The sequence below is a fragment of the Lissotriton vulgaris genome, chromosome 1_1 (genome assembly GCF_964263255.1).
Source record: "Lissotriton vulgaris chromosome 1_1, aLisVul1.2, whole genome shotgun sequence".
Lineage (NCBI taxonomy): Eukaryota > Metazoa > Chordata > Amphibia > Caudata > Salamandridae > Lissotriton > Lissotriton vulgaris.
Window position 1 is genome coordinate 1,623,232,154 of NC_141685.1, and position 288,358 is coordinate 1,623,520,511.

The 288,358-nt window shown below is 45.6% G+C and overlaps 1 protein-coding gene across 1 annotated transcript; it reads right to left on the reverse strand.

Annotated features, from left to right (window-relative positions):
- Positions 1-110,217: 110,217 nt before the first annotated feature.
- LOC147750920 (acrosin-like) lies at positions 110,218-221,166 on the reverse strand. Its single transcript, XM_086937324.1, has 5 exons — positions 221,094-221,166; positions 219,878-220,073; positions 135,195-135,460; positions 122,039-122,184; positions 110,218-110,776 (listed from the first exon to the last, which is right to left on the reverse strand). The coding sequence occupies exons 1-5, from the start codon at positions 221,164-221,166 to the stop codon at positions 110,345-110,347; spliced, it is 1,113 nt and encodes a 370-aa protein (XP_086793450.1). The 3' UTR covers positions 110,218-110,344.
- Positions 221,167-288,358: the final 67,192 nt, after the last annotated feature.

The window sequence follows — 288,358 nt, forward strand, 5'->3', positions numbered from 1 at the left end:
TTTATATATCTATGGGCGCGGTGGATCCGCAGAGTTTGCGCACATTGTCATCATACCATAAGCGCACCCTTCCGATCACGCGCTGAATGCTAATTGGCTGTCAAGTCGTTGTCAACATTCATAACCAGGAACTGTTGGAAGCCATTTTGTGCCTCGGTAGAAGCGAGGCTGAGGAAGTCAGTGGAATATGTGTGCAAAACGTAGAAAGGGGGTAGGGTAGAAATAATTGTACTCTCTAGACCTGCTTAAGGGGTCCCAGAAGGACCCCCAGGGCCCACAAATTAAATTTTTGTTTAAACCCGGCAGGTGCGTGTAGGGTGCGCGGACTCGGGATTGTCACCCCTGGGGCTAAAAAAAATTGGTGGGGGGAGGGGTACAAGGACCCCAAAGGCACGGGGACAACCACCCCCGGGGCTTTATGTATTGTGGGAGGGGGACTGCGTGGCCTACCTCCTGGAGCACTCGAGGGCCCCATTACCACCCGGGGCTACAAAAAAAATGGTTGGGGGGGCTGCAAGGTCTCCAAAGCCCCAGGGACCACCACTCCCCAGGGCTTTATGTATTGTGGGAGGGCCGGCTCCTGCAGTGTCCAGGGGTGTCCATCCCACCCTCTCATAGCAAGGAAATCCGTTATCTCTTTCAAAATCTGAATCGGATTGCTTTTCCACATGAGGAGCTGCATGTTAGTAGTTCTCCATGTGGAAAAGCAATGTCGGCTCCCAGCGCAGGCACACCTGGGGGCCACACCTGGGGGCCGCACTGAGCGCTGCGCTGGGTGCGCAACTTTTAATTTTCTAAGACCCCCGGGTCTTATAAAAAAATGTTGGGGACAGTGGAGGAGCCACAATGCCCCCACGGTCCCGTTGGCTCTCTGCCTCCTTTGGGAGACGGCATTGCTTTTCCTCATGGGGAGATGCTAACTTGCATGTGGAAAAGCAATCTGGTTTGGATTTTGAAAGTGATTTCACTGCGGTGTCTTTCAAAATGCAAACAAAGATTGCTATGGGAGGGCGGGAGCCGCGAGACTCCCGCCTTCTCGTAGCAAACAGCAGTGTCCTCGGAGGTGGTGGTTGCCGGGGCTTGACGGGGGTTGTTGAGGTCCCCACACTTCAAAGTTTGCAGGTGAGGCCTTGGAGCCCCCCACAACCATTCATTTTATAGCCCGGGGGGGGGGGGGGGGGGGGGTCTCTCAGTCTTGTATAGGAAACAGCAATGTTGAGAATATCTTCCGGTAAGATAACAAAGGATTTTGAAGTCTATTATCGGCATTTTTGTTGTACTTTGCAGACGTTAAAGTGACAACAATTTTAACTCCGTCTTTGTAAATATGCCACTAAGTTTTGTAATGTCGACAATCTCGTCTTCCATTTAAATAGGCACGAAGTATTTATTGAAGTTCATTGTCAATCGTGAAGCAACACTGACTAATTGTGATCGATAAAGAATTGAATGAGTTGTGTACTTGTTTTGCTCGTAATGTGCATAGGGGCAGACTTACAAGTTCATTGCGTTACTATTGCATCACTTTTAAGATGGGAAAAGTGACGCGAAAGTGGCGCAAGGGGGTTGTAAATCTGGTACACAGTGTTCTGTTTTACTTTGCTTTCCTTTCTGTAATGTAGAGGATCCTGGGTAAATATAACGGTTTCTGTACAGCCAGTACCTTTCAACGCTACCCCCAAACGTTTTTCTGCCTGTTACCATAGTAACAGTTCATGGAACATTTGAATGAGCACAGAGGTTAGAAGTTCACCACACTATGTTGCTAATCGAAACAGTTACTGTGCTGGAGTTTTAAAACTTTTCAATAGGAACTGTTAGTCGTAGCTATAGACTCTCGTAAAGATCTGGTAAAGATTTAGCCTCAGTATTATACTTCAAGTTATAAATATCATTTCTATTTTTAAATGTTTTCTAACTATATCATTATCACACTAAATAATAGTGAAATGTTGTCAAAAAAAGAAGACGTATATACTTTTTTATTCAAATCTGTTTTTATTGTGAACACAGCGTTAAGCCTACAACCTCATGCCGAGGCCAGCCGCGTATATGGCACCTCTTGTGTTTCTGCGCCAGCTTGGACGGGGAAGGAGCTTTAACACAGCGCCTTGCCTACAACCCTCTAGGGAGGGCCAGCCGCATGGCTTAGGAGTGAGGTTCGCAAGGGCTTGTTGCATGCAAGGGTATTTCCGCTTTGTAAGGGAGGTATATGGCGGGTAACTGGCTCAATTGTCACACAAAAAAAAGCCCAACAGGGCTTAACTGTCTCATAGAGAGACGAAGGCCAGAGTGGCAAGTAGGAAGGAAGGAAGTAAGTGAGGCCAGAAAGCCTGAGTGTAGGCAGAGAAAAGGAGAGAGGGCGGTGGTTACGTGCAGCGTGTCAGAGAGTAGGGTATGGGGGGACATGTGTAGCGGCAGCAGCGTCTGTAATGTGGATGGTAGTCAAGGGCATAGCCTGGCAGGGTCCGCAGGGGCGATTGCGTCTTTAAAGAGGTGTAGAGCGCGGAGTCTAGGTATATACTTTTTTAAATTAACTTTTATTAAAACAATATTAAATAACTGGAAACTTAACTTAAAGATAACAATGTAATAAATAACTAGAAACATAACTTTAAAAAAACAATTCAACACAATGTGATATGGACTCCAATAGAAGTAGGGTAGGTAATCTGCAACACAAAAGTGAAAAAAAGTGTTTAAAATTAGATTGATGTGACTGAGGTAAAACATTAGAAGTTGAGGTAACACTTGGCGATATTTAGTTATTTGCACGTCTGCAGTGTGCCTGATACATTTTACCTGTCTTATAGGCCCACGTTCAAGAGGTGTCTGTATGGAAGTGCCTACTGCGTCAGATTTACACTGTGGACCAACAAGTCTTTAAAATGATTCAGATATGAGACAGAATTAGGTGAGAGATCAAGTCATTATGCAGGACAATATTCTTTAGGGCTTATTTACAAGACTCTTGAGCCACTTTTATGTTACTTTTACCATGTTGAAAGTGACGCAAAAATGGCGCAAGGGGCTTGTAAATAAGCTCTTTTATTTATAATGCATTTAATCGAAGGCATTGTATATCTAAGCCGCTCTGCTTACCTTCTGTAAAAACTGTGGCCAACAGAGTTCACAACTTGAACTCAGCTTTGGTTGTATACTGCAGACTGTCTTACATTCAGCCTCAGCAGAGTGGACAGCAGCATCCATAAATTTAAAAGGGAAGAGAAACGATGTGAGAGAGAGTGAGAGAGAGAAAGAGAGAAAAAAACACATTAAAACTGTGAGAGAGAGAAAGTTATAGATGGAGCAGTTAATAACGGAAAAAATCTTTGTAGCTCACCTTTTTGCCTCCTTTGTGTGTCCAAGCACGTGCCGGTTCATAGAGCACCCTCTAGTTTAGTGATCTGAAAGATAGTATATAAAGTTAGTAATAGCATAGTACATACAACTGCACATGTATATCTTTGTTTTATTTATTTATACACTCAGGATTATGTATTTCATCCAGTTCCACTGTAGGGAGGTGTCTGTGCGCCATTTTTCTTCCAAAGTAGTATATCCCATGCACTCCCTTTGCAAGGAGCTGAGTTCTCAATATTGCGTACCTAGAGTGTTGCACCCCATTCACGCGCAGAGTCCGGAGGTGAGTGTTTTTCTTGGGAAGTGAGAGGCAGATTTAGAATCTCCTTGCGCCTCTTTTCTCATGTCATGTTAAAAGTGATAGAAAAGTGGGCAAGAGGCTTGTAGATTTGCCCCTCAGACTGTTGTAACCTATCCTCACTGCTTGGAGGTAATTGTACATTCCTACGCAGTGAAGCTGCTGCCGACTACCCACTTTCTCTTTTCACAAATAAGTTGTCATTGTTTCAGAAACAAGTTTCTTTGTTCACCTTGTGCCATTAGCATGATTCAAAGAGGGTGCACCACATGTCAAAGCAGGCTTCTCAGACGTTGTTACGATGGCCACGCATCATCACAGAATACACAAACGTAGAGCTTTTTAGGTTTTGGGGGGGGGGCTCACGCCAATTTGTGAAACACAACCTTTAAAATAAAAACAAAGTTAAGATTGTGTGTCATTTCTTTATGAAAGGAGAGACGAAGTGAGAGAGTGACTGAAAAGAATATTCGCAGCTCACCTTTCTGTCACCGGTGTGTTTTTCACCTCATGCCGGGACATAATGCACCCTGAAGCTCTACATCTAAAAGATAGTAAAAGAAAGATGTTATGATTGATATTTACTACTATCTTAACGTGGAGTACAATAACATCGCCCTTTCACACACCTTCTCTCCCGCATTTAAAAACAACTATTTGTACAGTTTATATTCCGGATGTTTGACCGATTTTAAAAACGTTCCTGCTATTGGAAAAAAAATATATTAATGGAATAAGATTCGGTATATAGGACTGTGTTCGTCTAAATCGATGTGTCGGTTTTTTGTATCCAGTCTGCGGCAGCCCTTCGACTCCCTCCGATGCGCACCCAGGCCTCACTGCTCACCTTTTCGTGGACGGGACACCTTCTACATCATGCAGTCCCACTCTGCCACCAAGAAGTCTCACAAATGGTGCTAAGTCTTGATATCGCTATGGCTAACGACATACTCGTGCTCCCATCATCATCGCAGGTTCTTCACCCGCTCAGTCCTTGCGGTACTACTAACTCAGTGACCAAAGAGGCCACACACTTAGTGGTGGGCCCTTGTACTCGGTGGTTCGGGCCTACATGAGGCAACAGAACCACTAGGACGGGACATCACAGCGCTTGCGATGGGAGCAACCCTAAAATGACATACAGCACGTGCGCCCCATCTTTTTTATTGGTAGGGTCACTTGTGTAGTGAGGCATGCGCTGGATGGGTGTGGTGTGGGTGTATACCAGCCATGAGGGAGTGTGTGTGTGCTGTTCTGACAACTAGACCTGGAACTAAGAAATCAGTACAATGAAAATCTGGGCAAGGTTTCGTTTGAGTTTTTTCCTGGTAGCGTAAGCGGAGTGGGATGGCCTGACGTATGCCAGTTCTGCGCGAGGCTCTAAACCATTATTCCGGAGCTATGGGAGTGGTCCTGTCATGAGCTATATGAGAAATCAAGTGCTTCGGGTGTCCGTTCTGTAGTGTTGACGTCACCCGGGTCTTAAACGCAAATGTGTCATTATGTCTGCAAAGTTCCACAACTTGGCCGACATGGAAGGTACGGGGTATTACTGACTCTATATTTGTTCATAGTTGCACACATAAAAGATGGTGGACATGACGCATTTCTGAGATTGTGAATGTTTGTTGTACATTCAGTGGAGTATTATAGCTTTAGTAATACAGGGCTGTGAAAGGTTTAAGTTGCAGTTTTTGGCACATGAAGGGCAGCTAATATATATACGTATGTGGTTATTCAGGTACACTGTAGAACTTGGTGCTGGAAATCAGTGTTCGAGGCTCGGAGTTGCATCCACATCCTGTTATTGTAGAGTAATGATGTAATGTATGCATGCCTGAAAATGTACTAGTTTTGGATTGATTTTGCGCTGTAGAAATATGCAAAAAAAAAAAAAAGGAGGAATAGCCCACACTTACTGTCACAGGTAAGATGGTTGCATACGCTATTTATAGCACAATATAATGTGGTAGGGCGGAGGAGCAGCATTTTACAAACACAATAAATACACAGACACAGATAGATAGTTGAAGCGTGTACGGGCACGTGTGCTCAACTCCATTTTATTACATTGTTGTTGGTAACAAGTAGAATAGTAATCATGATATCATATACAGATATTTAATCATAAATGGTTCTTGACTTCTGCTGTACAAAGGTAGCAGCATTGTATGTGAAATAATACACAGAAGATTCTATCGTAAAGGGTTCATGAGTTGTGGTGCACTGAGGTAGGGGCGGTTTGTGTGGAGCCTGCGATTATGCGTGGTCCAGGCAGACGGCACTGGTAAAAATGTATTTTGACTATTGAATTTTGCCTTAACAAGGGCACCTGGTGATTATTTATGGTGTACTGAGTTAGTGGTACGTCTGGTGTTTATCGTGTGCTCACCCTGTGATAATGCGTAGTCTGAGCAGGCTGCACTGAAATCATTCACTGTTGCATACTGGACTACATGAACTTTGAGGGGGGAAAAAAAACTAGCATCGATGGTTATCAATTGCTGTGCAAAATAGGTGTACTGAATGCTCCCCATAACAAATTAAATGATTCCTCTTCACGCAGTGCATTGTAACTTTCACAAATTGGGGACGTATGTCTGGTGGCGATGTTGGAGGTGATACCCCAGGGGCACTTGGTATTGCTGGTGGTGGAAGTACATATTGGCGCAATCTTCTACATTCTTTTTTATCATAGTTCACACGATGCAGCTATTGAAGGTGCTTGCACATACTAGCAGTGCAACAGCACTATTTATTTCTCTCCTTTAAATAAATCGAGACTGAATTTAATACTGTCTGTAGTGTAGATGAAAAGGTAAATTCAAGTTGTGAACCCTACTGTGCACAGTGTACATAGAAGCTAGTAGTCAGTACAGTTATAAAACAATGTTTTTTTCACTTATTTTAACAAAATCTGAATACATACAGTATCATTGTCTCTGCATTAAATAAATCAAGGTTGAATTTCTTACTGTCTACAGTGTAGATGCAAAGGTGAAATCAAGTTGCAAACCCTGCTGTCCGCAGTGTAGATCTTAGGGTGGAGTGCATCATCTGCAATTATGATTGACGTGGAAGATAGAACATGTATGCAGTGTGCATTTTATTATTCAACTAAATCTATAAGTGATATAAAATAAGTTTTTCAAGGAAGCATAATAAATGGATATTGTGTAGGGTTTGATAGGTGTTATACTTAGTTTGGTTTACACTGAGTTAGTGGTATCTAAAACAAGAAGGTTCTGTGGAGCCTGCAATGATGCGTGGTCCGGGCAGGCCGTACTGATAGTAATGTTTTTGTGTTGTGAATGGTGCCTTAGTAAGGCCACGTGATCATAATTTTTGGTGCACTGAGTTACTAGTACCTTTGGTGCTTAGCGTGTACATATTCTGCGATGATGCGTGGTCTGGAGGGGGGCACAGTAATTGGAGTAATGTCTTTTGTCGGTTGGATTCTGCATGAATTCCACTTAAAAATGATAGTATGCCTCATTGCTGACATAAAACTGTTCACTCTTCTTTCAGATGATTTATGGTGCACTGAGCTAGTAGTATCTTTGGCACTGAGCTTGAATGTACCCTGCGATAATGCATAATGCAAGGGGGCTGTACTGGGAGCAATGTTTTTTGCCTTGTGAATTCTGCTTTAATAAGGCTACGGGGAAATGACTTGTGGTGCAGTGGGTTAGTGGTAACCCTGGGCGAAGAACTACGCTCCGTTTGCGGAGTTTGCGGAGTTTTGGCAACTCCGCGTTCCGCGGAGTTCGCGTAGCTGCCGATAACTCCGCTATCTGGTGCGGAGCGTAGTTGTCGCGCGCTAAATAACATTGTCGCGCGCTAAATAACATTATCGCGTGCGCGGCAATGGCTTACCTTGGTTCTGCGTTCGCTTTTTCCCGGTCGCGTCGGCCACCATGTTTGTAAACCCTTCCGTGCAGCTGTGCGAACGCGATAACGTCATTGGAAGCGCGATAAAGCCATAAGGACGCGCGAGTATGTTTGTTGGTAAGATCGAGTTGCCGAACATGCAGAACCTGCAATCTTGCACAGAATAACTCGCGAGCATGTTAAAAGTTAAACCATAATAATAAATTACCATTTTGGTTAGCAAACAAGTGAAAAACCCCACAAAGTTGTACCTTTGGATGTATTTTTTGGGGGGAAGGAGTCCTCTTTCTGTTTCTACTCTATTTTTGAATATTAAGGAGGAAGGGCTCTGGAGTTTACAACTTCCTGTTCCTGTCCACCAGGCTCCTCCCAGTGCTTTGTCCATGAGGTGGTCACTTTCATTTGGATTTTGAGCTGGCAGGATCACTTTCTGTGTGTGTGTTGGCTGCATTACTGCTTTTTTTGAATCTTACTGAGGACTTTTGGATTTTGAATTCTCTTTTTCAAGTAAGTTCAGTAATGTATGAGTGAGTATGATGTTGTAGACTTGTGTTTGTTTGATTTAAAAAATTTTAACTACAGTATTCATTCAGCGGGAGCATAATTTGCCAGTCAAAGCACTGATCCAGGAGGTCCCAACACGTTGGAACTCGACTTATTTCATGCTTGAGCGTCTCTTTGAGCAGTACATACCACTGAATGCTTATGTAATGTCAAGAAGATTAGTGGATCCTACTGTTAATCTTAAAAGCCTGACCGTTGAGATGTGGCAGTGGGACATCATTAAATGCTTGACAGAGATGCTACAACCTTTTGAGGTGTTCACACGTGCAGTTAGCAGGGAGGACTGTACTATGGGCCAAGCCATCCCATTGTTGTACATGCTCGAGCAACAGCTGAAGGAGGTCTGTGAAACATACGAAGGTGACGAAGAAAAAGTTGATGCATGTACCTTGGCCAAGGCCTTACGCAACCGCTTATCTGTAAATGCAAGGCTTAAAATGATTGTGTCAGATCCAAATTACATAACTGCAACAATCTTGGATCCACGGTACAAATTGTTTGTCAGCAGTAGCGCAGTCATTCCTTTTTCAGATGGGGATGTTGCCAATTACAAAAGTTCCATAGCTGTGGAAGCTAATGATTTCGAAACTGAACGGCTGTTACTTAAAGGCCTGACAGTGCCAGCCCAGGACAGTCAAAGTACTCCAGGCCATCCTCCTGAGGCAACTCAGGCAAGTTCATCACAGCATGAGAGCGGTGCGTCCGCTTCCCAGCAGGCACCAACAGTACCAAAAGCAGCACCTACACGATCTGATTCAGCAGACACAACCAAAAGCATAACTGCTTTTTTTCTACAGAAGGGGATGGGTAAGTCCGTTGCTGTTGCAAAGGGGAAAGAGGAGCAGCAAAGCCGAGCACCAATGAACACTGAGCGGATGGTTTAGGCCTATCTGGATGACACAACAGAGGTGTTCATGGAGCAAAGCCCATTGGTCTATTGGTATGAAAGAAGGAGACAGTGGCCAGTGCTGAGCAGGCTGGCGATAAAGTATTTGGCTTGTCCTGTAGCCAGTGTCGCCTCTGAGCGGGTTTTCAGTGCTGCTGGTGCCATTGTGACATCGAAAAGGACCAGTCTCTCCCCCAAAAGCGTCGAGAGGCTGACAATGATAAAAATGAATCAACACTTCATACCACCAGACTATACTGTACGTGAATCAGAGCAGGATGAAGAAAGCGAGCCCGAAGAATTCATCACTGCTGGGTTACATGACCTACTGCTGTCCGGACCCGCAGAGTTTGAGGACGAGCACCTCTTCCCTGACCAATAGGCTGTTAAATTGTGACTTTTTCCCTTCTTTTATTTGTGTTATTTATTTTCTTATTAAAAATGACTTTCTGGTGCAAAACTGCTAATCTTAAAATAAAAAGCTCAACCAAATCCATCCCCACCACTCATTCTTTTAATGTACCTACTGGAGTTGCACACCTGTGCATTTATTTTCGCTGTATCTTTTTTAGTTACCTCCTGGAGTTGCACGCCTGTGCATTTATGTTCCATGTTGACTGCACTCCTCAGAGTCTTGCTGCATCTTCTTGACTCCCACTCAAGTCAATAGAATTCCATCTTGGCAGCCATACATTTGATGTTGTAGATGGAGTATAGTACAATAACAATAATGTAGCCTCTAACAGTCCCTCCATAATAAGTGAACCGTACATGACTACAGCCATCCTCTATTTCATTTGAAATCTGCAACTCATAATAACTGCCTTGCTGAGTCTTACTGTTAAGGCTACCACCTCTGTCTGCAGGCATTCAGAGACGACTCTTCTGTGTCAAAAGAAACTTGAGCAGGCATCCACAACTGAAGTCAACTTGTTGTGATGACTCGCATTACAAAGGCTCGGCAGCATCTGTGATCAATCTTCTGACAGTGAAAGAGAAGAAGAGCAAAACAGGTATAAAAATGAATGATGCCATGCATTGCATTGGATGTATTTTTTGGCTGACTCTGAGCTAATGTGCATGGAGTTGAAGTATACTAGTAACTTCAGTTCAGACTCACGTGATAGCCAATTCTTCCATGTTATTTACTAATAATAGAAATTATTTACGCACTTGTGTTCCTACTACTACAGATGCAGTCAGGACTTAATTTATCTTTGCTGTCAGGCGGTTGGATCTGAGCTGATTGATGCACGATGTTTCTTGGAGTGGAATACAAGGTAATAAATAAATACAAATAAGAGTCACAGCACAGTAGACCCAGGCTACTACATGTTTGTGCACAGTGCTGTGGTAGAGTACAATAGTGGTATGATTGATGACTGAGAATGACGCATTGATTTTGTTGATTAATTTTGTAAATGCTAGGTTGCTTTTTCAATTTCATTCACCTTTCTGTGGCTCTGAAATTTTTAGGGAAATGCAGTTTGTATAACGGCCAAACCTGTGTCGTCGTGGGCCTGTTGTTGTGTGCTGGCTCCTGTCTTTTTTTGTACTTCTACATTAAAAATGATATGCAACTAGTAGACTTATACAAATTGTATCCAAGCCGCCTCAGTCTGAAAGTCCTCTCATACGACTACTCCTCTTGTATTGTTTTTTTTTATCTTCACTGTATTACAATTTGTTTAGGTCATTCACATTCTTTTGTATTTGCCTTTTCTTTTTCAGGCTGGACATCTTTCACGGTTCACCCACTGCTTTATAGTATGAGCATCAACTCTCATCCTTACCACAGATCCTCATCATCAAGCAATTGGATTGCGGGAAACCAAGAATCATATTCAGCGTGTCCTTTTCTTACGTCCATTGCTTACAATCATTAGCTAGCTGATCAACATCATAAATCATCGTCTTCATTGTTTTGCTTTTGTTGTCTCCAATCTCCATGCGTACTGTTTTTCTTTCTCAAACCTTTCCCAAAACCCCCGTACCCATCCATTAAACAATCCCTAACCCTCTTCCCCCGGGCTGCGTGGTTACATTGAGGTGTGATGTTTCTTACATTAAATATACACCAACAATTTGATCACGCGCTTGCTGGGGCAGATGTGGTCAAAGCAACAATAGTGAAATGTCAACAAGGCATGGCCAGGATCTTCTGCGGCTTCCCAACTCAAGCTCTGTGTATAACGCCAAATAATTTACCATTAACATCAAACAACGAATGCATCTAATGAATTGGCGTAATTATTTGGGTTTAAAGTGTAAAGCATTATGATTTAGAAAAGTTTGACGTTGCCGTGAGTACTACAAGTAAAGTTGAACTTCTTATCTTCTCTTGCACTTTGTTTCCAGTCCCCAAAACCATTGTTTTGTTTCAGTTTAGCAGTTGCAATATTGGGTCACCCATGCAATGTACTGTACTTACTTATACTACCCCCACATTGTCTGTCATGCAAATGACTGTCTCTTTCTTTTTGTCGCTACTGGCAGGGTCTGTCTACTACTATCACAGAAGTTCTGATTCTGAACCACAGATTCTTCGCCATTGTCTTGGAAATCAAATGCAGCCCTTGCAGTGCCACACTTCATGATAAATCATCATCATCTCATCAGCAATCACAGGTAAGATAAGTTTGCAGTGAGGTATAACGCAAGACAGACTGGTCGTTCTTCTAATACTACAAATATAACTCGGTGAGGGTTTACTGCATCTATCTGTTTGCATGTTAAAGATGTGGGCAATATATTTAATTATTAAAAAGCACTGTCCGCCGACCTGCATGGCCAAATTAAACCTTGCGAGGTTGCACAACGTACATTATTTGGTGAAACACTCCCCCCTCCAACCCCACAAGAAACGCAAATGAACTTCAAATGTTTTCTTTTTAACATAACTTTGTGTCTCGTTTATTTTAACATAATGTAATATATAACTAAAGATGATACAAAAATAAAATATATATAAATCCTACACCAAGCTGTCCCCCTACCCGCCTCCCCTAACCCCAACCAAATTCCCACGCTCAATGTCATGTAAAAAAAAAGTAAAAACCCAACACCCAATTCCCACCCACCAACAAAAGGATTGAAAAAGGGGCAAACAGGGTCCATCTCATAGCCGGCGGGCTTTTAAGTGTTGATCCACCAGGATCTTTACACGCTCCTCTATCTGTTTTTTAGTCTGACTGCTTTGAGCCTCCAGCCTGGCTACCCGGAGGAGAATTTTTCGCTGGAACTGGCGGCACCTACATTGGCAGCCATGTTGTTGTGGGGGGGTGGACGATGCGGGGAAAATCTGGCGGCGGGCGGCTGCCTGAGCACGCCGACGTACTGCTGCAGGCTTGGGGGCCGGGGCATTGGAAGAGGCAGCAGCTGCTGCCGCCGCCTCCTCCTCCTCCTCCTCGGCCTGAGCCACCAGCCGGCGGTAGGCCTCAACGATGGCCTGCAGTTTCCGCTGACGGGCCCGGACTGCCAGCTCCTTCCTCGTTGGTTTAGAAGGAGTAACTATAAAGAAAGAGACAGAATTGTTGTAATCAAAAATCCCAGCAAATAAAGAACGCAAAATGGATCCAACACATAGTGGGCGGCACAGTACAGTAGCAATAGCAAGCAAGTTGAGTACCTAAAATGTTGTTTTATCTATCTTGAACATTCTACGCCTTATATACTTCATTTGTCTGCCTTTTTGGCACGGCATTATGCCTGCCCTAGTAACATAGCATGGGTGTACTTCAACGGTCACATACGAACACCTGTCTTTTTCATATCTCGTTTTTTTATATCATATACTCTGTGCTTCCGGGAAAAGTGACAGTCTCAAACTAACATTAAATTAACAGTGGCCAGCTAGTACTAGTAAATGTCTACTCTAGAGACTATCATTCTTTATATCGCCAACAAACGTTAGGTGGTTTATGTTTCGCCAGCAACGACCCGGAATGCATCCAGTCGTCCCCTCCTTCCCTTGCCTTTGTGTTTAACCAAAACACCGCTGCCAACACTAGTATCCACTATCCACTAACCACCAATATTGGATGTGTCTCCCACCCACGCAGGCAGCTGTGTTTTCCACTTTCTATGCTTCCACAACAACCCACGCATCCAACTGCTCTCAAACACCTGCATTGCTGATTCCAAAGTATCCTTCTATATTATATGATTAGAGCTTTTTCCTTGCACCTTTCATCATACTTAAAATCAATCTCATGTTAATCCATCGCGGTCATGTAATGTTGTGGATAAGACTTTTTTAGTCTGCCACCAACCTTTCACAGCTGAGTTGTAGTCACATAGAAGAGGCATGTATAACTAATTTTATCAATTCTGGCCGGTGGTAATGCTTTTGCTAAGCTTGGTAATGAGAACAGTGGCGTCATATATTGTCCAGTAGAACTTCAAGTTCACTATAAATATCAGAGTACAGTGAGGAAGTTTTCCCCACCCACCAAGTAATGCGGATCACTATTGAATGTAACTTACCATCGCCCACCGTTGTTGTCTCCTCCCCCGCTGCTGCCGGTGCTGCTGTAGGTGCCTCTGGTGGTCCTCCATTCCCCTCCGGGATCGCCTCTGCTGACGGCGTTGCAGCGCCGCTGCCCCCGTCGGCACTGGTGGATGGTACCGGTTCTGCAAAAATAAAAATAAGTAATTAAGTACACCTTTTTAGATGGATGCACAGCCCCCATTGTACTTGTTCACCAAGAACGGAGTTCTGCAAAACAGTTAAGTACAACGTAATCACTAGTAGTCCACATTGCCTAGTACAGCAGAGTAAGTAACACACTACACATATCAGCATTTATTTGGTATGGTATGGTACCCAAGCTCATCTCATCTATACTGGTACTCTAGTCCTTGGAAAGTTAGACTGAACCATGTAACCTAACCAGTTTACTTTGTACATCAATGACATGTCTACAGTTTTGCGCATGCTACCTCACAGCTTGTTGCGCAGTACGAGGAGACGCCTTTGAGGCCACATGATAGTTCAAAGCATACACCTGAAGAGTTTGGAAAATAGAGGCCCGTATTTACTTTTTGAATGTGGATTGTGGAATCCAGTTTCCTTACAGCCTCAGGTTACACCTTTTTTTTAGCATGACAGCTAAAAAGTTGAATAAATGTATGTAATGTTTTCATACTGTCTAACGTGCACCACTTTTGTCATTATCTTTCGGCAGATGAGAAGATTTACTTCTACGAAGCAAAGATTTGCAGAGCTTACCAACAAGAGGCATATGCAACCAGTATACGTTCAATGGTGAGGGGTCTCGGACATTTCCCACATTTCCCTATCGTGCACTGGTAGCTGTACAAATGTAGAATACTTTTTATTGAGCCTTTTTTAACTCTGGATTTCTTCTGGTGGCCCTGCCCTTGACGTATTTGACAGAACAACTTAAAAACATTGATGTTACTTACTTAGTTACTTCTAACAAAATAAAGGTTTTGAAGTACCACATTGACTCGGAAGTATATTTTCAGTGTCTGTTGTCTTGTAGACTTACACGAGAGAGTGAGAAAAAGGGGGTTACTTAGGTTATGGATTGTGTAATAAAAGCATTTGGCATCTTCATATTGGGGTTCAGGAAAGGGGTAATTGAATAATTGACCAATGACTGAGCCCATATAGGTTGTCGTTCATTGAATTGTGGGTTCCTCTGAGTTCTGTGACTGAGGTGTAAGACTCTAAGTAAGTAAGGTCCAACCTGCCTATCAACAACAACATCCAATTTTGGGGTGCATACATAGTTATGTATGTCACTGCATAGAAGAATACCCGCAAGAGTAGTAGTGGTATTCATTACTAACGCTTACAAAATAGTAGACCAACATCTGCATGCATACTTGGTTGGTGTCAATTGCCAAAGAAGAGACATTACAGAGGAAAAAGCATAAGACAGGAGTGGACCCTGTGCCTTCCGCTATTCGATCACAGATTTTTTGAAAAGATTGATACCTTAACTAAACAGTTAGGTGAAATGTCATTAATCGGTTGGAAAAAAAGCTCCGTTAGAAAGTTAGGGAAATATCATTGTTCCAAAAGAAAACACTGTTGGACTTACTAGGGACAGCAGCAGGATCCTCAGTAGAGGAGCTCTGTGCCTGTGGTTCACAATCACGTTCACCCGCCGACTCGGTCCCAGCCTTCTGCTTGCCCCTGGGTTCTGTGGTTCATGTAAGAAATAATAAAGAAAGAGAAAACATTGAGTGCTGTGAAACATAGACAGCAAGCATTTCAAAAACCACTGCTACAACATTAAAAGAAACAAACATTGGTCTACCAAATGACTACTGCCTTGCATGATTCACTGACTAGTGTACTTGGTGAAAACAAATCAAATGTTCCATAAACATTCTGATTGCAGATTACTAAGTAACACAGAGGCAGTAAGACCTGAACAACACCACAGATTCAAGAATGGGGTAATCAATCAATTATCTGTAAGTAGCCATTTCTTTTTCATTTTTTGCCAGCAAAATGCATAGATCGCAAGGAGGAGACATGCTTAACTTTGTGCATACTAACTAACACGAAATTGTACGTTCATGGCATCATATTTTGTTTTGCTACTGACTGAATGCTACTGCTGCCCTACCCACTCAATAAACAAACTACATCAGTTCTATGGAGGGCTGAGGCAGGGGCGGCTATAGGCTCATGGTGGTCCTGGACTCCTGGCCAGGGAGCGTAGGTGGGGGGCCCGGAAGAGGAGGTCGGGGCGGAGCACGGAGGCCAGTGAAGAGGGGGGAGTCAGGGTGTTTGGAAGTGGAACAGAGCCGGAGGCACCAAATCCCTGCCAGGGGCCGCCACGCAAATATGTATCCATCCTCTGAGGATTATTAAATTAAGTATATATATTGGTGGGGTGGCCCCTGGCGTTTGGTGGCCCTGTGCAGTTGCACAGCTTGAACATGCCTAAATCCGGCCCTGGCTGAGGTAAGAAGAACAAAGTAACTTTTGCATTCATTGCCAGAGGAGTATTATTCATGCAGAAGAGAAGGCCGTGAAAAAAAGATACAATATGCATTGCAAACACGTACAATTATCCATCAACGGCTATTTCACTGACGGACAAAGGAAGGACAAGACTCTATTAATAGCATTAACTAACTTCAGTTCTCTACAATAAAGAAAATCTCACACCAATAAACAGCAAAAGCTAGCGCCAAATTGAACACGCAAGAGTCAGTGAAGATGAAGAAGCGCAGCATAGACCAGTGTCATACAATTACAGTAGATATAATAACGGAATACATCGGAAATGTAACTAGGAGCACCAGTCATCGCGTTACTTATTCAGCCAAGATTTACAAAGATACAACAACAATACTTATACTACTATAGAGATATATTATACACACACTTTTTTTTTTGGGTAGCCACTCACCAAGACCCACGACCTCGACGCCAAGCAGGTCCAACAGGTCCTGCTCCCGGTCCAAAATGTCTGCCCAACGGTGGGTCAGCTGGTGGTGGGTACGCCGGATACCGGAGCAGCGGAAGACTGCCCGGCGCACCTTCACCCACCGCCGGAGACGCTCCTCAATATGCTGGTAGCCGGAGCCGGGCCTGCCACCTGCTGCCAACATCAAGGGGAGGTAGCGCTGGATAAAAAAAACCAGGGCAGCCACCTCCTCCTCCCCAAAAAGTTGGCGGGCCTCACCCCTTGGGGGCGCATTCTGCCGCAAGGCAGCCTAGTTTTTTGGGGCACTGGCGCCTTGCCCTTTGAGCCGCCGCTGCTGCTGGCGCCCTTGACCATGGTTCTGGGTGGAGGGTAGAAGAAAACTAAAAGTTCAAGACAAAAAGGTAGGGGAAAGAAGAAGCAAGGTAAAAGAACAAGAAGGAAGTAAAAAGCAATAGAAAAGTTGTAAAAGTAGAAATAAAATGAAAAATATAAACCTAGGCACAGAGAGAAATAGGTAATAACTAAAGAAAGTTAGAAAAAGTGGGTAAAAAGACAAGGATTAAAGAGATTTTAACAGGATGCAAAAGTAGGCCCAAAACCATAGCCAGAGTGTGTGATCCAAGATGGCTGCGCCCATCGCGACCGCATGGGTAGGTTCGCGCGATATTTAGCGCGATCACGCACTTTTGTAGTGCGAACGAGAAGATGAGTTCCCGAACATGTCTTGCACAACGCGACCACGTTAATTGTGACCCGGAACAGGAAATAAGGGAACGCAAGCAGGCGGGACAAACCTCTGGGGTAATTTAGCGCGCTAGCCATCCCGAGCATGCAGGCAACGCCCCGAACACGCGCACCGCGCTCCCGAAGACGAAAAACGGCGCGCGAACGGGCCCAGCAAGCAACTCCGCATGCTTGTGGAGCTACGCGTAGTTCGCGGAGTGCAACTACGTCTTCGCGTAGCTCCGCGGAGTCCGACTCCGCGAACTACGCCCAGAGTTAGTTAGTGGTACCGAAAGAACTCAGCGTGTGCGTACCCTGTGATAATTCGTGGTTTGGGAGGGTCGCAGTGGTATAATGTCTCTTGTCTACTGAAATGCGTCATGTACAATCATCATTCCATCTGAAAAAATCTGAAGACATACAGTACAATTGTCTCTGCATTAAATTATCCAAGGTTGAATTCCTTACTGTCCGTAGTATACATGCAAAGGTGACTTCAAGTTGTAAACCCTGCTGTCTGCAGAGTACATCGAAGGCTATAGTTGACACAGACATCGAGGAATGTTTTTTTTGTCACATACTTTAACAAAATCTGATGACACAGTACTATTTTTCTGCCTTAAATAAATCAAGACTGAGTTTTATGTTGTCTGTAGTGCTTATGCGCCACTGGTATCAAGTGGTAAACTCTTTCAATCGCAGTGTACATTTCAAAACAGAACTCACTAAAGTCATTGAGGAATTTTTTTTGTGGCATCCTTTAACAAAATAGTCTTTGCCGCACATAAATCAAGGATACCATGAATACTGTCCGTAGTGTAGATGGAAAGATTAATTCAAGTTGTGAACCCTGCTGTATGCAGTGTAGATTGAAGGCAATAGTCGACACAAACATCGATGAATGCTATTTTGTCACAGTTAACAGAATCTGAGGACACAGTACAATTGTCTCTGCCTTAAATAAATCGAGACTGAATTAAATGTTGTTTGTTGTGCTTCTCCGCTTCTGGTATCAAGTAGTAAACTCTGTTGATCGCAGTGTACATTTGAAGGCAGTACTTTTTACAGGCATTGAGGAATGTTTTTTGTGGAATCCATTACCAAAATTGTCTCTGCCTTACATAAATCAAGGCTAACTTTAATGCTGTCCGTAGTGTAGATGGAAAGCTGAATTCAAGTTGTGAACCCTGTGGTACGCAGTGTAGATTGAAGCCAGTTATTGAGACAGACATGGACGAATGCTTTTTGTCACTTATGTAAACAAAATCTGAAGACATATAGTAGAATTGTCTCTGCATTAAATAAATGAAGGCTGAATTTCCTACTGTTCAAACTTTAAGAAAATTGTCTCTGCCTTACATAAATGAAGGATAACTTCAATGCTGGGAGTAGTGTAGATCCAAAGCTGAATTCAAGTTGTGAACCCTGCTGTCCGCAGTGTCGATGGAAGACAGTAGTTGATATAGACATAAGTCTGCGGTGCTGTGGCGCTGAGTTCGCAATCGGCCTGTATCGAGGAGGCACGGGGTCATGGCGGAAGCCACGTGGCAGGGTGAGGACCTTCGCTGTGGCAGTCTTTTCTCTTTGCAGAAGTGAACGACGCCCAAGGCGTGGGCTAATTATTTATACTCTTACGCTGACGTTGCGTACATTGGATCAGCCCACTTCAGTTCTGCTTGAACGGGGGGGGAACAACACAGCAACATGACCGAGATATTACCCAGAGTCTGAGATAATATGGTTGCGTCCACTGTGCAGTACACTACACCTATCAATGGTATATCTATACACAGAAAAGTTTTTGGTTTGTATAGTGAGTTGTGTATAGAATATCACCGGTAGTGTTAGCATTGTGTACATTATTGTTGATGTGCAAATTCCTCCCCTTATACATAGTTGGTTGCCACATCTCTGAACATTGAGCTAGTGTGCCGTTGAGGGGATATATTATTTTGGGAAGGTCCGATGTCCTGTTTTGCGGTGCCTCTGAGGTAGTAGAGGGGGAGGGGTCAGGAGGGGTGATTGTAGTGTTAGTGGCGCTGGGTATTGTGATTTTGTTGGGTGTCGGAAGTGTAAAATTAGTACCTCTATCACATATTGCTCTTTAAATATGGGTGTGAGTAATTAGATGTAATTCATGCAGTACAAAGTCAACGTCCTTACACTAGATAAATGTTGATGTTAATTTGTTAGTGGTAAGTAGAACTATTGCCTGTTTCGCTGGGGGCTCTTCTTAAAATCAACTTAGGTTAGTACCCATTGATACGAACACCTAGTTGTACCACAGAGGTGTGGACTTGGTTTTTAATTGTATGGTTACTCTTTAGGTCCCCCCGCCCCTGTCCTGAGGAAGACCCATAGCTGAGGAATACAAGCAACCCCGCCGCGCCAGGGTCGAAACATCGACGGAAACCCCATTACTCTGGGGCCTGCACCCTCTTGTGTTCTCTGCCCCGCCCCCTGATTTTTGAAAAAAGCCTACCATTTGATGATATCACTGTGTTTGTGATGAAGTAATGACTATGTTTCAAATGATGTCAGGGGCAGGCTCCTTCCATGGCCAGGGATTACTTGCTTTGGCACTTCAAATAAGTTGGAATTATCTATCTTAATTCATTCTCTCTACCTTTTGTCTCTTACGTCACTGCACGAGCACCGCCCTTTTTCACCTCTTTCCAAACACCACTTGCCAGTAACGAATGACACATTGCTTGTAATTATAAGTAAACAATGGAATAACTAAAAATAAAACTACCATTTAATATTGGCTTGAAATTCATTTATGGGTATTACTTTATGTTTGTGTATACATTAGGCCTATTTCTCTTTTCTTTCTGTTGCAGGTCATAACCGTATATGATCATTTATTGATGATTGTGAATAATTGTCTAGGACCATTTGTTTCCTAGACCAATCGCTACCCAGGTCCTATTGACTATTTGGGTTACCCCATTCGTATTAATGTTTTTTTAAGTAGCATTGCAAATTTGGTTGCTTGTTGAAGAGATATGGGGAAGTGTTCAACATTATAATTAGGAATTGTCATTTAAAAAACCTTTGAAATTCACTAAAAAAAAAAAGGTTTCAAGCAGGTTATAGTTTGGAATTATCATTTAAAAAACCTTAGAAATTCTTTAAAAAAAACAATAGGTTTCAGGGGTATTATAGTTAGCTGGACATTTCACTCCTACAAAACCATTGAAATTCCTCCGTTATTGTCAGTTGTACTAACTTTAACTCTCGTGCCCGCAATCCACTGGTGATGATGTCACATATTACATCATTGATGACATGGTCAGTGACATCACTGATTACATCATTGATGACACCTCAAATGACATCACTGATGACATCTCTGTTGACATCATCCATGTGACAATCAGATACACCGCATCATACACTACTATAACCTTTCATCACTCACTGAAAAATACAGAGTAGCATATTTAAATCCATTGACACAGCAATACAAGTACCTAAAAATGCACTCAGTAATTCCTAGATCTACACACACATTTTTTATTTTTTTAAGTTTTATAGAGCGCGAACCAGACCCAAACTAGGGTATCAGAGCGCTTTACATAAGGTGTAAGGTAAAACATTCAAAGCGGAACAATGCATACAAAGAAACATAGTCTGCAAGTAACAGGGAGTAACAACATTGAGAAAACTTGATCTGAAAAAACATTAGAAAGACCATTCATGTTCGTGTGGGCCACTCACATCTAATCACTTACCTATAGATTCACTCATACATGTTGTTAATGATCAATAGAACACTATCAAATATACTTATACACTTATATTAACATTACACACAATCACACATCCTATTCAGTTATGCAGTCATCCCACTCACTTTTGCAAACAATGTACCTTATTTACATTTACTCAGCTACACACTTATACAAATATCACTTCATTTATTCATATAAATAGTAACTCATACTTAGTGAGTTATGAAAACACTATTACAAGTATACAATTATCTATACAGTCATTCATGCAATCAATGAGTTTTATGTACACTTATTTATATACAAGAACTGTCACATACACTGTCTTTTATTTTTTCTACTTTGTCAGTGTCAGTTACGGTCGCTCCCTCCTGCCCCTGCTCTCTCCTGCCTCAAGCTGGGTATCGTTTGCGCAGATCCGCTGCTAACCACAGAAATTGTCATTCGCTGCATTATTTGTGTATTTTTCACCTGTATTGTCCTGCCTTGAGATCGTGTGCCCGTGTTTGTTGTTAATTGCTGCATTATTTATCTGTTTGTTTATTCCCCTGCATTAGCTGCCTTGAGATCGTGTGCCCGTGTTTGTTGTTAATTGCTGCATTATTTATCTGTTTGTTTATACCCCTGCATTAGCTGCCTTGAGATCGTGTGCCCGTGTTTGTTGTTAATTGCTTCATTGTCTGTTTATTTTTGCTCCCTGCATTGGCATTTGTGCGGCTGCCCCGCGTAGTTATTTGGTCGGTTTCACCCGACCCGGTCGGCGCTTCCGCCCCAGCCGCCATTGCTGTTGTTGTTGTTGTTGCCCAGAGCCCGCCCCCTCCACCACGCACCCGCCTCCCAGCTGCTCCTCCCTCGCCCCTCCCCCTCCCACTTATGACAGATGCTCTTGCGCGCAGCGTTCACGCGCAGCGGTCGCGCCCCATGCGCGCCGAAGGTGCGCCAAAGGTAAGCCCGTCTACGCCCGTCCGCGCCTGGACCGTGCCCAGCGCCAGACCCCCTGGCCCTTGTACAACCTACCCCACCCGGATTACATACGACGCCACCACCCTCTTAGCCCTAAACCCCGGCCGTCTCCCCAACTGCGTCCAAGCCGCTCCTAGACACACCCATGGACCCTTCTCCTGCAACTCCTACAAGTATGACGGCATCAAGACCAACTCCTCACCCACTAACACTAAACAGAGATCTGACACCAACCACCTAAAATGCATCCTGCTCAACACCCGCTCGGTCCACAGACACGCCATCGACCTTTGGAATCTACTAGACACCATCTCTCCGGACGTCGCCTTCCTAACAGAAACATGGATGAACGCCTCTTCTGCCCCAGACATCACCATTGCCATCCCGGAAGGCTACAAGATCATCCGTAAGGCCCGCACCGACCAAACAGGAGGAGGCATCGCTATCGTCCATAAGAACTCCATCCGCATCTCAACCAGCTCAGACGTCAACCTTACCAGCGCCGAACACCTTCACTTCCAGATCCACACCGATCCCAAGACCACACTCAGAGGCACCCTCCTCTACCGACCACCAGGATCCCGTGCACAATTCACTGAAGACATCACTGATTTTATCACCCCACACGCCCTCCCCTCCGAGGAATACATTCTACTGGGAGACCTCAACTTTCACCTGGAAAAGAGCAATGACAGCAACGCCACCACCGTTCTGGATAATCTCGCCAACCTCGGACTCAAACAACTTGTCACTACCCCCACCCACATCGCAGGTCACATACTCGACCCTATCTTCACCTCCAGCAAACATGTCTCCTTCAGTCACACCACAACTCTACATTGGACGGACCACAGCTGCGTTCACTTTAGCTACAATAAGACCACAACTCACAACCATCCTCAACCTACTCTGCGAAGAAACTGGAACAAAATCACCATCGACCAGATCTCCTCATCGCTTCTTCAAAACCCCCCTGTCCACTCCTCAAACCCCGACCAAGCAGCCATTAACCTCACCCAATGGCTATCCAACAGCGCCGACATCCTAGCACAGTTGAAAAAACGCCAAATCAAGCTAGGCAGCAATGAACACCTCCTGGTTCAACGACGATCTTAAGAAATCTAAGAAACTCTGTCGCTCCCTCGAAAAGGCCTGGAAAAAAGACCCAAACACCAGCACCAGGGACGCCTTCAAAAACGCCACCCGCACACACCACCAACTAATCCGGTCTGCCAAGAAAGCCGCACTCAAAGACCGACTAGATAACAACGCCCACAACAGCAAGGAATTATTCAACATCGTCAAAGAGTTTACCAACCCCTCAGCCAACTCCAACGACATCACCCCCTCTCAAGCCCTCTGCAACTCCCTAGCTTCATTTTTCCACAACAAAATCGCAGACATCCACAACAGCTTCGACAACCAACCCGGAGACCAACCCACCCATCCCTCTGCAGGACCTTCACCCCCCTTGAACATCCTTAATGACTGGAACCCAATCTCCACTGAGGACACCATCCGCCTGATGAACTCCATCCACTCAGGATCCCCCACAGACCCATGCCCTCACCACATCTTCAACAAAGCAGACTCCATCATAGCACCACACCTCCGAGACGTCATCAACTGCTCCTTCAACTCCGCCACCTTCCCGGAAAGCTGGAAACATGCCGAACTCAGCGCCCTTCTGAAAAAACCCACATCTGACCCCACCGAACTCAAAAACTACCGCCCCATCTCGCTCCTTCCATTCCCGGCCAAAGTCATCGAGAAAGCTATCAACAATCAGCTCGCCGCATTCCTCGAAACCAACAAATCCCTTGACTCCTCACAGTCCGGCTTCCGAGCCAAACACAGCACTGAGACCGCCCTCATCGCAGCCACAGACGACATTCGAACTCTACTGGACAATGAAGACACAGTCGCCCTCATCCTCCTCGACCTCTCCGCAGCCTTCGACACAGTCTGTCATAGTACCCTATTACAGCGCCTCAGAAACATCGGAATCCAAGGAAAAGCACTGGATTGGATCACCTCGTTCCTCACCGGAAGAACCCAAAGAGTCCGCCTCCCACCATTCAAGTCTGAAGCCACTGAAGTCATCTACGGCGTGCCACAAGGATCTTCACTCAGCCCCACCCTCTTCAACGTATACATGAGCCCCCTCGCGGTCATCGCACGCCAACACAACCTCAACATCATCTCATACGCTGATGACACTCAACTGATCCTATCACTCACCAAAGACCCGAACACGGCCAAAACCAACCTACATGAAGGAATGAAAGAAGTAGCCGAGTGGATGAAGCACAGCCGACTAAAACTGAACTCAGACAAAACAGAAGTCCTTATCCTAGGTACCTCCCCCTTCGCCTGGGATGACTCTTGGTGGCCAGAGGCCCTTGTAAAAGCACCCATCCCGACGGACCACGCACGGAACCTGGGCGTCATCCTGGATTCTTCACTCTCCATGTACAGACAAGTCAACGCCGTTTCATCATCCTGCTTCAAAATTCTTCGCATGCTCAAAAAAACATTTCGCTGGATCCCCACCGAAACTAGAAAAACTGTCACCCACGCTCTGGTCACGAGCCGCCTGGACTACGGAAACACCCTATATGCCGGTACCACCGCAAAACTCCAGAAAAAACTCCAACGCATTCAGAACGCTTCAGCCAGACTCATACTAGACATCCCGCGTAAAGACCACATCTCTGGTCACCTGAAAAACCTCCACTGGCTCCCCGTCAATAAAAGGATTACTTTCCGCTTCCTAACCCACGCTCACAAAGCACTCTACGAACTTGGACCCGATTGCCTTAACACACAACTCTCCTTCTACACCCCCTCCCGCCAGCTACGATCCTCCAACCAAGCCCTTGCTACTGTACCTCGCATCAACAAAACCACCATGGGAGGTAGATCCTTCTCCTACCTGGCAGCTAAAACCTGGAACTCACTTCCCACTCACATTCGCCTCACTCAGAACCACCTAGCATTCAGAAAACAACTTAAAACTTGGATATTCGACAAGTAATTCCCCCACCCTTCTTCAAGCGCCTTGAGACCCTCTGGGTATGTAGTGCGCTATATAAATCATTTGACTTGACTTGACATGTACCATTGAGAAATGTTTTTGCTCATTACCACACCGATAAAGATATTTACTCACCCAAACAAGTATTATAATATGTAGTCTTAACCTCATATACGTACTGAATTAACTATTCAAATATCTTTGGGCAGTCACAGACCCCCCCACCGAAGCACATATACATTCATTCTCCATTGCAAATAATCAGGTAACTAATCAATAACTAATATAGAGTTTCACGTAGCTAGTAACCAACTGGTGCAGCAGTTTACACAACAATTGACCAAGTAATACAGATATTCACATAGTTTAGTCACTATCCAATATATTTAGTGAGACACTATAAATTACTCAAGTAAACAATCATCAATCACACTGCTACTAAATCCACCATCCAGATTTTTTATATATCCACTCATTCTTCAATGCAGATTGCTATATATATAATACATATTTAAATATGGAATTAAACCACACTCACTGGATGATGTCATCAGTGATGTCATCAGTGATGTCACTGACCATATCATGAATGATGTAATATGTGACATCATCACCAGTGGATTGCGGGCGCGAGAGTTACAATTAGTACAACTAATTATAACAGAGGAATTTCAATGGTTTTGTATGAGTGAAATGTCTAGCTAACTATAACACCCCTGAAACCTATGGTTTTTTCAATGAATATATATATATATATATATATATATATATATATATATACACACAGTAGAGTATCACTCTGGATGTGCACCTCCACACCACAAAGAAAACACCTAAAACGATCATAGCCACTGGCTCACATCATAATGGCAATAACCAGAAAACTCAATTCATCACCTGATGCATACACTGCCCACTTCTGGCCGGGGAAGTCTTCACACGGCCCAGGATCAGAGCTCAGCAATCAGAGTTCAATCAGAGATGGACACGTCTGCCCTCACTCAAAATACAAACTCCCAAACTTCCACCAGACCAGTGGAGGATCCCCTTTTTAATACAAATCCAAACATAATGAAGATTCTAGCAAGCCTCGCCCCCTTGTTCTCATGAGAGCCTGTACCAGTCTGCTCCAAGGCCACTGCATCGGTTGATCAGGCCTTTGCTATGGCTTCGAGACGAACCATGTACATTCCTCTGATAAGAACTGGTTTTCTCAAGTCAGGAAAGTGTGAAAAATAGGAGGGAGAGCAAAACATGCCCTCCTCACTTTTCAGCTACGTGCAAGCACAGGAAATAGCTTCAGTTATGTAAATAGGCCATGCACACAGAAAGGCCCAAAGCAAGATACAATTGGAAAGCAAGATGACATGAAAGCATGTCAATGCTAAGCACTGCCATTAAGCAAGGTAACATCAGAAAACAGAATTACATTAAACTATGTCAAAGCCAATAGTAATGCACAATGCAATACACATTCCTGCACAACTGCATGCCTTCAAATGCACATACCATGCCCTCTGCTCTTGGCAAGACTGTTCCACTCCGTAACAGCTCCCACTGAAAGACAGCAAGATTATAGAACAGAAGAGAATCAGGCATATGCAGGACCATCCTACATTAAGGCTAGGTTAAAATTATACACTAAAGTCAGTTAAAATGGTGGTGGTCAAGGGTCATCATAGGGTGCCAAAATCACAAGAGTGGCTCTTTTATTACAGTGGAGGACACCTTTAGGTAGAGTTTAGTATCATCAGCATAGAGGTGATAATGGATTCGGGACTTTTTTGGAAGGGTACCCAGTGGTTCCATGTAAATATTGATGAGGGTGGGCATGACGATCAATTCTTGAGGGACGCCTTGAACTACAGCCTTTGATGTAGAGAGATAGTTTGCTATTTGAATCATCTGCGACGTGCCCAAGGGGTATGATTCAAACCAGTTCAGCACTGTGCCTTCAAGGCCCATTCTTTGTTTTAACGTGTTCAGAGGAAGTTTATGGTTAAAAATGTCAAGAGCTGAAGAGAGGTTGAGAAAGATCAGGAGACAGGAATTGACAGGAGTCGTGTAACCGCAGGGCATCGTTGATAAATTGTAGCAGGGCTTTTTCAGGGCTGCAGCCTTGATTGAAGTCAGATTGAAATTTATCCAGAAGGTTGTTGTCCTTGATATATTGGGAGAGTTGCTCCACTACACAGCTTTCAGGTATTTTGGCAAGAAAAGGAAAGTTGGTAATAGGGCGGAAGTTGTTAAGGTCTTTCAGTTCAGTAGAGGGTTTCTTTAGAAGTGGGGTAACCTGACCTGTTTTGAGTGCAGCAGAAAGGGATCGTTGGGTGAGGAAGAGGTTAACCGGACTAGTCCTGGAGGAGACCATGTAGGCATAGAAGTTGATGGCAATGTCATTGGGGATGGGGTCAATAGAATGTTTAGAAGGTTTTTTCAGTATGCTCTTGAGGAGGGCATTTTCGGTGGTGATGTCAAAGCTGTGCCACAAGACTTTGGATTTGCAGTCCTAAAATGGGGTGCCATGCGTAGCATTGTCAAAGAATTTGCAAATTCTGCTGCTTCTTGGGAGGCAAAAACCAACAACAATGTATCAACTGGTATTATTGAGGAGAGCAATTATAAATGTATGTGCAAGACATTACAAGGAAAGGAAGGAGGGAGACTCTTGCTTTGTTGTAGAATGTGCCATGGCATCATATAATTAAATTAAGGAGAAATAATATATAACAGTTGTATCAGTACTGTGGGCAAAGAATGCAAAGGCATCCTAAAAAAACTTTGTGCACTAATGTGCTCGTGACGGGAAACATCACTTACAACGCATTTATTACAACGCACTACCATTAGAACGCAAACCATTACAACGCATTGCGCTGGGGGGCGCTCTAGGATAGGGAATATATTTAATTTACTATCCAACACCTTCCCTGCTATCCACGGGGACTGGAGTTGGAATAGTAAATTAAATAAATCACTATCCAGCGCTTAAAAGCACTATGCGTTGTAGTGGTATGCGATGTAAAAACTGCGTTGTAACAGCAGGCGTTGTAATAGCCTGCGTTGTAACGACACCAATCCGCTCGTGACACAAGAAGGTGACGCCGCAAGTGACAAGTGTGAGAGAACAGCGGAAGGTGAAATGCGAGAAAGTGACTGAAAAAATATGGTTCACAATGGATTATTTACAGTAGTTTTTCATAGTTTCATAGACATTTTGTGTGAACCATAATTGAATTTGTGCCACAAATTTGCGCTGGAATGTGGATGACATTTCGATCATAGTTATTCAGGATCATCTTCAGGACCGGATTGCCAAGTAAGGGTTGCTAGAGGAAGCAAGAGGGGAGCGTCAAGGGGCAGCGTAGCTATGCCGGGTGTGGAGGCAATGGATACCTCAGGGCGGGTCTGAGCTGGGTATGGGCTAGGGAGGAGCTTCACCATGATATTAGGGGACCAGTCAGCATGTCAGGTGGTAGAGGTTGCTCGTAGGGACCAGAGCCGGTTGGGGCGATCCGGACTGGGGCGAGTCCCAGCTGTGTAGACAACTCTGCTGCAGGGAAACTCAGAGACAGGGCAGGTCCTCGATCCACTGTCAAGTTTACAGCAGGAAGAAGGAAAGGTTCTGTGGAGTACGTCAGTGGTTAAGTTGCAATTCCAGGGAGGAATTAATCCAATCGGGGGGAGTGCTCAGATCAGCACGGAGCCGCCACAGTTGTGTGCAGTTTGCCGGTGTCTCCTTCCCGGGAGGGTCATCAAATTTGATGGTTGAGGAACGCCTATTAGTTGCTTTAGGTCAAATAGTTTTTTGTCTGTTTTTGGCAGAGCTGAGGAGGGTTCTGAAGTGATTTGCGTTCTTATTAAAGATGTGCTTGTGATAGCGCAATCTTGGGTAACAGAGATTAGAGAAATTAATGGTGGAAGGGGATTCTCTCCATTGCTTCTCCAGGTACCTCAGGTTCTTTCTTTTTTCATAGAGGGACTTATTAAACCATGGGGCGGAAGGTTTGGGTCTTTTGTTTTTGCTTTGTAGCAGAGCAAAATTATCTATCATGATGGCAAGCCTGGTGAAACACTGGGTGGTCAAGTCATTGATGTCAGATTTGGGACAGAAGACTGGAAGTGCCTTTGTGGATGTGTTGTAGAAAGTGTCAAGGTTGATGTTTTGGTATTGCGGAACGAGGTAATAGCCCTTTCAGGGTGGCCGATGGTTACAGAATGAGAAAGGTGCATTGAGAAGGGGATGAGGAAATTGTCAGACCAGTCTACTGGTATGGGATCAACGGCTGTTAGCATATCTTCTTTGGAAATGATATGGTTGAGTGTAAAGCCCTTGGAATCAGTTGGTTTGCTCTCTGTAGTATGAGATCATTACCTTAGAGAAATGTGGCAAGCGGGGTGACAGCTGAATCTTCCAAAGTGCCCAAGTGAAGATTAAAGTCACCTAGAAAGATCAATTCATTACTTAGTGAGAGTTGGTCACTAGCAAAGTCAGTGAATTCCTCTGTGAAGGCAGAGAGGTTACCTGTGATAAATGGCATGAAGCCTGAAAGGGGAGCAGTGCTGTACAAGAAGTTCCAAAGAAAGGCATTCGAAGGTGCAGAAGGAGCTTCTGGTGAATTCCTTGAATTAAAGGGAGTTTCTGAAGATATCTGTGACACCTCCCCTGACTATACCCTTCCTATCGTTTCTGATAATGGAATAGTCTGGGAGGATCAAAAGATCAAAGGTAGTGTGAGTTGTGTCATTGATAGCGATGAGGTTCCTGCAGGTTGGTGTCTGGGTTGTTGATGGCTGGCTTTTGGTTCGGACCACAGAGATGGTCGCTATAGTACAATGATTTGTGTTGTCTGGAGAAGAGAAGGTCGGAGACTTAGAGGTATTGTAGATAGCTAGTAAATCGTAAATTTATGTAGGGGATATTATGTGGGCACCTCTTTTGGGGTGCATTTAACATTACAATTGGGGTGGAGTCGCACACTGCTCACACTCCAGCGGGATCGCCCCTAAGGACTGTGGTAAGTGTAGTTCGTGTTCTGCGATGCATCTTCTTTCGATTCTCTGCTATCTTCGCTCTCTTCGCCATCCCTTCACAGGTGTTTCGGGGTATTTACCCCTCATCAGCAGGGATTAGGCCATCTTCTGGGGTTGCCGGTGGCTGCCAATATTACCAGGTTTAGTACCACTTCAGGCGTGAAGGTGCGGGATCCCAGGCTCGTCAGCCAGCTGCTCGAGGGAGCATTTAACATTACAATTGGGGTGGGGTCGCACACTGCTCACACACCAGCGGGATCATCCCTAAGGACTGTGGTAAGTGTAGTTTGTGTTCTGCGATGCATCTTCGTTCGATTCTCTGCTATCTTCGCTCTCTGCGCCATCCCTGTACACGTGTTTCGGGATGTTTACCCCTCATCAGCAGGGATTAGGCCATCTTCTGGGGTTGCCGGTGGCTGCCAATATTACCAGGTTTAGTACCACTCCAGGCGCGCAGGTGCGGGGTCCCAGGCTCGTCAGCCAGCTGCTCGAGGGAGCATTTAACATTACAATTGGGGTGGGGTCGCACACTGCTCACACACCTGCGGGATCGCCCCTATGGACTGTGGTAAGTGTAGTTTGTGTTCTGCGATGCATCTTCTTTCGATTCTCTGCTATCTTCGCTCTCTTCGCCATCCCTGTACACGTGTTTCGGGCTATTTACCCCTCAACAGCAGGGATTAGGCCATCTTATGGGGTTGCCAGTGGCTGCCAATATTACCAGGTTTAGTACCACTCCAGGCGCGCAGGTGCAGGGTCCCAGGCTCGTCAGCCAGCTGCTCAAGGAGCATTTAACATTACAATTGGGGTGAAGTCGCCCACTGCTCACACACCAGCGGGATCGCCCCTAAGGACTGTGGTAAGTGTAGTTTGTGTTCTGCGATGCATCTTCTTTCGATTCTCTGCTATCTTCACTCTCTTCGCCATCCCTGTACACGTGTTTCGGGGTATTTACCCCTCATCAGCAGGGATTAGGCCATCTTCTGGGGTTGCCGGTGGCTGCCAATATTACCAGGTTTAGTACCACTCCAGGCGCGCAGGTGCGGGGTCCCAGGCTCGTTAGCCAGCTGCTCGAGGGAGCAGGCCACCTGGAGCTCGAACCAAATTTCTAGCTGCACTCATTGAAATTATGGAATCAGCAATAGAATCCCCGACTTATACAATTCTTGGGGACTTTAATTTTCCATTGGAAAACTTGGAAAACAAAGATACACTCCAACTTATTACTGATATGCAGGCAATAGGACTGCAGCAGCTGGTGAAGGGCCCCACGCATGAAGCCGGACACACGCTGGATAGCCTGTTTACGAATGACCATGGCATTGAGTTGGTAGCAACACTACCTTTGATCTGGTCTGACCACAAAGCCATTATTTTTAGGATCCGGATGCTACCACTCAAACCCCCTCAGACGAAAGATAGGGCACCAGTGGGGGCGCGGATGTGGAAAAGCGCAGACATACCACATCTCTCAAATCTCTTGCTGTCATCTGCTCCAGAAAGCGGAGACGATACTGAAACTATGTCCATTAAATTTCAGGAATGGATCTTAAAAGCAGCGAACGAAGTTGCTCCTGAAAAAACGTATCGCCCCAATAGAACCACTCCATCTGCCCAGTGGTATACAGAAGAGCTGCGACTCCAGCGTCAGTTCTGTAGAAATTTAGAAAGGCGCTGGAGAAAGCACTATAGTCCATTGGCTAAGCAAGAATACAAAAGTGCTCTGGGTATATATAAGAAAGCTATCACCACACAAAAGAATCTTTTCTTCACTGGTCGTATTGAGCACGCCCAGAACTCAGCTAGGATGTTATTTCAGGTGGTGAACTCTCTGTCCAGTCCTCCAGCTGGCTCCACAATAGAGAACTCGCAGGAATTCTGAACCGCCCTAGCCACATTTTTTACTACTAAAGTAATGGATATTTACTCCAATTTTTCTAAAGAGCCGGTAGGAAGAATCGCTGATTTAACTATTCAACCAGCACTGAAGCACCCTTCCTTTACTCAGTTTCAGTCAGCTACCGAAGAACAGGTCAACGCACTTGTTGACAAAATTAAATCAGGCTCTCCGTTGGACCCATGTCCTCCGACCATAATGAACCAACTACACAATGTGGTTACCCAGCCGCTGACCAACATATGCAACTCCATCTTTAGGACAGGTGTCTATCCACAGACCTGGAAGAAGGCTATTGTTAAACCTTTGATTAAGAAGCCATCTTTAGACCCTACCATCACTTCCAACTACAGGCCAATTGCCTGCCTTCCATTTCCTGCCAAAATAGTGGAGGCAATAATGAATAAACAGCTCTCTGAGTTTATTGAACAACATAAGCTCCTAGATGACACTCAGTTCGGGTTCCGGAAGGGACACGGAACTGAGACAGCATTGATAAAGGCCTCGGATGAAATTCGAGAGATCATGGATTCGGGAGGTGCTGCAGTGCTCATCTTATTGGACCTGTCAGCTGCATTTGACACGGTCGACCACGTCATCTTGGTCGACCGTGTCGCAGCCCTTGGAATTAGTCATCTGGCTAAAGACCTTATAGCCTCCTTCCTTGTTAATCGCAAACAGGCAGTCAAACTGGGCAACTACTACTCGCCCACTTCTGAACTGCCTGTGGAGTCCCTCAAGGATACTCGCTAAGTCCCACGCTTTTTAATATCTATGTTGCGGACTTGGCGAGGGTTATTAAATCACATGGGATGCGATTAACTACCTACGCGGATGACACCCAGCTTGTGTTGGCGGTGCATAAGAACGGTCCAGTGGTAGCAGCTAAGTTTCAGGAGGGGTTACTGGATGTACAATCATGGATGCACAGTAACTGCCTGAAACTTAATGCAAAGAAAACCGAAGTTATGACTTTCGGTAAGATCTCCCCCGAATGGTCCCCAACTTGGTGGCCCAGTCAGATGGGCTCCCCCCCGATTCCAGCTGTCAAGGTTAGGAATTTGGGAGTGATCTTTGATAACAGGCTATCTTTTGGTTATCATGTCAACAAGGTGGTCTCTGCTGCATTCTTCGTGCTGAAGAAAATAAAAAAACTCATGCCATACCTACCCGCTTCGGCAGGGAAAACACTGATCACCACCTTAGTGTTTTCGAAGCTGGACTATGGAAACGCCCTCTTCCTTGGCACTCACAAATACATCCTGAACAAACTACAGTCCATGCAAAATATGGCAGCACGGATTCTGCTTACTATTCCTTGGCGACACTCTACTTCAGCAGCCATACACCATCTACATTGGCTAAGAGTGGAGAGCAGAATCAAATTCAAGGCTCTCTGCATCGCCTATAAGGCCATTCATCAGACTGGACCAAAGTTCCTAAAGGAAGCTTTTCAGGTGTACATACCTGGAAAGAATCTAAGATCAGCAGCAAGCCACCTATTGCATGTTCCCCGAACAAGAACGGCCACATGGGGAAATAGACGCTTCCTGGTAGCGACCCCCATACTGTGGAACACACTCCCTTTGTATATTAAAACAGCACCAACACTCATTGCCTTCCGTAAGGCCCTGAAAACTTGTCTATTTAATCAATAAGTTCCTGTCCTGAATTTTGTGTATACTAGAGCATCTCATTGCGCCTAGACACCCTAGGGTATTAGTTGCGCATTAAAAATCCCATAAATAAATAAATAAAATAAATTTAACATTACAATTGGGGTGGGGTCGCACACTGCTCACACACCAGCAGGATCACCCCTTAGGACTGTGGTAAGTGTAGTTCGTCTTCTGCGATGCATCTTCTTTCGATTCTCTGCTATCTTCGCTCTCTTCGCCATCCCTGTACACGTGTTTCGGGGTATTTACCCCTCATCAGCAGGGATTAGGCCATCTTCTGGGGTTGCCGGTGGCTGCCAATATTACCAGGTTTAGTACCACTCCAGGCCCGCAGGTGCGGGATCCCAGGCTCGTCAGCCAGCTGCTCGAGGGAGCATTTAACATTACAATTGGGGTGGGGTCGCACACTGCTCACACACCAGCAGGATCACCCCTAAGGACTGTGGTAAGTGTAGTTCGTGTTCTGCGATGCATCTTCTTTCGATTCTCTGCTATCTTCGCTCTCTGCGCCATCCCTGTACACGTGTTTCGGGGTGTTTACCCCTCATCAGCAGGGATTAGGCCATCTTCTGGGGTTGCCGGTGGCTGGCAATATTACCAGGTTTAGTACCACTCCAGGCGCGCAGGTGCGGGGTCCCAGGCTCGTCAGCCAGCTGCTCGAGGGAGCAAGTTTGTGTTCTGCGATGCATCTTCTTTCGATTCTCTGCTATCTTCGCTCTCTTCACTCTCTTTGCCATCCCTGTACACGTGTTTCGGGGTATTTACCCCTCATCAGCAGGGATTAGGCCATCTTCTGGGGTTGCCGGTGGCTGGCAATATTACCAGGTTTAGTACCACTCCAGGCGCGCAGGTGCGGGGTCCCAGGCTCGTCAGCCAGCTGCTCGAGGGAGCAAGTTTGTGTTCTGCGATGCATCTTCTTTCGATTCTCTGCTATCTTCGCTCTCTTCACTCTCTTTGCCATCCCTGTACACGTGTTTCGGGGTATTTACCCCTCAACAGCAGGGATTAGGACATCTTATGGGGTTGCCGGTGGCTGCCGATATTACCAGGTTTAGTACCACTCCAGGCGCGCAGGTGCAGGGTCCCAGGCTCGTCAGCCAGCTGCTCAAGGAGCATTTAACATTACAATTGGGGTGGGGTCGCACACTGCTCACACACCAGCGGGATCGCCCCTAAGGACTGTGGTAAGTGTAGTTCGTGTTCTGTGATGCATCTTCTTTCGATTCTCTGCTATCTTCGCCATCTTCGCCATCCCTGTACACGTGTTTCGGGGTATTTAACCCTCATCAGCAGGGATTAGGCCATCTTCTGGGGTTGCCGGTGGCTGCCAATATTACCAGGTTTAGTACCACTCCAGGCCCGCAGGTGCGGGATCCCAGGCTCGTCAGCCAGCTGCTCGAGGGAGCATTTAACATTACAATTGGGTGGGGTCGCACACTGCTCACACACCAGCGGGATCGCCCCTAAGGACTGTGGTAAGTGTAGTTCGTGTTCTGCAATGCATCTTCTTTCGATTCTCTGCTATCTTCGCTCTCTTCGCCATCCCTGTACACTTGTTTCGGGGTATTTACCCCTCATCAGCAGGGATTAGGCCATCTTCTGGGGTTGCCGGTGGCTGCCAATATTACCAGGTTTAGTACCACTCCAGGCGCGCAGGTGCGGGATCCCAGGCTCGTCAGCCAGCTGCTCGAGGGAGCATTTAACATTACAATTGGGGTGGGGTCGCACACTGCTGACGAGGGGTGATACCCCGAAACACGTGTCCAGGGATGGCGAAGATAGCAGAAGATCGAAAGATGATGCATAGCGAACACGTTACTACATTAACCAGAGTCCTTAGGGGCGACACCGCCGGTGTGTGAGTAGTGTGTGACCCCACCCCATTTGTAACTTTAAAGCTCCCTTGAGCAGTTGGCTGACGAGCCTGGGATCCCGCTCCTACGCGCCTGAGTGGTACTAAACCTGGCAGATATTTGGCAGCCATCGGCAACCCCAGAGTACGGCCTATCCCTGCTGACGAGGGGTGATACCCCGAAACACGTGTCCAGGGATGGGGAAGACATCGAAGATAGCAGAAGATCGAAAGATGATGCATCGCAAACACGTTACTACATTAACCAGAGTCCTTAAGGGCGACACCGCCGATGTGTAAGTAGTGTGCGACCCCACCCCCATTTGTAACTTTAAAGCTCCCTTGAGCAGTTGGCTGATGATCCTGGGATCCAGCACCTACGCGCCTGAGTGGTACTAAACCTGGCAGATATTAGTGTGCGACCCTACCCCCATTTGTATCTCTTTTGGGGTGTGGGAGGAGAGTACTCCTTGGGATAGGGAATTTGGGATATTGTGTACTTGCCAGTGGGAGTAGGGAGTCAGGTAAAGTAGACATTTTAGAACTAAGGTGGGAGATGGTAGCTTCAAGCTGGGATATAGAGGAGATGAGAAAACCTAGTTTATTTTCTAAAGAGAGCAGAGCCGAACATGGGATGTTAAATTGCTCCATAGGGGTGACAGGTGCAGGGGGTAGAGAAACTTAAGGAGGGGGAGAAAGAAGCTGCAATGGGGGATGGAAGCATGAAGTGAAGGGTGAAAATACAAGTGGTGTTTGTTGTAGATATGTGTGGGTACTGCTGTGTTGAGGAAAATATTGTCCAGGCATTCATTGGAAGTGATAGATGTATTGTGTATTAAATGAGGTGGATAAGGGAGAAGGCTGTAGTCGGATGACGGTATGTGGGGAGGGGAGAGATGTGAGTCAAAGAAAGGGATGGTGTCAGGGAAGGTAAATAAAGGAGGGAGGGGTGATGGCGCGAGGGAAGGGTAGTGTGCTTTTCTGGGGGCCAGAGACATGCAGTATGGGAAGATTTGCTCAGGAAGGTAGAGGTAGATGTGGATGGTTCTTCTCAGTTAGAGAAAAGGGGAGAAGGTATGGGTTGCCATAGGTGAGTAAAGGGGTCGAGTGGCAGTACAGGAAATGAGGTTAGGTGTGGAGCTATGAAGCGGGGTGGGAAGGATTTAGGTTAGTGGGAGAGGAAGCGGGGGGAGAAGGGTGAAGTGGATAAGAAGGGGGAATGTATGGTGGAGAGGGTGTTATGTGAGCTGGGTAGATTTGCTGTTGGGAAGATGGACTTGAAAAGGGGCTGAATAGCCTAATTGGGGGGACAGTTTCTTCGAAGTCCCAGGATGGACCACGTGGGTCACAGAGGGAACTGTTCATTAGTTGGGATAGGGTGTTGAAAGCGTTCCGGCTGGAGAGATTGGGAATCCTGCTCTTCTTGAGTGAAGCTGCCTTCTGGTGTCCAGATGGATAGGGAAAGGTGAGTGTTAGGTGAGGGAGGAGTCCGTTGGGGAGACAGGAGGGATCGCAGTGCTAGGGATTGAGAGCTGGGATGGAAATAGGTGGTCAAATAGAGAGAGACAAGTATCTTTAGCTTAAATCATGACCTTGCTCTTGTTGTAAATGGAGATAGTGAGCAATTTATTGAAGAGAGTTGAAGGGGACATTTTTAATCAGTATCCATGTGGGATTAAGGAGGAGGAAGTAACGGTAAATGAGTTGTTGAAGACATTGGTCCAAGATGATATGTTGTTAGTGAAGAAAATTAGGTTCATTTTGACCCTCCCATATTAGCCGCTGTGATATAGATGAATAGGGAATCAGAAAATTCTTCAAAGGTGTTATGTTTTAACCTTTTTTCCGAAGCTTTAGACAGATTGGGAGGGTAAATGATCTAAAAGCAATTGGCTCCAAATTGTATTCGTTTGGTAGACATTGTAGTGGAGTAGATAGGGTGAGGTGTGGATGGTGGTGGGGAGGGTGAGAGTGCCACCAGTATAGTGGCAGCAAGGAGAAGTAAAAGGCCCATAACTCAGGGGAGCCAAGGTAACAAAGGTACATGGAGAGGATAGAACAAAGGTCTGTATAACACTTGGAGCTTGTGGCACGTTGACGCCGCTGACCTACGGCAAAGTGTTCCAGGATCGAAGCTGAACCAGAAGGACAATTGGCAGGAGAGAGACTGATGGTGAGAAGGTGAGTGAACCTTCCACAGTTTCAATTACCTAAAGCCATGGGGAGAAGAGCCCTTCCACAATTTCAGTAACCTGCCTCTAGGGAAGGAAGAGTAGTTCTTCTAGAGTTTAAATTATGGCATCTTGAGGTATTCTTCCTCAATGGGAGGGAAAGAGGACATTCTACGGTTTCAAATCTGGTAACGCGAGGGTAGGGTGGTGGTCCCACTCAAAAGGCCAGATTTGGGGGGCTGAAAAATAAGTGTGTTGCTCAAACTCATCACGGGGGAAAATGTAGTAAGGTTGCAAGGGGGAAACCCAGGAACACCACTCAAAGATGGCTGCCCCCTGGGTGTGTATTTGTGCTGTCGGGAGTCCCCTTTCTGTTCCAATTCATTTAGGAGTCAACCATTTTGTTAGCCAGGGTGTACTGCTTAGGGTCCCAAAAACAAAAATGGCTCCGTAATCTCTGCCCCTCTATAACCATTGTGGGAGTGGGACATTCCGCCATTATCCTCTCAACTGCAGCAAATGGAGTCCAGCAGGGTGGGAGTTGGCTCTCCTTCGCTAATGTGCTATGGGAGAGTCGCCTCCGATGCATCTTGTCTCCTTTCTCCTCTGGCCCTACCTTTCTCCATTCTATAACAATCGTATGCCATGAAACACAGGTAGACATTGGGTGCCTCAGTTCTCACGGCAGCTAATAATTTAACATATGGTTCGCAGCTCTAGGACGCAGCACTGCCAACGTGTACAGGTCCCGATACACAAGGCGGCCTCTGGTGCTCAGATGGGAATATATGATGTAACTCCGAATACAAACATCCCGCATACCATTACCACACATTTTTCTCAACGCAAATGCAATGACCCAGCATGTTTTTATAACAAATCAAATATCACAAATTTCTTATTAAACTATTAATTTACAGCACATTTTTAAACAATGCATGCCAGTACAACAACAAAAAAATGTGTCAATATGTTTAATTTTATAAATTAGTCTCTTACCTACTGGCACAGGATGGCAGTGAAACAGTAGTTTTGGGCGGGTAAGTAATTAAAAAATGACGGTATTCAAATTAATCTTTTTTTTTTACATGTATACTTGATTAATAATTTAAAAGTGTGCATCTCTTAATTTTTTTCAAATGTTACTTATCCATTGGGACAAGATAGCATGAAAACAGAGGTTTTGGGTGGGTAAGTAATTTGAAAATTATGTCATTTTACCTAATTCTCGAGTATTACTTGAAAACTGTACATTTCTTAATACACTAACCTACACTACACAAACCACACAACACTACCATAAACCCTAAAACACTACCCCCTGCACGACCCTGCCCCTACCACCAGTCTCGTCCCTACACTGAAATACTACCCTGCTCGACCCCCTGACACTACCTTATACCCTAAAACACTACCCTACAATACACCAACACTACAACACTACCCTAAACCCTAATACACTAACCCCTGCACGACCCTGTCCATACCCCCAGTACCGTCCCTACACTAAAACACTACCCTGCACAACCCTCAGACACTACCCTTAACCCTAAAACAATACCCTACACTACACCAACACCACAACATTACCCTAAACCCTCAAGATTACCTCCAGCCCGACCCTCCCCCGACCCCCACTCTGCGCCTTACACTGAAACACTACTCTGCACGACCCCACGACACTACCATAAACCCTAAAACACTACCTTACACTACACCAACATCACAACACTACCCTAAACCCTACCCTCAACACGACCCCCATGGCCCCCACTCTGCTCCCTACACTGACACACTACCCTGCACCCTCCCCCATAAACCCTTAAAAAGTAACCTCCACATTTGGGCCAATCCCCCTTACCTCTCTCTCCTCGTGGTTCCTCTCTCCTTGTTCCTGCTTCATCTGAGGGGCGGTGCACGGTTCACGTCGTTGTGAGGAAACAGAAGAGTCTCAGTTTCCTCACAACAAGGTGGATCATCATTACATTGCATGCATTGTATATGCGCATGCAATGTTATGACATGTGGAGTGATGGTATGTGGGGTAGGTGCATCATGCGGAGTGGTGGTATGCAGGGTGAAAGTATTCGGTGGGAAGGATTCATTTTTAAGGAAAATTACCCTCAGACGGTATCGAGTGACTCAGTTCTCATGGCTGGAAAAGAGCTGGTCCGACCCTCCAGAGGTTAGCACTGCCAATGCATCCAGGTCTAGGTGCACAGGCAGCAACAGGGACCTCAGTTCTCACAAGGGCAGCAATTATCAGCCGGTCCTATGTTCTGGTAGCTGACTCTGCCAACGTGTGCAGATTACGAGCAGAGAGGGTCGCTTACCTGACTTAATGGTCATCCTCACACCAGCCCTCTTGATGGGAGGGTCTCAGCAAAAGAGCTGCGTCCTTGTTAAATCCTAGCATTAGAGTCGATACTTCGCGCCTGCGCCACCTCCTTTGTTGCTAAGATAAAGCAGCAAGCAGAGAGCCGTGCTAAAGGGGGGTTGGTGTAGAAATTCACTCACTCACTGGCTGATGCATTCTCGAGTCAACTCTCCTCTCCAAACCATGATCACGGAGCCTGGCTCACAAGAGAGCTACCCCGTAGCATCTTCATGCCATTTTTAGCAGTTCTCTCCCAGCCGGAATTGTTTACGTCATCACATGGCACAAGTAGGTCTGCGCTGATATTCTCACCTTCCTAACCATTGAGTACAGCTGAGTACAATTAGAATTTGGTATATCCAGCAGGTAATGGATAGTGGGGCTATACTAGGGATTTACGACAGATATTGATCCCAAGCTCGGAGCCTCTCAGGGGAGCTCCTCTCTGCCAGCCATCTTGTGAGGTGTGCTCTGCAGGACTGTCCTAAACTGAGAGCTCTAGTCTTTACTGCTGTGGACTGCAGGGACACCAAGGTGTGATTATCAGACCTTGGTTTCATCATCAACTAGCAGAAATCTCGGTTCACTCCCTCACAATCAATATGCTTTCTAGGGTTTCTTATCGTTTTGGTACATCAGACGCTCAAACTGCCTCACAAAAATGTAACTTTAATTAGGAAGGAACTGCACTGCACTCTGAGAAAAGAGTATGTGTCACTCCAATATCTGGTCAGGATAGTAGAGCTTTGAGCATCTTCCATTAGAGCAATATTTCATGGTACCTTACATTATAGAGCTCTGCAACATTTGAAAGCAGCTCATTTGTGCAAGGGTCTCTTTAACCCCTTCGCTGCGGCGGCTATTCCGCCGCAGCGCTAAAGGGGCGGGGCGGCCGCGCGGTGGCCGCATGCTGGTGACGGAGCCGCTCCGTCACCAGCCGCGGTTGAGCTATGCTGGTGACGGAGCGGTTCCGTCATGACCCGCCCCGCTCATTAGAACGCAGGCGCGAAATCAGCGCCGCGCAGGCGCGGCGGCTGGGCCATGACGGAACCGCTCCGTCATCAGCACAGCGCACCCACAGCTGATGACGGAGCGGTTCCGTCATCAGCATGCAAAGGGTTAACACAACAAGGATCTGCTTATCAGAAGTCAGATCAGAGTTCCAGTGGTGGATGGACCAAAGGGTGGCATGGAATGCCAGTATGTTTTTCGGCTCCTCCACGGATGTGTTGATTAAATCAGATTCCAGCCTGTCAGGCTGGGGGCATGTTGTGGAGACATCACCACCGAAGGCCCTTGGTCCTAGCAGGAAAGCAAGTTGCATATTAACTGCTTAGAACTGCTTGCAGAATCCTCTGCAGTGTGGTCTCTCACAAGAGACAGAGTGTCCTGCCCATCCCTCTGAAGAGGGACAATATATGTGCTGTACATAATATCAATCATCTCAGAAGGATGAGATCGAAGGTTCAGGATAGACTTCGCCAATGACTTTTGGCAATTCTGCCTGGACCACAAGATTTTGGTCAGAATGGGATATTTACCAGGGAAACTGAACCCCATATGGGAATGGAATGCAAGACACTTGAAGGATTACAGTGCCTGGAAACTGGATTCAACCATATTCCAGATGATCATGACAAGGCAATGCCACTGTCACGTGGACCTCTTTGCGTCACGTGTCAATCATCAACTGCCCCTGTTCTTCAGTTGGAAGTTGGACCCTTTGATGTTGGTGATGGATGATTTCATACAGAATTGAAATCAGTTCAGGGGCTATGCTATTCTCTCTTTTCCGATGATAGCTAGACTGACTGCACAGGGCAAAAGACAGACAGTATCTCTGGTTCTGATAACTCCGGGTTTGAGATCTCAGGTGTGGTTTCCAGTTCTCCTGGAACTTTCTATGGATTCTCCAATCCTACTTCCCTAGAATCAGAACATTCAGATGGAAAGTACAACTTGCACCCATAGGTGATGGGCAAGATGCTCAAACTGATGGCGTGGTTCATTACAGGAGATGCTGGGTCATCTCAAACCTATTGGAGCAGGCTTCAAACCTCATTAGTAGGGCATGGGCAGATTCGACCAATAAACAGTGTGCCTCAGTTTGGCGCAGATGGTCCATTGGTGTTTGGGAAGATATTTGGGTCCCATTGTAGCAGGTATAGTACATATATTGAACTTCCTGTCAGAGTTGTTACAGAATGGGTTAGCTAACTGTATAATCATCCCAATCTGGTCAGCATTCTTTTCAGGTCATGATCTACTCAATGGGGTTCCTGTAGGGGAACATTCCCTAGATTGATGTCTCCTCAGAGGGGTTAGATTGTCCAGACACCCCAAGTGTAGGTATGCACAACTCTTACATGTGAATGTAAGACCGAGATTATGACCTTCGGCAGGCTCTCTCCTGAGTGGTCTTCTATTTGGTGGCCTGAAAAGCTGGGCCCTCCACCTGTCCCAGTAGAAAAGGCCAGAAATCTGGGAGTGATTTTTGACAGTAAACTGTCCTTCGACCTTCACACAAACAAGGTTGTTTCTTCAGCATTCTTTATTCTGAAAAAAATTAAGAAACTTTTACCTTATCTCCCTACCTCAGCAGGGAAGACCCTGGTCTCTACCTTGGTTTTCTCCAAAATAGACTATGGGAACGCTCTCTTTTTAAACGCACAGAAGCGTGTCCTAATGAAGTTGCAGTCTATTCAGAATGCGGCTGCAAGGATTCTTCTCAACATCCCTCGTCGCAAGCCCACCACCCCTGCCATTCGCCATCTCCATTGGCTGAGAGTCGAGAGCCGTATCAAATTTAAGGCCCTCTGCATTGCCTATAAGGCAGTACATGGCGTTGGACCCAGGTTCCTCACAGAAGCCTTTCAGATGTACATCCCCAAGAGGCAACTAAGATCGGCCAACACCTGTCTCCTCCCTGTACCGCGTACAAGAACTGCCACCTGGGGAGACAGACGTTTTCTGGTGGCCACTCCAAAACTTTGGAATCGCCTGCCACTGGTTATTAAAACTGCCCCGAACCTGATGAGCTTTCGCAGGCTCTTAAAAACATGGTTGTTCAACCAGTAAGTTAATGGCTGATCTCTAGTAGCTCACAAGCGCCGAGACACCCTAGGGTGTTTGTTGCGCTATAAAATTTCGAAAATAAATAAATGACGTCTCTTCGAGTCCTGGCAGGACAGTAGCTTTTTGTTGAGGATAGAGCTAGAGCTTACTTTCATTTAAGTATGAATCAGATATGAGAGATTTGAATATTTGTGCCAGAATTTTCAGTCCAGAAGACAACTTGGCAATAATCTGAAACTTGGCCAAACAGATCCAATGTCAATTGTTTCAGTAGTTTGGAATAGCTATGTATGTAAGAAGTAAGTGGGAGCTGAACATGCTACTGCTTCTAGATTCTTCTATCAAATCAGAAAGGGCCAACATCTGTTCTCTGCGAAGCTAAGCTACTTTGACTAGATTGAGTTGCAAATAATACTTAATGATTAACAATTGAACAACTCTGTCACATGAAGACCTTGCCCCACAAACTAATGTTTTGTAGCTTTAATGAACCAGGAAAAATGTGGAAAATAACATTGGAGTTGATCTCCTATTTAGTCTTCAATTTATTCATTGCAGACAACGTCATGGCTCCGAGGATATTCACACACCTATGCATATACCAACAGCGCATCATTAAATCTCAAAGCAGCCATGAAAGAAAGGATAAATCTGGAGATTAAATGAAAGGAAATTTGCACTAAGCGCTTATTGCCAATAATTCTCATATTTGATTGCGTATCGGCGTTAAAGGTGTAAAGAAAGCTAAGAACTAGACAGCCCCTTAGATCTCATTATTCAGATAGTATCATGCACATACTCATTATTTTTTAATACAATATGTGTTGCCACCATTTATCTACTCATTTGCTAGTCAGATCATCTCCTGCTTCACAACCGTCCCAACTTCTTTCAACAGTTCCCCTTTTCTCTTACTTACTTCCTGCTTACAGCCTCCTTCCATACCCAGATCTCTGGCCACACATATGACACCTAACCTAGAGATACTACAGTCATTAGGCATTACTAGTGCAGAACGACACATTTTTGTTGCTGTAATAGGTTTCTTAATCAATAGTTTTCTTATTGGAGACAATTAATTGTAGGTGGGAGCAGAGTTGGAGACAGACAATCATCCATTGTATTACAGAATAATGAGTATGTGAATGATATCATCAGAATAATGAGATCTAAAGGACTGTCTAGTTCTTAGCTTTCAGAACCTGACTCTGTTAATTTACCCTCCAATGGGAAGGCAAGGGTTAAGTGCCTTTTCATAGGAGATTCTACAACTGTGCAGTCAGACTGTGATGTTCTTTAAAGCAGGGATGGGCGCGGAAGTTGCTGTAGCTGGAGCTGGAGCTCTTGTCTCAGTTTGAGACTTTGTAGTGACTGTCTGGTTAAGCTCTTGCTTACAGCAAATGCTCTGCCATTCTGTAGAGCATGAACAATATAAATGAGAAAATTATAAGCCGGGTATTACAAGAACTTCTAATTTCATAAGGTAGAGGAGATAGAGGATATCAATCTTCTGTAGTGGCTGAAGCGGGGTTCTACTGACCCTGAAGTTGTGCCGGGGGCAAAAGTGGGAAAACAGCCTCAGTTTGGGGATGTGGTGGTGCTGGTGTGTATACAATATAGTCATTAAGAACATAGGGAGTGGCCACCTGGTTTACTGGAGGGGGACCCCTTCCTCTGTGTACTGGAGCAGGACACCCTTTCTATGTGTACTGGAGGGGGACCCCTTCCTCTGTGTACCCGAGGGGAACCACTTCCTCTGTGTACTGGAGCGGGACCCCTGCCTCTGTGTACTGGAGGGGGACCCCTTCCTCTGTGTACTGGAGGGGGACCCCATACTCTGTGTACTGGAGCAGGACATCTTCCTCTGTGTACTGGAGGGGGATCCCTTCCTCTGTGTACTGGAGCAGGACTCCTGCCTCTGTGTACTGGAGCGGGACCCCTTCCTCTGCGTACTGGAGGGGGACCCCTTCCTCTGTGTAGTGGAAGAGAACTACTTCCTCTGTGTACTAGAGGGGTACACCTTCCTCTGTGTACTGGAGGGGGACTCCTTTCTCTGTGTACTGGAGCAGGACCTCTTCCTCTGTGTAGTGGAGCTGAACACTTTCCTCTGTGTACTGGAGCCGGACACCCTCCTCTGTGTACTGTAGGGGGACTCCTTCCTCTGTGTACTGAAGGGGTGCCCATTCTTCTGTGTACTGGAGGGGGCCCCGTTCCTCTGTGTAATGGAGCAGGACCGTTCCTCTGTCTGCTGTCTGTAGCATGGAGCACACTCCAAGCCAGAGTCCTGACTTGTTACGGGGAAACCAGTAATTACCTTGTCCACTCTACGGGTGCCATGGCCCCTTCTCCCTCTAAGATTACAGTGCTGGTGTTCTCTACGGGGTTCACCTCAGCCTGCAGTGTGTGCTCCTTGTCTGAAGGCATATTATGTGTATGTTACTGGTACCCTCCCTTTCCCAACACTTTTCCAACTTCTCTCTCTTGGCATTGTGCTCAACTTTGCTGTGATAAAGCGGTGTCAATGGAGGCGGTGTGGGACCTCATGATGTCACTGCTATTTTAATACTGTTGTAGCAGCATTGTCAAATCAAAACAGACATTTCTAATATTAGCTATTTGAGGGCAAAAACAGACACACCAGTAGCTGGCCATTGACAAAGTTAGATGTGAGTGTGACACCTCTCTAAGGACAATGCTCAACTAAGCATTGGAGGTCATCATAGGTAGTGTTAGATGTTTCTGAGAGATGTTATGAACTGTGGCATTGGGCTTATCTCTAATATTCAGTTTGTTTCTATACTCCTGCCAGCGCAATTCTTTGTCTGTCTGCCTGCATCACAGTCACAACTCTCGTCTTTTGCCACATGGGGGCAGTGAGTTGTTTAGACATCCGAGGAGAGCATCCTCCATCAATAGGGCAGTTTCTTAAAAAAAAAAAGGTTTTCAATAATAACATTGCATGGATGGATTCCATAAGGGTACATACATTCTCTTAAGCAGCTTGTACAGAACAACTCCATTGTATACACCCTAACCCGTCCCCCCCCCCTCCCTCCTCAAACTCAAACAAGGCCTCGCAGTAGCACAATAGTGAAAGATCACATCGAATCACTGACAAATAAAGTCCAAACTTGTTGGCAGTCACTTCACCCCTCACACAGTCCCCTTTCAGTACCTCTGTGAGGGAGTAGTAGGAAATCTATTTGCCCCACACTTTCCAGAACTTTTGTGGGCAACCCCTGTTGGCGTATGTGACTTTCTCAGCCATCATATACATTTCTATTCCTCTTTTCTAATCCTGCAGTGTTGGGGCAGTCCTTCGATCTCCCAATGGCAAGCCATGCCTTGATTTGCAAACAGTAAGCTAAAGCTACAGAACAATAACTGGGCCTGGGGCAAGTCAACATCTTTGGGAATCCCCCAAAATAAGGAATTTAGGGCCATCTTTTCAAGAACGGTGCAAACATTATCGCCTCGATAAAGGACTTGATAATATGCCCTGGAGAATTCCAATAGAAGCACAGGTTTGATGTCCTTGACACCATGCAGTAAGAGGTAACCAGAAGAGATCTCTGTTATGAGCTGGATTGCAGGAGGAGGCAAAGGCAACATCGAGTCTATGAAAATGACAGAGTGTTCCACCAACATTGTATGGAGATATTTGTAAGAGATTTCCAGTTAGAAGAAATCTTGTTGAAATGCAAGAGAGAGCTTGAGGTCAAATAGGCCATGGGAATGTGGAGGAAGGTCCATAGAATCAGAAAGGCTACTCAAAAAGAGAAGAGCTATAGAGTAAGGAACGGAAATTATAAATAGACGACAGATATATAGCCAAATCATTTCCCAGAATTTAGAAACTGTAGTACAGAGAAAGAAGAAAAGAAGAACATCAGCATTGGTAGAGCCGCATGTCCACCATTTAGACTCAGGAGAAGCAGAGAAATGTGACAAAGAAGTTGCAGAAAGATAAAGTTTGTGATATAGGAAGAATAAAGATTGAGCAAGAGAAGCAGAACGTGACATTTTTAAGGATCTGGACCAACATTTATCCCAAAGAGCAACAGATCAATCACATCCCAAATCCGCTTCCCAAGAGAGTTTCAGTTTGGACTTAACACAATCTGGATTAGGAGATAAAAAGAATTTATCAATGAGAGAGGCTTTAGGAAGGGTAAGAAGTATTTTGAGAAGAGGATTTTGGGTAACATTTGAAGATGAGGAAGGGAGGGAATAATAAGTGTCAAGTACAATTGCCATAAGAGCGGTGAATTTATGCAAAAAGGATCAAGGACAATGAAATAAGAGTTGAAATTGGGGAAAGGAGCACTGTGACATTCCATCAAAGAGCTGATAAACCCACATGATACCCTTTAACATCCAAGAATTCCAAAAGATGGGTCTATTGTTTAGGAGAATAAGCAAGTTATGCCAGATAAGGGCATCTAAGAAAGATGCACTGGTAACAGTAGTAGGGTGGACCAAGGATTTTAATAGGGAAGAAGTACATCTGAATAAGGGAAGTGAAGTATAGGGAGCTTTGGAGGAGACGCATATAACTTCATTGAAGGAGAAGGGTAACAATAATGTTTGTTCAATGAAGAGCCAAAGGGGAGTGAAGGGAGAAGGTTCTGATGTGAGCCATCTTGAAGCCTGAGGTAATGAGAAGGATTTATGGTAGAGACGAAAATCTGGGAAGGTAACTCCACCATTAGATTTGGGTTTTTGAAGAGGTGCTACAGCTATTCTGGATTTTTTATTTTTCCAAAGAAATTTTGAAAGACACAAATCAATATGTGTGAAGTGAAACGGGGGATGTAAACGATAACGATGGAGAAGATATATATTAGGATAGGGGCTATCATCATCTTGATTGAGTCCAACCGCCCCCACCTAGAAGGAAAAAGAGGTTTCCAAGTAGAGAATGAATTTTCAATTCGAGATAGGACTGCAGACATATTTAATTTGATTGAGGAGGCAATGGAATTAGAGAACCATGTACCTAGGTATTTAATTTTAGAACTATTCCAAGCAAACCCAGTCAAGGAGAAGAGATGAGGGAGACAGAATTTTGTTAGAGGAAGCATTTCCGTCTTATCTGAATTCATTTTGCACCCAGAAACCTGTGAAAAAGAGTTAAATTCCGATAAAAAAGGGGGAATAGATATGTCTGGAGCAGAGATGAATAGAAGAATATCATCTGCATACGCAGAGAGTTTCAGCTGGTTGTCACCATAAGGAAAACCGGAAATGGGGTCATTGTTACGAATAGAGGACAAAAAGGGTTCAAGGGCTAGAACAAAAAGAAGTGGGGATAAGTGGACATCCTTGAAGAACGCCTCATTGAAGAGGAAAGTAAGAGGAAACCTGGCCATTAACTAGGACCGAAGCTTTAGGAGCAGAATACAGCAGGGAGATAAGGGATATGAAATTAGGACCAAAACCATGCCAACATAGCGAAGGAAACAAAAAGGACCAGTTCACTCTGTCAAAAGCGTTCTCTGCATCAACAGAGATAGCAGCAAGAGGGATAGAAAGGGAAGAAACTTTATTTAAAACATTTAGGAAAAGACAAGAGTTATCTATGTGGATCTAGGGGATCTATCTTGAAAACGAATTGCTGCAGGAAAACCCTGTTGTTGCCCAGAGTAGATAAAATACCTCAGGAAGCTGCTCCCTCACCCATCCGCCTCCCGCCGCCCGACCCCTGCTCAATCTTTGGGTCTGGCCGCCGAGCGGAACGCGGCGTTGGGGCAAGGAAAAAACTACACTCCCCAGCATTCCCGGCGACGCATTCCGCGTCAATCGAGCGCCAGGAGGCGCATAAATTTGCTGTCACCCCGGTCGAGGGGGGGGATCTATCTTGAAAACGAATTGCTGCAGGAAAACCCTGTTGTTGCCCAGAGGAGATAAAATACCTCAGGAAGCTGCTCCCTCGCCCACCCGCCTCCCGCCGCCCGACCCCTGCTCCATCTTTGGGTCTGGCCGCCGAGCGGCGCGCGGTGTTGGGGCAAGGAAAAAACTACACTACCCAGCATTCCCGGCGACGCATTCCGCGTCAATCGAGCGCCAGGAGGCGCATAAATTTGCTGTCACCCCGGTCGAGGGGGGGATCTATCTTGAAAACGAATTGCTGCAGGAAAACCCTGTTGTTGCCCAGAGGAGATAAAATACCTCAGGAAGCTGCTCCCTCGCCCACCCGCCTCCCGCCGCCCGACCCCTGCTCCATCTTTGGGTCTAGCCGCCGAGCGGAGCGCGGTGTTGGGGCAAGGAAAAAACTACACTACCCAGCATTCCCGGCGACGCATTCCGCGCCAATCGAGCGCCAGGAGGCGCATAAATTTGCTGTCACCCCGGTCGAGGGGGGGATCTATCTTGAAAACGAATTGCTGCAGGAAAACCCTGTTGTTGCCCAGAGGAGATAAAATACCTCAGGAAGCTGCTCCCTCGCCCACCCGCCTCCCGCCGCCCGACCCCTGCTCCATCTTTGGGTCTGGCCGCCGAGCGGAGCGCGGTGTTGGGGCAAGGAAAAAACTACACTACCCAGCATTCCCGGCGACGCATTCCGCGTCAATCGAGCGCCAGGAGGCGCATAAATTTGCTGTCACCCCGGTCGAGGGGGGGATCTATCTTGAAAACGAATTGCTGCAGGAAAACCCTGTTGTTGCCCAGAGGAGATAAAATACCTCAGGAAGGTGCTCCCTCGCCCACCCGCCTCCCGCCGCCCGACCCCTGCTCCATCTTTGGGTCTGGCCGCCGAGCGGAGCGGGGTGTTGGGGCAAGGAAAAAACTACACTACCCAGCATTCCCGGCGACGCATTCCGCGTCAATCGAGCGCCAGGAGGCGCATAAATTTGCTGTCACCCCCGTCTCGCGGGACGCCGGGCGAAGCCCGGGCCAAGGGCGGGCCCGTTAAGCCCGTTCAAGACCGGGTAAGACTCGACTGGGCCACCCCATTGACACTTCATTTTCTACTTATCCTCACAATTTACTAAGCAATATAAACTGCCTAATCTGGACCTTCTGTATTTCATTTTGAAACTGTGTTCTTTGAACTTGCCAACATGTCACCTAGAATCACTAGAAATAGCAAACTTTCACATGCCGCCCAGGTCATAGGCCCAATAGATCAATTCATTGCCAAAGCAAATGATGCCATAAATCAAGGTGTTCTGCTACTAGAAAGGAGGGTCTCTCAGGACCTAGCTGTAGCCAAGCGCTCCTCTCTGGGTCTATTGGCAACAGCTAAAACTCCACAACGTAATTTAGACCCTGATTTACAACAAGAGATGCTAACGGTTCCAGGCACCGTGGACTTATCAGTGTTGATTGACCTTTCAGCAACACAAATATCACACTCTCCCACTTCCCATCTCTCCCCATCAATTGAGAGAACTCCGACTCTCTTCATAAATCCCCCAGAGGAGGATCTATCTTCTTCCAACACGAGGGGTCAGAGGGAAGGTGCTATCCCGAAAAAGAGGAAGGGGAAAAAAGGAAACAAGAAATCTCCCCAAAATAATTCTGACACCTGTCAGGACTTCCTGACACAACTTACTGTCCAATTTCCCACAACAGCCCAACACACATCCCAACCACTGATGCCTCAACAGCAGACTACCATTACAACGTCAGATATAATAAATCTTTCATCTGACATATTTAATCCTATTTCAAGTGGTAACATATGCAGTGGGCGGGATCCTACTATCCATGATTCACATGTCTCCCTTACACTGGCCTCCATAGAGGCATTAATTAAAATACATCTGAAACCAATCGAATTATCACTGTCCAAAATTGAAAAATCACTAGCATCATTAGCAACCGTTCTAAAAGTTAAGAAAAGCTTAATCCCTGCACCCTCACCCTCCGTGATACAGTCACATAATCCAAAACCAAAAAATGTGGGTGGAACAATTCCCCATCTAACACCCCAAGCCCACAAAACGGTGACGACTGCAGCGGTAGTCCACCAAAAACCAACTAGCAAATCTGTGCAGCAAACAGTAACTAACACCGCTGCGAAAAAGCCTGCCACTTCCTCCTTTTCTGTCCCTCCCGCAACAACGGGCCAACCCACTATTCCACCTACTGTATCAACCGCAGCAAAAACACCTGCACCAAAAAATGCAGCCTACAACACAAGACAAAATGCAGGTTACAACACGAGACGTAATGAGCTCGCCCTGCTCATCTCCCCCCAGAAGCATCCCCATTTGTCATTATCATGACTGGGGTTCCAGCGCTGCATTTTAATTCTGAAGAACCCGGATGGTCCCTAAAAAACAAGGTACTCCACTGGTTGTCAACGAATCGGCCACTTCCTCCCTACGCTAATAACAGAGTTGTCTCAGTCCGCAGAGTCCCCTGGGTAGGGAGGGAGCCAGAAACGATCCCAGGAGATTGCATAATAATAAACTTTGAAGATCCTCAAACAGTTGAATACATCTCCTCATGGGGTTCCCAAACATCTCCAGAAGGAATTGGTACGAAAAGATTAGCCTTTTTCTATCCTCCAGCTAAATCCCTGCCACCAGGTCCTGAGTGGAACTGGACCCAGGTAGGAAGCTGGAATAGAAACCCAGACTGGTCAAATTGGACAGGTCAAGGAGGTAGAGACATCACGCCATTTCCTGAATGGAGGGGTGTTTCCACGTATAACAGGTTTGACTGCTTGGAGATGGTGGATTGACCATCATCGGCCACCGCCCAGGTCGACAGGACTTCACCTGTATTTGGTCAACCATCTTCATCGCCATCAAGCTCCCCCCAATGTCCTATTCTATTAACCAAAATGGCGCCACTACCAACTTTAGTAGTTTCAACTGAGCCAGTGGATGTTCGTTCTCAACAACGTGCTGATAATCAGCTCTGTCTTCACACTACATGTGACAGTCGAGGTGATATTTTGCTCAACTTACCGCTACCTTTGTGCGCCAGGAGGCGCATAAAATCAGCGTCATCCCGACCGAGGGGGTGTAACTCAACTTAGGAAAATCATTGCGAGCCTTACCGCAGCATAGGCGCTGCCATCCCTCTGACCTGGGACACCGTATCTGGATTCTTTGCAGCCCGCCCGCCCCCAGCCGCCCGACCCCTTCAGCCACCTTGGAGGTCCGGCCGCTGTGTGGAGTGTGGGCGTGGCACAAGGACTACAAATCCCAGCAGCGCTAGCGGCGCATACCGCTACCTTTGCGCGCCAGGAGGCGCATAAAATCAGCGTCATCCCGACCGAGGGGGTGTAACTCAACTTAGGAAAATCATTGCGAGCCTTACCGCAGCATAGGCGCTGCCATCCCTCTGACCTGGGACACCGTATCTGGATTCTTTGCAGCCCGCCCGCCCCCAGCCGCCCGACCCCTTCAGCCACCTTGGAGGTCCGGCCGCTGTGTGGAGTGTGGGCGTGGCACAAGGACTACAAATCCCAGCAGCGCTAGCGGCGCATACCGCTACCTTTGCGCGCCAGGAGGCGCATAAAATCAGCGTCATCCCGACCGAGGGGGTGTAACTCAACTTAGGAAAATCATTGCGAGCCTTACCGCAGCATAGGCGCTGCCATCCCTCTGACCTGGGACACCGTATCTGGATTCTTTGCAGCCCGCCCGCCCCCAGCCGCCCGACCCCTTCAGCCACCTTGGAGGTCCGGCCGCTGTGTGGAGTGTGGGCGTGGCACAAGGACTACAAATCCCAGCAGCGCTAGCGGCGCATACCGCTACCTTTGCGCGCCAGGAGGCGCATAAAATCAGCGTCATCCCGACCGAGGGGGTGTAACTCAACTTAGGAAAATCATTGCGAGCCTTACCGCAGCATAGGCGCTGCCATCCCTCTGACCTGGGACACCGAATCTGGATTCTTTGCAGCCCGCCCGCCCCCAGCCGCCCGACCCCTTCAGCCACCTTGGAGGTCCGGCCGCTGTGTGGAGTGTGGGCGTGGCACAAGGACTACAAATCCCAGCAGCGCTAGCGGCGCATACCGCTACCTTTGCGCGCCAGGAGGCGCATAAAATCAGCGTCATCCCGACCGAGGGGGTGTAACTCAACTTAGGAAAATCATTGCGAGCCTTACTGCAGCATAGGCGCTGCCATCCCTCTGACCTGGGACACCGTATCTGGATTCTTTGCAGCCCGCCCGCCCCCAGCCGCCCGACCCCTTCAGCCACCTTGGAGGTCCGGCCGCTGTGTGGAGTGTGGGCGTGGCACAAGGACTACAAATCCCAGCAGCGCTAGCGGCGCATACTGCTACCTTTGCGCGCCAGGAGGCGCATAAAATCAGCGTCATCCCGACCGAGGGGGTGTAACTCAACTTAGGAAAATCATTGCGAGCCTTACCGCAGCATAGGCGCTGCCATCCCTCTGACCTGGGACACCGTATCTGGATTCTTTGCAGCCCGCCCGCCCCCAGCCGCCCGACCCCTTCAGCCACCTTGGAGGTCCGGCCGCTGTGTGGAGTGTGGGCGTGGCACAAGGACTACAAATCCCAGCAGCGCTAGCGGCGCATACCGCTACCTTTGCGCGCCAGGAGGCGCATAAAATCAGCGTCATCCCGACCGAGGGGGTGTAACTCAACTTAGGAAAATCATTGCGAGCCTTACCGCAGCATAGGCGGTGCCATCCCTCTGACCTGGGACACCGTATCTGGATTCTTTGCAGCCCGCCCGCCCCAGCCGCCCGACCCCTTCAGCCACCTTGGAGGTCCGGCCGCTGTGTGGAGTGTGGGCGTGGCACAAGGACTACAAATCCCAGCAGCGCTAGCGGCACATACCGCTACCTTTGCGCGCCAGGAGGCGCATAAAATCAGCGTCATCCCGACCGAGGGGGTGTAACTCAACTTAGGAAAATCATTGCGAGCCTTACCGCAGCATAGGCGTTGCCATCCCTCTGACCTGGGACACTGTATCTGGATTCTTTGCAGCCCGCCCGCCCCCAGCCGCCCGACCCCTTCAGCCACCTTGGAGGTCCGGCCGCTGTGTGGAGTGTGGGCGTGGCACAAGGACTACAAATCCCAGCAGCGCTAGCGGCGCATACCGCTACCTTTGCGCGCCAGGAGGCGCATAAAATCAGCGTCATCCCGACCGAGGGGGTGTAACTCAACTTAGGAAAATCATTGCGAGCCTTACCGCAGCATAGGCGCTGCCATCCCTCTGACCTGGGACACCGTATCTGGATTCTTTGCAGCCCGCCCGCCCCCAGCCGCCCGACCCCTTCAGCCACCTTGGAGGTCCGGCCGCTGTGTGGAGTGTGGGCGTGGCACAAGGACTACAAATCCCAGCAGCGCTAGCGGCGCATACCGCTACCTTTGCGCGCCAAGAGGCGCATAAAATCAGCGTCATCCCGACCGAGGGGGTGTAACTCAACTTAGGAAAATCATTGCGAGCCTTACCGCAGCATAGGCGCTGCCATCCCTCTGACCTGGGACACCGTATCTGGATTCTTTGCAGCCCGCCCGCCCCCAGCCGCCCGACCCCTTCAGCCACCTTGGAGGTCCGGCCGCTGTGTGGAGTGTGGGCGTGGCACAAGGACTACAAATCCCAGCAGCGCTAGCGGCGCATACCGCTACCTTTGCGTGCCAGGAGGCGCATAAAATCAGCGTCATCCCCGCCTCGCGGGACGCCGGGCGAAGCCCGGGCCAAGGGCGGGCCCGTTTAATCCCGTTCAAGCCCGGGTAAGACTGGACTGGGCCACCCCTCTGACATTTTGTTTATTTTGTGTTCCTATCATAATTAATATCCGGGTTCTGCTGTTTTCTACCCTGGTACTGAGTCTCCTGATACTGTTACTATGTCGCCCAGAATTACCAGAAACAGCAAACTTACTCACACAGCCCAGGTCATAGGACCAATAGATCATTTTATCGCCAAGGCGAATGATGCTTTTAACCAAGGAGTCCTCTTATTAGAAAGGAGGGTCTCGCAGGACCTAGCTGTAGCCAGACGTTCCTCTTTGGGACTATTGGCCTCCGCTGTAACACCGCAACGCATCTCAGTCCCTGACACACAACAAGAGACCCCAATGGTTCCGGGGACTGTAGATCTGTCGGTGTCTATCGATCTCTCGACAACTCAAATATCCCAATCATCTGTATCTCACCTCCCCCCCTCAATTGAGAGAACCCCGACTCTCTTTACAAACCCCCTAGATAAGGATCTTTCCTCTCCCACCGCGAGGGGCCAGAGAGAAGGTGCAATCCCGAAAAAGAGGAAGGGCAAAAAAGGAAACAACAAATTTTTACAAGATAATACTAATACTCGACAGGACTACCCGTCACAACTTGATGAAAATTCTCCTTCTTTAGCCCAACCTTCAGCTCAATCGGCTAAGTCCCAACAGCTGACCACTACCACAACGTCAGAAATAATAAACCTTTCATCTGACACGCATAATCTTATTTTGAGTGGCAACACACGCAATAGGCGGGACCCAAATATACATGATACTCATATACTGGCCTCCATAGAGGCTTTAATAAAACAACATCTTCAACCTTTAGAGGTATCATTATTAAAAATCGAAAAATCCTTAGCTATACTAACATCTGACTCAAAAGCTAAGAAAAGTTCGACCCCTATGCCCTCACTTTCCGTTGCCCAAATACATAACCCAAAACATAAAAACCCAGGGGGAACTAATCCTCCACAAACACTTGAAGCCCCCAGAGTGGTGACTACCACAGTGGCGGTCCAACAAAAACCAGTTAATACAAATTCCACAACTGTGCAGCATACAGCAGCTAATACTGCTCCAAAAAAGTCTGCTGCTCCTTCCCTTCCTGTTCCATCTGTATCAGCGGGCCATTCTACCAATCTATCAGCTACTCCTACTACAGCAAAGACACCAGCTCCAAAAAAGACTCCAGCTCCTAAAAAGACACCAGCCCCAAAAAACGCAGCCTATAACACGAGACGCAATGGAGCGCGCCCTGCTTACCTCCCGCCAGAAGCTACACCATACGTTATTATTATGACCGGGGTCCCAGAGCTGCACATTAACTCTGATGAGCCTGGATGGTCTCTAAAAAACAAGGTACTCCACTGGCTGTCAATGAACCGGCCACTCCCGCCCTACGCTAATAACAGAGTTGTTTCAGTTCGCAGAGTTCCCTGGGTAGGGAAGGAGCCAAAACTGATCCCAGGGGATTGTATAATAATACATTTTGAAGATCCCCAAACTGTGGAACTTATTTCCTCTTGGGGACCTCAAACTTCTCCTGAAGGAATCTCCACAAAAAGATTAGCCTTTTTCTACCCCCCAGCTAAATCCCTTCCACCAGGCCCTGACTGGAACTGGACCCAGGTAGGCAATTGGAACAGTAAAACGAATTGGTCAACTTGGTCAGGACAAGGAGGCAGAGAAACCATGCTATTCCCAGATTGGAGGGGTGTCTCCACCTACAACAGGTTTGACTGCCTGGAGATGGTGGATTGACCATCATCAGTCCTGGGATTGGATAATGAGATCTCACCCCTACCTGGCTTATCATTCTCAATACCACCAAACCTCTCCCAACCCTCAAGTCCACTGGCCAAAGTGACATCTCCAACAACTACAGTAGTTACAATTGACACAGAGGTTGAAGATTCCTTTCAACGTGATCCCTCCCTGTCTTGCCCTATTGCTACTAATTCCCATCAAGATGTAGCTCTGCCTTTCCCCCTTAATACTGATCCCTGCGCATCCACAAAAACTCCAGCACAAAAAGGAAAATCTGTACCTACTAATGAAACTTCTTTGTTCCATTTAGTATCAATACTGTTTTGGAATGTGGCAGGTCTTCGTACCAAGATTCTATTGACATCCTGGCTGGACTTCGTTACCACACATCAGATAATCTGTTTGCAAGAGACCTGGACAAATGACCCATTGCACATACAAGGCTATTTAACTTTTCATTCACCGGCCTGTCCATCAATACATGGCAGATCAATGGGGGGTCTTGTCATATACATCTCAAACAATCTCGCAATAAGAAACATTTTCATATTATGTACTACTCCGAATTACCAAATTCTTTTGGTTACTTTTAAAAATGGTACGTCATATAGTATTATTAATTTTTATAACAATTTATCCCAGGTTGAATGCATGAAAACCGTGTCAGCAATTACCATGTCTATAAGCGAACAACGTGCCAAACATTCTTCTACACTGTGTAATGTAATATGGGGAGGTGATTTCAATGTACAAGTGTGTCCTAACTATAAGAAAACTGATTGTGGTCTTAGAGATGAAAATGATTGCCCGTTGACACACTTTACCCACTCCCCGGTAGGAGACTCTCTTAATGATAGTCTAATGTCTCTAGAAATGTTGTACGCCAATGAACTTGTAGACCCTCCCGTGGACTTTAAACCTACTTTTCACGGTAGGGGATGTTTTAGCACCATAGATTTTATTTTGTGTTCTTATTCTTTAAAGGGTTCACTTTGTCAGTTTATCACAGGATTAGAAGTATCAGGAGATCACTTCCCTAATAGCATTGTACTAAAGCTATCCATGAATGTTCCTCATTTTTCAAGGAAGAGCTTACTGACCCAAAAAGCACTAACTATGGACAGAACCAACGGTTATTCCGTGAAATGGTCACGGGTAGATCCACTAGTAACATCAACTAAGATCATAACTAAGGCACTCCCTTGGATAAACACCTGCCTTAAAGAGGATTCTACCCCCGAGCAAATTATTTCTAGTTTTGGGGAAATCCTTAAAACCATTAAGAATGAGTTAGTTCGTACTCATAAATCAGGGACTCACCAAGACCCAAGATGGTTCGACACGGCATGTCGGAAAGCACTAACTGCCCTAAAGAAAGAACTCTGGCAGGTACTTAAATCCCCATTTTTGCTTGAGGCCAACACGCACCAACACCTAGATGTAGCAGTGACCGCGGACGAGTGGGTGAGTCACTTTTCCAAGATCTTTAGTGATCTCCCCCTGGTTAGCGCGGCGCAACACAACCATGCTACTGTGTGCCCAAGAAAAGGGGTGTATCCAATTGATTTATTTTTCACCTTGGGGGAGGTTATAAGCGCATTATCCTCCTCAAAAACTGGAAAGCCTCCCGGCCCGGATGGTGTCCCGCTCGACATATTTGTTGCTAACATCGATTTATGGTCCCCTATCATTACCCAGCTAATGGGGGCAGTGTTAAGCACAGGCCTTTTGGACTCTTGGTCCTCCTCCATACTTCTCCCAATTTTTAAAAAAGGGGATAGAAATAACCCTGCCTGCTACAGGCCCATTTCCCTCCTGGATTCACTGGGTAAAGTCGCGGGTCGCCTAATTCTTGATAGTTTACAGGATTGGGCGGCAGAAAAGAACATCCTCACCGACCTCCAGTATGGATTCCGGGAGGGACTGGGTACTGTTGAACAGGCCCTAAACCTGACACTTTTAGTAGGGAAGTATGTGGGAGCCAAACGGGGCAACTTATTTATGGTCTACGTCGACCTCAGCGCGGCGTTTGACTGTGTAATCCACGCCAAGCTTTGGTCCATTTTGGAGGAGTTGGGTATTGATCCTCCCCTCATCAAATTTCTACGCGAGCTTTACACCGACGCCTCGGCGTGCGTTAGATACGGTGTGGGTGGAGAATTAACATCCTCCTTTCCAATAACTCGTGGAGTTAGACAGGGCTGTGTCCTGGCTCCCTTCTTGTTTAACCTTTATACTAACGGTCTGGAACCAGCCATGTTAGAAGGGAGCCAGGATTTACCTACCATCAAACATCGCCCTATTCCAGCATTACTCTACGCTGACGATTCCGTAATTTTTGCAAGGACCTTAGTACAGCTACAAAAACAGTTGGATAAATACTGTAACTTCATGCTCTCACTTGGGTTAAAAGTGAACAAGACTAAGACCTTTGTCATGCAAACAGGGCCCAGGGTAAAAAATTCTAAACACCTTCACATTGAGCAATCCAAACTGGAACGCGTCAGGGAATACCCTTACCTGGGTATTCTAATAGATGACCAGTTAACTTGGAAAAGGGCACTGGTAACCAGAAAACTGCTTTACCAACGAGCAACCTCTGCCCTTGTCTCATTTTCTAGAAAAATGGGTAAACCTTCCCCACCTGTACTGCTTAAAATCCATCAAGCCAAATGCCAGAGCATCGCCACATATGGAGCCGGTGTATGGGGCTATGTAAACACGGCGGATCTGCAAAAAATTCAAAATGGCTTTGTTAAATACTTGCTGGCACTCCCACAGAGTGCCCCCACCTACGGTAGCCATATCGAACTTGGGATTGACTATCTGGCAGATTACATCAAATGTCAACCAATACTGCTATGGCACCGTATTTGGACTAAGCCACAATGCCATCTTACACGTGCCCTGATTTTAGAATGTCTAGAGCTGACATCCTGGACAAACATCCCATGGTTGGTGTATGTGACCAACTTTCTGAAAGACCTGGACCTCATTCAGTATGTTATCGAGCCATCATCCATCACCGAGATAAGTAGAAAAGCCTTGAAATATCAATGTCTCAACCATCTAAGGGAATTGCGTCTGTCTAGTGAAATATCCAAGCAATCAAACGCTCATATTTTGATGGCCCAAGTATCTCCGGGTATACAGCCTTATCTTACATTCCATATATCTAATCATGAAAAATACCTACTAACCAGGTTCCGTTTTAACTTATTTTTTCGATTGGTCACCTTCCCAACAACGTTAAATTGGTCACATGAATTAGTCAAGTGTCCATGCGATAAGGTATCCCCCCAAACGACTATGCATGTGGTGTTCTTTTGTCATTATTATGTCGAATCGCGTAAACGCTGGGTTATACCAGTGTTGCGCCAGATGGGGTTGAGGACCTGTTGCCCGGCTTTTCTAGCACTACAACAGCTAGAAACACAATACGTGGCAAAGAATGTAGCTATGTTCCTGAAATCATGTTTAGCAACTCGTAAAGCCATAGAAACGATGCCTAGTTGAACTTTTGATCATCTGTATTAAGTTTACTAATGAACCAAAGAGTATTCTTTTTTTATACCTTTTTTAACTTGTAATGTATAATGTAATAACAATATTGTGTTTTTATGATAATGTATTTAAATATATGATGTACTTTTTATGATTATCAATACGATTAATCGAATAAAAGATTTTTGACTTGACAAGAGTTATCAGAGGTAAGTCTACCTTTAACAAACCCACATTGCTCTTTACGAATAAGATGGGGCATAAGAGGATCTAAGCGCAGAGCAAGCAATTCAGCAAATAATTTACAGTCCACATTGACTAAAGAAATCAGACGATAATTTTTACAAAATTGGGGATCACTGCCTTCTTTAGGATTGAGGCAAATGGTAGCCTCTTGGAAAGTACCTTCTGCCTTGCCAGATAAATAGAATGATTGGAAAAGTGTTAAGAGTTTGGGAATTAAGAGATCAGAAAAGTAAGTAAAACTCAACTGGAAAACCATCTGGTCCAGGTGATTTTCCTTTAGTGAGGGTAGTCATAGCTTTGGAGAGTCCGTCAAGTGAAAGGTCATTTTCAAGATCAGGGAAATTAAGATGAGAGGTAGACGGATTAGGAAGTTTGTCAAGATAGGCCTGAATGAGAGAAGAAGTGGAAGGAGATTCTGGCGTATAAAGATTTTGATAAAACAGCTGAAATTGATCAAGTATATCCTGATCTTTGTTTAGAAGAGTGTTATCAGACGAATAGATAGAGTTTACAAAAATACGTTCTTTATGCGATTTGAGGTAATTAGCGAAAAGCTTCCCTGTTTTATTGCCACCACCGTAATAACGAGCGCTACTACGATTGACGATGCTTTATCAGTAGTATTTATTGAATTCAAGCTTATGAGTTCCGGTGAAATGGAATTAGTTGAGGAAGTATAAAATTGTTGCTCCAAAAATTTAATGTGAGCCAGTATAGATTTCTGTTTCTGAAGAAAATATTTCTTTTTCTTAGAAACAAAATCAATAATGAATCCCATTGCAGTTGCTTTAAAGGAGTCCCAAAGAAGATGGGGGGAATACTGGGATCAGAATTGAGCAAAAAGAATTTGTTAGCGAAGGAGCGAAAAGAAGTGAAAAGAGGATCAGTAATGAGAGAGGTATTAAAACGCCAACGGGAAGACTTGGGTTGCGGGGGGAGTAAATCAAAGTCTGGTACAATAGGAGCATGGTCCGCGATGACTATGGGCTCAACAGAAGAAGATAGTAAGTTTTAAAATAAAGATTGAGAGAAAAAGATGTAGTCAAGACGAGAAAAAGATGCATGAGGAGGAGAGAAAAAGGAATAATCCGGAGTATCAGGATGAGAGTGTCTCCAAGAATCAATAAGATGTGATTGAGAAATAGTGTCAAGGAATTGTTTGTGAGTCTTATGAGGTATGAAATGAACAGTTGACTTGTGATCAAGAAATGTATCTACAATCTGGTTATAATCACCACCTAGAATATCATCTTGATATTGAATACATTGTTTTGTAATTGAGGCCAAAAAGTACATTAAAGACAGTTAAAGGTACAGAATTAATCAATAACTTAGTTAATATCCATCTACCTTCAGTATAATTTTCTTGTGACATAACTTTACATTTTAATTTCTTGTGACATAAGATGGCAACACCATTTTTTTTATTGGTAGAAGGTACCGTACCCACCCAGCTTCTTTTTAACTTAAGTGATTCGGCCTCTGTGAGATGGGTTTCTTGTAAAAGAATTATGTCAGGGTTATATGAAGCTAGGTGGGAAAGGACTCTCTGTCGTTTAATAGGGTTAATAAAACCTTTTACATTCCAGGAAATAACTTTGAAATTAACGACAGCAGAAATTTAATAGAAACAAAAGTTGCAGTGATAAAAAGGGAAAAAAAGTTGCCAATAAGTAAAAGAAAGAAAGAGTGGAAAAAAGTGGAATCTTAGAGAAGGGGTTGAAGGAGCACGAAGAAGAAAGAGTTAAGACTGCATATATAGAAGAGGAGGGAATAGACATAAACAGAGGAAAAAGGAGTATGACCAGTAGGTAAGAGGGAAAGAAAAGTAAGAGAGGGGAAGGAGAAGAAAAAAGAGGTACAAGAAGAGACAGTATATATCCAAAAAGGATGACTCACAATAACATACCTGAGGGGGAGATAAAAAGGACAATGTGACAATGGCAACACTCAACAAGACGGGCCTCCCGAAATTGGGAGTCCGGGCCGCACCAGGACAAAGGAATGTAGAAGAGAAGTGTGGCTCAATAGTTAGAGCGGCAGACCCTGATGCAGAGGTCTGGCCCGGGACCAGGGTTCAATTCCCGCCTCGGCGGGTCTTGGGCACAATTTCCTCGGACCTGATAATTCTCGCCTCGGTGCCTATTCTAATCATGGGTCCCACTCTGCAACTCTGGGCAATAGCTTGCTTAATCTCCACAACGGCCCCAACAGCGTGTAGTGTAGTTCCTATTTTCCCTATAGGCCCTGCGCATTGCAATAACAATATAACAACAGTGTAGACGTAGGACTGTGGTCTTCTAGGTCTCTACTGACTATGTTAGACTTAATTTAGGTTTGCGCCAGCTAGCTCAGAGGTCACTGGAAACGTTCTTGACTGAATAGGAAGTGAACAGCTTCCCTGGGTCAGACAAGAAGGGATTCAGCTTCCGACAACCGCATAAACATGACAACTTTGCTCCGCAGAATAAGAGTCAATCTCTAGAGTTGTGTGAAACAATAGACAGCTATTTCACTCAGTCAGTTGTGCAGATTTAATTTCACCAGGGTGCAGAGAATAGAGAGACGGGCGTTTTCAATAAAAGATATTATTTATTGAGCAGTCTTCCTTCTCATGCAAGAGAAATGAATTGCCACAATTGCAAGACTTGTTATAATGAAAAGTGCGTACAGTAAAAGGAGTATTACGAAATAATACTGTAAAAGCATTGATATGGTTTCTTAGCCATAAGATAGTTAAAATGAATAAAATATATACAATATATATACATTCATATATACATTGGCTAACGACCTCAACTGGTGCTTCTAACTACGCCTACCCCGGTGTACCTGACCTAAGCCTAATACATGGGAGGGAGTAAGTAAAGTAGCAGTTTAAGTTAAGTTGGTTTTGCCAAGAGAATGTGTGGTCGTGGGGGTGTAGCGGGCCGTAAAATCAGGCAAGGAGGCCGGATGTAGTGGGCTATAGATGGGTCGGGTAGTTCTTCCTGGTCGGCTAGACTCCACTCGGGTTGGTCCACGGCTGGGCTCTGTCTCCGTTGCTGGGGAGGTACCTCGGAGGGCAACAAGAAAAACAAGGGACCGTTAGTCCGAACCGGAACTCAGTATGTATGCTTCCACCGACACTGGGGAGTGAGGGGAGCAGAGAGGAACGAGTCGTGAGGGAGGGAGGTACGGGGAAGAGGGACAAAAGGAAGGGTAAAGAACTAGAATATAGCAAGGGTGTCAGGGTGAGCGTGACGGGAAGAAGGGCTTCTTACGGTGAGAGTGCTTTACGATATTCACAGTGCTTCTACTACGTGATAAGTGCCTAAGAGGGAGAGATCTATACAGAATATGTACACTGAGCACCTAGCGTGCTCACGGGGTGGTTTATGCTACTCACGCGGTCCGCCGTAGCTCTCCAGTGAGCCACGGCCGCTCTTCAGCCACCTCCTTAGGGACTCCACCAGTCCTTCGACCACTCGTCTTCTTCGGGTTGTTCCTCTTCTCTGTCTCCTACGCCAGTCTGAGTATCCTGCCACAATGCTCTGACGACGTCTTCGATGTGGCTTCCGCTTTTCACTTGTTCTGTCGCTACATGAGGGGTGGGACTTCCGGGGTCGAGGCGAAGTGCTTCCGGTTGTTGCTGGTCGCTGATTGGCTCCTGGAATAGAGAGAGGGGCGGGGAACTTCGGGTCATGGTTACTGCTCCGGCAATGTTACGGACCCGAGGAGTTTGGATGAAAGTGCTTGTGTGTGACACCCCTGATAGCGGTAAGGGTTCAGGGGGGTACAATCCTGGCGGGGTGACAACGGGACCTGATCACATCCCCTTCCCCTAGCTGTCCTTCTTGTACGAGTTGGGGAGGTGGGGTAACGGGATAAGAAGTCTGCATTGCCTTGTTCGGATCCTTTCCGGCGACGAGTATGGAAATGAAAGGGTTGGAGAGACAGGAACCAGCGGAGGACCCGGTCATTATGTCCTTTGTTCCGGGCCATCCACTCCAAGGGGGCATGGTCGGTATAAATGGTAACGTCTCGACCCTCCAGATAGTACCTAAGGCTTTCGATGGCCCACTTGATTGCGAGGGCTTCTTTCTCGACTACAGCATAGTTTAGTTCTCTGGGGAACAGTTTCCGGCTGAGATATAGAATAGGTTTCTCATTTCCTTGTTCGTCCAATTTTGACAGGACTGCCCCTAAACCCTGATCAGAGGCATCCGTTTGGAGTATGAAAGGCCGGGAATAATCGGGGCTTACTAGGACAGGGCTGGAGGTCAGGGCTCCCTTCAGGTCGGTGAATGCCTGCCATAAAAGGGGAGTGGGGTGCTTCAGGGCGAGCTCGGTGTGTGTAGCTTTCTTTAGAAGATCCATAAGAGGGGCAGCTCTCTGAGAAAAGTTGGGAACAAATCTCCTGTAATACCCCAGGAGTCCGAGAAAAGCTCAGAGATCTTTTTTCGTCCGGGGGAAGGGAAGGGTCTCAATAGCATTGGTTTTGGATTTCTGGGGTCTGATCAGACCTTCGCCCAAAAGGAAACCGAGGTGCTGGACGGTTTGTGCAGCCAGGGTGGTTTTGGCGGGGTTTATGGAAAAACCAAATGAGCCTAGGGAAGAGACAACATCATGCAAATGTACCAGGTGTTGCTCCCAGCTGTCGCTGTAGATGACTATGTCGTCCAGATAGGCGCCTGCATATCGCGCGTGTGGACGTAGTACTTGATTCATGGCATGCTGGAAGGTAGCGGGGGCACCGTGTAGCCCAAAGGGCATGACGATGAACTGAAACAACCCCTCAGGGGTAGAAAAGGCGGTCTTCTTCTTGTCTTGGTCCCGGAGGGGGATCTGCCAGTATCCCTTGCAGAGGTCAAGGGTGGAAATATATTTGGCCTTCCCTATTCTTTCGACCATTTCGTCAACCCTTGGTAAGGGATATGTGTCGAATCTAGATACCTTGTTTACCTCTCGGAAGTCTATACAAAACCTGACAGACCCGTCAGGTTTTGGCACCAGGACTATAGGGGAGTTCCAATCACTGACCGAAGGCTCTATGATCCCCATTTTTAACATGTCCTCGGTCTCCCTTTTTATGACTGCTCTTCGAGCCTCAGGGACTCGATAGGGTCGCAAACGAACCACTTTCCCTAGTTCTGTTTCGATTGCGTGCTCGGTGACGGTGGTTCGTCCCGGATAGGACGAGAAGACCTTCATCACGGGTGACAGGGCTACTTGGAGTGCCCAAATTTGTACCGGGGTCAAAGCAGGATCTAGGCAGGGATCAAAGGGGAAGGAAGACGGGGGCCTGATCCCAGTCAGGACAGGGCGGGGTCCTTCCCATTTTTTCAAGAGGTTTATGTGATATATCTGGGACGTGCCTCTTGCGGGGTCGAGTTCAATCTCATAAGTAACTGAGGTCACCTGTCGCCGGATGGCATAGGGCCCTTGCCACTGGCCCAAGAGTTTTTGGTCGGACGAGGGCATCATCAGGAGAACTAGGTCCCCGACGGCGAAAACCCTGGCTTTGGTGCCCTTATCATATTGTCGTTTCTGTGTGTCTTGTGCCCTCTCCATGTTTTGTTTGACTATTTCCCGTATCTCTGCTAGATGGGTCTTTAGGTTGTTTACGTACTCGGGTAAAGGGCGGGTGCGGTCAGGTTCAGCTTCCCAGGCTTCCTGAGCCATATCCAGCAGGGTACGTGGGGGTCTCCCATACAATAACTCATAGGGGGAGTAGCCTGTACTGCTCTGTGGTTTACACCGTATGGCAAAAAGGGCCAGCGGTAGGATTTCCTCTCATCGTTTGGCCTCCAGCCCCAATAGCTTTTTCAGGGTCTGTTTTAAGGTGGCGTTGTAGCGCTCGACCAGTCCGTCTGTTTGCGGATGGTACGCCGACGTCCTAATTTGTTTTATCCCTAGCCTAGAGCAGACCTGTTTCAGCAGTGAAGAGATGAATGGGGTGCCCTGGTCAGTGAGGATCTCACGGGGAAACCCTACTCGGGAAAATAGGGTGATGAGAGCTTTGGCTATGTTCTGAGCTGTGGGCTGGCGTAACGGAATGGCTTCAGGGAAGTGCGTGGCATAGTCCACAATGACAAGTGCGTATCGACATCCGCTTCGGGAGGGTAATAGGGGCCTTATTATGTCCATCCCTACCTTACTGAATTGGATGTCGATGAGGGGAAGAGGTTGTAGCGGCACTCTAGGGGGTCAGTTTCGGCGATGTTTTTGGCAAACAGCACATTCACGGCAGTAGGTTTTAATGCGCTGATAGACTCCGGGCCAATAGAATTTTTCAAGGACCATCTGGCTGGTCTTTTCATCCCCAAAATGACCCCCTAACAGGTGACTGTGGGCTAAAAAGAGGACCTTGTCCTGGAAGGGACCGGGAATCAGTAATTGTGGGTTTTGTAGCGGGCCTCCCTTTCTGTATAATAACCCCCTTTTCTTAAAGAAATATGGACCTACTTGTGTGGGGTCCTCGTTGTCTAGGGCCCTTCCCCATGCTTCTTGCAGGAGCGGGTCCTCCTGTTGAGCTGCTCGGAACTCTTGGCCGGTTTGCCAGGGATGTTCATCCACATTCAGGGGATAGGCAAAGGTGTGTATATTCTTCTCCTGTCTTTTCTGGCTCTTGGTTTTGTGGGGTTTAGGTTCTTTAGGGGTTGAGGACAGACCCTGAGGGTAGGGGGCCTCTTTCCACCACTGGGCCAGGGAGTCCGTAGTGTCCTGGAGAAGAGTAGGGAGTCCGGGATAATCACTTCCAAGGATAGCTTGTTAAGGCAATGCCGGTACAAGACCGACCGTGAGGTTGGTTCCTGGATCGCCGGGGTGTTGCACCCAAACCTGAGTGGTGGGGTAGCGTTTAGTGTCCCCATGGACGCACTGGATGGCCACCATTCCTGTTGGAGGACTCTGGGGGAGAGCCAAGTCTTGAGGACGGAGGACGCTTTGCCGACACCCAGTATCAGCGAGGGCCAGGACTTCCTGTCCGTCAATGGACACGTGACAATGAAACGGAGGGGGAGTAGCCCCGGGCGTGTGGCAGACGTAGTTTCTAACCAGTCCGATTTCCATCGGCACCTCCTTCTGGGGGCACATGCGGGCTATGTGTCCAAAGTTCCCACAATTGTAGCACTGGGGTCCGGGATTGGGGGGACGGTACAGGATTGGAGAGGGCAAGAGAGGAGCGGGTTCGGGTCTCCGGGAGAGCAAAGGCCGGGGATGACGGTTGGCGGTGGTGTTATGAGGTCTGTGGGCGGCTTCCTCCTTACCGCGTTGCAGGTCCTGAGCACGGCCATAAGCGCAGGCTATTTCCACGGCCGTCTCCAGGTTGAGTCTGGTATGTTGACGTACCCACCTCTGGGTGGCGGGATGTAGGGAGTTCAGGAATTGTTCGAGATAGATTTTCTCTAAGATGTCCTCTTTCGTGGAGGTCTCCGGTCTAAGCCACCGGTTGGCGAGATCTTTGATTCGAAAGGATAGGGCCCAAGGGTTTTCTTGGGGCCCTTCCTTGGCCTGTCTTAGTTTCATCCTGTATGTGTCGTCGTCCACCCCCAGACGCTTTAGGATACATTTTTTTTATGTCAGCATAAGGGTTGTTGCCTTGGATGTTGGCCTGTTGGTAGGCGGCCTGTAAGTCCCCAGTAAGAAGGGGACCCAGGTATTGCCCCCATCGCTCTACAGGCCAGTTCGCGGCTTGAGCCAACCTTTCAAAATTAGTAAAGAAGTAGTCAGGGTCTTCCCCCGGGACGTACTTCTGCAAAACAACGGATGGGAGAGAGGCCATGGGTCGAGTTTGTTCTAGGACGTCGGTCAGTTTGCCCATTGCTTGTTCATGCACGGTTCCCTGGCCCTTCAAAACATCATGCAGTTGGCCTCTGTCATCCTTTGCTGTTTTCAGGAATTGTTCCATTAGCTTCCCCAGTTGCTCCTGGGAGTCGGCCATTCTCTTCATGACGGCCTCCATGCTTCCAGCAGATCCCACTTCTGACACCAGATGTGGTCGTGGGGGTGTAGCGGGCCGGAAAATCAGGCAAGGAGGCCAGATGTAGTGGGCTATAGTGGGGTTTTATTGAGTTATAAGAGTCAAATGAAGAGCCAATACAGATTATTCCAGATGGGTCGGGTAGTTCTTCCTGGTCGGCTAGACTCCACTCGGCTTGGTCCACGGCTGGGCTCTGTCTCCGTTGCTGGGGAGGTACCTCGGAGGGCAAAAAGAGAAACAGGGACCGTTAGTCCGAACCGGAACTCAGTATGTATGCTTCCACCGACACTGGGGAGTGAGGGGAGCAGAGAGGAACGAGTCGTGAGAGAGGGAGGTACGGGGAAGAGGGACAAAAGGAAGGGTAAAGAACTAGATTATAGCAAGGGTGTCAGGGTGAGCGTGACGGGAAGAAGGGCTTCTTACGGTGAGAGTGCTTTACGATATTCACAGTGCTTCTACTACGTGATAAGTGCCTAAGAGGGAGAGATCTATACAGAATATGTACACTGAGTACCTAGCGTGCTCACGGGGTGGTTTATGCTACTCACGCGGTCTGCCGTAGCTCTCCAGTGAGCCACGGCCGCTCTTCAGCCACCTCCTTAGGGACTCCACCAGTCCTCCGACCACTCGTCTTCTTCGGGTTGTTCCTCTTCTCTATCTCCTACGCCAGTCTGAGTATCCTGCCACAATGCTCCGACGACGTCTTCGATGTGGCTTCCGCTTTTCACTTGTTCTGTCGCTACCTCAAGGGTGGGACTTCCGGGGTCGAGGCGGAGTGTTTCCGGTTGTTGCTGGTCGCTGATTGGCTCCTGGAATAGAGAGAGGGGCGGGGAACTTCGGGTCATGGTTACCGCTCCGGCAATGTTACGGACCCGAGGAGTTTGGATGAAAGTGCTTGTGTGTGACACTCCTGATAGCGGTAAGGGTTCAGGGGGGTACAATCCTGGCGGGGGTGACAACGGGACCTAATCACAGTATGATTCAAGAATTCTCTCTAAGGGTTTAGTCAGCACCGTACCTCTGGAATAGAATGTAGGAGGTCTGGTATCTACCTCTCAGGACCCGATATCCCAGTCACCCGCAAGGGTAGGCTGGAAACGCCGGAGCTGGATTTTCTTGGCAGGAGAAAAGACAGCGCCTTTCTCAGCGCGTCAAAGGGGAGGGGCAGCGTCCGTGGGCTTCTCGCATCTGCTGGGCTCTCTGCAAGGGGACAGCTGTTCTGCTCCAGTATTCACCACCGTGTGTTTGCTTACGGTAACGTTGGTATATTTATACCTGAAAGGTGCCAAGTTTGACGTTTGTTTTGGACATAAGACGTCAATAAAGATGTCACTAAGAACTGGTCGTTCTTACAGTGCTCGCAGGAGTTCTATTACAAATCAAAACAAAGCAAGCGGGGCTTTCCCAGGATGCTGGGGGTTTGGTGTGTCGAAAGAACTCGGTGTGCTCTCTAGGAATCTAAGGAAGTAGCTTCTGCTGTGTCATGGACTGCAGAGGCGATTTACTGAAAATATAGCTCTGATTATTATGCCATTATAGGGATATGTATTGATTATAACCGTATAGGGGCATAAGGTCACAATATTGATCGGGTTCCTAGATACAACACATAAAGCACTGGGATGCCTGGCTTCACCTTGGGGGTGCCCAGGAGTGGACATTTCACAGGGAAAAGCCAGGAAGGGTTCCACAGCGGTATGAGTACAGCGCCAGGATGCCCCGGAATAGGGCTGCAGTGCGCTTTACAAGTACAAATACATTTACATTTACATACATTTACAGAAGACAAGCCATATGGGTTGAAGGGAAATACACCAACCAATCTATATGAGCAAGCAAGTGAGACGGGTAACATCAGGAAAGTACATAGGAGTATATATAACAAGCCAACAAATAAGCATGGGCGAATTTTGCGAATCTCGCGTTCGCGAATTTTGCAGATTTGCGAACTCGCAATCCGCAAAATCTGCGAATTCTCGCGAATTTGCGGATTTTTTTTTGTGTTGGCGCGGGTTTCTGCCAGTTCGCAAGGGTTTTGTACAATTTCGCAAACGCGAACTTACCTGTCGGGTCGCAAGTTTTGCGAACTTGTTGTTTCTACGTGTCCAGCCTGTTTGGGACACTCTTCTTCATCACTGCCACTCTCTGTCACCACTGCCACTCTCTGACTACTCATGCCACCCTCTGGCCCACCCATGCCACCCTCTGTTTCATCACAGCACCCTCTGGTTGTCCAGTGTACATTATTGTGGCAAAGCAAAGCACACCTTCCCTGCCTCAAGTGACCTGAATTAATTTGGGGCTGATTAATGTGTCACAGAATATTTTTTTAGCTGGCACCTGCTTCCTTAGTGCTTCCTGATTAGTGATCTTTTGCACTTGCTAAGTGCTTTCATTGTTGCAAAATTAGTTACAACACCTGCCCTGCCCCAACTGACAATAATGAATTAGGGGCTGATTAATGTGTCACTGGATTTGAACTTCCAGCCTGGCTCCTGCTTGTCTGCCTTAGCTGTAATTCAGGACCTTTGTGTAACTATTCTGAGGGTCAGAGCAGGGTCACATAATAGTTGCAAGTAGGCAACTGAACTCTGGAGGGGCCCCTCAGGAAGCACTACAGGAAATGGCTACTAATGATGAGCTTGAACTTTTGAACCTGGTAAGTAGTTTCAGTTTTGCTAAGATCGTATTTCTGCAATTTAGCGCTTATTCGCTGGGCGCGAAGTTGAACTGGGAAGCCGCGAACTCACGCGAACAGTGCGAGCAAGCCATAAAATCGGCTGCTCGCGGATTTGCGGATTTTGCGGGAAATTCGCGAATCTCGCGGATTGCGAATTTACCGAAAATCCGCAAAATCCGCGAGCGTAACGGATTTTCCGCCCGGGCTTACCAACAAACAACTTGGAGAAATTAAGAATAATAAAAAGTCTGATAAGTCTGTGATATCTAAGAAAAGCAGACATAAAGGGAAGAAGTGAACATTAGAAATAACTATATTAAAACTGTTTAAGGGTCATCAAAAGACAAAACTGAAATATAACAGATAGAAATAAGTACGGAACAATAACAGAAATTCCGTAAGGAACAGGAAAATTAAACAATCAACCACTAAGAGAAGAGAAAAAACAACAGAAGGTAAAAAACTACCTTATAACAAATAAAGAGAGAAAATATGGAAACATCAACAGGAACCCTGCAGAGAAAAAAGAAAGATTAAATGTCAACCATTAGGAGAATTAGAAGTGTCCATGCTGTTGGTAGTATGGATGTAGATGACATTTTTAAGCTCCGCAGGATCTTGAAAAGACCATGTTTGGTTTTGGAATGGCACTTTGAAGATACATGGGTGGAATAAACCATATCTAGCACCAAGAGTTCGAAGAGGAGCACGAAGATTCAGGAATTCTTTTCTTCTAGATGCTGTAGCATTTGAGACATCTTGAGACAAAAAAACACCTTCTGTCCCAACCAGGAAAATTGACGCATGGATCTGGCTGCAAAGAGGACTGAGAGAAGATCCGTAAATTTTAAAAAAAGAATGATGACGCCACATGGTTTAGTTGGAGCTGTTGACTGAAATAAACGAGGACCGAGTCTATGAGCTCTTTGGATGCTGAGAGATGTGGTAGGTGGCATATCCAGAAGTTTCAGTAGAAAGGAGGAGAAGAACGCTACAGGATTGTCCGCCTCCAAAGACTCCGGTAGACCATATATGCGTAGATTATTCCTCCTTTTTCTATTTTCTAAGCCCTCAGTGTGTTGTTGAAGACTAAGAACCGTTTTTTCCAAATAAGGGATTTGTTGAGAATTAACCTTTATCTCTGAAACTTGTTGCTCCATCAAAGCTACTCTTTTATCCATTGCAGATCATTTATCCTCAAGAAATTGCATTTTATTGTTAGGACCCTCTACAAACGGGTGCAAAGCGCGTATTTCCTCTAAAAGCAACTCCATAGAAATGGGTGATGGTGTTTTATCAGGAGATGGAGGATCTTGTTTCAAACGTTTAGATGAGGAGTTAGGTGGCAAAGACTTATCTGAAGTAGATTGCATCGAAGAAGTGCGGTTAGAAGCTACTCCAGCCATTGGACCTGTATTAGAGGAGGAGACTGATGATTAGAAAGGTGGAGGTAATACCAAACAAGTTTGTTTCGATGGTACGAAAACGAATTGCGGTTTGCGGAATCTCCCCATAAATATCTGTCAGTCAGCGTGTAAAGGCAAAAAAATCAGCAAGAAAACTGCCTATTAGTTTGATTAACAAAGTCCTGAGAGGAAAAGAGTCACAAAAATGTATGAGACACCATCAGATAGTGAGAAAACAGACGTTAAATGAATAATTAACCTGTTGACCTCATGAGAATCAGGCAAAAAATGTATTATCCTGTTGAATAAAAGGTGCCAAGTGGTTCAAGAAAACCAGGTGTTTCATTGAAAAGGCAACAGTTCCAACAAGTCAGAAAAAGCATGGTCACAGGCTAAGAGTCAATGAGAAGAAATGTGGTTGTTCTGAATAAATAGGAGGAAAAAGAAGAGACAGGTGTTCTTTTTGAAATGTCAAATATCAGGCGAGAAAGGAGGTGCGCTGACCATGAACAATGGTAAACATCTAATCTCTTATGCAGCGTGTTGAAAGAGGGAATTATAGCTTATGCAGCATGTTAAAATAGAAATTCCCAGCTTAGCATTGCGCTAAAAATATTGAGCAGTATCCTGAAGAGGGCGTATTACAGAGCGCACATGCAATTAGTCACATGAGGCTATTGGTGTGGCCGGTGCGTTGGCAGAATACTTTGCCGTGTACGGAGGTTATTTACCGAGGCGCACAACTAAAATGGCAGGCCCCCTGGGGTAACAACATCGGCAGTGAACCAGGATGAAGCGCGATGCGCTTAAAGTCAGAAATAGCTCACCGGAGTCCCCAAGCACTCCGGTGCATGACGCTGTCAAATTCGGTGAGGAAACTGGACGGGAAACGCATGGGCGAGATGAAAGTGCATCCCGAAACGGTGGAGCGGATCTCTTAGGTGGCCATCTTGTTTGGCGCCTTAGCCACACAGCCCCAAAATAAACACATTTGAATACTCTGCTTCCAGATGTTTTAGCAGCAATATATGCTTCAGCAACAATAACTATATGACATGCTTTAAGGTGTTTAATTATCTCTCCAATGAAAATAGTGCTCTTTTCATCAAGAACTCATTCAAGAAAACACCTGGTACATGCTTGTAATATTAATTTAGATAATTGTGATGACTTTTCTTAGAAAAAACTTTGATCCACTTTGGATTCATTTGCTGGATTGTCTCTCCTTTCTTTTTACTAGAGGTGCAGTTGGAGATGAAAAGAGGAAATACTGCACAAAACTCTACATTGTATTTTGCTAATGTTGAAATTAATATTAGCTCTGAAATTTCGGAAAGTGGAGCAGAAGTGTTGACATATTTTCTTCCCTTTTTAATAAAAGCTTGTGCCATAAATACTTTATCTCCAATAACTCTTAGGACCTCTAAGGGAAACTGCAGTGTTTCATTCTCTTGTGACATGCCAACCTTTTAATTATAAGTAAGTGCTCAACCCTTTGAAGGCACAGGTCTTCTCTCTTTCTTGCGTTTACTGTTCATCCTATTTACCGTATTTAAATAAAAGTCAAATTTACTTGACCTGCTCAGACTGACCAAATGTCTTTTTTTTCTTTTTTTAAGGTCCACCCTGCATTATACCACTTGTTTATTCCACACTCTCGCAGAATCACCATATTTATCCCAAACTTTGAGTGGACCCCTGATCGACGTAGCACATAGCGCACAGAAGCCCCAAATTCCTGCACTCTAGCGATCAAACATCCACCACTTTGACCCAGGGAAGGCTCTTCACAGCTGCAGGGTTGAGATTGGGCCTGAAGAAAATCCAGGAAGGTAGACCTCTCATCCCCTCGCAGTCATGAGCAAGTGTGCCCACTCAATTCCCTCCTCTCATCACCTGTGGGTAAGTCCCTGCGTGCAACAGCTAGGACCAAGTCATTGATAGAGTCTGCCCGGCAGAGTCATCATGGCTCATCTCCATGACCCATGGGCAGATGCACACCAGCGAGAGCTGTGCACCCCCACTCTCTTATCGGCGGACACAGGAAATTGACTTGCGCGCGCCTTCTTAAAGGTGCAGTGTGGGACTGAACATCCCATGTTGGACACCGGGCAGCTATGTTACAACCATTTTCTTGTTAGCAAAAGGTCTAGAGATGATACATGAGTGTGTGCATAATGGGATTCCTGGAATGACAAATTATTGTAACCTGCTCAGTTTAGCTGATCAAAATTTACTTGACTGTTGCAAAAAGACAGTGTGGGCTGCCTCTCCCCACATTGAGATTCTGTGCTGCATCATTTCAGCCTCTGTATTTCTTTATGCAGTATTTAAGTGTGAAATCACTGGCAGGACAATTGCTGTGTTAAGCTTAGCTGATTTATAAGTCACATCACCTCCCAGAGTAAGTCTTGGACTGCTGCTTAGCTACCCTGAATGTCAAATAGAGGAATTGTTCTCAAAACAATCTGTTCCTACTGTAAGCTGTTAGGTACGGGGCCCCCCAGAAGTCAGCCTTTCATAGGTGGAAGTCTCCTTTGCAATAAGGCATGTGGATGAGGGAAAGGCACTTGCCCTAATCTATCCCAATCTACCTGTCAAATTCTTCAATTGACTCGCAGGACACATTGGAAAAAACAAATCAGGAATATTTATTGGTGTTAAGGATAATTCAGATCTTTCAGTCAGGGGCCTAGCTTAGTCAGTGAGATGTGGAGGATAGGTGAATTACAATTTTCCAAACTAAACAACAGTATGTTGAAGGGAGGAGGGATGAACATATTTTGGGATACACTGGTCCGTTGAAGAACAGGTTCAATACTTATTTGCATTAGGTGGGTGAGTGTAAAAGAACAAATGACAAGTTAAAAGCTTTTAGTCAACGAGGGTGATGAGAAAAGCCAACATAGGCATAGAAGACCCGCCTTTGGGCCCTCTGACCCAACTCTCAAATGAGGAGTGCATTTATTTGGGGGGTCACACTCCAAACACACCCCGGCACCCCAAAGCCACAACCCTGCTTTCAGTGCATTTGAGACACACTGCAATGGCACTTATTCATAAGGATGTGAAGTTGTGAGATGCATGCATATCATACCTCTCTATTTTCTAACCAGGGCCGGACTGGGAACTGAAAGCAGCCCTGGCAAATTTTGCCAGACCAGCCCCCGTCTGGCGCGTAGCGAGCCAGCCCCCGTCCGGCGCGTAGCGAGCGCAGCGAGAGAGAGAGGGCAAGAGAAAGAAAGAGTGGGAGGGAGGGAGAAGGAGGGCAAAAGAGGAGGTGCGAGAAAGAAAGAGCAATGGAGAGAGAGAAGTAGAGGGAGAAACAGAGGAAGAGAATGAGAGAGAGGAAGGAGTGGAATGAGAGAAAGATGGGGAGAGGGATGGAAAGAGATAGACGGATGGAAAGAGATAGAGAGAGGGAGGGGGCTCTGTGTGTGTGTGTGGCTCTGGCTCTGTCTCTGTGTGTGTGGGTGCGTGTGGCTCTGTGTGTGGGTGTGTGTGTGGGTGTGTGTGGCTCTGTGTGTGAGTGCATGTGGCTCTGTGTGTGTGTGTGAGTGCAAATGCAATAGGTCTCGCATTTGCGAGAGATTAAGCTATTGGCATTGGAAATGACAATGCCATTTATTTCTATGTTTTAAAAACAAAAATAATGTCATGAGCAATGCCAATAGCTCTAACTTTAACAAGGACGAGACGATTGCATTGTAAATGCTTGTTTAGGTCTTGCCGGCGTGAACATGTGATAGCATGTGTCAGTAAATGCCCTCTCCCTTGTTAGGCTCTTGTGTTCAATAATGGGCTTGGAACCATTGGTTGGTATCATTGTCCTTCTTTGCTAACTCGTCCCTTCCTCTTCTTTCTGTGGCACACGGACCAAGTAGAGATTATTTAGGTTTGATTAGTGTCCCTACGGTGGCCATCCCTTGCTCATACCGTGATTGAGGTACTATTTCTGTCATATGATGTAGTCAACACTGGTCGCATCAAAGCTTTTTTAAACATATCCCCACTCTTCCTTGTTTCTTCTACCCTCTCAATTGAATAAGTGCCCTCTAACGGACCTGAAACAAAGGTGTGTTTTTCGTTGAACTATAAGTGGGCCTTGTTCAGTCAGGACACCTTCCTGGCCTGGGCTTTATTTATTAACTAGTACAAAATAGTTCCCGGAGTTCCATTAAGGGGAAGCTACTGTGGTTCTAGGTTCCAGTAATGATGACGACCTCTCTAGATAAAGTATGTACCAACGCTTCAGTCAAATAGTTTGCTTTACTGGATTACTTTCAGTTGACATTTTCCATTCTTTTTGTTACAACTTTTATATTTAAATGAACACTTTCATTATTTGCCATATGAATCCGTTCCCCTCCCTTATTTTCGACTGAAAAAGCAGTTTTACTCTTAACTCTGGAATTTGTAAAAGTAAATCAACTGAGGGGTCATCCACAGCAGAAGCCATTAAAGTAGCACGAGGAAAGGGACAGCACCTGTCAGCATTAGAAGAGGGGAAACAATACCACCCTCAGAGGGCATGACCTGTTTGGTTTCATAGCAACATGACATTTCGCTGCTGATGTACCCAGTGAGCTGCAGGTCACGAGCTCGAATTCCATCGAGGCCGACTGGGTAACAATAACACAGGTAATTTACAGTGTTTAGAATCGGTATTAAAGGATTTGTGTAAAAAGTTATGATTGGTCAAAATAAGATAATGCACCGAGGCAAATTAATTTTCTGACAGCCAAGTCAAATAACAAATCAAAAGGTACTGCGAGTCTGCGGTCGCTTGAAGAGTAATCCTGTCTGTGCTCACGGGAAACTTTAGGTACAGTTGTACTGTTTCTGCAGTTGTATCTGGCACCAACTCGACCCGAAGGTGTGGGAGCGCTTTACATGCGCACTTGTTACATTACACCAAGACACGTTCATTTTTGGTAGGCCGGGTTAAATGATTTGCCTAGAATGTCCAGCCGACACTGAGACTCGAACCTGGTTCCCCAACTCAAATGTCGGCGTCTCTAGCCATTACGCCACATCCTGACATATGGACGACCACCATTATTCCACAGAAAGGGAACCGTGTAGACTCCGACTAGGGCTTTCGCTACAAACAAGCATTTAAAGCTGGACTCGCCTCGCCCCCGATCTCCGCACCCCCTCCCACCACCCACCGTCTCCGCCTCTCCCCCTGGGTGCACTGTCGGAAGAGACGACCCGACCCCGGACGACTAGTTGTTGGCGTCACACGCACCATCCTGGAGAGATGGCCAGTGTTTATCTACTGGCATCATAAAATCGTCAGCATCTGTGCATTTAATTGTCTTATTTAGAACTGAATCAATGCTTTTTTCGGGTTGACAAAATTTGTTTGGACCACAACTCTCATTTACTCCAAACTAATTGTCATGTTTTTTCTCTTTCAGATTCGGTGTTCTTAAGTGGTCTCCTTAGGTGATGTTTAGTGTATAGGTAAATAAATATTTTTGGGCCCTTATGGTACGTTGGCTTGATTGAAAGAGCCAATTTGGCCATGCGACACCTCAAGGGAGCAAACTGATAAGAAGTCCTGAAAACTTAAGACTACAAATCAATATATTCAGAGCCCAATAGGGTGACTCAGTCATTTTCTAAAGCAACCACTGTCCCCTCTGGAACTCGCTCCCAACAGACCTGAAATGGTAAGTGCATAATTGAGGGGGCCGACATACCATGCAACCAGGCCTGCCTGCATGCAACAAACAAGTCCTGTGACTCTGTCCTGTCCACCTCGGTCGTCCACTGACACCAGGGCCTGCGCCTGGTCAAGTTAGCGCTGGAGAAGCAAGCTGCTTGCTTCTTTACTTTCTCGGGGGGCTGCGCTGGGCGGGCAGAAAATAAATTAAAACTGCGTCAAAGGCTCACAGCGTCATGATCATCGTCGTCACTCACCTCACTCAGGCGGCGCCGGCGGCCCTGCTGTCCAGTGTCTGCTGTGCCACTGCTGCTGGGGTCGGAGTGGACGGTCAGTGAGGTCACAGTCGGACGGTGGGCGACACAGGGGGGTCGGGCTAGGCCTAGGCGGCGCCGGGCTAGTAGCCAGGCAGTCCACTAGAATAAAATTAATTTATGAGCTGCCCTGGCGGGACGTGTGCGCACCGACTGGCTGCAGGCTGCTCGCTCCTCTCGTCAGTCACGCGCACTAAATTGCCAATGCGCATGCGGGAGGAGGAGAAATTACACCAGCCGCACCCTAGTGAGGCGCGCCGCGCGCAGACGCGGCAGAGGAGGGAGGGGGCAGGCATAATTCTGCGCACAGGCACCTCCCCCCTCCTCCTCTATTCTGTATTTGTTTTGTTTATGTTACTAGGCGGCTAACGGACCCGGTCTTAGTTAGTGAGTGCAGGGGGGTGGGGTGGGGGGGGGTGTTGGGGCCGTTCGTGCAGGCCTGCTGCCTGCAATGCAAATTATACGCGTGTGCGTGCCGGGCTGCCGGCCGGCCCTGCCGATTTCAACAAAGCCTGTTTGAGACTGAGTGACCACACGCTGTGCCGCCGCGGGGGCAAAACCGGCCCCCAGACACAAAACCGGCCCCCTTTTCGGAAAAACCGGCCCCAAAAACCCTCCAGCCGACCGGGGGATTGCCCGGTGCCCGGAAGCGCCAGTCCGGGCCTGTTTCTAACTGACTGTTGAAGCCAATGTCAAGACCAATCAACCCTCCAGAAGCTGATTTGCCATATCCAGATCAAAGTAGTTTTTTGCCCCATTGGCCCATAAAACTCAACCTCTGACACTTTCATTAGTTTTAAATGGTCCTCCACGTTGCTAGAGTTCTTGGCTATTCTAGCCTTGGATGCACAGAAGTCTTGCAATTCTGTCACCCTGTGACCTCCACTGACTGCTGCCGCTGTATTGGTCACCACATAGTTTCCATCTGTGCCCCTTCAGGAGCTTGAAAATCTATTAACGAGAACTATGTTAAAAACTAAATCAATACAAGAGTACTGAAACACGGAACTAGCATAGCCACAGTGCAGCTCCAAGAAATAGCTTTGAAAGGCATGTGTTCTGTCGAAGTAACGATCAAGTGAATGAACAAATGGAGTCTCCTCAGGGTGTCAAAGCCTCAAGAGCGTCACTCCAAAGTATGCCTTCTAAACCCCTAAGGGGAGTAAAGAACACTAAAGCAGCAATTTCTATCAAAGACACTCTGTAGTGCCACTACAGGCAGGAGATGGCCCTAGGTGGGGTGTATACTTTGTAGAAGGGAACATGGAAAGTTTGAAAGAAGGTCCCCCATTTTTGTTAGGTGAGGTAGTACTAATTATCCATTGTCATGCCTGCACAAGGTTCATACCTGGAGGCTCTGGATAACCATAATAAGTTTGCTGTGTCTCCTCCTCAAACATAGAGTTGTCGAAAAAGTCATTGGCATCAGCCAAGGAGATAGAAGATTCAAATTTCTAGCTTTCACATTTAAATCTGCAGAACATTAGCTCACCTGAAAGCTCTAATGATATATTAGCATTACAGCCTCTTAAAGAAACGACTTGTACTCTAGAAATTATTTCACAACCCTGCCAAAATAAGAAGACAGCTGAGCTATTCAAACACAAGGAGATGATGGACAGAGTGCTGAACATTGCAAACACTCACCCCCAGTCACAGATCTGGGTTTAATCCTTCATCATTCTTTAGCTCACTCCGCCGCCTCAGTTCCGACATGGCCATATGCAAATCAGTTTTACACTGTGCCTCATGGGAACAGTCCAGCCCGAACTGCCAAGCCATGTCTTCCCTGGACCGGAAACAAGCATCCTGGGACCGGTTTCTAGCTAATCAGCCGTCATCAGCCAGGCTACCTTGAATCCAGTGGCAAAGTGGGCATACCCTGTGTTAGATCTGGGGGTCTCTAGTTGGCAATGGTATTCACCTTTGTCCAAATAGGGACCCTTACTTCTAAGTAAGGATAAGGGGATTACACTCGTAAATAACCCCTGCTCACCCTCTTGGTAGCTTGGCACGAGCAGACAGGCTTATCTCAGAGGCAGTGTGTTAAGCATTTGTGAATATACACAGTAATACAGTGAAAACACTACAGATGGACACAACACAGGTTTTATAAAAAATAAGTATTCTTTATATAGACTTGACACAAGACCACAAATGACAAAAATCCACAATACTATACTTAAAGTTGACTTAAAGAGGATTAATGTTGCTTAGTTCAATTTGATTATAAATGCGACAAAGTTCTCAACAAAGTACCTGGATGCCTAACGCAAAGTGAACAAAAGGCTTGCAAAAGGGGAGATGCGTCGGTTCCGTGATCCAGGGGAAATTATGTGTCGTGCCTCAATGCTTGCGCAGAGTAGGGGATGGTTCGTGATCCTTACCGGTGCGGGGATGATGCGTAGGTTTTTGGTTTGCGGTCCGGTTGCGATGCTCAAAATGGCGCCTCAATGCAATGCGATGATCCTGGTGCGGTGCGAGAAGATGGATTCCATGATGCAACAACAATGCGTAGACGCCCTGGCAGCCTTGCAACGACTCTGTACTTTGGAGCCGCGACAGGCCCTGCAACACACTCCTCCGGTGATGTGATGGTGACTCTCTCGATGGCGTCACGCTTCTCCGGTGATGCGACAGCAGGCAGCTTTCACAAAGACACGTTACCTGGGAGATGCGGCGAAGGTCCGCTTCTCCGGCGATGCAACAATCTCAGCTGCGGGGGCATCATGCTTCTTCTCAATGCATCGCGCTTCCAGCTCCCAGCGACACGCAGGCTTTGGCAAACAGAATTCCCAGCAAGGAAGCTCTGAGGGGAGCTGGATGTGAAGTCTTTTGTCCCTGAGACTTAAGCAGGAGGCAAGCACAAGTTCAACCCCTTGGAGAATATTCTGTAGATGATGAAAGTCCTTAAAAAGTTCCTTCTCCTTTCCCTTGGCAATAAAGAAACCACTGCAGGCCAACCCAGCAAATAGCACACTGGCAAAGGGGCAATCCAACTCCTGCAGTTTCCTTGATTCTTCTCCTTGGTAAAAGGTTCCTTGTTTCCAGAACTGATCTAAAGTTCTTGGGACTGGGTCCCAATATTTATACCCCAAATCCTTTGTTCTCTGAGATAGGCCCCTGCCGAGTCCAAACCAGTTCCTGAACACTTTGATAACATGACTCCTTCCTTCCTTTCACAGTGCAGGTCAGAGACATCAACCGCCCCACAGGAGGTGGAGCCAGCATTGTAGAGGGAAGCCCAAGCCCTATTCAGGTCTCAGGTGCAACTCCTCTCTCCCATCTAGATGCAGATCTCTCTATTCACCACTGGGCTGCCCCAGCCTGTCTGCTTGAATCCCCCAGCCGTGTCACTCAAAATTCCAGAAAAGGAATACACAACCTAGCAGAGGCATACCTGGACAGTTAGGCAAGAAAATACCTACTTTGCTAAAGTGATATTTTCAAACACAGAATGTTAAAACCAACTTTACTAAAATATGTATTTCATCATTCTGAGTTCAGGAATATTAAATTTGAATTACTACTATGTTCCCTGTGTCAGGATTATAAGAATGTAATAATCTTACTGTCCATTCTGGCCTATGGAGGACAGGTAGCCTTGCAATAGTAAAAACAAAAATGGGAGTAATTTACTATTAGGCCATGCTACACACACCAGGGCATGCCTTACCTTATACTTACAATGTACCCTGCCCTTGGCCTACCATAGGGGTGTCTGATATGAAGCAAAGGGAAGGTTTAGGGACTGGCAAGTGGGTGCACTTGCCAACTCGACATGCCAGTCACAGACTGCAGACAGGCCTGGCAATGGCAGGCCTGAGACACACTTTAGAAGCTGCTTCTGTGGGTGGCACAACCAGTGCTGCAAGCCCACCAGCAGCATTTGATTTACAAGCCCTGGGCACACATGGTGCACTGTACTAGGGTATGACAAGTAAATCAAATAACCCAATCATAGAGTCACTAATCAATACATCAATTTAACATAGGGAGCACTTGTACTGTGGCACTGAATAGCAGTGGCACAGTGCCAAAAGCATATAACTAGCAGAACATATAAAAATGGAGGAGGCAATCAGTAAAAAATGGAAGGGAGACTCACACCAAAGATGCCAGGTCTAACACGTGTCCCCTTCAGCTGAAATATGGGCAGAACTACCCTTCCCCTTGGGCGTTTTCTTCACTAAGGTGGAAAAATCCAGACAGACCATCACCGTAAAGTCCATACCCTGTAGGGAATGGGCCACCTCAACAACTTTGGGTTCTCACCTCTCATCTGCATCAGCCATCTGAGGGGCCTGTGGTCGGTCTAAGCCAGAAGGTGTGTCCCAAAGAAGTATGGTCTCAACTTCTTCAGTGCCCAGACCACAGCAAATGCCTCACACTCATTTGCACTCTACCTCTGTTCCCGTGGAAGTAACCTCCTACTGATGAAGGCTACAGGTTGGTCTAGACCCTCTTCCTTAATCTGCGATAGAACAGCCCCCACACCATGCTCTGAAGCGTCTGTCTGAACAATGAATTCTTTTGTGAAGTTGGGCGCCTGAAGCACGGGTGCTGTGCACATGGCAGTCTTCAGGGCTTCTAAAGCCTTCTGACAGGTGTCAGTCCAGCTCACTTTCTTGGACTACTTCCTGGAAGTTAGCTCAGTCAAGGGTGCAACAATGTTGCCATACCCCTTGTCAAACCTCCTGTAGTACCCTGTGAGTCCTAAAAAGGCTCTCACCAGTGTCTGAGTCTTTGGGGGGTCCCATGCCAGGATGGTATCAATCTTGGGTTACAGGGGTACCACCTGGCCGCATACTACCTGGTGCCCCAAGTACACCACGGAACCCTGCCCGATCTGGCACTTACTCACCTTGATGGTGAGGCCTGCCTTGTGCAGTGCCATCAACACTTCCCAGAGGTGGTGCAGATGTTCTTCCCCACTGGCGCTGAACACTACAACGTCATCCAGGTAGGCGGCACTGAAATCCCCCAGTCCCGCCAACACCTGGTTATCCAACCTCTGAAAGGTGGCAGGGGGATTCTTCATTCCAAAGGGCATAACACGAAATTGGTAGTGCCCATCGGGTGTGGAGAATGCTGATCTCTGCTTAGCCCCATCAGTCAAGGCAATCTGCCAGTACCCAGACTTCAAATCAAACGTGCTGAGGTACCGTGTAGCCCCTTACCGATCAATGAGCTCATCAGCTCTGGGGACGGGTGCGCGTCAGTCCTGGTGACTGAATTGAGCTCTCGGTAGTCCACACAGAACCGAAGTTCAGGGGTGGCACCAGGCGCGGCAGCCTTTGGGACCAAAACCACTGGGCTGGCCCAAGGACTGCTAGAGTACTCAATCACCCCTAAAGCAAACATCTTGGAGACTTCCTCCTTGATGTCAGCCCTGTCCTTGTCAGTCACTCTGTAAGCCTTGTGCTTCAAAGGAGGACTGTCTCCGGTGTCCATCTCATGGACGCACCACTCTGTGACACCAGGAACCAAGGAAAATAGATCTGAGAATTGCCCCAACAGTTGGCGACAATCTTGCTGCTGATCAGGGGTCAGTTTGGCAGAGAGGCTGACACCATTCACTGACCGATCTTGCTCTGTTGTAGACAGGAGGTAGGAAGAGGCTCTGTCTCCTCCTCCATTCCATCATCTGTCGCTAGGAGCATGCCCACTTCGGAACTTTATAAGTGGGGCTTCGAGCGGTGAACATGCAGGACCCTCAAAGGGTTCCTGGGAGACTGCAAGTTCACCAAATAGGTGACATCACTCTTGCGCTCCACCACCTCAAATGGACCAGTCCACCTGTCCTGGAGCGCACAAGGCTCTACAGGGGCCATGACCCAAGCTTTCTGTCCAGGTTGAAGCTCAATCAGATTGGCATTCTGATTGTACTACCGCTTCATCTCTTCCTGGCTGGCTTCCAGATTCACCTGAGCGAGATCTCTGAATCGCCGAGTCTGGTTCCTGAAGGCCATCATGTAACTGTATACAGCCTGGGGAGGTTTCCTGGGAGATTGCTCCCAGCCTTCCTTGCCCATACTCAAAGGTCCTCTTACCGGGTGGCAATACAACAGTTCAAAGGGACTGAACCCTAGCGACTTTTGTGGCACCTCACGGTAAGCAAACAGAAGGCATGGCAAGAGGACATCCCACTTACGCCTCTTTGGTTCCTCAAGACCCATGATTATGCCTTTAAGGGTCCGGTTGAATCTCTCAACCAGCCCATTTCTTAGTGGGTGGTAAGGAGTGGTGAACTTGTAGGTAACACCACACTCCTTCCACAGAGACTTCATATAATTGGAAATGAAGTTTGTACCTCGATCAGACACCACCTCTCTGGGGAACCCCACACGGGAGAAAATCCCCATCAGTGCACGTCCCACCACGGGGGCCATCACTGTCCTGACCGGAATGGCTTCCGGGTACCGGGTTGCATGGTCCACCAAGACCAGGATAAACCTGTTGCACAAGGCTGACTTGGGATCTAGTGGCCCCACAATGTCAATGCCCACCCTTTCTAAGGGGGTACTGACAACAGGGAAAGGTTGGAGAGGAGCCTTGTGCTTCCTTGCACTTTTCCCACTTGCCTGGCAAGTTTGACAGGTCCTACAATGAGTATCTGAACTCTTCCACATCTGGGGCCAATTAAAGTGGGAGACAAGCCTTTCAAAGGTCTTGTTCTGCCCCAGATGTCAATCTAAAGGAACGTCATGAGCCAACCCCAATAGGAAGGCTCTGAAGCCCTGGGGGACCCAGGCTCAGCAACCTTAGGCTCACTATACAGGAGACCGTTCTCCCAGTAGATCCAATGTGATCCAGACTGATCACGTGCAGCATAATGTGTGGCCTGCTGCCTCAAACCCACAAGAGAAGGGCACTTCTGCTGCTTTTCAAAAAATTCATCCCTGGAGGGCCCCCTTCTTGCTGCCAATGGGTCAGCTCAGGTAGGTTCCCCAGTTCAGTAACAAGCTCCCCTGTAGGTTCCAGGGCATCTCCCTCAAGGTCTGCCTCCTCCTGGACCATGGGAACAATGGGGGCTGGTTTCCCGTGCCCCCTACCTCTTCTCTTTAAGACAGGTTCCTGGGCCATACTTTCAGGCTCCGGGATCTCTTGAACACCGTTGGCTGCCATAGACTGAGTGGTCACACACGCCCACTCAGGCAGACCCAACATCTCTAAATAAACCTTCTTCTCCACCGTAGCCCAATGGGAGCTTTCTAAATCATTGCCTAACAGAAAATCAATAGGCATGGCTGGCCTCACAGCTACTTGAAGAGTACCAGAGACCCCCCACTCAAAGGGAACTTGGGCCACTTTTCAATGGCTCTCTGTGTTGTCAGCGGCAACAACTGGGAAGAATGCATTGGAGACCACCTGCTCTTCAGACACCAAGTGACACTTGACAGCTGTCACACTGGCTCCGGTGTCTCTCAGAGCCTCCACTCTATGGCCATTGATGGCCACCCACTGCCTGCATTTCTTAGTGTTATCAGGCAGCTTAGTTTTTGGGACCATCCCAAAGTCTCCTAATGAGACAAGGGACATTTCTGCGGGGCCTTGGGCATCCATCTCCTCCCCACCCAGGGCTACACTGGCCTTCTGACGGGGTGGTACATGGGGTGGCACATACTGAACCTTTTGGGGACACTGGGGATCATACCAACGGTGTCCCACCTGCTTACACTTAAAAGCAGGTAACATGCCCCCTATGAACAGGTTTACCTATCGGGGATCCTGACTTCTTCTCAGGGGCTTCTTCTCAGGTTGGGAACCCTTTTCTTGGTTCCCTTGGGAATTACTTAGGGACCCTTTCTGGAACTCCCTCTGTTTATCCTTATCCCCCCATTTTTCTGCAAGGGACCCTGCCCACCTTTAGCAGAGTCTCCCACAAGACCCTTGCGGACCATGGTACTGACCCAGCAGTCCGCCTCCTCAGCAAGCTTCCAAGGGTTGGTCAACTTGCTATCAATAAGGTGCTGGCTTAGCTCTGGAAAACAATTAGCAGACAAGTGCTCCCTGGCAACTAAATCATAGAGCGCTTGAAAATTATCCACTTTGCTACCCCTCACCCAACCATCCACAGCTCTGCAAAAGTAAGATACATATTCTACCCAAGTGGTTCCCTTCAGCTTCTTACAATTCCTGAACCTCTGTCTATAGAGTTCTAGAGTCAAACCATATCTTGTCATCAGTGCTTCCTTCATGTTGGCATAAGACATCCTATTTTCGCTGGGCAGGTCTAACAAAGTGTCCCTCCCCTCAGTCACAAAGCGGCCCCACAACCCAGCTCCCAATCCTTCTCAGGGATCCAGTGGGCCAACATTGCTTTCTCATAGGCTGCAAACCACTGCCCAATATCTTCACTTTTATGGAAATCCTTGATGACTTCCTTGGGAATATATACCCTGCCTTCTGAAAGCACAGATGGTGCGCTGCAACCAGAGGGATTGATTTCTAAGCCCTTGGCCTTTATCTCTAACTCCCTCAACATCCTCTCATGTTCCATTCTCATTCTCTCTCTCTCCAAAGATAATCTGTTATTCTCTGCTTCTCTCTGACTCTCCATCTTAAGCTTAGCCATCTCCAGCTTGTGTGCCCTATTTCTCTCCCTGTTTTCCAACTCTCTGGACAGGTCTTTGGAAGAGATACTGCTGCCAGGTGAGGACGGTACCCCTCCCCTGGCTGGTAACACTGGGCTATCCAGTTGCCCATCTGCATCCCCAACTGGCCTCACCACAAGATCAGGGACACTTCTTGCTTCTACCCAGATCCTCAGTGCCTTTTGGTATTTTGGTATTTTGGTTTGACGGCTGATTAGCCACAAACCAGTCCCAGGATGCTTGTTTCTGGTCCAGGGAAGACATGGCTTAGCGGTTCGGGCTGGACTGTTCCCATGAGGCTCAGGGTCAGACTGATTTGCATATGGCCATGTCTGAACTGGGGGGGCGGAGTGAGCTAAAGAATGATGATGGATTAAACCCAGATTAGTTGACTGAGGGTGAGGGCTTGCAATGTTCAGCACTCCGTCCATCATCCCCTTTGGTTTTGCTTTGTTCACCCTAAGTTGGCAGTGCATATGCACAGACGTAGGTCCCTTGCTCACTTTGCCACTGGATTCAAGCTAGCCTGGCTGATGATGGCTGATTAGCCAGAATCCGTTCCCAGGATGCTTGTTTCGGGTCCAGGAAAGACATGGCTTAGGGGTTTGGGCTGGACTGTTCCCAGGAGGCACATGGTCAGACTTATTTGCATATATCCATGTCTGAACTAGGGTGGCGGAGTGAGCTAAAGAATGATGATGGATTAAACCCAGATCAGTTGACTGGGGGTGAGTGCTTGCAATGTTCAACACCCCGTCCATCATCCCCTTTGGTTTTGCTTTGGGCAGCTGAACTATTTCCAAAGTTTCTAAATATTTGAACCAATAGTAACCCTGCAGGAACTGCGGAAAGTGTTAGATTTCATGAATAGGATAGTCCAGAATAAGCCGTTGTAAGTTCAGAGAGGGTGTCCCAGAATGCTGCATTAACTTTACACTATGCAGTCTATGATGCAGTGTCTACAGCAGAGCTTTCCAAACTCTGTGTCGCGACACAGTACTGTGTGGCCTGCAAATGGAGGGTGTGTCACGGGATGACGCCGGTACTATGCCAGACGTACGTGGAGAAAGGAGGGGGCCGTTAGACGAGCATGTGAGCGGCGCGTGAGGCACATATGCAGTTCAGTCCACAGAGCCCTGGGATGAGGAGAAAACGGCGGGCCCGGAGAACAATCCAGTGCCCGCAACGTAAGCCAAGTACAGGTGTTCAAGTTCTGAGGTAGGTAGGGCATTGTGCGCGCCTTTCTGCCTGATGTGTTGTTTTAAGCCAGAATGTGTTATAAGCAATCCTGTCCTCTGACCGGGGGGACAAGATCATGTGCCCTTTCTGCAGGACCCCTTCAGCAAGCAGGGGGACAGTGAATACCCGGATCTTGGGACACCTGCAGGACGGTTCTCAGGAGGCGGGAGGGATGATCAAGGGATGCCAACGTCAGAATGGGCCCAACCTTCCGCCAGAAAAATGCCCACTGTGTGAGGTTTACTTTGAGGGGAGCGATCCGGAGCCAAGGATGTTGGAATGCACGCATGGCTTCTGCGGTGTCTGTATCCTGGACATGGTGGCCACGCCCCCCGGGCATGTTGGGAAGTTTCTGTACTGCCCGCTCAGTGGCAGCCAAATCACAGGGTTGCATGCCATTCACTTACAGTGGGCTATCTCCAGTCCCCTACTGCTATGGAGGACAGACTCTACCCAAGCGGACAGTAAGCAGTGAGAAGGACAGAAGACAGTTGCAGTCCGTTATCTCAGGTGAGGCGATGGCTGTGTGTCCAGACGGAGATGAAGAGCAACACGAAGATGAAGAGGGGAGGGAGCTAATGGGAGGCTGCTGGGATGTTCGTGCTCTTTGCCTTACTTCTTTTTCACACCATTACAAATTTTGTGCAGTGTGTCTCTTAGAGTTACTGCTAGCGTAATCTGGAGAGGGCATTTTCAGGGATACGATATTCATGTAGGGGACAGTATGAGATGCTTCGTGCAATATCACATGATATTTTCAAGGTGGGAGTTTCAACAGCCCTGTATATTGAGTCAGGACAGGGGATGTTGTTACGATGATGGAGAAACCGCAATGAAAAATATCAAGTGATGCATTTTAAACCAAACACTGTGCTCAAATCTTTATTACACCGTTATGGTCGCCATGTCGAGTTCGGGACAAATCAATGCCAGATGCACGGAAACAAAGAGATTGGCTAATGACGCGATAATCCATGTGGTATCAAGTTAAGCATATCTCTGTTTCAAGAGCGACAGAAGTAATTGGAGATATCGGGTAGCCACAAGTTGAGAATGTGAACGAGGTGCTATGTAAGAGTATTAAAAATTGTACTGAAGCTCTGGGCCCTTTAATAGAAGACCATGTCAAAAGTTATGTCACTGCAGAACTGACTCAGTTCAATTACCAATTATAATTAGCACCCACGCAATGTAGACCTAAGTCTTCTGTGGCTTTGAACTGCGGATCAATCAATGTAGTGCTCTTTAGATCATTTCAGTGTGCGTTAATGCCTGCTGCACGTAACAAAAGTCATAGCAAACAAGCAGAAGATTCAAAGTTAGTTTTTTTGTTGTGAACTCCCCGCACAAACTTCCTGCACAGTTCCTTCAAAGCATCTTACATGAGCTTGGTGTTGTGGAGCAGGTGGAATAGGTGAGCTTGAGTGGATTGGCTTATATACAAGCGGAGGGGGAAACATGTTAGACCCGGCTTATATAGTGGCAGAGGGGGAAGAGCGGGTGGCCCTGATTATATGGGGAAGAGGGGTAAGTTTGCACAGCCCAACTTGTATAGGGGCGGAGGGAGACGCTGGTGCGGCCCGGTTTATACAGGGACAGAGGGGAAAGCTTATACAGGGGCAAAAGGGGAAGTGCACATGGCCCAGCTTATATAGTGGGGGGATGTTGCGCAGTCGATCATGTGTGGATCTGCTGATGGGAGGTGAGCACTTGTGACCCGGCTGATGGGAGCACTGTGTGGGGTAGAGTGCAGACAGCATGACTGAGGATGTGTACTAAGGTTGCCATTACTCTATCCCATTGAGCACACAGTAAATAGCCATGGGTATGCTAAGAGAAACTGAAAGGGTGCAGCAATTAGTGATGGGAGAAAATGTGTAAGGTAAGGTTGTGCACAGCACTGCTGAGGGAGTGTTTGGCATGGATAATCATGAAGAGAGTGTAGACCAGTGTCTGCAGACTAGCTGATACTGAGCAGATGAATGTGGTGAAGCACATAAATAAACGCACACAGAAATAAGAAACATGGAAAAACATCAGAGAAAGATAGCACATTTAAATAAAATGACACAAGCTTCAATATGTTTAGCTTCCAAAAGCAGTGGAGCAGCACTACGAGGTATCAAAAGGGCATGAATGAAGAGGCCTAAAGCAGGGCTCCCCATGCCCCCTGGGTGGGATTGCTTCCATAGTATATTAAGTAGATCCGTTTTAATTTCTTGTACGGTACGTATATCACTCCGGTTCTGCCTCACAGATTGACGCCAGTAGGCCTAAAAGTTGCTACCGGTGTCAGGAACAGGTGAAGTCATTCCTGCACCTTGCCTGGGAATCTGCAGTGAGGCAGGTGGCCACGGTCATTGGCGCAGGGATGGAGCTGGACCCGGTTGTTTGCCTGTTGGGCGCTATTAAAAAGCATAAAGGCAGAAAGATGGAATTAAAATGTTTGCATTGCTATTGTTGTTGGCAAAGAGGAAAGTCGCGTTTACCTGGATGGGGCAGGGTGGGCCTGGTCTCGAAGTTTGGGAGAGGGATGTGTGTGAGTAGGTAGTGGCGGAGGAAGTACGCCTCCGTACAATGTAGACATGATGATAAAGTGGAAGATGATCTGCAGGTTTGGGGGATGCTATTGACTAAACTTGTTGGACGGGTGGGAAACAAGACTTTTCTTCTGAGGACAAGGTGAGGTTACTCCTGTTACGGGTGCTGTGGTGTATGGAGACATGATGTACATGATTTCTTTCTATGAGTTTGATCTACAATAACTTATTACTGCATGTCAAATGTTGGGGGATGGCTGTGAGTCTTGTATCATTTTCACTTGTGTTGCTGTTTTGCTCAGCAGTAAACAATACTAGATGTCTTTAAATAAAAAAACTCAGATCTGTGACTGGTGATGAATGTTTGACAATGTTCAGACTTCCGGCCATCATCTTTTTGTGTTGCAATATCCATGTGCAGCCAGTATGGATGAGTCTGCAGCTGCACTCATGACTTGAATACCATTGTTCTCTAATTTAGAACTTCTATAAAAATCCTCCCTGTGAACTGTTGATAAGTCATCAGCAAATTTCTGCACAGAGTTCCTCAACGATATTGAGAGCTGAACACACACTCTAAATACTTGAGTCTCACTCTTAATATCTGAGACTTGAGGTCTGCTTTTCTCTTTAGTACCTAGGGTTGGATCGGGATTAGAAATCGGCCCAGGCAAGCCAAAAAAGTGGCCCTCATTTGCATATTGCCTTTCCACAAAACACTACTTTGGCGACGTTTTATAAAACAGAGTCATGTTTTCTCAACAAAAGAAATTTCCTAGCTCAAATAGATAAAAAGTTACGGAAAATCTCATTATTCATGTTACCGCACACTGGAAAACCTCTCGCAAAGATGGACTGGTCATCTTTCAGTTGCTTATCGCTGTATTAGGGTGTTAAACTTGCGCACCCATGTGTATCTACAGTAGAATGGAGTCTTAACATGGATGAAAATGAAAAAATATTAAAGTAATACTGTCGTAATTTGACAATGGCCGGGTTAGCGCTTAGCTTTGCTACACGTTATTTCCCTTAACTTGGCCTTACTCGAAAACGCCATTTTGTATGCTACGGCGGCCATTTTAGGGAATGAGCGGCCTCGTGGTCAGCATGCCCTTTAGTCCTTTGTCTGTGCCGCTGACCACTCGAGTTTGCCCAGCAACAGGCTATTTTTAGTAACGGTCAAGCCTGTACATGCGCAGTTCCAACTGACCAGTCACCCCTCAGGAATGTTCCGCCTAACTGACCAGTGGAGTTGTAACCCCTCCCATGAGTTGGCTGTGCTCCAAAAATGACCATATATGTACATAAACTCTGTAACCTTGTACCGCCTATCTTTTTATTGCCTGTAAAGTGTATAAAAGAAGGACTCACACCAACGTTCGGTGTGATACTTCTTGCATTGCCGAAGGGTGCTGTAGGAATGTACCACCACCCCATGGGGTCTTAATAAACTTGTCTTTTGTACTTTTCAGTTTCCGTGCCAACAGTTCTTTCGGTGTAAGTGGGTATTTCTGCGGAGCATGTAGGCCTTGGGAACCCAATACCACAAATTGGCGACCACGAAGTGACTCATCGGCGACTCGGATGCCCGAAGGAGAGGTCGTGACGAAGGATTGGAAACTCGCCATGGACGCGTACGCTGCCACTGAGTGACCCGAGTCTTGGCACCCACGGTGTTTTCTTCCCTTCCTTCTGATCTGACCTTCCAGGTGGCGCCGGTCTCCGACTGAGATCCTGATCGTCTGCGTTGCTGTACAGTGCCCGTTTGGCTGATTCGATTAAAGACCTTGGCAGTTGGAATCTGGATATTTGAGATTGGGTAAGATTTGTGATCGGTAAGGTAGTCTACGGACGCTTACTGAAGTTCTATGATTGTGACTACGATTTGAGTTAGCTAACATTTTGACTTTGTGAACTTTGAATATATATGTGTAGTGCACTCCACATAGGCAGGCATGTAGAGATGTTTCTCTAATTTTGTTTGTACTCTGAGCGGCACATTTGTGTGAAGTACTGTAAGTGCCATTTTTTACGGTATCACGCTTTCGTGGTACTTTTTGAACATGCCTGTTTTAAGCACACTCCGAGGGATGTGCTGTTTTGGAAATGGTACCACAATTAGGTTAGCGGAATCTCAGCCGGCTCCCCCAGAGGGAACTCCAAACCGTGAGATGTATGTCAAATTCGGCCTTCCCCCTATACTGTACAGTAAATTATGGCATAAATACACTAGAACTGATCCCGAGTTGCAATGGCCACTACATGGGTCGTTTGATTTGCGAAAGGTTCAGTTTGTGGAGCAATGTTTGTTTCAGCGCAGGTCTAGTCAGGATATGTTTGATTGTGTGCGAATGTGGGAGAAAGCAGTGCGTGAACGTATGAAGCGTGAAGTTGCCTTGGCGGACAAAGAGCAGCGCAAGGCTGCTCGATATAAAGCTTTACAGCTTGAGGAAAAGGAGGCGCAGGAAAAGAAAGAGAGGGAGGCACGGGAACGTAATTTGCAAACGACCGGTCAATTTCCTATTCCACGACCGCTTTATCCTGTCCTTAATAATGAAATTGATGATTTTTCATTATTAGATCGATCTCCGCCTCCGTACGTTCCTCCTACGGCTCCGACTGAAGATTCTGGTGATGAAGAACAGGATAAGTCGGATAAGGCGGATAAGTCAAGTGTCAGGTTATCTGCGGAGAGATCCGCGGAACTGCGTAGTTGTGCTAGAAAATTTAATTTAAATCATATACCTGTGTCAGACGTAGTTGCCGAAAGGAGTAAATGGACAGAACGAGAATTGATGTGTTTTTTTAATACTTTTGCAGATGAAGTTGTCACTCGATTTCGTAAATATTCAGAGACTTTAGAACCTAAGGCTGTGTCGGTTCATCGTGAGAATTTGGATAAAGGTTTATTTGTGCTTGCAGATGTCGATGCTCTTTTTAAACAACTGATCCAGCTACGGGATGAGGCGTCCAGGTTGCGGGAAGAAAGGAAAAGAGATAAGGAGTCCGTGCCGGGGTCGACGGAGCAGTCCAAGGAGTGTTCTCTCCGGGGTTCAGATAAGAATTCTAAAGTGCATGTTATGCCTATGCGTGAAGCTGCACCTTTGTATGTTCCCCCAAAAGAGGCCGGTACGGATGAGGATAAAACATCGGCAAACGCAAAGGGGTATTTTATATATAATTGGGTGTATACGCCTTGGAATAGAGCAGATGTTATGGCACTAAAACACGCTTTACCCGATCTTCGTAAAAATCCAGCCGCATTCTATGAAGGGGTGGAAGGGGCCATTTCCTCTTGTGTCATGACTCTTGTTGATATAGATCTCTTTTTTGGGTTAATTCTTCCGCCTGATATGTGGAGGTCGATTCGTAAATCTGATGATCAAGCGATGTTTGGGGCAACTTGGAAATAAATAAATCAGGCTGACTTGGACAGGGAACCTGCATGTAAACCATGTGATTTGATTTTAGATCTCCCAACGGCTATTTTGACCAAATTAAAAACGCTTGTTCCCTCTAAAAAGATCGATTGGACTATGTTAGCTTCGTGCAAACAAAAGCTAGATGAATCGGTGTCAGATTTCTTTACACGTTTCGAAGAAGCGTTTCATGATTATAGTGGTCAATCGTTAACAGATGATACGGGTAGGCATCTGTTTGTTGATAAGTACGTGGCTAATCTCCTACCGGAGATTGCAAAGCGGTTAAAAACTAGTGAAAGTTCCTGGACCACGGCGACCCCTGCGTCTTTGTTAACCATGGCTCAGTATTATGAACGGCAGGAATTAGAGGCTAAGGAAAGTGCAGATAAGAAAACGAAGGAATTGAAAATGAAGGTGATGTTGGCGCAGGTTCGCGGGGCGCAATCTAGAGGGAATGATAGAGGTAGGCGAGGAGGGAGTAATGCGTTGTACGGTCGTACTGACATTGCGGAGGACCAATGTGCATATTGTAAAGAGTTTGGGCATTGGGCTGAAGATTGTCCGGTACTTCGGGAGCAACGTAGTCAGCGTGGTCGAGGAGGTGGAAGGTCGAGAAATAATTATTCAGGAGCGAGAGGTGGCGGAAGTGATCGTGGTAGGTTTGAAACGAGGGGTCGTGGTCAGGATGAACGAAATACTTTTGATAGACGAAATCAATATCAGATCTCGGAGGGTGAGAATGTGGAGCATCAGGATTATGTGCATGCAGAGGATTGCGTAGGATGGGGTACGGAATCAGTTGAAGTGCCAGTAGATCAAAGAGGTCCATATGTATCAGCGGGCATTTTGGGTTCTACTGATCAGTTTTTAGATGACACAGGAGCTACTCGTAGTGCTTTGTCCAAAAACTTGGTTCCAAGGGCTCCCCTGTCTGGCGAAACGATAACATGTACAGGGTTTGATGGCACACCCTCTCCTAGCCCATTATCACAACCTCTTGCACTTTGCATTGACAAATTTTTCAGCTTTTGTCCATTTTTGTTGTCACCTCATACTCCAGATAACATTATGGGCATTGATTTGCTCAAATATTTTCGAGCAACGATACGCTGCGCTCCCGAAGGAGTGTGGGTTATTTTGAATGACAATTACCCAGATTCAGACAGATTTTGTACAATACAGGAAATTGAAGCATTAGCCTCTCTCCCTCATACGTTGTGGGCGACCTCAGATACGGATGTGGGACAGATGCTTATTCCACCTATTCGAATTACTGTCAAAGAGGGAGTACTTTTGCCACGTGTACCACAGTATAAGATTTCTAGGGAAGGTGAAATTGCCCTGACGCACATCGTTCAGGATTTGATCGTTGCAGGAGTAGTGGAGGAAGTTCCTTACAATGTCTGTAATAGTCCTATTCTCCCGATTCTTAAGAAAGACACTGACGACAAAGTCTATCGATTTATTATTGATTTGAGAGAAATTAACAAAATTGTCATCCCTCAATACCCAGTGGTGTCTGATATCACGACATTGCTTACATTGGTCCCTCCAACAGCGACGACCTTTTCTGTCATTGATCTTAAAAATGCATTCTTTTCCATTCCCATCCATCCCGACAGCAGATACTTATTTGGCTTTACGTTAAATAATAAATCGTATAGATTTTGTTGTGTTCCTCAAGGTTACACAGAGAGTCCTAGCATCTACAGCCAGGCTTTAAAAAGACAGCTTGATTCTTTTGAACTGCAGTCCGGAGTAGCCCTTATACAGTATGTTGACGACCTCCTGTTGGCTGCAGACACTTACGCACAATGTGAGGAGAGTACACTTGCTTTGCTTTCCTTCTTGGCTCAGAACAACCATAAAGTCTCTAAGAAAAAGCTTCAATACTGTAGACCCAAGGTGACCTACCTCGGTCATCTTTTGTCTAAGGAGGGGCGTGCATTAACATCCGATCGAATTCAGGCGATTTTAGACACACCAGTCCTCCGCACTCAGAGAGATGTACGCGCCTTCATAGGATTAACGTCCTTTTGTAGACAATGGATCATGGGGTTTTCACACATTATAAAACCTTTGTTAGCGTTACTGTCCAAAACTACACCAATGCCCCTTGAATGGACAGATGAATGTCAAAATGCTTTTGAACAGTTGAGACAGGCCCTTTGCTCTGCACCTGTGCTAGGTACACCAGATTACTCAAAGATTTTCACATTGTACGTGCACGAGAAAGATGGGTGCGCGTTATCAGTGTTAGTGCAAGCACAAGGGGACAAGCAGAGGCCATGCGCGTACTTCTCAGCCATTCTTGATCCTGTAGCACAAGGGTTACCTGGGTGTTTTCGAGCAGTTGCAGCAACAGCAGTAGCTATACGGCAGAGTGAGGGAATAGTTTTATCGCACAAACTGTTGGTGCTAGTTCCCCATGCAGTAGATGCCCTGTTAAATCAAACAAAGACTCAATATCCTACGAGCGCACGTTTAACAGGATATGAGCTCACACTTTTGGCGCCACATATCACACTGAAAAGATGTGCTACCCTGAACCCTGCCACTTTATTGCCTTATCCGGTCGAAGAGGGTCAGGAGGAAAAACATCACAATTGTGTTTTCCTGACTGAGGAACAAACAAAGGGGCGTGTCGACTTACAGGATATGCCACTTCCAGATGTGGATGGGGAACTGTGGGTTGATGGATCGTGTTTGAGGCTGCCAGATGGCACGACTTCCGCAGCATATGCGATCACGACACTTAAGACAGTGGTAGAAACAGCACGAATACCACAGAAATCGGCTCAAGCAGCAGAGCTGATATCCTTGACAAGAGCCTGCGAACTGAGTGCTGGCCTATGTGTGAACATCTACACAGACAGCCGGTACGCCTTCGGAGTAGCGCATGACTTCGGCTTACTCTGGAGAGAGCGTGGGTTTTTGACCTCTCATGGAGTACACATTATGCACGGAGAACTAGTGCGTGATCTCCTAAACGCGTTGCTTTGCCCAAAGAAAGTAGCGATAATTAAATGCAGTGCACATAAAAAGGTCACTGACAAAGTGGGACAAGACAATGCTTTTGCAGACAGTATAGCAAGACAAACAGCTATGTCTCGAAATGACTCCCCCATGTATGTAGCGAAGTCGCAGGCCGAGCGATGGCATGATGCTAGAGCAGAGATACTAGACATCCAAAAATCAGCGACTGAAGCAGAACTTGTAACATGGGCAGCAGAAGGGGTACTGGATGACGAGGGTTGTTGGAGGAGTAAGGACATGGAGAGATGGAAATTGCCTGCAGCTTACTTGCAGGCGATGGTCCAGATGACACACAGGTTAGCACATGTGGGAGCTCTTGCAATTACTCGATTGTTAACACGAGTTTGGGAGCATCCTGAGATTGCCAATACTGCTAAGAGAGTAGTGCAGACCTATTTGATATGTTTACAGCACAATCCTGCAAAAGGGACGCATACTCCGAAAGGAGGGTTCGTTCCACCTTCTGCACCATTCGAGGTACTTCAAATGGATTACATCCAGCTTGAGCGTTGCAATAACCTTAAGTATGTCTTAGTGGTGGTGTGTGCTTTTAGCAAATGGGTCGAGGCCTTCCCCAAGAAAGATAATACAGCTTTGACAACAGCTAAGGTTTTGCTCAAAGAGTACTTCCCTCGATTCGGAGTTTGCAAATTTTTGTGGAGCGATAATGGTCCTCATTTTGTTGGGAAAATTGTGGAGTATGTGCTAAAGGGACTGGGGATCCAGCAGAAGTTTCATGCTGTGTTCCACCCTCAGTCAGCAGGTCTTGTCGAGCGGTACAATGCCACGTTGAAATTGAAACTGGCTAAGATTGTGGCGTCCACGTCATTGAAGTGGCCGGATGCCTTGCCGCTAGCATTACTCTCTCTTAGATCAGTGCCCCACTCTCAAACTGGCCTCACACCGTATGAAGTGGTGTTTGGAAGGCCTATGAACATATGGGGAGTTCCTAAGCCGCGATTGTTACATGATGTGCCTTGTATAATGATGAACGATTATTTGGCACGATTAAAAAATGATTTGGTTTCTATTCATCAACAGGTTCGAGAAGCGCTCCCTGACAATTCCATTGGAGAGGCCCATAGTCTCCGTCCTGGAGACTATGTTATGGTGAAGTCGTTTGAGAGGGCGAACAGCTTGGAACCGAGGTGGCGTGGCCCCGAGCAGGTCCTCTTGGCGACTCGAACGGCTGTGCGAGTGACCAACAGAAAGCGGTGGGTGCATTCAACTCACTGCCGTCGCGTCTCTCCGGACCTGGTGAATCCTACTGTGTTGTCCGACTACAAAGAGATCTTGGATAAAGAAAAGAGCCCAGTTGTGACGTCGGCCGAACCCGAGGGAGCCTTCCCGGACCACACTGTTTCTGGACGACAGCGCTACGATCTGCGGCCAAGATAGGAAGAAGATTTTGTTTTGTGCGAGACTGGTTGGTTACCGCTCTGGGGTTTGTGAAACGGAAGCCGGGAATCTCAAGGGGGGGGGGATCAGTTCTGCCAAGAGTAGCGACACCCGTCTTGACCCCGGAGAAGAAAACAACGGCTACCTCGGAGCTCAGCACCAACGTTTTTATTTTTTGTAGTTGTGTATTTGAGACATTGTGAACTCTTGAACTATGGCGTCTTCTGCATCACGAGACAAGAGAATTCTTGGTGCCATCTTGTTCGTACTGACAATTGTGGTGATCGCAGTGATAGCCTGGGTAGTAGAACTTGTGGTGCCTGTACGAGAACATTTGCTGCCGACTACCCCGGCTCCATCTGAACATTTTCACTTCACCTTACCCTATCATGAAGAACGGCACCGACAGACTTACTTGAACAATAGCTTCATTCAAATTTTGCATCATACTCATAATATGACAAACACTTCTAACTGTTGGGTGTGTGGGATGTTGCCTGGTCATCAGAAGAAAGGGGGCACCCCGCTCATCCCACTCCCGTTTTCCCACAATGGTTCCTGTAATGCCTGGTACACTCTTTTATTCACTCTACGATGGCCAACAAAAGGGGGGGGTGCTTTTCCGTTTAAACAAGATATGTTATCATGACCGGGATGGCTATCCACGAGCTGAGGGTACTCGATTCGAATGGGAAGAGTACCGCCCGACAATGTATCTGCACCCCGAATTTACAGCAATCAAAGGAACATTAACATGTCCAGTTCGCATGTCATTAATGTTATAGATACTAAGGCTGATCTCTGTATACGTAATAAAGGTACAATCCCGGTTGGAAAAAGTGAATGTAACACCACACTTACATTTGACAGTCCGAATGGCATATCATTTGTGGCATCCCGAAATACATACTTCATTTGTGGCAAAAATGACCATATATGTACATAAACTCTGTAACCTTGTACCGCCTATCTTTTTATTGCCTGTAAAGTGTATAAAAGAAGGACTCACACCAACGTTCGGTGTGATACTTCTTGCATTGCCGAAGGGTGCTGTAGGAATGTACCACCACCCCATGGGGTCTTAATAAACTTGTCTTTTGTACTTTTCAGTTTCCGTGCCAACAGTTCTTTCGGTGTAAGTGGGTATTTCTGCAGAGCATGTAGGCCTTGGGAACCCAATACCACAAATTGGCGACCACGAAGGGACTCATCGGCGACTCGGATGCCCGAAGGAGAGGTCGTGACGAAGGATTGGAAACTCGCCATGGACGCGTACGCTGCCACTGAGTGACCCGAGTCTTGGCACCCACGGTGTTTTCTTCCCTTCCTTCTGATCTGACCTTCCAGGTGGCGCCGGTCTCCGACTGAGATCCTGATCGTCTGCGTTGCTGTACAGTGCCCGTTTGGCTGATTCGATTAAAGACCTTGGCAGTTGGAATCTGGATATTTGAGATTGGGTAAGATTTGTGATCGGTAAGGTAGTCTACGGACGCTTACTGAAGAACCTTGTACCGCCTATCTTTTTATTGCCTGTAAAGTGTATAAAAGAAGGACTCACACCAACGTTCGGTGTGATACTTCTTGCATTGCCGAAGGGTGTTGTAGGAATGTACCACCACCCCATGGGGTCTTAATAAACTTGTCTTTTGTACTTTTCAGTTTCCGTGCCAACAGTTCTTTCGGTGTAAGTGGGTATTTCTACGGAGCATGTAGGCCTTGGGAACCCAATACCGCCATACTGCCAAAAAAAATTGCCTTTTCTTGCTGCATAATTCCAGTGCCACATTATTTGGTCCTTCCCAAATGTTGAAATCCGAGACTAAGATTCCATCAGAAATCCAAATATATATATATATATATATATATATATATATATATATATATATATATATATATATATATATTCCAACAAAGTTTGCCCAAAGCAATGAGAGCGCACACGATTTCAGAAGAAACCATCCGGTTTATTTCAGTGAAAAAACGAGCAGCAGCATTCATCTTTTAATTCATTTCCGTCCGACGCGTTTCAAGGCTCCTGCCTCTTAATCATGGACCTTTTCATAGACTCAGCAGCTGACTCTGATTGCTTGGTTTTAAACATGCCTTCTTTACATACCCCCAGTGAGCCTCGCTGTTTACGTCACTTTCTCCATGCATGCTAGGATTTGTAGTTCCAATCAGAGTGATTCATTACCTTCCAGTAGGTTCTGCTTCGTGTATGACTTTTAAAAGTTAATTTTGGAAAGTTTCTATTCCCCTCCAGTGGGTCATGTTGCTGAGCCCGTTTATATTTTCTGCCTCTGAAATGGTGTAAATCAAGTCTGGCACAGTTCCAACTTGCAGCCTCTCACTCGTGAGTTTGGAGATGGCGCAGCTCTCCACGGCAGGGCTGCCGTGTATTCCAACAAAGTTTGCCCAAAGCAATGAGAGCGCACACGATTTCAGAAGAAACCATCCGGTTTATTTCAGTGAAAAAACGAGCAGCAGCATTCATCTTTTAATTCATTTCCGTCCGACGCGTTTCAAGGCTCCTGCCTCTTAATCATGGACCTTTTCATAGACTCAGCAGCTGACTCTGATTGCTTGGTTTTAAACATGCCTTCTTTACATACCCCCAGTGAGCCTCGCTGTTTACGTCACTTTCTCCATGCATGCTAGGATGCTTTGGGCAAACTTTGTTGGAATATATATATATATATATATATATATATATATATATATATATATATATATATATATATATATACACATATATATATATATATATATATAGAGAGAGAGAGAAAGAGAGATTTTTAATTAATGAAAGGTTTTCGTGAGATATGTTGTGTCCCCATACATTTTGATATTTACAATTTCTATGACATATATGTATTCATCCTTATCTCTTATATGCAGTTAACTTTACCTCAGTATGCTGAATGGAAAAACATATGACTCGTCTTATTTTCTGTTGGCTTTTGGTGCGCTGCGCTGATAAGTTGCATGATTGTTTTACCACTCTCAATTCCCCCTTCCTGAAAGGATTTTTGTAGAACTCATATTCAGCAAGGCAGCAGGCGGACTTCGTGCATGGTTGAAAGGGTTGGCAGTGTGTGCACCCGGCCATTTTGTACCCTAAATCACTGGGGCATGCGTCAATGTATGCATGATTATATTCTTGTTCAGTCACAAACCTAACCTTACACCCAGTCTTACCATTCACGGTCTTTGTTAGAACAGATTCACAATTGCCTTATTAACCTTCCTGCTTTCTCAAATGTGCTTGAAAATGAACCATTTGCTCACTATTTTTTCAAAATTTTGGCGGGGGAGAACCCCCCAAACTCCTTTAGGTTGTCCGGGCTCGCTTGCACGCATTACCGTGTGGCAAAATGAGGATTGTCGAAAAAGTGTCACCAATATGAAAAGTTTGGAAAGCTATGGTCTACAGAGTCAATCTCAGCAACAGAACATTCAGCTGAGGTAGGCAGAATGGGAGGTGCAATGGATATTGCAATACATCAATACAAGGATAAGGACAGAAAAGTGCCCACTATGCTGAGAGGAATATTGATAGAGATCAAGTCGCTCAAGCAATGCCAGACAGACACCAGGAAGCAGCTCTCTGAATATCTGGTGAGGATAGACAAAAAGATCTGATTGATCTTGAAGAGAGTAGAGGAATTGGCGTAACAAATTTCTTATTGTGAAGATTTCCTGTCCAAGATTTCTGGGTTGGTGGATCTCTATGCGTGAGAAATTATGTCACTACAGAATAAACAGAAGGAGCTTGAAAAACATTCAAGGTGATCAAACCTGAGATAAACAGGGATCCCTGAACACATGGACGATGCATTGGGGCCTATATCTTATGTGGAGGTGCTGATTTGAAGCCATATCCTCCCAGATCTTTGACAAGATTGAACAAATATGTAGATGCAAGGTGCCTTCCAGCATTCAGCATAATGTCAAATATTCCAAAACAATGCTAATCAATTTCACTGACTGCAAGGTTAAGGAAATAATACTGAGTGAAGCGGTATGTGAGACGGCCTTTGACATTAATAACAACCATTCTTTCAGGATCTACTCTGCCATGACTATTGACTCAGCTCGTTGACGAAGGGACTTTAAACTCTGCTAACCCCTCTTCTCTCAGTATGAGCAAAGGCTACATAGGTCTGCCTGCAAAGCTGAAATGCTATACAAAGGCCGATTTCATATATTCAGCTCATGGAAGAATGGAAGAAGCACAATAATTTTTAAAAACATTACAGAAGGATTCAAGTCATGTTAAGAATATGTTTGCCAGGCTGTGGGAGGTTTGCATTTGAGGAGTAGGAGAACAGGGAATTATCGGCACAACAATATGATGCCAATATGAAAGCTCAGGGGGACTGTTCAGGGGTTAGAGCGGACGAGACCCGGTATAGCAGGCATTAGGGGTGGGTGATTGGAACAGGTAGGTGCCAATTAAAATAAGGGAGAATACACAGGCTCAGTAGCAGGCAACCAAATTATCAATTTGGCAGAGCACTATTCCCTCAATTTCCAAATGGTTTTTGCATTGTATGCACTTTACACACTTTAGGTATAACATTTACATATACTTAGTTTGGGTAGGTTGAGACCAAAAGTAGAGTAGTCATTAGTGATAACGTTTGAATATAAAGTGGGCCAGTATTGGTATATTTCTATGCGTTTTAAGCATTTTTTGAACTAGGTTTGATGTGTCTCTCCTGGTTAGTGTAGAATTGCACATATTTGCAAATACTTTCAGTTTCCACATTGTTAAGGAACACATTACACTTTCGCACATTGGCACTTTATATCTCTTTCTTTTATTTTTTAAATTGCAGCTCTAGATTAGTTTTACTTTTGTTATATACATGGTGGGGCCTCCTGGACACAAAGTATGACAGGGATGCTCTTTAAATGTATGTGGTTGTAATGTATATGAAGTATAATAAACTATATATGATTGTTTGAAGATTTGAGAAGATAAGCTGCTAGAAGATGAAGATGGAAACCAACAATTTGAAGTTTGTACAGTTTAATGTAAAAGGTTTGAAAAATAAGCATATAACGAAAGCTATCAAACAATGGATTGTAGCCCACTATCCAGAAATAATTTTCATTAATATAATAATACATAAGAATATATAAATATCTAGCTTTATGTATATAAAATACACTAAGGGGCCGATTAGGAGTGCGGTGAATCCGCATCCTCCAGGCCGACGGAAGCTACCGCCAGCCCGGAGGATGCGGATTCACCGCTGCGGTGTCCGAAAATACCCCCCGCCAGATTAGGATGGCAGGGGGGTCGGGAAGACCGTCCGCAGATTTTTCGCCGTGTTCCTGTTGTGGAAAAGCTCTAATATGGTGGCGGTGTCTGTCAGACACCGCCAGCCATATTAGGATTAGCCTTGGGACATGCCTTTCCGCGGCGGCAATGCCGCCACGAAAAGAAATACGGTCTTTTCTTTGGGGGCCCGTTGCGGGCCCCCAGGGTGAAGGGGGTGCACATGGGGGGTACCCCCCTGCATTTGCTTGCATATAGCGGCAGGCACCGCACGGTGCCTGCCGCTTTCTGCGTGCAAATGCACTGCATGCCGTTTTAACATTGCCGCGGGTACTTCTTTAAGCAGCACCTGCCGCAATGTTAAAAATACAGGATGTGACTGCCAGGGTGGCGGTCACATCCTAATTTGCACGGAAGGACCGCCGCTGCCCCTGCGGACGGTCCCTCCACCTCTGGGGTGGCGGACGGCGCAGGTCCGTCTGCCATTATAATGACCCCCTAAATTTGGAGATTTTTCAATGTTTAACTAATGGGCAGGTTTTGAATGTGTCTCTTTATCAGGAGGAGCTCATGGAGAGGTAGCTCTATATATTAATTAGGAAATGCAGATGAATATCGTTGCTTCCCAGACAGTTAAAGAGGGTAGATGGGCCTGGATTAAAGGCTTACAATTCACTGTGGCTATGATATATGACCCCATCGAGGATCACTCACTACTACCTATTAATCTATTCTAGTCAATTAAGGTTATGCCAGGTAAGGTGACTTTTATCTCATTCAGTGTCTGATCCTAGATTCGTCAGCGATTATTTGCAGACAGAACAAAAGTAGAATGGCTAAGGCGCTATTCAACTACCAGAAGAACTTAAACCTGGCTTAAATTTAGTGGATCCTTGAAGAAATAAATTTCCCAATTTTTCAAGCGTATACTTGTGTGTCCGCAAGATATAAGTCAGCAGTGAGGCTGGATTTCTTTCATATATCCCTTGACTAATCACCATTCCAATGGTTTCTCAGACCACTAAATGGTAGAAATGCAAATTACGGGACACCTGAAGCATCAGTCTGTCTATGGATGGCTCTTTAAAAAAAGTTGAATCTGGAAGAAAAACATTAGGTTTCAGAAATTGAAACAGAAATTCCTCAATTTTTCCTGCCCAACGAGCATTCAGCAAGTATTGAGAGGGTAAGATGGTGTGGAGTGCATTTATAGCCATTATTAGAGCCTTTATAATGATTAAAGATATGGTAGAAAGAAGTAACATCTGAAGAGATAAAAACAATTTGGAATAGATCAGTTGAAACAACCCTACAATAGTTATCTGTGGCATGAGTGTAGTACAAATCATAAAGGCCTCGAGCGAGCAAAGTAAAAGATGTCGGATTGCTATCACAAGTAGTTCTATCTGACCAGGAAGGCCTATATGCAAAAGATATATCAGGAGACTGAATGCCTGGGTTACTTTTTAGCCTGGCAGACACTGGAACGATCACCTAAAAATTTGATTAGGTCACTTTTCAATGCTGAAACAAATATCCAAATAACAGCTTGTAAAATCATTCAGGATTGGGTTCCGACAAGAATTGGACTCCATTACATTGCAGTCCTTTCTAGAAAGCCTTTCAATCCCAACACTCATTCTGAGCTCCTGGCAAGCTTTGGTAAAATCATGCACACTGGAAGAAGTTGATGCATTGTTTACATTTATTGCGAACAAGGAATCGAGTAGAGAAGATGGGTTTCCCGCTGAGTTTTGAAAAATAAATCAAAAATGTTGAGTCAACCTATTTTGAAAATGGCAAACCACATGATGCTGTGAGGGAAATGTCAATCATCTTTTAACATCCCCTTGGTGGTAAGCTTTCTTACAAAAGATAAAAATCCTGGAAATATAAATTCTAATAGGCCAATCATTCTCTTGAATACAGATTACAAAATAATAACCACACTGTTTGGCGATAGAATAAATCAGGTTGTGGGACAGTTAATCAATAGACATCAAAATTGCTTTATGGCTAGCAGACACATTTCCAGTAACACAAACTATTTAAATGAAGGGTTGAATTTTTTTTTAAAAGCAAATAGATCCCAGCTCAAATCATTTTATTGGATGCCAAATAATCTTGTAAATTGGGACAGCCTTTTTTTTATTCTAAAAGTATTTAGGTTACCCCTCAGCTCATTAAGGTACTATCCAACCTCTATGAAAGTACAGGAGCTCGACTGATTGTGGACCTTATAGGCATCGGTACCTGTGAAGTAAAGTGGTGGACTAGAGAGGGATTCCAATTATCCCCTATTATATTTGCTTTATTTTATTGGGCTCCTTGCTAATGCTATAAGAAACTACAGTAACAATGTCTCAACAGGTAATATTAGGAAGACCGTTAATAAAACATGCACATATGTTGCAAAAAAGGAGCGACAGGGAGACTGAAGGGGTTGTATGAATAATGCAACAAGTGGTCTAAATAGGAATGTAACCCAAAAACACTAGTGCACATATGTGCTCATTGAAAAGGTGAGCAGCGCAAGTGAAGAGTGACACAGCGGAAAGGGGCGCAGAACAAACAGTAGTGACAATATTTACAAGACATTTTGAGCTTCACAAATGTTATATTACAAATATTGAAGAAAGTTTGACAATTTAGGTGAACCATGGAGTTGCGCCAAAAGTTGCCCTGGGCAGTCGATGATGCTTCAACCTGTTATTAGTTCAGGTCATCTGAAGGACCAGGTTACAGTTTTATCCTTGCTGTACATGAGGGAGTAAGAGAGGAAATGGTAAGGAAAGGATGGACCGATAACGAGGTCAATTGGAGGAAGAAGGAGAGGATAAGTACCAACCCGGAATGGGGCTCTGGGGTAGGAGGCAATTACCTGTCCCAGAAAAGGAGGGGCAATGTCAAGGGTGAGGCGGACGAGGGGGCGCCATCAAAGGCGGTGCACTTGTACCATGCTGTGGGGAAAGGAAAGGGTATCAGGGAACATGTCAACAAAGATTGGGAGAAGGAGGTCGCAAGGGTTGAGCCGGCATGGTTGTACGAAAAAAGATGGACAGATTATGTCCCAATAAAGGCGAGTGAAATGACATTTATGCAGCTTACTATAACACATTGTAGAGATTTATTTTGCAGGGAGGAGGGGGCGAGGGTGGGCAAGAGAAGGAGAGGGTAAAAAAAATCGAAAAAGTAGTATATCATAATACATGGAAAACCATGTTTGTATGAGTCAAGAAACATCTAGCAAAGGTATTGAAGTGGAGAGTGTAAGAAAACAGGCATAACTTAGTTGTGTAGTTAGGCAGGGTTTGAATACCTCAAAGGATAGAGTGGAAGATGATACGGATTAAGATTAAAAAAACAGAATATGCCAGTGTAAGGGAAAACAAATTGAGAAAGCAAATAGGCAGTTCGAAGGAATTCAAAATGACTGCATAACGCATATGGTTGTAGGATCTTTCTATGTATTGTAAGTTTTTCCTCCTCTCCTCCCCATTCTCTAAAATGTATAAATATTAACGTGCCAAAATGTTCTTTCACTCTTCTTCACTTGGTTGTTTACTGTCCGACCTCTTTTCTTCAACCATGTTGTCTCAACCAACTTCATTTCAAACCTTGCTCTCCATTGTTCGTCACTGTTTCCTTTCTGCTTGGACTGGCCCCTTCACCCGTATGTCCTGATCCCTGCCCTTCCTCCACGCACCGGTGCACCGACATTTTGCAATACCAGCCGATGGCCCACTATTTCCTGGTTACCCCTGAGAACTCCCTCACCTCCTCGGACTCACACCGATTAGGTATGCCCTCCTACCAAGGATCCCTCTGGACTAATATCGCTGTCACTGACATATTCATTATCTAGGTGAGTGCCTGATCCCTGTTTTTTTCTCCCCAACCATTCGGATTCCTCTCACTTCCTGAATACGAGTTTTCTCATTGTCATTTTCACTGCTCCTGGATGTTCTTCACAACACGCTGGACCTCCACCTTACAGGTAAACCAATACCGGACGTCCTCATTTAGATGCCGGGTGTTTCCACTGGAGGCCTTCCATTCTCTCCGGACATCATACTCCTCTGATCTCTTAGCGAGTTCCTCTCCTAATGTCTGACTAGTCACGGACCATGCAAGGCTCTGCCTTTGCGACCTCCTTCTCCCAATTGCTCTCCTTAATGTCTGACTAGTCACGGACCTCTGCCTTTGCGACCTCCTTCTCCTAATCATTGTTGGCCTGTTCCCTAATACCCTTTCCTTTTCCCACAGCATTGTTCCACTGCACTGCAGTTCATTGTGCCTCCTAGTCCTCCTCTCCTTTGGCGTTGCCCCTCCTTTCCTGGGACACGTGATTTCGTCCGACCCTGGACCCCCATTCCGGTCAGGTACATATATTCTCCTTCATCCTCCATATGACCTTGTCGCTGGTCAAAAACTTTCCTTACCATTTCCTCTCTTACTCCCAATTGTTCAGAAGGGATAAAACTGTACCCTGGTCCTGAAGATGACCTGAACTAATAACAGGTTGAAACGTCGTTGACTGCCCAGCGCAATTTTTGGCGGAACTCCATGGTTCACCTAAATTGTGAAACTTTCTTCAATTTTTATAACATAACATTTGTGACCACAAAATCTTTTGTAAATATTGTCACTACTGTTTGTTCTGCACCGCTTTCCGCTGCGTCAGTTGTCACTTGCGCTGTTGACCTTTTCCACGAGGACAAATGTGCACAAGTGTTTTCATGTTATGCTCATACTTAATGTAAATAGTATTGATACTGTTCTTTTGTCCTAAATTGGCTCTAATTATAGACCACTTGTTTTCATGATTTGCTTGGGGGAACTAGGGTTGTTATGTTCTGAGGTTGCAGATGGTGCCCAGTCCGTATTGGACCCCAGATGGCACACTATGAGCAAGCCAGGAATTAAGGCCTAGATGTATCAAGCCTTTTGCGATTCGTTAAGGCTGAAATCGGCCTTAACGAATCGCAAACGGACATTTTGCATCTTTTGGGATGTATGAGAAATTAGCAAAATAAGGAATCGCCAAAAATTGCGATTCCTTATTTTGCTTAAGCATTTAAGGAATCGCAATTTTGTGATTCCTTAAATGCCATGTATGAAGAAATTTCAATTTGCGAATTCAGGTTAAGAAATCGCAAATTAACACCAATTTGAGGTTGGTGTTAATTTGAGAAATTCCATTCAAAATTGACAATTAAGCAATTTTGAAGGTGGCATGTGGCACACATACATGCCCATAGGGCATGTATGTGCGCCATATGCACACACATGTAAGTTTCAGGGGTGCAGCAGGGTGTCCATGAGACACCCCTGCACCCTTGCAATAATTCTCAAATTGCGATTAGCAAATTGCGAATTCGCAATTTGAGAATTATTTCACAATCATTCCTATGGGCCTCCTGGCCCATAGGAATGAATGGGAAATTATTCCTTATTTGCGAATTCGCAACTTGCGAATTCACAAATTAGGAATAATAAGGAATCGCAAAAAAAAGCGATTTTAAACATACATCCCATTTTGCGATTTCTTAATAGCGATTCGGTAAAAATCGCTATTAAGAAATCGCAAATGGGAACGATGATACATCTAGGCCTAAGTCACTGTATTCGGATGGTATGAGTGGACTCTGTCCCACATAGTTTTGAAGCTTCTCTTGCCGAAATGCACAGTCTTACTGAGAAAGTAAGAACCGTACGACAATAATAAACCCGAACAATTCTTAATTTCTTCAAGGAGCGAATTGTTGTAGGATGCAATTCTATTCTAAGTGGTTATTGTAGAGAATACCAGTGTTTTAAATAAAATAAAGCTACATATTTCATCAAATTCTTTTAGTTGTGCACTGCAGATCGAGGACAATTTGACACTTATTATATGACTCTGCCATAAATTGGAGAACCACTGGACAAAATATTACAATATTGTCAGACTATAAACCTGTCAGATAATCCCAAATTAATTGTATTAGGTTACCCCTCATGTACAGGCCTAAGTTCAATTCATTGCAAAAAGTGCAACAAGGTATTCAATATTGCAAAATTGGAAAACAATTTCAGTACCCTCGTTTGAACAGTGGAAATCTAAATTGATTTAAAAAAAAAAAGAATATGAAAAGCATTATGCATTAAGAACTGGATCATTAATGACGTTTGTGGCTCTTTGGGAGCTTTTTGTGTAAGAATGTAGAAGTTATTGTATTGTAGGAGGGAGTTTTTGGTAGCTTCTTGGGCTCCTGCACTCCCCACCCATCCCACCCCCTCAGTTTTATGATATGATAATATTATCGGTTTGTGCAATTGTGGTAAACCTGAAGATGCTCGGAGAGAAATCTTTATAAATTTGTAGTATCTGATCGATGGTATATGAAACGAGGATATCAGATTATTTTAGCTGATGTGTATAATTGATGTAATACTGTAATTAATGTATTGTCTGTGATTTCTCCAGATAAAAAATAAAAATGTAAACAACATATAAAATAAACACCCGGTAAACACAAAACTGAACAAATAAAACACATTTAATTGGAAATTACCTAATTGGCAATAGGTGGCAGTACGTTATGTCCCTGTTTCATCATCTCAGCAAGATGACAAGCAGATTTTCTCATAGGAATTCAAGCAGGCTAAATCAGCCTCTCTGAGGTCTTTCCAAACGAGGTAGAGTCTTCTGGATTCTGGGAAGGACATGTTTTTTTGCCTTGTCATAATCATAATACATATCATAATATTCATCAACTAAGGCTACATTCTCTGTGGTGGGTGTGAAGTCATCGGTTGTCTCTTCCTTGTTCCAGTTCTCATCAGATAAATCATGTATGTTGTTTTCGTAGGATTCTGAAGATTCTATGTCATTTCCCACTGGAGCGGCTGGAACGGATGGTGGGAAGTAGAGCGTAGATCCTTGAGCAGTGTTTATGATCCAATTCCGGAAAAACTGTGTGGAGCTGTAGACCCCAGGGCTCTGGGCCTGGGCACATCCCCTCCCCCAGCTTGTGACACCCACCACATAGTAAATTGAAGAGTCTGTGTCTTTACACATGAGAGGGCCTCCACTGTCTCCCTACAAAAGTAAAAGAAACAGTTGCTAGAAAAATCCATGTAAGTCAGCAAATGTGCCTAAAGCATACCGGGTTGTGTGTTTTCTTATTCCTGCATTGCAACTCACATATTGTTCTGCCACTACACCTCAACCTTACCTGCTACAGGGACCTTGACATGCACTTTTATCTTTGCATCTCCAGCCTAACCCTCCTGACCTTCAGTAATTTCTGTCATACCACTGCACCGACTTACCACACAGATCTGCTAAGGCACTCCAACCCTTTAGCAGGGGACATCTGCTACCTCAGAATTGGGGTGAGCAATGCAGCTGATTTATGGCCTACAATACCCTCTCCTGTTGCCTAATTGATACTTGTGCACAATTTTCACATTGTATCTCAACCCGGACCTGAAATACATCCAACAAGGGGGATATCCAGCAACCTACTGGATCCCCCAGTTAAGCACCTGTAGCCTAGAACTTTCACTCTGGAGGCTAGGATGATGTGAGACACCCTATCAATTTCCAGAAAGGCCTCTCTTTCTAAGCGCATCGGTCTTCATTCTAATGAAACTGTCTTTTAAGGAGTCTTTGTAATAATTTTTTACACTGCGCTGTTCTATGTTCAAATACTGAGCCTTAGATCTCTTTCATACGTCCCTCAAAAAGATGACAATGCATCATATTACATATATACTTCATATACATAAAACTAAGACATCTTTATAATGGAAGGCCTATCTCCAAACCATACAGGCTTCTAATTGGGTCACCCTTCTCTTGCTCCTAGGTGGACTCCCCAGAATCGCATTGGGACCCACCCCTCTCACTTCTAAGTGAACCCTCTTTCTTTCGCTCCTGGGTGGACTTCATTGAGTCCTCAGTGGGAAGTCCACTCCTTACAACAGAGAGTATTCTAGAGATTTATGAATGGGTTTCTGACCTTAGGATTCTATGCAAACTGTATAGAGCCCTCAATGGATTGTGGCCTCTGTGGATTCTCGCCTTTCTCATAGGTGAACTATTCACTTCTTGGTGGACCCCATAGAGTTCTCAGTAAATTTCCTCCATTTGCTCAGTAGAGATTATCACTGAGTTTCTCTACCTCTTAGTTTCTCTTTCAACAGCATAGTCACCACATCTCAAGATTGCACCCATATACCTTGCCAAAATGTCATAATCCAAAAAACCACCAGCTAAATTCATATCAACATTCTTGCATCGGCCAAATCCTTTCTGACAGAAGTCTCACTCTACTCAATATCTTCCCTACCCTTCTTTTTCCCACCATACCTATCTCTACCCACCTTCCCCATTAACAAGTTCCTTCTACTTACCTTATATCTGATAGAGACTTTTAGCCGCAGATTCCTTACCTTAGAATTATCCCCAGATAACAGACTGGATCTGGAACTTTTTCCTGAGCAGTACCCTTGTGCACCAGTAAGTGGCGTCATTCGGCTCCATGTGACATCGGTGGCGGTGCCTTGGGCGTGGCTTGGATGCCGAGCGGACTGGCGGCGTGAGCCCGGAGCTCCGCTCCCGACCCCCGCTTTTATCCTGAAAAACTGCACGAAATCCACCCTAAAGTGCATCATTCGACCACTTAAGGGCACCTGAACAGCAAAGGACCCTCAGGCGACGTAATCGGGGTGCCCACGGCGCTCATCGGCTCGTGAGAAGCGCGAAGAAGCGCCGAAGGGACGATGGAACAAGATGGCGTCCGGAGCTGGCTTTCGAGCCCTTGATGGCGGGGTCCCCTTAGCGACCCTTTGGGGGGACGGCCTTAGACGAAGGGGTTGTCACCTGAGCCCGCTTGATTATTCCACCGTGCTGTGAGCAGGGGAGTTTGCCGAACCTACAGCCTGGGTAGGTTGGACCTCCTACGGACAAAAGTTGAGGAGTGTAAGATGGCGGCCGCCCTGGCACCGAGGGGCCGCGGAGGGCTCAGCGCCTAACAGGGGTGCGGGAGACGTGAACAGGCTGGCTCAGAGGCGTACTGGGCACGCCTCCGGACGCATCCTGAGAGAGGCCCTGGACTACACGACGACGAGGCGAGAAGCGACTCCCGCGAGTTGTCGCCCCCCCACGGAGGGGTCGAGGTGCGGGCCTAGTTGCCGGTGCGACACCAGCGAGAGGGAACCGGGTTCGGAAGACCAGAGGACTCCGGGATGACATCGACTGGAGCCAACGGAGGCTGCACTGGCGGATTGACTCCCACTATCCCTGAGGGGTCTGGTGGCCTGGGGTCAGATTTGACTGGAGCCTGCTGGTGACGGAGCGGGGGCTTGAACTGCCACGCTGATCGGGCTGCGGCGCTCCCTGCCGATTTCAGACATTGAATGTTGAAGGCGCCCTCCATCGAGTGGCTGAAGAGAGTTCCGAAGTTTCTTCCCCCCCCCTCCTTTTCTCCAGCGAACGGAATGGGGAAACCTAGGGGAAAAGGGAAGGAGGCTGCGAGCTCGGGAGCGGCGGAAAGCCCACCACAATCCCAGACGGACCTGCAGCAGCTGCAAAATTGCATCCTGGAAGCCATCAAGCCACCAAGGAGGCACTACAGCAAGATATTGCCCAAGTGGCGACGGGCCTGGGACTATTGCGAGCCGACCACAACAAACTGAAGGATAGGGTCAAAGCTGCGGAAAACACCCTCAAGGAGATACTGCCCGAGCACAAGACTATGGAGGAGAGACTAGGAGACGCACTGGACCGCATCCAGGCCTTGGAGAGGAGGGCGGAGGATGCCGAAAACCGTAACAGGCGCAACAATGTGCGCTTAGTGGGCCTTCCGGAACAGAAAGAATGGGACGATATGGTGGGATACCTCGAACAATGGCTGAGGACGGAGGCGGCACCAGAGGGCCTCTCTCCCTTCTTCACGTTGGAACAGGCGCACAGGGTCCCGGCTCATCCTCCTAAACCGGGCCAATTGCCCCGCCCGGTAGTGATAAAATTGTTGCATTACAAGGACTGGGACTGGTTGTTGCAACGGGCAAGGGATGTGGGTCCCTTCCAGGTGGACAATAGCAGAGTGACGCTTTTCCCTGATTACACGTACGAGATGCAGAAGCTACGAGCCTCGTTCTTGTCGCTCAAAAAAGAACTTCGAGCTGAGGGTCTGGCGTATTCACTTCTGTTTCCGGCCAAACTCAGGGTGGTGGTGGACGATAAGGCGCTATTCTTCCACAACTCGGCGGACGCCTGGGCGTGGTGGGACACGTACAAAGCCGGCACCGATGGGGCGAAGCACAGGGCTGAGGACGAACGAACTCAGCAGCCGACGAGAAGATCACAGAGGATCCGGAAGCGCCGACATAGAGCCAAGAAACCGACGGATTCACAGACTGAAGGCGAGAGAAAGGCCGCGCTGCAAGTGGTAATGGAACTGTCGGGGACTACGAGGTCTAGATCATGCGACAGCTCGGAGGCGGAGGGCCTAGCTACTGGCTCAGAAGCAGAACAATCGGACTTGAACAGTGGTAAGGGCTCGGATGTCACGCCACAGACGTCGGGATGCCTTATGGACGAATGAGACTGGAGACGCCCTATGTCGGGATAGTAAGGTGCCTGGGGGATGCCTTTGCTGGCGAATGGCGACAAACACTGGTAAAGGGATGGAACGCTGGACTTGCATGGGGGGATCATGGGCTGGAAGTACTGGGACTAGATTGACCACCTTCGGGGTCGAGCAACGCCTTTCGGACCCATAAGGCCACCATAGTGTCGACTGCGGGGTAGTCGAGTTGTGTGGGGGGTAGGAAGCTAGGTCTTCAACACGTTTGGATGGGAGCTGCGCTTGCTAGGCTGGGTCCTGTTCTGGGGGTGAGGGCGCTTAGAGTAGTTGGGGGTGCTTGGGGTGGATAGGGGGGGTTCTGTTGAGTTGGGACGGGGGGGGGGGAGTGTGACCCTGTGTGCCAGGCTGAACGCCGCTACTGGACTTTGCAGTGTAACGTGTGATTATGGCTAACAATGGACAAGTGAAGTGTTTAACCTGGAATGTGAGGGGTCTGCACACGATGGCACGGAGGCATAAAATACATGCATACTTGGTTCGGAGAGGGGTGCAGATAGCGCTGCTGCAGGAAACGCATCGAACGAAACAAGAGGGTACAGCGCTACAGAGAAGGTGGAGGGGACAACTATTTCACACCACATATTCCGCATTCGACAGAGGGGTTCTGATTTGGGTGCGGGCGGGGACTCCTTTCCAAGCCAATAAGCATATGGTAGACCCGGAGGGTAGGTTTGTAGCAGTGGAGGGGAAACTGAAAGGCAAGGACATAGCGCTCTGCAGTGTGTATGCGCCTAACATAGACCAGGCGTCCTTTTTCACCAAACTGTCTGGGGCTCTGGCGGGGTTTTTAGCTGGCCCCATCATAATAGGAGGGGACTTCAACTCGGTGATCGATGTCGAACTGGATAGATCTCATCCTCCGCTAGGGACGTCTCCTATGCACCGGTTGGCGAAGCGCAGGGTGCATTGGCAGGAGAGTTGGGAACTCCAGGACGCCTGGCGGGTGCACCACCCAATGGTGAGGGACTATTCCTTCTACTCTGGATTGCACGACCTCCATGTACGCCTGGACACTTTTTTGTGCTCCTCTCAGGTGCTACCGGCGGTATCCAACTCGGAATACCTTGCACGCACGATCTCTGACCATAATCCCCTACTGCTGACCCTCAATTGGATGACTGAGGCTTCGCAGGTCTCGACGTGGCAACTGAGGCTGGACACGCTGGGGGGTGCTGGGGGACCGGGTCACGTGCTACTTCGAGGAGAATGAGGGCACGGCATTGACTAGAGCATATGAGTGGAATGCCTTTAAGACAGTTATCAGGGGCAATTGTATAGGAAAGTACTTGGGGGCTCGTAAATCTTTGCTAGACGATCTGGACAGAGCAGAAACAACATTGCGTGCTGCCGAGAAGGAGCGCCCCAACCGCCCGGAGTTACTAGAGACGGTGAGTGCTGCCAAGGAAATGGTGGCTGTGGAGATGGAACGGCTTCGCTGTTTCGACTATAAATCCTACTCAGTAAGGGCGCACGCGGAGGGGGATAAAGCGGGGATGCTGCTGGCCTGGTTGGCCAACCCCACAAGATGAAGCCACCCTATTTTAGCCATTGAAGGGGAGGACGGCCTAGTCCGCCACACCCAGGCGGAGATTTTGGAGTGCTTCCGCTTGTACTACGAGACGCTCTACGAGAGCGCACTCGAGGGGTGGGAGGCGGAGATGACCGCTTTCTTGGAGGGCCTGCAGCTGCCGTGCTTGGAACCAGAACAGGCGGATGCTCTGGGCAGGGGTATAGAACTGGGCGAGATAAGGAGTGCAGTGAAGAAAATGACCAGAAACAAAACCCCGGGCCTGGATGGGCTTCCGGTCGAATTTTATAGCAAGTATATTGATCTACTTGCCCCGAGGCTTCAGGCGGTGTATAGCGAGGCTAAGGCTCGGGAGGGGCTGCCTGCTTCCATGTGCGAGGCGCTCATGATTCCGCTCCTGAAGCTGGGTAGGGAGAGCAAACATCCAGCATCCTACAGGCCACTGTCCATGTTGACAGTGGACTACAAAATCCTGAGTACCATCTTGGCGACCAGGTTGCTGCAGCACATGACGATGCTGGTCCACAATGACCAGTCTGGCTTCATTCCAGCGCGCAATACGACTGCTAATATACGTCGATTGATTCGCCTGCTGGGGGAACAGTGGCCTGCCATGCACACGCCAGTGATCTTGAAGATCGACATAGAAAAAGCATTCGACAGCCTGGAGTGAGAGTACCTATAGAAGGTTATGCAACACTTTGGCCTTGGGGACGAGTACATAGGTTGGACGAAAGTCCTTTACGGCTCGGCGGTTGCACGGGTGCGGGTGGGTCCCTTTGTGTCGGACCCATACCCAGTCAGCCGAGGCACCCGGCAGGGATGTTCCCTATCTCCCCTGCTGTTCGCTTTAGCGATCGAGCCCTTCACGGCGGAAGTCAGGAAGGGGCTCTCCTTCGCCGGCTTGACTTATCGGGGACAACCACACCTTGTCTCGCTGTATGCAGACGATCTCCTGCTATATCTAGAGAACCCGAGGGAGGCACTGGAGGGGGCGGAAAGACTGCTGGTGGCCTTTGGCAGATTATCTGGGCTGCGGGTGAATTGACCCAAGTCGTGCCTATTCCCGTTACGTCACGGTGAACAGGAACCTACCATCCGCACACAGTTGGCCTGGGCGCCGGATTGCCTGAAATACCTGGGGGTGTATATATACCACAAGGCTGCGGACCTGCTAGAGGGCAACGTGGGTCGCTGTATTTGGGCGCTACGTGGTAATATGACCTTCTGGTCTACTCTCCCGCTATCGGTCACGGGACGTATATCCCTGGTAAAAATTATAGCCCTGCCGCGCCTTCTATATTACTTTCGCGTGCTGCCTGTATGGATACCTAGGTCGGTCTTCCGACAGCTGAGATCTTTATTGATCTCCTTCCTTTGGAGTGCGGGCAGGCGCAGAATTGCTCTGACAACACTGCTCCGGCCAAAAGATGAGGGAGGCATGGCGGTCCCCGACTTTGAGCTATACTACCTGGCTGCGCAGCTGCAGACCTTCACGCAGGAGGTGGGGAAGGCGTACCGTTGACCGGAGGAGGACAGAGAGGCGGGCACCCCCCGCCATGTACTAGCCTTCATCACCTTACAGCAAAAACTGTTTCTTAGGGACCTGTCGCTGGAAGAGCAGACGTACAGACTCTGCTGGAATCGAGCGCAGAAACAGGTCGGGGTGCGACGCATGTATGCGCCTGGGATACCCCTCGGTAAGGTAACGGCGCTCCCGAATGGGGGCGATTGGTCGAGGCTACAGAGATGGGAGGAGGCTGGACTGCAGGTACTGGGAGACCTATATGAGGATGGGGAACTGATCCCCTATCAGACGCTGCAAGACGCTTCGACCTTCCGAAGGGGGACTTTTTAATGCACGCAGCTATAACACTCGCAATGCAGGCACACTGGGAGGAGGGAACTCAAGAGCCCCCGACGTCCATGACTTGTCAATACACCATGATGGCGGCGGGTACGTACAAGGCGGTAACGTGCCTCTATTCGCGAATGTCACGTGAAACGCTGCAACCCCTAACCACGCTGAAAGAGGCTTGGGAGCTGGAACTGGGAACTGAGATCCCCGATACCACATGGGCACAGATAGTGCGGCGGGCGAGAAAGAGTACAAGGAACGCCCGTTTTCAGCTAATCCACTTCTATGTACTGCATAGGGCCTATCTCACACCCAGGAGGGTTGAAAAGTACTTCGGAGTGGCGGATGCGGCGTGCCCCAGGTGCAATACAGTGGGGGCGGACCTGGGCCATATGCTCTGGGACTGCGCACACTTGCGGGATTACTGGAGGGAGGTTATTTATTGAGACCTTGAATACGGTGGTTACTGACCGGGAATTACAAATCTCCAAGGCTGCGGGCTTATTACACTGGTTCCCGCATACACCCAAGAACAGAATTTCTAGCAAGTTTGTGGACATGGGTCTGATCTTAGCTAAAAGGGAACTAACGAGGAATTGGAAGTCGAAACGATGCCCTACGCTGCGAAGGTGGACTAACGAAATGCTTAAATGGGCCGCGAGCGAGAGCACGCTTAGGTATCAATTAGCCCGCCGCAGATCAGACGATAAAGCACTGGAAGAGGCCATGGAATGGGAGATGCTAGTGAAGGCACTCAGGGACAGCGCGTTAGAAGATGAGGACAGCGAGTCGAGTGTAGTAGTACCCAATCGCTAACCAGTTGCACATTCCCAACACAACACTATCACTCCTGATTGCACACACACAGGAACTTTGAGGCAGAGCGTAGGCGCAGGGTCGAGCACTCGGGGGGGAGGGTTAAGGTTAAGTTGGGGTTGGTGGGTAGTTGGGAAGAAGGGGAGGGATTGAGGGAGGGAGGGAGGGATGATTAGAGGGGCGTGGGGCGAAAATGTTAAAAGCAGGTTCGAATACTCCGAATGAAACTGCAATCAGATGCGCACGATGGCAAGCAGGTTGACCCGTTGACTGACGCCGCATGACCCCCGGGTTGTGGGCTAAATGGCTGTGTATATCTTCCCATTGAAGAAAGTCAGGCAAGGCGACGCCCGCGGGGTTGTAATATTGTACGTATGTGACTTGCATCTTTTCCTGCAATAAAAACGGTTTAAAAAAAAAAACATCGGTGGCGGTGCCTTGCCAGAAGTTACATGCACAGTGCCTATATAGGTGCCACCTCAGCACTCTGACTTCAATTCTTTTCTTTCTGCGCCATGTCAGCGCAGATCCAGAGAGGGCTTTCCCCCAGTTACTTTTTGACTGACTGTTTCAGCATTTTGTTGGAGACATTATTAGACTTCATTGCCTGGTGTGGCAGGGATGTCCACCAGTCACAGGTAGATGTCAGTGACGGACCCAAACCTCATCTGCCTCTGGTGTCTCGAGCATGACCACAATGCCAAGACTTGTTCTGATTGTCGTGTCATGCACCCCAAGCCATTGAGGGAGCTTTCCCTCAAGTTTCTTGCCCCTCAAGATGGAACACCACAACGGTCTTGATCCCTGTTAAGAGGAAGGTCCTGGGATCGGTTGTGGAGCCCCTCCAGGTCATAGCACTCGAAGTCATCTGGATGTTTGAGTGAGTCCCACAAGTATCAGAAGACTAAGAAGTTAAAGAGGTCTTTGACTTCGTCCCGTCTGTTGAATTCATTTGATGATATGAGGGAGCATTGACATTCAAGGCCTGGCTCTGCAGTTGAGCCTTCTCTACTCCTCCCCAAGTTTCCCAGGGCCGGAGCGGCCCCCTCCCAACTCTGTGAGTTTTATGAGGCCATGCACCTCTTATTTGGACAGCCCATCATCGCTGGAGTGCCATCATGGCCCGTGGGTTCGGAGTGGCCCCTACTGGTCCTCTGCAGGTGGGTTTTCCCTCGGAACCAGTTGGGCCCCTGGATTCAAGGTGGGCACCTTGGATATTCGGACAGATCTGGATCTGCCCGGTCGAGCCACCTTGATCTTCCCTAGGGCCAACCCCACTGCTGATACCTTTCAGCACCACTGATGCCCACCGGCCTCTAAATTCTGTAATCTGGATTGCACCTTAACCTGCACCAACTCCTCTCTGGATCAAATTTGAAACACTTAGAGGCCCATTATGATGGTGGGCGGATTGCCCCCTCCAGGCTGGCGGTTGCCACTGCCAGCCTGGTGGGGGCAATCCGCCCTCCATCATCTCTCGTTTTCCGCCTGCCATATTAGGATGGCGGGGGGGACCTCGGCGGACGGAAAGACCGTCCGCCGCTTTTCCGCCCCGGTCGCCTTGCGGCCGGGGTGGAAAAGGGATAATATGGTGGCGGTGTCTATCAGACACCGCCAGTCATATTATCATGGGCATTTTTCAATGCTTTACGTGGCGGCATTGGGCAGGCGGACTTCACTCTGGGGGCCCCGTGCGGGCCCTCGGAGTAAAGGTGAGTAGAGGGGTGAGCAGGGGGGGTACCTGTGGTACCCCCCTTCATTTGCATTCACAAAGCGGCAGGCACCGCGCAGTGTCTGCTGCTTTGTAAATGCAAATGATGTAAAGCATTTTTAGCATTGTGGCGGGCGGTGCCGAGAGCACCGCCCGTCACAATGCTACTAATACAGGATGTGCCCGCCACTGTGGCGGGCACATCCTAATACCACCTACGGGACCCCCGCCCTTATGGCGGGCGGTCCCAATCCCGATCAGGATGGCGGGCGGGCAAAGTCCGCCCACCATCTTAATGACCCCCTTTATCTTGCCCACCTTCCTTTGCCAGCCACACTAAATCTGCTTCCTTTTATCAGGCAACCAAACTTTGTTTATGAGTTGGCTTCCATAAAGTAAACTATAGACCTAACCAAAACTTTCAGGGTCACCAGCTCCTCAGCTGACCTGTGCCCCTTAAAATGGAGAGTTTCTCAATGACCTTAAACGTCCCTCATTATCAAAAAGTGAGGTCCGGTTGGTCAGACTTAGTATGCTGCAGATCTATACTTAATTGGCTGTTTCTGGGTAACCTCTTTGGGAAATCAATTTGTCTGCACATCACTGACTTTCTTGAATAAACAAACCTCCAGGCAGACTGGATTTCAAACTGTGCTCAATCTATTTTAGTTGCAATCTAGTATGACATCTAAAACACTGTTCACTGTAACATAGTGAACACCCTCCTCCCTATTGACCTCTTATCAGCCTTCAACTCTGTTGACTACCAATTTGCCCACTGACTAAGCTTCACAAGAATCTAGTATTCAGCCCTACATTGGACTAATTACCAGAGACCATGAGCCGTGTAACATATATTAGACCATTGGAATGTGGAGCACTCCATTCAATACAATGGAGTGCTCCGTGCTTCTATGGGCCTGTAAAGGCCCGGAGAGCAACATTCCAATGTTCTTTGCACAAAGGCCTCTTGAGCCTGAGGGAATTTCAATCCCCTCGGATCCTGAAGCCTTTGTTTAATTTGTTAGAACATTCTGCCCTCTAGTGGCAGAATGTTCTAATAGCCTTACAGCCCTTCGTAGCTGACCAGCAATTAAAGTCCTGCTCCCTGTAACGCTGGAGCAGGCCTTTAATGGCCTGTATAGCCCGCTACGGTGGGCTATAAGGATATAGTAAGCACTGGGTGAGCTATGTAAAGAGTCTCTGCAACAGTTTTTGTCTGACTCTGTTAAGATGTTGAAGAGCAGGATCAGCACTATTTTATCTCCTGAGAAGTAGTAAGTGGTTCTTTAAAGTAATGTGCTGCTTTTGGCAGGAAATGTAGCAGCATTTTTTGACCTATATAAAGTAAACAACAGAACAGAGTACAATAACATAAATAAAGCAACATAACTACACATTTAAAACATAACAAAGCACATCACAACAAAATAATCAAAACAGAAAGCCACCAAATAACAGCAGTGCAAGATAACATCACATCGCAATACAGCACAAAAACACAAGAAAAATCCAACAGAAAATATCAATGCCGCAACAAAACAACACACAACAAATATGCACAACTGTTCTTGTCACATGTTGCCACCTCCAGAATTCTGTTTTCATAAGATGGTGGAAACGATGTTTAACAAAGCAATCCCTGACTTACCACTAAGAAGGTGAAATAGCACCAGTGAAAAGAATGCTTTGTGATGCGCCTCTTAAATTAGTGCTTGCAGGCATCATCTGTGATATGGCCCTCAGGCATGGCGGCCTGACTTCCACTAATCTTGTCTGTGAGAAACACATACCTGGCAACTGTCCACTCCGCCCTTCTCATAGCCAGCACACAGGTTGTATTTGCCAACGGCTCCACTGTACCACTGAGAGCTGTTGCAGCGGCTTACTGGGATCATCTCCACCTTTGCCTCCTGCAGGATGTCAGCTGGCTCATTTGCTGCAGAGAAAAATGAAGTAAACACAGCTTTTAACAAATACCACTTTAATTTGGCTCTAATTTGTCTGGGCTTGATTTAGATTCTGTGGACAGGTACTCTGTCACAAAAGTGATCATTGTCATGTCCGCTGTATTAGAAGGCCTTTGGATATAATGCACTTGTAGGACGCTGGACAGCATATCCCCCATGTTTGCAAAGGAGTACTCATCTGCCAAACTCTAAACAGGCCCACTGTGTTGTAGCTGTAGTTGTAGCCTGGAGATTAACTTTTCTGCTGGAGCAGAGAAAGAATGAAGATGAAAAAGGCTGTGCCTTTTGCTCTCTAGTGAATAATGCAGCTATGTTTATGAGTGAACTAGCAAATGAAAACAATTGCACTGTGCACGCCACAGAGTAAATCATCTTTTAGTCACCTCCATATGTACAAAACCAATGTCCGGAGATCTTAGGCAAGGACTGAGGAAGACTTAAAACTATTTATTAACTGCAGATGATTATTCCTGCTTCCTAATTGCCCAGGGGTGTAGTTCTAGATGACAAAAACGGGGTTCCTCCCATTGTTGTTCTGTGTTTAGGGAACAGGGAGAAGATGGCATGGTGTGGAGAAGAAGTTTAAAGCTAGTGGGGGATTTCCAATGCCTATTGGAGTCTGCTGCAATAAACATTGATTGCATCTCATACCACCCACAGCCACTCTGTGACCAAAAGCTTCTGCATACCCTGTAACATTGCTGAGGGTTGAGGTGCCACTATGAATCATTGGCAAAGCAGCAAACATTCTCAATGGGACACTTAACATGGGTCGTCCTACTTTCTAACTAAAAACGGCTAAACATCCAAGGAAAAACAAGAGGAGGTATTGCGAAAATAAAAATGCTAGTTCATGTTATTTTAAGTAATTCGAGGAGCATTTCATACAATTAAATTTACAGTGGTAGACTATCTATCTCTTTCTTTGAGTGGTTGTGTACATTTTGGCATGTCCACAGACAGCCAAATGAAAAGGGAGAAATTTGCATAAATAGCGTTCTCTTCTGGATCTAATGTTTATATTTATTGTACACTTAGCATACTTGGCCTTTGTTTCTTTGTCACTACTCCAGAAAGGCCTATATAAAGAATTTCAAGCAAGTTATTTAATTGAAATAAATAGGCCTTCTATGGTTCCATCACATTTGCCTTCTGCATCAAAGAATGCTGTCTCAGTTGGGGAATATGGTAGGGAATATAAAAGTTAAAAAAAACAGAGTCACAATATTGTGATCAGAATATCGAGGGACAAGATATCGAAGAAGTCAGGTCACAGAGAAGATATATATATAAATATATATGTGTGTGTGTGTGTGTGTATTTATATTTATCATCAAGGTTCATCGATGTGGAGTTAGGTATTGGTAATCTAAACAAACATACTTTTAAGAATGTTATCCCTTGATATTCTTGTTAAAATAACTCGCACCTCAATTTGCTTCATTATCTTGGTTTGTCAAACGCTTCTCACAACTTCTTTTGATTCCAAACAATCTTGTTACTTCAAGTTCCTCAGCCTCACTCTGAGATATTATTGCATGAGGTGTGAGTCTTCAGGCTATGTGGCCTTCGGGCTTCAATCAAATTCCGTTTTTCAATTAAATAAAGTGGCATGAAGGCTCTTATTTCTCGTAAAGATTGATTCTAAACTCGATCTGGCTTATGTGTGCATCTCTCACACAGTGTTCTCTTCATGTAGGAACATTTTATTCAGAAGTCTACTGCCAATACAAATCTTTTCTGAAGTTGCCACCTAAGCCAAGTAACAGAGTCCCTTGACTCCCTTGCTGTTCTGGTGAATTTTTCTAGCATGTAGTAGGCTGATGCAGGCACCAGTGATCAGTAAGGTATTACCATGGAATATTTGCTGGGGCAAACTACCAGCAGGCATTACAGTAGAATCCATCACAGCAAATACAGCATTAGTGACAACCCCAATACAGTGTTTTCTGGAACCCCAAGACGTTTTTAAGGACAAATTCAGCGGTTATAATTCCAGTGTTGATTTACAACGTATTGTAACTTCAGGCACATACATAGGACCTTATTTATGGTGCACAGACAGATTATCAAGTTTAAAATGTCGACAAACACAAGTATCGAGTTTTAAATATTGTGATACAGAAATATTGACAGGAATATCGTGGTCAAGAATATTGACTTGCAGGTAAGAAATATCATTTTTGTAAATATCGAAGTTGGTAATATAGATATAGTTGTATAAAAGATCGTTGTTTTAATTAGTGGTATGTATTTTAGTATGTATTTTTAAAGTATGTGATCTATTTTTTTGTATAAGAATTTGTTTTTTGAAATATTTGTTACATTTTTAGTAGTTACTAATTTTATCTTAAATACATATTGAGTTTTTAAGTTCTGTAGCAGGTTGTGATAGGGCGGAATAGGGTGGGAAGTAATTTATTATAACAAATTAATGAATATTTTTTATGTATTATTATTTATTTAAATTTAGATTTTATAGTTTTTATTGTGGTAAATAATTTATTATTTATTAATTAGCCAATAATTATTATTAATTAATTAATTGTCAATTATGTTAATCTTGTCATTCTTTAGGAGCAGTTTGTGGGGTTTTAGGGGAATAGGGTGGGAAGTTGTGGGGTTTATAGTGGTAAAGAGTAAGAAGTAGCTTCTTTTAAATTAATTAATAATTTGTTGTTAATTTATATTAATTTATTAATGTAAAATTGGTTATGGACATGATGTAATGATATTTAGGTGTGGGCTGTGGTGTTTATTGGGGTAGAGGTTGAAAATAATCTATGTTCAATTAATTAATTAGTTGATTATTATTAATTTATCAATTGATAAATATTTATGGTAAGTGTTTATCGTTATTTTGTGTGTGTGTTTTTGTTTCATAGGGGTAACGTTTGGGGAGTAAATTAATTTGTATTTGTTTACATTTGTTTAATTGATAATTAAGTATTTTATTTAGGGAGGTACATTCTTTTAAAAATGTAGATGTGGGTTTTGAATTGTGTGGTGTTAAAGGGTAGGAAATAAAAAATATTACATTTATTTAATAATGTTTTGGTTCTGAAAATGTAATATTAAAAAATAGTATTTTGTTTTTAAATTATTTTGGAATTTTTCAAAATAATCTTTCTAGGTATTTGTTAGATCGCTTTAACATTCTAATCTGTTTCTATCTTTTGTAATATTTAAAACTTTTATATATATTTTATTTTTTTGTATTTTAAAATCTTTTGTGTTTGTTTGTTTTTAATTTCGAAATGACTCCAGTGGAAATATTAATATTTACCCCTCAGCTGTCCACAACTTTCCATACTGTTGCACAAACTGGAGTGAGAATAGTAATTTTTACCCCTCTGCTATTCAACACGTTCCCTACTTTTGCACTCAAGAAAGTGGGAATAGTATTTTTGACCCCTCCCCTATTCAACACTTTCCACAACTGTTTCACTCACTGGAGTGGGAATAGAAATGTTTACCCCTCCGCTATACAACACTTTCCCTACTTTTGCACCCACTAGAGTGGGATGAGTCATTTTTACCCATCCGCTATCGAACACTTTCCCTACTTTTGCACCCACTGGAGTGGGAATAGTAATTTTTACCTGCCCGCCCAATCAACACTTTTCCTACTGTTGCACTCAATGGAGTGCAAAATCTAATTTGAATGACTATTAAATATTTCAATGTTTTAATTTATAATATAATATTTTTATTCGATTTTATCTTAAAAGTGTATTTAAATATATATATATATTTATTTTTAATTTTTTATATATTTATTACATTATAAAAGAAATTAAAATAAATATTTTATAAATTGTTTTAAAGGATATATATACATTTTATATATGTATTCTATCTTTGATAGAAAAGCAGACATTTGAGGTGAGCAAATTTAGAGTGTCGCTGGTGTTGAGGGTGCTCTATACAGGAGCTGCCTTCCACCTAAACTTGGGAACTACCCAGAGTTCTCTCCTTCTTTTTTGCATAATGTATGCGTCACTCTATGCCTGCAAGGGAATTGTTTTGACTTTATATATGTATGTTTAAATATTTTTTACATTAAATTACTTTTATTATATTTGTTAAAATGTAAATTAAATCTAAATCATTTAAAGTAAATTTTATTATGTAATATATTTAGCATTATTTTTCATTTAAATAAAATATAAATATTTTGTACATCTATATGTTTTTACATCGAGTTTTTTGTTTCGATATTTTTGTACTTACAATTTTAAATATAAGATGTCGATATTTTTGACCGATATTTTTGCATCGATATTTGTGAATGGGGATATTTTGGGCAGCCTTATTTACAGATGAGTGGTATTGATTTATGACACAGTGATAACTCTTCTGTTGGATAATTCTGAGTCACTGGAAAATGTAGATTTTCGTCAGCCCTGGTGGTCAGAAAGTCTGGATTTTTTTAAAGACGTGGAGGCTAATATTATTGCCTTCTCCTTTAATGCCTCTACAAACATTAACCCTTTAAGAAGATAAGAACATGGAACACACCACAGTTCCAACACTTTAAAACAGTAGAACCCCCAATCCTCATCCTTCTTTTTGCATTCTGTATTAACTATCTAAAATACCAGTCAATTTTCATTAAAAAACAGTAAGTTCACAGTAAAAACTCGAACTTCAGAAAACTCATAAAATGCTCCAGGGCAAATATTGTGCTTCTTCAACAATAGGAGCAACCTCTGTAGCTTCTCCTCTTCTTTACTGCTATGTTTGGACTCTAACATAAACAACACTATTACATTTGGGCTGGGACCCCAGGAGGGATAATATTACCCTCTATGTTTTTAATAAAATCCAGATTTTCTGACAACCAGGGCTGATGAAAATCTACATTATATGGCAAGACCTGAGGATAACATTATGGCAGGTTTTAAGCTACCTCGACAAACAAGTAGCTACAGTTTCCACAGGTTTAAAAAGAAATTTCAGAAAAACTGCAACATTCAACCAATCCGCACACTGTAAAATATCTTGTAATGCCACTCCAAGCACAAAGGCTTTCGATACAGATGCACCTCTCACATAATGTGCCCTTAACATGCTTACATCCACATCAGAAGTCCTCCACACTCTTTTTTTACCCCACGAGCAAGAGTAAGTGAAGACACTGATTTAAATGGAAAGCAGCTACTTCTAAGAATCACCTCTTAAAAAACCACACTCTTCTCATACTCCTTTACCCCACGTACCACACAAAAATTCACTGGCTCATCAAATAATTAATAGAATATAGAATAAGAATTAGTCTTAGTCCTCTTGCTCAAATAAAAAAATTCCCTCTAAATAAAAAATCTACTTGTCATATCCAAAGCCCTTACGTCTGAAACTCTCCTAAAAGAAACCAAACACAACAAAAGAGTCAACTTCTGCAACAACACTTTCAAAAGTAAAGTGTCATAATCCAGTAAAACCGTCTTAATATTGTAAAACCCTAGACACATCCCAACCTGAATCGTACCCAGCCACTAGGGGTCTGGGAATCCTTATACTTCTCAACAATCTCCTTACTAACACATTGTGACCAATCATACACCCATTATGCAAGACATGCCCTGCTGCAATAGCCGACCTATACGCATTAATTCTGTATGACAAATCCTTTTCAAACAATTCTGTCAAATATTTCACTATCTCTACTACATTTATTGAAATGGGGTCAAATTCCCTCTCCATACACCAGCAAACCCATTGCTGCCATGTCAATATATTCATTTTTCAAGTTCCCAGAGCCCTGAGTCCTTAATAAGATTCAAAGCTTCCGGTGAAAGTCCTGGAACATGCCATTCACATGTGAAATTTTCCATGCCACTAGACTCAACTAACCTGTATTCACCAACTGGTGTCTCTCTCCGGATGGACTCAGAAGAATGTCCTGAAAACACTGGAAGCGAAATTGGTAGCTCCACAGACAACTCCAGTATCACTGGATACTAGACCTGTGACCTCCAAAGAGGTGTCACTAACACAAGTCTCTTTCTGTTTGCCTAACAATTCTGTCACCCAAATAATCACTGAAAAAGGAGGGAAAGCATAAAGATTAAGACCCCGCCAAATCAGATGAAATGCATCCGACCCCACTGACGCGGGATCAGGACGCTAACTGAAATATTTTGGTGGCAGAGCATTCAACCTGTTCGTAAATACTTTTCCCTGGCATGGCCCTCTGAGTAACATTAATCTCGGAAACAGCTGCCAGACCATAATCCAATTACTGGAATCCATGTAATGTCCTGAACACTAGTCTGCCTCCACACTGCTCAACCCAGGAATACCCTCCACTTGTACTACAATCTTCTGATGAAGGCAATAATCCCAGAAAACATTTGCCGGGACTGCAAGATCCTTTAATTACAGATCCCCCAACTGATTCACATACCTTATCGCAGAGACATTGTCCATTTTCAACAAGACCGGGCATATTGCTTTGTTCTTTGTGAAACTCTTTATCGAGAAGGACCCTGCCAACAAACCTAGACAATTTCTATGAAGACTGCCCTCCTCTTTTGACCAAACTCCACTTGTTGTTACTGATCCACAGGCTATCCCCAATCTTCCAGACTTGCATTTTATTTTACAACTATCTTGAGGCACGCCCCAAAAATAACTCTTCCATTCCATGCCTCCATATTCCTTAACCACCAATCCTGTTCCTATTTCCCCTTTATGAGTACAATCTCCTCTGAATAGTTCAGACCATTCCTTAAATGCTAAGCTTTTTTTTTCTGCCAAGCTCGATAGTTCAAACATCCTGAGAAAATAGCATGCATTATTTAATCTGTAACTCTTGCTCACATCACTAAAGAAATCCTCTTGAAAACCAATACCTTGGGGATAACTTTCCTTAGTCTCTTTAACTTTTCGTTCAGACATGACTTCTGTCTGTTCACCACAATTCCTAGATACTCTAGAAACCCTATTGCCAAGTTTGTGAACTCCGCCATTTACATCCTGTTCTGATCCATCAACAAAATATCATTCAAATAAATATTTAGCCTCATTCTCCTCTCTCTGAGATAAGCTGATTACGGTCGAAGGACCTTTGGAAAGCAGCAAGGGGCTGCTGACAAACTGAATGGGAGACAAACAAGCTCCCACATCTGTCCACCCCATCTGAAATGCAGATATTTCTGATGGGGCTCCCAAACCGGAATAGTCAGATACCCGTACTTCAAATCTAGTAGAGTCAACAACCCCTGTCTGCAAAATCTCCATTACTAAGGGGCCCATTACAATGGCGGACTATGTCTGCCTGCCAACAAAGCGGTAAACCTAATGGTAAACGGGACCGACCGCCGGAGGTGCGGTGGTCCCGCTGTGTCCATTAGGATGCACCCGCCACAATGTTCAAAATGCATGTTGTGCATTGGCATGCACATGGTGACAGGCACCATGCGGTGCCTGCCACCTTGTGAATGCCAATGTAGGGGGGTACCCACCAAGTGCAGCCCCACCACTCCCCGGGGGCCCAACACGGCCCCAAAGTAAACTCTGCATGCCTTTCCATGGAAAGGCATTCCACCACACACATCATAATATGGATGGCGGTGCCTGCAAGGCACCGCTACCATATTATGGGTCTTTTCCACCCAGCAGGCAATCATGACGATTGCCTGCCAGCAAAAACGCGGTACCCCCGCCATGCTAATGTGGCGGGGGTAAATGGCTAACAGGCCGGGTGTTTTGGCAGGCAGATCGCCACCATCGGTAGGGCGGAGGTGATCTGTCCGCCATGCTAATAGGCCCCTAAGTGTATTCCTTCCATTTTTCATTTTTACATTTTTAAACTCCACCAAGTCGTTCACACCCCACAAGTTTATCACAGGTCTCATCCCTTTCTCTTTTTTCTCTACTGGAAATATATTGCTGACAAATTCCTTTACACCATCCTTCACTTCCACTATAGCTCATTTATCTTCCAATTCCTGTACTTCCATGCTTACCAAGGGCAAAAGTTCTACATTGAACCTTATCATCCTTGGAAAGTGACTCGGAGTAGGTTCTTTTTTAAAATCTTTGTGATAACCTAGAACAGTTTGCAGAACCCATGGATGCCTTATTACTCAAATCCAATTTCCATAAAATTGAGCAAGTCTGCTGCCCATCTTTGAAGGGGTAACAGTAGGGTATTTCCTTACCTGAACCTCTGTAATGTCAATCTTCACATCCTCCTCTGCCCTCTACCTCTTTGTCATTAGGGATAGAAACTGTCTGACTGAAATGAGGTCTGGTAAGAGCTGGGTCTAATAGAAGCCCTTTTAATACCCGGTCCTCGGCCGGGGGACCCGACCTCTTGTTCTCCCGGCCCCTCCAAAAGTACGTTTGTCAAAAAAATATTTAATTAGGGCCTAACATCCTTGGGTATCTATCTCTTTAACCAAGTCTCTACAAACTCTGCCACGTTAGCCACCGGTGACTATTCTGGAGATAAAGGATGATTGAATAGCATTTAGTCAAACATGCATTCACGCAGAGGTTGTGTAAGCACCTCAGGATCCCTTCCTTTCTCTACCATCTCAGTTACAGATTTCAAAACTCTTCCTCTGTACCTCCTCAAAGTCAAAATCAGAGGAGCAACTTATTTCCACCTCTGCACTGCCAGAGGTCTCATCACACTGTGGAATGTTTACGTGCCTCAGTTGGCCTTCTTACTGAGGACTCTGGACGCCTCACTTAGTTCCGTTTTGTGTCCTTGACACTGTCATGATTTGGTCTGCAAGTGCCACTCTATTTTTCTTCACCTGAGTCCGCACCTCAATCAGATGCTTTATCTTACTGCTAACTTTGCCACTTTGATTATCTGCCGGCCCTTCCTCAGCTGAATAAAATCTCTCATCTTGAACGACAAGCCCTTTGCTCTGTATTAAATAATTGAAGGTTTTCTCCATTTTGTTATTTAAATCCATTAGAAACTTAGTCAACATTTCCATAATTCTCTCCTCCAAAGTACTCTCCATGCTACCCAAAGTACTTGGCCCACTCATCTTCAAACCACGAACTACTTTGAAACATTCAAACAAATGCAAGCTCTCTAGTTCTCAACCTGACCCAACTGCTCCAATAACTCAATCCTGTTAGCTGTTCACAAATTTAAACCATTGAAACGATCCTCTAAAGCCCAACCTATCAACTAATGAATCGCATTGGAAATGCACAAAACTTCCCAATCCTTTCAAATGCCCGCTACGTAGTGTAACAAAAAAAGAGTAGCCCTTCCTCATTGTTCCAGATATGCTAAATCCAACCACACTCAAAATGGACTTATGTCGTAGGCAGAGCAAAGCCCCTACACATGTGACCAGAGATTCTCGCGCGGATCAAGACAACAATATCTGCCACAAACCAACTGTCAGTGAAACTCAAGTGACCCGGTCAAGAGATGAACGCGGCTCCCCATATGCACCAAGCTCACTTAATGATGGCCGCCCTCGTGAGATGCAACGCGTCCATCCACGCATTGCACAAAGCAGAATGAAGTGCAACCGACGTGCTGATTCAAAACCTGTACGGGTTCCGATATGTTTAAATAAATAAAATCTTTCTTATAACCGTACCTCATGCAGAACTTTGTACCATGCCTGAATTATATAAACAGAAATCGAAGCTCAGCCTATAAATGATAAAGACATACAATGTACATTCTTCTAGAAATGCCAAACTTAACCAACCAAAAAATACTACTTTGGAATTACGATCGCAAACCAATGCTCTGTATTAAATAAATATAACACACACAACACACATTCATCCCTCAGAGCTGCCAAACAAGGGCCTCATTTATGAAAAGTGACGCATCGGTGCGTGAAAACAGCGATGCTTCACTTTTCACTGCGCCCTCCTTGCGACACCAATGATGCGTCATATTTACAGTATGACGCATCATGGCGCAAGGAGTGTGTCACAAAAGTGATGCATCTCCAGCAATGTGAAAGAGCCTGCGTCAGTCTTACGCCTGCTGTGAGGTAGGCGTAAGAAATTGACGCATCTGTGTCCTCGAAGTGGCGGAGTGAAATCTCATAGATTTCACTGCATCACTTCTATGGCCCTTTCTTGCATCAGAATGCCCCCCCTGCATACATTATACCTGGCGTAGGTATAATGTAGCTCAGGGGTTTACAAAGTGACGCATCTACCTAGATGCGTCACTTTGTAAATATGGTGCAACAAGGCACATTTTTTACGCTGCTGGAGCGTCACAAAAAGTGACGCACCGGCGGCATAAAAGTGACGCATGACCTCATAAATGAGGCCCAAGTACTTATTTCAATGCAGCAGCAAAAAAGAAGGATGAGGATTGGGGGTTCTACTATTTAATAGTGTTGGAACTGTGTTGTGTTCCATGCTCCTTCGTTCTTAAAGGGCTGCTGTTTGTAGTGGCATTATAGGAGACAGCAATAAGGTTAGCTTCCAGTCTTGCCATAAAATCCACTGGCAGAATTGCATTTGCCATAGAGATAATATGGCACAAGTAATACTTCCAGGGGATTCTCAACTGGTGTTGAATCCTCCAGTGGAGGTTTTGCCACTACCTCCACACATTGTAGCATTTACCACTATTACCACACCCTAAATCAGGCACTTAGGGCCTCAATTAAAGTTTTGTAGAGTCATCAACTGTAAATTGGCAGAGCCCCCGCTGGACAAACCTGCATTTGTCTTGCATTATTTAGAGAAAGAGAAACTGTTGGATTTCCAACAGCAAGACTCAGCTGGCTGGGCTGTCAGATACCGTTTCCCTAGGGGACCAGGCACCAGTAGACTGCCTTGTCCCAGTGGTAGTCACTCTTCCCAATTTAGGGCAGAAAGACCTTCAGTGATCTTGGCAGCAAAAAAACGTAATGCAGAGCAGACCAAACAAGCATGGTGCTTACTAGGCATTCATTTGTCCTTTCAGTGCATCCTTCACACCAGCAGATGCACTGAAGGTACAGAGATCCTTGACAAGTAGGTGGGGATCTCTAAATATGCCGGGCAGTGGTCTGCCAGGTATGCAGAAGGTAGGGTTTCATCTGACCATCTGCCAAACAATAAATGACCCCTTAGTCTGTTTAGTGATCTGCTTTGTGGCAAGCTGTGTATATGAAGATGAGAGTTAGACAAATACCATTTACTCTCTTATGATTACATTCACTACATCCTTTACTTTCTTTTGGGTGATTAAAGGCAGCTTTAGTCACCAACTCAGGCTTAGCCATCTGCACTCAACCAAAGAGGTTGTCCACACTAACTCACTGGTTTATCACTGGGTGATTTTAGGGTGGCATGGAAACTTAATGAGAAATCTACAACTATTCCCCTCAACTTTTGTAAATATTTTGTGAGGCTTGTGAACCAGGTTCATGACTTTTGAAGTGGCCTTACAACAGCAGACAGAACTTATATGTAAGACACTAACTGGCCATTTTCTCCCGATGTAAAACACAGAATGGGATATGAGGGTAAATAGATTTTTGACCATTTGACACATAGCTTAATCTGGACAAAATATGGATCTGTTTATTATGTGTTCAATGTTCACATTCACACTACTTTGTCACTTCTGAGTGAGGGGAAATTTACCAAGTTTGTACATTTGTAATAATAATAATAAATTGTTGTTTATAGCAATTGGTTATAGGGGCTAGCTGCCACCCTCTGGGCACTTTAATGTATATTTCAAAGAATACTGTTTTAAAAGTATTTTACTTAGTGACTAGCTAAAATACATTCTGCATGAATTAAACAGGCAACAGATTTTAACTCAGCCCCTCAAGTTAGACAATTTAGACAAAGCATCAAAGTTATAAATTGCAATCAAGTGTCACCTGAGGCTGTACTGTTCAACTACATATGTTCTAGTGCCTGTGATTATGGCTCTCTAAAGAAAAAGGCAGACTACCAGCTCATCATGCTGAGCTTTCCTAAATCAAAATATGTGTTTTGGGTACTACGAACATCTGGGCTACTGGAGCCTAATGCATAAAAGTACTACCTTGTCTATGAGAAATGGCAGTATCATGAGGTGACAGACGTTATGGCCATAATTATAAATGGTTCTTCTTGACGCGGCCCTCATTATAAATGGCCTCTTCATTTTAATGGAGTTGGTAACAACTGATATTGGCACCACTGAGATTATGAAATCCATGTGGATACTGCCGATGTATTTATTCTCACCCTGAGACATCTGTGTGTGAAACTCCAGGGAAAAATTAATAATTACCAGGAAGACCGAACCCGCATTTACTGATTCTGCGGTAATTTTTAATTTCTCAGGAAACCTCAGGTCCCACCTTTTATCCCATTACCTACACCCTCTCAGAGTTACAGGTAATACTGGTATTTGTAACTTAGGACGGGGTGGGGAGCAGACTTACCAGGGCCAGATCTGGGCCACGTATTGTGAGGGCCACTCTGAGCAACCCATTGTGATCATGAAGCATGTCTAGCCTTTCAAATCAATCTTCCCCATTAAATATCAACTTTCTCGAACCATTGCAATAGATTAAAAAATGTTGCACTCACGATACCATATCTCAGATTTTATATGACTATAAGCAGAGTTCTGAACAATATTTTGCCTTGCATTTTGGTTTATATTGCTCGCAAGTCAAAAAGGAACCCGAGTTTTTAACTTGCTACCTGAAGCTTGATTGGTTAGAATATGTGTGTACATATGCTAGGAGTCACACTTTTGAATTGCATGGTTTGCATGGTTAGGAAACATTTGCATTGCTCACTGCATTTAAGCAGGACAAATATTTGCCAGTCTTGAGTTCTCTGACTCCTCTTTGGCACTATTAGATATGCCCATGATAGACTTCTTTGTCCACTCTGAATTGTGAGCTAAAAGAAGACTACAAACCACCAACTCAATGCACTGGGTGTCTGGTGCCCAGTGGCCTGGCTGAGAGACCACTGTCTATGATTGTGTGGCCTACTGTGCATGTAGTACGAGCAGAGTGCTCACATCCTTCCTCCATGACTCCCCAGCCACTGACATGGCAAGGTACCATCCTTGGGACATCCATGTTGCTGTCCGGAAAGCAGGCAGGCTGTGTGTAATCATTGAAAGTAATGAGTTTGTCCATCTCAATGAGGGCAACGTCATTCTTTTCCGTCTCAGGGTCATACTGCTCGTGCATGTAGAGCTTTTTAAACTTGCGAACTTGAGTCTCCGGTCCAAGCTCAGAGAGCTGATTGGCCCCCGCCACCACTCTCCAGTTGTGAACATTCCTAAAGAGAGAAAGAAACACAAGTCATAGTATCAGAAACCAAGACCCAAAGATAAAGCAGTTACTTAGAAGAGTTTAATAGCAGATCACATAAAGAGGAGTCATGTACCAAACGAGAAACTCAAGAAGTGTCAATAAAAAACACAGATGAAAGTCACAGGAACTCAGACCATGGAAAAGGTCACACACCTTTAAGGTGGCTTAACACAAAGAAATCCACCAGCCATTTTATCACGAGCTTCAAAAGAGGCTTCAGATAATAAATACATTGGTCAGGCACACAGAAAATGAAGGCCCACAGGTAACTCGAACTTCCAAACTGTCTTGGATGTAAATATAAATCATAGCTTTAAGAACTCCATCCACATTGGTATATCACAGCTTCAGACTGCATAATCTTTACCTACTATTTTGCTTCCTTCTTTTCTGTTGTAATATTCACAGACAGGGCCCATTCCCATCAAGTTAATGAATCACAAGCAGAATTAGGTTTGCCTGAAATTGTGATTCTCCTATTACCATGACTAGAGAATCTGGATTTCATTAAAGACACGGAGGCTGACATTATGCATTATTCTTTTAATGCAGTCCAAGCAGCCGCATACATCATATTATTAAAAGGTTCCAGAATAGAACATCAGCAACACATAAAAGGCATGAGCCATCAACAATCTCCCTCTTTTAAATGTGGAGGAAAATAAAGTTCATGAAACTTGAAACTTCCAAACTTCAAAACGATCTTCTGATGAACAAGCTGAAGGAGGAGGGAGAACAAAGGTAAATCCAAAGGCCACACGAATCGCAGTTAAGAAGGGTTACCTGAAAAGAGAAAGAAGTAAATCCCTCCTGAACATAACCAAAAGTGTAAAACTTAACGAGCTAAAGGAAGAAGTAAGAGATGATTCATTACAAGATCGGAGGCTACATTATGCATGTTGGTAGCTTCGTAAAACTACGTCAGACATATGTTCAATAGGTTTGCAGTAGTGACGTGCAAAGGTGCTAGAATTTGAACAGTCAGCCGCTTTGAGAATGTCATCCAACTTACCTCCAGACCAGAGAGATTTACTGGCCATAGCACATCTAAGGGAGAGAGCTTGAAATGTATTTAAGTCAATACCAGCTAAACTCATAACAGTCTTAACCCATCTAGCAATAGAGGTCGAGGATATACCTTTGTGGGGTTTAACAAAGGATATAAGAAGCACCCGGGGGGCTTCTTATATCTGCGATCATACTCTCTCATGCGGTCCACAACGCAAAGTTTTGGGCATAAATCAAAAGGTGGGTAAAAGATTGAATCAGACATAGTCTTTGTTCTTCTATAAATCTCAAATTTGACACCAAACATGTTATAGGATCTATTTGTAATCTTCAGGGCTTTAACATGAGAGACCCTTCTGCATGAAATTAGTCAGTCAGTCAAAAAGTTTTATTTCGACCGTGTGGCCATAAAAGCACATAAAAAGAAGACAATACAATACATTTTACATAACAAGGAAGGATGTTTAAAATATGTTGTCATAAAATTTGTGTACATTGGTGCTATATTAAAAGATAATACAAATATAGTTTGTGCAAAATTTTCTAGTTCATTCTTGAATGCACTCCCTCACTACAGCACACGGTACTAAACTTGAATACAAATCAGTAATCAACAAGGGATATGTATTCTGCCTTAGGTGTGGGAGGGGTTAAAATATTGCATATTAAAACAAATAGTCAATTCATTTATGTATATAGAGCTCCTGTCAATGGTAAAAAAACTTTTGACCTTATATAGTAAATATATGTAACAGTTTTAAAAAAACGCATTAAAACAGGTAATATAAAACATTTTAGAAGAAAGGAGAGGAAGGACCCTGAGGGAGAACATTTGAGGTAGCAATAATCATACAGTGAATATGTACAAATGTAGCATAGCAGCATGTATAAGAGGTACTGGGAACTAGGGGTTTCCTGCAGTAGCTTTATTTAAAATTGCACTGAGAATGCACCACATCAAGTAAAGGAACCTGGAAATGGCGAACACAATAAGTGTGTCAGTTTCGTACTTGAGGAGCTTGTAGACTTCTGTGTAGTGTCTGATCCCCATGTTTCTACAGGGTTATAACACCCACTTAGACCTTGGACTTCCATAGGCGGGGCAAAAGAAAAGGACATGTAATTCAGTTTCTTCAACTAACTTGGTCACACCCTGGGCAATCAAGTTTGCTGGCTCCCTGCCAATTGTTGGTAAATGCTCGAAGCGGGAGCACCCCGTGTCTGAATTGAAGCCTAAGATGGGTGGATGTGATCAATCGCTGATTCCAGCCTATATTGCTGCTTGATATCCAGGAACCTGGAAGTCAAGTTACTTGGTCTGGTCCCCTGACATAGTAATGCCAGTTTGTGTTCTCTTTGGGAGTTGAGTAGTGCCTTTCTGGAGATTGTGGGGCAGGTATCTTCTGGTGTGGTCCATATATTTGCCCTCCCTAGTGCCTGGCAAGAATTCCTGATATAAGCTAGCTAGGGGAGTTTCCCTGCACCGAAAAGGGTCCTGAAAACCTTCATCATCTCTTTGTAGACTTCTAGTTTAGGGGTACTCCACAGGTGACACCAGTATAGGAGGGGCCTAGAGTAGACTACATCTGCTATAGGGCCAATCCCTAGATCCATCCTGAGCGGTGTTAGTGGGGTGCTCATAGGGAGGCCCAGCAGTTGCCTAAGAAATAGGTTCTCTGGCATGGATAGGGAGGTTGGGGGACAATGGCCCCATAATTCTTCAGTGTACAGTGAAGCTCCCCTAGCCTTCGTTTTATAGATTTCTACTGATGGACCGATCGCTTTGTGGGTGCAATTTTTATATATTTTTAAGATGACCCCCATGGATTGGGTCAACTTTAAACTGGCTTTCTTTATTTGTATCCCCCAGCCCATTTTTTTGGTGAGTGTGATCCCTAGATAATCAAAAATGGACACCCCCTTCTAGAGCTCTTCCATCCAGTTGGGGATGTGGGCAATTTGTGGTGTTAGCATTTAAAACCATATGCTTGGTTTTTTGGAGGTTGATCTCCAGTCCCCGCTTCCTACAAAAAGAGCTGAATAACTCGAGTACCCTCTACATACCCATGGGCGATTTGGAGAGTAGCAGCGTATTGTCTGCAAACATGAGTGCTGGAATTTTGCGGTTCGCCAGCCTCGGGGCATCAATATCTTTCCCAGCTAACAGAGTGTCAATTAAGCCCTTTAGGAAAAGAGAGAAGAGTGTCGAACCAGGACACATCCCTGTTTCACCCTCTTCTCCAAGGGGAAGGGGAGGAAAGTTCACAATTTTTGCCGTATCTAATCCTCGCATAGTTGCCTTGGTGCAGGCGTTTCAGATGGTGGCAAAGTCAAACGCAGATTTAAGATCCACAAATGTGAGACAGAAGCTGCCACCCTCTAAAACCACAATTTTACAATGGATAAGTTGTAATGTAAAGATGTGTAAAGATCTGGTCAATAGTGGAGGTCTTGGCCCTGAATCCTGCTTGTAAAGGTGTTAATACATTGTTCTCTTCTATCCAGAATTACAAGCGCCCCAGAAGTACACGAGCAAAAAATGTTTGTGTGACATCTATGAGGCTTATGGGGTGATCATTTGCAGGATTGAGTGGTGAGCCCTTATTATAAATGTGGATAATTTCTGCCACAGCCCAGGTGGGGGGCAACGCCATACCTTATAAGATGGCAATACATAGTAACCATAGGAAGGGTGCCCAGACTGAGGGTTCAGATCGAAATAGGTCACCGGGTATCCGATCCAACCCAGGTGCTTTTGCTGGAAGCAGATTGCCCAATGTCACTGTGATCTCCTTCATTGTACATGGGGGAGCAACAAAGTTTCGAGGGTGAATTTACCCTGTTCTCTTCCTCTGCGGGCCTTGAGTATAAAGATTTAAAATAAGTTCTCCAGACTTCTTCCCCTGGCTTTTGCCCTATAGCCGATTGGCCTTCGGGTTTCCCTGTCTTGACTAGGTTACAGAAGGTTCTCATGTCGTGATTATCTAATGCTGTTTTTATTGATTCCCATTTTTCATTTTCCCAGTTCATTTTTGCTCCAGTTAGAATTTTTATATATTGATCCCTGGCTCGTGGTCTATTTTTCATTCAGATAGAGTTTAATAGGGCTTGCTTAGCTACTTTACAAAATTTATTGTACCATGGGTGCCTTGGTTTAAAATTCGGCCTAGGCCTGTTTCGATTATAAAAGAATTGTGCCAGTATAGAGAACAGGTCCTGGTGGTTTTTTCCAGTATCAATTGGGATGCTATACTACTGCTAGTTGCGGATATTCGAGACACAACTTCTAAAAAGGGGATGATTTGTAGGTAGAGAGAGGCCGCTTTGTCCAGTGACTGTGCGATTTCCCCCAGCGTACCCTCCTCTCTCATTCGGCCAGTACTAAGGGGCCGATTATGATCGCGGACGGACTTACGTCCGTCCGCGATCACTGAGGAGGAGGGGACGTCCGCATGGGCTGCGGAGTCCCCTCCTGTGCGATTAGGATGTGACCGCCACCCTGGCGGTCACATCCTCTATTTTTAACATTGCGGCGGGTGCGGCTTCAAGCTGCAGCCGCGGCAATGTCAAAAATGCAGTCATTGCATTTGCATGCAGAAAGAGGCAGGCACCTCGCGGTGCCTGCCGCTTTCTGCATACAAATGCAGGGGGGTACCATAGGTACCCCCCATGTGCACCCCCCACACCCCCTTCACCTAGGGGGCCCGCAACGGGCCCCCGCAGTGAAGTTACACATGCTTTTCCACGGCGTAAAAGCCGCCGCGGAAAAGCATGTTTTACATCCCATCCTAATCTGCCTGACTGTGTCTGAGAGACACCGTCACCAGATTAGAGCTTTTCCGCCACGGTTGTAAGCCAGCCGCGGCGGAAAAGCTGCGGACGGAAACCAGGACCCACCAGCCATCCTAATGTGGCGGTGGGTCTTTGGTCAGTCCGCTGCAGTTTTTCCGCATCCTCTGGGCCGGCGGTGGCTTCCGCCGGCCCCGAGGATGCGGAAAAACCGCAATCCTAATGAGTCCCTAAATTTGGGTTAAGGTTTGTAGATGTGCTTGGGCGGTCTTTAGCTAGGGATAGGGATATTTCTAGCACCAAAGGGTTATGATCGCTCTCGTGACGGGAGTCAACCTTGAAATCAATAACCCTATGCCAGAGACTGACATCTACCAAGATTTAGTCTAAAATGGACGCCTGCCCAGGTCTGTTGAAGGTGAAGGTCCAGGGACTGTTGGATGGAAGTCTGCCATTACAAGCCCCTAGTGAGTGGCTAAGTGTAACTGCATTCATTTGTAGTACTAGAGGGGCCCATGCCTGTGTTGGTTGGATGTTAGGTTATGGAATTGACTATACCAAGTCCTCCTCACTTGTAATGCTGCTGGATAAGCCATTCAAAGGCTCATATTGGCAATTGAAATCCCCTCTTATAATTACCCAACAGTTGTCTGTATGCTGGGGAGGAATGAGGTTAGACAGTTGTGCATGTGAGAGGATTGTCCATTGTTTACTGGACGTGAGTAGAGATTAATTATTATTTTTTTCTTTTTTTTTTTTCTTGTTATCCTCATTTGCATACATGGCTCTAATCTATCAAAACAAGAACTGCCACAGAGCAGGAAATCAGGCTGTGCCTCTGTACTGTCTCAGTGTCAGCTGGCAGGGATAGCATAGGGGAGGGTGGCGGCCAAGTCCCATCAGTAACTACTAGCAAGCCATGAAAACTCAAGCGTAAGGGCAATTTTGTTGGTCGATAGTGCCCGAGGTGCCAGGGCCCCAAAGGCGCCACGGCGTCTTGCCGTAGAACCAAGGGTGAGCCATGTCTGCATTAATCATAGGACCTGGGGGAAAAAAAAAAACCCAGGCTCAACGTGACTGCTCCAGCTGTTTCCAAAAAGCTCTCCTATCCTGGTTCCCACCCCTTGCAAGATCGAGTTTTGAGATCTGGAGGATTGAAGAACGCCATTCGTAGAAGGTGGGTGGCAAGACGTCCTTCCAGTGCCTGCAAATTTCCCTACGCGCCGCCAGAATGGAATAAAACACCAGGTTGGAGGCAGCGCTGCGGGATTACCACTCAGTCCGAAGATGACAAGGCTGAGATCAATAGAGATGTGAGAGTCCAATAACGAGGACAGTTTGCTACTTATGGAATCCCAAAATGAAGTAATTTGCGGTCATTCGTAAAACATGTGAATGTCAGACGCTGCCTCTAGTCCACATCTTGGGCAAGAGACCGGGCCTGTCAGGGAGAATTTTGACAGCCTCTTCGGGGAGTAGTAGGCCCTATGCATTGTAAATAGATGGTTCCTTCGGAGCCAGGCTGGTTTGACCAAGTCCCACATCACCCTGCATGAAGTTAACCAAAGTTCTTCCACGTCTATGCCTGGCATTGAGTCAGCCCACAGTAGCGTTGGGAGGCAACATTTTCCGTCTGCTTCCTCTAAGATCTTATTGTACCAAAGCGAGATCTCCTTCTTAACAGGGGGATTGTCCAGCAGACACGTCTCTAATTCGCTACATCCCCCTATAGGTAAGCTGCTGTTCCGCGAAGACTGTGTGCGGTATGCCTGAGCCCAGCTTGATATTTGTATATATTTGAATCTTGAAAGTCTAGGCCCAACTTTGTTGACCAAATAATCCCAAGGGAGTAGAGATCCATCCATAAACAGGTCGCCCCAGGAAATAATTTCAGCCTCTTTAAGTGGTAGTGTTAGTACATCTTCCGCCTAGGCTGGGGGCGCGGGTAAATCCCATATAGGGGCTCTACTTGAGTAATAACCTAGTTTGACTGTGTGCCTCACTTCATGCCACGTATTGGCCATCCCCTGTAGTACCTTAAATTTTTTTTTTTTTTAATTTGGGATCTCCAAATTTAACACCTTGGCTGCTAGGTGTTTTCCCCCCGGTGCTGGATCCTTTGCTTTCCCATTGTTCATGACGAGCTCAGCTCGTCATCAGCACAGCTCAACCGTGCATCATGACGAGCTGAGCTCGTCATGAGCATCGAAAGGGTTAAACAAAATGCTGCCCTGTCCAAATCCCTCACAGTTCAGCAAAGTGGAAAACATATGACCTACGCCTGTTTCTGTTGGTGTTTTTAATAACAATCGTGCATGTGAAAGCTGAAATGCCCATGCGTAAACCTGGAGATCTGGGCCCGCCAGCCCGCCCTTCTCCCTGCGACGCCTTATCTTTTTCCAAGAGATTCTTGGATTCTTGTTGTTCCAAATTTAAGTAGAAATCGCGCTCTGCAGCTTAGTAATTAATTTGGGATAAAAAAAAGCGGAATTGAATTAAATAAAAAAGAAACCTTTGGCAGAATAGACATTTTTACAAGATTTACCTTACCCAGAATGGTAAGCGGAAGGTGTGACCAGTCTCTCATCAGTTTTCGGCACTGCGCAGCTACTTTAACAAAATTTGAAGAGGCTATCAGATTTATATCTTTAACTATATTAATCCCCAGGTACCGTAGGTGAGCTCTTGATGTTTCATTATAAGTAATTGAGTTGACATTCCATGACATTGTCTCTGTTTTGGAGGCATTCACCTCATAACCTGAAACTTTTCCAAATTTAAGAGCTAAGTCTATGACCTCTGGGTACGCTGTGTTGATATCTGTCGAAAAATTAAATAATGTCATCCGCATAGAGTGCCACTTTTTTTTCCCAATCACCGAAAACAAAAGGTTTTATCAGTGTGTTATCTCTTAAGTTTTGCGCAAATGGCTCTATTTATAAGTCGAATAGCAAAGGAGACAGGGGACACCCCTGTCTCGTTCCCCTAGTTATCCTAAATGGCTCAGATAGGCCCCCATTAATCAAAATTGAGGCTGAAGGGCTTCCGTAAAGCAGGTTAATTGCTCTACGAAATTTGTCCCCGACGTTGAATTTTTGCAGGGCCTCCGACAGGTATAACCAGTTCACCCTGTCGAAGGCCTTGGTAGCGTCCAACGTGAGAACCGATAAGGGAAGAGCTTCCTTTGTGGCCACGTCTATGGCTCCTACTAGATCGTACGTGAGCTCATATAGCTGTCTCCCCTTTACAAAACCTTTTTGGTTGGGATGCAATATGTCAGGAGCTACCTGGCCAAGCCTTTTGGCCAGTATGGTAGCAAAAATTTTGTAATCGGCATTTAGAATTGATATTGGCCGATACGAGCCGCAGTCAGATGGAGGCTTTCCTGGCTTCAAGATGAGTGTTATTGAGGCGTTATCCCAGGAGGTGGGGGGGGGGGCATCTCCTTCCCTCAATATTTGGTTGAATTAGGCCGCCAGAACTGGAGACACCTCTGATATCAGGTTTTTGTAAATTTCATTTGGTAAACCATCGGTTCCTGCGGCCTTGGATCCCTTAGCTCCCCTTATGGCCTGCTCTACTTCAGCCTTAGTTATTTCCTTTTCCAGGAAACTGCTCTGTTCAGATGACAAGGATGGTAGGGAAATATCCTCTAGCCAGCTCGTAATATCGTTAGATGTAACACTAAGATCTTCCTGATATATTGATTGGAAGAAGTCTTTGAAAGTTTCCCTAATTTCTGCGTCTCTTGTGAAGGTGCCTCTATCTGATGTAATCGAGTCAATGTTATTTCGGACCCGGTCAGATTTAACTTTCCAGGCCAACAATCTGCCAGCCCCTTCCCCGTATTGGAAATGAGAAAGTTTGCTCGCCTCCCATCTCTGCAAGACACGCTTGTCAAGGACCGATGACAATTTATTCTTCAGTTCATCTAATTCTGCAAGTTTCAAAGATAAATCATGGCTGTCGTCAGCCCTGCAGATATCGATATCTAACTGAACTGCTGACATACTAGTCTCAATAGAAGACACCTCTTCCATATACTGCCTTCTTCTATATACAGTCCTGTTCTTAATAATTCCTCTTAATGAACACTTAAAAGCGTCCCAAACTATGCCAGTTGGTGAAGTGCCAGTATTGGTAATGAAAAACGTGCGTGATTCTGATTGTATAAACTCTATATCTTCCGTAGAGGTAAGAAGAGATCTATCAAAGGACCACAATCGGATGGGAGGCTTATCACCCCACTCAAGTTCCAGCTTCATAGCAGAATGGTCGGAGAGGTGCGAAGGAATATAGTCTACACTCTTGACGGAGTCAACCAAAGCTCGGCTAGTTAGGATAAAATCTATCCTTGATCGATGTCGATATTTGAGGTTTCTGAACGAGAAGCCTTGCCTCTGCCCCTCTCTAACCCTACAGATGTCAACGTGTCCGTATTGGTTCATACAACCTAATAAGCAGTTTCTAGATTTAGAAAAGGCCTGCTGTCTGCTTGTAGGGGACTTGTCCAATAAAGGGTTCAGAATGATGTTAAAATCGCCGGTTATTATAACTGGCTCTGGAAATCTTAGGAGGTGTAAAAATAATGATTCTAGTGTAGTAGGGTCATCGCAGTTAGGCCCGTAATAGCCTACTAATGTTAAAACAGTACCACCTACCTCAACTGCTGCAATGGCCCATCTCCCTCCGGAGTCTGCCTTCTGCTGTAAAATTTTCATGTTCATAGGTTTTTTGAGCAGAATAGACACGCCCCTTATATTCAGCGATTGAGATGTAGAGACTGATTTTTCTATCCACCTGTTCTTCTTAACTAACTCAAGCATTTCACTCTCAGTTAAATGTGTCTCTTGGAGTATAATGATTCCCGCACCAGCGTCCCGAAGATACTGCAGAATTTTATTTGCACGGGGTTTGGTGCGGAGACCATTAACATTCCAGGATAGAATCTTGAGCCTACTCATATCCCTGGGAATAGATATTACAAGGGAAAACTGCCAGTTTGTACAATTCCACGTTTGTCTGCCAAATAGAAATAGGGAAAAACTCCCAAACGTACTTTGATTGGAGCTCAATCGAGAGTGGATATTTTTTTTCCTTTTTATTGCGTCCCTTCAACCCCCAGTGACCCCCCAAACCTCCCCCCTCCCATGAGAAACCCTTGTACTCACTATTCGGAAGTTTTCCGGAAGTAAGTGCCCCTACTCTTCCCAGCCCCCACCACAAGTGCCTCTCATTTATATTTTATCGTGTTATGCTTGCCTTACACCTTCTTATATATATATATATATATTTTTTTTTTTGCAAGTGATTATTGTTGTTATTATCTCATCCTAGGAGATTTGGCAAAGTTCCTTGCTGAGCCTTAGCTCGAAATTAATCAACACATTTTTTTTCTTCTATTTATGTGTATTTTTTTTCTTTTTGAAGTGTGTTGACTCTACAGTGGCCTCCTGGACCTAAGCCTGTAGTAGTAAGGGATGCTGTAGGGAGAACTTGTGAGACCTTTAGATAATGGATCATCCTATTGTCCTAGTCAGCTGGCCCCTTCTCCTTCCTACTGCCTAGAGACAGTAGCAACTCATCTGCAGCCTGAACCGATCGAATATTGTGAATTTTGTTGTCACACATTATTTTAAGAGATGCGGGGAAACCCATCTGCACCGTAGCACCAAGCCTTCGAAAAGCATCCATTCTCCTGCCCAGCTCCCACTGTTTGTCGAGAGTAAATCTAGACAGGTCAGAGCGTATTTGGAAATTGAATCCTTTGCCTGCTAAAGATTTTTGCTTTAAGGCGAGGTTCAAAATTTGCTCTTTCAAAGAGTATGTGTGGAAGTTTACAATGATTTTCCTCGGCTTGGTCCTCTGCGGGTTGCGCCTGAATGGATCCCTGTGGATACGTTGTATATCCATTGCTAGGTCCTCGTACGAGTGCTGAAGGTTAAGAGACTCTTTTAGCAGCGAGATAATGAAGCTCTTGATGTCTGTGCCTTCGCTGCCTTCTGGAACATTTAAGATGCGGATATTGCTTCGTCTGGCATTGTTCTCCACAACCTCCATTCTCTCTGATAAGGCCATATCTTCTCTTTTTAACTTCAGTATATCTTCCTGAGCGCCTTCTGCACGCATAGAGATTTGCCCCACTGTCTCTTCTAAGGCTTGAGTTCTTACCGAGAGGCTAACAATCTTTTCGTCTAGGGACTCGCAGAAACTTCTTATTTCTCTTTGGTTTGAGGCAGACTCCTCAAAGCCTTGCTTAATCTCGGCTGATAGTGCTGCAAACATCTGCTGCAATGAAGCGTCAGAAATAGGAACGGAACTAGGATCCAAGGCTCCATTTACCTCAAAACAGGGAAAAACACCGCCGTCAGCAGGACTAGAAGCCAAAAGAGACTCAGAAGGTATTTGCACATCGGTTTCCAGGCTATTTTCAGTATTTCCCAGGTCTATTATTTTTGGAAGATCTTTACCTCTGTTTTCTTCCTGGGAAGGTGAGGGTGCAGGAGACGGTGTTGTGGCGTGAGCTGCCACAGATCCTGATGCAGCAGTTTCGAAAACTGATCCTGCGGACTCCGTTTGACTATTAAATAGGTCTGGGACTGATGGGGCTGATAGGTCTCCGCCTGCCCCAGCACTGGGATGCAGTAAAGCATCGGAGTCAAATTCCATAGACTGAGCCATAATGTCGCTGGAGTGGACTGGCGCTAGGTCATGCTCCATCAGTGCCATTTCATTAATCTCAGTAATTGATTCGATAGAGTTATTATCCCTCAACAAATGGTCTTGACCTATTTCCAAAACCTGTGGGATCACCTTAAAGTATGAACGCAGCAAAGGAGTAATCTTTGAGGTAGGAGCTGGGGGAGGTTTTGCCTTACTGCATTTTCTTCCCCTCTTTGCTTTCACTTCGACAGAAAGGTAGGAAGATGTTTTTTTTGGGTTCAGGTCAGAGGGTAGTTGAGTGGAGGCTTGATGGCCCTCTGAGACTTCTGGCGCCTCCCTTGAGAGCCTCTCTCCTGAAACTGACTCCCCTCCTTTACCCCTCCTTTTGCGGGGATTCCTCACCTTCCCCTGGCCCTTAACTAAGCTTTTGCTTTGGTTTCTCTTGATAGTTTCTGCTGCTTTCATATGCGAGGGGGATAAGTCTGAGGCTTTCAACTCACACCCTCCCTTCTTCCCCTTTACCTCTTTTGTGCAGTCAGCTTCGTCTTCCTCTTCGAGCAATCCACTTACGTGTAGCCTGGTGTCAGAACCCGCTATTGGGAGGCTTAATGCAGTGCTGGCACTGGCGCAGTCATCAGCGCTGGAAGCTAGCGTGCTCTCTCTGCTTCGGCTCGTGTGGAGTCCTTACGGAGACTCCGTATGTGCCTGTTCTTCCGGAGCTCCAGGGCGGCCTGCCTCCAATGCAGCAGCTCAGGTGTCCGCTGCTCTCTCGCTGGGCGTCTCCCACTGCCGGCTTCGGAGCTCTCCGCCTCCGCAACGTAATCCACACACATCGAGGCGGGGCTGGAGCCGAGGTGAAAGTGTGCCTCGTAGCCCGAATGTGTATACAACGCGAAAGAAGCGGTCTCAGTCCTTTTGCCAAAATTGCAACTCGCTTTAACTTTCAGGTAACATAATTAGCGAGCTGTCACGAACATTCTTGGAGAAAATGCCGAGGCACTCGTAGCAGGGACGGAGCGGAGCACTACGGCAGTCAGCCGACTGCCGCCATGTTTCTCCCGCTGAGTAGAGATTAATTATTGCAATCCTCACAGAATTATGAAGAGAAAGTAGGATGCATAGAATGTCGGGGGACAAGGTCTCTAACTGTTTGACATTGCATCCCAAGTGCACTCCTGCTCAAATGCATTACCCCAACGGTCTCTCCCTAGAACCCTGAACTGCTGGAATACAGTACGTCACATAGCCCAATCTAAATGAATCTGCCCTTGACCATGTTTTCTGGAACAGGCATAGTTCATATTGGTCTACCAATTGCCCCCCAATCTGTAAGCTCCAGTTTCGAGTTGAGGCCTGCTATATTCCAGGATAAAATCTGGTTACTTTGTAATTTGACTGTGTTAGCTGAGGAGGCCTGGGGGTGATACTTTCCCCTAGTGGAGCTTGATGTGTGTCTTTGTGTCCAGCCCCTCCCCTTTAGCTGCTTTCATAGGCCCAGTTTGAAGTACTAGGTGGAGTTGAAATATGGCTAAAAGCACTACCCTCACAGGTCTTCTCAGAAACTTTTTTTTCCCTCCTGTATCCCTCCTTGTGTGGCATGTCAACCTGATGCATGTGTCCCAGTTTGGCCTAGTTTTTATTAATGGACCATTTGGGGTTTAGTCAGTCTACCAGCAGATCAAGAGAGCTAAATCTATTGTTGACAGGGATATTATACATCATTGCTTTTGGACATTTCCAACCTGTTTTTGACCTAGTGCCATTCTGGTCACTCAGCCTCCATCCCTTGGCCATGTTTCCCTCTTTGTCCTGGCATATGCCTAGGGGGATAGAAATAGCCCAAGGGCAAAGAGAGTATACCCCCAATCTCCCTTGAGTAGCCCCAATCTAAGATGTGTTGGACAGCCTGGGCATCTCTAAAGTTGATCACAACACAGTCTCCAGTTATGTCCTTTCGCCTCCACCCCAGCCAGTTTACCCTGCGAGTGAGTAAAATTTCACTTTGATCTTGATAGGGGGGAGCCTATATTTGTTTAACCAATAAATGCATTTGTTTTTGAGTTCAGAGTGTGTCTCCCGTAGGCCTCTTTCTGGCTCGGGTACTCCGGCTAGAACAATAACGTAGAGAGTAGAGGCTGGGGGCAAGTCAATACGTGGTAGTAGGGGTTTGGTTATCCTTGATTTAGTGTGTAAAGGGGTCCTATTATAAATATCTTGGTTAGTTCAAAATTGTTGTTGGTCAGGTGGGCCTGATGTATTTAGTGTATGACTGTTTGCAAGTTCGGGGGGGACAGAGGAGGGGCCTCTGTTGGGGGTAAACAGGATCCCTACTCTGCGGGACGGGTAGTCTGGGAGTGGGAGCTGCATCCTTTTGCACATTTGTGATAGACCCTTTGGGGAGAGGTAGTTTGTCGAGAGTGGGTGCTGTTACCTTGTTTTGGTGAAAAACCGACTCTGGGGTAGGGAATTTGGTAGGCTCAATTGTATTAAGAATAGCCTCAACTTTGCCCACCCAATGGTCCATCGATAAATTGTCAATACGTGTCATTAGAGAATTGAGTTCAGCTTTTAAAGACAAGGCGAAATGAGCTTTGAGTTCCAATACCAAATTTGACGCCCACGACGGGTGCTCCAGAGTCCTCTGAGGTCACTCGTCTGCTCCTTGTCCCCCCGAGGGCTGGCTTGATGGCATGTCAAGGGCTTGTTTATTCTGCCTTTCCCCCTTTTTTATAACCGGTTTCCGTTTACCTCCTTTCTTCTTCGCGCCGCCTCCCAAGGGGATCTTCTGGGTCTAAAATCATGTTTGGTTTTAGAGTTAGAGACAGAGACCCCAGCCCCATTGGAATTGGACTAGGGGCAAGTATCGGTGTTAGAGAGACACGTCTCTCAGTTTGCTCAATTGTGTTGGGCACTGCTCCAATTGCCTGCTGCAGCATTTTATCACAGGCGGTCGGTCGAGCAGTTAAAGGTGCCAGTGGGGCTTTCTCTCTGGTAACGGGCCCTTTCGCAGGGGGGTACGCCTGCCCATAGCTTGTTGCAGACCAATCCTCAACAGAGCGTTTTATTCTTGGTGGCTCTCAGGACTATAGCAAGCAATGTACAATTATGGGTGCACTAACCTTAGAATTGCCTGCTGAGTTCTGGCATTCCCAGTCAATCGACCGTGTGTGGAGCCAAGGGGGTGGCCCAGCCGAGCCTCGTCCAGTCTAGGACGGGCGCGGACAGGCCAGCCCATCCCGCGCTGCTGGAGGCCCTGGAGGTTTAAGAAGGCACCTCCTGGCGCTGCAGTGATGTTGGCGGCTGTGCTGGGTGCCGCAGAGGACGCTGGGGAGTGAGGTCCTGCACTACCCTGCTCCCAAAGGCAGCTCTGGTCTCCTCTGAACCTAGCCCCCACCGGAGGGCAAAACAAAGAGCAGACAGGCTTTCCGCGCTGCAGGAGCCCCTGAAGGAGTAAGTAGGCTCCTCCTGGCGCTGCAGTGATGTTGGCAGCTGTGCTGGGTGCCGCAGAGGATGCTGGGGAGTGTGGTCCTGCACTCCTCTGCTCCCGATGGCAGCTCCGGTCTCCTCTGAACCTGGCCCCCACTGGAGGGCAAAACGAACAGCAGACGGGCTTCCCCTTCATGAAATTAGGCGTAGAAGAGTAGCCAGCTTTAATGGAAAGGTATGTTCTACTTAGGAGAGTATTAGCGGGCCAGGTATTGAAATGATCAAAAATTAGCTTGACATCTCAGAGACTTTCATATTTAGGTTTAGGGGCCCTTCTTAAACAAATGCTTTTCATCACTCTGCAAACAATTACATTTTTACCTACCGTTTTACCGTTGACGAGGACATGACCAGCAGAAATAGCAGAGCTATAGCAATTGATAGTACTATTGCTGAGACCTCTTCCAAATTGTTCGACAAGGAAGGTAACTATGTCAACAATAGGTGCCTCCAAGGAATCCAGGTTCCTTTCCAGGCACCACTGTACCCAGATTCTCCATATTTTGTTATGTCTGTAGTGAGTGCCTGGGGCCCAAGACTCTAGGAGGAGAGTTGCAGCTGTTGCCAAAAGTCCATTGGATCTCCTGACACTCTTCAGTCAAGAAGGGATAAACTCCCGCTCTGAATTAGAGGGTGACCTCCTCCGTTTATGTCTGTAAGAAGATTCTCTAGTGTAGGAATTAAAAAGGTGGGGTTGCAAGCTAGTTCTAGAGTGGTGGGGAACCATGCCTGAGATGGAAAAAAGGGAGTTATTAGGAAGAGGAAGCACTGATCCTGTCTCACTTTCTGAAGAAATCTCTGAATCATGGCAAAGGGGGGAAACGCGTACGCTTTGGCTCCTTTCGTAGATTGTAGGAAGGCGTGACTGCCAGAGCGCTCGGGTCGGGCATCCAGTTGAAATAGTTCTCCAGTTGAAAAGTTAGTCTGCTCGCGAATAAGTCTATCTCTAGGGTACCCCAGATCTTCAACAGGGTATTGAATACGGAAACATTGAGTTTCCAATCGCTGTGATCTAACAGAAAACTTGAGTTCCAGTATGCAGAAATGTTCTATTTTCCCGGGAGGTATTCCGCTTTGAGAGTGATCTTGTGTTCCAGACAGAATATCCATATTTTCTTCGCTAGATACGATAGGTCTGCAGATTTAGTGCCTCCCAGATGATTTATATAGGCTACAGCGGAAATGTTATCCATCTTTCGAATAACTGACCTCCCTTGGAGAGAGTGTTAGAAGCTCATCAAGGTGTAAAGGCCAGCTGTTAGTTCCAAATAATTTATGTGTTGAGAGGATTCCTCTTGCGAACAGATACCACTAGTGTTCTGTTTGAGAAGGCAAGCTTCCCAGCCATGAAGGCTCTCATCTGATTCTGAAACAAACTCTGGTTTTGACCCAAAGATTGCTTTTCCGTTCCACGCATCAAGGTTCTTGAGCCACCAGCCTAGTTCCAATTGGGCTTCTTGATCCAGACAGATCCGATCTACGTACCAGAGGCCAGATCTTAGGGCTCTTGCTTTTACCCTAGGGAGTGCCCAATAGTTTAGAGGACTGGGAAGGATGGCTTGGCTGGAGGAGGAGAGGAGACCCAGTAATCTGGCTAGCTCCCTCAGATATAAATCCTGTTGTTTCAGGACATGTCTTATTTCCTTCCTGATTTTGGCAATTTTTTGGGAAGGGAGTAAAAGGAGACATCTCGATGTATCTACTGTGAAGCCTAGGAACTCCAGAGTTCTGGAAGGAGTGAGTATTGATTTTTATTTGTTTATGATGAAACCTAAGCTTTCTAGGAGATCCATCACGGTCCTCAGCTCTAGAACTAATTGTGAAAGGTCTAGCAACATTTTAAGAATGTCGTCTAGATAAATGATCATGCGAATACCTGTTTCTCTTAGGGACGAGATGATTGCTCTCAAGACCTTGGTGAAACATGAGGGGGCAGAAGATAGCCTGAAGGGGAGAGCCTGGAATTGGTAAAGATGATTTTTCCATAGAAATTGAAATAAAGATTGGTGGGATTCGGCCATAGGAATGGTGAAGTAAGCATCCTTTAGGTCCAATTTGACTAGCCAGTCTCCCTCTAAAAGTAAGTCCCTCAGGAGATGGATGCCTTCCATCTTGAAGTGTCTGTAGACCAAGTCTATCATAAACACCTTGACGGTTTCAAGAACCAAGGATCTTGAGTGATCAATCTCCAATTGTGAAGGAAGAATTTGAGTCTGCCTCCCACTTTTTGGGGGAAAGATGGAGAAGGAAGGGGGGGAGAGTACTCACGTATAGGGAGTTGGAACTTTCGCAGCATTTAAATCCTCTGCTGCATTGTCCTCTACCTCTGTGGGGATAGAATTGAGATGCGCTGCATTGCTGGTACCCTCTTCTGTAACCACGGGATCTTGAATAGGACCTTTGATTGAAGTGGCCGGAAGAGAGACCCCGTCTTCCGTCCCTCCCAAAAAGGTTAGGAGTAAACATTCTGTACATATTCTGTTGTGCCTCATCCAAGGCAGTAAAAGTGGAGACGTATTTCCCCAAGGATTTAATGAGATCTTCTCCAAAGAGTAATCCTTTTGGGGTTTGTGAGGGTTCTCTATCAGCTATATCAATTAGTTTTGGATTTATTTTAGGCAGAACTACTCTGCGTCTTTCTGCGTTCATGCTAGCGATGGCATTTCCCAGTTGTATTACTGCCCTCTGGCTCCAGCCCCTGATCAGATCAGTTTTGAGGGGAGTGCCATTGATGTGGCTTTCTTCAGTGGAATCTAAGATTCTGGCTAATGGACCCAGTATGTCGAGAAGATGGTCCTGGCACCCTTTCAGGGATCTTTCCATCCCTTTCCTTGGATCGCGTCCATGTTTGAAGAGTAATTTATTTAGTTTGGGGTCTAAGTTAGAGGTATGGCAGGTCTTGTCCTTGATATAGGGTCTAGAGCATTCGGCTCTAAGGATGTTACGAGTGTCCCTCTCTTAGAGGTTTCTCATCCATTTTTTTTTTAAAAATATATTTTTATTGCAGAGTTATAAACCACAGGATACAGTTAATCATTTTCTCATCCATTTTTTTATGAATTTTGCAACGTGGGTGTGTGGGCACCACTCAGAACTTCTTGGCTGCTTGAGGTTTAATGGTGAAAACATTTCTACTCCCAAGGGGTCAAAGATAATGTCCTTAGAGGATGATGGGAGTTCCTCTTCCGGATTGTAAAATTCTTGATCGTCCTCATCAGGATCAAGGACATACTCTAAAGTATGGCAGAGGATACGACATCATTAAATTTGTTATCTCCCATATTATAAAGAACACTATGATATTTTGGGCCGCTATGGACATGCAGATGTTTTGTGCCGCCAGGGACACCCGGATAAGTCATGCCGCTAGGGACACCCAGGGAGTTTGAGGTGCGCGGACCTCCATTAGAAGTTAAGGTGCTAAGACCTCCCTGATTTGATGAGCTGCTGGGACCTCCCATATTGCTCGTCAATATTTTTAGTTTTCTTTAGTCTTTTACCTCTTAATTCGGTGATGTCATCAGAGTGGAGGGGGTTTCAAATTTCTGTGATCTCATCCTCCTCAGGGAGTGACCTTTCTGAGGACATGACCTGGCTCAGGGTCTCCATCATGCAGGACCTCATTTCCTTGTGAAGGATTTTTTTTAGGACTTCATTATCTATGTTAGGAGTAGGGGCGGAAGCGTCATCTGAGTGGGAGTAAGACATGGCGCAGATAAAGAGGTTAAATTGAAATTTTGTAAAAGTGTCCCTTAAAGGTTAAAAAAAGTTAAGGTGGGATTTCCCTTGAATTTAATAGTAAAGTTATTAAACTGAAAGATATTAGGAGTAAACTAAAAGATATGAGGGTGAGGAAATGCCAGAGTAAGGAAGTGCTATGTATATCAGGTTAAAACAGTAAAGAGAAGGTATTTTTCTTTTTTTAAGTCTCTTCCCTTTTAAATCGTCCCTCTTCTTTTTTCTTATGAATTGGTAAAGAGCACTTGCGGTAATTGGGAGCAGCAGTTGATCGCGATCATGACGAGTAACTGACAACCCGCTTACACGCGATCAGCTGCTGCTAGGTTTCCATGGTGAAATCTAGCCTCGAGCGCATTCGTGTAAGCGATCAGCTGGAGGCCGGGAAGAAGCGAATGAAGAAAGGCTCCTGGCAACAGGTGGACATAGCGTCCCCGTTGCCAAGGAGTGTTCCTCTAATCCTGGAAACGATGCAGAGCCGTGCTAGGGTTGCATCAGGGAAGAGAGGAGTACCTCAGAGGCAAGGAAATACTGCTCCAGGGTTAGACACTGCGAAAAAAAATAAAAGAGCATGTAAGCGGAAAATCAAACATAGCAAGCAGGCATTGCAAAAGCCAAAATCTGCGAAATCAAACATAGAAAGCAAGCGCTGCAAAGGCTCAAAATCGGTAAAATTCCTCGAAACAGTCAAAGGCAAAATACATATCATGAAATCACAAACAGACCAATCTGAGAGCACCCACGTAGGGGTGATACAAGGAAAAGGAAGTTCTCTGTGAATTGGAGATCGGTATGAAGGTAGTAGAAGGGGAGGGGTGTTAAGCCACACACAAGGGTATTGGAAATAGAAATAAAAAGGGATAAGTAGTAATGAGAAAAGATAAACTTATCTGCTTGGAGCCACATTTAAAAGAGGCAGATTGTTAATGGCTCATGCCTTTTATGTGTTGCTAATGTTCTATTCTGGAACCTTTTAATAATATGATGTATGCGGCTGCTTGGACTGCATTAAAAGAATAATGCATAATCTAGCCTCCGTTCTTGTAATGAAATTTATTTTTAGGTTTGGGCTCTGACAGAGCAGCTATTAAACAGACTTATCGTTTAAAAAAATATTACAGTTGACTTTGGGTGTACCTCCTTCAAGCATTGACTTTTTCCATCCTGCTCCTTTCAGCTATAGCCCAGTGGAGTAGTGCTCTCTCACCCTAAGGCTTTTGAATGTTTAGGTGTACCCTTCTGCCTCCAAGTGAGTGTGTCCATGGGAAACTATGAGGGGCTATTTTACAGTCAGATGTACTATTGGTACATCACACTATTTGTCACACTGAATTCCTTAGACCTGATTTAGAGTTTGATGGACAGTTTTCTCTATCACAAATGTGACGGATATCCTGTCTGCTTTATTATAGGTCCATAATATTCTATGTCACTTGAAATACAGGGGACGGGATATCCATTAGGTTTGTGATGGAGTACCCATCTGCCAAACTCTAAATCAGGCACTGTATTCCACACTTTCATTCTCCATCAAATTCCGTTTTTTAAAATTATTTTACAGTGCATCAGACTGTCAGTGCTCAAGACAGAGCCTGACCCTGGCATGGTCACTCTACCATTTTCTTTTTGATATATCTATCGGGAGCGCTGACCCCCAAATGGCCACCCCGGTCTCCCAATACTTGGTAGTATCTTGTGATCATTCATTATGGCAAAACGAAAAGACAAATCATCAGTCTCTCTCCCCTGAGCATTGCTTCTCCTGCCCACACCTCCTTCTCATTCCATCCTGCTTCCCAACTCTTCCTTTTCCCTCTGTGTTGCTTCTACTTTTTAATCTTCCTCACATGTTTCATACCTTTCTCCTGCTCCTCCCTCTTTCCCGTTTCTCTTTTTCTGCTCTGTACTAAAGTGCCCCTTAACTTCATTACTGTTTAGTTTTACTTTGTATTTAGGATGAAGGTCCATCTGTAAGAGTCCCTTAATCATAATTCTTCATTCCCATCTGCGTTGTCGGAATGCAAAAAATACTATAATGAAGGCTTGCTTGACACCTGACCTGTATAAATATAAGCCGAACTACAAAAAAACTTAAATAAGCCTTCAGTTTAGTACAGTTTTTGTTTCTAATATTAATCTGGCTCTAATGTGGTAACGCTGGTAGTCAACAAAGATCTGGGTGCTTTCCCAAAACTTAAATCTATTGACTTTAAAACCTGCAGTTAGATGTACTTTACCTTGCTTTGCTTCCCTCTATCCATAGTCACAACATTTTTCTGAGCAATCACCATGCAACAGCTGAGTGCAGAATCTTTAAGATAACTTCACCCCCAAACCTCCTTGTTTGTTGGGACCTCAACCCCAAGTTTTAGATTACATACATAGATGAAACAAAAATGATAGGTTCTAATGGGGGCTAGCCTATCAGGATATGCAGTGCTATCCTAAGGACTTTAGGGGTTTGGGCAAGTCATTTTGGGAGGTTTTACTTGACACATTTTACATTTATTACTAATTTTCAGTCAATTCAATAAGCTCCAGCAATGCTAAATAGTGTTGAATTATGTAACTTTCATTTTAGAAATGGGGATCTCTAGTTTTCAGTGGTTTGCACCTTCCAAGTACGGACCCTTCCTTTTAGTCTGGGTAAGAAGATTAAACAGCTACGATAACCCCTGCTCAGCCCCTCGGTAGTTTGGCAAGAGCAGTCAGGCTTATCTCAGAGACAAAGTATAGTGCATGTGTACACAAACACACAGAAACACATTGAAGCACCTCTTATGGACACCACACCAGTTAAGAAAAATAATCAATTCGTATCTGAATAAATCAAGATCAAAACAACAAAAATCCAACATACATAAGCAAAGATATCACTTTTTAAAGGTTTAAAATAGTTCAGCCATAGTAAAATATGGATGTGTCACTTTTAGCACAAAGTACTTGCGATGCATCAAATCAAAAGATGAAAACAGGTGCGGGGGAGTGAGGCGCCGGAGAGGCAAAGTGATGCTTCGGTTGCATACTCTCAGGGAGGATGACACCTCAGTATCTTACTCACAGGGTAGGTGATGCGTTGGTGCACAGCTCCTGGAGGAGGTCATCCGTTAGTTTCTTACTGCTAGGCAGGCGCGGTGATATGTCTGTTTCCTACTGTGGGGAGAGGTGATGCATTGGATTCTTACTGTGAGGCGAGGTGACGAGTCATTTTGCCAGATTCATGGCCTCAGTTCCTTACTTAAGCCCAGCGTCCATGCAGATTTTGTGTACAGGTGGGTGGCATGGAAAATCCAGACATGCTGAGATTGATGCAGCAGCAGCAAAACAGCTGATTTTTGCAGCCACGAACAGGTAGTGCTTCGAGTCTTCATCCGCACAGCAGGGCCTGTGTCAGAGTTTGTGCGTGTGTCTCGGATGTTGAAGACATGGCTCCTGGGATTCAAGCTGCGTCAATTCTTTGGCTGTGCCGCAGCGATGGGTTGCTTTTACAACTGCACAGCAGGCTTGCAGCAGAAAAAACAGGCGCTGAAGCCAGTGCATGGATTTTCTTCCATTCTTGCAGCAGAAGCCCCTTCCAAGGGTCCAGAACTGGAATTGGCACCTCTTGGCTGGTCAGAACTACCAGCAGAGGAGTTCAAGGGCTGCCGGTGAAATATTTGATAACTCTGAGACTTCTTAACAGAAGGCAAGTAGACACAAGCCTTTGAAGAATCTTGCCAAGCAGGATGATGTAAACAGAGTCCAGTTATTTCACTCTCCAAGACAGAAGCAGCAAGCAGTAGGCCAGCACAACACAGCAACTAACAGAGTAGCAGTTCACCTCCTACGGCTTCTCTGGCTCTTCTTCTTGGCAGAATCTGCTGTTAGTCCAGAAGTCTTCTAAAACTATGGAGTCACACCTCCAGTACTTATACCCATTTCTGCCTTTGAAGTAGGCATACATCCAAGGAAATCTTTGTAGTGCACAAGACCTTGCCTTTCCCTGGCCTGATTCCAGACACACTAAAGGGGGATGGAGACAGATTTGTGTGAGGTCAGGCACAGCCCTATTTAGGTGTCAGTGACCATTCCTTCCACCACTCTAACTCAGGAAGACCGATCAGCCTTCTGACAGGCAATCAGGATATGCAGGGCAAACCTCAGCTCCCTTTTTTGTGATTGTCTAGGTTGAATGCACAAACAGCCCAATTGTCAGTCTAAACCAGACGTGGATTCCACAGGCAGAGATAGACACAGGATGGTAAAGCAAAAAAATGCCCACTTTCTAAAAGTAATAACAATGAGGGATAACCTGGCTGCTACTTTGTGCATCTGTAATTTTATTTACATAGGTGCAAATGACAAAACCCAGCACTAAACTCAACTCGGATTAAGTTATTGATTTGACTTGTTTTTTTCTTTCTCTGAATTCATTAACCTTGTCTAAATCCTTAGCAAGGTGTCCACATAAGGATAATGTTCCTTTTTAGCGTGCATTTATAACCAAATGATACAACATTACACAAAACGATAAACCATGAAACATAAACAAAATAGTTTTGTGCATTAAATACAATTCTGCAATAAACACCAAGTACCACATTATAATTTCTCTGATCTTGTAAACTAATGCAATCATTACAAGTCCTTAATAAATAGTTCAATTTCAACACAAAGTCATTTTCTTGAATGCCAAACATTTTTTTCTTTTAAAAATGCCTCATGAATGCCAAACATTTTTTTCTTTTAAAAATGCTGACGCAGTTCAAGTTCCAATACGACTCAAGGAACTCTCATCAGGGCTTCTGTTACTTCAAAATTGACTGAGGTGTAGATTTTTCTAAATAAAAAATATACAAACAAAAACTATGTGTTATGTGTGAAAACCTCTACTCTCAAAATGCCATTCATCTCTATTTAGCGAAGTTTACCTTAAACTAGGTGCATTTTCATAGCTGTGGTGAACTGTTCTGGGGATGTATTACTTTCTTCATGCAGGACGATATAGAAGTGTTCAAACCTATCCTACAAATCAACATTATGGTAGTTAATAGTCTGTTAATGCTCTATATTTACATTTTTAAAGTTGATCTCTGTACGAAACAAATGGCCCCTCATTCCTTTTTACTTAGCAGTTCAGTTTGTCAGCGCATTGATCTGTCTGCTCTCAAACTCGTTTCTTCCTAAAAGCAATATGTCACGTTGTGTACTGCCATACTTAAAATGAAGCATAACCTGTAGCGCGCTGTCATTTCTCTCCTTACGCGTACCTTTTTAAAATTGCAACGCTGGTCATGTCATCCTCGGCCTTTCAACTTTTGCAACACTTCTGTAACAATAAAGAGCTGGCCTTCTTTCTATCGTTTGATTACTGAAACAAGCGTGTGACTTGTTAGCGATGTTAAACTATCTACGTAACAAAGTATTGAATAGGCGAAAATGTGCGCTATCACTCACTTTTTGTCTCTTTGTTATGCCAGCAACATACGCTCGGGCGGCTCGCGTTTCCACTTCCTGTACGACTGTTGTGAGACGTGCCGTCCTCGCGTCTTGTTTTGAAAAAGCGGACTTCAGCTTGGTCATCATTTGTATTTTGAAACCCCACCCAGTTGCATTGTGGGATCAATAGTTTTAAATATGTGGCTTTATGATTGCCGGTGCGGAAGCTGTCAAGAGGCTTATTTCTTTCGGTTGCATAAATGATTTACTGTGTGCCCCATTATGAATCCTTCCAAACGCCATGATTTAAAAGCCTTGAACACCGGGGATATCTCGTGGCTATACTTTAGATAGTTCAGACATCTTGTTTAATCCTGTAATGGTGCAATTAAATTTTAGGATCAAAAACGCTTCTTTTCTTAAGAGCATTTCTTCAACATCACCTCCTCTGGCACCTACCGAAACGGCTTTCAGGATCGTCCATTTTAAATCATTTGGTCCAAGATTTCCTTCAAGAAAATGTGCCACCATAGGGGCATTTGGGACCTTTTTGTTTATTCTGGACCGATGCTGGACAATGCACTGGTTCACTTGTTGACTTGTCTTCCCAATGTAAACTTTCGAACACGGGCACACCACTGCATACACGACATTCTTCGTTTACCAGTTAGTAAACTCAAGATGTTTCCTTTTTATTCCATTGTTACTGAATTCTGTGTCTTCAATGTTGATGTTACACACTAAAAAAATTCTGCACTTATTGTGACCCTGAACTGGTTTCAAAATGAGTTGTGATCTTAAATCACTTTTCAGTATGTTAGATGGTAGCTCTGCCCGCATTATTTTCTGACCAATTGAGAAATTCATTTTCATGGCAAACAATGGAGTAGCAAACCCGTATTCCATGTGTTGTGACAGATGCCAATGTTTTAGAATTATCTGTCTGAATTTATTAGTTGAGGGACTGTAAGTGGATACGCACACCAGTTTTTCCAGGGGTTTCTTGATTTTCTTTTTTAACAGTGTCTCAGGGGGGTTTCCTAGGGGGAGGGAGAGGGGGAGGGGGGGTAAAATAGTAAAAAATCCTCATTTGTCAGTCCGTTTTAGTGTTCTAGCCTTCTACTTTTCTCAAAATCAAACTTTCAAAATGCTAGAATTAAAAAGTCATCAAATAAAAAGTAAAAGAGTGAGGGTGTTAGGGATTGAAGCCATAACATGACATTTATTAATTATATGTCCTGGAATGTGAATGGTCTGCGCGTGAGAGGTAGACGTGACCGCATTTTACAATACCTGAGAGACTCACAGGCGCAGATCATCGCGTTACAGGAAATACATTTTCTTAAAACAGAGGCTACCACCATACTAAATAAACAGAGGTGGATAGATAAATTCTGCTCCACAGACCATAATACTAATATAAGAGGGGTAATATTTATTTTCAAAAAATCTGCAAAAGCGCAAATACTGGAATGTAAAGAAGATCATACAGGGAGATGGTTAATAGTGAGAGTCCGCTCGATGGTCAGATCAGGACATTAGTAGGCTAATACGGCCCGAACTCAGATGGCCCATCGCACCTGGACGCTGTAAGGAATCAATTAATATCAGTCCAGGATCCAGTAATCTGGATGGGAGACTTCAACATTGTTCTTGACCCCAGATTAGATAAATCAACAAAATCTAGAATCTGTAGCTCTGCTAAATCCAGTGAAACCCTTAAAATAACCATTACATAACTGGGTTTGGCGGATCTCTGGAGAGAAAGAGTCGGTAATAAGCTAGGGGTGTCCTTTAGGAATAGTCGCTTTAAACATAAATCTAGAATTGACTATGCTCTTTTCAGCTACTGTCTAAAGGATGCTCTGGTTACGATAGATTATTTGCCAACACACCTATCAGACCACTCCGCGTTAAAATTTACTTTGAAATCTGATCATTTCATTAAACATCCATCCTGGTCCTTTGACCGGACACTTTTGCTCGAAGATGAAGAGGTCAAATTCCTGTTAGATGAGTCTTTAGCCTTTTTTGACATTAATAGCAATTCTGCAGGCCCAACAGTTGTTTGGGAGACATTTAAGTCCTTCTTAAGAGGACAGATCACTAACCGAGCCTCTTATAGGCGGAAAATATATATTGAAAAAGTAACAAGACTAGAACAAGACATGAAACTTCTAGAGTCAAAGATGGACCCGTCTTTACTAACACCAGAAGAACAGGAAAAATTGGCAGAGTTAAAGTCCCAATTGGAAAATATTTTACAGGAGAGAATAAATAAAAGATGGGAAGTGAGCAAATCTTCTCAATTTGAATTCGGAGAAGCTGCAGGGAAAGTACTTGCATGGAAAATAAAATCTGACCAAGCCCTTAACTACATCAGGGAAATCAGGATAGAGGGTGATGCCGAGACAAGATCTACCAACCTAGAAATAGGGAGAGCCTTCTTTGAATTTTTTGAGGCGATTTATAGAGAAGATCTTCCCAATGACCAGCAAGCAAGGGATAGATGGCTGGATGTCATTACACTTCCAACCCTCTCAATAACTCAGAGTAAATCCTTAGAGACTGAGATTACAGAGGCTGAGGTGAAAAAAGCAATTCGTCAATCAAAAAAAGGAAAAGCGGCAGGCCCAGATGGTCTGCTGGGAGAAATTTATAGATCTCTCAAGAATACCATCGCCCCTGTGCTTACGGCATTATTTAACGGTATCTTAATAGAAGGAGATCCGCCGCCTAAATCCTGGGGGGAGGCCACAATTGTACTTGTCCCGAAACCAGGGAAATCCCCACTAGAGTGCGGGTCATATAGACCAATATCACTACTCAATAATGATTATAAAATATTTACAACAATTATTTCCACAAGATTGGTTAGTGTTATTGGTACTATAGTCCATTCAGACCAAAAAGGAATTATTAAGGGTCGACAACTAGCGGATTTAACACATGAACTAGTAGGGGCTATAGACATTGCCACTGCCTTCTCTCTACTTTTAGCTACTTTGACTCTAGATGCAACTAAAGCGTTTGATAGAGTCAATTGGCTCTATCTAAATGACGTATTAAAAAAATTCAACTGTGGGGAAGGTTTTCGTAGAACTATAAAACAACTTCACAGTGCTCCTTCAGCCAGGCTGCTGGTTAACGGGGCCTTGACGGAAGCCTTTAATATATCCAGAGGTACAAGGCAGGGCTGCCCGCTTTCCCCTCTCCTATTCAACTTATATATCGAACCGTTTGCCCAGCTTCTGCGGGAGGAGGCTAATATTCCATCTTTTAGCTTTGGAGAGTGGGAAAGGCGGGTAGCACTATATGCAGACGATACCCTAGTCTTTACATCTGACCCAGTTAAGGCATTTCCAGTCGTTATTCAACGGGCTGAAAAATTTGGTCATATTTCGGGTTATGACATCAACTCGAGTAAAAGTGAGATAATGGCATGGAATTTACCAAATATACACCTTGGGGTAAATATCTCAACATCAATGCGCTACCTAAGAATTAGAAATACCCAAGAAGTGGGTAGCATTGGACAAACTAATTTGGATAGAATATATAGTGAGAGTAAAAGACTTCTAAAATCTTGGACACACCTGCCACTCTCTATAACGGGGAGGGTAAATTTACTCAAAATGTGTATTCTTCCAAAATTCACCTTTATTTTTAATGCTATCCCTATTGCCTTTGAACTAAAAATGATCGAAAAATGTCAAAGAGAAATCAATTCCTTCATGTGGAACTATAAAACCACAAGAATAGCATGGAAACAGCTGAGAAGAAGAAGAGAGAAGGGGGGCCTTGCAGTGCCGGATTTATTGTATTATTCATGGGCCTTCCAGATGTCACACTCTAGAATGCCTCTAAAAATGCCATCTAATCTTCCTACTGAATCTATGTACAGGGCTATGTTAATGGGGGCAAATCTAGCAGTAGATGGTTTGATGTTTAAATTTGGAAGTCAGAAATTCTTTAAAAATATCAAACTTAAAATTGTACAATCATGGGCCAAAATTTGGCTCAACATTAGGAAAAAACTTGGTTTGTGATACTATTCCAACTACTCTCCAATCTGGGACTCACCCGGTTTACCACCATGTTTGAGAGATAGCCATTCTTCCATAATAGAACAAGCTAGTATTATAAGATGGGGCCAATTACTTAAAGAGGGATCACTAATAGCCTGGGATGAGTTATATGATCTAGTTGGCCCTCGGCTTTCCAGATTCAAATACATTCAACTGAAGAACTGGGTGAGATCCCAGAGCCGCATAGATGCCCACATTGGGAAGATTAGCATAATGGAGCAACGGTTGGTAGAACGATCAACAGGAGGGAAAGAAGTAGCTACATGGTATTGGCAGTTGTTGGAGGAAAATGATGGGGAGTTTCACCTTCCAGATGAGTTATGGGGAGTAGTGACTGGTCTTCCATGTGAGGAGAGGTGGCTAAACTCCTTTGGGCTACTTTATAAAATCATAAAGCCTTCATGGTTAAGACGAAATCACCTCTTCTCAGCTCATCGTGCATACATAACACCGTTGAAACTCTCTAAATTTCTACCAGAAAAAACATGTAACAAATGCAATTTTGTAGGTGCCTGTGATGTTCACATGTTTCTGGATTGTCCTGACATTGCAAGATTTTGGGAAGAAGTGAAGAATACTTTAAACTCTATTTTAAATACATCCTTGTCAATAACCCTCCCACTTGTCATCATTGGGCTGGAAGATAACATCACAGGCAAGGCGAAATCATTTCTCTTCTATGCAGTCCTATTGGCCAGAAGGCAAATTTGCATACACTGGGTATAGAAGACACCCCTATTACACTCTCGGTGGCTTTCATCTTTATATGAAACATCCAAAGTTGACCTTAAAAGAACATCTAGTAAGCGTAACTTGGCTTTCTGGGACCTCTTAATCAATTGGAGATGATTCCGTTTTTTTTTTTCCCCGGGTCCTATGATTATGCCATGAACACTCCTTGGACCGGGGCCAGTCTAGTTACCATAAAGGTCCTGCAGGTTGGAATATACCTAGATGGAGTTAAAAGAAAGCCCCTCTGTTTTTTTGGGACATCTCTGCCCCCAATATAACAAATCACGCCTTTAAGTCGTGCAAGGTGGTTGGTATCACCCTTTTTGAAGGGACGGCAAATGAGAACAAATGATTTAAAAAAAAAAAAAAAAACAGTGTCTCACACGGGGTAAATCTGCCTCTTTTTAAAGCATGACTCAAGGATTTCTTCGGATAGCCCCTTTCTCTTATCTGTTGGCAAAACTTTCCTGCATGGATCTCAAAGTTTTCAGCTCTTGAGCAGTTCCCACGAATTCTTAATAGTTGCCCGTAAAGCAAATTATCTCTTAACGCACGGGGATGCAAACGGCTGTAGTGTAAAATCGTATTTCGATCCGTATCATTCCGATGCACTGTGGTGCTCAATATACCATTCCGAAGGATTACTTCAACATCCAAAAACTTCAAGTTGGTGGTACTCTTGGTGATGCTAAATTTGATGTGCGGATGCCTGGTATTTAGCCAATAATGGAATTCATCCAGAGCCTCCTCAGTGCCCTCCCAAAGGCACCAAATGTCATCGATGTATCGATGCCATTGTGTGATGTTTTAAGGAATGGGTTGTTGTTGAGAACAAATCTCTCTTCATATTGCGCCATAAAGAGCACCGCCATTTCCGGAGCAAATGGACATCCCATGGCGGTGCCCTTTATTTGCATCAAGAACGAATCTTCAAATTTAAAATAGTTTTTTTTCAATGCTATTTCAGCGAGTCGCAGAACAAAGTCAGTTGGTACTCTATGGGGTCTCTCTCTTTTTTCCAAATACTTTTCAATAGCTTCCAAAGCTTCCTCCTGTGGGATCTCTGTATATAGACTGGTGACGTCAAACGTGACCGACCAACTCTTCTCACTGTTGAACTGATGACCTTCCACTTTCACAAAAGTGCCCAGAGTTCAAAAACCAGCAAAACAAAGTCCAGCATGGAGTCAAAAAACAGGAAGGAGGCATAAAAAAAGGAAGGAAGCAGAAGCAAAAAGACAGGGGAAACCACCCCAAGGATGCCAGGTCTAACATGAGTTATGTAACTTTCAGAAGTCAGGACATGGAAAAACAGCTGACAGCTCAAACTACTGGGCCTGTGTTAGCCAAATAATACTAAAAGTAAAACCTGGACAAGCACTGATAATGCCACTTCTAATTGCACCTGGATCTAGATTTATTTTATCTTGCGCAATATTTTATAATGAATTTTTTGTAACTTGGTGGATGTTTAGTTGATTGCCCATAGCATTAAAATAAAGATATTCACATTGCACTTGAAACTATAGCTTGTTGAATAGTTAAAGTCACAACAGTGCACATGAAACCACTGCTTTGAAGATTTTCATTATTCCATACGTGAAACCTGAACAGTTACTATTTAATTTTCTTCCCCTACCTTGTCCTTCCCCTCTTCCATAAATAAGAGAAAAGGTGGAGGATTTGCAAAAAGGTTTGTAAAACTGGTCAGCTCCACTCGGTTCTTTCCTAGCTTCCCAAAGTCCTCTAAAACTGATATCCAGTCTACAATTCCTACTCAATTTTAATATGCATATGAAAAGGCCTGATGTAATCCTGAATGGTAATTACACATGTGATGCTATGTGCACTCCGCCAATCTCATCCAGTTTCACCTTAGGAGTTGACATCCTGCTGAGAAAACCCGCTGTCACACTTAAAACCAAGGAACATATTTTGTATCATAAAGAAAGTCCTGATGGATAACCTGTCAATCCTGGTAGACACCCTTGTCAAAACTATATCTGTGAGTAATTTCTAAAGGTAATGGTTGTTGTACATTCACAGAAAGAATAGAATAGAACATTTGAAACCTTCACCAGGGCCCATTTTTGCAATATGCCATAGATTGTTGTATTACACAAGATTTTTTTATCAGATTTCCAGCAGAACCGAAGAAGTCACAGACATTGCTAGCGCTATTGGACTCCAGGTCAACTCGAGGTCTGATCTCCCGCATCTACGAGGCCTTTATGGGGATCACTATGTTGATATGACTGAGACCCGAAATAGTTGGTCCAGGATCATACCAGAGCCACTAGCCGAAGGGGTCTGGAAAAGAGCATAAGCAAAGGTTCGAGAAGTGGCTAGCAATGTGTGGTTCAAGCTCACACAGTTCTATTACTTGCATCACACCTATGTGACCACACAACAATTACACTGAATTAAGCCGGCTTTAGCGCTGGTTGCGCCCGGCGCGACAATGTTAGTTGGCGCCCCCAATTATAAAATCCACCACAGATTCTCTCACTAGCACCCTTCAACAGTGGCCAAGTCTCCATAACCACTCTCTCTCAGATGCACTGAATTCGTTATATAGCGCTACTCATACCAGTAAAGTATGTCAGAGCACTTTGCATCACACACACATTATACAGACAATCAATCATACTTAAATCAGTGATCAGATGACATTCACATGCGCGAAGTATATGGTGAAGCGCTTTTAGTTTAACAAACTCTGTCTGTGTGATTGAGAATAAGAATTGCACCGCTTATCTTTGAACTAAATGCCTGTACTTTTGACCTGCGCTGACTAAACGATTTTATGTTTTAAAGCGCGATAAATATTTTAAAAGCACTGCGTCGATTGATTTTACAAATTGCACTGTGTGTTTATTGCTGAAATACAATTGTACCCACTTACCACTGAGGAACTCGTCGCTCCTGCAGCCCCGGTCCACCGAAAGCGCTAGGCTTGTTTGTGTGGAGGGTGCAGGGCGGTACCTTCTTCCGGCTTCCCGGCCGAGGCAGGCACTGATTGGCCGAGTGTGTAGAGGCGGAGCTGATGACTAGCCCGTCCACTACATAAGCCCATTGTATACCTTTGCTCTCCCTGATGACATTCGCATGCGCGAAGTATATGGTGAAGCGCTTTTAGTTTAACAAACTCTGTCTGTGTGATTGAGAATAAGAATTGCACCGCTTATCTTTGAACTAAATGCCTGTACTTTTGACCTGCGCTGACTAAACGATTTTATGCTTTAAAGCGCGATAAATATTTTAAAAGCACTGCGTCGATTGATTTTACAAATTGTACCGTGTATTTAATGCTGAAATACAATTGTACCCACTTACCACTGAGGCACTCGTCGCTCCTGCAGCCCCGGTCCACCGCAAGCGCTAGGCTTGTTTGTGTGGAGGGTGCAGGGCGGTACCTTCTTCCGGCTTCCCAGCCGAGGCAGGCACTGATTGGCCGAGTGTGTAGAGGCGGAGCTGATAACTAGCCCGTCCTCTACATAAGCCCATTGTATACCTTCGCTCTCCCTGATGACATTCGCATGCGCGAAGTATATAGTGAAGCGCTTTTAGTTTAACAAACTCTGTCTGTGTGATTGAGAATAAGAATTGCACCGCTTATCTTTGAACTAAATTCCTGTACTTTTTACCTGCGATGACTAAACGATGTTATGTTTTAAAGTGCGATAAATATTTTAAAAGCACTGCGTCGATTGATTTTACAAATTGCACCGTGTGTTTAATGCTGAAATACAATTGTACCCACTTACCACTGAGGCACTCGTCGGTCCTGCAGCCCCGGTCCACCGCAAGCGCGAGGCTTGTTTGTGTGGACGGTGCAGGGCGGTATTTTCTTCTGGCTTCCCGGCTGAGGCAGGCCCTGATTGGCCGAGTGTGTAGAGGCGGAGCTGATGACTAGCCTGTCCTCTACATAAGCCCATTGTATACTTTCGCTCTCCCTGATGACATTCGCATGCGCGAAGTATATTGGTGAAGCGCTTTTAGTTTAACAAACTCTGTCTGTGTGATTGAGAATAAGAATTGCACCGCTTATCTTTGAACTAAATGCCTGTTCTTTTGACCTGTGCTGACTAAACGATTTTATGTTTTAAAGCGCAATAAATATTTTAAAAGCACTGCGTCGATTGATTTTACAAATTGCACCGTGTGTTTACTGCTGAAATACAATTGTACCCACTTACCACTGAGGCACTCTTCGCTCCTGCAGCCCCGGTCCACCGCAAGCGCTAGGCTTGTTTGTGTGGAGGGTGCAGGGCGGTACCTTCTTCCGGCTTCCCGGCCAAGGCAGGCACTGATTGGCCGAGTGTGTAGAGGCGGAGCTGATGACTAGCCCGTCCTATACATAAACCTGATGCCCTCTATGATGCGCAGCGAATACGCGCTGCGACCGTGCCACAGCCGCGCCAAAGACAAGCCTAAGACCAGCCCGTCTGGGCCCGTCCGGGTCGGTCCGGTGCATGGGGCATGGAACTATACCCTACCGACCCTACGAAACACAGGTATGAGCTCCGATCAACTAAGGGCCCTACGCCCCGAAAAACACAGAAATTGCACTATACTAACGCCTTCACAAAAAGGTTACACTACCTGCTGTAATTGTAATTTTACTCTCACCAACTACCAACCCTACCCTGACCCAAGACCCTGCAACCCAACGCAAAATCAGCGACCTAAACAGGAAGCTTGTGAATTCTCTTTCTACAGCATAAATTGCAGATCTCTACCGCAGCACAAATTAGACATTTTTAATTTCCTACTGGAAAACAAACCCAGTGCCCTATTCTTAACAGAAACTTGGCTGCACGAAAGTGCAGGTCCTGATATAGCAACCGCTCTCCCTCCTAACTATGCCATTGCCAGGAGAGATAGAGAGGGTAAAGTAGGCGGGGGTATCGCTATTATCTTCAGTAGAGAACTCACATGTAGCCTGGAGTCAGTCAACATCCCGGAATGTGAAGCGGCATTTTTTAAAATCACCCTAAACCCCAATTTCACGGCCTCCGGCCTTCTAATATATAGGCCTCCGGGGAATGCCAACACATGGGCTGCTAATCTGGCTAACCATATCACACCATTTCATCTTGCCTCCAAAAACTTCTCTCTGATTGGAGACTTAAATCTGCATCTTGACGACCCCACTATCGTGGCATGCGCCAACCTACTAGATGACCTAGCAGCGCTGAACATAAGACTACTTAATTCTGGGCCTACCCACAAGGCAGGACACCTGCTAGATCCCATCTTTGCTAACATTCCCAAATTAAAATGGCAAAACACGATTCCCATCTGCTGGTCAGACCACCATCTTATTCACTTCTGCTTAACACAGCCAGCATCCTTCAAAGCGAACAATGTCTAGCCTGCTTCCTCTATTAAAAATTGGAAATTGCTTGACGTTGAAAAATTGAACAAAACTCTATCCATCAAACCCCCTGCCCCAGCCCTTGACATGGAAAGTATTGCTAAGGCTACACATTCATGGCTGGAAAACTCAGCAGGCGGCTGTCTCCCCCATCTCGGATAAAGAGTAACGCCAACCGCCCCCCAGCCCCCTGGTTTAACGAGTTTCTGAAAATCGAAGTGTAAAACCCTAGAAAGAAAGTGGCGCAAAGACTATGCACACGAAAAAAAATGATATATTATAAAGCCAGAAATAAATACCACTCTGCTTGCATTAAAGCTCGAGCCCTTTATGTGGCAAACGCCATCAATACAGCACCCAATAAGGCAAGAACACTTTTCAACACGGTAAAAGAACTTGCTGGTGTGCAAACGACCGCAACGGCTTGCCCACTAAACAAAAAACAATGCCAAGACCTCGCCTCCTTTTTCACTGAAAAAAATGACAAAATCATCTCCGATATCAATGTAAACACCTCCGCAAACGGCCCACAAGAGGTAATGCCCCCTTAGTCGACCGAAATAAACACCTTAGATCACTGGTCTCCTATTACCTTGGAATCACTTAAATCCACCCTCAAGACCATCGAATCAGGCTCCCTCCGTGATCCACTACCCGTTAATGTGTTAAAACAAATTGATGTCCCTTCTTTGACCATTATCGCCGATACTCTAAACTCTTTCTTCAACTTTCCACAGTCCCTTCACTCTGGAAACACGCTATGGTCAGTCCACTTCTGAAAAAACCCACAGCAAACCCTGAAATACTAGCTAATTACCGACCCATATCTCTTCTCCCAATCTTTTCAAAACTTCTCGAAAGACACATCCACTCCGCCCTCACTCTTTTCACTGAAGATAATTCCCTCCTTCATCCGTCACAGTCCGGTTTTAGAGCGGGTTTCTCTACCGAAACAGCCCTGCTGGGAGTAACCGAAACCATCAGGAAACTCCTAGATGAGGGTCAAACAGTCGCACTCATTCTGTTAGACTTGAGTGCGGCTTTTGACACCATCTCACATAACAAACTCCTGGCCACACTTGGGAGAAACGGTATCCGGGGTGCCGCACTAAAATGGATCGAGTCTTTTCTGACACACAGGACGTTTCAGATCACATCCTCCCTCGCCTGTTCCGACACATTCACTGCCCCACATGGAGTACCACAGGGCTCCATCCTGAGCCCACTGTCCTTTAACCTCTACCTCAGACCCCTGGCTGATTTAGCAGACAGGTCAGGACTCACCCTCATGACCTATGCGGATGACTCTCAGATCATCTTTTCACTGTCAGAGTCAAACCCTACTGCCCCATCCCGTCTCAAACAGGGGCTCCAAAATATCTTCAGCTGGATGTCCACTAACCAGCTGAAGTTAAACGGAGATAAAACTGAGATCCTCCTTTTGGGGAAAAATAAAGACTTATGGAACTCCTCCCACTGGCCCTCTGAGCTAGGTAACCTCCCTACCCCTGCCACCCATGTAAGAAATCTGGGGGTTACCATCGACAATGCCCTATCCATGAAACAACAAGCTAACAAAGTGGTAGGCCTATGTTTTACCATTATGAAATGGTTGAAAAAAATCCTATGGATGCTGCCACGTGCAACCCAAAAGACCGTAGTCAATGCACTCATTACATCTCGTCTTGACTACGGCAACATTCTTTATCTGGGCTCAAATCAAGCTGTCATTAAACGGCTACAACTTGTCCAAAATTCGGCTGCAAGACTACTATGCAAAATCCCTAAAACTGCCAGAGTGTCGAAACACCTGAATGACCTACATTGGCTCAGGGTGGAAAACCGCATCAGGTTCAAAGCCCTGAGCTATATGTTCAGGATCAAAACCGGCACGGCACCAAAATACCTGCAATCACTAGCTACTCCCTACATCCCGGGAAGGGAGCTGCGCTCCCAAACCGCAGCAAATTTTGTGGCTCTCAGGTTCAAACTGGCGAGAATGGGAGGGAGATCCTTCTCTGTCCTAGGGCCCACTCTCTGGAATACACTCCACCCTCACATTCGCAAAGAAGAAAACTATGCCAGATTTAGGAAGAACATAAAGACCTGGCGATTCCAGAAATAACCCTATTGACCAAGTTCATCCCATACTCCTGTTCAGCGACATGCCATCAGCGCCGGGAAACCCTTTTTGGGTAGCTGTGCGCCATATAAGTGTAAAAAATTAATAAGTAGGAAATGTTTCATAAGCCAAAGTACTAAAAGTGTAGGAGTTACAGGTCATCCATACTGGTAGTCAGTACAGTTTAGGAGTGCTTGGTGTGGAGAAGCACAAACTCAGAGTCGAAAAAGAAACAGCATAGTTGGGAGTTTTTGCAAGTAACAAAAGGATGGCTCTTTTAAAAGCAGTATAAACACCTGATCTATTTACATTAAATGCACTCTGTAATCTACTTGGTACCTGTTATTTGCAGTAGGCACATTAACTTTCTGTACTACCTTCACATAAGTCAAAAACCTCAACTACACAAAACTCTGATCTCTGGCCAGGAAGAGCATTAATCACAGGAGTTATCTTGACATTTTTGTGAGGCCCAGTAATTGCAGGAGGAAAGAAACGCGCAGCAGGTGCTTTAAAGTCATAATAAAGTAGTAAACACGGCGCCCACAGGAAGCTAGCACCCAGTGCGATGGCACCGGTCACACCTCCCTAGAGCCGGCCCAACATGATCTGAGGCCTGACCTAGGAATAGACCGGACTGGTGCTGTAGTGACTGTATTGTATTGTATGTTTGGATTTATATAGCGCTTATAACCCAGGGGTCTCTAAGCGCTTGCCTTGGGAACCCGTCCTGGCTTTTCCCTGTGAGATAGCCCCTACAGGGCATCCCCAAGGTGAAAGCCAGGCATCCCGCCGCGGGGGGCCATTGTGGAGATTAAGCAAGCTTAATGCCCAGAGTTGCAGAGTGTGAACCCATTATTAGGTCAGGCACCGAAGCGAGAATTATCGAGTCCGCGGACATTTGAGCTCAAGACCCTGCCGCGTCGGGATTTAACCCTGGTCCCGGGTCTGACCTCTGCTTCAGGGTCTGCCTGCTCTAACCAGAGAGCCACACTTCTCCACCTGTGACTGTGACTGAGAATATCTGAGTATGTCTAAAGTTGGAGGTCTGCTGAGATGGAGGTATTATGTACAGGAGAGAGCACTTGGGTCCTGCTCCTTGCCCCCTCTGGCCACCCCCAGTATTTTCAATTGTCCCCTTTTTCTGTAGTTCTTGCTTTCTTCCTCCACCCTGCACTCTGCAGGGGGATGCATGACCTCACCCCCTGGGGAGATGCCATGTTAACAGACTGCTGCTGCTGCTATTTTCGTCATATATTATATTATTAGTTATCAAGTTGTGCTTTGTATTGATAAAAATGCAATCGGATATGTACTGCCCTCACCCACTTATTTGATCTGTATATAGTCATCGATACTTAGGGGCCCATTAGGATCAGGGGCGGATCGCCACCGCCCGCATGGCGGTGGCGAACCGCCCGTGATTCGACCCCGCCCGCCACCCATTCCCCTCACCATATTACTATGGCGGGGGGACCACGGCACACGGATAGACCGTCCGGCGCTTTTCCGCCCGGTCAAAGGGTTTAATATGGTGGCGGTGTCTGTTAGACATTGCCAGCCATATTAACATGGGTGCGGAAAGATGCCTTTCCGTGGTGGCGTAGCTGCCATGGATAGACATGCGGAAATAGACTGTGGGGGCCCTTTGCGGGGCCCCAGCTACTCCAGGGGTGGGGGGGGGGTGCACATGGGGGTACCTGTGGTACCCCCCTGCAGTTCCATGCACAACATGGCAGGCACTGCGCGGTGCCTACCATGTTGTGCATGGAAGTGCAGAACATGCCTTCCGGGCATTGTGGCGGGCAGTGCTGAGTGCACCGCCCGCCACAATGACAGGAATTCAGGATGCGCCCGCCACTGTGGCGGGTGCATTCTAATTGCCCCTACGGGACCCCCGCCCTTATGGCGGGCGGTCCTCTATCCCGATAGGGTGGAGGGTGGACAAAGTCCGCCCGCCATCCTAATGACCCCCATAGTGTTGTCTGTATTTTCTCCTTATGCTATGATTCTGTACCAATTATAAATAAAAACATGTTAAAAAAAAGACTGTACAATTTGATATGTAATACAATTTAGAATGTAGTTAGATCATAGAATTAACTGGAGGAGAATTTCGGGGGTCTTTCGTAGGGCGGAGCTTAGGGAAATACATGGTTGCTTCCTTGTTTATGTTGTTAGCTTTTACTTCAAATAAACATGCACTGTGTTAAGCTAAAGCTGAAATTCGTGGTGCCTTTCCATAATACAATATTGAAGACAAGTTAGAGAACATTTTGATGTTTCCAATGAACATTTGACCTGCTGAGTTTTCTTTAACGAGTGATTTACACTTAGTCTTGGAACATTATCATTATGCTTGTCTGAAAAAGGTGTGAATTGTGAGAAGCATTCATCTCTTGGGAAAGAGCAAGTACTTTTACATTTATATATTAACAACAAGTGGATTACACGCTACCTGCCTATTTTCCACATTCATTAATTCATTGATACATAATGGCACAGATGACTTGATTGTGTCAGATAAAAACTATAAAAGTATTAAATGTTGAAGGTGTTAAGGAGGTTCACTACATGCACCTGCCCTTAGGCCTTATGATTCAAATCTAAAAATGTTGTGGCTGTGGAAGCTAGAGCCTTCGGTTTGGGTGCTGAGTTCAGTCAAGTGGTAAAAGGTAAAGAATTAGTTTGTGCCTTTTCTAGCTGCATATATTTTTGTGTTTATTGAACGACCCCTAAAATCAAGAACATAATTGAAATATAAAAAACATAATTATGTCAAAGTCTCCAAAAGCTTTGGGGTTAATATCAGATTTGATCAAATTTGCATTTTTTCACTGCAGATTTTAAGGTATGATCTGATAAAATAGTTGCAGGTGACCACGCATTTGCCATTGTATGCAGTTTGATTCCCACGACATGGACTATACCTAAAGGACCTTTAATGTGCCTGTTCTGGTATCCATTGTAAGTACCATTTTTGGAAAAATGTCTTCATCTATGGCATCAACAGTACTAATTTAATTACAACACCCGAGGCTACCATTATGCATACACCTTTTAATTGCCACTATTGCAGCACCTTTAAATAACCTTTATCCACAACAATAAAACAAATCAGAACTGGAATATTAACAATCCATAAGTAACACTCAGACAGAATGTTCCTCCTCTTTCAAAGGCTGCTCCTGTTCAGATAAGTACTTTTGTCACTGGCTTGAGTTATTATTGAATTAATAGAATGTTAGTAGCATGATTTAATTTAGAAACTTTAGACACTTGTTTATTGAAGCAGTACGTGTGGTGTCTGTTTAAGGGGAAGTGATCTTTTGATAGAATCTGTGGGATTGAATTGGCCCAGACATAGTACATTATATTTGAGGAATGTTTAAGCAATTTGACTTTTGTAGGGAGGCTCAAACATCGATCAGCAAATTGGTTATATCGATTGTAGATCCCAAAGAATTTTGGGGCATATTATCAAGACAGGCGATAAAATTCTCGCCATTTTAGTGGCAGAAAACTGCTGCTAAAACGACGATAATGGGCTTGATAATATGCTCTATTGAATTCCAATTGAAGCCCATGTTAAATGTGAAGGGCATCTAACATGGGTTTCAATTCGAGTTCCATAGAGCATATTATCAAGCCCATTATTGCCGTTTTAGCAACGGTTTTCTGCTGCGAAAACGGCGATAATTTTATCGCCTGTCTTGATAATATGCCCCTTGAATACAGGACGCATTCATGCGGCAGAATTAGGGAGCCGCTAATTAGCTGTGTTTGTCTTTGATGTTAGAGAAAGGCCGCTTGAAGCAGCCTGCATGTGTAATTGTCTCAGTAACTGTGGGCTTGGATAGAGAAGTGTATGCGAGGTGGCACGCAGTTACTGGCCGGGTTATTGAGGCGTTGTGCAAAAGCATTTACACAACACTCATCGTGATCATTGGAGTGCACGTGTCACTGTCCTCAAACTCCAGAACTTAGATGGGAGCTTCTTACTGTAGATTAAAAAGTCATAGGCAGACAAGTTTTGCATGTTTTAAGTGGACATTTTGAATTGGGGAGAAATATTAGCAGTAAACGGGAATCACGGTAGCAGCACAGCGTAGCCTGACTTGTTGACTAGCCACCCCCACCAGCTGAGTGGAGTGCAGTGATCGAAAGAGAGAGTTATGATGGATTAGAAGGAGAAAACAAGCTTTAGTGGAAAATGGCAGCGGGTGATAAAAGTATTGGGCAGGATTTGTCAGAAAGCAGGATGAGTGAGAATAGTATGTAGAAGGTAATATAGAAACAAGTTAGAGCTTCTGTTAAAGATTAGTGGACTTAGTCATGGTAAAGAAAGTAAAGGATCTAGGTACTTCAGAGAAGTTCTGGTCATTAACTGATGAGGAGGTGGGTAAGAGACAGAAACTGGAAAAAAGGCTTTGAAAATTAAACATATGAAGAAAAGACCAATGAGCAAAACAAAGAAAGATGGATTTAACTCCATTACAAAGATTGGTGTCTGTGGCATGCTAAGCAAAGGTGTCCTTAGAGGCATGAAAGAGATGACAGATGTATGGATGTTGATGGAGACATCATGCAAGGGATGGATAAGATGTATGATGAATACATTTTTGATTTGTAACAGGATGACAATTTCAACTATGATGTTAAAGGTGATTTGGGTTAATCTTCGAAGGTGGTAATTAAAAACCTGTTAGGGAGAAAGGTTTTGTCCTTATGATAGTCGCCATCCAAGCAGTGCTGACTGGTAGCCCTTAGAGCATGTTGGCATGTTCATTAAAGAATGTATAATTAAACCTGTGGAAAAGGAGGTGAGAAATGTGCTAAAAGCCTAATGCTCTAGGGCAGTGATTAAGTGTAAGGTGTGTATTACTCCTAATTTAGATCCAGATATGATTACATTTTTTAATTAGGTTGGGAAGAGATTTTCATAAAGGGATCTTTGAAACAATGTCAAGATAGGTGTTCTGGGGCCTCTAGCAAACATAATGGATATAGCAGAGAAGGCAGATGAGCCTGTTGATGTTGAATTATTGGGAGGATGGAGCCAAAGAACAATAGTTAGGTCATACAAATGTGCAAATGCTGGCCTAATGGCAGTTTGCAGAAAGCCCATACTAATGAAAATATTCCCAAATTAGTGAGATGAAAATTAAGGAAGCAAGTTAGGATGCTAAAGGGTTGGTCTTTAGTGAGGGTATAGAAAACAGGTTAGGAAAGTATGTAGCTACATTTACAGTATTGGATATGGCACAAACAAACATGAGAAAAGTGGTTTTGTTTTTGGGAGGGCCAGCAGACGAGGACCTTATGCTGGTTGTAGACTTCAAAGGTCCCAATATAATTGCAACCACAGAGGTGTCAGAGGGCTCGACAGGTTTCTTCCCACGAAAAGAAAAAAGAAAGGTCATGGAGAACCAGAAACCATGGGAGAGGTCAAGCATCTTCGGGGTTCTGTGGTGAGTACAGGGATGCATATTGGTTAAAAGTAGGGCGACGTTTTAGGTTGTTTGTAGACATATGAAAACAGTAGATTCCTTGGTTTTAAAAACTATGCAAGGGCTCGAGATAGAGTTTGTGGACATTCTGGAAAAGGTAAAAGAGCCAAGAGGATGGAGTTTGACACAAGAACAAAAGCTAGTGGTTGATGGAAAAATAGAGGCAATGTTGCAGAAGGGTGCAATATGACCAGTAGAGGAACATGTGAAAGGTATTGTGAGCACATTACTTTAGTAGAAAATAAATGCAGGGAATGGACACCAGTAATAAACTTAGGGTTTCTGAATCAATTTCTGGTCTACAGCCATTACAAGATGAAGGGAATCCATCTTTTAGGGGATATGATATTGTAAATAGATTGGTTAGTTAAGGTAAATCTGAGGGATACTAATTTTACAGTTCCTCTTTTTCCATGGTTTGTTTGGTCTGTCTTTGGCACTGTTGTGCTTTACATAGGTGATTATGGCTGAGATAGCTTATTTGAGAGAGAGTGGGATTTGTTTGATGGTTTATTCAGACGACATATGGAAAGGGGCGACCATTCGGTCCCCCCGAACGTATGGCGGAGTACCACGATCCCCCCGGGAAGCCATCTTGGGCGGGAAGCGAGTCTCGGCTGGTATGCCCGAAGCGGCGTAGCCGGGGCGCGCTTTTTCCCGCCCTGGAGTGGGCTGGCCTAGACACTGACGCGGCCGGCCACGCCCTTTGAGGCAGGCAGGGGCGGGTTTACGCCCGCCCTGAAGACGGATAAAAGGAGCAACAAGCCAAGAAAGCATCCTCTTGTTCCTGTGCTCTGAAGCTGCACCTCCTCGCTACACGTGAGCTCGAGACGGAACGAAGAGCCAATTTTGAACGTGGTAATCTTTCTTTTTTGTCTTACAGATACTCTGTCTGAGAATGCCTAAGAAAGTTGGAAAGCGAGTTACTACCGACCAGATGCTCCGTATGCTCATGAAGGAGGTAACCGATCTAAAGAAGAAGGTGGCGGCTAGAGACGGGGAAGGGGGACCGAAACGACCATTGGCAGGAGCCGCTCCAGGAGGGAAGGGCAAGAGGCCCAGACGGGGGGCAGCGGGTGGAGACACCCCGGTTCCCGATACCCCACTCGAAGGGCCAACTCCGGTGCCGACAGAGGGGAATCCGATTCCCGTGGTGGTCACCCCCGTGTCCGGGGAGGATATGCCGCCCGAGTTGGCAGCACAATTGGCAGCGTGGTTGGGGAAAAATGGCGAGGGCGCCACGGCTGACGACGCAAGGGTGTTGATGAAGCAACTGCGTGAAAATAGGGAGGCGGTGAAGGCACCATCGCCAGTTATCACGCCGTCTCCGGCGGGTGAAAAATCGACAGGAGCAGGTCCAGCGGCAGACGCAGCTTCCGGTTCAGGTAAGCGGCCATTGCCGATTGCGAGGGATGAGTCTGCACCCTCACGAAGGGAAAAATTGGGTCAGCATGTACCTCTGGCAATTAAGGAAAAGATGTGGGCAGATGAGTATGTAAAATTTTCTCGTTGCTTACAGATCATTATGAGATGGAGCATGTTAAGAGCCAAAAGGAGCTCATGCATCCGAGTGTTTGGCGCGCAAAGATGGCCGCCTTTAAGGTTGACGAAAACATTGGCAATTGGGGCAGGGCATGGGGAATTTTTACCGCCATCATGGGTGAACGTAGGCCCGAGCTGCTGTCCGAATTGCCTATTTATCAGTCACGGATCATGGAATATTCGGTATCATATGGGGGCAATCAGTGGTTCTGTTACGATAATATTTTTAGAAAAGCGAAAGAACACGACAAGAACTTGACTTGGGATTGTTACGATTCTGTCTCATGGTCAAAAATGGAGAGTACTGGTATGTTGAAGTTACCATTGGTGGGGAGTAGCGGGGGTGAATCCTCCCGCCAATATGCTGGGACACCCTTTCGATCGAGTACAGGTAATGACTACCACTCGAAGCCGAACGGCAACGCAGGTAAAAGGGGGATTTGTTGGAACTTTAACAGGGGTAAATGTACGAGGCCCCAGGGGTCATGCAAGTTTAGACATGAATGTGGGGGGTGTGGGCAGCCATCCCACCCTGAGTCCATGTGCAGAGCCAAAACAGGTGATAACGGTGGTAGGGGAGGCGCCAAACAGGTCTGAAATAGTCCGAGGGGCGCCTTTACCTACTCCGATTGATACCATGGCAATGATTCCTTGGCTCAGCGAGTACCCGGATCATGTTTCCGCTGGGGTGTTGCGGAACGGGTTTTCATATGGTTTCCGCATTCCAGTGGGGGATTTTCAGGGTGTAGCAAAATGTAAAAACCAACTGTCGGTCTTGCAACATACGACCGTGGTACAGGAGAAGATTGGGAAGGAGGTTACTCGAGGTCGAGTCGCCGGTCCATTTGATGAGACACCATGTGCTAACTTTGTTTGTTCCCCTTTGGGGGTGGTCCCTAAGAAGGACCCGGGTGAGTTCCGACTGATACATAATTTATCAGCCCCACGTGGTCTTTCCGTGAATGATGCTATAGACCCGGAAGTGTGTTCGGTGCGGTACGCATCTTTCGATGAGGCCGTCGCCATGTTGACTCGCCTAGGGCCCGGTGCGCTGATGGCAAAATCAGATATTGAGTCAGCGTTCCGGTTGCTCCCGGTACACCCAGACGATCAGCGTCTCCTTGGTTTCATGTTTCAGGGTCACTATTACATGGATAGATGTATGCCGATGGGATGCTCTATATCTTGTGCCTATTTTGAAAAGTTCAGTTGTTTTCTGTAATGGGTCTTCACAAAGAGGACGGGTTTTCAACATGTCATGCATTATCTCGATGACTTTTTGTTTCTGGGGGCGGCCGGGGATCCAGAATGTGGACAGGCTTTGAATGAATTTTGTGTCTTAATGAAGCATTTTGGTGTGCCACTGGCACCAGGTAAGACTGTGGGTCCCTCGACTTGCCTCGAGTTCCTGGGGATCGAGCTCGATTCAGAGGAAGGTTGTTTTCGATTACCAAGAGAAAAGGTGTTAAGATTCAGGGCTTCCCTGGAAAAGTGTATTAGTGAGTCTAAAGTCAGACTGCATCAATTACAACAATTGGTGGGCCAGCTGAATTTTGCCCTGAGAGTAATGCCGATGGCCCGCCCCTTTTCCCGCTCGATCGCTCAGGCTATGGTCGGCCTGAAGGAGGGTCATCATCGCACGAGACTATCGGCAGAGGTTCGCCAGGACATGCACATTTGGTTGGCATTTCTGGCGGAGTTCAATGGTCGAGTTGTCTGGAATAAACCGGCGGTGTCCTCCGAAGAGCTGGGGCTGTGGACAGATTTGGCTGGGAGCGTTGGTTTTGGTGCCATATTCGGCACACAATGGTCGGCTCAAAAATGGCCGTTATGGTGGCACGAGTGTGGGCTGACAAGTAACATTGCCTTTCTTGAACTTTTTCCCATTCTGGTGGCCCTGAAAACTTGGCCTGAGGGATTCAGAGATCACTCTGTGGTGTTTTGGTCTGATAACATGACCGTGGTTGAGTGTATCAATAGCCAGGCAGCACGATGCAAATGGATTCTGAGATTGCTCAAAGAAATTGTGTTATTGTGTATGCAACTGAACGTGCTATTTAGGGCAAGACATGTGCCGGGGGTAATGAATCAAGCGGCTGATGCGCTTTCTCGTTTTCGTATGCAGGCCTTCTGGGGTTTTCTGCCCACAGCGGACCCGGTGGCGGCACCCTTTCCCGAAGCTCTCTGGTCTCTCGGTGCCCCGAACTACAGGACCTCGTGGGAGAGAGTTTAGCACCCAGGACGAGGAAGGCATATGAAGGGGCGTTCCGATCCTATTGGGCCTTTTTGGGGACTGCTAGGAGAGAGCTTTGGGGTCAGGAAGAGCTAGTGGTAAAATTTCTGCTGTCCTTACATCAGGCAGGCAAATCAGTGGCTACGGCCCAGAGGCATCGGGCCGCCATCTCCTTTATGGCAAGGGCTCATGGGATCCAAGACTCGACTGCGTCTTTCGTGGTGCAAAAAGCGCTACGTGGGTGGCAACGCCTTGAGGGTCGCAGAGTAGATGAAAGGCGCCCGATAGGTTTGGATAGGTTGGCTCTGTTGTTATCGGTACTTCCTGCAACGTGTTCATCCCAGTATGAATCAGTGTTATTCCGAGCCGCTTTTGTGCTAGCATTCCATGGGGCTATGCGGGTAAGCGAACTAGTGGCAAAGAACAAGCAGGATGCCATGGGGGGACTGTGCCGAGAGCACGTTCAGATCAGGGGGGAGACAATGACTGTCTCGTTTGTCAGGTCCAAGACCGATCAAAGTGCGATCGGGGACAGCATAATCATACAACGAATTCCCGGGTCTTCCATGTGCCCTGTGGTGTGCGTGGAGGAATATTTAACGCATAGGGTGGCATCATGGGGGGGGACCTTGTTGAGACACGCTGACGCCACCCCACTGACGAGGTTTCAGTTTCAGCGGGTGCTTGCGATGTCAATTTCGGCCGCGGGCCTGAACCCCGGCGAGTTTGGGACCCATTCCTTTCGGATAGGGGCTGCTACAGAGGCTACAGCCAGGGGTCTGAATGTTGAACAAGTAAAACGTGTGGGGCGTTGGTCCTCAAACTGTTATAAGAGATATGTGCGGTTGCACATGTTGTGAAGCTGTAATGTTGTACTCACGCTTCTTGTTTTTGTTTGGTTTTCAGTTGCGCAAGCCTACGAGGCGGGGCGGACTGTGCAGTCGACCCGACACCGGGGGGCCAGCGGTCAGACATCATCGGCTGTGAAAAAGGAGGTGTGGGTCGTGGGCCACTCATACGTGAGGCGTGCCGCGGACGTATTCAAAGCAGGTGACATGATTCACGTGGCTGGGGAATACGGGTACAGTGTGTCCTTCTACGGAAAGGGTGGGCTCTGTATTGACCAGTTTCAATCATTTTTCGAGGGTTTGTTAGGGCGGACGAGGTCACCGCCGTCTGTAGTCATAGTACATCTTGGGGGCAACGATTTGGTGACCACTGGTAGACGACTTCTTCTTGAGGGGATGCTTTCCACTGTAAGTTGGTTAGCGAGAAGAGTTCCAGGGTGCACAATTGCATGGTCCCATATGATTCCACGGAAAGTGTGGCGGGGGGCTATTTCGGTTTCTGCTCTGAATCATTCAGTAAGAAAAATTAATAATAAAATGAGTAGATTGTTCCGTTCAAGTACACTGCATTCTATTTCGCATGGTTGTATTAAAGGGGATAGTATGTATTTGGGGGATGGTGTTCATTTGTCCCGGATGGGGAACGAGTTACTCATAGGAGACCTGATAGCTTGGCTAAAGACTTTGTGACATGACCTTTAGGCAGGAGTGTTGTGGGGGTCCGGATAGCCGGTCAACTATCCGGCCTGTGGCGGTAAGGTCATGATCGGTGAGCAGTAATTGGAAGATCCCTAGGGGTGGGCGTCACCCATTACGGATGGGAGCGCTCGAGGGAGGTGGCCATTGGCCCCTCAACGGGGAGGCGGTCCCTTCTAAGGATGGGCCGCCGAAAGGAAAGGAAAGGCGGTCAAGGCCCCTTCCTGGGTAGGAGGGGCTACAGCCCCCTCCTGGGGAATTTCCCGGGGCCTGGACATCTGGTTTGTTTGGTCTGTCTTTGGCACTGTTGTGCTTTACATAGGTGATTATGGCTGAGATAGCTTATTTGAGAGAGAGTGGGATTTGTTTGATGGTTTATTCAGACGACATACGGATAATGTTGCAAGATATGGAGGACTTGTTAGTTCAACTGAAGGGAGAGAAGAATCTCTTGCAGAACTTGGGATTTCTGATAAACGAGAAGTCCATTATAACTCTACCTCAGAGGTTGTAGTTCTTAGGATTCCAAATAGATACAATTGTTGTTATTATCGGAGAAGAAAACATCAATGATAAACAAGGAGTTTATGCTTGTGTTGAGGAAGCAGAGCTTAACACTGAGAGATTTGGCATGGATGATAGGATTTTTTCATCATCAATCCTGGCGATATTTTCAGGAACCTTGCACTATTGACCTTTGCAGAGGTTGAAAGCAGAGTCATTGAGGTAAGGTGTATGGTATGGCAACAAGGTTGAACTGAGCCAGGAGGTGAAGGAGAAGTTGTGCTGTGTTTAGCAATCTAGAAGGAATGGAATAGCCGGGCAATTTTTGGTTGTGTACTAGATTTTATACTAGAAATAGATGCCAGTATGACAGGTTGGGGAGCTCGGCTGGAAGAGCAGGAGGCAGGCAGAACATGGTCAGGTTTGGAGAGGAGTCAACATGTAAAGTGTTTGGAATTGACAGTTGGGCTGTATGCATTGATGAGTTTCAGAGCAGTGTTACAAGGCCAGACAGTCTTGATGAGAATGGACAAAGTGTTGGCGGTGTCATACATAATTAACTTTGGGTGGAGCATATCCTGGAATCTGTCAGATATGGCAAAGGATTTGTGATTTTTTTGTTTTGAGCACAATATACATTTGAAAGCAGAATATTTACCAGGAGAGATGAATTCAATTGCAGATTGGAATTCAGGATATCTGACAGATTACAGCAATTGGAAAGTGGACCCAGAATGTTTCGAGAGAATAGTTTTGATTTGGGGTCCTTTGGAGTTTGGTCTATTTGCAAGCATGGTGACATTTCAAATAAACAAGTATTGCAGTTGGCTGCCAGATCCAGGTGCAGCTACACTAGATGATTTTAAAAGGAGTGGTTGTAAATAGGAGTGTATGCATTTCTGCTCTTTGTAATGATTCAGAGGGTACTTCTGAAAGTGAGGAGAGAGAAGTAACTATTGGTGTTTATAACTCCTTTTTGGGTATCTCAAGCATGGTTTTCAGCAGTAATGGCATTGTCATGCAAGATACCATTATTGATTCAGGCAGAAGAAGGTTTACTGAAAAATGCAGAAGGAGAAGTCATAGATCAGCGGTATCAGCAAGTCTTGTTCCTGTTAGTGGTAAGTCAGTAGGAAGTAATGTTTTGGTTTGTGGGTCATGAAGAGTATGAGACTTAAGAGATCCCCAAAAGCAATATATGATGACTTGTGGGATCTGAACTTGGTGTTGTGGTTATTTCAATCTTGGTCAGTGTTGGATCTGATACTCATCAGGTAGAGTTTCCCTAAACCTTTTGCTTTTTCCACCTTTATTTTGATGGTTCCCTTGCGTATCCTACAGGCCATGGGCACTTTCCAACTGTAAATCCAGTGTGAGAGTGTGAGCACCCTTTCTACCCATGTTGGGAAGTGGCGTTGACTCAATGTTCTGAAACATGGACCAGTCTGTCTTTGCATACCGGTGTATGAGCAATGGCATCTATCATGAGTAATCTCATGAGCAGCCTGCCATAGCAGGCCGCTGTAGGTGGGCACCCACACTGGTGTTGCCCATCCTTGCATATGGCACCTGCATGTGCACTGACATCCGTCTAGATGAACCCATGTCCCGTCTGCCATGAAGACCCGGGCGGGCACACTTGAACCCCTGGTATGGGGACTGTTAGACCTGCCAGCCCTTTGTGTGGTCCCTCCTTATTTTTCTCCCCTTTTTGCCTTCTATTTTTGTCCACTGTAATTTTTTGGTGTTGACCCTAGAGCTCTGGGCGCACCCTCATTACTGATTGATGGTGGGGCGCAGGTGTTCCTGTTAAAAAGGAGGTTAGGTGCTCTAACACAAAATGGTGGCCTGTCAGAATTTACCTCAGAGCTTGGGCCATAGGGTGACATGAGAGGTTCACTTGCGTGCCACTCTTCTTCTCCCCAGTGCTTGCACAGGAGAGGGACTTCTCAATTGACCAGGTCGTTTAAAGGAAGCCAGGACACCCTTAAAGGTGGTGAGTGCTGTTGCCTCCAGCTGGGGATGTAACCTATGTGGAGTATCCACTTAGAGCCTCTACTGCCGCCTAGAGCGTTAATGTGCCAGGTATTCCTTCCACATTGCCTTCATGAATCCAGGGTCCTCCCCGGCTGCAGGATCGTATTAACAAACTCCGCAGCCGTCTGGGACTTATTTCCCACCCGCTGGTGATACCAGCCTTGAACCTACTCACTGCGGCAGCCCTCGGGAGATTCCTTGTTGTGCAGGATCTAGAGTGTCGGATGCCGGCCTCAGCCTAAGAGGCGAAGACCGCTGCTGCGATCCAGTCAGCGCGGCGACCCGGGCTGGAAAGGGAAGCCGGGCCAAGCTGATAGGAAGCTGAGGAGGAATCGCGAGAGACGCGGGGCGGAATCACCTAGAGACCGAGGCTCCAGCCCAGCGCGTCACTCTCCCTCGACAGTGCATCCACCTCTAGCCACCGCTGTGCAGCACTGTTTTGCTGCCCCCGACACGGAAGCCTAGAGGGGTCACCAAGTGAAGCTGTAGTGTGGCTGAGAGCCCCCCCTTCCCTTTGCCTCGTGTGGGCACCAGCTTCATTTTTATTAACAACGATCCACAGGTGAGAAGCTGGGGAAAACGCGCACGCTGGGTCTGAGGTGCGGAGATCTGGTAACTGCGGCAGATGAGGAAATTGAGGGAGTTTTCCCCCAGCCCTTAAGGAGTGAGTTAGTCCAGCCTGACAGAGGCTTAGGAAGGTATCACCTGTTTTGTGTGGAAATGAAGTGAGAGAACCTGCCAACTGGGGGTGGATGTTACTATCTAAAATTCCCCATTTCAGTGGTGACTCTGCATGGGCCAAATCTATTGAATACCCCTTTGTGGACCATATATTTTGCTGCCTGACTGTAGTGAAGGAATTGGCCCATAATGTCTGTACTTTCCGGCCCTTGCTAAGAACTGTGAATTTTGCTTGTTCTCTTTCCCTGGGTGGATTTGCCTGAACTACTTTCACAGAACGGTGCTAAGAACCTTTTCACTGGGATAACACCAATTCCTGCTATTATGTGGTGTTATGTCGAGTAGTAGTGTAATAAATTGTGCTATTTTCCTGAACTTACACGTATGCTAAGTGAATAGGCGACCAAAAAGACTTGATGGTAAATGTATTTAATCTTCTGCATTGGGACTATGTATGTATTTATTTATTCATGTAACTGAAGGTGCAAATAACCACTTAATGCTTAACCAATACTGTTAGGCCCTTGCTTGGCTATAGTGACCTAAATACAGCACATTGACATGCTTACTGAATATTGAGTGCTAATGCTCTGAACCAAGTGAAACAGATTTTCTTTTCCTTATTGAAAGTTTATGCTGAAATTCTGCATTGCTAAAAACCTGATTGATGAAATGTGTTGACAATTTCAAACTTAAGGAATACAAGAAGATGAAGCTTTTCTACTTTTCTAAAAGACGGTGTGGTGTCATTTTTGAGTGGAGGTACGCTGGGTTGCTGTGGTGAGTGTAACGCAAGTACAACACAGTTGCCTTGGAGTTAGGCCATCCCACTTTGTGCCATGCTACCCTAGATGGACCGGTGACCCGGGTGCAACAGGGACTATATGTCCACCCTGCCAGCTCAGGTCTGTGTGCACACTAGCGCACATGTGCCCAGGTGGTGAGGAATGACTGTGTATGTTTTCACTATCTATGAGGCTCGATCTTCCCAGAGGTTAATATGGAGAAGTAGCTAACATTGCTTCAGGCTGCAATAGTGGATTGCAGTGGAAAAGCCTCATGATGTTTCCTAACAATGGACCCTTTTCCAGTGGCAAGGGTTTTTTGGCATAACTCACTTAGAAATGCCACATTTAGAATATGGTCAATTCTATGCACTAAGAGACTTGGGTGTCGCAGTGCCTGGCTCCGGTAGACACCAGAGGTTAAGAAAGCACAGCTGCACATTCATTCCCCTGCAACAGTCATAAACCATGGGCATAACACTAGACACATAACACTAGAACAACAAGACCTTTGCCATTTGAGAGCTGGATGGGATAGATTGGAGAGAGAGGTGTTGACACTCATCCTCTAAGGCCAGATTATGGCCCCACTATAGATTAAGATCTGCATTCCATGGCCCCATGGCAGACAGTGCTACAATTTAGGGGAGACATCTGTGGGTCAAAGGGAAACCCCTTATACTGCCCCTAACTTCAAAGACACTCAACAGATTAACTACTGGTGTCATACTTCAGCAAGGAGTGAGATATGCTTCTGGGGATGGATGACCAGAGAAGCCGAACTGATTGGTGCACCTTGAGGATTACTGCCAGTGAAGGGGACTGTGTGCCCTTTCTTAATATTGGCTTGCCAGGAACAAAGACTTACTGAAGTGTGGCACCCTGAAGTGTGCCCTCCAAGGGCCCATCATCAGGCCTCCTGCTCTCCCAGTGATCTCAGGGAATTCAAAAAGATCTCCTGCGAGGGACTTGTACCATCTACCTGTGACATCTGGAGAGCTGTGCCCTCTCAATTGCCCACATCGGCTACAGAATTCCATTGAGCGAGGAATTAAGACTTGTGTCTGGAAAATGGATTTTCAAGTGTAGAGCCCCAGAAATCTTGTCCACATCTAAGGTGTGTGGTGCCTGTACCACAGGGACGCTGACACTCATATGTGTCTAGTTGGTGGTCAGTGGATTCACTGGTTGAAGGACTCACGTGGCCAGTTTCATTGATCGTACTGCATCTCTCTCGTGTGACAAGTCGACTACATGCTCATTGTGTGCAGTGTCCGATTCGCAGGTGTGACTCTCAGAGGTGGGGGTGTACCTGTAGTGGGGCCTCATTCAACCTCATTTGGGTCTGCTGAACTTGAACCTGTGTGTGTGACCGGCAATGTTCCCTCTAATTTTTTTCCTCTGTGTGCGGCACTGCAAGGTCTTTGTGCGCTGCAGCCGAGGCTATGTGCGCCAGGAACCAGTCCGCGTGTGTGGGTGCAGCGTCTAAAGAAAGAACATTAAAGTGGAAATGCCTATGGGGCGTTTTTTCATAAAGTGTGTTAAAAAGAAAGAAAGCTTTTGTAGCGCGCCCGCTGAAGTGAAAGTGGTCGTGCTGTGAATTAAATAAATAAACAAGTGCAGCCGCTAAAGTGAAAGCGGCCTGCGTTGTAAATTAAATAAATAAATAAGTACAGCTGCTAAAGTAAAAGCGCCAGCGGACAGCGCTGTAAATTAAATAAATAGGCACAGCTGCATCAACAATCCTACCTGATCAATACGTTCATTCAGATTCTGCATCACACTCACAATGCTACAAATACTACTGACTGTTGGGTGTGTGGGATGAAACCTGCCCACCAGAAGAAAGGAGGAACACCTTTTATTCCTCTTCGTTTCTCGCATAATGGTTCTTGCCAAGCCTGGTTTGCGCTTTTGTTTGCTTCTGCAAGAGCAAACATTTTGAGGATGACAGTAGGAAGGATATATTATCATCTCAATAAAGTGTACTTTCCAGATGAAGAAGGTTATCCTCAAGCTGAAGGGATTAAATGGGAATGGGAAGAGTATCCACCTGAGAATATTTCTACGTCATATGTTTTCCAAAATATGAGAACTATTAAGAACAATGGATCATTTGTGATTTCTGTTACCAGAGCTAAAGCTGTGTGTATAGGAAGTATTGGGAGAATTCCAGTGGGGAGAAGTAAGTGTACTGTGGTTCTGACCATTAAAGGAGCCAATATCAGCAGTTTCATATCCTCACATAATACCTACTTTGTCTGCGATAATAAGGGATATTACCAACTACCTGTTCGATGGTCTAATATATGCTATGTGTCCTTTCTGTTGTCCCCTGTGTTTCTGGCACCTGCGTCATATCATAAAGACTTTAAGTTATATAACGATATCTCTAAGAACAGATATGAGGACAACAAGTACTGATGAGGTGGACCAGACTGACACCACCTTGCAACAATACGTTGATTTCAATTTGGGCTTGTTTTTCCTTGTGGGTGATGCATTAAACAGCAGAAAGATAAGAAGATTGCATTGTGTTGTGGAAGCTGTTACCAATCAGACAGCTATGGCACTTGGGAACATTACAGAAGAGCTGCAAGTTGCGAGGATTGTAGCACTCCAAAATCGTATGGTTTTAGATGTGGTTCTGACTGATCGTGATGGTGCATGTCGCATCATCGGTAGAAGCTGCTGCGTCTACATTCCGGAACACTCTCCTTCAGTGTTTGATGCAATCTCAAAACGGCATAAGATTTCTGCTGAAATACACCCAGAGACTGGCACCTGGGCTTTTGCCAGTTGGTTTTGGACACTCTTTGTCACTTGGGGCTGGAATCTATTGACCATCCTATGTGTAATAGTACTGATATTATTTACATGCTGTGTATGTATACAATGTGGTCCAATGCTTTGCTCAGTCTGCATTTCTGCCTGCACACCTTCCAAGCGAAATGTTGCAGAAGTAAAAGTCTGACGTATGCTAAACTAAAGAAGTCACTGAAGTGATTAATATTAATGTACAAGATGTGAATCTAGATTATCCCAAATAAACAAGTGTCTTCAGCTAATGCTAAAAAGGTTGTCTGTTGTAATTTGGCAGCGATCAGAGTTAGCATTTAGCTGAAGCCATCTTGTATTCGGCAGCCATCTTTTCTGCCATGTGCTCACCATGTGCTCTGTCCTTCCTTTCTGTTGTTTGCTCTTGTACTCTGCTTATGGAAAGACTATATTTAGGATCTGATACTCTGCACATGCGCAGAGGAGACTGTAACTGTTCATACACATGTCCTAGTTTGTAACTGTCAGGGTAGCTGTACCATAATTAGTACACTGCTAAGCTCCACCCTACTGTTGACTGTGCATTTCTGTCTGACCTTTTATGTATGTAAAAGCTGTTCTGGTCTTGTACCGCCTTCTTCTGAGCCCCTGTGTGGGTATAAAAAGAACATGTTCCTTTTGTTCAGTGTGCTACTTCATACACTCCCGAAGGGTGTTGTGTGAATGTAGTTCCACCTCTTGAGGTTAATAAAGCGCTCTGTTTTGTATTGTAGTTTCCATGCCAACTTCTTTCCTATTGGTCTGAGGACTTTGTGCAGAGAAGGGCGAACCCCTAGCACTGGTAGGCCTAGCTGAGGCTCACCACGACATGGGGACATCACTTTAGCCAATCAGAAAGTGCTGGTCCAACAGTCAGTGAACAATTATTTAAATTTGTGGAATCTTTCTATCAAATTGGTGACTTTGGTATGTTTAGGGTCTTATAGAAGGGTTTTGGATGTTAAATGTTTGGAGGTAAATAACAAACTTTATGGCCCGGATTGGGGTGTGGATTGAGATTTGGAAAAGAACTAAAATATCCACATCGATTTGTTTATCTACAATTTGAGGAATGTAGAAAATTGGGTGTGGTGGAGTGTTTGGAAGAGAATGAGTGCAGGGTTCAGAGAACAGGAGAGAGTGTGAAACAACTGTTACTATCATACGTGAAACCTTATAGAGCAGTAAGTACTACCACGATTGCAAGGTGGATTAGAAATGTCACGGAGCAAGCTGGTGTCAGTATGGAAAGGTTTAAAGCCCATTCTTTAAGGGGTGCTACAGCACGTCAGGTTTGTTGGTCTGGTGGAACATGGGAAGCTAATATTAAGGCAGCTGATTGGTCTAATGTAAGTACGTTAGTAAAAGATTACTTTAGACCAATAGAACATGTGTCGAATGTGGTGTTGAAGGGCTTTCAACACACATAATGAAAGCTTCCGGTCTTGTATTGAAATGGTGAGTCTCAGATAAACATGTCTAGAGAATGAGGATTTCATTAAAGACACCGAGGCTAACATTATCCCGTCCTCCTCTACCTTAGATAAATAAAAAAATAAAAATCAGTGGAAAAGAGTCATGACGGAGAATGGTCTTTAAGGTATTAGCCGTTTGGTTAATTGCTTTTCATATGGTTATGCATATTTCTGTTCATTTTATATTACATATTTCAATTCAATGTATATGTTCTTGTTTTAGAGTCTCAATCTTGAAGAGGAAAACAGATGGGAATTTCAGATAGAAGTAAAAGTTGGGATTCTTAGCACTTTTGTATTTAAAAGAGGAGGGACATTCTATTTGAGTGTTATTTATTGATTATTAAAATTTCAGGTCTAGATTGCTTTATTGTTGTGGATAAAAGTTCTTTAAAGGTGCTGCAGGAGTGGCAATAAAAAGGGTTATGCATAATGTTAGTCTCTGTGTCTTTAATAAAATCCTGAATCTCTCTTCATGTTAATCGGAGTCAATTTTAAGCAAATACAAAAAAAAAAAATGAAAGGAAACATTTTAAAGGAAAGATAATTTTAAGGAACAATCCTAAATTAAATTAAACTTGGGTGGAGTTAGAACTAATGTTAGGTTTTCTGGGTCAGGGATGGGTAATCTTTAGGGTGATGAGAGATTTTTAGTGGTCAGGAATAATTTAAAACCAGGACTAGAAAGGATATTTAGCGTTCAGAGATGGGTGGAATGCAGTGGTGGTGAGAGGTCTTTAGGGTTCACAAATGAGTGGTGTTAAGGTGTGTGAGGTGTTTTTAGGTTTCAGGGATGGTTGGATGGTAAGGGTGTTGAGGGATTTTGGGGTTCATGAATGGGCAGAGTTTGGGGCTGGTGAGCGTTTCTAAGGTTCAATTATGTGTGTTGGCTAGGGTGGTGAATAATTTTTTGGGTTCAGGAAGGGTTGGAGTTGAGGGTAGTGATGGTTTTTAAAGATTCAGGGATGGGTGAAGTTTAGAAAAAGAAAGAGGGTTTCAGTGATGAGTAGGTTAAGATGATGAGGAATTTTTATGGGTAATGGATAGCTGGTGTTTAAGGGTGGTCAGGTTTTTTTAAGATTCAGAGATGGGTTGAGCTTGTGTGTGCTGATGTGTTAAAGAGTATGGGATGGGTGGGGTTTAGGCGTAGAAAGGGGTTTTAAGGGTTTAGAGATAGGTGGAGTAAGGGGTAGTGACTGATTTTATGATTCAGGGATGGTAGATTTTTGGGGTAATAAGGGATTTTAAGCTTCAGTGATGAATGCAGTTTAGGTGTGGGGAGGAGTTTTAGGGGGTAGGGAATTATGGTGTATAGGGGTTGTGAAGGATTAGAGAGGAATGATTCTGATGGTTGGTGATTGGTCAGCTAATTAAATGCATCAGAAGTAATTGTATGACAATGTAAAAGATACAAATATGAAATAATGTCCCCTGAAGTAAAGCACTGAAATAAATATAAATATGAAACAAACCAGTTTCTAAAAGTAAGACCTGCAGCCAATGTTTTAACACATAAAAAAATAAGCATTTGAAACCAGTTTCGACAAAAATACATCCTATAAATTGGTTTCTACTAAAAGATTAATACAATTTGTTCTTAACCTTTCTATTAAACTGTTTAGATAAAATGGTTTCTCAGTATGGTATTCCATGCTTTTTTTCTATGAAATCACAGACAACCTTTTGTACCACATCAGCAAACAATACTTTAGCTGATAATAAAGAACATTCTATTCACTTAGCAATGTCAATAACCTCTCCCAATGTGGCATTTCTACATGGTAGCAATCTCTCTTGGACCTTCTTTGAGTAGCAGTGGAATATAAACTGATCTCTGATATGTGAAATACATGGTTACCTACTTGTTTCTGTTGTGAGCTTTAACTTCAAATAAACACACACTGTGTTTAACTAAAGCTGGAATTTGTGGTATTATATACACCAATGCTCTGTTTCTGAGAGTGAAATTTCTTTCCCAAATGCATTTATTAATAGATTCTAGTGCCCATACGCACTCTAACACTCTTTCAGAGAGTAGCTCTCCCCTGATGGAGAAAAATAATGTGACGCCTAGGCAATCACAACTTCCTTAACATTTACATAAGGGTGGGATAGTACTTCTCTCAAATCTTTACCACTTGTGTCAGTGGTGACAAAGAGGCCTGAACCAGAGTCATAGCCTGGCAAATTCAGAGCCTCACGAATGGCCTCTTTAATCTTTTCAAAACAAACTTGACAATCAGCAGAACAATCAAATTTGGATTCGTTTTTAAGTAAGGTCCACATGTGGAAAGTCTTCTCAGAAGAGTTTTGTATGAATTTGCATGGATTTTTCAGTAAAAGTAAACCTCAGCCATTCTAAGGAAGAGACCTGAGCACACCTTTCAATTGGGACACAGGTGCATTCCTAACTGCCTATACTAATTTTTCTTTAGGTTTAATGCCGTCTCTGCTAATCTCATGACCTAGGAAAATGACTGTTCGTTCCGAGAACTTACACTTGTTGATATTTGCAGTTAAACTCTTCTCCAAAATTCCCATCACATCAGTCAAATGTGCATCATGCTCTTGTTTTTCTTTACCTATCACTAAGATGTCATCTTTGAAGTACCCTACGCCTGGCACACCAAATAATTACACCATCAACCTCTGAAAAACAGTTGTAGCTGCAGAACAAATGGCGGAACTCATACCACGCCAATGGCGTAATTCTCCCCGCACCTGAGCGTTCCACGGCCCATGACGAGCCGAGCTCGTCATGAGCACCAGAGCACCGTGCCTCATGACGAGCTCAGCTCGTCATGAGCATGCAAAAGGTTATGGTTTAGGTCCTCAGCTGTTTGGACCTCATCACCAGACCTGAAGCAATTTCTTGTCACCGTTCTGGAAATTCAAAAAGTCTATGTCCAAAAGGGCACATTCGCTGACCACTTTTCGCATGCGCTTCTCACTCTAACTTGCTCTCACCTACATTTTAGTTAGAATCCTCATACTTCCTACCAGAACATGGTAGACATTTAATGGTAAAGCACACTAGCATAATTAATATAAAGGGATACAAATATACTTTCCATGGCATATCGAATAAAAACATAGTATGACATTCAACTAGTATTACTACTAGGGACCGGGTAGACTTGAAATTGTGTGGAACTGTGTTAATTTGTTGCACTGTTTCTCTGTGACCAGAGGAGAGGTACTGCGTCACATTTTTTTATGCAACTATCTTTTTTGTGTGCTCTTTGCTCTCCAAACAGCTATACCCTAGAGTAATATAACAGGTCTCAATACCCAGACCTAGGGTGGTTGCCCACTGTAAAGAATGTTAGCATAAATACAAATGACAAGAGAAGAGAATGTCATATCAAAGAATGAAAAAAGAAAGAAATGAAGGCTTATTAATGTGGGTATTCGGGCTGTCTGTCTACCTGATGGGGATCCCCATGAAAGAAAATAATAGTAGGTACACCATTCCTATCTCTCTAACATGATGAAAAAATATATTTGTCAAGAAATATGTGACAGAACTATGTGAGATTTTGGAAGGGTATCAAGCACTTAAGGGCCTGATTCATAATTTGGTGGGTGGCCCACTCTCCACCATGGCGACAGGGTTTATAACTCCATCTCCCTGACGGAGGTGCCACCAGCCATATTCAGAAATGTCAATTGGCCCAGCAGACATTTCCAACATTAGCAGCAACCGTGGTCACTGCAAAATGATGGCGCTGTACGGCAAACCTATAACGTTTTTTTTTATCTTCAAACACAAAATCCCAAAGCAGGCTTTTTTGTGAAAATAAACAAAAATACATCTCTCGCCATGTGAGTTTTCCTCCATAGCAAGGGTGTCATTGAGGACCTTTTAGTGCTACTTGCCACCAGGTTTTTCCTAGCAATTCAACGTCATTGAAAATTGGCTGTATGTTCACCCATCTAAATTAGGAGGGCGGACATACAGCCAAACCTCTAACGACCCTTACTCCATGGGACCGCCCAAGAGGTTTCATCACAGCAGAAATGGCAAAATCTCTGCCATGGTCACACCCGCTTTTAATGTGGTGAAGAGGGAACTCAGTTGCTGTTGCAATAGAGTTCCCTCTTCACCAACATATAACTCAGGCCCTTTGTTATAGTTCTTAACACCTTGGCTGCTAGGGACATTTTTTTCCTGTGCTGATATTTCATGACTACCATTGTTCATGACGAGCTCAGCTCGTCATCAGCACAGCTCCACTGTGCCTCATGACGAGCTGAGCTCGTCATGAGCATCGAAGGGGTTAAAACTGGTTCAGAAATCCCAGGTCATAAACCGGTTGGTGTATTTTGCTCATCAAATGCTTTTCTACCTGGGCTTCATTTTGCAATGTAAACTTGTACCTAAATAAGCGGAGCGCAAAATGCCATTTCACATGAGGTCACAAAGACTCATTCTTTTTTTAAAATATTTATGAGGAAGCAGGTATTTTATTACCGTCCTGCAAATGGTTGCTAATGCAAGGCTGCACCCAGTGAGTGGCAGTAGAACAACATCCCTTTTTTTGAACTTCCCACATGCCAACATTCTTTTTTTAAAGAGCAGTTCCTCCCTAAAATAGATAGTGCTGCTTTTAAAAATAAATGTTGTCAAGGAATGATAGGGGTGCAGCAAGCAGTGGCTTCCCCATCATCTCCCCCAGATCTACAGCCAGTATTCACTTTGTTACACTTTGCAAATCAGATATCACCCCATTTTGAGAGCCACTGTCTGTTTTATGGTTTCCACTGATACAGATAATTGCAAACTGCAGAGAGAATGGAGAAACCGGATTCGCACCCCCTTTTCTTTGCAATTCGTAATGAGTCACAAAGAGCACTTTGAAAATCAGAAAGACGATATCTTATAGCTAAGTGGATTTAGTACATTGTGACACACTCGTTTGTGGTGGCACAGCCTCCATATTTAGCAATTGCAGACTCCTCAAACACAATAGAATCACAGAGATAACGACTACAAAGAATGGCCCTAGATTTTCTCACAATGTTCTGAAATAAAATGTTATCCTGTCTCCACATTTTAAGTTTGTTACTCATCTTCTAAAAATAATTATTTTCTTCCATTTTGTATTTCTGTTGCAATTAACATTTTCAAACAATATCTAATCCTCTCTCTACATTCTAAGTTTGTTATTTATCCATCCATTTATAATGTCGTTCTTCCATTTTGAATTTCCGCTGTAATGTAATTGCCCGATGCACACTTTTCAACCATAAACCAGGGGTGTACAATTTGCACATTGACTGATTTGCAAATCGGAATGCAGTCTATTTATGGATAAGCAGAATCTGAAATTGTTCATGGCAGGAGGTTGAAAATGAGCTGCCTAATTAATATTAATGAGACATTTTACAATTTGCTACCCCTTATGATTGGCTGCACATATTGTAACAATGGACTGCAGGGGACAGGTTAACCACTGCTTTTACATTCTTTTTTTTAAATAATTGTTTTTATTGGCTTTTACACTTACAACATATAACCATTAAAATGTAATCCTCAGCGCATTGTCCATATAGTGTTGGCCGCTCAAGTTCCTTAGATGCGGCCGGCATGAGCCTGGACACGCCCACGAGGAACATGGCGGCAGGCTGAGAGCCGGTCGCAGACGCAACCAAGGATCTCCGTGGCTCTAATCGAGAGCGGATGAGTCGTGCGGGAGAAAAGCCTTTTTTATGATCGCTGAAAACCCCCTGCCTTAAGGTGAGACATGAGAGCTTTGCAGCGCGAGAGGGTTCCATATATCGTTTAACCGCAACCCGCTCTGCTTTCCTTTTTCCTCGAGGCTTCGGCTGGCTACGGCTGGCCTGATTATTCACGGAAAGAGACGGCGCTAGGACCTCCACGGACCGGCGCTAACCTGTATCCACGCTGGAAGAACGCCGGCGGTGTTTATGGAGAAGATTTCGCTCCGTATTATTTAAACTTAAACTAAGAGGCCCGTCGACATACACATTTGAGCAACAACCTCACAAAACGGCGACTGAGAGGAAGAAGCTTTACTCTTTTGCGGTAAGGTGTGGGGAGAAAGGGAGTAAAGTGGTAGTAACTCACGGGTTTACCACTGGGAGGCAGGGTTGTATGGATCAAACGCAGACTGACCTTCCAACTTACAAGAACAATTTTGCTGATTTAAAGAAAGTTTCAGTACAAGAGCCGGCTTTGTTGAACTTTATTGAGCCAGCAGGGAAAAAGATAACGGAAGCTGCTACATCTGGGGTAATTGAGTCTGTTAATGTTGATATAAGTTCAAACCTAGTAAAAAAAGGAAACACCCCCCCAACAAGAAGAAATAGGTACCAGCTGAGATCAAGTGTAGAACTAAAAGAGAGAGGTGCTTTAGAATTTGAAGAGAGGGAGCGACCTATGCCATTAACTCCCTGTAAAAGTAAAAAGAAAAAGACTACTTTAGTCAAAAAATCTAAAGGAATAATCCTCGAGAATCAGGCGGTGAAAAGTACCCCATCTCTTAAATCTTTTTTCAAGGTCCTAGATCAGGCTAGGCGTTCCTCTGCGCAGTTGGAGGACAACATTGGCACTATACCCTTAAAAAATTGTTTCGGGCTGTAGAAAACTTGGGAAATATGGAAAATGTTGATGAGGGAATAGAAATCTTGAGTTCAGCGGGCTTAGGGCAGCATAAGGCTCAGCCAAATCTTCCTGAGACTGAAAGTGCAAAGGTACCCCCTGCATCAGTTACTCCGGTTAATGTAAATAAAGCACCTCTAGCAGACAAAGTGCAAGGAAAGCAGGACACTAGACCCAAGAGTCAGTCTGGAATAGCTAAACCTGCACAAAGTAGCTCTAAGGAGATAGAAGAGGGGACAAGGAGAGAGGATGTAAGTAAAGTCAATCAATCAGACCCTGCTCAAACATTCACTGGAATAAGGAGAAGTTCTGAGGACTCATGTGAGCGAGAGAGCGATCGTCTAGGGGACCTTTTTCGATCTTTGAGAGGTGATATGATGTCAAAATTTGAGATATCAGAAACTAATCAAAAAACAATACAGGATAGATTTGATTTGTTAGAATCTAAGTTAGAGGAGGTCACTCTTCGTACAGGGAACCTTGAAACAGAAGCAGCTGTTCTGAACAAAACTGTACATGGAAATCAAAAAGATATAGACAATCTAAAGGCCCAGAATAGATCATTGTTTATGGACATTGAGCGACTGGAGACTCAAGCACGGAGGAATAACTTAAGGATCCTGAAAATACCAGAAGGGGAAGAGTTGGAAGACATAAAGGGATTTGTCTGCAAACTCCTGAGAGAAGGTGTTTTAAAAGATCGTCCGGACATAGATTTGGAGGTAGAAATTCAAAGGGTGCATGGAGATCCTTATAAGAGACGCACGGATAGGAAAGCACCTAGAAAAATATTAGTAAATTTCCAAACATACAGTGTCAAGGAGCTTATTTTGGGGAGATCCCTTTCAAAAACAGATCTCCGATACAAGTCCAGTCCTTATTTCATCAGGTCTGACATAGGTGCAAGAACTGCACAAAGACAATGGGAGCTGGGCACCAGAATGCCAGATCTGAGGTCATTGGGAGCACACGTGCAGATGAGATTCCCGGCTTTGCTTAGGATTATGTGGAAGAATAAGACCTATAGCTTCACACAGCCAGAAGAGGTTGATAATCTTTTAGACCGAATGAGAAGCGAGCAGGAGGAATAATAATGGGCAGATCTGGTTACTATCTTAAGGGGTAAAAAAGGAAAAGGAAAAAAAAAAAAAGGTTGGGGGAAACTTGAGAAAGTAAATTAATGTACGAATATGCTGTATGACAAAACAGGGGACATGATTTATTTGTGATTTAATTTGTCTCGCTATAATACAGTTAATTGGTCACGGGAATCACCTGGGTGCTCCGAAAGGCGAAGTCATCGTCAGGTATGTTGGGGGGGTTGCTCAGGGGGGAGGGGGTTCACTGGGTGGGGGGAGCAAGGGGGAAAAATAAAAAATCCTCATATATAAACAAATGTACTTTGTATATAGGCACGGATGGGTATGAGTGGATAATAGACTCATGAGTAATCCATATAAGCTTAAAGTCCTGTCATGGAATATTAATGGCGTAGGGGAAAAAATAAAACAGAACAGAATCTGTGAATTTTTAAAAAACTCAGATGCTCAAATTATAATGTTACAAGAAACACACTTAGAGGCAGTCTCATGTAGTTCTCTCTTTAAGAAGTTAAGGTGGGTTCAAGAAATAATTAGCTCCAGGCAATCAGGAGTTACAATGGGAGCCTCCATCATAATTCGAGCGAACAGAGGGATAAGTTTAAGAAGTTATGAGACAGATCAATCGGGAAGATAGTTAGCTGCAGTAGTATATATTCAAAACATCCCTTACAAAGTTGCAGTGTACTACGGTCCAAACGAGGACAATCCGGGCCCTCTATCTAAACTCGAAATAGCATTATTAGCGACAACTGGCCCTTTAATTTTAGGTGGTGATTTTAATTTGGTCTTAGACCAAAAATTAGATAGAACCTCTAAAGCTAAATACCATGCTCCCTCAAAATCACTCGCTACTTTAGACGCCTTAATGAAAGACTTTACTCTATTAGATGTCTGGAGAAAAAAGTATAGAACACAACTAGGCTTCACCTTTTATAGTAAGAAATATAAGAACTATTCTAGGATAGATCACTTTTTAGTCGATCAACACCTTCTCAAGGATATCAACTACCTTTCCTTTACGCCTACAGGTTTATCGGACCACGCTGTTCTGGAAATGGTAATTGAATTGAATATAATTCCTCTAAAACCAAGGTGGACCCTGGAGAGATCACTTTTATTAGATAATCAAATAAAAGCAGAAGTTAAAGATAAAACATTAGAATTCTTTACAATAAATTCAGGAACTTCCTCCCCCCAAGTCGTATGGGAGACTTATAAGGCCTATTTGAGGGGAGTCTTAAGCTCTCTAATGAATCATAAGAGAAAGAGCATGAAAGTAAAAAGAAGGGAAGACTTGGCAGCAATAATAAGAAAGGATCTTGAATTACAAAATGCAATCCTAACCAACTCCAGGAGAGTACATCTGCTAGAGAAGGAACTTACTGATTTACAACCTCAGTTAAAAATTTCGGATGAGAGAATTCTTAAAGAAAAATGGGAGTCTAGTAGATTAAAAAATTTCGAATATGGAGAAAAGTGTGGAGCCCTCTTAGCCTGGAAAGCTAGAGAAGAGAGAACGAGAAACAATATCAAATCCCTATTACAAAGGCAGACAGGAGACTTGATGGAAACAGACGCAGAGATCAGAGAAGAAGCAAGGTCCTTTATGAGAAGCCTCTATACGGAAGATAAAGATCCCAAGGGGGAGGATTTAGAATCCTGGCTGCTAACGAAAAATTTGCTGCAAATGTCTGAACTGGATAAAGTATACTTGGAAAGTGAGATTACAGAAGGGGAAATACTGGGTCAATTAAAGAAAATGAAACGAGGGAAAGCCGCAGGTTCAGATGGGTTGCCAGTGGAGATCTATTTGGACAATAAAGATCAATTAATATCTTCACTTAGGGAACTCTTCAACCTTTTATTAATTCATGGTTATCCTGCACCTCCCTCATGGGCAGAAGCCACTATAACGCTCATACCAAAACCGAATAAAGACCCAAAAAGAATAGAGTCTTATAGACCAATTTCATTGTTAAACACGGATATGAAGATCTATTCCGGAATCTTAGCTACCAGATTATCGAAGGTCATAAAATCTATAATTCACCCCGATCAGAGAGGCTTTATCCCAGGGAGACAGCTAAATGAATTAACATTTCAAGTAATAGGGGTCATAGACCACGCTAACGCCAAAAATCTCCCGCTGGCCCTGGTCGCGATAGATGCGGCTAAGGCCTTCGATCAGGTTAATTGGAAGTATCTATGGGCCACAATGTTGGCATTTGGGTTCCCTTTAACCTTTATAGAGGCGGTCAGATCATTATATCACAATCCAAGGGCAAAAGTTTTAGTCAACGGAATCTTATCCGACTGGTTTGATATATCCCGAGGTACTAGACAGGGCTGCCCTTTATCCCCTCTTTTGTTTGATGTTTATATGGAGCCTTTTGTTTGTGGAATTAGAGATGACAACATAATTCAACCATTTCAGCTCGGTAATTTGTCCCTGAAAGTGGCTTTGTACGCAGATGACCTTCTTTTATACACTTCTGACCATTCAGTGGCAATACCGAGGTTGTTTCTTTTATTGGAAGAATTTGGGAAACTGTCAGGTTACCAGATTAATAAGGAGAAAACTGAGATTATGGGATGGAACAATAACACACATATATTGGGCGCAAAACATAAAATGAGGTACCTGGGAATTTATTTAACTCAATCAATAAAAGATATAACATCACTTAGCTGGCAAATGGTGGTTAAAGATATTAATAAAACCTTAATAAGATGTGGGAACCTGCCTTTGAACATATATGGTCGTGTCAACCTCATTAAAATGACAATTCTTCCAAAACTGACTTTTTTATTTAATTGTATCCCCTTATCATTCTCCCCGAAAGATATTAATACTCTACAGGGTAAAATCGGATCTTTTATATGGGCCTGTAAGTCAACAAGAATTGCAAGGAAAAAATTGAGAAGGGGCTTAAAAATAGGAGGCTTAGCCCTCCCTGATCTTTTGTCATACTGTCATGCGTTTCATTTTAAAAACTTTAGGCTACTTGCAAATAAGTTAGATGCAACATCACAGGGCCGCCTGTTTCAAGCTTTATTAAATGATTTACCTTACGACCATGATTATTTTCTATTTAAGTTCGGAGACCAGAATTTTTTTTAAAAAATTCGCCTTAAAATTCTACAGACTGCATTAAAAAATTGGGGGTTTATCAGGAAGATATGTGATATTCCTTACTATCACACATATACCCCAATATGGGATTCTCCTGGTACACCTCAATGCCTCCAGGCTCAATTGTCACAACCTTTGAAAACAGCTGGATTAAAAAAATGGGGAGATCTTTGGGCAGATTCAGGCCTGGTGAGTTGGAATTCTTTAGTACACCTTACTAACGGTCAGTTGACTAGGTTTAAATATTTTCAACTATCTGCTTGGTGGTCAAGTCAAAATCTGCAACGGGAGAAAGATACAGACATTCTCGATGCAATCGGCAGAGGGGGGAAAGGGTTAAAAGAACTTTCGTTTTGGTACAACTTGATAATTAAAGATGAGGAGAATAAACAGCACTTGGAGGTGATAAATTTATGGGGAAACTGTACATCTGATCCTCCTGAAGAAGTCAGCAAAATATGGTTAGACTCCTTTTTTCTTTCTCAGAGGCTAATTAAACCAGCCAACTTAAGACGCAACCATCTGTTTACGGCCTATAGAGTTTATTGGACTCCGGCCAAATTGTACAAGATTACTATTATTGTCCCCGTTGTAACCACTGTGCAGCTGATGATATTCACATTTTCTTGGACTGTCCAGCTATTCAGGACTACTGGAAAGCGATAATGGACTTTTTGGGTGATGTACTGTCAACAACTATTACTTGTTCACTTAGACTTGTCTTCTTTGGTTTATTGAAAGATTATAATATTAACAGTTTGGATACTCAGTTCATTTTTTATATAGTAGTCATTGCGAGGAGACAAATTTGCATGGAATGGAAGTCAACAGCTCCTCCCAGATTCGCAGTATGTTTGAAGTATATAATGGAAGTATGTAAAATGGACTTGGTTGGTCGTAATGAGAACACCGAGAATGTCTGGTCTAAATTGGTGGTCTGGATAAATAAGTGAGCGGTCCTGTGATTATGCCAGAGGTTGTGTCGGTCCTGTCCTCCTCCAGGCCTAGGGTTCCCAAAATAGGCTTGGAGGAGTAGGATAAGGAAAGCAGCCTACCTCTGGGACATCTCTGTCTGCTTTGATACTGTTTCCAGGGCGGACTCGAAAACAACAGTATAAGATACAACAGTGAGACCCATCTAGAGCATACAAATTCTGGTGGCATATATGAGGACAAAAAAAAAAGTTCCTTGGATGCTTGTATACCCGTTTACCCTTAGAACACAAGTTTGTTCGTCTCTGCATTACTCCACTAACACATATAACATAGAACATATAACATATAGTATTGGCGCACTGTGTTGGAGGCATCTATCAGCTTGGTAGGACTATATCAAAGTCTATGCTTGATTTGCCCCCTGTCTTCTGTCTACTCTGAGAGAAAAAGAAAGAGGGGGGAAAGAGAGAAGAGATGAGGGGGGGAGGATAGTGTCCTGTACTAGTGGGTAGTGAGGTGGTAGGTTTGACGATTACTTCTGATCAGCACTTTCATGGGGGTTCGTATGGGTTTAGAGAGAGCCAAAGCAAAGTGAATAGGACAGATAGCCTGCTTTCCTGCAACAGGGAAGAAACGAGGTGTGATCACGCTGATAAATAAGAACTCGAAGATAACCATTGTAGACCAACATCACTATAAGGCAGGGAGGCTACTAATAACACAACTGAAAAGAGGGGGGGAACCATCCCCCTGAGTGAACATATATGCCCCAAACACAGATGACACTCCATACTGGGAGGGGGTCTCGAGGAGAATGGAAGCAATCCCCCAAAACGACATTACTGTGGTTGCTGGGGACTTTAACTTAACACTAGACTACATGCTGGACATACACTCGCAAGCCCAAGCCCTCCCACCAAGCTCACACAACATTCTAAAGAACATATGCAACAGATTCAACCTGAAAGACCCATGGCGACTACAACACCCTTACACCAGAGACTACACCTTTTACTCCCACCCGCATAACTCATATAGCAGAATTAAGTACATCCTAATCTCAGACTCACACACCCACTTAATGGAACACTCGGAAATAGCGGCTAGAACTGTCTCAGACCACTCATGCATCAGCCTACAACTGTCAGGTCGACACAACAAGAACCTCACCCGCAGATGGAGGTTTACCAATGAAGTTCTGGCAAACCAGGAAGACAAGAACAAAGTAGAGCAAGCCATTAAATATTACATTAGTCATGACGACACACAAGACATGGACCTCAAGATCCTGTGGGACGCGCTTAAAGTGACAGTCAGAGGGACACTAATAGATAAAGACCAAACGGAATAGAAAAGCTAAACTACACCTAGACCAGCTAGAAAAAGATATCAAAAACCTAGAGACAAGCCACATCAATGACATAAAGAACTCCTACATCCTTAATGAGCTGACGAGAAAAAGAATAAGTATACAACAAAACCCTGAGTGATAAGGCTGGAATGTGGATAAACAAATACAAAGAGATTAACTTCTGCGAGGCCAACAAGGCAGGGAAAATCCTAGCGTCATACCTGAAACACAAGCAAAGTCAACACACCATCTCTGCCATCACCGACCCACAGAACAACTCGCACACTCAGCACAAAGACATCCTACGCACGTTCAGTGAGTTCTATCAAGCACTTTACAAAAGGGATGAAACACTAGACCAAGAAGGATGCACCAGGTATCTGGACAAACTAAACCTTCCTAAGATCACAAAAGCGGAAGCACTGTCCCTAGGACGGGAGATAAGCGCAACTGAAATTGAGATGGCAATCAATTCTCTTAAAGACTACAAGGCACGAGCCCAGATGGATACTCGGCCTCCTTCTATAAAAGCTTTTGAACACTCCTAACCCCAACTATAAAAAAATTGTTCAACCACGGTGAAGGGGTGGGTGCGGTGTCTAAATCCATGTCAGAAACTAACATAATAGTTATCCCGAAAAAAGGCAGACACTCAATGGCCCCAAAACTACAGACCCATCTCACTTATCAACATAGACTGCAAAATCTATGCCAAGATCCTAGCCGTAAGGCTCAACTCGGTACTCCCTCATCTGATAAGCAATCCACAAGTAGGGGTCCTATAGACACGTATGGCACATGATAGCACAAGACTCCTGTGCCATGTTCTTGAACAATCCTCCAAGTCTGCCAAACCAGCTGTGGCAATCACACCAGGCGCGGAGAAAGCGTTTGATAGAGTGTCCTGGCACTTCCAAGAACAGTGTATGCGTATCAATGGGGCAGTCTCGGAACAATTCAACTTCCAAAGAGGGACAAGACAGGGGTGTCCCCTGTCCCCCGCGTTGTTCTTGCAGGCATTTACATTCTAAAATGGAAAGTTGTTTTAGAGAGTCCAAATTCAAATGGGACCATTGCCACTTAAAAAAAAATTCCTTTGGGAAAGATATCAGTATATCTTTGAGGCCACCAACACATTTTCTAAATGGGAAGTAGTCCCAGGGGACAGTTTTGCATTTGCAGATTAGATATCATCCCCTTTGGGGTGTATCTGATAAATGTTTTGCGATCATATTTAAAGTCACAAACCACTGATGCATTGCCGGCAGCAGATTAGCCTAGCACCACGTGACTCTGGGCATTAGCTTGCTTAATCTTCCTGACGGCCCCCACCGCCTAGAGACCCTTACGGGTGATTGTTCGCGCTTTACAAATGTGAATTATTATTATTATTATTATTATTATTTCTGAATCGCAAATATGATGGGAAAACCCTTTTCAAACTGTTTCCTATTGGTGATTCAGAAAGGGTTGCAAATGCCTTTTCACAAGTCAGAAACAGTTTTTACTTTCCCAGCTCTTACATGGAGTTTTGTAAATAGTAAAAAGGTGTTATGTGGTTGCAATCCCCGTGATTTGCGAGTTGCAGGCTTTGCCCTAAATCATATAATGCTCCTGAATTCACACAGTAAAGCAAACTTGTCCATTCCTTAGATATTTTCAATAATAGATAAAAATAAATAAATTAAGACTTGCTATGAAAATCCAGAATTCACAAAGTATTTTACAGTATGGAGAGAACTGTAGAGGGAGTGGATAGAATTCTCAGAGTTGGACACCAACTCATCACTAACGGTGGCTTTCTTAGAGCCAAGCCAATTAAATATGAGTGGTCAGAATAGACTGCCCTTCATTTTGTATTTGCAGATTCAGCCATTCTTTCTCTATCTGTCTCGAGAAAGAGCCCCCAAGGATCAAACTCAAATGTTACCCATCACACTGATCAATGTCATTTCTACTGACTTTCGCTCAAATATGTAATTTATTCAAAGTATAAATGTTAACGGATCACGTAATTTTACAAAAGTATTACTGCTGCAATTTGTATCAACCACAATTTGTCTGAGTTGCTCGTCTTTGAGACAGTGAACGCATAAAAGGTTTCATCTTTTCCTGTATTTTTTTACACCCTGTACTGACTTTCGCAGTACAAGCTGCACCTGATATTTCAATGGTGCATTTATTGATGACATTTTCAGTGTTTGAAATTATTATGCATAAGTTGAAATAGTTCTACCCCGTTATCTAAGAAATTATCTCCACTGATTAAATAGCAACAACTGCACATGATATACCAGTTGGAGCTTTAATATATGTGAGGTACATGAATACTATTTCTATCTTGCTTTTAATATGGTATTAATTGTTTGATAACTCTAACAAAACAATTACATGATACCTGTGTTGAGGGACTGTTTTACAGCGGATAGATGGGCTGGAAGAGGGAGGTGGGCTGGTATCCTTAATGTTGTGGGATGGGTGGGCCATTGGGACTGTAATCATGTAACTACTTTTTCTTAGTCTGGTTTTGATTCTTGATGTTGGTTTCAATTTAATTCATTACTGATTGATTAATATGTGGGTGTAGAAATGACAGTGAGCGCTTCTGTTTGTTACGTTTATTGTACTAAAATTGGTAAATAAAGGTTTTTAAAAAAACAAGCACTGGCAATGCAAAAAGGTCTGCTTTTAAAGTAATGTATGCTAATGTCAAGCATTACAAGTAGGAAGCATGGGGATGGCTATGGATATGTATGTAAGTAATAAACTGCAGAATAATATAGGTGTAGATTAAAAGGTCTGGTGACAGTTTCACTGTCAAGCCAGATCGAAAAATCCATAAAGGCTAATGACTGCCCTCCTCCCAACTGTGCTGCTGCCAAGGGAAAACATACATTACCTACAGCCTGATACCAATGGTGGACAGACTACTGTCCATCCACCATCGTCCCAGGGATGGGGACCCTCCGCCCATAAGGTGGCAGTCCCACATATGCTATTACAATGTGGCCGCCACCGCAGCCGTCGCAAAAGGCTTTTTTTCCATTGTGGTGGGTGCTGCTGGCTGCAGCACATGCTGCAATATAAACAAGTATTTGCAATTCAATAGGTCTCGCATTTACGTGAGTTTGAGCTATTGATATTGCAAATAAAAAAGCCTTTTTTTTAAAAACATAAGAAAAGGCATTGTCATTTACAACGCCAATAGCTTAAACTTGTGTAAATGCGAGACCGGTTGTATTGCAAATACTTATTTAGATTCCTACCTGGAGGATTGGTGGGGAAAAATTAGGATTCATGTTAATGGTTGAGGCCTGCACAATAAAACTCTCTGGAAATCGATACTTTGCGAGAAAATCTGCATTACCTGGTACCGGTCTATGACATCTGCCAAATAGCCTGTTCACAGGCAGGTAGAAAAATGGTTTTAACAAGGTAACCACCAAATGTATCATTAAAAAGAAGCAATGGCTCAGAAGTTGCCGGCCGGGCTCTAAAATATCTGCCAAAACATTTGTCCTAGTCTCAGAGGAGGTCAACTGTAACTCTAGTACTTCAGCTGCCCTGCGAACCACCACTGCAAATGTGGCAGTCTTTTCCATTGCTGGCCCAAGTGACAGGTCAAATTTTGCTTCTGGTGAGATTGTCAAGCCCACTGGTATTTTGTAAGTGAAAGGAAAAACAATCAGTATAATAGGGGCGGGGGCAGTCGTGCAAGCCCTACCACTCATCATCCACATCCTGTAGTGCATCCTGCTCTGGCATTGAATCAGAGTCAGGTCCAAAACTACTGGCAGCTGTGACACGAGAGAGGCACAGGACTAGAATCAGGTTGCATGAAAACTGTTGCGCTATTGTAATTTTGCAAAGTGACATCGGTTGAGCTCAGGCCGACGATGTAGGTTCAGGATCTGATCTATTTGTTGACAGCAGTCATTTTCCGGCACCAGCATCAGGATGCAGAAACCAGGGTCCAGTTTTGAAGTCTGTACCAAATTTGGTACGGATGCAGCAGTAGGTCTCAAGGGGACAGACGGGACAGGGGTGGGACCTTAGGCTGCAAGAAGACTAAAGGCCCTTAAGGAACCTTGTGGCCCGAATGCACACATGAGGGAGTCTGAAGTGCAATATCTGCGGAATGGCCTCTTTGAAGACCACGATCTGCTGCAGGGTTGATGACCGCCCATTGAATTGGGAGTGCATCATGACCCACTGAGAAATCACCTCAGTGACCTCGATGGAGTGCCACTTACATCTCAACACTCTTCCATCTTTTTCCTAATGTCTAAGTAGCAGGATGGGGTCAAGTCTTGCCTTGCTTCAAGACTAAGTGGTGAAGTGGAACAGTTGCAGAATGGGCAATGCGACTTGCACCAGGACCAGGACCTACACAAAGCCATGACTACTTATTGTGCTCTGCAACGTACAGCTTTGCCTCTTGGTCTCGAATCACCATTTGGTGCATGAAGGTGCACTTATCACAAGTCATCTCTTGAGCCCAGGCAACATAAACACACACTTTGCGCAGATCTGTGATGGAACTCTGCTGCCTGCATTCCAGCAAGCTTTGAATTCTGCCATTTTCGGAGGGTACATGGTTCTCTAGCACACCATTTGGAAGTTTAGACATCGTATGGAAACCAACAAATTCTGCAGCGGAGTTTCAAATCCACACCAAATGACACGGAAAGGAAGGAACCATATATTTAGGGCACAAGAGTGGCACTTCAAAGCGGCTGCACACCATCACTTTTAGAGAGGGAGGTAGTCAACCTGCAGCCACACCACCTGGTAGTATGCAGGAGCACTGCAAAATAAATCTATGGATCCAGTCTGAAGCCTGGTGGAATATTTTACGGTGAGAAATCTGCACTTAGATGTATCCATCAGAATGGGTAGTACACTCTGTTTTATAAAGAGTTTCTATTTTTTTTTTAAAGTAGTCTTCCTCTTAATCTACATGTACTGGAACCCTATGATGTTCTAGCTATGATTGTTTGATAAGCATGTGTTATAGAGGTGAAAACCCAAAAGAGTATAGAGCTAACCGAGAAATCTTCCCTGGGATCTGCCCTGTAATTGTGCCTGCCACTGTCCTGCTGTTGAGGTTGTCTTGGTTATTCATAAATTGGCAGTGGGTCTGTAAATATAACCTACTCCGAACTTCTGCAATTTGAATGCATCAGGAAAATATGTGGTGGTGAAGTTGGTGGCCCGATAACATACGTATTAACGGCAGTCAGAGGGCGCTGTGTTACATGCGTGGCACTAAACAAATCTCATCAGAGGCGGTACCGACACGACCTTCACAAGCCGCGATTGTCATGCACGGGAAGTAATATCCATGACACGAACTTTGCCTATCTCGCGGACATGCACCCGTGGAAGCCGTTCATAAGTGCACAGCAATCTAGTCTGCACATGTTAAACTAGCTGCAATATGGGCATGAGGCAAGCGGGATCCCACGCAACTAGCCTGGTCAAAATGGTGCGCCCCTGACACAAAATGGCGGCCAAATGCAAGATCAACTCTCCGTGTACATGATAAGTACGTGCGCTGGTGTCTCCTACCCTAACAGTTGAAACGCCTGGTTCGGACCTCTCATGCACCTACGGATCCGCGGATTACATCGCACTGACCCGCAGGGTCCAACTCACTGCAGCAGAGCATAGTGGACATTGCAGACAGCGCATGGGCTGGTGTAAAGTGCGATCCGAGAAAGTGTCGCTTACATTGCTACAACCTGCCCGAGAGCTGCGCAACCATTGGGGTGGGTCAACTGTGGGGAGGCGGGGAAACAGGTGTTACCCCAAAGGTATTGGTGTTTCCTGGAGCAAAGCAGAGAATGCGTAATCGCTTTGTCATCGTCCGATGCCTGGATCTGTAGGGCGCGTTGTCTGATGAACTTGTACGACTCATGGACCATTCTAAATGCGCACACAACACTGACTTGACAATTCTTAATTCTATCTTTGGCAAGTTATTAATGTATGCTTGGCTATATATTATTTTTTGCTGTACTTGTCTATATCCCCTGCAATGCATTATTCCTTTATATAACTCTATTCCTTACAAGTCTTAAGTCTTCTATTTTGCACTGTATTATTGTGTATTCGGCTATATTATTATTTTTTTCTATTGCTGTATTTTACCTTTATCCCCGGCATTCCACAATTCTTTTATTTGCACCTTACTATTATTAATCTATATTTAGCTATTTTATTATATCGCCATACCTGTTTTCTATTTGCCTATACGATTCAATTTAGGCCTCATAACTTCCTATTGTATTGATATATTTGTTTTCAATTTGCCTAAAACTATCCAACTCCCTTTTGACACATTACTTCCTATTACTGCCTCATAACTTCCTATTGTATTGATATATTTGTTTTCAATTTGTTTTCAATTTGCCTAAACTATCCAACTCTCTTTTGACACATTAATAATGTATACTAGACTTTACTCTTTTATTACTTCATCTGTCTGTATACTCTGCAATTCTTAATTCTCTTATTGGCACCTTATTAATTGATGTTTGGCTATGTTATTGCATTGCGATACTTGTTTACTATTTGCCTAAACTACTAATTTTAGTCCTCATCACATCTTATTGTATTACTATGTTTGTGCTCTATTTTACTTAACTATTATTTATTATTATTATTATTACTTTTGCCTACTGCTCCCCCTCATTTTATGCCCTATTTCTCTTGATTATCCATTTTATTCTATACTAGGTTCTCTACCTTCATCCTCCCCTCATAGATTACTGCACTCTCTCTCCCCATATTCTCTGAATCATTCCACCCCTCTCTCTCACCCCCCCACCCCTCGCTCTCCCCCCCCTGGGACCTTAAACCCACCCATCTCTAAATTCGGCCCTTTCTCGTGGTCCATCCTCTACCCATCCCATCTATCCAAACACGGCAAGAAAAATTTTAAGCACAATCTTCTCTGCCTCCACCCAGAAACCCTATTTGCCGACCATCATAACAGCCTAACCTCCTCACTTACCACCAATTTCATCTTCTTCACCAAACGCCCATCCAAATGGAAAAGCCTATTTCAGAGTCACCTCCCTATATCTAATTCGCGCAAAATCCCATACAGCCTGAAACTCTCCACCACTCCGTCTCCCTCCTTTCCAAGTGAAATTGATATCTTCATCTTCAAATCCGGTAACATTCTCATTCAAGCATCAGAAAACAACCTTGATATCTTTGAACAACACTTTAGCGCGATCTCCCTATCTCTCACACAACCCTCGAACTCTACCCCCCCACCGCCTCATTCTCACGGCTCATCACCTCCCAACTTTCCCCTACTCCCTCTTCTCGTCTCCCTGATTCACCACAAATTCTACCACCTTCTTCTCCCCTCATTCCCCCAACACTCATCTCACCCCTTCCTGACTTACCCTCCACCTCTGACTCACCCCAAATTTTAACACCTTCTTCTCCCCTCATTCCCCCAACACCCCTCTCACCCCTTCCTGATTTACCCTCATCCTCTCCTCTCTCCAACACCATTACCCCCCTCCCCTCCTATGACTCCAATATTATCCCATCTCCGATCTCTCCTCGTCCCACCACCCCACACCCAGGCAACCCCCAAACTTCCCTAACTTCCCCCACACCCCCTCGATCACTACCCCTCTCTCTCTCCCCCTTACCATCCTCAATTACACACAATCTTCCATCTACGCCTATTCTTACTGTCCCTAAGCCACCTCCATTAAACTACTCACCCAATAGTTATACCTCCCCCACATCCGCTTCCTATACACTCCCACTCTCAAATAAAGATCCCCCCCTCAACTCAAAACATTACCCCTCTCTCTCACCCCCTTACTATCCTCAATTACACACAATCTTCCATCTACGCCAATTCTTACTGTCCCCATACCACCTCCACCTAACTACTCGCCCAATAGTAATACCTTTCCCGCATCCTCCTCCGATACACCCCCACACTCAAATAAAGATCCCCCCCCTCAACTCAATCCAATCCACACTTCAACAACCCCTTACACCGAACCTCTCCTTTCATCCCTCGTTTCAGAACTCTCCTCACTCATAAACGCTATCTCTCTCCTAACCAATGCCATCGCCTCCACTCATACCTTTTCTCCGACACCCTCACAATACACCCTATCCCCGCTCACTAACAACAATCTCAATCTCAACCCTTCAACCTTCTTCCCCTCTAGCATGATTACAAACATCAACAACACTCCCCCGCTCACTAACAAACCCTCCACCAATTCCACACCTGACCAACCTTCCTCAATCATTCCAATCCATAATGCCATCACGCCACACTATCCTCAACTGGATACCTGCCTAACAACCCCAGAACTTATAACTCCCACGAACTTACCTTCCGCTCCCTGCCTACCCCCAGCCACTAAGCCTCCTCCTCCTCAATCTACTTCCACTATGCACCCCACTTATCAATCTACTATCCCTGTTCTCCTAGGTACCAGCAGACCCCCCCTCCTTACTAAGTGCCCTAGACCTCCTCAGCATCTGAGACCTATTCCCCCCTGCCCCTCAACACAACAACCTGACCCCTCTCCCCTACATTGCTTATTGATCAACTGCCGATCCGCCTCCCAACACGCCACTGCGATTGCAGAAACGATCCTCAGCGAAAACATCGACATAGCATTCCTAACCGAAACCTGGCTCACCGCCCACTCCACTCCGATCCTCGACTTGCTCATTCCCCCAGGTTACTCAATCATCAGGAAAGATAGAATCAAACAAACTGGAGGAGGACTTGCACTAATTTTCAAAATTGAACTTAACATCACGCTTGTCGAATCCCAAGACCCTACATCATGTGAATACCTTTGCGCAGATCTCTTTACTCACGGCTCCCCCTCCACTCGGCTGCATACCATCTACCACCCCCCTGGAAATTGTATCTCTTTTACTGAAGAGATGTCCGACCTAATTATCCAATCCTCTCTGTCACACTCTAAGAATATCTTCCTTGGTGACTACAATGTCCACTGGAACAAAATTGATGACCCTGCTATCATCACCTTTAAGAATACCCTGGAAATCACCAGCATGACCCAACTCTGCCATTCCCCCACTCACAATAAAGGTTCCACCCTAGATGCTATTATAACTAGCATTGATCTTGCCCCCCTCTCTAGCATAACACCCATTGACTTGTCTGACCATTACCTTGTCCTCTTTGACGTGAAGAGACCCATGAATAACCCCGCGCCCATCAACACCCTACCCAAGAAACCCACACGCAACCTTCACCTAATCCGTCTTGCTGACCTAGAATCCACAATCAAAACCTGCCTACTTCACCCCCCTCTCTCGGACAACACCAATGACCTAACCAACCATTATAATAACTCTATTCTCCAAGCCCTGGACGAAATTGCCCCAATTAAACTCAAACAACAAAAAAATAACCCTCCCAAATCCTGGTTCAACTCCGAACTTAATAATGAAAGACGATCCCTAAGACAATCTGAACGTGTTTGGTGAAATCAGCCCACCGATGACAATCTTACCCTCCTCAGAATTGCCAGAGTCCAATACAAAAAACACATCTACAATAAAAAAGCCTCCTTTCTCCGGTCACAACTTGACCAATCTCAAAACAGACCTAGAGAACTCTTTAGCATTATTAAAAAACAAACCTCCACTGGCCCTCCTAAAATATCAGCCTCTATTGACAAATATGAAGAAATCGCCAGCTTTTTTAGCAACAAAGTCAACAATATAGAACTATCCTTCTCCTCCCTCTCCCCCTCTCTCAAACCCTCCCACACTCAACACACCCTCCCCAACACCCCTTTATCTCTTTCGTCAACTCTTCCCACTCCCCCCGACCCATCTCTTACCCTTCCTGCTCTTGCGCATTCAGACCTCTCTCCTAATAGACTCATAACTAAAAATAATGCCTCCTGGAGTGAATTCAGTCCAGTTTCTGTGTCATCGATCATTAGCATCATGACTAAACTCAAACCTTCCTCCCATTGCAAAGATCCTCTTCCCGCCCATTTGGTCCAAGACCTCAAAACTACCATTGCTCCTTTCTGGACCAATATCATCAACTCCTCCCTTGCCACTGGCTGCGTCCCAGCCTCCCTTCAGCTTGGTCAAATCTCTCCCATCTTGAAAAACACCTCTGCCGACCCCAATGACCTTAACAACTTACGCCCTATCTCTAACCTTCCTTTCCTCTCTAAAGCCCTAGAAAAATGTGTCCTATCACAACTTGAGAACCATATCCTAGACTTCAATCTCCTTGATGTTTTTCAATCAGGATTCAGAAGAGGTTGCAGTACTGAAACTGCTATGTTAAATATCACAGATGACATCCATCGCTCCCATGACAATGGTGAATCCTCACTATTGATCCTCCTTGACCTCTCTGCGGCATTTGATACTGTCCATCATCCCACCCTTCTAAACACCCTCAAAGATCGATTTGGCGTGGAAGGCACTGTTCACAAATGGTTCTGCTCATTCCTTCAAAATAGATCACAACAAATCAAGCTTAGCCACTTCCTTTCTAATCCTCAACCTGTCTCACTCGGGGTCCCTCAAGGATCCATCCTCTCCCCAACCCTTTTCAACCTTTTCATGGAACCACTCACCCTCATTCTCAAACAAGCTAAAGTCAGTTACCACCTCTACGCCGACGATACCCAACTATACTACAAGATCAAATCCCACAACGACATCCTTCACCTCAACGACACCCTTACTAAAGTACAAGCCTGGTTCCATCTAAACCATCTCAAACTGAACCCCAAAAAAACAGAAATCATTCTTTTCACCCCCAAAAACAATACCCTTCCCATCCAAATCTGGATCGATGACATCAAAGCTCTCAATTGCTCCCTCACCACCTCTAACTCTGTTAAATCACTTGGCATCAGCATCGACCAGAATCTGAACCTCATCCCCCACATTAAAAATGCCGCCAAAAGCGCTCTTTTCACCCTTCTCCACCTCAAGAAAGTCAAACCTTTCATTCCAGCTGATGATTTCAAAATGATTGTCCAATCGCTAGTCCTCTCCAGGATTGACTATGGTAACGCCACCCTTGCCGGCACCCCTAAATCCCATCTTGCACTGATTAAATCGGTCCTCAATCTAGCTGCCTGACTTATCTCTGACTGTAAAAGATTTGACCACATATCACCCATCCTCAAAAATCTTAATTGGCTTCCAATCGAAGGTAGATCCTCTTACAAGATTGCCTGTATCACCCACAAAGCTCTTCATCAAAATACCCCCGCCTACCTTGCAACTAAACTAAAAAAAGCAGGCTGCACCAGGTCCCTGAGAAGCACCGACTCCCTTCTCCTGATCCCACCCAGACTAAAATGTCAAAAAAAACTCAATCCCGTGTATTCTCTGGAAATGCTCATACCATCTGGAACTCACTCCCCAAAGACCTTCGCTGCAACCCCTCTTACTCTCTTTTCAAAAAAGAACTCAAACTACTTCTCCACAACAAATATAGGGGCACCTAGCATGTCCACTCTCTCTACTCTTATACCCTCCCCTACCCTGTCAAAATTCTTCTTCTTCTCCCCTGTTAATTGTTTCGCCTGTTTTTTTTTAATTCTAATTTTTACCTGTCTCCCACTCCCCCCTTATCATATACCTTCTTCAATACTGTTATCCCGTTTTCTAACTCTGCATATACTGATATTTATTCGTATTGTGTTTAACTCTGTTGTAAAGCACTCTGATACTCCAGAGTCCAGCAGCACTATATAAAACTCTTGAAATAAAATAAATAAATAAATAAATAAATAAATACTGTTTGTGGAGTAGGTGGTGCTGCCTCAACAAGTTTCTTTCTATGGATAGGTATGCTCTAGTGCCTAGGAGACTGTCTCCTCAGATGTTAGCATACGTTTTATGTGTGTTGCCTTCTTACTAGAAGAGGGCCCTGCTACTCTGTGCCTATTCACAGTTTTGAAAACAAAGTGGCTGGGTTGAGCTCAGGTTTATGGTGGTGAGCAGTTCTTTTATATGGAGCACTCCACAACACTACCAACTCTAAACCTGCTTAGCGCAAAAGGCTGTTTTTGTTTTTCTAGAAGAATATTTAAGCATAGGATAAGTCCAATGCCATCCACGCTGAGATTTAAAAACAAGCATTGGCTTAGCCAATAGGTCTTGCCTTTGGGACCTTATAAGTATTTAATTATGCAGCACAATATCCTTGGTGCAACATCAACTGTTGTATGGTTCAACACTCATAATGTCCCAAACGCGAGACGTATTGGCTATGTCAATGCTTTTTACACCTGGTAACAGTATCTGTGAAAAGTGTTCACCTTAATTAGCACCAATTTAACACCCAAATAATGCAATAAGCAATTGAAAGATGACCATTTAACCTTTGCAAAAAGGAACACAAGTCGCCTTATGTTTTGTAACTTTTGATCTGTTCGAGCTAAAAACATTTTGTTGTTAAAATAAGCAGATTATGTGGCAGATGATGGCTTATTGGCAGATGATGGCTTATGTGGAAAATGTGGCAGATCAATAATTATTCGAAAATCGCCACGGACGCAAAATCGCATATTTCAAATGGCATTGCTTATAGGTACCTCAGAGCACTTGAGGTTGGCTGAATGGTTAACCTGCCCCCTCTCGCTTACCATTCCAGCCCAAAGCCCCTGCTGCCTCTCCTGTGTTCGAGGACTAGCCATGCCAGACCACCCTGTTCTCCAAGAACTCCCGCCCTCTACTGTGTATGATTGAAGAAATGTGAGATGTATTTACCATGGTTCAAGACAGGTTGTTAAGCAAGATTTATGATTGGTCTATTTCTCGTCTGTTTTAGATCTAAAAATAATATTTTTTTGCATTCAGAACTGCCTTTGAGTTACATCAGTGGGGTCAGCAGCCAGTGCAGAAACATGCTGGCAGATTCTCTCGCAGTGGAAATAGGAGTAAAATATACTTGGGTAATAGCTGCCAGACTAATGTATTTTATGTAAATACCTTCAGTGAAATTATGAAAGGTGGATGACACAGTCTTTCACATGTACTCTGCTTTTTAGCACATCACACATCTCAAATAGAGAGTTTGGCTGGCACTCAGCAAGACTTATCAAGGAATCTGTAACACTAGATGATACAACTAGGAGGTGTCCTACATGTGTAGGTGTGCTTCCTTATTAGCAGGCTGGCAAAGTGTCAACTGTGTGCTCCTCTTCATGGTACAATATAATTACACACAAACACACGGCGGAGGTGGCTGCACAGCAGAGGGGTTAGAAAAGAATGTAATAAACATTAGTGAGGGAGGAAATGAGCACCAGTGATTAATCCCACAGGAAGAGGAGAACTCGCCTGCAAGACCCGACTCACAGCACTACACACAGTCATGTTCACCTCCTGTTATGGTGGCCAGCATTACAAATAAGCTACAACGCTGACAGAAGATTTAATATGTTTCAAAGAGGAAGCGACTACCAAATAGGGTGATGAGCAATTAAGGCACAGACAAAACAGTAATAAAAGTAAAACTAACCAGACATTTACAAATAAAAGCTCCGGCCTGGATTACTCAACTCCCAAATGAAAAAGAAAAGAAGAAACTGAAGCCCTCAATCCAAAAGACGGGAAGGTGTTGTGTCAGAGAATATCAATGACGTTGTCGCAAACGGAGAACAGGAAAGAAGACTTCAAATATCTGATAAACAGCAGTGCCCTGTGTGTAAGCACGAGAACTAGTAAAGCGTTCATCAATTTATTTACCCATCCTAGTGCCTGAACACCGAGCCCTGTGAAATCACGCATGCGTAAAATAGCCGTAAACAGAGCACAACACAAACAAGTGGGAGGGGGAATGCGGCCGAGAGCAGGGACGCCGCAGTGATTCCCTTGCGGGAGCAAGCTCGATAATTGCTACCAGATGGCGCTGTTCGCTCCTGCAAGGGAATCGCTGAACGTGCACGCCTTGCATGTTTTAGGGGAGAAAAGCTGATTGATTAGAAGAGGTCCCCTCCTAAGCAGCACATGCGCGCTGCGTAGGCGAGACATAAAAAGGCAGGTTTTGCTTTTCCCTGCACTTAGTGGCAGGCACCACGGGGTGCCTGCCACATGGTACAGGGAAACATGAGAGGGCACCATAGGTGCCCCCGAAGTCCAAAAACCAACTTCCCCTGCACAAGGGAACGGGGCGCTCAACGGATCCCCAAAGGCCAGCCACACCAGCCTTTCTATGGCGGGTGAACCGCCATGGAAAGATTGGTGGAGAGCCAGCATCGTAATCTGACCGGTGGTGCCTGCTAGGCACCGCCGGCATGCATTACATGCTGAGGGCCTCCGCAGTACGGGCAGGCTCAAGGAGCCCATTGGATACTTGGTGATCTGTGTTTCCGGCCACAATGGCACTGCCCGCCTTCATAATATGGCGGGCGGAAAATGGCCATCGTAATGACCCCCCTTAGTTATCCAAGACATTCTCTTTAATGGCATTACCATGTCATGTGTGTGACCCTGAAAGTTCAAGTTCCCTCAGCTGTATAAGTAAACAAAATGGTCAAAGCTGTGAGGAGGATAAGCACTTTTTTTGAGGAAGCATACCACTTCTGAACAATGCAAAACATGTGCTCCTGTCCCCCAACATGTGGGAGGAGACAAAGCCCCTCTCCTGGTGATTCTCACATAAATGTCTAGTTACAACTGTGTTGTGAAGCCAGACCATAAAAACCAGCAACTAGCAAACAATTTTTCCAAAGCAAGTGTTACTAGGTCTTAAATGAAATCATGTTCATATTTCCCACAAAAACATTTCTAAAATCAGCAACTGAGCATTTTCCATGACAGCCCCAAGTCCCAAAACAACCCCCAAGACCCCTCAAATGACTACACAGCCTAATTAGTTCCAGAAACTACTGTAACTCAACTACTAGATTACCACCTTAGCTTTGCTAAATTTACCATCTAGCTTTAGGTCAAATTCAAGACAGAGCCAGCCTCTGTCACTAAATCAGTGAGGACAGTCACCAAAAACATCCTGTTAAAAAAAATATATATGTTTCCTCCTTTTTCCCAGTCAACCTGGTCCAGTGTCTAGCCCACGGAATGCCTACTTCGCTCCGAGGTCCCCAGTAAGATGGCACTGGCTCCTCACTACATTACCTGTAACTGACAGGTAGCCGCATCTCAACTGCCCCATCCCTGCTCACATCTCCGGAAGCAGCTGCATCTACCAATTAGGTCAGAACTACCTTCAGGGACACTAGACATGTAGGCACCAATAAATAAAACTGAAGGCGTTCCAATCCCCGTGCCCAGCTCCCGAACTCTGTGCACATCATTAAAGAATCTCAACATGGGTTTATATCGGATATAGCGGATCTTTGCGGATTATGAGCTAGAAATATTCTGACAATATTACTACCACTTTGGAAAAGGCAGTGTCCTTGCAGGTAGGGATGGCTGCATTGTACAGAAGGTATTCTGGAATGCTACCTCCAGCAAAGTGCAGTCACACCCACAAACCAATGTCATCTAGATTTCTTTCTACAGCTCTCTATCCCACATTGCAAGCACTGTCAGGAAACATTTGCAACCACGAGATCAGCATATGACAACATTATCTGTTATATTATTAGAAATATAATGTCACAGATTATAAAAGATTTGAAGGATGCAGTCGTACCTTTCCTCTCCTTTGAAGCAGTGTGAGGCAGTCAACAACCACCCCTGATTGAAGAGCGTCCCCCCACACAGGTGGCTGAAGTATCCTCCCGAGGGCTGCTGAATGCTCACCAGCCAGGGCCAGGTGCCCGGCTTGGCATCTGTGCCCCCGACGATGCGGGATCCGCGCTCTGCCACCATGGGCCGGTCGCCGCAGACTGCACGAGTTGAAAGAGGTAGAATTAGAGCTCTTCAGTGACAGTCAGAGACATTAACCAAGCATTCACCATCACTTGCCTCTCAAACGCTCACTCTGTTGTGCACAAGAAAAGCATGCCTTTAGTTATAATTCCAGCATGGGTTAAAAAAAATGCTCTTAGGCAACAGCATAGGAGGTATCACTCATCAAAATACTTATAATTCTTTGTGTTATAATGGAGATAAATAAAAAATTCCCACTGCTGAGTTTATGTGCAGTTCTATTCCTACCTGTACATTTTTTCTCGTATAGTTAACATTATCTAATATTAAATGAGAGGGTTCTTTTGAGAGGTAATAGAAGACTTTCTTATCCTTTGATCAATGTTTTGGGGGGATAAGGAATTCATTTTTTAAAGGGGTCAATTGAATATTTAAAACGAGTTTGCTACAGATGGGCTTAGTTGTGGGAATATTTGTCATTTTGGAAAGTCAATTCTTGGAATTCTTGATAGTTTCTAAAGTGTCACAAAGCCTCCTTATTTTGTTGGGGTCTGGGAAAGGAAAAGTGTAGGATCCATGATATTTCACCCGGTTTTGATTTCGAGAAAGTGTCGTCATCACTATCTCAAAGGTCAAGCAAAAACAAAGTCGGTTTTGAGACTTTTCATCCAGCCGGGTGAGATACAGACTAGACTGAATGGAAAGTGATAGTGATTCTGAGAAATAGAGTACACTGAAATGTCAGGACTGCAGCAGTGAAAGTAACACGCCAGGCAAGCCTGACATCTGTCTGAATGTGCCCCACCCCAATCACATACTTATATGCCCTAATCTGATGGAAACCCAGTTCAATTTCGGACGGGCAGTTCATCTTTTTACACAACCAATCAGAATGTGTTACCATAATCCTTGGGTTCTAACCACACCTCTTCTTACATATGTCAGTCTTGCTGTCTCTGGGAGCAGCACCAATGGTGGAAAGAGAATAAATACAAGACACTCAGATATGAGAAAAGAAAAAAATAATTGATACACACATTGCTTGTTGGTGCTTGAGCAGTCGAGGATCCATAGCAGGGAGAGAGAAGAAAGGAGGAAGGTACCACGCATCTCAGATCCAGGGCCCACGGAGAGTATCTTATAGGCCTCACTCGGGACAACATCCCGGTGGGTGGCTCAACCAATGAGCAGGCATTGTGATGTGTCTTGGAATGGTGGCATCATGGAGTCATTTAGAGCACAATGGCAGAGGCTCTAAAATAGAACAATGAGTGCATAGACCTGAGATACAGAAGCAGTGCCATGCTTACAGTGGTCAGAACTGGCTGATACATTACCTAACCTAACCTTAAATAAGTCCCCTATGCGCAGACAGCACTGTCAAAGATAGGGGTAGAGAATCCAATATATTCAAAGTGAGACTCAGGTCAGAGCCAAGTCAGCAGTCTGGCTTGACGCAACTAGCTAAAGCATGTTTTGAGCTACTGATTTATATTTTGTTTGTAATTTGCTCGTCCTTTTTAATGGTCTTTTCTTTAAATTCTAAGAACAAAATGCATGCAATGAATGCAATAGCTATCCAGGTCTCAGAAAATAAAAAGGCGAAATCTGCCAACAAATGTAATTCTCATCCACAACAAGAAGGTAGAACAAGATATCTTAACATATGTTCACTAGAAGCTCTATAAACTATTCAGTCAATATCCATAATATAATAAAAGTGTGGAATTAACATAAAATGCAAACAGAAATTATGGAAGCGTTTAGTAATTTACAAATCTCTGAATTCCTTTCCAGTATCTTTAGTTAAGTAATGTCAGAAGCTCACTACTGAACCTTCTGACCACGCTACATTCCTTTGGAAGGGCCCTTGAGGTCATTTAGAGCCAGGGATGAACTAGTTTATAGGGCAAACAGGTAGTGCCCAATAGGCTGGATTGACAGGTCAGTGAATGGGCTGCTTTTTTGGCCAGGTGGTCCATTATTTGCTGTTGATCCCTTTGATATTACTACAAACTTTGCCTGCAGCAAACACAAAATGCATACAGTTTCCCATACTTTGCATAATACTCATACAGTATGTCTTTACTAGTTCAAAACTGGCCTGCCTTGCAAATGTGGCCCACTTTGTTAGACACTTTTATTTTGGTGCCGGGGCCTATTCTTTGTCTTAGTGTGATGCTGGTTAGAGCCACACATATGAACGGATAAACACACTGGCAGGGTTGCAATGAATTAGGTTATTCATTCGAGAGACTTCTTCTGGTTCCTATCTCAACAGCTTTATTCACATCATAGTAAGACACAGGAGACTTCTTTTCAAAAGGTGGGTCTGTACTATATTCAACATATTTGTGGTACATACAAGATTCAAAACATAAAGTTTCCATGGACCTGATCTACCAAAGGGTTTTACGGCACGGCAAGATCTTCTTGTCCTTGGGGACTTTAATTTTCATCTTGAGACCAGGAGGAGCCTGATACTGCGTCCTTACTACAAATCATGACTTCTTTAGGCCTGTCTCAGAAGGTGGACAGTCCCGTGCATCTGGCGGATCATTCCGATGATCGTATTTTTACCAACAATTCCTGTCTAGAAGACGTGAACACTCTAGCTCTTCCCTTGTCCAACCATAGGGCTCTCTTTTTTTTAATTAGCTGTACACACTCAGCCCCTTCAGCCCTGGCCTCTATTGTCCTTGACAATGTGGAAACTGCAGTTGAAAATTAAACCCATTTTGTAGAATATGCCTTACTGACTGTAGCTCCCAAAAGAAATGTTAAAATCAAGAGCCTTCGCACTACTGCCTCTGGTTCTCCTCAGAATTAAGGGTTCTGAAAAAAGCCTGTAGAAGACAAGAACGATCTTGCCAAAGTTAGTTATTGTAATAGCAAAAAGGACACGTACATCTGCTTGTCCAAATATAAATCCATGATTCACAAAAAGAAAACTCTTATCTTCACCAACAGAGTGAGCTGGCAGCAAATTCCTACAAGGAACTATTTTCAAGAGTAAAAAAGCTCACATCGGTCTCTCCACACCGGTCTACTGTCCTCAACCAAGCATTCCGTACCTCAGAGGCCAAGCCTTCCGGCTGAAGGTAGAGAATGTTTTCAACACCTTTTCATCTATCCCAAGCACCTTGGGATTAGATAACCCCTCCCCCCCCACCAAGCCCCCCAAGGCATTTAACTTGAACACTAAATTTAGACTTTTTGTTTTCCCTACTCGTATGGAAGTAATTAAGCTTCTTGAAGCTGCCACATCAGGTTCACCTGAGGATCCCTGCCCGCCTTGAATGGCCATTTTAGCAGCTGATGTTATCGGCCCCAAGTTGGCTGACATCTTCAAGCTTATGTGTACCACAGGGTCGTTCCCTTCCGCTTGGAAGAAAGCTGTTGTACTGCCATTGACCAAGAAACCCTCGCACAATCCCAACGATCCAAATAGCTACCAGCCTATATCTTGCCTCCCTCTCCCCGTAAAAACCTTTGAAAAGGCCTTGAACGTACAACTGGGAGAATACATCCACATTAACGCCGTTTGGGGCTGGTGCAGAACCTTCATTGGGAGTGTTTGGAGGGCCTTAACTTACTGTTTGCACTGCCACAGATCGCCAAGGGGCGGAGGGAGACCTACGATCACAGCCACGTTCTCCCGCCCTAGCGCTCTGCTGGTAGGCGCTTGGAAACTACACGCACCAGGATTCCCTGTGTCCCCGCTCACCTGCCTGATTGACACGCCCCCAGCCTAGGCGCACAAAGACTGCTCGCCGCACCCGCTACCGCGGGTGCCGCAGCGCCGTTTGGGGCTGGTGCAGAACCTTCATTGGGAGTGTTTGGAGGGCCTTAACTTACTGTTTGCACTGCCACGGATCGTCCAGGGGCGGAGGGAGACCTACGATCACAGCCACGTTCTCCCGCCCTAGCGCTCTGCTGGTAGGCGCTTGGAAACTACACGCACCAGGATTCCCTGTGTCCCCGCTCATCTGCCTGATTGACACGCCCCCAGCCTAGGCGCACAAAGACTGCTCGCCGCACCCGCTCCCGCGGGTGCCGCAGCGCCGTTTGGGGCTAGTGCAGAACCTTCATTGGGAGTGTTTGGAGGGCCTTAACTTACTGTTTGCACTGCCACGGATCGTCCAGGGGCGGAGGGAGACCTACGATCACAGCCACGTTCTCCCGCCCTAGCGCTCTGCTGGTAGGCGCTTGGAAACTACACGCACCAGGATTCCCTGTGTCCCCGCTCACCTGCCTGATTGACACGCCCCCAGCCTAGGCGCACAAAGACTGCTCGCCGCACCCGCTACCGCGGGTGCCGCAGCGCCGTTTGGGGCTAGTGCAGAACCTTCATTGGGAGTGTTTGGAGGGCCTTAACTTACTGTTTGCACTGCCACGGATCGTCCAGGGGCGGAGGGAGACCTACGATCACAGCCACGTTCTCCCGCCCTAGCGCTCTGCTGGTAGGCGCTTGGAAACTACACGCACCAGGATTCCCTGTGTCCCCGCTCACCTGCCTGATTGACACGCCCCCAGCCTAGGCGCACAAAGACTGCTCGCCACACCCGCTAGCGCGGGTGCCGCAGCACCGTTTGGGGCTAGTGCAGAACATTCATTGGGAGTGTTTGGAGGGCCTTAACTTACTGTTTGCACTGCCACGGATCGTCCAGGGGCGGAGGGAGACCTACGATCACAGCCACGTTCTCCCGCCCTAGCGCTCTGCTGGTAGGCGCTTGGAAACTACACGCACCAGGATTCCCTGTGTCCCCGCTCACCTGCCTGATTGACACGCCTCCAGCCTAGGCGCACAAAGACTGCTCGCCGCACCCGCTTCCGCGGGTGCCGCAGCGCCGTTTGGGGCTAGTGCAGAACCTTCATTGGGAGTGTTTGGAGGGCCTTAACTTACTGTTTGCACTGCCACGGATCGTCCAGGGGCGGAGGGAGACCTACGATCACAGCCACGTTCTCCCGCCCTAGCGCTCTGCTGGTAGGCGCTTGGAAACTACACGCACCAGGATTCCCTGTGTCCCTGCTCACCTGCCTGATTGACACGCCCCCAGCCTAGGCGCACAAAGACTGCTCGCCGCACCCGCTACCGCGGGTGCTGCAGCGCCGTTTGGGGCTAGTGCAGAACCTTCATTGGGAGTGTTTGGAGGGCCTTAACTTACTGTTTGCACTGCCACGGATCGTCCAGGGGCGGAGGGAGACCTACGATCACAGCCACGTTCTCCCGCCCTAGCGCTCTGCTGGTAGGCGCTTGGAAACTACACGCACCAGGATTCCCTGTGTCCCCGCTCACCTGCCTGATTGACACGCCCCCAGCCTAGGCGCACAAAGACTGCTCGCTGCACCCGCTACCGCGGGTGCCGCAGCGCCGTTTGGGGCTGGTGCAGAACCTTCATTGGGAGTGTTTGGAGGGCCTTAACTTACTGTTTGCACTGCCACGGATCGTCCAGGGGCGGAGGGAGACCTACGATCACAGCCACGTTCTCCCGCCCTAGCGCTCTGCTGGTAGGCGCTTGGAAACTACACGCACCAGGATTCCCTGTGTCCCCGCTCACCTGCCTGATTGACACACCCTCAGCCTAGGCGTGTTTTAACCCGCCCATAATCTCCGCGTCGCGGGAGCGCCGGGCTAAGCCCGGGCAAAGGGCGGGCCCTCTACGGCCCTCATCGGACAGAGGAGGACGGGACGGGCCACCCCCTTTGTCTCTTTTGAGGTCATTTACCAGATTGTACTTTGTCTAACCATGCCTAAGCCCACAACAGGGGTTATGCCCGATTAAATCCCGGTTGACATATTCGCACTTTCTCCACCTAGTTTGCCATGGTTGGAAGACTTAAACAGCTTGTGCAAGGTTAAGTATGTTCCAGCAGCACTTTCCCCCACGACAAAATGCCGCAGCTCATTACTACATCCAAGGGAGCCAAAATCTCTGCCTGATACCAAAAATATACCTTCAAGGGTTACACCTGCCAAAAGGAAGATTGATGGGGACAAAGACAACGGGAGTCCTCCTAAATCTCAAACACCTGACAAACCTTCTCTTAAGTCCAATTCCACCTTTAATTAAATCTCCCTTTATTTTGCCACTTGTTGTTAATCTGGACGATTTATCGCCATCCTCCCATCAGGCCCTTCTGACAATGATTGAGCATTTGTTCAAATCTTTAATACACCCCTTGATGGACAAAATCACTACGCTTGGGGATAAGCTCACGGGGCTGGAGAATTCCATTGAATCCCTCCTGAAACCCTCAGCCCACGATGTAACAACTCAATGCTCGTCCACTACCGCCCTTTTAGACCTACCTCATCTGATTACTCCTCATGAAGCGGTGCCCACTCAATTGCCAACCCCCACCTCCTTGCTGCCTATCAATCCCAAAGCTCCCCTGAAATTGTCAACACCACGTCACATTCCACCTAAACATGTGCGCACCACCCATATAAACTTACCTCCAGAAGCAGCGCCTTTTGTAATTGTTCTCTCGGGAGTCCCTGAATTAACAAAAGGCAAAGCCGAGAGACAACACGAACTTATGAATAAGGTCAAGTTCTGGCTTTCTAAAAACAGACCCCTGCCTTACCATCTTGATGGCCGAATAATAAGTGTCCGGAGGGTGGGATGGCTTGGACCCCTTAAAAAAGACATCTTGGGGGACTTGATCCTAATTCGATTTAGGAGTAGACACATTGTGCCTTACATGCAGACATGGCTACCTCAAAATGGAGATGGACTTATTTCTATCTGGAATCTACATGACTTTTACCCTAATGTGTCCTATATGCTTTCCCCTAGTCTCTGGGGCACCGATAACAACTCAGTGGGCAGAAGAACCCTTTTAAGTAATGTCAGTAGTTTTCCAATGGCTTTTAATTGTCCCAAACCGTCGTACAACAATTTTTAGTATTGTAACTACTAAATCTTTCAGAACACTGTGACCTACCACGTTGCCTAAAGGTTGTGTAAAGCATGTTTAATCCTTTTAACTGTGCAATCTAAAGCCATTATGAGTTTTATTTTAAGATGTTTTTTAAATTGTATTGCAGTATTTGTCTGTTTGCTTTTATGATTTTAAAACCTAAAATCGAATAAAGCTTTCTTCATTCATTCATTCATTCAACAATCTCCTTGATGCCACACAATTCGACTTCTGTGCTATGCCCAGCACGTAAGCCACACTTATCAAGGCCACTGAGGAGATCAGGCAGTCTCTGGACATGGGTGGCCAGGCCATTCTGATCCTGCTTGACCAATTAGCAGCGTTCAATACGGTGAGCCATGGGCTGCTGATGAAGCATTTGAGTGGGATCGAGGTGCCTGGATCTGCCTGGAAACTATTGAATTCATTCCTATCTGGAGTTCGAGGGAGGTGATGGTGTTCGGAGCCAGGCCATCATTGTGGACACCCAATTGGTAGCCTGTCGAGCTTGGCCCTTCCCTGACTCCTGTTAGGTGTGTAAGGAACTTAGAAGTTCTTAGAAGTTCTACTTTGTTACACTGACCAAGCAAATGCTATTACGTCAGCTGCTTTTTTACGCTCTAAAATTAATTTTTTTAAATTCTCAATTTTTACCTGTTGATCTTCGAAAACAATGGTCACCTCCTTAGTCATTTCAAAAATTGCATACTGAAATGGGCTTTCTCTTAATTTCCACAATCAGGTTGTGAACAAACTTCAAACACTACAGAATGGGGACGCACGTCTGGTCTGTAAAATCCCTAAGCCCCAATCACTGTCTCATTTCATCTCCAAGCTCCATTGGCTGATGGTGAAACAGAGAATAGTATTCTAAACCTTTTGTACTGTATACAAGGCTTTGCATGGAACTGGTCCTGACTTTGTGAAATAATGCTATACCTGGTACTCACCTTCTCACTCCCTCAGATCCGCATCAGCCAAACTTGTCCTAGTCCCTGATTTAAACACGCCAACTGGGGAGGTAGAAGTTTTGTGCTAGGAGCCTCTAAGGCTTGGAACAATCTTCCTTGGCCATTAAAACCAAACCTAGTCTTCTGGCCTTTAGTAACTTGGCTTTTTGTCTCCCTTTAATCTATCAGATCTATTCATTCTTCTCACTCAGCCAGCGCCAAGCCGCCCTTGGGTGCATACAAGCGCTCTACAAAAGTATTTAACATAATGTAACATTCTGTGTCTGTGGGGAAATATGTTGGCACATCAGGGAATATGTCCCATAAAGTTCAAGATTGACTTAACACCTCTCATTAAACTTATTGGCTGTGTTTCTAAGCTTCTAAGCTTGAAAGTGACCCTTCCCACAGTGGCCGATTTATTCATTTTGGTAATGCATTTTTCTCTTCTATCAGTTTCCGAAGTCTTGCAACTCTTCAGGATAAATCTGTTCCCTGCAGATGTAACTTTCTTAATTCAAAATTAATATTTTTGGGATGACTTGCTCCTCATTTTCTACTCTGGGCTATTTAAAAATATCATATAAATTATTCAAAAGATGACTTTTAAAATTATTATTAGAACTTTCAAAATTCAAAAGTGACCTATTCATCAGTCTATTAGCTGTCTATGATCCCGTCCCCGCTACGAGGGAGAATTCCAAGATAGCCGCCATCGCTCACCTACATAACGGTGAAAGTGACTTCCCAGTATTACAGACCCACGTGATAAATACATCATCTGGCGACCCTGTGAATGGCGGCAAGGATCATATGCAGGAGAGAGAGGAGAGTTGCAAGAAGGAGAGAGACCACGTTGTGGAAAAAGGAAGAGGCGCAACTACACCCAAACTTCAGGGGGGCCAACACTCCCAACCAGTGCTGGCACTAGCACTCGTCGCACACAGTGCAACAGTCCTTTTTGACTTCTCTCCCCCATTTGCTTCATCTACATAAATTATCTCACTACTACCCACCAACAATGCACCTCATCTCTCTATAGCACCTTACTGACAAACATTTCATTTTTTATAGTGCTACTCAAAGTTTACTCACACTCAGTTCTGGGATCGGCATGGTGCACATCGTTTGTAGCAGGAACATTAACCCTTTGTGCTGTGTGGGTTGCAGGAGTACCCATGCGAGCGCACGGTGAGCGATGCAACAGTGTGAGAGTAGGGTAAGAGGAGTGACTGCACGGTGCGTGAGGTGACCATATGAATTTGGGTGCAGATGCAAGTGCAGAGTGGGACGAACTAATGCATGGCTAGTGATGGGCTTGTTTGAGTGAGATTGAAAATTGAGCTGTGAGGGGAACAGGTGAGTGAAGTGTCACATGAGTGTAGGGTTAGTAGTGTGCTCATGTAATTGCAAGGTGAGGCATAGGGTGAACAGCACAAGTGCATTGTGAGTGCAGAGTGATCACTGTAAGTGCAAGGTGAGCCAGTGAATGGTGTGAGTGTATGGTGCAATGTGAGTGCATTGTGATCGCTGGGAGTGCAGGGTGAGCGTGAAAGTAAGGGCGAGAAAGAGGAGTGAGTTGTCTGAATGCAGGGTGCATTCCTAGACACTTGAAGTACCTTAGCATATTATTGACGGTGGCGTAGGGTTTCAGATATATTACAGCATTAATCAGGGATGAGGGTGGAGCAAATAATGTGCTTGACCTGCAACAAACTTCAAGTCTTATGATTAGGGTTGCCAGCTCATTATTTTGATGTCCAAGACGGTCCAAAAATAAGCAGTCTCCTAAAGCAGTAATTTCATCACTTATCTGTGCATACTTTGAACAGCATATATAAACAGAAAGCACTTTTAATTGTGTTTTAGGGCTGCCTTTTTTAATTTAAAACCCTATTTAGCCAGGACGAGGCCTTTGCACGCTCTTTAAACAACACATGGCTGGCATTATTCTTTTAGCAACTCTATTATATCTTTCTTTTCATTAAATGCATTCTCACACTATGGCAAAGGAATAGGCAGAGTGGGGGCCCAGGGGGGGGGGGGGGGGGGGGGCAAGCATTGGCATAGTTTTTAGCCATGCAACAGTTGATGTCGTTGCAAGGATATTGTGCTGCATAACTAAATACTTATAAGGTCCCAAAAGCGAGACCTATTGGCTATGCCAATGTTTGTTAAGCAAGCAATGTGGTTAGTTAAGGCATGACTACTATTTTATGTCACGATTACCTTGGCAAATGGGTTTGGCCAACTACTAGTAAAGTAAACCCGTTTTACTGACCTGTTTTTTAAGTACACCTGTACCGTCAGATTTTTTTCAGAAGCCTTTTTCTGCACCCGAGTACAGTTTGGATACTTCAATCCATTTGCTGTTTGACCATTTGTCTTTCATGTAGTATCCAGTTTTTAGACGATTTATCTTGGTAAACTGCTTAACATATTGCCTTCCATGAAAGGTTCGGGGCGAGCATAATTGAGTGATAGAAACCCAATCCCTAAAGCGCCTAGAGGCGAACATATTTACAGAACTGAAGTACACAAACATCCAAGCAAAAAATAGAATACCCTTCAGCGCATGTCACAAGAATCCTTCAAACGTGTGCTTTTGTGACTCTTGCTTTTCACTGCAGACCGTGCTAGATGTTGACACCCACCTGTTTACCATATGAGGTGAACGCAAGGGGCTGTCAGAAATTCTGTCTCTAACAGAGCGTTGAAGGTCCACGGCAAGGAAATTTTGGCCTGCATAATTATGGTCTGAAGAGGATTTCTAAAGATGTGTGAGCTACAGTTCTCGCGCAGGGTGGGGGGTCCTATCCATGACAAAATGTAGGGCACTAACATTGAAGGTTCACTGGTGAGGTCACACACATATCAGATGGACCTGGGATTTATTCACTATCTCCTCTCAGGTCCGTGCATGGATCAAGCAGGTGAGCAGGTGGGTGGTGCTGCAGGAGGGGCCTAGGGCTTCTATTACTTTCTGAGCATTTCCCTAGTCATGCTTACCAGCTCACTCCACTTTTTTCTGTTGGTGGTAAAGAGAGAAGTTAGAGACAGTACAGAAGGAGGTGCTCAGCATTACAACAAATCCCAACAGTGCCTGGCCCTTTCTGGGGCACAGACACGCAACTGAGTGCCACAGCAAGAAGGTAAATGCTGTTTGGAATTTTTCCTAACCTAAGAAAAAATCTAAATAGCATCTGGCTTCTTTGTTCTCTTTCCCGGAAGAGGTGCCACCCAAAATGTCTTCTGATTCAGGCCAATCTCCCTACAGCTAAAACACAACATACGTTTATTTTGCAGATTTATATAGTATATAGTGCAAACTTGGACATATGACACCAAGGCACTTTACAAGAGAACCAAATTAGACACACATTTTTTGCATTGATATTTGCTGCTTTTAAGGTACTGGGAGATTAAGTGAATTACCAACAAAAACAGATGTTGAAATCAAGCTTGGATTTGAATCTAATTCCCCAGTTCCAAGGTTGGCAGCTTTAGCCATTAGAAGACATCTTCTCGAGAGTCTTTCCCCATCATTGGACATTCCAAATGTGGCAATTGAAGTGCGTGTCATCCTGCTCTAGAAATTAAAGTATTTAGACATCTCGATACTGGGATATCTTTGCCGGATTTCTTGAATTGCAATTTCTATGGTTTTTGGTGTTCATGAAACTTTCTTTACAAAATCCAGACAAGTCAAAAAGACAAGAATGTGTCAACACTGTGGCAGGGTCGGGGCAAGGCTCCTAATGTGTCTGTGATTGCTCATTACTTCAAGAAGAACCATTCTGAGGATGAATTTAGGTGGCAAGCCATAAAAATCCTCAAGAAACCACCCAGAGGCAGCAACATATTTAAACTTCTCTCCATACAAACTGAGGTGGTTCATGAAATGTGATACTGTATGTACTGGTTGGAATACATTGAAGGATTGGCACCCTATGTATCAAAGTAGGTGTTGAACTTGGGATCACTGGTTCGCTGAGGTAGGTACCTTAGGCCAAATAGGGACCCCCGGTTCCATGTCAGGGAAAGAAATGTCACCTTCTGAGATAGCCCCGCTCACCCCCTTGGTAGCTAGGAACGAGCAGCCAGGCTTATCTTCAAGGCAAATGTGTAAAGTATTTGCAACCATGCTCACAGCAACCCAATGATGACACCACAAATAGAATCTACACAAGTTTTAGAAAAACGAGTATACATTTTATATAAAAGATATACGATAAGACCACATAATATAAATCCAACATATGAGTTTGTGTACTGGTAAGTTCCGGCGCTATTAATGAACACTTCTAAACATTCTCCTGCAACCCTGATATCATGTTATACAGTTCATAATGCTAGAATCAGTCTTTTTTGCAATGTAGAAATAATGCTAGGCGTAACACAGCAATAAGATACTCTACAATGTACAAAGAATGCAATGCGTAATGCAACAATCAGGCACTTTGCAAGGTAAGAATAATGCAATGCGTAATACAACCACCAGGTACGTCGTTATGCAGAAATAAGGCAATGCGTAATACACTAATCAGGTAGTTCATTATGCAGAAATAATGCCATGCGTCATACACTAATCATGTAGCTCGTTATGCAGGAATAATGCAATGCGTAATACTCTAATCAGGTACTCCGTTATGCAGAAATGATGCAATGTGTAATACGACAGTCAGGTACTCAGTTATGCAGAAATGGAATAATGCGTAATACACTCAGGCACCGATCTCGGTGCCTTAGGCGGTCTCTCCGCCATTCCTTCTGACTTGCAGTCAGCCTCTCAATAGTTGCCAGCAACACGGGTATGGTGTAACCAAAACGTGCAGCTCCGCACTCCGGCCCCAGTTCTGCCACTCCCTTGGCAATACGGGCCGCAATATGAGCCGAAGCAGAGACTCGTGCTTCCGAAATGGGAGAGGCCAAGAGCGTCTCCCTCCGAGCCCACAACCCGCCCCAGGAGTCGACACGCGTTACCTGGGGGGCGCAAACCCACTCTCCTCTCCTCGTCCAGTGGCTGTGCCTCCAATGCAATCTTTGTGAATTGGCAACGGCGAGCTCGGGCCAGTGGCTCAGCTCTTCGGGGGCTGCCAGTCTGAGCCGCTACAGTTGCTAAGATCTCAGGCTTTTTATGGCAAATAACAAACCCAGGCAAAGCGAAGTGGGCGGCAATGTGAGCAACCAAGGAAAGCAAATATGCACTTAGAATTGCAAAAATAGTCACATTTATTTAGTTTTCATAAACATCTGATAAAAAAGAAATTCGTGATATATAAATATCTTTTGGGGCGATAAAAAAAACATAGGAAATCACATTGTTGCAAAGGTTCTGGGATAGGGTCCATCGTTGCCTAGACGAGGTCTTAGCCTGGAAGATACAGAGGAACCCCAAACTTGTACTGCAGCATGTCATGGCTGGGGTCGGGGGAAACCGGTATAAACGCCACTTAACGAAATTTCAATGGTCTGCACAACTTGCAATATTCAGAATATACAATCAGGACACAATATTTCACACATGCTTACGTATACACGCTCACGCATACAAAATCACAACACTAACACATGAGTGCATGAAAAGAAAAGCCCACAAACACATGCACGGCCTCACTTGGAAAAGGTTAATATGCTCTCAAAGTCAATTCTTTACGCTCCTTGCACATACATTAGCTCTCAGTTCATTCCATGTATGTTTAGGACAATGAAGACCTAAAGTTTGCTGGCGCCAATTACACAACGTTGGCTTTAAACAATGGTTATCTTAGCAAAGCCATATGAAGAAGGCTTTGAGTCTAGTACAGCATTTTGAGCACAGACCTCACCGTGTTTGTGATCAGCCTCCAATTTCCACAGCTAAGATTTATATAAATCAATGCATCGCTCACAGTAAGACTGTCATGGGCACAGCTGATCTGCCTCTGTCTCGAAGTACTTGACGCAATCTTTAGCTGTCTTACAGATGGTGACCCATAGCCTCCTGTATCACCTGGGACGTCTTCTTAAAAAAGACATCAGCTGAGCTGATTTATTCCCTCTAAGGAAGCCAACGTGCAATAGTACAGTCCTGCGACTGGCCTGAAAAAACCCCTGTGGCATTCGACAACATAGGTAAAATGAAACTACAGCCAATCGATGACTTAAAGGGTAAGAGCCACCCACAGACCGACCAATTTACAGACCTTTCCATCGACGTGACCCTTCTATAAGAATCAATGGCATTTACCTTTTTGCAGAACCGTACAAGTATACATCATTATTGAATAAAATATACAGGGCAGCAACTGTGAAAATAAACAGACTACGACATTAAAACTGATGGAGCGGTAATTTCTTCTGATAATTTCTCAATGTAAAACCCTCATGCTACCTCTAATTTACTGCTGAAAAAGGTGTTGGGCCCTTCACACCATGTATTACCTTCAGGAGACTTTAAATAAAGATGAACAGTCAAAAATGCTATTATTATTTTAAGCCAATAAAGAGAGTTGTTGAGTATTTAAAGGGTTTTATTTTCTAGTCAAAAGTTTAGTTTTTATCTGACCCTTTATTCTTTAGTAAAATATCAATCAGGTTACAGAATTTGGAAAACAGGAAAAATAGCATTAATACAGAACATATTACAGTCTGCATATAAGCATTACATATAGGAAAGAAAATGTGGCGCAAAATTTCAGTCAAAACTCTTAAAGAGTTTCTAAGAAAAATAGTCTTGCAAGGCTAATCAAAAATCAAATAGTTTGCAAAAATCTCCCATTAAGAGAAATAAATGCATAAGTCAAATAAATCTTTTCAGACCTAATTAATTAATCAAAGCATAAACTTAAAGTTTAGCATCTAAATCTAAAAAAACATTCTATCTGTTGCTGCTCTTCTGCATCTGTCTGTGTCTAAAGAGGAAAACAGCCCCTCCTTCACAAGACCTCAAATGAATGTGGCCTGCAGTGCCAACATATGACGTGCCAAGACTTGGGAAAAAAATCACCAGGGAACCCCCCACCTGAATCTCCTCGGACGCCCAAGGCTGCACCCGTGACGATCTCGTATCTAACCCATAGAATGAAGCAAAGCCTAAGCCAAAATGAGCAAGAAGCCAGCTGAGCTAATAAAGCCCTATGAGCAAAAAGCCATATGAGCCTAGAAGCCAAAGCCCCTCCAGAGAGGTTATTATTTATACTCTAATTCTTGGCAGTCTACACAAAAATGTTGCATCTTCGGGAAAACCTGTACGTGATTGGTCAGTCATGATGGCATGAGGTCTCACTCTCCTGACTCATTCTAAAATCCCGACTATACCAGTTTTAACAAAAGAAGCATACATAATAAATACATTTTATAAGTTTGCAACAATTGCTAGGGAAAAGGTTTCTATAGTTTTCCTTCCTGTCACAGCGCAGCAGGACGGATAATTTATCAAACTGGTACATTGGCACAATCACAAGAATGTACAGTTCAAGATGTCCTTGACTTCTTCGAGGTTTGAGGAAAGCTGCCACAGTCTGCGCATGCACTCTTTTCTGAAAATGCAAGTCATAGCCTTCTGGATTCACAGGCAGCCATTTAATGGTAGGCCCAAAAATAAAACAAACACAAGGAAATATTAATTTCATGTAAATCAGCCCATTATGTTTCCCAACTCCATACTATTACACCTTATAAATGTTACGCTAAGAGAAGTGTCTACACTTCTGTCTTGCTGCCGAATTTTCTATTTTCCCTGACTTTCTTCGACCTTCTCTGCCTGACCTGCCTGCCCGCTCGGATCGCTCATGCATCAGCCCTCATTCACCCTTCATCTCACCTGGTGTTTCTTGGCGCCTGACTCGACCGACTTGCCCGACTCGAAAACTGCCACTACTGCTTGGCGTCATCTGCTAACACGAGGGCAGGCGCCGTAAATCTCAGCGCGTATCCCGTGTATCTCGTTGCCGTGGAAACGTAAGAGCCTACGCCTATGCACGCAAGGAGAGAGGGGCAAACAGAAAAGAAGCAGAGTAAAAGGGGGCAAAAAAAAGGGGGCAAATGCAATTTAAAAGGCAATCCAAAAGGCCTGCGTGGCAAGAAAAGCCTTGAGATTGTCTTGGAGAAACTAAAAAACAATTTGAAACAGCAAGTAAAGACAGTATTACAAAAATAGTGAAAATTCATGTTTTCAATAGAGATTGGCATATTGCAGGTGCCCTGAGCAAGCAATATAGTACATTTAAAGGAGGAGCCTGGAAAACCATTAAAGCAGTGCCAAAAGTGCCCAGAAAGCTGATCTATTGGTGTACCAAAAGGGGCAGAGAGGGTAGAAAACTACCAAAACAACCTCAAAATTGGTGGCAATTGCGTGCACAGTACCGGACAAAGAAAGAGGCTTTGTCACTGAAACAAACACAGGATATGGAGAGAAGGGAGAAAAGAGATGCTGCTGCCGGAGATGTCGGAACGGCAGCGGAGGTACAAATAACTGTGAAGAATACTACAGCACTTACCGGAGATAAGGGGGAAGAGGAAGCAACGTAAGCATGGGCGAATTTTGCGGATCTCGCGTTCGCGAATTTTGCGGATTTGTGAACTCGCAATCCGCAAAATCCGCGAATTCCCGCGAATTTGCGGATTTTTTTTTTTTGTGTGTTCGCAATTGTTTCTGCCAGTTCGCGAGGATTTGGTACTAGTTCGCAATTGCGAACTTACTTGTAGGCTCGCAACGGTCGCGACTATGTTGTTTCTACGTCTGGTTCATCATCACAGCCTCCCAGCACCCTCTGTTTTACCACTGGCACCCTCTCTTTGACCCATGCCACCCTCTGTTACATCAATGCCACCCTCTGGTTCATCATCACTGTAGAAGATGGGGGGGAAAAGCAAGCCCACCTGCCCTGCTTGAACTGACATGAATTAATTTGGGGTTAGTTTATTAACAACACCTGCCCTGCCCCAACTGACAATAATGAATTAGGGGCTAATTAATGTGTCACTGAAAGAATTTAAAGTTCCAGCCTTGCACCTGCTTGTCTGCTCCTTTAGCTGTAAATCAGGACCTTTGTGGCATACAGTTAAGGTCAGAGCAGGGTCACACAAAATAGTTGCAAGCAGGCAACCGAATTCTGGAGGGCCCCCTCAGGAAGCACTACAAAGAATCGTTACAAATCATGAGGTTGACCTTTTGCACCTGCTCATTGCTTTTGCTTTTGCTGAAATCGTTTTTCGGTTTTTTTCGCGCTATTCGCGGGGCGCGGCGTCGTGCGAAACCGACCGCGGAAGCCGCCAATTCGTGCGAATGAGCATTTTATTTTTTTGCGGCTTGTTGTTTCGCGAGTTTTTTTGCAGTATTCGCGAGCCGCTTGCAGCGCAACACGCGAATTTACCCCAAGGTCGAGTACGGGCGCGGCCATTTTGTTTCCGTGACGTATTTCCGTTTCCGCCCGCTATGTATAATCTCGCGCAGTAAGCGCATTGCGAGTAGAGGTTCGCACGAGATCGCGCGGGAAATCTACAGGTTCGCACGAGATCGCGAGGAAAATCTCGCGCGAACTTTCTTTCGCGCTCGTGAACGGGCGCCGGCCATCTTGTTTTTCATTCATTTCCTGTGTCTGGGCATGGTGTTTAATCCTCTTGGTATCTTTGCCATCCTTTGCTTGTTTTCAGTTTTTTTTTTACGATTTTGCTTCTTATCTATCCCTCTCTTTTCCTAGCTGTATATTTTTGTCTTTTCTGCTATTTTTCTTTACTTTTAAACTACTTTTTTAAACTCTTTTCTTTTCTTCTTCCCTATCCTATTCTTTCTTAATTTTCTACTTCTTCCTACCTTACCTGCCCAGACCATGGTCAAGCCAGGCGCCGTGAAGCTGCCCAGGCACTTGAGGGCCGCAGCGGCGGCGGGGAGTAGTGCTGGACCCAGTGGCAGGACAGCATGCGGGAGATTGAGGGGGGAGCAGGTGACGCGACGGGAGATATTCAGCCCGGAGGAAGTGGGCGCGCTGGTCTACTTCGTCCAGCGCCGCCTGCCCAGGACCATCGCGGGAGGCGGCAGGATCGCGGCCGGCGGCTACAACATGCGGGAGCGCCGGAAGCGGTGGGAGAAGGTGTGCTGGGCCATATCCCACCTCTACGGGGTCCAGCGCACCTACAGCCAGGTCACCCATCGCTGGACGGACCTCCTGGACCGCGAGCGCGACCTGCTGGACCAGCTCGGCTTGGAGATCCCCGGGCTTGGTGAGTAGTAGTAGCCATTTAATCACTCACTACTATGATGTTTTCTCCTGCTCTGTGTTGTTGTATTGCAAATATTTGTTTTTTACATGGAGCAAGCCAATAATGCCGCTGATGACGATTGCATTGTAGTTAAATTATATTTCAAAATCTTCTGTGCATTTCAGGTGCACTGCTCTCCTTCTCAGTGGCGTTGCTACTATGCTTATTTGTTTTCTATTTCGTGGTCTCATTGGCCTGAGTAACTATTATGTATGAGTGTACTTTACAGAACTGCGTAATGCTAGACACTAGGGGGCAGATTACATTTACAAGCCCCTTGCGCCACGTTTACGTTGCCTTGCGTGACGCAACAGCGGCGTAAACGTGCCGCATCCCTGCGAGTCATTTACAGCATGACGCATCTAGGGAGATGCGTCACGTTATAAAGCCATAAGCCTGCACCACAATGGGTGCGTTCCTAGTACGCAGGGTGGGCGGTCCAGCGGCTGTGCGCCTCGCAAAATTGCCTGCGTGAAATGTACAAGATTTAACGCAGGCACTTCTGCGACGCTGCTACGTCAATTCAATTCCTTATGTCTGCTCGAAGCAGGCGAAAGGACTGACACAGCATGTTAAGTATTGGGTGGCCCTGAGCATTACTGGAGTTGCATTGCGTTGGCGACGTGACTCCAGCGATGCGCCGCTCTTACGTGACGAAATGCGTCACGCAAGTGCCTACCCTTGCGCCAGGGCGCGCCGCATTGTAAATGAGGCACATCTGCCGTGTCGCAAGGGTAGTTTTGCGTGACGCATTTGATCTGGCGCATCTCTGGAGATGCGCCAGAACGCGTAAGTAAATATGCCCCTAAGGGGCAGAATTGCAATTACCGTCGCATCCCTGCAAAGTAGCAGGGATGCGCCATTAATTGTGCGGCCCGCTACCACCACCAAACATGGTGCGCCGTATTTGCAATGCGGCGCACCATGGGCCCAAAACGTCACCGAAGCTTTACTGCTGGAGTTGCGTCGCAACGATGGCGCAGCTCCATCAATGCTCTGGGGTACCCTATCTCCCCAATGCTGGGTCAAGCCGTACGTCTGCTTCAAGCAGGTGCAGGGTTTGTGTGACGCATCATTGTCCTAAAGGTGACTGATTGATATTTTGTAGATTTCCCTCAGCCACTATTAGGATGTGTTCCAGCGCAGGAATGCCCTCCCTTGCGCCGGAACGCCCCCTGATGGCGCAGGGCTTTATAACGGGATGCATCTCCCAAATGCGTCACGTTGTTATAATATTATACGCCGCACCATGGCGCCCTTTTTTGTTTAGCTGCTGCGTCACAAAAGTCACGCAAGAACGGCGCAAAAGAGCCGCAAGGGCTTAAATCTGCCCCTTCCTTTGTAACCCTGACAATAAGAAAAATAGTGGCGGTGGATTGATAGTTTGACTATTTAAATGACTGGTAATGTAGCAGGCAACTGTTAGTGTTGTCACTGATCTGACTGAAATCACAATGGAGTTTGTCTGTCACTTTGCGTCTTGCCTGCGGACTGCTGCCTGCCAGTCCTAGGTGAACGTTTCAGTACTTTGTTTAGTGAGTTACGTGACTTTCGAAGTCACAGGTCCGCAAATAAATGAAAAGTAACCATAATCAATATAATTTCGCGAAAATATTTTGTTATTGTTCTTTTGAAATGTTTGATTTGGTTGACATTGACAAGCAACAATCATCCATGTTTTCTGTTCTTTCTTTCATGTTGTACGTCAGCTCCCCCCAGGGGCGAGAGGAGGACACAGGAGCAGCAGGCGGTGGATGCTGTTCAACAGGGCCAGGATCGGGCAGGCGAGGGCTCCTCTGCTGGCCCCAGTAAGTTTTCATTTTAGACTAGTACCTATTTTTCCTAGCGTTCCTCATTTGACTTTTTTCAAAATTGTCTTTGCTCTTCTTGTAGACTGTATCTAAATTCTTATCCTGCCTCTACTATGACTCCCTGTGGTATTACTAGATTATTCTTATTAGTCTGTCTGTGTAGCTAACTAAGATTGCACGGTTGGCGAAACTCCCATGATTCTAGTCAGCAATAGCTCTATCAACTTAGTGCAGTCCTCTGGGATTGTCCATAATGTCTTTTGAAGTGTTCTATCTGGACTCATGCTTGCAAAAATTGCAAAACCTTTCGCTCAGTCACTCTAGTCTGGACCAAAAAACACAGATTGTATTTAAGTTTAAAAGCTTTATTAAAAGTAAACACATTTATTAAAATCAAGTCATAATAAAACTAAACGTTTAACTGATAATGGAAAAGTGGTTAGTGCTGACGATTAATTGAAGACATTTCTTGTGGTCGAGCCGAGCTCTCACCTGGTTTCAACTTGATCTTGTTGTTAGAAGTCCATCTTCTGTCTGTGTGGAGAAAAATGGTGCGTGTTAAAAAAACAGCCTTCATCAGTTGTGCCAAAAAGTGCAGCAAGACAACCTTCCCTGGAAAAAGGGACATTTTTTTTAACTTTAACGTAGACAGTCACAAATTACATTGTTTTCACATGTCTTCATTCCTAGACCAAATACTAGTGACTAGTGAGTGCTTTATTCTAACATTCTTAAATGTACTTTGTAGGTGGAACATCTGGTGGCGGGGCCAGTGTGGAGGTGGTGGTGCTCGACACGGAGGCGGAGGGCGATTCTTCAGGGGAGGAGGCGGCGGCTGTGAGAGTTGAGACGGTGGTGGTGGCGGCCAGAGGTAAGCTCTTATATATTCCTTACTTATTGAGATTGAAGACTAGCTGGGAAGGCAAGAATATGAGATGCATGGCTGGGTGAATGATGAAGCAATGATGGGTGGAAGGACAACAGCCTGGGTGGGTGACACAGAAACTGTATGTGTCCATATACCTGGATCATGCTACTATCTGACTCTTAGATAGCATATGTGTATCTAGAGCAGGGGTACTCCTAGTACGGCCCGCGGGCCGGTGGTGGCCCGGCAAGCCTTCCTTGGCGGTGCGCAGACCTTGCAGACAATCACTGCTCCCCCGGCCCCCACAGAGCAGAGGCTTTTTTGTATTTCACCTGTTAGCGCCCCTGCATCTCCACTCTGACAATCACTGCTCCCCCGGCCCCCACAGAGCAGAGTGGAGATGCAAGGCCACAAAGAGGTGAAATAGAACAAAGCCTCTGCTCTGTGGGGCCGGGCAAGCAGTCATTGTCAGGGTGGAGAAGCAGGGGCGCTAAAACAAACAAAGCCTCAATAATATGTTAATGGTCTTTTAAAGACCTGTTAAGTACTTTGGTGTTGTTGTCTGTGTGTGCGCGTTGAGGAAGTGGTCTCAACCCGGGCTGAAGGCTGACACAGATAGACACACACACAGTGAGATGACAGAGGGGGAGGGAGAGGGAGGGCAGGAGGGAGAGAGAGATGGAGGGAGGGCAGGAGGGAGAGCAGGAGGGAGAGAGATGTATGTAAATGCTGGGTCTGGTGGCTCAGTGGATGAGGGCATCTGCTGCAGGGACCTGTGTGCAACCTCATGGTCACAAGTTATCGTTTTGCTTTAGCCCCGCCCCCTCTGACTCCGCCCCCACCAGTGCGGCCCTCGGCCCCAAACTACACTGTAAATGTAGCCCCTGAGAGAAAGTTTGTGAGTACCCATGATCTAGAGAGAGTAGACGGTCAGTGGATGAACTAAGTGTAACTTTGAAGAGCATGTAACACTGCACCCGCACGTCCGTTCCAGTGTAGGAAAGGCAAGGAAAAGAACTTTTAATTTTGTCCAAATACTACCATAAATAGTAGCAGTAGTTTGTATTGCAAGCACTGCATAGATCCGGTTATTATGGTGGCCACTCCCTACCTCTCTTAATAAGTTTAGTAGTACTCAGTGTGGAAATTAGCAAAATTAATGTACCTAAGCGGCGTTCATTTGCCCTCTCCCGTCCCCCTCCCTGTAGGCACCACGTATACCCTGAAATGTTGACCGCATCATTCTGCCAATGAAAGCCCGTGCCCATATGTACATGACAGCCATTTTAGGCCATGGCCTCTCTGTCCGTTTTTATAAAATCCCCGGCTTCCCTCCTGCATGCATTTGAGCACCCCCCTCCCACTCTCACATGCATAGACCATGAAACCCAGCACTCTGCGCGACCTTGCTATGAAAGGCAACCCTCCTGCTTGACCCAGGCACCCCCCCATTTCCCTCTTGAAGAAGCATCCTTCGCCTCAGCTGACATAGCCCCCCAGCTGTATCTGACTGCCCCTGTTCTCTCATGTACGGGTCATAAGACCTCTCTCTCTCTGTGCGACTCTGACCCTGCGCGCACCCTGACCCCCTCCTTCTCCCTCACATGGACAAGTCATAAACCTTCCTCCTCTGCAAGACCCTGTCCTTGGGAGTCACGACCGCGCCTGACCAACATCTCCTTTCCTTTCATGAATAACCCCTCTGTTAGTAAACCCTCCCTCCGCGATGGACTGTCCGCACATGTCCGAGGCCATCGCCTAAGCCGGGAGATACTGTTTACTGCCCTTTATTGTATGGAGTCATTCCTCTTCAAAGGACCCACTATTGATCCTGGCCTCCCCACCCCCTGGGCTACGATCAGGCGCACACATCCTAATCATCAGCGGAACATTCAGCTGCGTCATTGCCCCCTCTCTTATCTACAGTTCAAGGGTCTCTATTGATAACATATGTGGGGTAGGATTGACACGAGGATTATAGGGATGTCTTTTCTTTGTGTCACAATGTCCTGATTGTAACGCCAAGTGTTTTGCAAGGTATAAAAGACTGAGTCTCAGCTCACTTGTTAGAGCACCTCGAGACGATACCTTGTTGTCTGATCTGATGTGTTCTGCTCCGTCGGAATAAAACTTCTGTTTCCTGCCTTCTGGTCTCCGGCGCCTGCCTCATTACTTGGTAAAACTTGAATGGTACAAGGGCGGTTAGCGCCGGGCAAATCCTGAGAAAGGTCCTAGCCTTACCTTTTTTCACAATTGGCGTCCCAAAGCGTGGGGCCCATCAGCGACACGTGGATCCAGTGGGAGAGGTCCCGATGACAGAGTGAACGACTGCAACGATCGGGAAGAGCTCATGTCCGATAGACCCTCGTCTGACAGCCGATCATCCGACCTTCACTAGTTCTGAACAGACCTCTCTCGAGTGATCTACGGTCCTGACTGGGAACCATCAGGAGTGCCGCGAACATCACGAAGGAGAGAGGACGATCGGGCGCTGGATCCAGAGGACAGGAAACCGTCCATGCGGTCCGGGTAAGGTCGTGTAAACACGACGAATTGAGGAAAATTGTTTTTGTTTGGATAATACTAGTATTACGCTTTGTTGAAACCTCTGGAGATTCGCTGTCTGCAAACGGGGAAAAACAAACAGGCTCTCTCTTTGCAAGCAGTGAAGGATAGGTAACGCAGACTTTTGTCCCCGTTGTAATCCGTCGTGCCTATCTTCCTCCCCCACTGTTTCCCGAACTGTCGTTCGTGGATTATTGTCTGGAGATTCTTTGTCTGCAAACAGGGAAAGAACAAGGTCTCTCTTTGCAGGTAGAGAAAGAGTGGGTAGCGATAACTTTTCGTGCCCACTTATTCTCCCCACTGAATTGTTTGATTGGCCGATTATTTGGTATTGGTTCGTTTGAGGTATTCACCGCCGGCAAACAACGGAGAATAGAAATATTCTGTCTAGTCTTTGCCCGCCGTGATAAGATAGGTAGTGCAGACTTTTGTCCCCGTTGTAATCCGTCATGCCTGTCTTCTCCCCACTGGTTGGTAGCCTGTTTAGCCCGGACCGCTTATTAGAGATGAACCATCCAGCTCCACTGGAGGGCACACCTAATAAGGACATGTTCATTAAGTGTGGACTAGTCGCTATAGCTTATAATAGGTTATGGCATAAAAATACAAGAAAAAGAGTCGAGCGAAATCAGTAGGCCACTGATGAATTATCAACTTCGCTAAAAAAATAAAATAAGAAACGTTAGAAACAGCCCGCAATAAGAAACATAAAAATGGCGAAGGAAGACAAGCTTGACACCAAGGCAGCCACGAGGTAGCTAGGTTCCGTTGCCTATTCCTGCCCTAAACATGTCTGCCTCATTGCCCACCACGCCCAAATAACGGTCACATGAAATAGATACAAATCAATAGGTACCTACCCCTATTCCGGAAACTCCCGAAGTGCCACAGGTCCGCGGTTACGCCCATCCGGTAGGCGAGGCCTCGAGGCATGCGGGGCTCGCCTGGACGCAGTCGGAAGGGGAGGCTGTGGGGCGGCCGGCCCAGAAAACCGTGATGGCCTCTCCTTCTCTCCTCTTCTGCTGCCCTGCAGGCCACGGGGGGGGGGCTGTCTTGCCTCAGCCACCGACCACCCCCCCCCCCTCTGTCTCTCGCCTGGTCCGACCCGCAAAGAAGGCCGAAGCCAAATGCAAGAACGGCGGCACTTACAGGTAGTCCCGCCACATGCCGACGCCTGGACAAGCGCAAGTAGCCCCGCCACATGTCTACCCCTGGAGAGTTGGAGGTAGTCCTGCCACATGTCAAAAGGGGGGGGGGGGCTGTCTTGCCTCAGCCACCGACCCCCCCCCATCTTCAATAGCCGGCACGGCCAGTATCAAAGCGGCGGAGCCGAGGATCGGCGCGGGGTCGCTGGAAGGGGGAGGCGGCGCAAACGAGCCTCCCCCACCTCCCTCCAGGTGGAGGCTTCCAGCGACGCCCCAACGCTCTTACTTAAAGAGGGTCCACATCGAAAAGCGGTCCTTTGCCCGGGACGGGCACACGTCCCATGCCTTCTCTCCTCAACTTTGAAGATTCTATGAGAGCCGGGGGGCTACCCGACCCCTCCGCATGGGCGCCCCCGTCCCCCTCACTGGGAACCGCGACATCGACGCACTCTTGCCGGTGCCAGCCTCAGTTTGGAAATGGCTAAAACACCGCCAAGGTACAGACTTGTTCAGTTCCGGTGGAACACCAGAGTGACCCGGTAGGAAAATTGTTGCCGCCCTCCCCACTCTTTGAACTGATGGTCCATATTGTTAGACTGTTACCACATTGCGAAAAACTTTTTGAACTGCCAACGGAAGGTTCTGGTCCAACCATGAGTCATTGAAGACGTTCTGACTATACCGGAACCTGCCTGACCTTGCCCAAAATGGCGCCGATACACGAAACAAAACTTTTTGCCCTGTTCACCCGGATTGCTCGAATCTTGATGCTCTGAGATACGTGTGCATTTTTGGACAATGGAAGTCGATAGGATGGATAATGAGTATGTGTTTAGAGAAGAAAGCAATGTAAGACAGATATTGATCATGTGTTTGGACAATGAACTGATTTAGGGTGGGTACTAATTATGATTTGGAAAATGAACTGGTGTAATTTAGACAGTGAATGAGCATTTGGATACTGAATTAATGAATTAATTGAAAAACAGAATTCTTGACATGCATCATGCTGGCTCTGTAGGGAAGTTCGATACGATTTTATTGCACTGCTGCACTTTATGCAATGAACTACCACCAACTTCGTTCTTCTTATGTACAGTTCCAATCTGCTCCGTGGCCGGTCCACTGGGTTGTAGGCCTGTATTTATACATCAACACTTTTTTTATTAAAAGTATTTTGAAAAAGAAAGCATAGTTGTAGTGGTTGCGTTAATGAGTTTCGAATGTTTTGCTACTATGAGCAAAAGAATAAGTATGATGAAAGCTGAAGGTTAAAAAGAACCAGATATTTAGCAGCTACATTATGTGTCACAGGCAGCTGGAAAAATGTTTTAGACACACTTAAAACGACACCACAATGCCACCTGACCGCCACCCTTGCACCCAACAAAAGGGGTTGCGACCAAGTAACCTATGTAGATATCATATACCTGACATTACTGGTCCTTCTGGGCTTAAACGCCGAGATGGTAAAGAAATGCACTACGTGGAGATAGGTCGAGTATGTGGTAGGTAAAAACATTTCCAGATTACTGCATGCTGATGTGGTTTGAATGCTGCCCCCCCCCACCCCTTCTTTCTCCTCCCTTCTGCAGGTCGCATTGGAACATCGGCTGAAGTATGGGAGAACGATGATTGAACCACCGACGAAAAGGGAAGGAGGGAATATGTGCATAGTCCTTATGACGATAAGTTTTTAAAAGACGTAGACTTAAACATGACTGTTCCTCCTTAGAACGTAGCGACTGGGAGGATGGACTGACATAGAGACTTGACGGGTACTGTATGACGAAAATTGACTTGAGATAACACGTTAAAGAATGTAACTAGACGTTTGACTAGGTAGGGAAAGGACAGAAGAAAAATGCACGAGTTAGGGTTACCAAGGCTGCTGCCGTCTGGGAAGTTAGAAATGTTGCTGATGTTCAAAAATACTGCTCCCCCCCCCCCCCTTCTCACATTATAGATCTAGCCAAGCTGTCCGACTGTTCTCCCGATCAATACTTGCCGTTGCCTCAGCCTGGAGAACTTCCCACCAAAGGAAGGGACTGAAAAATGGTTTAAGATCCAACCATGGGTAAATAGCGCGACCGGGTTAATTTCAGATCGACTGACCGAGGTGTAAGTATTGGCAATTGAGAACGCTCGCAGAAATAACAAGCGAGAGGGAAAAGGAGGGAAAGGTAAAAAGAACTAAGCACGAAGATAAATAGGATAGTAAAGACATGAAGGATATAAAAAAAAAGAAAAAATAGATTTTGTTGGCCAACTGTTGTTTTGTGTTTTGTCGTGAATGTCTTATATATATGTAATACATGTACTGTCTTCCTCTGTCTGAGTTCGTGTGTATGTGCTGTAGGGGTTTATGTTCTCCCTTTGTTTGCGTCTCTCCGTTACCTGACCCCCTGCTGTTCTGTGTTGTGAACGCACTAAATGACCTATTTTTGCACACATCTCTCTGTCTTTCTCTATCTCTATCCCACCTTTTTCCTCTCTATATCTCCCTCTCTCTCTCTCTCTCTCTCTCTCTCTCTCTACATGTCATACGTGTACCAAATGGCTCGTTTAGATTGCGGACGACTCTCACTCTCTGAGAGTCTCCCTATTTCCTCTTCCTTTTTACAGTGGCGTAACGAAACATGAGGGGGCCCCCCTGCAAACTACATGGAGGGGGCCCCCCTCCCATCCTCCATGCCTGTCTAGAGCTCTCAGGCCAGCGACCCACCATACTGCAGGGGATGCGAGCGATTGTTACGCCACTGTCACCAATGCAGCCGTTAATAGTAACACTGGATGGCGGAGTCAAAGGTTGGGCTTAGTCTGCCCGCAGGCTATCATATGTGGTGGTCCATTCATTACAGGGTCCCTGCCATCAGTAGGCCGGGGAAGTTTGCCCAATTTTAGGTGGGTTTCCTGATGCAGACTCCTGTCATGATATACAACATCAGGCCCACTCATCGTTTAGTTTTGACAAAAGTGCATTCACTGTTCCTTCCCGTTTCCGTTTTAAAACATTGGACAAAGCGGCAATGCAGTATTTCAAAAGCAGATATAACTACAAAGAGCACATTTTGATAATAAATTTTTATTTTTATTAGACAATAGCAATCTTAAGAGGCATTGCATAGCTTCATACACACTTTGACCCCAATTCCATCACAGTCTCTCTCTCTCTGTCAGTCAGTATCTCTCTTTCAGTCAGTCAGTCTATCTCTCTCTGTCATTCAGTCTCACTTAGTCAGTCACTCTCAGTCAGTCAGTCTCTCTCTCTCTCTCTCTCTCTCTCTCTCTCTCTCTCTCTCTCTCTCTCTCTCTCTCTCTCTCTGTCTCTCTCTGTCAGTCTGTCAGTCAGTCCCTCTCTGTCAGTCAGTCTCTCTCTGTCAGTCAGTCTATCACTCTCTGTCATTCAGTCTCTCTCAGTCAGTCTCTCTTAGTCAGTCAGTCAGTCTCTCGCTCTCTATCTGTCTGTCAGTCAGTCTCTCTCTGTCAGTCTCTCTCAGTCAGTCTCTTTCAGTCAGTCTCTCTCAGTCAGTCTCTCTTAGTCAGTCTCTCTCTCTGTCAGTCAGTCTCTATCTCTCTGTCAGTCTGTCTCTCTCTCTGTCAGTCAGTCTCTCTCTCTCAGTCAGTCTCTCTCAATCAGTCTCTCTCAGTCTGTCAGTTTCTCTCTCTTAGTCAGTCTCTCTCTCTGTCAGTCAGTCTCTCTCTCTGTCAGTCAGTCTCTCTCTCTGTCAGTCAGTCTCTCTCTCTCTCTCTGTTAGTCAGTCTCTCTTTCTCTGTCAGTCTCTCAGTCTCTTTCTCTCTCTGTCAGTCTTTGTCAGTCAGTCTCCCTCTCTGTCAGTCAATCTCTCTCTCAGTCAGCCAGTCTCTCTCTCTCCCAGTCAGTCTCTCTCTCTCCCAGTCAGTCAGTCTCTCTCAGTCAGTCATTCTCTCTTTACCCCAGTCAGTCTCTCTCTCGCTCTGTCAGTCAGTCTCTGTCAGTCAGACTCTCTCTCTCAGTCAGTCTCTCTCTCAGTCAGTCTCTCTCCAAGTCAGTCTCTCTCTGTCAGTCTCTCTGTCAGTCAGTCTCTCTCACAGTCAATCAGTCTATCTCTCTGTCAGTCAGTCTCTGCCTCTCTCTCTTAGTCTCTCTTTCTCAGTCAGTTTCTCTCTACCTTAGTCAGTCTCTGTCAGTCAGTCAGTCTCACTCTCAATCAGTCTCTCTCTCTCTGTCAGTCAGTCACTCTCTCTCTCAGTCAGTTTCTCAGTCAGTCAGTCTCTACTCTCTCTCCATTCTCTCTCTCAACTCTGTCCACTCTATCTCTACTGTCTCTCTCTCCACGGTCTCTCCTCTGTCTCTCTCTCCACTTTCTCTCTCCACTCTCTCACTATCTCTCTCTCCACTGTCTCCCTCCACTGTCTCCTTCCACTGTCTCCCTCTACTCCCTCTCTCTCCACCCTCTCCCCCTTCTCTCTCTCTACTTTCTCTCCTCTCTCCACCCACTCTCTCCACTCACTCTCTCCACTCACTTTCTCCACTCACTCTCTCTCCACTCACTCTCTCTCCACTCACTCTCTCTTCACTCACTCTCTCTCTCCACTCACTCTCTCTCCACTCACTCTCTCTGCACCCACTCTCTCTCTGCTGTCTCCCTCCACTGTCTCTCCCTCCACTGTCTCTCTCTCCACTGTCTCTCTCTCCACTGTCTCTCTCTCTCCACTGTCTCTCTCTACTCTCCACTCTCTCTCCACTCTCTCTCTCTCTCTCTCCACTCTCTCTCTCTCCACTCTCTCTCTCTCTCTCCACTCTCTCTCTCTCTCTCTCCACACTCTCTCTCTCTCCACTCTCTCTCTCTCTCTCTCTCTCCACTCTCCACTCTATCTCTCTCCACTCTCTCTCTCCCCTCTCTCTCTCTCTCTCCACTCGCTCTCTCCACTCGCTCTCTCCACTCGCTCCCTCCACTCGCTCTCTCCACTCGCTCTCTCCACTGTCTCTCTCTCCACTCTATCTGTCTCTCCACTCTATCTTTCTCTCCACTCTATCTTTCTCTCCACTCTCTCTCTCTCCACTCTCTCTCTCCACTCTCTCTCTCTCTCTCCACTCTCTCTCTCTCTCCACTCTCCACTCTCTCTCTCCACTCTCTCTTTCTCCACTCTCTCCAGTGTCTCTCCATGCTCTCTCCACTCTCTTTCTCTCCACTGTCTATCTCCACTCTCTCTCCACTGTCTACTCTCTCTCCACTGTCTCTCTCCACTCTCTCTCTCTCTCTCTAGCCACTCTCTCTCTCCACTGTTTCTCTCCACTCTCTCTTTCTCCACTCTCTCCCACTCTCCCTCACAAAGTAGTGTGCGTTCCATGGGTGTCCGCAGAAATGTTTCCAGGGGGGGCACATTTTTAACTTCATCACCATCCCCCTTGCACCCTTCTCTCCTCTGCCTTGCACCCTTCTTGCCCTCCCTCTTGCACCTTTCCCCCTCCCCCTTGTATCCTTCTCCCCCTCCCATTGTACCCTAGTCCACCTCCACCTTGAACCCTTTTCTACCTTGCACCATTCTCCCTCTGCCTTGCACCCTTCTCCCCCACCACCTTGCACCCTTCTCCCCCACCACCTTGCACCCTTCTCCCCCTCCGCGCTGCACCCTTCTCTCTCCCCCTCCACCTTGCACCCTTCTCCCCCTCCGCGCTGCACCCTTCTCTACCTTGCATCCTTTTCCTCTCTGCCTTGCACCCTTCTCCTCCTCCGCCTTGCACCCTTCTCCTCTCTGCCTTGCACCCTTCTCCCCTCTGTCTTGCACCCTTCTCCCCTTTGCCTTGCACCCTTCTCCCCTCTGCCTTGCACCCTTCTCCCCTCTGCCTTGCACCCTTCTCCCCTCTGCCTTGCACCCTTCTCCATCTCCGCCTTGCACCCTTCTCCTCTCTTCCTTGCACCCTTCTCCTCTCTTCCTTGCACCCTTCTCATCTCTTCCTTGCACCCTTCTCCCCTCTGCCATGCACCATTCTCCCCCTCTACCTTGCACCCTTCTCTACCTTGCACCCTTCTCTACCTTGCACCCTTCTCCTCTCTTCCTTGCACCCTTCTCCTCTCTGCCTTGCACCCTTCTCCCCTCTGCCTTGCACCCTTCTCCCCTCTGCCTTGCACCCTTCTCCCCTCCGCCTTGCACCCTTCTCCCCTCCGCCTTGCACCCTTCTCCCCTCCACCTTGCACCCTTCTCCCCTCCGCCTTGCACCCTTCTCCCCTTTGCCTTGCACCCTTCTCCCCTTTGCCTTGCACCCTTCTCCCCTCTGCCTTGCACCCGTCTCCCCTCTGCCTTGCACCCGTCTCCCCCTCCGCCTTGCACCCTTCTCTACCTTGCATCCTTCTCCTCTCTTCCTTGCACCCTTCTCCCCTCTGCCTTGCACCCTTCTCCCCCTCCGCCTTGCACCCTTCTCTGCCTTGCACCCTTCTCCTCTCTGCCTTGCACCCTTCCCCCTCTGCCTTGCACCCTTCTCCCCTCTGCCTTGCACCCTTCTCCCCCTCCACCTTGCACCCTTCTCCCCCTCCGCCTTGCACCCTTCTCTACCTTGCACCCTTCTCCTCTCTTCCTTGCACCCTTCTCCTCTCTGCCTTGCACCCTTCTCCCCTCTGCCTTGCACCCTTCTCCCCTCTGCCTTGCACCCTTCTCCCCTCCGCCTTGCACCCTTCTCCCCTCCGCCTTGCACCCTTCTCCCCTCCGCCTTGCACCCTTCTCTTCTCTGCCTTGCACCCTTCTCCCCTCTACCCTGCACCCTTCTCCCCCTCCGCCTTGCACCCTTCTCTACCTTGCACCCTTCTCCTCTCTTCCTTGCACCCTTCTCCTCTTTGCCTTGCACCCTTCTCTTCTCTGCCTTGCAAACTTCACCCCTCTGCCTTACACCCTTCTCCCCTCCACCTTGCACCCTTCTCCCCTCTGCCTTACACCCTTCTCCCCTTCGCCTTGCACCCTTCTCTACCTTGCATCCTTCTCCCCCTCTGCCTTGCACCCTTTTCCCCCTCTGCCTTGCACCCTTCTCGGCCCCCCTCCTCCCCTCCTGCGGATGCCCATGGTGTGTTCTAACAAGAGGGCTTACCTGAGGGCACCATTTTGCTGCCTCGTCCCTTCTCATGTGAGCTTTTGCCCTGGAGAATGCTCTCTCTGGGGGCCCCCACTCCCACCCTTGTCAGGGTCCCGAGCACTGCTCTGTGCTGTCTCCTGCTCTTGCTCTCTGAGGCCCCCACCCCATCCTTGTCCCTGTCTCTTCTCTTCTCTTGTGGGGTGGGCTTTGCTTATGGAGAGGAGAGCGTTGGGGCCGGGCTCTGAGCTGCCTCAGAGGGGAAGTGGAGAGTGCTGTCTCTGGGGCCCCCACCCCACCCCATCCTTGTCCCTGTCTCTTCTCTTCTCTTGTGGGATGGGGCCCCCAGCCCATCCTTGTCCCTGTCTCTTCTCTTGTGGGATGGGGCCCCCACCCCATCCTTGTCCCTGTCTCTTCTCTTCTCTTGTGGGGTGGGCCGGGCCCCCACCCAATCCTTGTCCCTGTCTCTTCTCGGTGGGGGCCTGTCCCTGTCTCTTCTCTTGTGGGATGGGGCCCCCACCCCATCTTTGTCCCTGTCTCTTCTCTTCTCTTGTGGGGTGGGCCGGGCCCCCACCCAATCCTTGTCCCTGTCTCTTCTCGGTGGGGTCCTGTCCCTGTCTCTTCTCTTGTGGGATGGGGCACCCACCCAATCTTGTCCCTGTCTCTTCTCTTCTCTTGTGGGGTGGGCCGGGCCCCCACCCAATCATTGTCCCTGTCTCTTCTCTTCTCTTGTGGGATGGGGCCCCCAGCCCATCCTTGTCCCTGTCTCTTCTCGGGTGGGGCCTGTCCCTGTCTCTTCTCTTGTGGGATGGGGCCCCCACCCCATCCTTGTCCCTGTCTCTTCTCTTCTCTTGTGGGGTGGGCCGGGCCCCCACCCAATCCTTGTCCCTGTCTCTTCTCGGTGGGGGCCTGTCCCTGTCTCTTCTCTTGTGGGATGGGGCCCCCACCCCATCTTTGTCCCTGTCTCTTCTCTTCTCTTGTGGGGTTGGCCGGGCCCCCACCCAATCCTTGTCCCTGTCTCTTCTCGGTGGGGTCCTGTCCATGTCTCTTCTCTTGTGGGATGGGGTACCCACCCCATCTTGTCCGTGTCTCTTCTCTTCTCTTGTGGGGTGGGCCGGGCCCCCACCCAATCCTTGTCCTTGTCTCTTCTCTTCTCTTGTGGGGTGGGGCCCCCAGCCCATCCTTGTCCCTGTCTCTTCTCGGGTGGGGCCTGTCCCTGTCTCTTCTCTTGTGGGATGGGGCCCCCACCCCATCTTTGTCCCTGTCTCTTCTCTTCTCTTGTGGGGTGGGCCGGGCCCCCACCCAATCCTTGTCCCGGTCTCTTCTCGGTGGGGTCCTGTCCCTGTCTCTTCTCTTGTGGGATGGGGCACCCACCCAATCTTGTCCCTGTCTCTTCTCTTCTCTTGTGGGGTGGGCCGGGCCCCCACCCAATCATTGTCCCTGTCTCTTCTCTTCTCTTGTGGGATGGGGCCCCCAGCCCATCCTTGTCCCTGTCTCTTCTCGGGTGGGGCCTGTCCCTGTCTCTTCTCTTGTGGGATGGGGCCCCCACCCCATCCTTGTCCCTGTCTCTTCTCTTCTCTTGTGGGGTGGGCCGGGCCCCCACCCAATCCTTGTCCCTGTCTCTTCTCGGTGGGGGCCTGTCCCTGTCTCTTCTCTTGTGGGATGGGGCCCCCACCCCATCTTTGTCCCTGTCTCTTCTCTTCTCTTGTGGGGTTGGCCGGGCCCCCACCCAATCCTTGTCCCTGTCTCTTCTCGGTGGGGTCCTGTCCATGTCTCTTCTCTTGTGGGATGGGGTACCCACCCCATCTTGTCCGTGTCTCTTCTCTTCTCTTGTGGGGTGGGCCGGGCCCCCACCCAATCCTTGTCCTTGTCTCTTCTCTTCTCTTGTGGGGTGGGGCCCCCAGCCCATCCTTGTCCCTGTCTCTTCTCGGGTGGGGCCTGTCCCTGTCTCTTCTCTTGTGGGATGGGGCCCCCACCCCATCTTTGTCCCTGTCTCTTCTCTTCTCTTGTGGGGTGGGCCGGGCCCCCACCCAATACTTGTCCCTGTCTCTTCTCGGTGGGGTCCTGTCCCTGTCTCTTCTCTTGTGGGATGGGGCCCCCACCCCATCTTGTCCCTGTCTCTTCTCTTCTCTTGTGGGGTGGGCCGGGCCCCCACCCAATCCTTGTCCTTGTCTCTTCTCTTCTCTTGTGGGGTGGGCTTTGCTTATCGAGAGGAGAGAGTGGGGGGCCGGGCTCTGTGCTGCCTCAGAGGAGCAGTGGACTGCTGTCTCTGGGGCCCCGTCCTTGTCCCGGGCCTGCCTCCAGCTCTGACTGAAGAGAAACAATGTTGATACTTTGTTAAGTTTGTTTCTATTTAGTCAGAGGGAGGGGGTGAGGGGAACGGAGCAGGCTGCACCTGCTTCAGACACAGAGGGAGAGAGGCTTGCTTCAGCGCAGGCCTCTCTCACAGCCCTCCGAAGAGCTGAGGGGGCCCCTTCATTACCTGTAGAGAGTGAGGCCCCCCCGCACTGCGGGGGCTGCGTGGGCGTTTGTTACGCCCCTGCCTTTTTATGGTAAAACCGTGCCTCACTGGCACCAGCCTGATTGGATACTTATTGAACGCGAAGGTGTTCAGCGAAATTGACCGAAACTAAAATGACTGTATCTCGCCATATTACTACCTCTCCTTTCTACAAAATGAATGAACTCGAATTGGCTGAGAAGGAAAGGACAGGTGAGACGACTAAGGTCCCCTAATCTGGCCCTCTTAAAAAGGGGACTATATGTCAATGGCATCCTAATTTTTATTGTTAGAGGCAAGCGCCAAGGTCCAGATTGACCCCCAATGCCCAGATTGCCCCACCCCCTTTGCACCCAAGCGCGAATGCCCGAAGCGTCCCCGCCCCACTTGATTGACCCCAGCTACAATCCCCGATATATATATCTGATGACCATGAGTAACTGCCGCCCCTCGAGAAAAACCTGTTTGACCCTGTCTTTCAATGATTGCACCCCCGCTCTGTTTGAAAGAGTTAGCCAGCTCTAAAGGGAAATGTAAGACTGTTAAGGCTCGGGTTAGAAGGACGAGTCTCCCCTGAATGTTGTCAATCTTGGGGTTTTTGTTGAAATACGCAGGTGATAAGAGTCTGACCTCTGTCCATATATGTCATGAACGAACGCCGATTAGACTTGGTGCGAACGCAGTAGAAATACCCACCTACTTACTTCATGGTAATAGACTTCTGACTATGACCAATGAGCATAACGCCAGGTGCTAGGATTGCGAGTGGAATTCAAATGTAAAAATCTCTTCTCCTGCCAGGTCTCTAAAACTTGTTTTTACCCATTTAAAGATACTCAATCACCGGAGGAGAAGGGCCGGACGTGACGCACAGCGTGGCTGCAGATCATGAGACACATGCGACCTCGACCAAAGGTGGAGCCGCAGCACAACAAGAAACGGGACGAGGCAGCACTCTCAAAGGCGGTAAAAGAAAGGATGAAGGGCTGTCCTGAAGCTCTCTGTCCGCCAACCCACGTGTGCCTGGAGCCTCCGTCCCTCTTTTCAAGCCCGATTGATGGGCCCGCTTGCTTGTTATCCATTGCTCCCTTGGTCCCTTTGGTGTGTCCCAGGAAATCTGCCCCCACTCCGCCCTCTCACTCCCATCGACTATCGCAACAACACACACCCTCTTTTCCATGTGACTTCACGCCAAAAGGAAGAACGGCATTCAGGTGGGAATAGGGTGTTGCCACGGAAATATAGGTGCCGAGCATAAGGCACCACTAAACGGATTGGTTAGGGAACAGGACTGTGGTCTAACAGCAGGGGACTGACTGCACCCTGCAACGCGTAAGGATAAGACCCGAGCTGGACCTATAGCTCCACCGCCGGTGCTCAACAGCGCCAACGAAAGGACACGGACTAGAGCCTACCAGTGATGGCTCACTGCTAAAAGACACTGTGACGAAGAGATCTTGTGTATTGAACTGAATTCCGCCCTCAACTGCTTGGTCAAAATGTTCATTGGTCACATTTTTAAGTCAGAAACATTTATGCTATGTAGTGCTTTTGAAATGATAGGAACTCGACAAATGCAATTTCCTATGTGCTGCATTCTGCCCATCACATCAACTGTTCATGATTTTTATGCAATATGTTAGTATTGACAAATGCTATTTCATCAACCACATGTTTATATGTACGCCCCTTAACTAGGAAGGATAGGAAAATGAACTGTTGTTGTTTATATGTACGCCCATCAACTAGGAAGAATAGGAAAATGAACTCGCTTATGTTAAAAGCGGCGACTGTGGAAATTAGCAAAATTAATGTACCTAAGCGGCGTTCATTTGCCCTCTCCCGTCCCCCTCCCTGTAGGCACCACGTATACCCTGAAATGTTGACCGCATCATTCTGCCAATGAAAGCCTGTGCCCATATGTACATGACAGCCATTTTAGGCCATGGCCTCTCTGTCCGTTTTTATAAAATCCCCGGCTTCCCTCCTGCGTGCATTTGAGCACCCCCCTCCCACTCTCACATGCATAGACCATGAAACCCAGCACTCTGCGCGACCTTGCTATGAAAGGCAACCCTCCTGCTTGACCCAGGCACCCCCCCATTTCCCTCTTGAAGAAGCATCCTTCGCCTCAGCTGACATAGCCCCCCAGCTGTATCTGACTGCCCCTGTTCTCTCATGTACGGGTCATAAGACCTCTCTCTCTCTGTGCGACTCTGACCCTGCGCGCACCCTGACCCCCTCCTTCTCCCTCACATGGACAAGTCATAAACCTTCCTCCTCTGCAAGACCCTGTCCTTGGGAGTCACGACCGCGCCTGACCAACATCTCCTTTCCTTTCATGAATAACCCCTCTGTTAGTAAACCCTCCCTCCGCGATGGACTGTCCGCACATGTCCGAGGCCATCGCCTAAGCCGGGAGATACTGTTTACTGCCCTTTATTGTATGGAGTCATTCCTCTTCAAAGGACCCACTATTGATCCTGGCCTCCCCACCCCCTGGGCTACGATCAGGCGCACACATCCTAATCATCAGCGGAACATTCAGCTGCGTCATTGCCCCCTCTCTTATCTACAGTTCAAGGGTCTCTATTGATAACATATGTGGGGTAGGATTGACACGAGGATTATAGGGATGTCTTTTCTTTGTGTCACAATGTCCTGATTGTAACGCCAAGTGTTTTGCAAGGTATAAAAGACTGAGTCTCAGCTCACTTGTTAGAGCACCTCGAGACGATACCTTGTTGTCTGATCTGATGTGTTCTGCTCCGTCGGAATAAAACTTCTGTTTCCTGCCTTCTGGTCTCCGGCGCCTGCCTCATTACTTGGTAAAACTTGAATGGTACAAGGGCGGTTAGCGCCGGGCAAATCCTGAGAAAGGTCCTAGCCTTACCTTTTTTCACATCAGTCATTCATGTGTGGATGTATCACTGGTCACTCAATAAAAAGCAAAGCACCTAAAGTCATCCCATATATAAGCAAAAACATCCCATGTGAAGTGATAGATAATCAGATTATTTATCTTCTTCAATTTTCCATTTCTAGTACTCATTTCCACTGTAGGGTGAAAGTTAAATTAATTAAGCAGTAGCCCTTGAGTTGTAACAGAGTATTCTCAGTGCCACCCGTAATAGAAAAGTAAGAGCTTCACCACCTGCATGTACTGGACGGGTACAGTAACGCAACGGCAACGCAAGTCTAGGTCACTCCTCATGGCGTGCGTCTCTTTTTCTCGGGTGCAAGTTTACTGCGCTGGCATTATGCCGGCTTGCAGAAAATAACGTACCAATTTTCCAAAACAAGAGATAAGAAGAAGAATAAGACTGGTGTACTTTCATAGTCGACTCCAATGGAAGTCCACAGTGCTCGTAGAATTTGTTCCTTAAACTCCCACTAATGTTAGAGCAAGGATGAAGAAGTGTGAGGTTAGATAGATACTGGCCTCAATAGTTATGTAATGCGCTTGCAAGTTGCTAGTTGTACTGCAACACAAATTTCTGCTGAATGATTGAGTTAATCTTAAAGAGCATTGGTTACAGACTATGTCTTTCTTTCTTCATATAGGTTCTCCTTCCAAACGAACAAGGAGGAAGGAGCTGGCTAGAGCGGCCCGGCAACGGATGATCGAGGCCACTGTTGCGGAATATCGGCGGCTGGTGGCCCTGGAGGACGTGGAAAGTGTGCAGTCGACAACTACAACAACGTCGTCTGCATCGGCCTCCGTGGCCCCACGGGCTGCCACCCAGCACAGTGGTCCACCCAGACTGAGCCGGGCTGCCAAAGGCAAACGCCACCGCCGAGCAGCAAGGCCAACAGCTGCCTCTCACAGGCATTGCACCTGCAAGGCAGTGAAGGCACGCCTGCGCCGCACTACCCTGATGGTGTCCCGCCTTCAGCAGGAGCTCGCCTTGCTCCGCGAGGAGCATGATGCCCTGGCCCAAAAAGTTAACAGCATCCACCCATAGTGTCCCTTGCCCCTTTTTTAGAGACTTTTGGGGGGTGGGAATTGGGAGTTGGGTTTTTGGGGACTTTTGAAGGACAATCGTTGGGGTTAGGGAGGGTCTTACGGGAGATTATTTTGTTAGGGATATAAATATACTTTTTCAAACTTTATCTGAGCATACCTGTTTTTTACTGCTTGCCTGGTGGGTGGGGGTTTAACGTTGACTGTTTTCCTGAAAGTTTAGTTCCATTTTCTTCCTTTAAGTGTAAATGCCCAAATGTTTTCAACACTAAGTGCCTCTCACAGACTAAGTGAAGTGAATCCAAGAGTCCTAGGACTTTAGTAGTACTACCTTCAGTCTCTCGTCTCTCGTACTAATACTCCATTATACCCCCAAACCACCAAACGCTTATCTTACCTGTAATTTGTGTTTGAAAGTAGGGCTAGACCCAGGGCTGGCTCCACGGGAAACACCGAATAACGTTGGCAATCTTGGTCGGATAAAATTTCCTCATAGCGGTGGTACTAGTGGTGTGACACAGTGGCAGTTGCATGCCTATGAAAAAAAAGAAAATGAAATCTGGTTTGTCCTCCTGAGCAATTCAACGGTACAACTGAGAATATAGCAGGTGACAGAAGTACAGTAGAGCAGTGCCACATTGTAGCCTAACAAATGGTAAAGTATAACTACTAATTCGGTTGAAGTTCTTTCACATTAGCAATGGTTCTTTGTCAAGCAGAGTAAGAATATATCCTCGGATTTCTTCACCAGCCTGTTGCTATCACCTTATCCTCCCCACCCAGCAAGTGTGTGGATTTATTGCTGTAATAATAATTTAGTCACACATCAATCAAAACCACACAGCCCGGGGGAAGAGGGTTAGGGTTTGAAAAATGGATGGGTACGGGGGTTTTTGGGAAAGGTTTTGGGAGACAAGAAAAAATAGCACAGCATAGACAAACTATTGTGAACATAAACAAATCTTTGGGTACAAACCTATCCATCAATCTTTGAAAGTGCATGCACTACTGCACGCATGTCAGTGAAAAGTAAGTAGTACAATCGACAACTGTGGAAAGAAAGAATGCGACAGTACAGGGCCTGTGTGGAATTATTGATAACGATATTCAACATAAGGTCTCTGTAGCCAGATACCCGAGAGCCTTGCTGGTCACTATAAATCCATTCACAACAACACTCAATGGGGTTGGTCTGGAAGGTGTCAGGTTTACTCCCCGTGATCCAGTCGATGCAAATATGGTTCCACCTCCAAATGTCACCAACACCCAGAAGTGTAAACACAGGGTGTTCGAGCCATTAGGCGGGGGAGAAAAATAACAAACTAAAATAAAAAATGTGGGATGGGTAAAGGTAGGGTCAGCAGGGAAAGGATACCTGTAACAGAAGACAAGACAGGCATCAGTGAAGTGCTGTCCTAACATACAAGGGTACTCTCATATAGTCTCACTAAATAACCAAGGAAGTAGACAAGTACCTGAGCACCAAGAAAACATGACCTTGGATAGGAAATACTATAGCCCTTCTGCCACAATCTGTGAGGAAGGCCTAAGAAACACATAAACATATAGTTAACGAACACACTCCTGTCGCACCAAACACACTCGCGTTATACTAAGACATCAAACCCACTACTCACAACATACCACAAACATGGTAGAGGACTCAATGTACAAAGGGGGTTCCAAATAGTCAAAGCAAAGATGTATGGTCCAACAAAAAGGAAGAGGGAAACGGTAGTGTGTAGGAAGCAAGAACTACAACACTGCGCTCTCTAAGTAATGACCCAGTAGAGAATCTTTGGTGAAGGTCAAACAGAAAAACGTAGTTGCTGTTGCGACCACCACTGAATTCTGCCAACAACACACCCCACGGTGCACTACACAAAGAGAACTGGGGTAGCCTGTAGTTACCTCACTACATGCCCAGTTATGGAGGTCCTTTGAAATACACAGTTATACAACGGAGACGCGTAGTTGTCCTTACTACCGCGCTCCGTTTTAATAGAACAAAAACGATCCCCGATGTGAACGCTAACACGTGGTATAGACCGCCACTGTGCTCCGCCACACACAATTCAACCAAACAGGAATTCATCAAAGCTAGAATTCTGTTAGAAAACAGTCACAGAACCTCCCTTAACAATCCGTTCAGGCAGTAATCAGCTGACCGCACGAGCGGCCGAAGACTTTAGAGCGGCTTTACCTGAAGACGCGTGAAGTCCGTCTACCGCCAAGGACAGAACACGGAAGCGCTCCCCACTGAGCCTCAGGGGGGGGGGGGGAAGGTGATAGTCCACAGGAGACACGATAGAAAAGCATGCAGAGCGTCCGCTCTCATGCCGGTGCAGAACAGAAACCAGAATAACGCGCAACAGGAAGCGCGTCTGTTCCCCAGATAAACTTCCTGCAAGTCTCCCGCCTACTCATGGGAAATGTAGTTTCATAGTACGGTAGGCGCTTAGGGGCTGCGTAACCTGACAGAAGGTATAGTAGATAGAAAAGGAGAAATTGCTTTTTTTCTAGGTGTCCCCTCACTCACCAGGGTTGCCCCTTGGTGACATGCTTCATCATTGGGGCCATCCCAGTCCTCTACGGCCTGGGGCGTGCTGCGACTTGCGAATTACGTAGGAGCACTTACAAATGACTATGTGTGGTGCAGATGTGATAGTGGAGTGGACTAAGTGATGTGTTAAGGGATCAATTTAGAAGCCTAGAGAGAGCCAAGAAATGCAATCACAGTCAGAGAAAAAGGCAAGGGATACTGTATCTATGTGGTTGTAGTGGTCCTGTTGGAAGTGGTAAGTAAGTTGCCTGCAGAAAAAAAATCCTCCTATTAGCGGCACTCCTCCATTGCAGCCGACGCTTCGTCCATCGATGTTGGTCACCAGAAGACACCCTGTAAAAAAAAGCACAGCATAGACAAACAATTGAACATAAACAATTCTTTGGGTACAAACCTATCCATCAATCTTTGAAAGTGCATGCACTACTGCATGCATGTCAGTGAAAAGTAAGTAGTACATTCAACAACTGTGGAAGAAAGAATGCAACAGTAAAGGGCCTATGTGTAAATTATTGATAACGATATTCAACATAAGGTCTCTGTAGCCAGATACCCGAGAGCCTTGCTGGTCACTATAAATCCATTCACAACAACACTCAGTGGGGTTGGTCTGGAAGGTATAGTAGATAGAAAAGGAGAAATTGCTTTTTTTCTAGGTGTCCCCTCACTCACCAGGGTTGCCCCTTGGTGACATGCTTCATCATTGGGGCCATCCCAGTCCTCTACGGCCTGGGGCGTGCTGCGACTTGCGAATTACGTAGGAGCACTTACAAATGACTATGTGTGGTGCAGATGTGATAGTGGAGTGGACTAAGTGATGTGTTAAGGGATCAATGTAGAAGCCGAGAGAGAGCCAAGAAATGCAGTCACAGTCAGAGAAAAAGGCAAGGGATACTGTATCTATGTGGTTGTAGTGGTCCTGTTGGAAGTGGTAAGTAAGTTGCCTGCAGAAAAAAAATCCTCCTATTAGCGGCACTCCTCCATTGCAGCCGACGCCTCGTCCATCGATGTTGGTCACCAGAAGACACCCTGTCCACTGCCTGCCTGATGCTGAATTGTGGCTCGCTACTGTGAAGCCTGACTCCATCCTTTTTTCCCCATTGCAGAGACTGAAACCCGGCCTGTAATTATTCAACGAAAAACAGGAAGTGATATAATATTACAACACCACTGATATATAAATATAAGGTATGTAGGCTGTGGAGTGCAAAAAGTCACAATTTGATTTTCCTAGTAGACAGTACAATATTTTTGAAAGTGCGTACTCTGAGTCACCTTTTGAAGGATAAATAAGTATGGGCAAATTAATGTAGCGGATCTTGCCCCTCAAGCTAGGTGTACTGTAAACTGTGTTTTAGAACAAAATTAGATCTTCCTAGCAGTGCTCCCACCCAGACCCTTACTAAAGCCAGTCGCAAAAATGTAGAAGACCCCCAATCAAATCTCAAAAATAGGCCTAGCAGAAAACTGGTGACAAAACTTACTTTGAAAGTAAAAGTAGGCCGAAGTACCCCCTTCCTAATTACCCATTACCCACCGTGGATTGCATTCAAACCACTTGCAAGCAACCAAGCAAAAGTAGCCATAGCCAGCATCGCTCCAAGACTCGAAATCCCCCCCACTCAAACACATGCAATAGAAATACTGCTAACCCTAACGAACCCTAAGTTAAGAATAGTGGCAAAGGCTTTCTTTAACTATGCCAAATCCCCCCTTTCCCACCATGGATTTTCTTCAAATGACTTGCAACCAAAATTACACATTCTCACGAGTGCTCTAAGACCCCAGAACTCAGTTGGAAAAATCTAGAACACCCCGAAACACATGCAATCCTGCTGCTAGGGCTAACCCTAACGAACCCTAAGTTACAAAAAGTGCCAAAACTAAAGGCTTTTCCGCACGGATTTTGTCCCAACCACTTCTACCCGGTATTAGACCTTCCCAGGAATGCCCCAAGACCCGGCAACCCACCCGCCAAGAAGCATAACACCCCCAAACAGGCCAAAAGCAAAATCTCATACTTGCAATATTTCTGGGCCTTCGGTCCAAACGCGCTGCGTAGCTAGGCCATAAGTCGGGGTTGGCACGACGGATTTCCTGAAAAGCAAATGCAATCAAGATTAGAGTGTCCCAGCAGTGCTCCCAGACCACGAAACTCACCCACAAACACCAGGAAGCCCCCCAAACAGGCCCCCGAAAACGCTACATAGAGCAAAATGTCAGAAATAGCCAAAAAACAAATCGGCCTGGATTTTGTCCCAACCACTTCTACCCGGTATTAGACCTTCCCAGGAATGCCCCAAGACCCGGCAACCCACCCGCCAAGAAGCATAACACCCCCAAACAGGCCAAAAGCAAAATCTCATACTTGCAATATTTCTGGGCCTTCGGTCCAAACGCGCTGCGTCGCTAGGCCATAAGTCGGGGTTGGCACGACGGATTTCCTGAAAAGCAAATGCAATCAAGATTAGAGTGTCCCAGCAGTGCTCCCAGACCACGAAACTCACCCACAAACACCAGGAAGCCCCCCAAACAGGCCCCCGAAAACGCTACATAGAGCAAAATGTCAGAAATAGCCAAAAAAAAAATCGGCCTGGATTTTGTCCCAACCACTTCTACCCGGTATTAGACCTTCCCAGGAATGCCCCAAGACCCGGCAACCCACCCGCCAAGAAGCATAACACCCCCAAACAGGCCAAAAGCAAAATCTCATACTTGCAATATTTCTGGGCCTTCGGTCCAAACGCGCTGCGTAGCTAGGCCATAAGTCGGGGTTGGCACGACGGATTTCCTGAAAAGCAAATGCAATCAAGATTAGAGTGTCCCAGCAATGCTCCCAGACCACGAAACTCACCCACCAACAGACGGAACCCCCCCTAAGAGCACCTCAAAGGCAAGCAAGTCATCAAAAACACAATAAAAAATTTCCGCCTCGGATTTGGTCCAAACCACTTTTAGTGCTTCCCAGCAATGGCCCCAGACCCGTCAACTCACCTGCAAAGAGGTAGAACAACACCCCCACAAGTGCTGAGTCTTTCTTCATTGGGCGTAAACCAGCCCTCTGCTTTGATGGAAATAGGAGTCTGGAGGAGGAGGATAGAGGAGCATGTTCTTCTGAACTTGTGAACCTGAGGAATGCAGACTGCGGCACCTTCAAATAAATTAGCAAACAAGTGAAGACAGTTCTGCTGATGGGCTTGTTTTTGTGATTATCTGATTAAAGTTTGAATTATATTAACTGTGCACAACAAAGAAAGACAGACACACAGGAATAAAAGTGAATAAGGATGAAAAAGAAAGTTATTGATTCGTTGTCTCATTTTCAGGGCTCGAAGTCGCTATCACGGTCCAGGAATAAGAATAAGGCTTCGTCATCATACTCTGCGAATTCAGGCAGGGTGAGGTCAGTGTCACCTGACAGAGTAGAAATTCCCTCATCTATGTTGCTGGCCACCTCCTCTTCATCCGGCACGCTCTCTCGTACTCTGAAATCTGGTGGTATGAGGTGCTGATTCATCTTGATCATTGTTAACCTCTCCACATTTTTGGGCGAGAGGCGGCTCCGTTTGGGAGTTACAATCCCACCAGCCGCACTGAAAACCCGTTCAGAAGACACACTTGCGAGTGGGCAAGACAAGTAGTTTAAAGCCAGGTTGGTGAGCTGTGGCCACAATTCTTTTTTCCCATGCCAATACGCCAATGGGTCAGAATTAACATAGACCTCTGTTGAGTCATTCAGATAGTCCTTCACCATCGACTCAAGGTCCTCATCCAAGGTTCCTCCACTTTGCTTAGCTCTTGCTGTGCCTCTGACCTTTTGAGAACCAAACCCACGCAGAGCTAGCCAATCCTCTTCAGCCTCCAATGTTTCTGTTGTCTTTCGTGCAGATGATCCGGTTGCCGGTGTCTTTAACGGCTGAGAGGTCACTTGTGCCACAGCCACAGGTGCAGAAGTGGATTGTTTTGACTGGGGATGGCCTGCTGATGTACTGCCATTTCCTTCAATTTCCAGCCGTTCTGTTTCAAACTTCTTTGCTGACAAGGCTAGCCAACGTTTGAACTTTGGAACATGTTCATCATCAAAAGGAAAGAATGCTTGGCCTGCCAGCGCCTTTTTGTAGCGTGGATCCAGAATAGTAGCACAAATGTAATGCTGTTCTGAGTGGATCTTTTTAAGACGTTCATCACCTTGTAGGAGCTCTAATAATTGCTCAGCCAGAAGCAAAGAGTCTTGCTTTTTGTCATCTTTTCCAAACACAGAACACACCTCCTTCAGTTGGTCCTCCAGCATGTACAACAATGGGATAGCTTTTCCCAAATTAGAGTCCTCCTTGCTGACTGCACGCGTGAAGACCTCAAAAGGACGAAGCATGCGTGTCAGGCTTTCAACTATGTTCCATTGCGGCCCACCCATCCTCAGCTCCTCTATACCCTCTTTCAAGAAATATTGATCGAGTTCCGTATACTGCTCATACAGACGCTAAAGCATGTAGAAGGTTGAGTTCCAACGTGTTACCACCTCCTGGATGAGTGCTTTCACTGGCATTTGACATTGATATAGCAGGCTCCTCAGCTGCTTCCGGGCCTTAAAAGAATGCCTGAAATGCTTGCAAATTTTTCGGCAGGTCTCCAATACACTGTACGCTGCACTGCGTTTATTACCCAAGAATTTTTGGACAACCAGGTTTATACAGTGCGCCAAACACGGCACTCTGAAATAGTAACCGTCCCTCATGGCCTTAACTATATTGGCGCCATTGTCCTTGGAAACATAACCAACCTTGCGTTTTAGTGGGGACAGACAGTTAAGGACCTTTGTGTTAAAGACATCCAAACGGTTTCTGCTGTGTGACGTTTCTCCAAACCAAACATGGCTAGTGTTGCATGTTTCCGAGCACCTTTAAAAACAATGTTAGTGTCAACACCTGAGTTTAGCTTTGCTTTAGCCCCTGAAAAAGAGACCCAGTGTGCAGTGATGCACATGTAATCAGCGCCTGCGCCACTGGTCCACATGTCTGTTGTCAGATGTATAGTGTGAACAGCACTCTTCTGCAAAGCTGCCCCAATCACCTTCAGAACATCTTCATGTAGTGCTGGAACCGCAACTCGGGCAAAATAGAACCGGCTAGGAACCTTCCATTTAGGGCAGAGCGCTGTCACTAATTCTAGAAAACCAACCCCTTCTACAAAAGAAAAAGGGAGAAGGTCCAGAGCTAGCATTTTAGCCAGCTTAGTGTTATACAGACGGGTCATTGGGTGGTTGCGTTCATATTGCGCTTCTGTAAACAACATCTTTTTAATGTTGCCCTGGACCAATGATTTACGGGATGATGATGATCTCTTCGACCCAGTTACGCTCGCTGATGAACTTTTCCGCATTGATGTCTCACTCTCTCCCACACTCTTAGTGTGGCTCCCATGGGGTGTGCTGCTGACATGGGAACTGGGTGTAAGTGAAGTGTTTGAATCGTCTTCTTCTACCTCCTCGTCATCAGCAGATGAAAAATCAACGTTTTCATTACATGCAATTCCGGCTTTCTTGACCGCCTCTAGGTGCGGAAACCATTGGACAGCGTGCCTTCTCTCAAGATGACCTCTCTGGCCTCCGGTACCATAGTTAGAACCAAGCTTACCACGACTAACTCGAAGCTTACAAAGGCTACAAATGGCTACGTTTTCCTTTTTTGGGCAAACACTAAAGAAGTCCCAAACTGGAGACTTGAAATGTCTTCGGGGGCCGGAGGAGGCGGCGATACTGGTGGTGGTGGTCCTGCTGCTAATGCCAGATGAAGTGGAGGATGTGGATTGCCGAACTTCAGTACGTTTTGCACTTTCACCACCACGAATTGAGGTCGAGGACGAGGTGGGTACCTTCTTGCGAAGAAATATGGAAGCGGTAGGTTTTGGTGTACTACTTAACTCCAAATCTAATGATTCCATTTCCATTGCCTCCTCGCCGACATCATCATCACGCTCAGCAGCTTCTAGGGATAGGGTCAAAATGTCTCTTTGCTGCATGCCCGGTGGGGCTGCAGTGACCTTTGTGATGACTGGCTCGTCGTCATCGTGAGAGGCTTCATCACCAGCAGTATCTGTCACTTCTTGTTGAGCCTCATCACACTCCATAGGTTTGAGTTTTTGGACGACCTTCCTTTTACGCTTAGGTACCGGTGTCAGATCATGGTGTGCCTCACTGTCAGACCGCAGTTGTGGTTCCCAAGACAGATCACTTGCTTCAGAACGAGGTGGGCTTGAAGAAGATGTAGACACCCCCCTTGATCTTTTCCTTGCTAGGGATGTGGAAGACAATGAATGATCATCAGGAGGAGTGGCTTCCAATGATACCTCGGCTTCATTGTCGATTTCCAAATGTGCCCCTACTTCGGGAGGAACAACTATTGTGGGCACTTGTGAACCTCCATGCACCTTTGCTTGCGCATCTCCTTTTGCTGCCTCTCCTTCCACATGTACTTGGGCGTGTACTTGCACATGGTGTTGTTGTTGCGGCTGTGGTTGTTCAACACTTGTCAGATGAGTTACAACAACCTGTGTTGATTCAGGGACATTGCTGCTACTTTCTTGCGATGAGCCAACATTACTGGTCGATGGTGATTGGAGAAGTACACTGACTGCCTCTGAAGCACTCAAGGGCTTTGACTTAAGTTGGCGTGGTGGTGGAGGCACTGAACCCAATGGAGCAGGGGTGCTGTTCCCAGCTTGGTCCCCAGCAGATCCTGCTGCTGCAGGCGTACTTTTTTTTTTGCTCCCAAAAAAAGTGGCGGGTGGCACACCAGCCTCCTTGGTAACTTGCTTCTTCTGCTCCTTACTAGCAACTTTCTTGCTAGAGGAGCTACGGAGAACTTTCTTTGTGGGCGGGGCCATCTTCTTCAGAGCAGGTCAGACAGCAGGCCGCAGTTGCACGAATTGTAGAGTTGTCTGAGGCCAGACGTGACGTCGCGTGACGTTATGCTGCACACACACACCGCTGCAGGACTTCTTCCAGGCACTGGTGGTTCTCTTGAGTCTTGTGCACCTAAAAAAAATGGAAGACAGAGGAACATCAGTTCAGTTATAGAGCACAAAAAAATCGAAAAACACTGCAAAATCAGCACAATCCCAATCCATCCATGCCCTCCATAATGTTTAAATTCAAGACAACCCACAGAAAGACTAGGCCCATGCAAGACTCACTACCCCTGGGCATAAATAAAGGTTGAAAAGTAGGCAAAATGGTTGGAGGCCTAACAACAAAGCCTGCATTTAAAATGGCCACTTGCCTGCCAGCACATGGCCAGTGCCTGTAGCTGCACTCAAAATGGCCACCAGCCACATGGCATGTCCCTCCCCATGAACACCCCCAAAAATCGAAAAACACTGCAAAATCAGCACAATCCCATTCAATCCATGGCCTCCATGATGTTTAAATTCAAGACAACCCACAGAAATACTAGGCCCATGCAAGACTCACTACCCCTGGGCATAAATAAAGGTTGAAAAGTAGGCAAAATGGTTGGAGGCCTAACAACAAAGCCTGCATTCAAAATGGCCACTTGCCTGCCAGCACATGGCCAGTGCCTGTAGCTGCACTCAAAATGGCCACCAGCCACATGGCATGTCCCTCCCCATGAACACCCCCAAAAATCGAAAAACACTGCAAAATCAGCACAATCCCATTCCATCCATGGCCTCCATGATGTTTAAATTCAAGACAGCCCACAGAAAGACTAGGCCCATGCTAGACTCAAATACCCCTGGTGAAAAGGCCACAAGTACAGGCCCAAAAAACGAAAATCACTGAAAAATCTGCACAATCCCATTCCATCCATGGCCTCCATGATGTTTAAATTCAAGACAACCCACAGAAAGACTAGGCCCATGCAAGACTCACTACCCCTGGGCATAAATAAAGGTTGAAAAGTAGGCAAAATGGTTGGAGGCCTAACAACAAAGCCTGCATTTAAAATGGCCACTTGCCTGCCAGCACATGGCCAGTGCCTGTAGCTGCACTCAAAATGGCCACCAGCCACATGGCATGTCCCTCCCCATGAACACCCCCAAAAATCGAAAAACACTGCAAAATCAGCACAATCCCATTCAATCCATGGCCTCCATGATGTTTAAATTCAAGACAACCCACAGAAATACTAGGCCCATGCAAGACTCACTACCCCTGGGCATAAATAAAGGTTGAAAAGTAGACAAAATGGTTGGAGGCCTAACAACAAAGCCTGCATTCAAAATGGCCACTTGCCTGCCAGCACATGGCCAGTGCCTGTAGCTGCACTCAAAATGGCCACCAGCCACATGGCATGGTCCTCCCCATGAACACCCCCAAAAATCGAAAAACACTGCAAAATCAGCACAATCCCATTCCATCCATGGCCTCCATGATGTTTAAATTCAAGACAGCCCACAGAAAGACTAGGCCCATGCTAGACTCAAATACCCCTGGTGAAAAGGCCACAAGTACAGGCCCAAAAATCGAAAAACACTGTAAAATCAGCACAATCCCATTCAATCCATGGCCTCCATGATGTTTAAATTCAAGACAACCCACAGAAATACTAGGCCCATGCAAGACTCACTACCCCTGGGCATAAATAAAGGTTGAAAAGTAGGCAAAATGGTTGGAGGCCTAACAACAAAGCCTGCATTCAAAATGGCCACTTGCCTGCCAGCACATGGCCAGTGCCTGTAGCTGCACTCAAAATGGCCACCAGCCACATGGCATGTCCCTCCCCATGAACACCCCCAAAAATCGAAAAACACTGCAAAATCAGCACAATCCCATTCAATCCATGGCCTCCATGATGTTTAAATTCAAGACAACCCACAGAAAGACTAGGCCCATGCAAGACTCACTACCCCTGGGCATAAATAAAGGTTGAAAAGTAGGCAAAATGGTTGGAGGCCTAACAACAAAGCCTGCATTCAAAATGGCCACTTGCCTGCCAGCACATGGCCAGTGCCTGTAGCTGCACTCAAAATGGCCACCAGCCACATGGCATGTCCCTCCCCATGAACACCCCCAAAAATCGAAAAACACTGCAAAATCAGCACAATCCCATTCCATCCATGGCCTCCATGATGTTTAAATTCAAGACAGCCCACAGAAAGACTAGGCCCATGCTAGACTCAAATACCCCTGGTGAAAAGGCCACAAGTACAGGCCCAAAAAACGAAAATCACTGAAAAATCTGCACAATCCCATTCCATCCATGGCCTCCATGATGTTTAAATTCAAGACAACCCACAGAAAGACTAGGCCCATGCAAGACTCACTACCCCTGGGCATAAATAAAGGTTGAAAAGTAGGCAAAATGGTTGGAGGCCTAACAACAAAGCCTGCATTCAAAATGGCCACTTGCCTGCCAGCACATGGCCAGTGCCTGTAGCTGCACTCAAAATGGCCACCAGCCACATGGCATGTCCCTCCCCATGAACACCCCCAAAAATCGAAAAACACTGCAAAATCAGCACAATCCCATTCCATCCATGCCCTCCATGATGTTTAAATTCAAGACAGCCCACAGAAAGACTAGGCCCATGCTAGACTCAAATACCCCTGGTGAAAAGGCCACAAGTACAGGCCCAAAAAACGAAAATCACTGAAAAATCTGCACAATCCCATTCCATCCATGCCCTCCATGATGTTTAAATTCAAGACAGCCCACAGAAAGACTAGGCCCATGCACCACTCACTACCCCTGGTCAAGGCCCCAACAACAGGTCAAAAATCGAAAAACACAAAATTTTACAAAAAAAAAAAAATCGAAAAACACAGAAAAATCAGCACAATCCCAATTCATCTATGGCCTCCATGATGTTTAAGTTCAAGACAACCCACAGAAAGAATCAGTCCACCCACCACTGAGTACCCCTGGGCAAAAGGCCCCAAAACAGCCCAAAAATCGAAAATTCAAAATTTTTAGTTGCAGCAACTGTAATGCCCCAAACAAACTTACTTGTAAAATTTCTAATCCAACAGTGATCCAAAGAAAGTCAAAAAGGCCTCAAATCCAAAGATCCAGCAGCATCCACAAAAAGTAATTCTTCCAGCTCCACATCCAAATGAAAAGTGACCAGGAGATGGACAAAGCACTGGGAGGAGCCTGCTGAACAGGAACAGGAAGTTGAAGACTATGGGGCACTTCCTTCCTCCCACCCCCCTGCCCCCCTCCCCAAAATGGACTCCTCGCTAAAAAAGTGCAGGCAAATGTCAAACTAAGGAGTTATTCACATAAAAATCATCATTTCTAGAAGGTTTATGCTGCTTGCTGGTGGATTTCTTGTGCAGAATTGCAAATTTATATTTTCGCTCGCCGCATCTCAAATCTCGCAATTGCGAAGTACCGCGAGACGTGATCTCGCCGTACTCGCGTTGACAAACTATTGCTGGCAAGCCGCGATGACGTAATCGCGCTCGCCAATTCCCGCGGGATCACACAGCAAGATCCAAAATGGCGCAGCACTCGCAAACTATCGAAAAAAACAACTCGGCAAACGATGATAAACGCCGCGCGCCGCAAAAATTGTATCACCAACGCCGCGCGCCGCCAAAAAAATCCGCTGCGTGCGAATTTGCGGATTTTGCGGGAAATCCGCAAATCTCGCGGATTGCGGATTTCCCGAAAATCCGCAAAATCCGGGAGCGTAACGGATTTTCCGCCCATGCTTAAAGCAACGGCTTTGCAGAGCTCAAGTGAGGTCCAGACACGAACCCTAGAGGGCCTAGAGTACTTGAGAAACTTACAGATTCTGGAAAACAATCAACCCCCACAAAACGCTGAAATGGAAACGGTACATGCTTCGCAAATAACTAATGATAGACAGAGAGGCCCGGAAACAAGAGTATCCAAAGCAAAGGAAAGGGAAAAGGATTTGGAAAGGCAAGAACCTCATGAGAGTGGGAGAAATAAAAATAAAAATGCGGAAAAAAAAACTTGACAAGGAGAAAGAAAAAGCAAAACGGAAAGCGAAAGAGAAAGAGCGTGAGAATGAGAATGAAAAGGGGAGAGATATAGAGGATAACGCAAAATTGGAGTTAATGGCCAAGAAAGCACAGAGGCTTCAAACAATAAAAAATCTAAAGGCCGCCGCAAAAACCACAGGCTCCCAGGCTACTTCTCAGCCCAGAATCTCTAATATCTTTAGCCCCCTACCCAAGGATGGTCTGACCAATGCTTCAAAAAATTTAAAATCACAGATCAAACATCCAAGCGATTTGAGCGGAACTTGAATGGATGTCCAACGTGCGCCCCTAGAGAACCTCGATGTAGAGGAAAATAGACCTAGGAAACCAAATCGCAGATCCTAGTGTGGGCATGGAAGGGACCAGGGCTCCCACAGTGGTAAAACCAGTGAAACCTTACCAAAGGGAGCAATCGGACCAAAGCAAGATGTACCCTATGGGCGTTTTAAATATCGAACATCCCTCTTCTTCTTTTAGTATGCAAACGCTGCCACGGGGGAGAGATCTACATCTAAGAAATAAATCATTCTCCGAGGAAGATTCTGATTCGGACATCTATTAAACAGGGATGTCCATCTCAAGTGAGTCAAGCGAATTAAGTGACACAAGCAAAGCAAGCCCAGGCCTACAAATGGGGACTTTATCCTCGGAGGTCTCCGGCTCTCACGAATCGAGACAACCCAGTGAAACAAATTCCACTACTGCTTGGCGTCATCTGCTAACATGAAGGCAGGCGCCGTAAATCTCAGCGCGTATGCCGTGTATCTCGTTGCCGTGGAAACGTAAGAGCCTACGCCTATGCATGCAAGGAGAGAGGGGCAAACAGAAAACAAGCAGAGTAAAAGGGGGCGAAAAAAATGGGGCAAATGCAATTTAAAAGGCAATCCAAAAGGTCGGCGTGGCAAGAAAAGCCTCGAGATTGTCTTGGAGAAACTAAAAAAGTATTTGAAACAGCAAGTAAAGACAGTATTACAATAATAGTGAAAATTCATGTTTTCAATAGAGATTGGCATACTGCAGGTGCCCTGAGCAAGCAATATAGTACATTTAAAGGAGTAGCCTGGAAAACCATTAAAGCAGCGCCAAAAGTCCCCAGAAAGCTGATCTATTGTGTACCAAAAGGGGCAGAGAGGGTAGAAAACTACCAAAACAACCTCAAAATTGGTGGCAATTGCGGGCACAGTACCAGACAAAGAAAGAGGCTTCGTCTCTGGATACAGGATAGGGAGAGAAGGAAGAAAAGAGATGCTGCTGCCGGAGATGTCGGAACGGCAGCGGAGGCACAAATAACTGTGAAGAATACTACAGCACTTACCGGAGATAAGGGGGAAGAGGAAACAACGGCTTTGCAGAGCTCAAGTGAGGTCCAGACACGAACCCTAGAGGGTCTAGAGTACTTGAGAAACTTACAGATTCTGGAAAACAATCAATCCTCACAAAACGCTGAAATGGAAACAGTATATGCTTCGCAAATAACTAATGATAGACAGAGAGGCCCTGAAACAAGAGGATCCAACGCAAAGGAAAAGGAAAAGGATTTGGAAAGGCAACAACCTCATGAGAGTGGGAGAAATAAAAATAAAAATGCGGAAAAAAAACTAGAGAAGGAGAAAGAAAAAGCAAAACGGAAAGCGAAAGAGAAAGAGAGTGAGAATGAGAATGAGAAGGAGAGAGATATAGAGGATAACGCAAAATTGGAGCTAATGGCCAAGAAAGCACAGAGGCTTCAAACAATAAAAAATCTAAAGGCCGCAGCAAAAACCACAGGCTCCCAGGCTACTTCTCAGCCCAGAATCTCTAATATCTTTAGCCCCCTACCCAAGGATGGTCTGACCAATGCTTCAAAAAATGAAAAATCACAGATCAAACATCCAAGCGATCTGAGCGGAACTTGTGTGGATGTCCAAGGTGCGCCCCTAGAGAACCTCAATGTAGAGGTAAATAACACTTTAGATCCAGACCTAGGAAACCAAATCGCAGATCCTAGTGTGGGCATGGAAGGGACCAGGGCTCCCACAGGGGTAAAACTAGTGAAACCTTACACAAAGGGAGCAATCGGACCAAAGCAAGATGTACTCTATGGGCGTTTTAAATATTGAACATCCTTCTTCTTCTCTTAGTATGCAAACGCTGCCACGGGGGAGAGATCTACATCTAGGAAATAAATCATTCTCCGAGGAAGATTCTGATTCGGACATCTATGAAACAGGGATGTCCATCTCAAGTGAGTCAAACGAATTAAGTGACACAAGCAAAGCAAGCCCAGGCCTACAAATGGGGACTTTATCCCAGTGAAACAAATTCCAGGAAAAAACGGGGAAAAAAGAGGACAAGACGTAAAAGAGAATGTAATCCTCCTAACGAAGAGACAACAGATCCAGGCACTAATACGGATCATGCCAAAGCCAGAAAGAATCTCGCATGAAGAAGCCAGATTTCAAAATCATTGGGAGAAACACCACGTCAAAACCACAACTTGGATGAGATAGAAGAGGGAAGTCAAACAACAACGGGAAACAGAGGCGGCCCCCGAATAACAGCAGAGCCCTCATTGAGTGAGGTGTTGAGCCCAATTAAGAATTTCTATATGGAGGTCAAAAAAGATAGCCAAAGGAACCGGGCTGCTATTGAAAAATTACAAGGTGCGGTTAAAAAAGTCGGCAACATATGTACTGAGATCTCGGAGAGAAGGGCCGCAGCAGAAACTCGCACGGAAAATTTGGAAACTGACGTTGCCAAACTATAAAAAACTAACCCTGGGCGTAGCACTTCGCAACACTACGCCCACCCCGCGGGCGTAGCGAAATTGCCCGCCAGTTGCCCGCCATCCGCCTCCCTCCCGCCCTCCCTAAATACTTAAATAGCATTTTAGAAATGATTAAAAACCACTTACCTTGTCTGCCGCGTCCCCGGGGCACCCTCTCGTCATTGCGCGATTCGCGCCGCCGTCTTGGGTAGTAATGCGCATGCGCGGCCGCCCGCGCATGCTCATTTCTCACAAGAAATGTGCATCGGCAAAAGTCGAAGATCACGAGAACAGATCCAGAAGGAATACTTTAAGGTTTCTTGGTATCCCAGAAAACTTTGAAGGAAATGACGCTAGAGGGACAATGATTAAGATACTCAAAACAGCGTTCCCGGAATTTGAGGCCTGGGATATGGACAGAGAGAAACAGCGTGCCCATCGCTTTCCTTTGACGCTACCAAAACACGCTCATAAGTCACGCCAATATCCCAGGGCCATGCTGGTTCATTTTGGGAACTTCCTTCTTCGTGAAGCAATCTATGATCTTGCCAGACCTACAAGCCAAAGGGAATACAAAGGGTTTAAGTTTTTTGTAAGACCAGATTTCGCCCACACCACCGTAGAGCGAAGGTGGAAAATGCGCCAACTTTTCGCGCCTTTTGAAAAAATTGGAGCTACAGTTTTTCTACAAAACCCGGCACGGCTGAAAATTATATTCAAGGGCTCAACAAGAAGCTTTACTAGCGAAGTACAGGCCGAGGAGTACTTAAGAGAAATTTCAGAAACTGGGACACGAAACTCAGGGAAATAATTAAAAAAACACTTAAAGGAACTATAGAAGGAGATGGACATTGAACTTAGCTGTCCTAAACAGCCTTAGAAGAGTTAAGGTTTGGAAGTATGGGGAATCACTAGAAGGGTAGAGTGGGGTGGAGAAGAATATAAGCTTTTGTAATGTTATTTGAACAAGTATAAAGACTCTGGGAAACACTATATTCCATAAACCTGCCCAGGCCACGGGGTCCGCTGTGGCGATCTGACCCATTGGATGCCCACAACTAGGATCCGGGACCTAGGATGCCTCATAGGATGGTATGGGGGAGGGGTGGGGGGAATCAGGGGTGGGATGAGGGAGTAGTGGGGGGGAGTATAGGACCAAGAAATTCCAAGCACATGAAGGATAGAAAAGACTTTGTTACTGTGGTGCCAGATAATTCTGTAATGACCAGGAAAATAGGATATGGATATGATGCAAGGCAAATGACAATAACATTTATGACATTATGGCTAAGTTGAAAATTGCTTCACTAAATATATGTGGCCTCAATGATACTAAAAAAGGGCTGCAATTAATGGAAGCTAATATTGTTTGTTTACAAGAGACACATATTGAAGGTTCTCAGCATTTCTTATTGAAATCATTGGGGTATAACCTTATCACCGCCTCGACACAGGGAGTCCGAACTAAGGGGGTGGCAATTTTTGCAAAAGGTGGGGGGCTGCAATTTGACAGAGTACTTTCTGATAAATTTGGTAGATGGGAAATCGCCGAATGCAAGTATAATAATGGACTGAATAAAATGACAATCTGCACCATTTATGGGAGTGTCTGTGATGAACCCGAGATGCTTACATATGTTTCTAATGAGCTAACTAATTGGCCCCTACCTCTCATAGTTTGCGGGGATCTTAATTTACATCTCCCCGGTGACTGGACAATGGGGCCGGAATTTAAATATCACAGTAGGAAACCTAGAGTTTTTTGGGCGCTTAAAGAATTGTGTATGGTACATGGCCTAATAGATGGGTGGCAACATAATCATAGTGGAGATCCTGGCTTCACATTCTATTCATATCCACACTCGCGACATGCAAGATTAGATTACATGTTTATGTCAAATTCATTGAAAGCTGCATGTACGGTAGATAAACTTCCGCGCTTATTGTCGGACCATAATCCTCTAATTTTGAACCTATCTTATACTTTGAATAAACGTCCAATTACTACCTGGACGTTTGAACGGGCTCTGTTACAGAATGAAAATTACTGTCAACACATGAGGGGGTGGATCCCGGGTTTTATAGCAGATAATCTTGGAAGTGCTCCCGTAGCAATAGTATGGGATGCTCTAAAAGCGTGCATAAGAGGCGAGACACTGCAATTCTCGCTTAGGTCTAATAAGGAAGGGAAACTCCGCCTAGCTGTACTACATCATAACCTGGGTAAAGCCGAGGAGGATCTGATCGCTGCAGCCCAACAGGGCCAAGTGCTGGATAATGCATTGGCTCATGTAGCCATCGCAAGAAATCTTATCACAGTAATAATAGTAGAAAAGGCCATCATCAAAGCATTAGTTAATAAGGAGAAAGTGTACGAGCTGAGCGAACTGGTTGGGCATCAGCTGGCGGTGCGTACTAGAGACGTGGCATCAGCAAGCACTATTAAAGAAATTCAGGACCCCAGACTAGGGTTAAAAGCTGAACCAGTCGAAGTAAGGGCCGCGTTTCAGAGATTCTATCAAGAACTCTATACAGAACCCATAGTGGGGCTTGGGGACCCAGATTTATATTTAGATGTAAATCCAGGGCCTAGTCTCGAGAAGAAAGATAAGGAAATGCTGGATGAGTTACCTAACTGGGATGAGATCCTGCTCTCTTTAAATGCGCTAAATAGTAGGAAAGCGGCAGGACTGGACGGGATTCCATCAGAGTTCTTTTTGAAATTTGCTGATCAATTAAAAATAATAATGATGGTCTTATTTGCTCATATATTTCAGGGAGGGAACCCCCCCCCACCTCATGGTCTGAAGCTAAGATTGTGGTCTTCCTGAAAAAAAAAAATCCACTCGATTTAGGTTCATATCGCCCAATTACCCTGATTAATGGGGATTCAAAAATTTGCTTGAAACTTCTAGCAGCTAGATTGGCACCAATAATTAATAAAATAATCTCAAAATATCAACATGGGTTTATACCAGGACGGTCAACAACTGACCACGTTCAACGGGTGATCTCGCTATTTGATTATACGGAGTCAACAGGAGACCCTATGGCGCTTATCCTCCTTGACGCGGAGAAAGCGTTTGATAGGGTCTCCTGGAGATTTTTATGGGCGGCAATGTCTCATTGTGGAATTAATATCAGATTCATTATGGCTACCCGAGGGCTATATAATAAGCCGAGTGCTAGAGTATTGGTTAATGGGCTCCTGTCAGAGAACTTTGCGATCACGAGAGGAACCAGACAGGGTTGCCCATGCTCACCTCTGTTATTCAGTGGTTGGACAATTTGGTATCTAAACCACCAATTCAAATTCGTAGTTATAACACTAAAATGTGGGCATACGCCGATGATATCGCGCTTGTCACTAGAGACCCTAATCTAGCCATGCTAGTGATAGAAGAAGAGGCACACCTATTCGGATTAGTATCTGGATATAAAATGAACTCCAACAAAACTCAGATTGTACTCAACAATAAGATTGTGATGGGAAATTCAAGAGTGACGGAGGAGGCCGTATACCTAGGCGTTACAATAAGTGCAAAAATTCTAAATATTGTGGATATCAACCTATACCCATTGATCTCTCGAACTAAGAAGGAGTTGGCCCGACTGGATAATCTACATTTGACCATAGGGGGCCGCTGTAATCTGATTAAGATGCTTTTTTTGCCCCGATTTTTATATTTCTTTAGGACCATTTGCCTTGAGTTCTCCCACAAAATTTTTAGGATTATTGAATCTATGCTTTCAAGCTTTATTTGAGGATATAAGAAACCCCGAAGGGCCCTTAAACGGTTGGTACTACCAAAGGAAAGAGGAGGTTTATCTCTACCTAACTTTCAACTGTATTATTGGGCCACTGTCCTGAAATATTGCGTTAAACTGATTTCACATGATGGTATTAACCTAGAGATCCCGTCCCCTCAAGAACTTATACTAGGAGAAGATTGCGCTGGTTGTTTTTGGCGACATACCAACGATAGCTACTTTAAGAAAGTTAAGTTTAAAACTATTGTAGGGGTTTATAAAGTGTGGTGTAGTGTTCGTAAGATTTTGGGGTTGGGGCGATTTTCATTTTATACGCCAGTGAACAGCAATAACGATCTACCCCCAATATTTCACGATAGCTGCATGAACAGATGGGCCTCGGTAGGGGTGGTGCAGCTGGGCTGTTTTTATAAACAAGGCTGTCTCAAGATGTTTGAAGACCTACATGAGGAATATAATATTAGCCATAGGGACTTCTTTAAGTTTCTGCAGGTCAGAGATTTCTTGATAAAGAAAACTGGCGGGTGGGAGAATTTCCAGAATAATCAATTGATTGATAATTTATGTAAAAAAATTACTCCCAGGATCGGGGAAATGTATGAAATATTGAATCTAGCCTCCCCAGATGATATGGATAAACAATGCACTGTCTGGCAGGCTCTGCTGGGAGTTCATATTACAATCCCCCGCATGGCCTATGATTTAGCCCTAAACTCGTTAATGTCGATAAAGCTACAAGCACAATTTTATAATACATTTTTTTCCCTGTATTACACACCTAAGAAAATCGCCAAATGGGGAACAGGGAAGGGAACTACATGTCCTCGCTGTGCACTCTATGGGGCTGATTTGTTCATATGTTTACCACTTGTAACACGCTCTCCGGCCTGATTAAAGATATGTCGGAATTTCTTTCTGAAGTATGCCAAACAAGAGTAGAAGTTTCAACAGAGGAAATCATGCTGGGGGTAGCGAATGGTGAACAGCATACAAACACACAGGGATTGATATTTGTGGCTATGGCAACATTCTGACTTAGTATCGCCTCCGCCTGGCTAGATCCTAACCCACCGGTATTCCAACAATGGAGGGCTAGACTATTAGCGACCTGCAGTCTGGAAATGGCAATCTATAGGAACAAAGGAGCCAAAAAAAGATTAAGGGGCATGCAGATCTGGGCACCGCTCTTGCTGTGGATTCAGAGACATACATAAATGTATTTTGTTTGTTTATTTCTTTTTCTCTTTCTATGCTCAGGAAATGCGAATTATAATGGATTAATTTCAGTTTTATGAATGTAAGAAGTCGTTTCTTTATGACATGATCTTGGTCGGGGAGTCGGGGGGAGGGGTGGGTGGGAATGCATTTATTAGGTAAAAAAATGTAATAAAAAGATTTTTTTTTAAATGTTTACCTAGCCAAGCTATTAGTGTAAAGCAGCTTTTCTATTATTTATGACAACATGCAAAATAATGTGCAATGTGCAACATAGCATTTTTATGCTTCAGTGTAAAATTTAAATGCACACAACACTTAATATAGAGCACACAATTAATACAACACACACAGCAACATGCTTGAGTGTTTTAGATAGCTTTTCATGCAAAAAGCATTTAGCCCCCTGTGTAGTGTTTGGTGCGTTATTAATTCACACACATTATAAAAAGAGGTGTTATTAACTGAAAATATTTATCAAAATATGCAACAAGTCAAAGTCTCTTAAGACAGAAATAGTGAATTTAGACTGCAAGGGATGAGCTGGGAAGAGAGAAACACATTCTATTAATCTTCAAAGCTAAAAAGGCCACTTTTCTCTACACTGCAAAAACACATGTTAATTCAGCAAAAGCATTTCAGACTGACTATGCCTCACTTTCATGTTTTTCCATGTGCCATGTTTTTAACTTGCACCAAAATGTGCGTGGCAATTTAAATTCAGTCTGTCTGAAGCACAAAAAATAAAACAATGCTTGACTGCAGATGAAATCTGCTCCATCACCTACATTAGAATATTTTTAATTCTGTGGGTCAACATGTTGCAGGTGGAAAGGATTCAGAAAAGGGGGTGGTGATGGACAGAGTATCTGAATTAAGCAGAACACTCGTACCCAGTCAACAGACCAGGGCTTGATCCATCACCGTTTTTTAGCTCACTGCACCATCCCAGCTCAGAACCTGGCTACATGCAAATTAGTCTGTCCCTGGCCCAGTGCGTCATGGGAACAGGGCAGACCAAACTACCAAGCCAATTCTTTAACTGGAAAGGAAACAAGCTTCCGGGGACCGGTTTCTGGCATTACAGCCGTCTTCGGCCCGGCTTGCTTGAATCCTGATGGTGCAGTGGGCAAGGGACTCACATCTGAGTATACCCTTCCACGCTTATGGTGGACAAAACGATTCAGAAAAGGGGGTGGTGATGGACAGAGTATCTGAATTAGGCAGAACACTCGTACCCAGTCAACAGATCAGGGCTTGATCCATCACCGTTTTTAGCTCACTGCACCATCCCAGCTCATAACCTGGCTAAATGCAAATTAGTCTGTCCCTGGCCCAGTGCATCATGGGAACAGGGCAGACCAAACTACCCAGCCAATTCTTTAACTGGAAAGGAAACAAGCTTCCGGGGACCGGTTTCTGGCATTACAGCCGTCTTCGGCCCGGCTTGCTTGAATCCTGATGGTGCAGTGAGCAAGGGACTCACATCTGAGTATACCCTTCCACGCTTATGGTGGACAAAACGATTCAGAAAAGGGGTTGGTGATGGACAGAGTATCTGAATTAAGCAGAACACTCGTACCCAGTCAACAGATCAGGGCTTGATCCATCACTGTTTTTTAGCTCACTGCACCATCCCAGCTCAGAACCTGGCTACATGCAAATTAGTCTGTCCCTGGCCCAGTGCATCATGGGAACAGGGCAGACCAAACTACCAAGCCAATTCTTTAGCTGGAAAGGAAACAAGCTTCCGGGGACCGGTTTCTGGCATTACAGCCGTCTTCCGCCCGGCTTGCTTGAATCCTGATGGTGCAGTGGGCAAGGGACTCACATCTGAGTATACCCTTCCACGCTTATGGTGGACAAAACGATTCAGAAAAGGGGGTGGTGATGGACAGAGTATCTGAATTAGGCAGAACACTCGTACCCAGTCAACAGATCAGGGCTTGATCCATCACCGTTTTTAGCTCACTGCACCATCCCAGCTCATAACCTGGCTAAATGCAAATTAGTCTGTCCCTGGCCCAGTGCATCATGGGAACAGGGCAGACCAAACTACCCAGCCAATTCTTTAACTGGAAAGGAAACAAGCTTCCGGGGACCGGTTTCTGGCATTACAGCCGTCTTCGGCCCGGCTTGCTTGAATCCTGATGGTGCAGTGAGCAAGGGACTCACATCTGAGTATACCCTTCCACGCTTATGGTGGACAAAACGATTCAGAAAAGGGGGTGGTGATGGACAGAGTATCTGAATTAAGCAGAACACTCGTACCCAGTCAACAGATCAGGGCTTGATCCATCACTGTTTTTTAGCTCACTGCACCATCCCAGCTCAGAACCTGGCTACATGCAAATTAGTCTGTCCCTGGCCCAGTGCATCATGGGAACAGGGCAGACCAAACTACCAAGCCAATTCTTTAGCTGGAAAGGAAACAAGCTTCCGGGGACCGGTTTCTGGCATTACAGCCGTCTTCCGCCCGGCTTGCTTGAATCCTGATGGTGCAGTGAGCAAGGGACTCACATCTGAGTATACCCTTCCACGCTTATGGTGGACAAAACGATTCAGAAAAGGGGGTGGTGATGGACAGAGTATCTGAATTAAGCAGAACTCTCGTACCCAGTCAACAGATCAGGGCTTGATCCATCACAGTTTTTTAGCTCACTGCACCATCCCAGCTCAGAACCTGGATACATGCACTACTTACATGATACTGAGATGCACTAACAGAAAGGATGAAAGGCTTGCAAGTAGCATAAAGAACCAGGGCCGAGCTCTGACGCCTGGTAAACCGCTTGTGATTCTAGGCAAAGCACTTAATCTCCCTGTATCTAAAGCAAAAAGAAGTCTGTCCTTGTGTAATGTAACCTGGTGTTCAAGTAATGCAGTCGGGTGCCTTTGGGCCAAGTTCGCGCCACATAAACCTGCAACAACAAAAAAAAATTGCATGCAGACATCCGTTGCAAACACAACCATTACCCCCCTACGCACAAAGCCATCACACAATATATATTACAATCACACAATGGCATGCAGGCATCCATTTGAAACATAGTCATGACACACAAAGCTACCACAAAGCCATCACGCACACGGCCACACACACATTGGAATCATTACATAATGAATACATGCAGATATGTACAAACATGCAGCCATCGGCCCCCCAGAACCGCTTAACTCGTCTCAGGTCTGTTCCGCGTGTGCACCACTAGCGAACCGTCGGAGCTGTGTGTGTTTTCACCTCATACAACAGTGCTTGGGTTTTCCGGTACACAGTGAGCTCTGTCGGAACTGCTAACGGGTTCAACTCGCACATTGCGGCACACTGCAGAGGAAAGCGGTAAACAGCCATAACGGTGGGGGGGCTCGTCAACCTCCGACAACTCGGCGCTGCGAAGCTAGAAAGCACACACATGACGCGCAGTGGGGGAGGGGAGGGTCAGTCGTGGGGCTGCTCAAGCGCCGGGGCAGGTGGGCGGGCATGGGAGGCAGGCGGGATGAGGCAGCCCCGTCCTTGCCGGGGGTTTGGTAGCCCTTGGTGGTGATGGTGGTCAAACTTTCTACCGTCACCACAACAGTGTGGTAATATCAGCAACCTCCTTTCGCTGCACCAGTGTTTATGAAAAGGGAGATTTTTGTCCCTACCGCACAGTATGTGTGAAAAGAGAGAAGGGACAGCCTGCCACTGCTGAGGCAGAGTGAGCGAGAGGAGCCCGGGAGCCGTCTGCCACAAATCACAGAGGCGAGAGGGGGTGACTGGCACCGCCGCAAGTGCCGGGACTAAACACTTCCAACGCTGATTTTGCTGGTGTAAACAGTGACAGGTGGCCTCCTGCTCACATTAACCATTTGTAAGCCCTCGTACTTACACCTCAAAGTCTTGTTCGCTCCTCGCCCACCACCCATGGCATAGTTCAAAAAACCGCCGTCTGAGCTCTCGCGAGCACGTCCACAGCAGCCTGCGCCCCTATAAACTTATCACCATGAAAATAATTACTCACAGCTCCCTGTTAAACCATCCGAGGCTCTTGTAAAACAAGAGAACGCTAGCGTGGCTGCAGGGGGGAGGGATATACTCGTCGGAGCGATAATTGCGACCAGATGGTGGCGCGTGCTCCCGCAAGTGAATCTCCTACGTGCACGCGTTGCCATTGAAGGCAATGGAACGCGTGCACGTGCTTGGTTTAAAAGCCATAGCGATGAGAAAAGGTATTTTTCCTTTGCAACACATGCGCGTTGCGAAGGCCGAGACCTAAAAATGTCTAGGGGAAAAGCAAAAGATTTAGGGACTTTAGCCAAAAAGGGCTAAGTCCTACAGTAGGTCTTTGGCAACAGTTTCGACTCTGTAATTAGAGCGTGTCCCTTTAACATTTTGGTTGTTTTTATCTTGAACTATTTTAGAGACAAGCTGTTTTTGCATGTTGATTACTTCACTCATGGACATCTTTTGTGAGCTTAATAGGTTGGCTTCAATCCACAATGTATTTCCTTGTTATTATCTTTCCATTCTGACCCTGGTTACCAATATTTACTTTGTTATTGGTTTATTACTGAATTTTATCGCATATGCAAGCTTATTTTCCATCTTCCTTAGATCTCAGATGCATACCTTTCTTTCATCATCAGCCTAGATAAAGCCAAGATAAAGACAGCTGTCCATTTGTTAGCAGTACTTCCCCTTGCTTTTCCCTTTTTATTTCTTTGCTGTGAACTCTCTTCCAAAGATCTACTTCCTTTTTGTCTCACAGCCCTCTCCCACACCATCAATGCCTTGATAATCATGGTATGGGCACTCGTTCTCCAACACACAAATGTTATAGTGACTTCCGCTCTATAATGTCTGTCATCGGGGAACATCCAGTGCCCGCCAAACTGGTTCTTGGACGGGATCCGGCAAGCTGATGGCGTTCATCGACATACACCTTTCTCCATTTCAGACCGCTAAGCTCATGACTCATTTCTGCCATCAATGTTCTCTCTTTTCTGGGACTAAACAGCCCAGTAACAATTCTGTTCACATACAGCATTGCGCTTCCTGTGCCTGCACGTCTGGCACCAAAATTATTTTTCAATCAACATGGTGCCGACCCTTGGGGTCCCGCAGTTGTACTCCACAGATCAGCGTGAATGATTCCTTGCCATTGAGACACCAGATTTCCCATGGATAGGGTAGACTTCAGGGAAACCTTGATGTTATACTTGTCAATATCAGATGTAGATCATTTTACCTTGCTGTGTCTTATATTCACGTTACATGCCCATTATTTTGCTGTTTTCTCTCCCTGAGGTTTCCTTCGCCTTGTACCACTTTTTAACATGGGAAAAGTGGCATACGGATGGCGCAAGCGGCTTGTATATCTGCCCATTAGTAAGTTCCTAAGGTGTGCCTCAGCTTCTTAAGTGTGTTCACTAATCCTCCCAGCTAATTTCTCTTATCTGTCTCTTTGAGTGCTTGGAATCCCTTGGCCCTTCCTTGGAATACTGGGGACCTCTGTGCCCTTCTTGCAAGTAAGTCGGTTTGTTTTCCCATGCCCCTTTGAATTTTACTTATTTGAGAACTTCATAGTTTGCCTTTTTTCTTTTTCTTTCCTACATTCCATCTGGTGCCTTCTTTAATGTCTATTGATGATGATCCGTGAATCCTGTACGTAGCGCCGACTATACCCATATGTACCTCTCAGGGATTCCTTCTCTTTACTGCCATAAATGTATCGTACCTGCATATGGGAAACACAAACCATAAACGCTCGATACACCCAATATAGAGAGCCCTTTTTTAAACCCCCCCCCCCCTTTCTCGGTAGATGCTTAGAATTACAGCGCAATTACTATGATTCCGTCAAAATGTAAACATTGCTGTGCCTCGCAACCAACCAATTACGAAAACCGAATGAGTGCACACCCAATCAGATGCGAGTATACAAAACTCTGCTTCGTTCGTTCGTGTGTAGACCCAATCAAATGCGAGTATACAAAACTCCGCTTCGTTTGTAGATCCAATCATACAATATGTCACCTAACTCCGCTGCCGCGTAATCAAAACTCCGCAACTCCGCAGCCACACGTCCGAGCTAAACGAGTGGCTACGTGACTACAGGTGCGAACAATTTAGAGCACTTAACTACTATATAAATACTAGCGCTAGGAAACAGGTTACTGACCTTCATTTTTTCCCGCGCTATCAAGACGTCTCATCCCGCCACCGGACATAGGGAGCCCTGCCGATCAGTTACAGGTATGTTTTTCACCACAAGCCCCCGAAAATAGACTAATGTAGAGTAGTATTAGTAGATCCTACTATTTTATTTCCAATGACACCTCTTTCCTTGTATTTTTTATCTTTTTAACTCATAGGCAGGGAGATCTTTTAAACCTTATTTTCAAGACATCTAAGGACTAATATCCTCCTTGCACCTGAAACCTGAAAAAAACAAGCATCCTACTTCTTTTTAGGTAAGACATGTTGCAAATGTTAAAAGGAAGGTAGTCACCATTATGTACTTAAGATATATCTAACCCCGAACTATAACATTCATGTAACCCCCCCAGGTTATCAGACCTTTAAGAAAACACCAACAATAGACCAGCTATCAATTTGGAATCTATTGACAAAACCCAAAGAAAACTAGATATAGTCTAGGAGGTAAGAATAATACCGTTAATCTACGCATTATAAATAATGATATTAGACAATGAGATAGATCTATATTTTTTATAAGAAAAGAAACAAATAATAAATCAAACGCTTTAGCTTCCACTGTTACTTTTATTCTCCCAACCATGACAACAAATGGAAACCCAGAAATACCCAGGAACGAATTTCAATACCATCATAAAAGGGTTCCGGTTGGCGGGATTAACTATCTAATCATCAAATCAATCAGGTAAAATTATTGCCAAAATGCACTCCTAATCTGGATAGCATATTATAATTATCAAATATTCATGATATTATCCTTTTTACCCCTAGTCTAAAACCATTTGCTATCAAGATAATTCGAATGAGGGAACGGGAATTTTTTTTTATCTTTTAACAACTCCATGATAAAATGAACCATTAGTAAGTATCAGACCATCTAATATAAAAGCATATCCTTGCAGTCTGAGATATAAGAATACAGTTAATTAAATTAAAATTCATGTATCTATTGTGTAGTATTGGACATTTGTTACCCCACTCCGTGCCTTCTGATCATCTATAGAAATCCTAAGTCAGACTAATATAGAATGTGCCCATGATATATGACACAGTACAGAGAAAATATTTCAACACAAATGCTCATCAATGGCATTACCCCTTTTTTCTCTAATCCTTCAATCTATAAATAGACAGAACTAATTTCACAAGGAAATGACAAGACATATGTAAACCATTAGGTTGTCCTTTTTTTCTCTACAGCTGTTAAAAATCTAAAGCTCCTTTTTAAATTCAATGAAAATGTTTAGAAATTTATTTTTAATCTGTGAGTTGGAATTGATATAATTTGTATTTTATATGCATTTTCACCTTATAGATATTGTGTGGCTGCTCCAGGAAGAAGGCGCTGGCCGCCGAAACGCGCGTAGAGACCGAATTTTCATGCCACTTATCTTTTTAAAAATTTTTTTTTTTTTAAAACTGTCTATGAATTAACAATGTGTAATTGTCAATTATATAGTGTGATTTTTCTAACTGTCATTTGATGTCATATAAATGATTTTTTAATTGTGTTAATTGTTTAATAAAAATTTGTATTTTAGCCAGCTGTAGTTTACTTCTACATCTTTCTTGATCTAGATGTGATTTGTACCGTCAAATGTCCTAGGTTGTTACTTTTCAATCGTGCTCATTTCCCTGGCCTAGGAATTCTAATATTCGCTAATTCAGGGGGTCCTTGCTACATACACATTGGTTTTCCCACAGCTTGTCTGTGCAGGGCGATTCGTCAATATTAACTTAATATATCATTCCCCTTTTCTTGTCATTTCCTTACTCAATTTCTGTCATTCAAATTTATTACTTATCATATCCGAATTCGATATCAGTATGGCACTCCAAAAAACCTTCGGCTTCACAGACGAAGAATTTGAAACACTCGTAGGTATATCCTCCACGTTTGGAACTTCAACCTCAAACTCCAATCTACACAACGATGATACTAAAAAACTGTTAGACCTAAAAAAAAAATTAAAAAGAATTGAAGCACATGGGGAATTTATGCTGGCCTATCTCAGGCTAGGCATTATCCCCATGGGCCTCAGGGTAAGAAACATCCCGGGTCTATTTGTCCACTGTAAAGCCTTTCTGGATAAATGGAGCAGAATCGCTAGTAGATGCTCAAGGGACCTCATGATGCTCATCGTCGAGACCGCAAAAGAATTAGCAGCAGAAGTGAGGTCCGAGGTAGAGGAATTAGAAACCAAGCTTAAACAAATAGGTAACATAGAGGAGGCCAAAAAGAAAATAGAAGAATGTAACAAAGAAATAGAATCATTTACGAGCTATCTAGAAAAAAGAAAAAATGATAAGTTGTTGAAGGACAAGAGATATGCCACCATTGAAAATACATACCCTTATTTAAGAACTGATTTCTACCAACAGAATCATTACACCACTGAAAATAACGAACACCAACAACAGAACCAACGGGTAAACACCTTTTCAGAAACCTCCGATTCTGAAAATGAAAGTAATGAAGGATATTATGATTCCGATTTACTCTATAATCAAACATCTAATAGAGGTAATCGCAGACAGCCTTTTTTAGGGAACCGCGGGGGACGTCGGGGACGCCCCAGAGTTCATTTTCAGGGTCAACAGAGAGGCAATTACCAACCACAGCACCACCACCAGCAGGAAGAACCACAATTTGTACGAGAAACAAGAAGCAGACAGTATTGGAAGCAGGGCATATAATCCCTATCTTTAACCTAGCCAAACTAGAGCTGGATGAACATAGCACAAATTTACTATCTAAAGGATTATCTTATGTCCCACACTCTACAGTCAACTTGTTCGAATTGTACTGTGACATTATC

Bases quoted from the DNA above. Each gene is read 5' to 3' on its own strand.
- LOC147750920 (XM_086937324.1), bottom strand. From the start codon at position 221,166: ATGCGTGGTACCTTCCTCCTTTCTTCTCTCTCCCTGCTATGGATCCTC. The intron at 220,074-221,093 runs GTGTGTATCAAT...CAACTCGTGCAG, and splicing joins CTCAAGCACCAACAAGCAAT to TCTGCGGCGACCGGCCCATG. The intron at 122,185-135,194 runs GTGAGCACTCTG...TTTTCTCTGCAG, and splicing joins GGGAGTCATGGAGGAAGGAT to CAAATGAGCCAGCTGACATC.